At 40.4% G+C, this 242,746-nt stretch overlaps 3 protein-coding genes across 3 annotated transcripts; 1 reads left to right on the forward strand and 2 right to left on the reverse strand.

The window, feature by feature from the left end:
* Nucleotides 1-3,933: 3,933 nt before the first annotated feature.
* On the reverse strand, nucleotides 3,934-12,980 carry vps26bl (vacuolar protein sorting 26 homolog B, like). Its single transcript, XM_062405580.1, has 6 exons — nucleotides 12,579-12,980; nucleotides 10,164-10,320; nucleotides 8,903-9,067; nucleotides 8,623-8,798; nucleotides 8,368-8,510; nucleotides 3,934-6,869 (listed from the first exon to the last, which is right to left on the reverse strand). The coding sequence occupies exons 1-6, from the start codon at nucleotides 12,799-12,801 to the stop codon at nucleotides 6,732-6,734; spliced, it is 1,002 nt and encodes a 333-aa protein (XP_062261564.1). The 5' UTR covers nucleotides 12,802-12,980; the 3' UTR covers nucleotides 3,934-6,731.
* A 5,841-nt stretch (nucleotides 12,981-18,821) lies between these two features.
* LOC133969240 (junctional adhesion molecule 3B-like) lies at nucleotides 18,822-51,404 on the reverse strand. Its single transcript, XM_062405581.1, has 9 exons — nucleotides 51,310-51,404; nucleotides 26,561-26,629; nucleotides 26,344-26,457; nucleotides 26,091-26,243; nucleotides 25,325-25,527; nucleotides 23,447-23,546; nucleotides 23,186-23,315; nucleotides 23,041-23,095; nucleotides 18,822-21,769 (listed from the first exon to the last, which is right to left on the reverse strand). Exons 1-9 carry the CDS (start codon nucleotides 51,356-51,358, stop codon nucleotides 21,734-21,736), a joined length of 909 nt encoding a protein of 302 aa, XP_062261565.1. The 5' UTR covers nucleotides 51,359-51,404; the 3' UTR covers nucleotides 18,822-21,733.
* Nucleotides 51,405-95,169: 43,765 nt separating this feature from the next.
* Nucleotides 95,170-221,337, forward strand: LOC133969877 (protein turtle homolog B-like). Its single transcript, XM_062406584.1, has 18 exons — nucleotides 95,170-95,410; nucleotides 149,484-149,675; nucleotides 157,681-157,827; nucleotides 175,871-176,022; nucleotides 184,256-184,373; nucleotides 194,355-194,496; nucleotides 198,094-198,239; nucleotides 201,654-201,796; nucleotides 202,006-202,146; nucleotides 202,271-202,387; nucleotides 203,197-203,347; nucleotides 205,275-205,386; nucleotides 207,610-207,785; nucleotides 210,060-210,286; nucleotides 213,927-214,011; nucleotides 215,959-216,123; nucleotides 216,906-216,951; nucleotides 221,056-221,337. The coding sequence occupies exons 1-18, from the start codon at nucleotides 95,170-95,172 to the stop codon at nucleotides 221,144-221,146; spliced, it is 2,592 nt and encodes an 863-aa protein (XP_062262568.1). The 3' UTR covers nucleotides 221,147-221,337.
* Nucleotides 221,338-242,746: the final 21,409 nt, after the last annotated feature.

Raw genomic sequence — 242,746 nt, forward strand, 5'->3', positions numbered from 1 at the left:
TCATCTTAATCTATTCAGTTAACCGACTTCTAACTGATCTTATTGATGATATTATTTGTGTTTTGTGGTTTGCTTTGCATGTTTTTGGTTTAATTTGTTTTCTTAGTTATTTTGGTTTGGCTTAATTGCTTTACCTATTTATTTGGATTTATCAGTTTGGATAAATCTCCATACTTTTGATTTAATTTCTCTGTTAGTTTTTTTTGTTTGCATTTATTGAGTTTGTTTAAGTTGAACATATTTTATGGCGAAGTCATGTTTAAAGATTATATATATTAATTAAAAGGAATTGAAATTGTATGCTGGACCCAGTGTCAAGCTTTCATTAGTAATGAACTTGTGTGCTTTAACTTTAAGGTTAATCTAACTCTCCAGGTGAAATTCCTGGGGTGGCGTTACTGGCAACTTGTCACTAGTTCAACTAAAACTTCATCTTATTGGTCCCTCGAACGTTGAATGCCACATTTTCATGGGGCCCAAAATCCCTAGCAGCGCCCCTGCTCGCCACAGTTGAGTTTATACAGACACATTTGTATGGACAAACCTCCGAGTTCATAGCGTTAGTTTATAACCAGTGTTGGGAGTAACGCGATACAAAGTAACGCGTTACAGTAATTCCACTTCTTTTAGCAGTAACGAGCATGAAACGAAATATTTTTTTTAAATCAAGTAACGCAGTTACAATTACTGAAATATAAATGAGTTCGTTACTCGCGTTACTCTCTTTTGCAGGGGTGCCCAATACGTCGATCACGATCTACCGGTCGATCTCGAAGGTAGTGTGGGTCAATTGCACAAACTGACAAGAGGCAGTCATGAGGACGCTCCGGTGTACGTACCAGCTCTATTTCTTCAAAAACCTGTACGCGCACATCCTGCGGCGCACAACCTGCAGGTGGCGCACATCCCAGATATAAGTTTTTAAAAAATGAATTAAATCAAATTAATAAAAATACTGGGCACGCATATCCTGTGGAGCATATCCTGCAGTGCACATCTTAAGATCTGCGCACATTCTAAGGGTGGCTCACATCATAAATAAAAAATTAATTAAATCAAATTAATAAAAAAACTGGGCGTGCACATCCTGTGGCGCACGTCCTGGGTGTACATCCTGCGGCTCACATTCTGTGGCGCACATCCTGCGGCGTACATAATTAAAAAATATATTTAAAAATAAAGCTTTTTTTTTTTTTTTTATAAATCAAATTAATAAAAAAACTGGCCGCGCACATCTGGCGGCGCACATCCTGTGGCGCACATCCTGTGGCGCACATCCTAAATAAATAAAAAATATACTTAAAAAAAATATATATATTTTTTTTATTAAATCAAATTAATAAAAAAACTGCGTGCGCACATCCTGCGCGCACATCCTGCAGCGCACATCCTGCAGCGCACATAAATACAAAATATATGCTCTGAGCCCCCGGCTCTGCTCTGCGCCCCGGCTCTGCGTTGGCTCTGCGACCAGGTTCTGTGCCTAGGCTCTGCGCCAGGCCGAATTTCTACTATAAATGCACCCCGGCTCTGTGCCCCGGAGAGCAGAGCAGAGCCCAGGCTCTGCGCCCGGCTCTGAGCCCCGGCTCTGCTCTGCGCCCCAGATCTGCGCCCAGGCTCTGCTATGCGCCTATCAATGCTGCTAAAACCTTGATCTTGCTGATGTTCTCCTTTACACATGACATCTATTGCACTTCTGTCCGTCCTTGGAGAGGGATCCCTCAAATGTGGCTCTCTCTGAGGTTTCTACGTTCTTTTTATTCTGGGTTTTCAGGGTTTTTAGTAGTTTTTCCTTACTCTTGTTGAGGGTTAAGGGCAGAGGATGTCACACCTTGTTAAAGCCCTATGAGACAAATTATGAGTCGTGAAAATGGGCTATACAAATAAAATTTGATTGATTTGATTTATTGAGGGATCCTGACATTCTTATTTACGTCTTTTGAAGGAGAAGCAAGGTGGACTTTTCTGCTCAGCCAGTCTCATCTCAAATACTGCAGCACAGGTTTTCTGCAACTGTAATGAGCATGACGTCAGTCACCAGCACACAATTCACATTCACTGTCATTTTTCATTCAGCTGCATTACAAACATGTTCTTTCTCATAATACCACAACACAGCACATTGTTGCACTTACAGAATGCATGTTAAAGTATTTATGCACATATAAAGTTTCAGTCAGTCACATGTTTTGATGGCAGGAGTCATAAGCTACTAGACAATAATGGTTTAGACAGAGCTAAGATTCAGCAGCCTGTTTTAATATCTTCCATAACTTACAGTCTTTAGAGAACAAGTTTATCTCTTAAATGTCCAATTCCTTGTTGAGCTGCAGTGGGAGGGAAGGAAGATCCATCCGTCCATTATCCTTTTGATGGTCGCAGGGAAACCCAGCTGATATTGGGCAAGAGGTGGGATACACCCTGGACAGGTTGCCAGTCCATTACAAAAACCATAAACGCTCAACTTCACACCTACAGGCAATTTAAGATCTCTATTTAACCAAACCTGCTTGTTTTTGGTTTGTGAGAGGACACTGAAGGACAGTGACAAAAGGAACACACGTTTTGCTGAAATAACTGGACTCTGGAGGATATCCACTCAGTTTGACTCCTCTGGACTCCTGGGTCCTCATGTAGGTTTTGTTCCCCTGTCACCATCCACTGAAAGCATATTATAGATATTTGAATGGCCAGTGTGAGCAGGAGGAAAGTTGTTGTTTTGAGAATCTCTGATGTTATTGTTCCATTAAATGTGTTCATTCAGACACACAAAGATGCCACAGCTGCTGTCATCATGCTGAGAGAGCAGATTTGGACACATGTGACACACTGATGAGATGTGTAATTCCTGCACTGAGCCACCTGAGGATGAACAGTTTGGGGGGAAAGATTCTTCTTCAGCTGATAGAGTGAAACTGTTAAAATCCGGGGTTGGTATTAGGTGCATCTTTCCCATGAACATGCTTGAACATGTTGTTATGGTCCATCTGTACTTGCACCACACTCCAGATGAAGCCTATTGAGCACGTTTAGACCTCTCTGGATTTATTCAGGAGTGGTTGAAGTGTTTCCTTGGCATGGCAGACATTCTTCCTGGATATTAACAAAGCACAGTCACCACATAACACGCCACAATATCGTCCCTACTTAATGTATTTAGCTGCTGGAGCTTCACTCCCTGTTTAACATGATGAATGATTCATTCGGAGCAGTTGTATCTGTCTGCTCTCCACATAAAGACAAGGGATTTGTCTCAGGAGTGACACTTTTCTTTCTTTTTTCTGAGGCAAAAAACCTTCACTCGGAAGCTTTGCAGGGCTGATCTACACTGGGATTTTCTTTAAGACCTAAATTACAGATGTGGAGTGTGACAGCAGCAGTAACTGCAGGTTATCATTTGGAGCTAATGTCTAGACAACCGCTCTTAACTCATGATCCATAATGCTTATAGTCATGTCATTTAACAATGGCTCTAAGTTATACCAATTAGTTTGTGATTTGCAATTAAGAAATCTGGTTCACACAGAAATCTGATCCAAACCTGCCCCCTAGTGACATGATGTGCTACACAAAGTGACTATTAGACAGGATCTGCTCTGGTCATCTATGATGCATTTACTGGAGACCACCTTGATCTAGGATGCAAAACAGAACTCTCAGTAATGTTTCAAAACACTTTACATCACTTCAGAAGGACTACACAAGCAGTCACAGTTGTCTCTTTAGATTCATGGTGAAAAATGCACACAAAAAAAAAAGAAGCCATAAGTACAATAGCATCCATGTAAGAAAGAGAGGAGTGATACATCAGTTTGTGTTGCTGTGAACGTCCTGAAGGAGGGACTGAAACAACATATGTTCATCAGCTGGTCTAGGAAGAGGACATGCATGCTGGAACTTCAGATGGCACAAATGATTCACACAGAGAAGAAGTGTTGTTCGGATACTCCCTTTTAATTCAGGTAAAACAGGAATGTATGATTCAAATCAACAATTATCGGCAGGAAGATAAAATATGACAAGAAAATTAAAAAGGAGGTTTAATTTATATTGTGCATTTATAGTACACTGTACATTTCATTACTCTTCTCCATTTTAACCTCAGTTTAGTTTCTATTACAATCTGGGTTAGTTTAGCTACGGCATGTTTGTACCAGTACAGGCAGAAAATTTAAATAACAAGACACATAAAGATCTGCTTTGGGTTTCTTGAAAGTAACTTGCTTTTCTTTAACAGATTTCAGTGTTGGATCAGTGGCAGCAAGCAGCAAAATAAAGTACACTGAATTAGGCAGAGAAATAATGGAGAATACAATCTACACAATTTAGAGACTGTATGAAAGGGTTTGAAGGAGGGGTCAAAGAGCGGGGGGGGGGGCTAGTCTGGAATTTTGTATATAGCTGGTTTAGAGTCTCGGTAATTTTGTTACCGCTCTGATTTTGTTACCGCTCTGATTTTATAGATTAAAAAGACTGATATTAGTAGTTTGTCATGTCGCTCTATTCAAGTTTGAACTTTCTATAATTTAGTAGGTATTTAGTAAGTACTCTCTGTTCTAAAGATTACTTTTGCCTATTAGCCTTTGCTTCTTAATACAAGTTGGAAGTTTAGCAGTAGTTTAGTAGAACAAATATGTCTTTCTTGAGAAACAGCCGATTCAATTCAAATGTATTTGTATAGTGCCAAATCACAACATACATTACCTCAAGGATGTGGATATTAATAAATCGTATTTCTGTCTAAAGGTTGAGCATGTCACGTAAATTTTTAGTTCAGGTATAATATAATGCATGCTCTTCACCACCCAGCCTGTTCTTCCAGTTGTAGGACAGGTTGGGTTGCCCAAAACTGGTCCTTGCCTCCTGTTCCCTGATTCAGTGACACTGGTATTAACACAGCTGTCAGCACCTTAAGTTCTCTGTGTTGTTGATACTTTGTAAAGATTGAAGCTTTGTAATCCTGCAAAAGCTAGCAGGAGCAGGCTACACATAAAAAATATGCCGCCTGGTGACAGTGGACATGTTTTAGCACAGCAGCACACTAGAAATCTGACCTTTTGCAAAAGAAAAAGTATGGATATATAATATGAGACACAGTGATAGATTTTGCAAAGGTGCACAGCAGAAGGTTGTCGGGCAAAAGGCTGCAGGTTATAGGGCAATGTAAGGACAACAAGCTGAGAGTTGGGCATGGTTTCAGTTCTTCAGACTTTATATTCACTCGTGCCCTCTTAATGTTTTTCGGAAAAATCTATTTTTATAAAGGAAACAAAATAAAAGGAAGTTATGGCGCAGGAAGTCCATTATCTTCTCTGCCTGACAAATCGCAGGAAAAAAACAGAATTATTACTGTTTAAAAAATAGTTTGGGATTCTTCCGTTTCTGAAATGCAGTTTAATTCTCAATATGACTGAGCAGCCTTACCCATACATTCACTTTTCCAAATGAAATGATTGGAAACCATCTTTGCAATAAACTCAGTTTTAACTTTGCAGCTTGTCAATCTCTGGTATTGCACAGAAACGTTTTGGCAATAAACCCTTAGGCACAAAGCTAACTCGCCTACAGGCAGTCATGACTCACCAACATCTGTGTCGTCTTTGTCCCTGTGCACAGCTCTAATACTGTCTACATCAGATTTGAGGTGTAACTCTGGGAAAGTGAAGTCTGTCTTTTACTGTTATTTTGAACCCTGTCACAAGTCCAGTCAGTTCATAAGCAGCACGGAGAGCAAAGAAAAAAAACAAAACATTATGAGACTATAGTGCAAATCAGAAAAGCGATCAGGAATCACATTTTTATTTAAGAAGCAGCAATGGCTCCACCTGAAAACTGACCCACAACTAACTGATGCATCATTTATTAAAATGGGCTATTAATAAAAAATAAATACTCTTTCGACATGCCTGTTTCTGATGAGTCCTGGAATGTATGAAAATAATTGAAGCATTTTCCTATACAAATACAAAAGAAGGTATTAGTTTTTTTTCTTATGAGGAAGCAAATTCTATGAACTTTTTAATTAAAACCAAATGAGAGGAGCTGTTACTCAGCAAAGCACACGGCACGAAAAAAAAATCTTAAATGAATTAGTTTCACATTATAGTGAGCGGATATACAGAAATGTATTATTAGATCAACTTTTTACCAATTTCTTTTTTATAAATCTACAGTTTGACTACAGGTTCTGCACAGCGCAATCGTCCAGCCAAGTAAGCAGTGGGAAGGAAAGCTTGCGTTAGAAAACCCCCCGAGGTGGCTCTCTGCCACAGTTTCGTCATTCGTACACATGAGAATTAAAGGTATCAAACAGTATCTGCAAATTATATTTACGTGTCTCTAATAGGTGAAGTTTATCCTGATCAATAACTGTATAATAAACAGCCAAAGAATGAAGTAAGCACTTTAAGTTAATTTAAACTGTCTAGTGTTTAATGACAATAGTCTTTATGTGGTAAACTCCACCAAGCTGGTACTCCAAGATGGTTAAAACATGCACTTGAAATTATTTGCAACTACAGCTTTAGCCGGATCTCACCGTTTGTTTCCTTGACAAACACACAGTCATATTTCAAAACCTCTCATTCTCTCACACACACACGTTCTGAAAAACACTGCAGTGCATTCTATCTTGATGCAAACATGATATTCACAATCAGACTCCGCTGACGGCTTCTGCACTGTGTTTACTCAGACACTCACTAGGCGGCGGGTGAATTGCATGCTGGGCTTTAGCTTTCGTCCTCTTCGTAGCTTTGGGCCTGAGACTTCTCTGGATTGGAGGAGCCCTCGAAGCGCTGCGAGGCGATGGCCGCTTGGTGAGACATACTCTTCCTCACGATGTCACCTTTCCTCCACAGAGTGATCTCCTGCAACGTTACAACACCAATGACATACAAAAAGCAGATATCAGATTTTTGAATAACTGATACAGTCTAAATTAAACTCGGGCTGTTGATTATTACTATGCCAGGGTTTTTGACTTAGAGATCTTTAATGGTATAATGAAAGTGTTCAGATCATGATGAAACTGAGGCAGGAAAAATGAAAAAAGCGGGCCGCCACACACTTGTTTAGCATTGAGTTAACAATGTGTTGCTGTTAATCAGAAAAGAGACAAGGGCCAATAACACAGCAAATTCAGTGCACTCAAAATGATTGACTCTTTAAATATCACAGTATTCAACAATGTAACTGCTTTATGTTATAGCTATCTGTATGTATATCTTCTATGTCACTTTTATCTTTGTATATCTGTATAATTTTTTTCTCTTTTCCTTTCACACTATTTAACCATAGAGAGGAAAAACAAGGAAACAGATTTCACGGTCTATTGTAGAGATCGACAGACTGAAAGTAGCAGGAGCAGTCGACCAACCAGACATGTTTAGCAATATCACTCCTCAGGGGAGGTTTTTTTCTCCTCAGGACGTAATATGGATCCTCGTCGCTGAAGTGGAAACGCATGCCCCTACAAATGTTCCTAAACCCTGGGGAAAGTTCCTCCAGTGGAAATGCTAGACAAAGTCTACTGACTCCCACTATAAATAAATTGTTAAGAAATGCAACAGATTTAGTCATTTTAAGGAATGAGGCACCTTATAACGTGTTGTCAGAGAGCTGCTAGCAACCTTCTTAATAACCCTTTTAAATGATTATTTTAATGATCTATTATTCCGCTGATTAAATTAGATTGATTAGTCTATAGAAGGTCAAAATAATTGTCAGCAATTCAGAGCCCAATGGAAGCTCTCCTGATCCAGCCCAAGTTTAACATATTGGGGAAAACACTTCTTTACTTTCTTGCCAAGAGTTAGAGCAGGGTATCAATGGCAGGTCTGTATTTCTATCAAGATTTCATTATCTTAATGACGACTCAAAGTGCTTTACACAGCAGTTTGGCCATCACCCATTCACACACACATTTATTCAGTGCATCAATGTGCAGCATTCTCTCTATCCTACATTAGGGGCAAGTAGGGGGTTAGGTATCTTGCCCAAGGTCACTTCACCACAGCCACCAGCACCATCCTTTTGTCCGTATATTATCAACTGTGAAGCTTGAGCCAGCAGCGACTAACTTGGCAGCCCACTCAAAATAGGAGGAATAGAACGTCTTAATTAGTGTCACTGTGCAAACACAAATGCATCTGAACAGGGGCTCAGATGCTGGTTATTTTAAATTAGTAATTTCATATTTTTTTCACAAAAACGTCTCCATTCAATAACAATTACATGAAGCAGAAAGCATACAGGAAAAGGTTTGGCACTCGTGATAAATTGGTTAGCCAAAATGGCCGCCAATTTATTTTCTGTTGATCGATAAATCAACTAAAAGAACTGATGCAGCGTGTTGTGTGTGTGTACCTGCTGTTTGAAATAGCGTCTCTCCTCCTCATCAATGAGCACCAGGTTGAGGTAGTACCGCACTGAGTACTTCTTGTTAACGTCCCTCATGGTGGGCGTCATCTCGTAGCCCGCCAGGAACAGTCTGATGGGGATGGACTCTCCTGCAGCACAGGAGGTCGGGAGCAGGATTAATGATCAACTAACAGGTAACAACATCACAACAGGAACCCACAGTAGCAGCTCATTACCCACCACGGACAGTAAAGTCCTTACCTCTGACTGGGGCACCATCCATGATTTCATACTTTGCTATGGTGTCGTTCTCGTGGTAGACATTGGGTCCTGTGCCAGTTGTCTCCCGCTTGATGATATCAATCTCCATGTGCCTGATCTTAATCCTCACCAGGAGAAAGTAAATCTTGCCTACGATCACATCTTTTAGGTGATACCTGCAAACAAACGTCACAATCTGTCAAACCAACCTCTTGTCTCACTCTCTTAGAGTTAGGAAAATTGAGTTAGTTTTGTGGTTTATTGTATAATGAAATCATACTTTGATTTATTGTATTCAAACTCTATGTGGAGACAGTCCTCGATGCCCACTTCCATCTTGATGGAGGAGTTGAGCTCAGGGTAGGTGCTGAGTGTGTGAACCACAATGTCCAGCTCTTTGCTGATGTCATTAAGTCTGCGGCTGACTGTCGCCCTCAGGAAGTAGCTGGAAGTAAAAGCAAAGTTAGCTCATGAGTCATTATGTCAGTGAACCCATCTGTAACACCGAAGTCAGGGAGCAACATGTGAGGTGATACTCCTCAATACACACCAGAATATAGTTTATTTATGAACAGCAAAAGTATGAGAATATGAGATATACGTATTATTCCTCACATCTAAGTCTAAGCAAGAAGGCAAAACATTTCTAAGTGTGCATTCATGTGGTGTTGGAAAAATTGGAAAAATGTGTTCCCAACTGGAATAATTCATATGAACGCCATCTCAGAGCAACAACTTGGAAAATATGCAGTTGTGGCACACAAGTTGATGAATTGCTGATGTCATCAATTGTAAACCAATTACTATAATTAGCTCTAAATATAAGTTTTTAATGTAAACTTATCAAAGCTTACACTTTTGTCACTTGTAAAATGTATGTCCATCTCTCCAAAAAAAGCACCACTTCTTGGCCAATTATAGAGACTGGTATTATAAATGTACCTTAAATATTCTATAATCCCTTCACACCAGATCCTTGCTCTTCATTATCATGCATATTTTGAACAGATATATCATGGTGTTGTTTAAATGCTCTAAACACATAAATATAACTAAATAAGAATATTATTTAACATCCATGATGTTTCTACATTCCAACTTAAAACACGTGAACACATCAAGGTCAGAGAAAAGATCTCACAACTGGGGAAAATGGGACCAGTTGAGGAGCTTGTGAATGCACAGTTATTCCCAAAACGTCAAGCAATTTTTCTAACATGTTAATGCTAAGCATTTTAACATGTTGCATGCTAACTTTACCACTGGTATAATAATAAGCTAATGATAGTATTAGCATTTTAACATGCATAAAGGTAAAATGATGAGGAGTATTTAGTCATGTCATTGTTTAAAATATGGTGTCATGATCTGAAAAATGAAACTATGCAGCAAGGACACATCTGCTGCTGTTTCTTCATCTGGTGACACTATATCAGTTACATGAAAAAGAATAAAGAAGAATAAAGAACTATTATGTAGAGAGCATATTTTAAGATCCTACTAACTCGACATTGTAATTAATTTACGCACACTGTGCTCACCGTAGTTTGACGTTTTGACCGGTGTAAGACTCGTAGGGCTTCTCCACATGTGTGAACTCGAAGTCAAATGTCTGCGACTGCGTTAGCTCCCCTGGCCGAGCCAAGTCTTTCACAAGGGACACAAACTCATGGTGGTTTCCTCTGTCATAGTACAGCTCTGGAAAAGACAGTAATATCATCACACAGCTGCAGTTTTACAGGTTTTACAGACGTTTGTGCAGAATTTTCCTTAAAAGCTGACAGCTGATCAGATTTGATGACTGTAATAGCTTAATCTTGACTACTGTTGATGTCCAATGCCTCCGGCTGCTTTATTCTGAAACATCATTGACATAATGACTGTTATTCAGTGACCAGGCCTACATCCACTTCTCTACTTCACTATTACATACTATTATATGCTGTACTTGCTCTCAATTGGAGAGAGATGCTGGTGAGAAGAAAAAGGGGAACAGGAAGGGCAGCAACACTCAGGATGCATTTGTGGGCAAAGTGTCTGGCAAGGACAGAATAAGAGCTAAACTATTTAGACTGCATTTTCATATAGAATAAAGGAATTCAAACTAGTGCAGCATTCAAATGATGCAAAGAAACTGTCGCCTCACTGAATCTTTTCTTAATCAAGCAGGAAGATGATTTTACACAGAATTTTTTTTATAAAACTTAGTTGCAGACTTCTTACATATGACATCTGACTGATGACATGCAGCTCATAAGAAGTTCTCTTATTCTATAAGGATATAAAACATCAGTCGCTGAGGTCCAAACATAGTTCTTTTCCAGATGATCCACTTATTTTGTCTCTGCAGCTTATAAAACAGAGTGGACCTCCTGCTGTGAGGCAAGTTGGCCAGTGTCACTTCTTCATCTTTCAATCTATACGCCCGAACATGGCATTCATCTAAATATAGTTTTTATGAGATTTTAGATGGATTTTCTCCTGACTATTTTTTGAACATTTAAACAGGTAAGATAAAAAATTATGGAGGAATCAGATAAAAGTAAAAGGTGAAACAATAGCTGTTACTCAACTAAAAGATCTTCTTACATTGTCTAATCAACCTTCTGCTTCACTGATATATGTTTAACAACCTTTATCTTTCATGGTGTCATTGTATCGGTTGTATTGCTAATATCGATTGTAACATATTGACATGTACACAGCAGCTATTGTAGATGCAGCATATTTTAATCATTTTGTTTGATGTGGCTCAGTTTACTCTTCTACAATGAGTTTTATATTTTATAAGATCATAATATAACTTAAAGGTCCAGTGTCTGAGATTTAATTGGCAGAAATTTTATATAAAATAATTCTAGTGAGGTTTTCTAGTGTGTTTCATCAAAATTATATTTAAATACTTTATATATACATCAGGAGTGGGTCCTCTCTACGGAGGTTCCCATGTTTCTTACAGTAGTGCAAACTGGAGAAACCAGACACCTTTTGAGTTTTTGAATGACAACTGAAGGTTTCCACAGGTTATTTTTCATATCTGGAAGAGGAGGGTGAGGCGAGGGGTATTCAGCTGCAACATGCAGCTTCACCACTGGGTCACTAAATTCTACACACTGATCCTTTAAGTCAGCTTGTGAAATAAAGGCTGCACTGCATAACCATCACAGTGCCGCTGCCCAATGTTCTTGTCTTTTGCAAAAGAGAATTTTACTTCCATATAGACGTCAGTGTTTTCAACTCTGCCCCTTTGTTTGTTGGTTGGTTTATTTGCGAGATTGCATTAAAAAAACTAAGGAAACTCTGGATCTATTGAATATAAACATGGTTTCATAAGGCGACACTAGAGCCTTGGCTGAGTTATGTGCTCTCCGAGTGACATTCTAGTTCTGATATAGTACATTAGCTTTACAGAATAAGATTCTTATTTGTTTTACTAAGAAAATGACAGGTTACTGTAGCTACCAGATTAATGTAGTGGGTTTATTAGTTGTATTTGAAACCTCAGTTCCTCACCGGCGGATTTCTTGTGAGAACCCTGCAACTCCTTTGACTTGTATTCTTCAGATTCGGTGTGTTAGCACTAGCACAGACGCTACTTGCCTGGTCCACCTGTAGCTAACAGTGGAACATCTGTGTTGATGTATTTGTTAGAGAGAGAAGTGACAGCTGTCATGTGACACAACGCATCAACTCGTTAAACCACTGAGGTCAAAGGTCAATGGGGCAGCTGGCCAATGGCTGCGCCGTCAGCTGACGTTAGCTCGCACCTACGCGTGTCACGAGACCCCGGTTCAAACGGACACTGGTTCAAACAGGGTGTGTTGTTGTCCCGTGTGAGGTGACACATTAACACTAATGAAGTAAAGTACACACAGCGAGTCTGTAGCCTGTAGCTAGCTGCCCGGAACCCCCTGTCACTCCTCGGCTACTTGTAGCAGCTCAGGGCCGCCGCTCACCTATCTGCCCCACGAACTCGATCTTGATGCCGTTGTGCTCCAGCCTCTTTCCGGGGTACTTGAGCGTCACGTTGACTTTGCCCGATACCGTCTCTCCGTCGAAGAAGAGGAAATACTTGTCCTTCCTGCCGTCCTCGCTCTTGTGCTCCGCTTTCTTTCTCGTCTCGGCGTCATTCAGAACTATGTCGATGTCCGCACTCTGACCGAAGCCGAAGAAGCTCATGACCGCAGCCCAGTGGAGCTCAGTCCGTGTGTCTGCGGGTCTGTCTGTGGCTCAGTCTGTCTGTGGCGCTGTCTGTGGAGCTGCAGGGGCAACAGTGAGACTCTGTGGCTCAGATGAGCAGAAAGAAAAAACACCAGATTATTGACGAGTTCCACTTACAACCCCCGGACTGCGCATGCGCCAGCAGTCATGTGAAGACCTGTTCCTATCAGACGAGTTTTTCAGTTTCTTCATTAACGTCTCATGTCAACTTTCTGTCACCGCTGGACTAACACGACACACTGGGTTGGATTTACTCTGACTCCCTCTAAGGACACATCTTCACTTAAACTGTGGGCTGCTCCACTTCACACATGTATTTATATTATTACTCAAAAGAATAGTCCATTTTCCACTCACATATATTTATACTTTATTCTCATAAATACACACGTGAGTGACAATCCAGGGATGTGAATAACGGGAATGTATGGGAAAATGTGTTTATATGATATGGAATTTTGGGGGCAGATGCCGATATTAGAGGGTAAAACAATATACTGAAATAGCCACCATTATTTATTGTTTTTTTTTTTTAACAACAGCAATGAACTCAATTATAAATAAAAAGAAAATGCTAATACATCCAAGAATGTACACTGTATAGCTTGAAGTTAATGTAGAAAATATATATTTTTTTTACAAAACAGTGTAAACATACATGCACCTTTCTGCATTGTTTATTCTGTATATTAAAAATATAAGTTTTCATATTGGTGCATATCAAATGGTTTGTATTTGTTTAAGGCATTTCTAGTCTTGATGATCACTCAAAGTGCTTATCAGAAAATATATCAGAAAACATAATCACTGATATGATATATATATAACCAATACATTTTCTGGATTAATAGTTACGTATATATTATGCAAGATTGAGTTTAATTTGTTTCACACAATCATTATGTGTGGTCAAATCATTTTTTTATATTTTAAGATGTGTTAGTTAGGAGCTTTGAGATCAATTCTAAGTAGTGATAAATCAGAGGACGATGTGACATCCAACAATTTCCACAACAAGCTCATGATAAATAATATACTGTGTACTTCATATAAGTAAGGCATATATATTGTTAGAACTTTAATCAAAACAAAGTCACACTCTTTGGTAAATAGGTAAGTAAATTCTGCTCACTTGTCGTTTGCTCCTGGAATGAAAAACCTGCACTGTCATTACATGTCAACTTTATACCAGACTGCTCTACAGTGTAAAATATCATGGTAATTTATCAACACGTCTTTTATATTTAACTCAGTAAAGTAAGCAGATCAGTTTGTCCTTTGGTTCTGACTTTGTGAATTTATAATCATGACCTCTGTTGTATGGGGTGACGAGATGCCGACTGATTCTTCAATGAACTGAACAAATTCAATTGTTTTGAAGATCCCTAAAATATCAAATCAAAAAGTTTTTAACTTGTGAAATTGAGATGAATACAACATTTTACAGACTTTCGTTGTTTTTAAATGTTGAGTTTTTAAACTTTTTTATTTGTGTTATAAATGCTATGTATTAATGTACCAGAATGTCGGGAATAAACCACACTCATAATAATTGAATCATTAAAGTCAATAAACAGTCAATTAAAACAATTGAGTCAATGATGGTCAATAATATACAACAGTGTCAAAACACCTATGAACATTATCACATTTCCGAGATCTTTCTCTCTTGGCCTTCTGCTTTTCATGTCAACACACTGACTTAGAACCACAAACAGCCTGTTGTACTAGTGTGAACCAGCAGAGGTCAGTGTTTCATACATCATAACAGCCACGTTCAACTCACTGTTTTGTCTAATATTGTCTCAATATAATTATTTCTGTAACATTTATTGTCAGTTTATTATTTTCCTCTCTTGGGATTTAATTCATCTCAATCTTCACTCTCTGTCACAAATACACTGTTGTGTGATGACAAGGCTGCTCCACTAGAGGGCAGAGCTGAATTACAACAGGAGACAGACCTGTCACTTCTCAAGCTTTTTTTCTATTTAAACTCTTGACGTTTTGAGTCATTATTCAGTATTTTACAATTCTAATTCAATTCTACATTCTAAAAATTCTCATCTACATTATTAAGCATCTGTATTTATCTTCTGGCCCAAGATTCGAATTCTTTATTGGATGGAAATCTTCCCAGTTGCTATTTTATAAAAACTAGAAAGGCACTCAGTAAAAAAACACTCCCCTTAAATTAGCTGAAACAGCACTGAATTTTACACACATCACATATCTGTTCTCTTATTTTGCCTGATGGGTTAAAAACACGATCTCACAAAGTAAAAGAATGTGAAAACAAAAATCCTGGAACCAACCCCTGATCTGGATCCACACCAAAATGTAATCGGTTTCCAGATCCAGAGCACATCCTGTCATTATGTTTCGAGGTAATCTGTTCAGTGATTTTTCTGTTATCTAGCTAACAAACAAACCTACTAACAACCTTATAGAAAGGGGGGGCATAACCTCCTTAGTAACTATGTATTTTTAATAAGGAGCTAATATTAGCAAAATATGACAGTAAACTTATTTGTCAGTTCAAGATAACTACATTCACTTTCACACATCTATATGTGACACAAATTGTGTGTGTGTGTGTGTGTGTGTGTGTCTTCAGCTCATTACGAGGTTCCTCTGGGAATAGATTCTCATAACTGTGTAATTAGTTCTTGTGACTTATGAAAGCAGATCCTCCCTTTGTGAGAAGCTTTATGATCAAACTTGACAGCAGTTAAATGAATACCCTCAGGCTTTTATCTCGCATCAACCAATATGCAACTACGTTCCCTCACTGACTCACTTTTCATACAGAACAACAACAGCAACAAAAAGATGGTGCCACAAACAGCATGCTGGGACATCTGAGTGTCACATGGGTGAAACTTTACAACTCTGTCTCTCGTGTGTGTGGACGGATGACTTTTAACAAGCAGAGCCCCTCTAGCTGTCCTGATATGGCTGAAACCAATTATTTATTGTGGGGATGTGAGCAGCAGGGGCAGCTGCAGCTCTTCACTGATACACACAAATATCTTGTCAACGTGTCACTTCATCACATCACAATGTGAGATTTTCTAAACAGGCTACATCCCTCTGTCAAGAAACATTTTCTGCCATCACTGTGGTCTGCCCTCACTTCTCTGGCTAACTCTCAGCTCTGTGTTTGACCAATGAAGCTAGAAACTGGAGTGTGTGTCTACTGATAGTTGGATCACACTGATAGACCAGCCGTTGCTACAGTTTCCATCATGAGGCCACTGCACTGGATCAAAGAAGAGATCAGCCTTAGTCACAATGAAAGGGTTCACTCATTTGATGGGATCTAACTGGGGTTTCACACAACACAAGGGATGAGCGTAATAATAATAATAATAATAATAATTTAAAACTTAATTTATGTAGCACCTTCTAACAAAGGTACAAAGTGCTTAAGGGAAAGAAAAAAAAACAGAACTTAAAAAAGATAAATAATTCATGAAGTTAATTCACATACAAATAATACAGCACTAATCAAACACTGCTTTTCTAATTGAAGAAACAAGTTCTGATTAATATAAATGTTTCCTGCCTGATCCCAATCTGTCGACTGTTCCACAGTTTCCTGAGTGTAATTGCAGAGTCCCAGTCAACCTCAGTCACCTGCTGTTATGTGATAATAACCAGCAGAGCTCCACATGTTGGGGGTTAATGAGTTAAGTTACTGTGGTAACTGCCATTTAAAATCAATGTAGAGTAAAGCAAACCTAATCAGTCGGGTTGGACAGACCCTGATATGTGATCCGAGTGCTTCACATTCAATCTAAGAGGGAGCAGCTTCTCTGTGCCCCTCCTTGAATCTCCGTTCAACACGTGTCCAAGCAGGATTTATGACATCACTGCTCGCCGTGGTCCAGTGATGAGATTACACAGGTGTGATGTGATGTGATTATCTTATAAAGATGAATGTATCGCTAGATCGTCCAATACCTGCGACTGCCTCCATTGAAGCAGTTTTATGTTAAATCGACTGAGCAGCCCCTCTAGGGTTAATAAAAAAAACAATTCCTACAATTAAGATGAAGCACACTAGTGAAACTATCACTAGGATTATTTATTATTTAATTTCTGCCAATAGATTCCTTTTACCTACATTTTACACACTTGACCTCTGTAAACAAAAAAAGCTAAAATAAGATGTGGTTGAATTCTAAATTCGAACCTGAATATCCAGGCAGCTGAGAAAAATGAGTGAAGCCTAAAAGGTGCCAACCAACCGTCTGTCCTGTCTGTCAGTCACATGATCTTAACCTGTAATAATCTGAAGCAGGAGGAATAGCTTACATATTTCATTTCATAATTTGATGTCTGAATTTCTCGACTACTGTTTTGAAGAACTACAGATCGTTTTCCAAACCAGACATTTTTAGACCCAGTAAATTAATACAACTTGAATATTTTTCAGACTGGACACAAAATGTAATAACCTTTAAAATAAACTTTAACTTAAGTTCATGAATCAAAAGTGATTTACTCTAATATTATGAAAAATTTTAATAATGGCAAAAACAACCTGATTGTTAAATCTAACTGCCCCTGGATGCTGATGATAAACTGCCAATATGGTGGCTGTGAGATGACTTAAAAAGAAAAAAAACGTGAACATTCAGGATTCCCAAAATATCAGTCAACCTGAATGGTATCGATCAGACTTATTCCCTGTCTCAGTCAAATGATCTTAACTTGTAATAATCTGACACAAAGGGAACAAGTTAGTGTTTTATTTTGTAATTTGGTGTCTGAATTTCCCAACTCAAATTTAAGTAAGAAGATTTCCAAGCAACCTGACATTTTTGAACCAAGTGAATTTATACAGGCTAATTTGTACAGGTAGATTGTTTTCCCCCACTAGACACAAAATGTATAAACCTTTAAAAACAAGCTAAAACGGCACCACTGATAATAACCTGGACATTTTCACATAAATTTCTGATTAAAACTTAAAAATGTACAGTGATATAAATTGAGTGGTGCTAATGATCAATATGTGTCATTTTGCTGTTATTTGATAACCAGAGCCCCTCTAGCTGTCATTTTCTTACATTTCACACATGTACAATGTGGATTGTGTGTCCTGAGTATTCGGCTCATTCTACCTCAGTGAAATATATTCTCTCCTGATTCACTCTAGCTGTCTCTGACACAACCCCTCCCACGTGTTCAGCCTGATACAGAACACATGATCTGTATGAATCCATCAGGACTGACTTCATCAGACTGACACAATTCAGTAACACACTGATCATGTTAAACTGACAGGGAAGTGATGCAGAGGTCATAGTAAATAACTGGAAACTAACCCCAGATCTGCCTGTTCTGTCTCATTAGCTCCTGTGACAGTGTCACACTGTATTTTCCTCCACTTTCTGAGGATGACTGTGCAGTTTGAAAGAGCCAGCCTCCTTTTTTTTTAAAGGACTAAATCAATCAATCAATCAATTAAATGTTTGATGCTGCTCTTCAGGTGATTCTAATCTGAGATTATTGATCAGACTCAACATCCTAAATCTTTTAACTGCTTTTCCCCCCATGTTGAGCCACATACTTGAATTTACTTCCTGACTTGAACAACAGTGTCCACTGGCTCTGCAGAAAACTACAATATATCATCCCTGCTGAGCTCATTGATTATAAAACTCTTTATCCAGGAACCTGCTGCCAGTTGGCCGTCACCAGAAAGGAACAAGAAAGTTGTTTTCAGAGCAGGAAATGGAAATGGCTTAACTCCCACTAATAGATTTCGGCTTTAGATCAACAAAGATGCTCTCAGTGGGACACTGGATGGACCTCCATACTGAATAGGATTTCTGAGAACAGCGGGAGACAGTGAAGTGGAGGATTGGAGGAAGAAGAGAAACATTGAAATGATGCGACTGGCAGTGCAGACGAACAATCCTCATGTCACACAAAAACATCTGAAGAAAAACGCAAACACAGACATGACCAGTAACACAGGAAGTGAGTTTATTAATCACAAATTGAGTGGTTCTAAAAGAATAAAGAACAAAAAGCAGGCCCTCAAGGGTCATTCCACTGTGTGTGAGTTAAATTCAGAAAATCCTGTTTTCTTACATGTACCAGTAACAGTGCTGGTTCAGTGGAGCGCTGCCTTCATTGAGCAAAAAGACGAAGGTGAATCATCTTGCTTTAACGTGGCCCCAAACACAGAACAACTTTGGAAACCCTCTCACCATGTGTGATGCAAATATAATCTCATTCACCTCTGCCTGACAACGTCTTAGCACGCACACGTTCAGGACTATGTGAGGGGGAGATGGGGGCTGACATGTAGCTGCTTCACATGGGTCCCTGTTTGCTGTGTGTAGTTGACTCGTTGCATGAACTCTGGTTTATAGAACTTGAATAATACAGTTGTGAGACACTGCAACTCTGAAAGTAGTGGCACAGCGGCGGCTTTCAAAATAAAACTCCCCACACTACTGGTGCTATAAATGGAAAAAATACTGCTATATTTTTATAACCCAGAGATCATATAAACACTGCCACTTGGGGAATTCTTTTTTTCTTTAGCCTTAGTACCGTGTGTCTCTACCAAAAAAATGATTCCGACTATATTTAGGCACTAATATATTTCTACTTCAATGTGTCTGCACCTTCAAATCTATGAAAACAAAAACTATTTACAAAAATTGCAGATATGTAAAGACGGTAGGTGTTAATTTAGCGGTGGCATCATTCCTCTCAAACGCCGAACGTGCTGTGGTTAAATGAAGCCAAACATCGAGCCTGACAGCGTTGTAGAAATGTACAAAAGGGAGAGAGCACAGAGAAACTGTGATGATGTTAAAGGCTGAAGGCACTTAAGAGGAATGACATTTGTAGAAATGAAGAAGAGGACTTGATGCATCTTGGTGCTGCATGATTTGTACCTCACCATAAACTGTAATGGACCTGTAACAGGAGTCATTGATGAAGTTTATGTATCATGATACATTGTTTCTTTCTCTTGGTTTATAGTGCAACATATTAACTTGAAAAAAAAAAAAAGACTGAGCAGTGTTGACAATTTCCTATGTGCAATGTTGGGCTGATCTTCTCAACCATGACTGGTACTCAGGTAACATTTTATCAAACTTTGCTATGAAACCTTAATAACGGCAGAAAATTATGTTGAAAATTATAGATAAAAATAATAGAAGCCAAAAAATAATATAACTTTGAAGACGTGAGCAGTTTGTTCTGAATACCTCATTAAACTGATACAGTTGTGGAATCGTGAATCTGCCGCGCTGCTCATCTTCATGTGGTATGAATATATGATAGGATGTTACCTTTTCTCAGCCTTACCAATGGAAAGAGTTTCATATCGCCTCAAATAGGAAGTGTTTATTTTTCACCACTTTACATAATCTTGATAAAGAGAGAGGAAATCTATATACAATCAGTACAAGTGTTAACCCTCCAGACCACGGCTGTATATCACTGTACCACTCAAGTGTAGGGTCACTTCTGAGAGCCTTCAGCTTCAGAGAGAGATGACAAATACGAGCCTCATCATTTAATGTCTTACATCTAACTGACTCAAGGTCAGACATGTTACACAAGCTCTACTCTAATGAAGCATTAGTAAAAACTAATTGGACATCAGAAGGATATGCCGCAGGATTCAGGTGGCAGAAGATGGTGTGCCTGACTATGTGTCTACTGAAGAGGTGGAACCTTTTCACTGATGTTGGTGGCACCTCTTCTAATTCCAGCTTACAAATAATAAATCAACCTGGTCCTGAACGCTCGGAGTTGTGATCATCCAATCTGTTTTCATTTAGAATTCTCATAGAGGCTGTTACACTGTGAAGTTCACAAGTACCATGTGTTGTTGCTCAAAGAACAATTTGTTTTTGTGGGATCTGGAGGGTTAACTTGCAAACCCTGTATTATCATTATTTGTATTATTATGAATATTATAATTATTGTTATTATAGTGTAATACTGAACATATGTATGACAGCAAAACTCTAACCTGGTTATTAGTTCAATATATACAAGATGAACAGCAAGCATAGAAGGACACTTAAACAGAAGAAAACGCAGCACTGATTGTGGACAGTGTTTCACAGCATTTGACTGGCACTCTTCAAAGCCTCTTCCTAAGACTATCTACAAACATCAACATGGAAGTCTCTCACTACAGAAACCGGACCTTCCCAGCACAGAAATTAAATATGTAAGACTGCTGATCAAGAAGCACATCTGGATATGCTAATACAAGTCAGTTTGTCTCTCTTTTGCTCTGATTGCAAAGGTGTAAATGCTTGATGCAAAGTGGTTAAAGTATAACACATTTTCTTTACATCCACAACCAAATAATAATAATAATAAAAAAAACACATGTTAGTATTTTACAAATATTTATAAAAGTAAACCTTTATCTATAGGCATTTTAAAATATATTCCATCAAAAATAGTCTGACAAATTTCAACAGTAGAAAATAACGTTTTACAAATGACAAAAGGTTTGAAGCTAGAAGTTTACAGTAGAAACGCGTCACGATAGACTGACTGTGGAGGAGAGAGAGAGACGCCTCTTTTTCGACCTCACAGAACAAAGAGCCGAACCCTTTTCTCCACCTCGATTAGTGTTGAAAACCATGCAGTAACTGTAAAGTAAGAGCTCCATAATTTAGCAGAAGAGAAGTTGACAATTCACCCCGCCTGTTTTACATGTTGTTCTGTGAAATCTTGTCACCTTTGGCAAACTTGAGTGGTTGGATTTCTGTCATGCTGAGAGCAGAGAGCATGAACTGTGGCAGCTCCGTGGTCAGACAGCGTGGAGCGCGGTCCCACACGTCACGTCTCTCACTCAGCACAATGCCCCTCACCGTCCTCTCCCTCCTTAGATCACAAATGACGACTTGTGTCGGAAATCCCCCTGTAGAGAGCACGGAGCCGGACAGGAGCAACATTTAGGAATTCATCATAAATTCAACATTAATGCAGATACAGATTTTTGCTCCTAGACTAAAGAAGAGCGTGGTATGTTGACTTTGTGGTTTGGCAGAGATTTTGATCTCTCCTGCTAGGCTACAAAAAGTGAATTTTGGAACAGAGAAATGTAAGCAGTTAAGTAGGGGATGAGTTATACTTGTTTTCTGGTAGCTGCAGAACAGAGCTGTGTTTCCAAAAAAAGCATTTTAAGGCAAAGATGCGCTTAATCCCATTGTAAATCAACGAGGCTCAACTTGGTTTGATTTTGTCATAAACAACATACCGTTTTTTCACTTTTCTGACAACTAAAACAGGTTTAAATGTGGTCTACTTGGTCCTGATGGCAATCGTTATATTATATAATATAATAGATTTTAATATAATATGATATATGATCATATTTAATAGACTTTAATATAATATGATATAATGTAATTTTATATAATACAATACAATACATTATAATATAATATAATATAATATAATATAATATAATATAATATAAAATAATTTAATTTAATTTAATTATATAATATTATATAACATAATGTCTTGAACCTGCTGGTCCCTAGTGTCCTCTCACACCTGTAAATAGTCTGACACCTGATACCTCTGATACCATGTAGGAATGTAAACACATGACCTGCTGCTAAATACTGAATCCTGTTAAAAATACAATGCGTTCCTTTACTTGCGTAATAAATATACTGCATCCTCTTACTTAGTTCAGTCTGTTATCAGCCCCATGTAGACAGCAAAGGCATACATTGTGTCAATCACAAACATTTCTTACACCACATCATACCCAGTTTTGATCCATAAATTCTTTGGACCTTTATCATGACTCATTGCAGTTAAACATGGACAAATCTGGTTTGAGCCAGTTCTCTTTTTGAGGAAACAGTCAAACCCAAATTTAGTTCAGATCTTTTTCCTCTTGCCAAATACTCAATCGTCTTTTAACATCAAAGACAGATTTTCAATTCAGTAAAGCAGTTGACTCATCGGTATATGGGACCTGGGTGTGGCTCATTAAAGGAGCTCACAGGCATGTTTTAGCCAATTAACCATAATTTATGTTATTTGTTGTACTGCTGACGGACGGATTTTCCAGCAGATAGAGACTTGAAGCACTTATTAGACTTCTTTAATATCTTTATCACAGTATCCTTTATAACTTCTACAGGCACTCATTGTAAACTGTTATCTACAAACCTCATCTTCCGTCCTGACGTAGTCAACTCCATCTCCTTTGGCTGGAACTTTGTAACTGAAGGACACAGAGAACGCAGTGGTTCTGAGGATGATAGTTTTAGGAATACATGCATTTGATGTTTATTTGAATGGGACGATGTCTTACTTGTTTCCTGCCTGTTTTTGGCTGGAGAAGTAGCCTCGCTTGTATGCACAGCAGATCCCCACTGTTATACACAGCAGCACTATGACCACCACCAGCACTCCCAGTAGAATCCCCAACAAATCAACATCATCTGTGGAGTCCCAGTAACAATCGAGAAATTAAACACTAACATCTGCTAAACCTGATGTTAAAAAGACATGTTGGAGTATAGTTCACCATCACACAGGATATTCATCTTAACACTGCATGTCTAGCACTTACAAACTTCCATCATCTGGGGTAGACACTCAGAGTATCCAGCGTCGTTCTTCGCTCGACAGAAATACTCCCCTGCATCTTCTTTTCTGACTGCGATGAATTTCTGCAGGGGAGGAATCACAAAGCAACTGATTAGATATGATTAATGCAATAATCCCCTCATATAAAACCCAAACCTTGTTTATATAAGTTTAAGAGACCATATTGGATAACGACAGAGCCTGTCACAAGTCATTTGAACTGAATTTATTTATTTTTAATTAAAAAATTATCAGCATAATCAGACTGATTTAATAACTTAATAATGGTGCATGCTGCATTTAGGGAAAGAGGAATCCTAAGAGTATGTGTGAGTAGAGAAGGAGTGACATTCACACCACATTTATATTCATTTGGACAAGAGAGAAAATTACTTAAAATATGAAAATTGAACCGAATTAGACTGTGGCTGACTGCTTCTGATAAAACAGTGAACAAATGAGCTCATGCAGTGGTCACAAACGAGATATGGGATTCAGTGCAGGAGGAGACTTACACACACGTGTATAGATTAACTGTTCATGGTAAATTAACACTGTTAAAGGGGACTGTCAATCTTTAAGGGAACATACCGGACAGGCCTTTGGTGCTGATTACATGCAGGCGTGTGGTGTCTTTTAAACACAACACAGACTCGAGGTTCCTGTGGTTCTTGATTTGGAATAGACACCGTTTCTTGCACAATCTTTTCAATTTCCCGATAGTTATAGTAATGTGATGCTGATGAACCACAAGAGTATTTTGTTATTTGTGAAACTTATGCTGAGGAAAAACTTAACATGATGCACCTCAATTTGACACACAGAGGTAACAGACTGATCTTCTAACATGACACGTAGCTTAAAATTACGACTGTATTCTCGAAAGGGTGGTTGGCGGGGGGTAGAGTAGTCGTCCTCTAATCAGAAGGTCAGTGGTTCAATCTGCCTTTCCCATTCTGCATGCCAAAGTGTCCTTGGGCAAGATACTGAAACCCAAAATCTCATACAGAGAGCTGAAAGTAGATGCACTGTATGAATGTGTGTGTGTGTGTGTGTGAATGGCAAATACTGTACTGTAAAGCGTTTTCAGTCATCAAGCCTAGAAAAGCTCTATATAAATACAGACTATTTACCAAAATGTATAACTTATTGTTGTAATATTACAACTTTTTTTCTTATTTTCCTTATTGTGACACTATAAATTATTGTATATACACATACAATATGATTGGTCGGGGAAAAACTTTTTAAATTATATTTTTCAACGTCAAGAATAATAAAACATAGAATAATGGGGTTTGGGTTAGGGTTAGGATAACCCTTATAAAGTTGAATAAGATTTCAATTCAAATCAGAATTATCTTTCCCATGCAAACCAATCTAAAACATAATAATAATAATATTAATTAATTAATAATTAATTCCACCCTCTACATCAGTGAAAGGGATTTTGAGAGTGATAACTGAGTTATCTGTGATCAGTTTAAAAATATCAGGCAAGACAAGATGAGCACAGTGACACAAACCTCATCAGTTTACAGTTATGACTCGAGCTACAGTTTCACATAAGGAGCGCGTTCACTGTAGTTTGCTGTAACGTGTCACAGCTCAGAGGCCAGCATGAAGGTTGACAGGAGAGAGCACTGAGCAGATCGAGCAGCGCTGGAGAGCGAGCGAGAGAGAATTGAGGAATGTGCAAACGAGGGCAGCAGATTCCCCTCGTGGCTCGAGCCCTCTTGCACCATCAACTGTCTCCCCAAAATATCTGCCCCCACCCCTGGGCGTCAGGCCACCATCCCTGCTGCCCCGCCCTTACTGCTTATGTGTGCCCTTGTGAAAAGACATGCGCATGCATACTAACCATAGTTCCTGTTTCTGCGTTGAGAATGTATGAGGAGTTGAAGAACTTGAGGCTTGTCTTCGGGTCGTCTGGAATCTCCTCCCTGTTCTTGAACCACTGGTACTGAGACTTCGGGAAACCATCCTCCTCCAAACAGCTCAGCTCAGTTGGCTTCCCGAAAGGCACCGATTTGGGGACACTGCATTTTGGCACCACTGGCTTCACTGCGGTGACACAAAACATATGACCATTGTCACTGTACTGGGTACTCACAGTTTTTACATTTGCTGAGCATCACATTTCGGAAACAACTGACACCATCCTTCCAAGATGCTGCTTAGCCTAAGATTGACTTTGATCTTTCAAAACCCATGTCACTCTGACCCCTCATGGTTAACTGGCCTGACTGCACTGAGAGGGCCGGACGGGCGCATGGTTTTTGGCCTGTGCCAGAAAATGGCACCAAAACACGCGCTTGCTTTCTTTAGAACTGCAATTCAGAGGAGATGCAGTTTCAGAGGTTTCCTCTTATAGCCCAGAACACGCCTTTGCAGCTGGGCAGGTCTAGTCATAACGCATCCTCATATGTATGCCAAAGGGCTGGTGCGACCTACAGCACGGTTTCATCTTACAGCATCCAAAGTGTGAATCGCTAAGCAGGGCACAATAATAGCTTGTTTTCTGCATTCACAAGAATCTTTATGACACACACACACACACACACACACACACACACACACACACACACACACACACACAGATTGATGTTGAAGGTAAGTCCAAGTACCTCTTACAACAAGGTCAATCACAATCTCGTCAAATGACTTCTGATCATCAGCGGCAGTGACCTCACAGCGATATTTAGCTGTGTCCGATCGTGTGGCGTTGGTAATCACTAATGTGGCAGGTTCTCTGATCACTGCTCTGTTCTCCAGGTCACCTGTCAGGAGAAAAAAAACATGTCCACCAATGTCAGAAATACATGTAAAACATTAAAAAATATATATATAAATACAAGTGACTGATTTGTTAAGCATTACCTGAGATCTTCTTGTCAAAGTACACATAACTCGGTCCCCCGTTTGTGATCTTCTTCCATTCAATTCTGGGATTGCTTGTAGAAATGGACTCAATCAAACACGATAACTCAATTTCTGCAGGATGGACAAAGAGTGAGTTATTACATCAATAATTTAATTCAACACTGACGTGAAAAGGACATTTTTTGTGTGTGGGTGTTTGGTCATTGGCTCTTACTGTCGAACTCGTCGGTCCATGGCGATTCGTTATTCGTCCTCAGTACCACTGACAGCACACTGAAGTAGCCTGCAAAACAAGAGGGGAGAGACAAGACCATATGAGACTCCCTGGAGCAAGTATTTTCATGATACAGTGATGATCTCATGCGATATGCACAATACCAGCTGACGACCTCACATGTGCCGGGCTTGTTGTGATACCCTCCTTAGGGATATTTGTTAATACGCCTACATCTTTAATTTCACAAACACAATGTAAGGAAACATTATTGTCAATCCCACATCAGTGTGAGGATCCTAACATCCCAGCCTCGTTCGTTCAGTGTCCATTTTTAGTCGTGTTGGTCAAACCATTGTGTGTCTGAGTGTGTGATTAGGGTGGGGGTGCTGTTTCTATGCACAGTGGATAATTGCGCAGGGAGGCATGTGCCCTTTACAGGGCAAGCTCACCATGCCAGTAGTTCAACTGCCTGCCGAGCCCCTCTCTCGCTCTCTCTCTCTCTCTCTCTCTCTCCTTCTCTCTCTGTCTCACTCTCATTTTCTCTCTACCCTTCTCAATCTCTCTCTCGTTCTCTCTCTGTCGCTCTCTCTCTCTTTCGGCCGGATGCTGTTACCCATGTGGGGCTAATGGTGCAAAAGCACCCTGGAAAGATCTATGTTGGTATGTGGTGGAGGGATAGGGCCTTTGGAGGGGTCACTGCTGAATCATCGTGACAGCCTATGGTCCACAAACAAATGCTCTCAAAGTCACTTCTACACATGTTAAGTAAGGAAAAAACTCAGAAACACTTCCAGAGACAAAATATCCCATAAAAGAATCAGATAAATCAATAAATATGTGCCCCAGTGTCCCATTCGCATGTTTCAACCTGCCCCTGATTGGTGCATACAGCATGTGCAGTAACTGTGCTCTGCTACTAATTAGTATTAGACATGGTTCTGGGCCCCTCATTGAAAGAAACAGGGATAACTTGACCTCCACCATGTGTCATCTGGATCCACAGCAGTGTCTAGCGTCACCTACTAAGGCAGACAGGGTAAGCTGATTAGCCTGCAGTCTTTCTCGAGATCATGACAAGACGACAGCTTGTTTTTCGCCGCTGTTGTCAGTAATAACACTGCACGGACTAGGTCACAATTACATTTGACAATAAGAGACCTGCCCTCAGGAAGCTCGTTGGAAAGTTAAGTGTTCACAGTGACTTTGGGCGCTTGATTTGTCCTGTACACGGGTATGCTTGCATTAACATTCGGGTGAAAATAGTAAGTCAGTGTGCAGAACCAGACTGTGCTTTGATTCTCATCACATTAAATGTTACATGTAAGATGCTTTTTGTTTTAGACGTCAAATAACACTGAAGATGACCGTCCTTCAATTAGAAAGCAAGGGTTAGGGTTAGGGTTAGCAATGATAAAAATACTATCGTAGTGTCTTATTCAAAGCTACACACAGAGCAGTGAAGCTCACCAGTACAACAGCTAGTGACAACAATTTAGTGTTGATTTGAATAAATATTTGATTTAGCTTTGCCTCTCCCAATATGATTTATTCTGCAATGAGCAACAGTAGCAGAGATGACAAAGTTAGACCCAAGAGGATTGAGTTTAGTTTAACAGCACTCAATGAAAAAGTGGTGGTGGTGGGGGGGGGGGGGGGGGGGGGGGGGTTCTGACTGAGACGTTTAACAAAGAATTGCAAAAGAAGTGAGGAGCAGAATGTGCACTCCTTTTCAGAAATATGAAACATAACAGTCGAAAATTCACATCTCTTCACAGCCTGTCATATAGTTACATTCAGCTCCACAGTGCAACAAGCACAAAAGCAAACACAGTTCTGGCAGAATTAAAGCTGTGTGCGGAGGAGAAGCCTTTTCAACTTCCAGTGTTTGAGCTCCTTGTGTATCGCTGCTACTCTTTTGGGCAAATGTAAGCCACGTCCTGATGATACTGAGGGGTACAAAGTCAGTTAACTGAATTCATACATGTGCACATGTGCTATTTTTTATGTTTCTGACTTTACTGATCAAAGCTTGTGTATGTGAGGCTTGTTAGTGCTTATTTGTGGGTTTAGGTTTTGAATGTACTGCATGTACTGTGTAACTTAAAACTAAATCTCACTAGGGTAAGTATGCCAAGAGTCCAAAATATCAGAATATGTTGTGCTAAAATAGAATCCAGAGTTGATAATAAATTATTCCAGGTGATAAATTAAGTACTATGACTTTTCATTAGATGCAGTACTCAATTTCATTTGTTACCGACACAACTAATGGAATTTAGACCCCCATCCCTGTACTCCTACTTAATTCTGAGAGTATTAGTGCAGATTAGGTACCTAAGTGAGCTTGACGTGGAGATATAAAGCTTGAGAGTTCTGCATTGGAAACGGCTGTCCAGGGAAAGACATGAAACCCCCACTCAACAAAACTGTCCGAGGTTCATGTAAATTCTACATAAGCAAAACATGAATGATTCCTGTATTCTGATGGTTATGATTCTGCACTTTGTTACAGTAGAAGAAAAAAGTTTCCCCTCTAACCCTAACCTGCAGTCTACTTACAGAGGGAGACATTGTTCAGGGTTAAAGTGCCATGTATGAACAGAATATTATGAAACCATTCATTGTTGATTTACACAAAATTTGAACTGCATTGATTCCTCTGTGATGTAATATTACAGCAGAAACAATAGTTCATGACTAAATCAAGTGGTTTTGTAAAAAGTTAATGATTGTTTCACTTTGAGTTTTATAGTGTGACATTGCAATATAAATAGTCACGACCAAATCAACAAAATAGATACAATGGTGGGTGTCCATGAGAAAACCAACCAGTGGTTTCTTAAATACGTAAGAAATCCATTTAACCACTGCTTCCTTCTGGTTATATTTTCAGCGAAAGATTCATCTTTTACCAACTATGAAACAAGAAGAAACAGCTGGACTGTCCGGTAAAGTGAGCTTGATTAAAGCTCTGGAAGCGCTAAGTGCGCGTTATGAGATTAGTGTTTGCCATCTCTCTCCCAGTCCGACACATCCTTCCCTGATCATGTCCCACTCATCCTGTCTGGGTTCTTGTCTCGTCGAATAGCTTTAAAGGTCTTGGCCTCACCCTCCGTTCCAATGGAGCTGATGATAACAACATGTTATTTCTTTTACTAGATTGTGGCCATTTTTAAAACATCCTAACATGTCCTTCAGGGTGGTCCCTTCTGGCTGAATGCTTGTCGGGTCACTATTAGGGGGAAGGAAACACATGTAGCTGTTACTTTTTATTGCTGACAAGTATCGTGTCAACAGTCTAGAAAAGGAAAGTAGATGTGTTTACCAAGAGAAATGAACAAATAATTATTTTCTTGTTGAAATAAAAGACAAAGCAGTGTGGCTAGTTTGCAAGGAAACCGTGATGAAAACGTTCAAGCTCAGCATCATGAACAATGGACAAATTCCTCTGGATAAATTAAACGGTGTTCGACGGAGTCTTGTTTCAAACAAGCAGCTTGCAGAGGCAAATTTTGTGGCAAGTGAGTTGCTATCTAAGAAGCTAAAACCTCATTCAGAAAGGGAATTTGTGAACGAGTCTTGTTACTGCTCCAGAGCTTCAAGAACCAAAGTCAAATCGTTCTAATATGAGCTTGTGTTGAAGAACTGTCACAGGGCAGGTTAATAATATGGCACTAAAGACTGAAGGAACACTGAAGACACCCCAAGAAACTTCAAGCTTGTCTCTGGTCCGTAATGAAATCACAGTCAATCCCAGTCGGCTTGTCATATTTGAGTCATCTCAGCTTGTTTCATTATGAGCATCATCATCATCATACCATCTGACATGGAAGCATTTCCAGCCATCGTATTAGAGGTTAGTGTGATTTATGCCTTCAATCATTTAGAATGACCCTTGAAAGATATTCTAAAAATGTAAATTGCACTTGTTAGGACAATGCTTCCCTGTTTTAAACCTTGCAGGTGCTCACTGACCTACATATTTTCTTTTCAGTTTTTTTTCTTACTTGGACACAGCTGTGTGAGATCTGGCAATATGCATCAAAGTTTTTTAATCGTCCTTTCTGCCCATATGATGGGTGCAGGGTTTTCTCTGTAGTCTTAGTGTAATGCCCTCATAAACCCCCGGCCCCGGTTTTACATCACTGAATAATACAATAGGCAGATAGGAGCTTGGTATTTCTTGATGCCTTCACTGTGTAATGAATCCCTCCTTTCGTCTATTGTTCCCCGTGGGAGTGCGCACTTTTTTCCTGTACTGCTGCTCAGCGAATCCAGAGAGGTGAGGCTGGTATCATAAATAGAAAGGTTCAATTAAGCAACCAGTGATATTCCCTGTGGAACATCTTTGCCTCGTGCCTGTGGAGAATATTCCCACGCCCCTTAAGAGGCTCCGACATCAAAGTACACACTTACTATCAACCAGTTGCTGTTTGGAAACTCTTCTCTATCGGAGCGCTGCTTAAGTTGCACGAAGCCTGTAAGCTGAGTCTGGATTTCTGCAAGTAAACAAGCTGTAGACGATTCATTATTATGCTGCTTCTGAACTGTTGGATACATGAAGTGCAGAGGAGCCAATTTGTGTTCTTCTCCAGTCCTGGTCGTCTCAATAAAACTCTCAAAAACTGACACCTCCAAGGCCACTTCTTCGCCTTTTCCAAAAAATTGATTTTTCAATGGCCCATAAATATATAGCATGTGTTGCATGCGCTACAAGCAGTACCTTTAATGCCTTTCCACAAGCAAAGCAGAATGTGCATCGAAACACACGTGTAGTGCAAGGCCAGGAATATGAGAACATACAGTACATGGTACATATTCACTGCATGCAGCTAATGTTACATGATAACATGTCTTATACCCCCTGATATGTATTCAGCTACATGCTTCCAAATTAAACATGTAAACCAAGGCAGCGAGCAAGGCTGGGCTGGTGAGGAGTGAAAACATGTTCCATCACTGTGATGGAGAAATTAAGAATATAAATGCAGAGGGAGTCTCAACTGGGCACTCGGGTTCATCATTCTCTAATTATCCCATAGGTACAGAAATACATCTGTCTGAGCAGCCTGTTTTCTCAACCACCACTGAATAAAGGTAAAACTTTAAAGACAACTAAAATGAGAAACATGTTCATCATCACATCAAAAGCTAAGGAACATCAACAAGAAACCACCAAGTAAGCAAACAAACTAACAGGCTATTAGCAATGTAAATCTGTGTTCAGGTAAGTTATGATACTTATAATGAGCTAAAAATGAGGATTCATAGTTCATAACAAAGTCCAGATCAGTGTCAAAGAGTCGATCTGTGAATATCAAAAAATTCAGCTTTTTTTTTATGTGACATCATCTGTTTTGTTTTTATTCACTGACAATTAACACTATTCTGTAAATGTGCTTTTAGAAGCTTAACTGACGATTTCACCAGTAGTGCGTACACTGCTGTAAGACAGAACACTGGTTACAATAGTTACACTAAACATAGTTTCCAATGTATGAGTGAAAAAGCAGTTTCATTTCCAAAAACCTGTTGAGCTACAACAGGACTGAATGAGCTGTTTCTTTACACATGTCTAGAGTGGATGATCCTCAGCTTAATGTAGGGGCTGCAACTAACAACTAACAACTATTCTAACTTTTTCACACCTAATCAGGTTTCATCAATTAATCAATTTAGTTGAGTTGTTTCTTATATCTGACCAGATATGGTCAGACAAAAGAAACTGTGAGTCCTTACATTTGACAAGGTTAGTTAGATAGGATAGATTGATTAAGCTTGAAATATAAACCTGGACAAACCATACATAAAGAACCAAAATTAACTTATTTTTCTTCTTTTAACAGTAAGGAAGGAGCATAAACCTTGCAACTGAATAAATACACCCGACAACACACAAAGAAAAAACTGCTCTGTAACTACTGCTCTGGAGGTAGATGACCCTGCAAATCCTGCGAGAACGGCAACTGTCGCGTGTTCTTGAACAAACAGAACAATCATGGACGGCCACCAGCAGCTTGCACAGTTAGTATACGATTTGTGCTGAAAAGGGCAAAAAAAGTGGTAAAAAAAGGCTCATAGATTTAGATCCTGACTGTAGAGATTTGTAGGATTGCAGAGGTAGAGCATGTAACATGATGTGAAAAATGTGACTGGATCTGAGAAGACTTGAGATTACAATATTTATATATCACATATTATGTGATTTTATCTCCAGATTGGAACAGACAAATCAAACTAAATAATATTCATAATTCTGTCTCTGCTTTCAATAAACCAATTGTTTCTGCTCTTTTCTAATACTTTTAATACATTTTGTATTATTGAGGGTTGAAATTAACAAGAGCAAGTTTCTCAGTTATAAAAGGAAGTTTTGAATGAGGAAGAGACTGACTCACTTACTCCTGCGATTTAAGCCCTGCGAGGGACTGTATGACTCTGCTCAGATAGCTGGATAAAGACCTGTCTTTCACAATTCCTTCTGAGTGAAGAGGTTGCCAGGTCTCCTGCAGGATTTCACTTGTGCATCCCTTTAAGGAGTCTCTTATGGAATGTGTTCTACTGAAAGCAAACAGAGCTGCTTTTAAAAGGGCGTAAATGTTTATGTTCTCATACAAACTAGGTTACTGTCTTTGGCTGTGCACACGACTGCTACTTTTTTTAAAGTGCACACAAGTTCAATGTAAGCCCTGAGCAGACACAATGTGGTCCAACTAGGATACATGGCCATTTCCAATGTGTTTGAAGGGAAAAGTACTGAAATGAACATAAATGTGCTAAATGTCACACAATGATGTCTTCATTTTGAGGATAACGTATACTAATTGAGGCAATACAATGGCTAGTGAGGGTAAAACAAACTTATTGCAATCACATGTCATGCCAAACGTCCCTCTCACTATGGATCTCAAGACCATGCACGGCAACACAGGGTGCTGACTTGAGGCAAGTGAAAAGTTGAACAGTGAAGTGCTTGAGCACTCTCATGTCTTGCAAGCTTTACCCTGAGGAGATGCTAATTTATATTTGATAAAAGTCTATGATGTCAGCTGAGACACAAAGCCTGACAAATGAATTCATAAGAGCATCACATATTATCATATGGTTCTTTCTGAGATACGATTATAGCTAGATCTGAGACAAAGCATGCTCTGCTTCTCCAGTTCCCATAGCAATATTGATGATATTTCCATAGTAACTGGATTCTCTTTCTGTCTTATTTGCGGCCACTGCCAGACCCCCAACCCCCGCTGGTCACTGAAGCTACACAGGATCCCACCTGTTTTGGTAGCTGTGGGAGAAAGTGACTAAACAGACCTCAGAAGTCCGCCTACATGGAAATAGTAACGTCTTGACACAATGACTACGAGTGAGAGGTTTTAGGGCTGAGCTAGCAGGGAGATCAACCCTCAGGTTGTATTGTCACAGCTGTGGTCATCCAACAGTGTCGGACTCTCCCAAACCCCATGTGCGTGTTCAACTGTCTTCTCTCCACTCGCACCTACTTTTGCCTCTCTGCTGTTAGTCTGTTATGATGATTTTTCTCAGTAACACATCGGAACTGTTCATGAGAAAATGCAAAAATATTTTTAGATTTGTGGATGAATAATCTTTTTGTTTGATCAACTGGGGAAATCCCTATCTATTGGAGAGTAAAATTGGGGAAAACACGATTTAGGTTTTCGCTCTAAGCTTAAGCTATACTACAGAATTATAAGACACAAGCATAAGGCATTTTCTTACTTCTGCTGCTGTTTTCATGCTAATCGCCTACATTCACTTTATCTGTTACGTGACTAAAGGAGCCTCGCGGGAGAAGAGTCAGTCTGTGTGGCAAACATGGTGAAAGCAGTGCGTTAAAAGGATAACAGTTAGGAGAATGCACAGATGAAAAAAACAACACAGAAGCTCCTCGCTTGCAAAGCCAATGTTACCATGTTTGAGCTCCTAAATGGCCGGACCCCAAGCAGAAGCAGCAAACTTCACATGTATGTAAAACATGCAGCTATATTAAACCTACATATAAATGTATCACATTCTGATAAGGGCTGGAGTGATCTGCTAAGTTCATGGTTTGCTACGTACAGCACTTTGGTATTTCAGGCTCAGCTTCTCTTTCTTCCTATTTCTGTGATTGGTAAAAATGAATCCGTTTCGAAAAGGTTATTTAAACATTTATCTTAAAGGAATATTTCAACGTTTTGGAAAATAGAGTCATTCACTTTTTGGTGGAGAGTTAGATTTAAGATTTATACCACTCATATCTGTATGCTAAATATACGGTTACAGGGAGCAGCTGTTATCTTAGCATAGAAGAAACAGAAGGGAAAGTGTTTCCCTGGCTCTGTCCAATGATAACTATATCTGCCTAACCAGCATCTTTAAACCTTGCTATATCTTACTTATTTAATCTGCTGCCCCATTTCTGGTCTAGCAAGAAAGCAAATATATACGAATTTCCCAAAAATGTTGATCTTTTCCTTGAACTTGAAGTTTAGCCTCCAGTGTACCGATTTATTAACCCAGTGATAGTTCCTCTTCCTGATGCCAGGTTGCATTCAACCTGCAGACTCTTAATTTTCAGAGATGAAAGTGGTCCTGCTAAGACTGTGTTCGGAATGCTAAGTGGTATGTAAGGAATCAGCCTTATCAAGCACAGGGAAAACTTAAATAGATGAATATAAACAGTAGGAAGAGGAGGTAAAGGAAAAGTCTATGGTGCTTCTGCATAATGTATGTACATAAGAGTCCATCCCTAGAGTATGGATGGAAAAGCTATCTGAATACAAACAGCTAATTGTATTGATCTCAAAGTCTTGATATGAACCACATTAAGTTACGAGGAACATTCGTTTGAACAAATGTAAAGTTGAAGTCGGGGTGATGTCCCAGACTGGCTTTCTTTCCCGACCACCACTCTGCTCCTGTTGGAAAAACATCTGAGTAGGATAGAATCCATTCGAGTTGATTCAAATGCATCCGATCTTTTGCAGGTGTACTCAACCACGGTACAGCTTTGCCCACAAGGGCTCTTTGTGTATTCATTTATTCTGCATTTACATATGCGGCTGCTGCAGGCCCTCATCTGCGAGCCCAGTACGGCCTGGGCAGCCCATGTGCCTTACTGCTGGTGAGCCCTCTGATCTAGGCAGGGTCAAAGACTCAGGCCTGAGCCAATGAGAGGATGGAGGGGAGCGGAGTAGCCGATGGTGTCACTGAATGCCTGGGAACCTGTCACTTTGCGTCAGCGTTAGCGTCTACGTCTGACCTGCTCTCACTCTGACCTCGAGCTAAGTAAGTCTAGCTCACAGGGCTGGATCACAGAGTAGTAAAAAGCAACTTTTACTTTACCACCTTACACACAAAGGGCCACTTGCCCCCATGTCACAGTGTTGAGACATTGCTTCACATCAGGGTGACTCCACACTCAATAAATGGCTGTTGAGGAAAGATGAACGTCTCAAATGCTCAGACTCAGCTATAACTCCTTCTCCTGAATAAGTGAATTATGTTGATTTATCTTTTGTTTAGATTTGATTAAACTACAACAGGAAATTGCAGTGGGCACAGACAATATCTTACTCTGTCAAAAATGGTTGACATCTTAAATCAGATGGACCTGAGATGGAAAGCTGTACAACAGACTCAAAATGATTAGACAGTATCTTCCTCAACATGATGGGTAACAGTGCATTAAATCCTATTTTTTGATGCTGTTACACACTGTAATACACCATTAATTGGTATAGCATATGATGATTGACAAACACAGCACATTTACTGCTGATAAAAATAAATAAAGTTGATATTTTACCAAAAGTGTCAACCTGGTCTAAACACAAGGCTCTTCATCAAAATTATTATCCACAATGAGGCATTTAGAAAGAATGGATGTCCATTGAATGATCAATGATAATATTATTCATTCATTAAGTCATGTGAAGTATCTCGACCCTCAGATAATCAGATCCTAGCTGTCGTATAAAAATATTGCTTTTGTTTGGTATCACACTGCCTCTTCACATGGTCCCAGCAGCCATGCATGCCAATGGAGACCTTTGTTTTGTGACACAGTTCCGGGCTGTAGGAGTGAATGAATGCTTAATTAAGCAGAACAATAGTCTGTGGCTATTGTGACTGAGGGAACAATAACCATCAAACACATACAATGTGGAAATGTAGACTCTGAATCTATTGACCGAAAGTCTGAGTATGAGATCCTCATTGAAAACGTGATACACCATCAAGTTATATTTGAGATGCAGTGTAATTCCAGTATTGCACTCTCTGCTGAAACACTGAGCTCCCCCCCCCCCCCCCCCCCGCTGTCTGAACTAAGTCGACTGTGCAGTGCATATTGGAAATGTAATAAATCAACATCATTAGAAAAAGCTAGTGATGCACATCAGACATCTTTTGAAGATACAACCACTGCATTTTATTGTGCTTCAAATATTAAAAAGTAGAAATAACACATGTCAATGCAAAATCTAAAACAAGTGCTGGAAGTGAGATAATAAACCTACAAGTGATGGTAAAAGACATATTTCTGTTTTAGTCTTAAAGCTAATGTCAGTGCAGCTTAGCAATGGTGTGGCCAATCACAGCTAATATGCTGTGGTCATGAGCTGTTCCTTCACTAGAGTGAGAAGAGGTTAGCGTTCAAATGTCCAAGCACTATTTATAATGGCTGTCAGCACCAGCCAGAGCCCCCACAATCTGCTAATTGGGATCCCTCCCAGGTAAGAAGTGTAAGCAGTGGCAGCTCTCCCTGCCTCTCGCCAAGGCACCCTGGGAAACCTTCAGCATTACTTCATGATGAAATAATTGGCTGCTCATTTTTTCTAACCCAGGTCAGCATCTTGAAGGAGACACTGAGAACGCCTTGTCAAACAGATCGAAGCATAAGGCCAAGAGGGTGAGCTTGCCTCCCTTGGCGCAGCATCCCTGTTATGTGAACAATCTGACATGCCACACATGTTGGATGTCCAAATGAATTGGGGAGCGTTATGGCGTCAGCTTAAAGGAGATCTAACAGTTAGAGATGGGGGGTAATTCAGCTCACTGCAACAGTTTTGTGGGCCGAAGTGAGAGTCAAATCCCGAGCTTGAATCGGAGCCTCCACTGCAGAAATCTGTGTTAAATCGCACCACACTTAGGGCCAGAATTAGCTCCTCACCACACTCTGCACAGATGGCATCAGAGGCATTCGTTGCAAATGCTTCACATTCTAGTCCAGCCTGCCTGACCCCTTCCTTAATCCTAATTAGGAATGCATTTTCTACGCAGGCCTTTTTGAAACGTGATGAAAATAAACGTTTGTACAGCTCCAGCATTGGCTTATGGGCAGTATTAGTTCATGATTGTGACGACATTTTAAACCGATCACTAGAGCATGGTTTTATAAAGGACTATTGCTACTGTGTACTAATCTATATCCTCCCTGTGAGTCAACAATGAACTGGTCAGATAATAATACATAGTGGTAAATCCCTGGATAACATTCTGCTGCTTGTCCCCTGCACCAGACACACCCAAACCTCCCCCATCGTATGTCCTACACACAAACCCACACACACACCATAATCGTAATATTCTCCTTTTTCCAAAACATTCCGATAGAACACCACAAAGGATTAACCAATAATTCATCCACAACATGTAAAAATATGTTAATAGTGACATTTGAATATATCAGGCTTATCTTGCTGCTTTGATATAAACACGTTGTGTCCTGTGCTTTTTGACCAGCCAGCAGTTCCTTTGCCTAATAATGCCCCATTGGGCCGGCACACTGACAGAGAGACATGGGGGCAGCTGAGCCACTCTGCCACAGCCTGCAGAGATAAGCGCTCATTGTTAAGTACGTGGACGGTGAGCGTATCTGACCACGATGAGCTAAGGCTCAACTGACAACAGGACAATAACACAACACCGCACAGCAGAGACATGTTGACTTAGCAGGTCCAAAAGGTTTAATCTGCCTCACTTCCTACATGCTCCAAGGATGGACGCTGTGGGCTGAAAAGGGCAGAGCTGAAAGGGTGTTTTTTTCAATGCAGCCTTTACAGACACGTCATCTTTATATACAGTACAACTCTGCTGACTTTTATTTTTAACTGATTGCATGAGGTGTGTGCCTAACCCAGCACACATCAATGCTGTTTTAATGTCCCTGCTTCTCGAAAGGACACTAACCACCTAAGCAGGAACGCCAAAAGACACATGTAATAGGCATAAAACACATCCAGCAAGAGTGTAGCCAAATGTACTCATGTCTTGAACTGTGTGACTGCACATTTGTGGTGCTCAGGAACATAATGTGTGAGAGGCAGCAGGAAGCTTATAAAGTCTCCATAACAGGGCATCCCAGCAGTGTTCAGCTCAGTCATCAAGATGCTATCAGCTCTCGAACAGCAGGCCCAGTACAAATCCCAGTATCTCTAGTCTTACAACAGTGGCTTCCCACAGTCGAACTGACTAATTGGTCTGTTTTCGCTCTGGAACAAAAAGCATCTTGTGTAGGGAAGGCCCTAAATACTGGAAAAGTTGGTTAGATTAACCCGATATGAGCCTGATGAGTGAAAACAACATTTTATAATATTAAAATGTGAGGGCTCTTAATTTCATAATTTCTTTTCACACAATTTTCAGGGTTTTTTTACATGATGATTCACAACCAACTTGTTTATGCTCCTAAGAGTCATCCACATGCCATTCGAGTTAACTGTTTTCCACAGTCACTGTGTCCAACCCTAAAAGCTGACACACTGTGTAATTAAAGCCCTCTGAAACAGGCTATCAATGCCAATCTCCAGGCGCTATTACAGGAAATACAGTTTAAGGAGGGGGTGAGTAAGAGAAGTATATCTGATTGTTGATTACATGAAATATCTTTAATACCAGAAAGATGGATGTGCCTGCTGACTTTGTGAGGAAAGAAAAGCTGAAGCCAATCAGCACGGTCAAGCAAAGAGTCAAGGGTCAAACACAATACTGCTGCAAAGATTTCCTTGTTGACAAAGATTTCCTTTAACCGATCCCATCACAAGCTATGGCAACTGGCCTGCATGTTGTATAATGCTGTGGGAAGCAAATCTGACTGTTTCATTGTTCCTTAGTAAGCACTAATGTGAAGTACATGAAGAGGAGTGCAGAATGTGAGGTCGCCAAAAGTGTGTGACTGTGTGGGGATGAATGGTCACAGGTGAAAGGAGCTTTGACAGGCAGCTGGGATCACCACGCCAATGCCTCTCTGATTTTAACCCCAGACTTTTAATGGAGAAAGTCCTTTTCAAAAAGAGACAACTTTCTTCTCTAGGAGCTCAGCTGGAGGTCTCTTTGTGGCTGATGTAAAACATAGAATGTGAAAAGATAGCAAGCAACTTTTTATTTTATTGAGAACACATGGAGGTTTGAATTTGAGAAGACTGTAATGAAATATCTTACATTTACAGAAAAACCAACATGGTTTTACACAAAATACAACCAACTAAGATGTCATAAAGTTCTTGTTTTGATATGTGTTTATTCCATCTCTGACATTGAGTAACTCCTAATTAAAAGGTAGGGGACGCTTGCTCTAATTATCCACAAACTGAAAACCGACATCCAAATTCCATTTTATTACACACATAACTGGGAATATTTTATGACCGTAAATCATGAGCCTGACATAAAAAAAACAATCTTAGTGTACAATTTCCAAAGAAGAATTTGCCAACACGCAGCCCCCTTAGACAACAAATGTGCATAAAGGCATACTCTATACTCAAATAGTTTGCACAGGCTGGCTGAGCTGTGGGACAGGGAATGTTACTTGAACAGCTGGGGAGCAAAACCATCTGAGGCTTCTGCTGCTGACCACCCCCACCCCCCCGCTGCTGAAGCCACACTTCCATCACCTGCTCAGGGAGGAATCCTTGATGGGTTTCCGTGGGAAATACCAGACAGAAGCATCAGACAGTCAAATGACCGACCATCTCATGCCACCCATTCTGTTCCAAGCTGCTACGTGACCCATGCCACAATGTGTACTTTCGCACAGGAAGTAAAGGTGTGCTGTGGACAGTCAGTGCAACCTACTGGTCCGGGAAACAATGGCTGAGTTCCAAAGTGCGTTCATGGTAAGAATAGCAGACAGCTGGCGACCTCAATCACCTGCTGTGTCTGCTTGCGTCAGACATAACTGCTCTGTGTGCTATGGCACCCATGTTCTCCCCCGTTCAATAATATGTTCATTACATAGAAAACATTGGCTTTTGTGACAATCAAAACAACGTTGAATGCCACACACTTAAATAATGTGAAAAAATATTTTTTAATTAATCCGTTTTACGGCATAGCTCAGAATCTTTTTTTTAAAAGATTATTACAAAGCACTTTCAGGTGTTTACATGCAAATAGAAAACAACAAGTTGGACACATCTGGGGCTTGAACCAGCAGGGGAATTCAATTGCAATGGAGTTTATCTCTGCCTTAACTTGTCTGCCCAATACTGATATTACCACTTTACAGGCACCATATATGTTCACCAAGAACTTGGTAAAAGCGAACAGAGTGACAACAATATCCCATCAAATAGACACTAGAATCACCAGTCAGCTTGTTGCCCATTATATGGAAAACCCCGAACTAAAATAACTAAGCTGAACAGTGGCGTAAAACTCATCTCCATCATACTCTTTACTGAGATATGCCCAGAATGCCAAGAGCTGACAAACCATCACTGATTGGTAAAGCTCAGGTTCAGTCTGGTTAAATGCATCAATCTCAACACTGTAAGGACAAAGATAACAAGATCATTAAAGACCTGCACATGACTTCGGAGAGTTTCCTGACATTCTCCTCTATGAACACATCTGACCAGAGAATCTACTACTGCTATGTTCATCTGTAAAAAACAAAGTCCGGAGAAAGTCCTGAACAATTCAAAATGGTTGTATAGAGTAGGCAGAAGTGGTCGCGATATCCTGAAAGTGTGGCGGAAAGCTCATGAAACCATAAGATCATTGTTCTAGCTAAAACCAGATTGGGCCAGAATTATATGGCTGTGACGGAGCCGCAGGTTCAACTTTGGGGTGGAGTGCGTTGGGTGTAGAGGTTGGTTGTCTGTTTTGTGTTTTTCCGTCTCTCACAAAAAACATATGCACTTTCTGAGGCTGTGTGTGTGTACCGTCAACTTTACCCCTGCTGACTAAAAGACTTTTGTTCTCTTGTTTCCTGCTGTTGTGTCTTATTTTCCCAATAAATTATTTGTTGACTCTTTGCTTTTGTATGTTGAATATTTTAGGAAGTGCACATCTGTGCTCTCTCCCTCCCTTGGATCAAGAGAATAACTTTGAGACATGGCTTTGTTTTTAGAACTGAGTGAGACCAGAAAGCCAAATTTAAACTAGTGAAGAAATTAGTCAAACACCTGAAATACAAGTTTTGTAGAAGCACAGTTTTGTCTTAGAAATGTCCTTTAATTTCACAAGGTTAAATGCTCTTTCCTTAAAGTCAAGCTTTCCTGAAGTGGAACTCCACTGTGATGTCACTGAGGGGTCTTCGGTCAAGTTACAATGTGTGTAATTAAGCCACCAGGTAATTAAAATGAACAAAGCACCCATACAAAAAAAACTTAATTATGACCGTATTTTTCAATGGACAAAAATGTTATTGTACTTTACTTTTAGCTTTGCATTGTGGCATGTGAGAACAAGTTAATAAATGTCTAATTAATCTTGTTTTGATTTTATATAATTCTCTAATCCTTTGTATGTTATTTTCACTGTGAAAATTCAAAAGGGACAAAAAGAGAGTTGACCGTACAATAAAGTTGTGAACTTGCGGGTTATTTTTAAGGTCACCTTTTAAGCTCTGATAGTGACCATTGTCCAAATATGTTAATCTTCAGAAGTAGAGCAGTCTCATGAAAGGAAATGGGAGAGTAGATAACACGGCCATTTGGGGAGTGACGCTGCTCTCTTGGAGGATATGAGGCTAAATGTTGAGAAACTGACAATTACTTTAATTACAATCTTAATGGCTAAAGAAATCAGGAAATCCCTTAACGCAGATGGGCTGTGGAATATTAACTGGCTCATCCTGTTTGACCTTAATTTCTTCCTCTTTTCCATCATTTAGTCCAGGTCAATACACAGAACAGTGTTTGAACATATTTTAAATCATATGTGCCTCTTCCTTTAGTGGACAGTCTTGATAATGTCAGTTCATTTGGTTAAGCTCAAACTAGGTTCAGTCTCAATTCAATACTTTACTGTAAGGCTGTGATCAGCTTTAAGGCAGCAGCCTGAACATTTTGAGTGACCTGTTCCATCGATGGCAGCCTGACAAACCCCTCACGCTGAAATTCAGTCAAATTGCTTTCTTGTGCCTCTGTTGCTTTCTATGACACAGAAACCATGCAGACCGTCATGCAAAGCCCCCTCGATTGGAGCTCAGACAGGGGCCAGCCACAATGTTACAAACGCGTCATCTATGTGTGGCATCCTGACAAATATCTGAGGCACTCGCTCAACTAAGTATGCCCTCACACACATTTGGCCACAGAGCTGTGCACTGTATGTTGAGCTTCCACTCTAGCCTGATTCACACAAAGTCTCAAACGCATGGACAATCTGGGTACTCCTGAACTTTACTGACAGGATCAGGAAATTAATGCCATTAATGCTCCTCAATATCAACCATTTCCTTTCTCTTTAAGTATTTATTCCTGTTCCATCCAACACAACTTGGAAGGAGGGTAGTCCACTTTGAGCAGAGAAGAGCATTCAGCTGAAGATCTTGTTGCCTGGACTTCATTCTTATCTTTCATTTGGCCTAAAAGCCACTGGTGTACGAGATCGATACCATTCAGATCAATGCCATTCAGATTACTTTCTGCCAAAAGTGCTATCAATTCCAGTTCAATCTCAACATATTTACCACTAACTAGGCCATAAGGGATAGCCCTCACACCATATGGCCAGACAGTCTGGTAACAATCAGCAAACTCTATCTATCCAGTCTGCTGAACACAGACTGTCCTGTTACTGGTGGGCTTTCTATAGCAGCAGAGTGACTGATCAGAAACAATTAAATAGATACAATACAGCATTTACAATTGAACTGAGAAACAAAACATTACTTATCTGTCATTTACTAGTTAAATTATGGTTCATTTTGGGGCGGAGGGGTCTTATTAGTTGTGTGTGGAATCAGATGAGAAGTTTGACAAACTTATGTCAGTAAATTAATATTGAAACTATGGCAAACGTCTTAGTTTAGCATAAAGAAAGCCTCCTTATCAACACATAGTATCTGGTCTGTTAAAATATTTATTGGCTTTGAGCAGATTCCAGGTATCCAGAGATTCCGGAAAGTTCATGCTCGCAGTCATGAAATGAAAACAAATAGCCCTCTTTTAAATTAAAGGAGGGTCATTGATTTACAATTTTTTTTGAATGAATTAAAGAAAGAAGCTATAACATGTTAATTGTTGAATGTTTAGAGGAGTTTTTTTGGTGGATTTAGTTGCCGTGTTCTTTGTTCGTCTTAAAGCAAAATGTCCCCTCACTGCTAACTTGATGTCAGGGTTATCCATCTCGGGCTAATTAGACTTATTCTAATTTGACTTGATCATGATTGGACAAAAACAGTCACGTGATATGCGGTTGAAAGATAATAATGTTGATCTCTCTTGAACTAAATTTTATTCTGCATTATTATTCTAGGTCTTACATCAACTGTCCTTGTTTTGTTTTTTTGTTGTTTGTTACACAATGAACAGTTCTGCAGCTTCTGTAGCACTTTAGTCCAAGACAAATTTCCCAATGGGCACAAAAAAGTATAATTGATTTAAAAAAAAGGTTTCATTTAGAATATTTACCAAATTTGATTTGAATAGAATGTTATTTTTTTATTTACATGTGTTAATTGTGAAAGGAAAAATTACTTTTGCTACTTTGTGAGGTAACGAGAGCTCAACAGGCAGCCCTGGCAGTGGGTTGGGGGTGAGGATTGTGGACGTGTGTATAACGGTTTCAGTCTTGGTTTCAGAATGGTCACACCACTATGAGGATGATATATTTTTTGGGTATGAAAAAGAAAAGCCTCCTGTGCTGTTAAGTGTCATGTCTGCTGATAAAAAGTCAAAGTGACATCTGAATTCCATTAGGCTCGGATTCCAAAGCAGGCTTAAGCAGTTGCAGCAAATGTCCCAAAGCAAATTTGAACCAAGATCTAATTTGTGATTTATTCTCAGAGTCAGCAGTCTCCCATATTATTTTAAGATGAACTTGAGATGGCGTGAAGAATGAGTGCCGATAATCTGACGCTGGATTTCACCTCAATACTAAATGTAACACTGAACTGATAAATCAAAAAAAGACTAAATGTGACCCGCAAGAAACACTTAGTGATAAATCGACTGCCTCACTACTATTTTTCTATTACACACACTTACACAAACATACACAAACACAAGTTAATAATCACTAATAACTAATTTGGATGAGCACCAAGATTTCTGTGTCATGTCTTACCCCGAGCACTCTGAAATCCCCTCTCTGCAGGCTGTCCTGCCAAGTTTGGAGCTACTGAATCCCTCTTTTAAGACATGATGACTACGATCATGTAGTCTTAACGAGTAGATTCATAACCTCTGAGAAATAATTTTTTGGCTTTTCAATTAGGAGGGTGTTATAAATATATTTCAGAACTTGGTTCTCATTCCTAAACTACATTCAGGGCTTCTTGAGTCTAAAAATGTCAGGCTTGCCAGCACGTAATAAATAATTTCCTCATTTTATTCATTTTTAAGTTGAGAACATCAAGTAGGTCTTGCTCACTGACCAAGGTCCATCCATCATTTCTTCGCTGCCTCCCAGAGGATGCCACTAACCCGCATTAAGTCCCCCATCTGACATTAAGTGTCTTCTCAGTAAAAGGATGCATTTACCCGCAACCATTGGCATGACCTCCTGTCTAACAGGTGCATCCACACCCCCTAATACCTCCACTGTAGCTTGATGCTCACATAAAATAAGCCTGGTGGGGGTAGATGTAGGTGCGGAGACCTATACAACCTACATTTTAACACAGGACCATATGAAACTGCTCAAAAGAGGGAGATCTCATGGTAATAGTATAACAAGCAGTATCAATCACAGATACAGCTCAGCTGAGATTTTCGTACACTCCTGCTTGTCACTTATTTTCAGCCAAATACCATGAAAAGAAAATTACTTTTTATCAATTCTTATCGTCTTTCCTAAGGGTGATGTTCCAAGGTGACAATCAACATCAGGAAAAACAAATATGTAGTCACAACAGACAAAAGTAATTTTTCTCCAGCTTGCGCAAGCTGAGATTCTAGGCACTATATTTGACTTCTCTGGGATCTCGTCTCCAAGGAAACAAACACATGCACAGTTTTGTTTATGAGCTACCCCTGATATATTGTTGGTATTGTGCCTACATGTCATCAGATGAGTTTAATCATCATCAGTCACTGGTTCTATAATATAATCCAGAGAATGAGATTCATAAAAGACAGCTTTCTGATTTTATTTCAGGTCAGTAAGACTGTACAGTCATATTTCATTCTGCCAAGAATCATCTTAAACATTGTTTATCACCGACTGATAACCCATGGTCTTTTTAATGAAAACTGAAACTGTGAACTCCTCCAGCAAACTAAAAATATCTGGTTCAAAATGAGGCAGAAAAGCTTTTAGCCATCACACAGGCTACCTTTCAAGTTAATTTTAATATTTTAGTATGATAGAAGGGCTTACCTGGCTCTTGTTCCTGCCATTAATAGTCCCTGGAATCCCTATGTGACCTAACATGATCAAACATCATCTTAGCTGTAATGTTATTTTAGTTCTATTGCTGTTTTTTCATCATAATTCACGTTCAAATAAAAAACGATCCCGGAACCAGAGAGAAGAAGCTGATATGTTGAGCTGTTTTAAGTATATAAGTTTTGTATACGGTCATTATCACAACGGATGTTTTTAATGGCAGAGCCGATGGTTTGGAAAGAACTGTGATCAAACACCTGAGGTTGTCACTTGGCCTTGTTGCTATTTTTAGATGGTAATTGCCCTTTTGTTAAAGCCCGGTAAACAAAAGATGAATCCACAGCGATTATCTGGTTATGACTCTCAGTGGGAGCGCAGCCTCCAGCTCTTTCCTCTCTGACCGACAGCAGCTCAGCCACATGCAGTTCATTGCCTCTGCCATGTCATTAATGAAACCCCTAATTATTTCACTAAGCTGACAGCATCCCAATGTTTGATCGATGCTGGTCTCTTTTGACCTATTGATGTACTCCGTCAGTATCCAGTGAACACACAAGCAGAAAATCCTCTGTGGAAAATCGTCCCCCCAGGGACCATGTGACCACAGATATCATCAAACAGGAAGCCACTCTTGTGCTGCCCTTAGCTCAGACCGCCAGTATGGAGGCATCTTACAGATTATCTGCTGTATCTAAACATTGAATAATAATGTTATGTCTAAACAAACAATCACGTTAGCAAGATATGGGTGAAAAGACACAATTTCCAAAAGCTCATTACTCTAAACAGGATGACAATTACCTCCCTTTCTCCTGAATACCTCTCTTGGTCGTAGCCCTGGTAGTAGTTTAGAAACCTTTAGAAACCTAAACTACTACAAAACCTTAGAATAGAACATTCTTTCTCCAAACTAAGATAATTTTGGAGAGTTTTTGAACTGTATGCAGTGCCTGGAGGCTGGTTCCAGTTTATGTTCTTTCACATGGTAGTCTTATTGACATTTGAAGCATGCACATGCCACTGCCATTCCTGGAACGTGAGCATATTAACATTTGCCTTTCAACCTCGGCATCTGCTGTGGGTTCCTGCAAGCGAGGTTGATAAAAGCGGGGTGCTGTATTCCTTCTCTGTGTCAAGTTAAAGTGGATTTCTGTCTCAGGAGATGAAGCGTCACACCCTGCTTGTTTTCTGAATGCCTCAACTAGCAACAGTGCTGAGCTTTATTCACCACTCCCCCTTTCGGCTCTGACCTCAGCCAGCTCATCAACAGGCCTCCCTTTTATCTCAGAGGAAAACAGGTGGTTATGATTGTTAGGCAGTGCGCATATGATGAGAAAGACTCTCCCTTCATGTGTTTTCTATTTGGAATGCGGCATTTGCTAACGTGCACACTCAGGTTTGGGAGGGACGCAGAAGATATTTCTGGTCACGCCTGCATTGCTGCTCCAAACACCACTGCCCACTCCTGCTCAGCTGTTTCTACTCATTCCACAGGAAGGAGCATGTGCCACTTTGACTTTATTCCGTGCACACATACACATGACTGACTGCAGTGATATGAAAATGATTTCAAACTGTGTTATTTATTCAAACATTATTACACAACTCGCAGTTAGGCAATAAGGACAAACCAGCCCATGGTAACAGCAAAATTCTCTCCTGTTGAGCGCAGAAGGACAGCTATGATAAATGTGTTATGCCCCTGACACATCTCACTCAGGGGTGTCTGCTGAGATGAACTCCTGACTTTTGGCAAACAAATGCATTGCATCAAGGGACCTTTTTTAGTTTTTCTGTCCCTGTTTTACTCTAACATTTACTTCTCTGCAGTAAAATGTCAGACTGTATGTGACTTGCCCACAGGGGCCATACATTCAGAGAGTGCTTCAAACATTTGCTCACAAGCTTTGGGTGATTAGGGAAACATCTGACAACGTGCACCTCCGAGGGGAGCCGCTATCAGCAGTTATCTCGGGGCACACTGACTCCTGACACTCCAAACGGCTGTGCCACACATGCCAAACAATGAGAAAAGAGCCAAGACTAGGCTCAACTGCATACAAATGTTTGAAGTGTGCTCGAAAGAGTCATCCAATGAGAACCCCAGTCAAAGCTCTGTGAGTGATGCAATGACTTATCAGCAACGAACACAGGGAAGGCTCAACAACAACCAGAGGACAGATTTCTCCCTTATCTTATCCATTCAGATAAAGTGAGGCTCCAATTGGATTAGGCTGACATCCATGAGTGAAAACAAAGATAATGTGAAGTCATAAAAATGGCAATTATCTAAGGAGGAAAATTCAAATTCAACACTTGAGCATGTGTGAAGGTCATTAACTGAGCCTGATACATTATGTGCCGATTCTGAGTGTACTTTTCAGGTAGTTTCTGATCAGGTTTTTACAATTGTATTTTTGCTACTGTTGTTACAGCTAAATAAAAAATTACAGCAATGAGGTCTGACATGTTCTGATGTCTGCACGTGGTTCATGCGAGTGTTAAAGCAGTGATCTCAACGTTTATATTAGCTCAGTACTAATCCACTCCACATATCTTGGCTATACTCTTGGCAGGAGGGGTTCTGGCCGACGTCCCCGGAAAAGTCCGAACCACTTTCTTTGGAATATTTTCAGTGAAATGGCTCAGATGAAGCCAACAATGGAAAATATCAATGCATTCCATTAGATCAGATTGGAAAGTCTGCTGTAAGCATGTCTGTTTAAAATAACAATGGCTCTCGTCTTTCGCTCTGCTGACAGATGTCTGTGCTGATATATGCAGCTATGTTCAGTCGTGCTGGCTCTGGCCTTCACTTGGTACTGCTGGAGTTGCGAGGCCATTAAGTTGGTCGTTTCCCAAAGAATGTCATGAATCGAAAATAACAAGCAGAGTGTGACCCACAGAGCAAGCCCAACTCACTTTATGGAACGTCACAAACTGAATTTGGAGCAGAGCTATTCCACAATACAACAAACATTCTAATTACAGTCAGTCCCTATTAGTAATAAGTGCCTATCAGCACCAATTAGTAATTCATAACACGGCTTGTGGCCAGCTTCTGTCAAGCCAGATTTGTCCTGTTTCTAAAGACAGAGGCAAAGCTGGCTGGGGGCGAGTTGGCCACATGGCTAAGCCCTGCCCAGGCAAGACAAAAGAAATTCTTAAATCATCGCCAGTTCACTGCCCCCCCTGAAAATGTCAATTTAACTGCCACAAATTCACACAGGGGAATGTCATTAAGAGAAGTGACTTTGAAATGTATCGCTCAGGAAAAAAATTGTGCACACAGCTTCGAGGTATGTCAGGAGAGAACAGTGTCGAGCACAGCAACAGATTTCAAACAAGCTCCACAGCGATTCCTAATTAAAGCAAAGAGAATGAGCCAATTCATACACGTGAGAGATCACAGGAGGGTCTTATGTCAGCACTTTCCTTTGAACTGTATCACCATGCCCTCACACCTTGCTTCATCTTCATCCAACATGAAACCAGAGAAAAACCAGCAGCACATTTTATAATGAACCGTGATGGTAACATTATCACCACAGTACACTTATTAATGCATGGACAGAGAAAAGGTACTTCATCAAACACTTAAAACAAAAGGAACGCTCATGAACCTCTGAGCCAAGTTTTTTTTTTGCACGATCAAAGAAGGCCATAATAAGATTAGTCCGTATCAGGGATTCAATCAAGGGTACATTACTTCAACCCATGAATTATTTATTTTTCTTTTTTCAGCCTCAATTTTCATGACTTAAATTATAGATTTAGATAGCCCTGGTTAAAGTGTTTTACTTACTGAGAGAAATATAAAAAGCAAACATACATCACAAGGATTATGAATTTATCGCTACATTGCACAGCAACAAGTGGCATTCGCTATTTTATCTCAAATCGGTCTTGTTAAATTGATAGTAATTTTCAGACATATATTTACGAGAGGTTCTCGGCTCTTACAGGTTGAGCTACGTGTATCTTGTCCAACTGCTGGAATGATAAACTGGGGGCAATCAGTCTTTCTTTAGGCCGAGGTGGGGGGGGGGGGGGGGGGGGGGCAGTGGAACGAATTGATTTAGTGGCTGGTTGTGTTTTCAGCCGCTCCAGCTCAGGAGCGCTTTGAAAGGGTCCAGCGGCCGCGGGAGGAGGAGGAGGTGGAGGAGGGGGGCCCAGGACACTCGGTGGCCCGGGCTCCTGCTCTGGCTCCTCCCGCGGACAGCCCCGCTTTTTATTCCGCCGCAGAGAGGAGGAGGAAAATAACCGTTATCTCGCATCACTTGTTCCAACATCTCTGCCTCCGCCGCAGCTCCAAACCCGCGTTAATAGTTAACGGAGCAGCGAAACCGCTCTGAAACCACATTCACCTCACACACGGAGTCAACTCGCGAGTCTGAAACTTTCTGCTCATCCCAAAGTGAGGAGGAAAGGAACGAAGACACAAAACGTGGCGGCTGGAGCGGGCTGTGAAATGCGCCGCTACCTGACCTGCTGTGAGACCCGCCATGCTAACATGTGGCTACACACGGAGAGTTTGTTTCACCCGACAGCAACAGACGCTTTTCCACCATTAAAAATAATAACAGACATTCAACAGCGGAGGCAGAGTTAGCGATGCGGTTTGAGGGCGAAACAATAGCAGCTTAAAAAACAGCGCTTCTCCGCGATCATCTGCAAGTGGCGTTAACAGCAAATTGTTTCTAAAATGGCGACTATATTTGCCTTTTTTAAGAGAATTAAAAACTATATTAGCTCCGTGCGGGGAGGACCGTGCTCGCTGTCAGTCAGCCCCGAGTTTAACTGCAGACGGGGTCACTTTCTGAGGCGAACTCCGCTATTTCAGATGAAAAAACCTCGACCAAACACACGCAGAAGTGAGGAGTAATGGATGGCTTCTCTCTCCAGGAGTTAGTACAGCAACGGCAGCCGGTGAGAAAGCATATAAAAGTACTTACAGTGAGTTGAGAGGAGAGTCAGGAGACAAGCCAGACGTGCTTTCGCCATCTTGGAATCGATGCAATGCTCGGTTTGACTGGAGCGTACATGCGCAAAGTGGCGACGCAACCGATGGAGCGAGGGAGAGAGAGGTAGGCAGGGAGTGGGAGAGCGAGAGAGAGAGGGAGGGAGGGAGGGACAGAAGGAGGGAGGGGGTATCTATTATATTGCGGTCTCCATAGCGACCAGGAGCATCACTCACTCAGACAGGACTTTATAGTTGACACGAGGTGGGAGGCTTCTCACTGCGTTTGATTTATACCGTACAGATCCAGGCAGCAGCTGGGGGGTCAGATAGGAAACACACCGGCCTCCCCTCTCCTCTTGTGTCTGTGGGATTATTCCATTCAATTCTGTTTAATTTGCCTTGTGCCACATCGCCACAATCATTTCTTTGAGGCACTTTACAACAGGTCCCACAACCAGAAAACACTTCAATCGCCCGCAGAGAGAACAAATAGTCACTAAGGGATAGTTCACCCAAAAATATATATTCACTCATTATCAATACTCACCACTATGCCGCTTGTGGGGCGGTTGAACTGTTTGAGTTCACTAAACACTTTTTAAGTTTCAGGGGTAAACAGCGGTGCAGCCAAATCAAATACAATTGAAGTAAATGGTGACCCTTTTTTTTAAATTTGAAAAAAAAAACAGAAAAAAAACACTAAATGTTCCATACTGCTCCTGTGGTGGCATCCAAGTGTCCACGAGCCCCGACATTCAAATGTGACCCAAATTGTGTCATTTACATAAAGTTTTTATCCTTAATGTCATCTGATATCCTCCTCTGGATCCGCCTTTACGTCCGCCTCCGGACACTTGGATGACACCACAGGAGCAGTATGAAGGCATTTTATGTTTTCTTTTCTGTTGATTTTTTCATTTGAAGAATTGGTCACCAGTTACTTCAATTGTATTGGAGTTAGCTATTTATCTCTGAAACTCCAAAAGGGTTTTGTGGTCTCAAACACTTCCCCCAACCCTCCATCGGCATAGTGGTGTGTTGACAATTATTGAATTTACATTTTTGGGTTAACTATCCCTCTTACAAGTAGAAACCTCAGACTCAGTGTGGGCTGCCATCTCCTTCGACCTGTTGGGTGAGAGGAGAAATACTGTAGAGACAGGAAAAGGTGGGTGGAAAAAGAGTGGAGAGAGGAGAGAGAGAGGAGGGGGCTGTTGTGTAACCATATAGGTGATGAAAATCAATAAGAGTGACATATGATAATGTTGTTAATGATTGCAGCATCGGTTATGATGATGATGATGATTGTTGTTATTACCTAGTGTCAGATCGGGATCCTGCAGTTCTAAAGTGGTACCTAGAGAGAGAGAGAGAGAGAGAGAGAGAGAGAGAGAGAGAGAGAGAGAGAGAGAGAAAGAGAGAGAGAGAGAGAGTATATAGTAGAGAAAAAACAACACAAAATAAGTGGCATGCAGAGGGAGAGAGAGAAGTGCTAGCCAGGTGAATAACAAAGTAGTGTATAGTCTCTTAAACAGACCACATTCACAGTTTACCTCAATCAAGAGGAAGAATTGGAAACTGTCAAGAGGCAATATCACATTTATTGACCTCTATGACTAAAACCTTAGGCGAAAAAAACTATTAGGCAATTTCCATTTCACTATAAATCCAATTTCAAGCTGTAGAGGTTTTTTGGACAGCAAATACAAAATTCGGTCTGTAATTATTTCTCTTCTTGTGCATGAGAGGCCATTTCAATGTCCCTAGAAATGTGTAATAGTTGTTGAGCTTGGTACCTTGTCAGCACTGTGACCAACATCATAGGCTACGACAGGCTTTCAATAAAATATTCACTGGCCGTTCTTCATCGGCTGTAAATCATAGCCCTGTGCGGGACTGCAGGCCTGTGCATATGTCAGATCCTGGTGACAGGCACTGCAGCCATGTCAGTCCAGAGCTTTCTTACCTTTATGCACATGATGGAACAACCGCAGCCTCGCACCGTCCCCGTCTCTGTCCACAGGCCTCCAGTTCCAGTCACATTCATTGCCTGCATCGAGCAGTTTACTCCCTCTGAGCCCTGTTATAACTCTACATTGACAGCTGATGCAGCAAGGAATATAAATGCCCCTCAGACCATGCCTGTGACACACTAGTCAGCCACATCAAGCAGCTCCACAACAGGCAAAACAAGGTTACCTGCATCTGTGTGGTGCAGAAACTCCAGAAACCCACAACCATTTGACATGATCACACAGTGTGTATCCATACTGCATCATCATAGACTCATAAAAGTCTAATGTGACATGATTGCAGTCCTCACTACATACTTCATTACCTACAGGATGTCTAAATATAGAAGTATGTCTAATTATGCCGGGACGCGTATGAATTGTGTTACATAACACATGTAAATCTGTAATTCATTTACAGACTGCAATGTGAATCAGGTGTGGGTTTAACCAAACTGTTGCCTAAAGGGGAAAATGTAAAGATAACAGTTATTAATACCCCTTTTTATATATGGATTTGTTCAGAAACAATTCCAATACCACGATCACAAATAAACAGTGAAAATGATGATGTCTAAATTTAAACTGTAGAATGATCGTCTTCGTGCAATAGCGATACACACAAGATGTGTATAAGCAGAATTTGCACACGGTTTTGGAAACTGTCATTAGAACCATCTCACAGTGTGAAATTGGAATTTTTTAAATAAATGTTCAAGAAAAAGAAGTTTGACTCACAGAGCAGCACCCTCAATCAGAAACGATTCTTTCATCTTAGCAGTCTGTGTGTGGAAAAAGCTGAGTTTTGCCTGGGCTGTTCCATTTCCAACGTGTGCAGCTGATTTTGTACTATTTATTTATTTATTTAATTTATTCAAAAGCTTAATCCTCTCACTTGTTACAGCATTTAAAATGAACAAAAAAGGTACCATAAAAATATTAATAGCTGTTGTATCTACACATTGTTTTTGATATTGTACAGTATTTCAACACCCTATTAAAAACATGGTCATTTCCATCACTGTTTTATTCAGATTTGAAATGTTAATAGTAGCATATCTGCAATCCAACCACAGTATGGAAATCAAGTGTTAAGGTAGGTTATGATGAATATAGTCGTATAAATACATCTTCTTATGAGGTGTCATTAAGATCCTAAAGCACGATAATCCTTTCACGTAATATAGCACACATGTTTGTATTGTGATGGCAGAGATTTGAAAAAGCACACTCTCATAGGTAGACAAAATATAATTTGATTAATGTCAACACTTTTCCTGCTTCAAACATTACAAACACAGAGGGGGATTCAGATTTTCAGCAATATATATATATATATATACATATATATGTATTTGATTCCTTGTTTTGGATTAGAGATAACCTTTATGTCTGGTCTTCATTAAAACATTGTATACATGCACACAAACACACACACACACACACACACACAAACACACACACACACACACACACACACACACACACACACACACACACACACACACACACACACACACACACACACACACATTTAAATAATTCTATCTTAGTTAGAATAGGTTACCCTAACCTTAACCATAATAACTCTAACCCTAACCCTGACCTAATTAATTCTTACCCTCAAACAGTGAGGACCTCACTCTGTAGTGTCTATGCTTAAAATGGTCCTCACAAAGAAGTAGAGGAACACACATAGACACACACACAGACACACACACATCCAAAGTCTCATTATGCACCGAAGTTTAATTACTCACTCTGAACACATCCACCATCATTGTTCCTAATAAACTTTCAGAAGTGGTCACCTGAGCATTTCTGTGCAACTCTCTACTGCTTATGTGTGTCTGGAAAACCTGGTTTAACAGTGCAAAATAAATTAGAGTGATCATTAAATCGTGTGTTTTTCTCCCAGTTATTGTGTTATGGCAAACAGAACTTGACCACGGGGCTTTCATGTACCGGGCTCCTGCAGCCTGTGGGGAGATGATGTCAAACCGAATGAGCTGCTCTGTGTGTGTGTGAGTTTAAAATGATGATGAAGGATGCAGAGGCAGATTCAATGAGAGACTGATTATTCTTTGCAGCTTAAATCTATTTCAGCTCATTTCCTGTTCCTGCTGATGTGTTGTTGCACTACTGCCCTTTGACTGCTCCTATTACGACTTTTGAGTGTGTGTGACTTTAATTGTGTTTTTCGTCATTAATATTTATGTCACTGTGTGCACAGCTGCGGCAACTGTCATGATTCCTATTTCTTGGCCAAGGATTTCTCGGCAGAGCGGAGTTTTTAATCCCGATAAAAACAAGTCCGTTACATAAAACACGGGGAGCACATTTGTATTCCACTGACACGTTGTAACAAAAACTGACATCAAAAATCGAAATATATCAAACTTTCTGCTTGCTGTGGTCATATTTTTGTGTTTGTTTTTTGTCAGGCCATTTTTTTTTCCTATACTTTCCATTCAGCTGTGATAAGGTCCTTTGCTGGTCAGAGTCCCTGCATGGCGGGTGTATCTCCACACACAGACAGGCCTCCATGGATGCCAGATGGTAATATCTGATGGCATCCCAAAGGACCTGAAATTCCGCCCTAGTCTTTTATTGCTGTCATGCAAAGTCAATCCCGCACCATGAACATGGCACGGCAGAACACTCGGTATGAGGCCAAAATACAGTTCAGATTTACTGTAAATTTCCCCCCTGAATTTATTGTTAAAAAATCAATCTTCTCACAGCTTGAAGCGCAAACATTACCACTTTATTATTGTTCAGATGAATCATGGGAGATTTGTGCACCTACTCAGAGAGGCTGCTGTCACCACTGCCAAATGCAAACATCCCTGCCATCAGCTCACAGTTACAAGGCTGAGTCTGCGCTCGAAGAATGTTTTCCTCTCAATGAGTAATGACAAAAACTCTCTGAGTAGGGACTTAGTTTTTTAAACATGCATGCCATGATAATAAATGCAGCAAAAACAAGCTCCTGATACAGAGCTGACAGCAAGGGGACAATAGCGTGTGCTCAACGGGCTACATTGCCTTGTGCCCAACATTTTTACATTGCAGTGAAATGAAACGTAATTTTTCACACTAGTGTACATTACTATTTAATATGTTTTCTTCTCAAGACTGCTCGGTTTCTCACGCCCTTTTCGAGACATCATGCTTGCACTGTAGCGTGTTAAATTCTGCAGCTGTGTGGCAAATTTCATGTCACATGTACCTGCCATACAATCCAACCTGCAAAGGAACATGCTTCTTTATCGAGGTAGATTCTCTGCATTCCTACACTGGCTTCACCTGTTTGAGAAACCGAGAGAGAACATTGACATTTTACATCCTATAAAAGAAGGAATGGAGTAAACCTTCCTGACAAATATATGATTTAGCGACTTATTACGTATTAATTAGTTAATTAAAGCAGTTGATACATTTCTTTAAGTAACAGAGAAACTCGAAAGACACTCAAGTTACGGCTCACCAAAGGTTTTACAGTTCATCCTGGGAGGAACTCAAGGTCCCTGAATGTATCCAATGTCAATTAACAGCTGGTGATCACCAAAAATCACACATAACTTTTTTAATACTGTACAGTAAAGGTCAGGGACTAAAAGTAATTGGGATTCGCTATCTATAAACAATGAAGGTTTTGTATAAAACACGGTGTAACTCTATCAGTTAGATTTGTATAATTTGATTAATAGTTGAAAACTTGCTTGTGACAGAAAGGGAAGTCGGTAGTGAGCAGTCAGTTACTAATGTGGCTAAAAAAACTAAAATTAAAACTTTGTTGGATTTGCCTCGGGTCAAGACAATACTCATTCAATAAAGTATTCCTATCATCTAGATAAAAAATCTGCAAAAAAAAAAATCCAAACGAAGATATTTTGAGTTTGGTGAGGACTGTGTTATAAGAAAGGAAGGAAGGGAAATATAACAGAACATGTTCCCCTTACAGTTCAGTTATTTCAATACAACAATGATGTTGTGTCCCACAGAGTGTACTCAGATACAACACAACTAAATTATGTACCAAACGCATCAGGTTTCCCATCATGATGTGGATGGAGGGAAGTAGAACTCCCACCCCACTCTCACACTCTCACACACACACACACACACACACACACACACACACACACACACACACACACACACACACACGCACAAACACTTTCAACCCGCACGTACTGTACATAGACACTGCATTTCCTCTTTTGTTTTCTTTGTGTTCCTGGTGTCTTTTGAATAATAGAAGTGGCTAGAGACCTATTGAATTCTCAGATTTACTTTCAGCACATAGAACAACACTCGCCCTTTCTCCATTCAGTCAAAACTCATGCTGCTGGCACTAAGCCTACATACAATTCACAAACCTCCCTCTCCTTCTTCTTACGTACTGAGCTTTCTCTGACATTGCACTCGCAGATTGGGATGGACAACATGAGTAAGAGATGTTGAGCAACGCATTAACCTGGGAGTGAATAAAACAACAGTAGGGGTATTTACTTATTTCTTTTCTTGAAATATTTAGTATTCCCTTCACAAGAGCTAATTTGCTCAAGGCGTTACCATGTGTTAGTCTCATAGTCAAATTCACAAAACTGTACCCTGCTCTTCTAAATTCATATCTTCAGCTTTATTCTTGGAGAAAATTTGTTTAGTGTTGATAATTGCACCATAGAGAATGATATTGCCTGTCAGTTTTGAGAAATGTAATTTTTGAATAATTTTTATAAACCATTAGCCACTAAACACCAAGAACCACTCTTTTAAAATGTTACTCAACTCCTTCAGTGCAACCACACGACTAAATCCTGATAATACTGTCATTTCCAGACTTTTTAGTGGCGCCATGTTTGGCCTGAAATTTGTCACATACATGTAAGTTCTCAGTAGGATGGATCATTTCTCCCACTTTCCTGAATTGAAACCAAATATCCCGGATTCGAGTATTGCCATTCTGTCTAAAGGTGTCATTTGGAACCAGAGACTGCACATTAGCATCAGGGGACTTGATCAGTCTCAGCTGCCAATCATGAAGTCCCAACCCTTTTTCACAGCAACAACTTACCAGAAAAAAAGGAAGCTTGAATAGCAATGTGAAGAAGAACTACCTAAACTAAAAATGTGTGTTTGGACTGTACAGGAGAATTGTGCCAGTCTAAATTCCACAGATACTCCCTTCTCTCTCTAAGCAGTACCAAGGTTAGGTTAAAGATAAAGGTTAATTGTGTCTACGTTGAGGGACTTTCATATCTAACTCAGATGCCCCAGACAGAGAGCCACCAACATCCACTCTCACCAACTTTAACTCTTTTGCGTCTATTTGTGAAAAGTGACAGCAGTTTTTAATATGTCTTTTTATGACTGACGACTCAATAGTTCCCCTTTGCGCAGAAGGTTGCAATATTACCACAATAATGTTCAACAAAGCTGACGCTATGTAAAGAGGTTTTATTTACTACCTAGTTAATGGGGTTATTCAGTCAATGATGGAAAAGAGACCAGGCTTAGTAGCCAAGCATCTTTAAAATGCTCAAAATGTCTGATGTAGAGCAAAACAAACTAGCTATTGTGGAAATCAACTGTTAGATGAATGATAAGTACTTACACCTATAGGCACAAAGAAAAATAACCATAAGAAGTTGATTTATCGACTAAATCACAGATGTTTTGTGAAAGATGTCAGTGTCGACTACACAGACTTATGATTGGCACCTTGTTTGTTCGTTTCAGATCTGAGAGTATTACAGTATGTGCTGTGCGTCGTCATCCATTTGGGTACATAGCAGAGCAACCGAGTGGAGGGAGACCGTTTTTCAAACTTTCACTGTGGCCCATTGGATAAAAAAATGGTGATAAACCATGGTCACATTAACAACCAAATCAATTATTGACTGATTTTCCAGTCATCCATCATCCAAACCCATTTGTCAACCTGTAATTGAAAGCAACACAAAACAAATGACTACCCCAATTACTGGGAGCTTGCATACAGTACATCAGGAGGCCAAATTAATTGGCATCAGAAAATTTGATTATGCTGCACATGCTGCTTATATAACTGATGACTTTAAATGGAAAGTAAAACTTCACTAATATAAATGTCAGTTTATAAAGGCTAAAATATTTATTTCGGGAGGAACTTCCAGTTGTCTGCTTTAGCTCTTAATGACCTTGAGGTGCACCAGCCTCTGTAAACACTTCAAACTGTGACTCTGTGTCCTCATTACAGGCAAACACAGACACGTGTACCACCAGACTGCTCACAAGCAAAGCCTTCTGCTGCTCTCCCACCTCAGGCAAAGCATTTGTTTTCCCCCACTCACACTAGCCTACATCTCACCTCTCCACTCTGAAATCCCCCCAGTAACCAAGCACATTGCATTATTGGGCCCGCAGTTTAGTTGTGCAGCTTTTCAAATACCAGATGGACGAGTGGGTGCGCACTAAGAAGAGGAGAAATCCTCTCTGCTTGCTTGGCTTTAATAAGAGTCAACATTCACCAGCCTTGTTGGTATCTGCAGCAAACATCCACAGTATGTTTCCACGAGAGCAGGGACTTTACAATTCCAAATTAGAAACGTCCTTTTACAGACTAAAATTGTCAAAATGAAGCCTTTAAATTCATATTAATTTAACAATGAGTGCAATATTTTGATTATTGGTTTGAACTCCAGAATGATTATTAGTTGACCATGAGCAGCAACTGATAAATACTCGAGGTAACATCACAGTGTCATACTACTTGAACCATCATCTTATCAAATGGTACATAGGGAAAAATACACTGCATACATAAAAAAAAAAACTCTTCCACAGGTGTTGGACTCAACATCATGGCAAAAAGAAGAATCCACACATCATTCCTCTTTCTGTGCAATATTTCAATGAGAACTCTGATTCAGGCATTTAGGCTATATGTTCACTCAAATGTTTTTCTGGCTCAAGTACTTTTTCTTAGACCTAATGTTTCTATTAAGTCACTGCAGTTGATCCTGCAGAGTCATGACCAAATGCTAATTCTCAGTAGCTGGAAACCATGACTATCAGTAAAAAGTGTTGTGCTAGTCCCTCTGGTAGCTGTGAAGATGTTTCACTTCATCAAATGGATGTGGAGTCATGTTAGTCGGCCTGATGAAGCACATCCACTGCTCCTCCAAGCAACATAAAGACTTGTCATCGAAGCTGCCAGAATGTGCTCAGCAGGAGATCAGCAGAACAGCAGAGCCAACCCTGGAACAATTTTAGTTCACTAAAACCTCTGCACCTCACCATGACACTGAGCTGGTCCCAGTGGAGGCAGATACAGTATGCTCATACCTCTTTTTCTATTTGCCAACATGGCAGGACTGTTGTGCAGCATCTGGGCCAGCATGTGCAAAGAAGGTGAGGTTCAGCAGATGCCGGTAAATCTTTGTTCACTCTCATCTGAAACACATCTGGCACTCAAAATAAACCTTTGTCTACACGCTCCCAATAATTCATGGTTCCACCACAAGAAATTCAGAAGGACTAAAGAGCTGTTTTCACCTTAGAACTGAGGGTTTTTACATGAATATTATCTACACACAAAAAAATTCCTTGACGCGTTATTATATGGGTGTATATTTCAGACCTCTGTCATGATGCCAATCACGTTAACTGATTGCTTTTTCACTTCAATTAACTCCATTGCTACCCATTTCTCTGGAGTGTGCAGCCTTTTAAAAAGAACTGTAAAATAACTGACTGCGTAGCTCTTTAGAGGAAATATAGATTAAATCAATATACAACATTTAATTCAACAGATATGAGCAATATATACGAGAATAGCTGAGAAGCAGGCAGACAGCGTAATACACGCCTCTTAAGTACAAGCTCAGTAAAGTTATCGACCGGTCGGGGCCGTGAAGCCCATCGCAGCCCTACTAAGGGAGCAGACAGCAGCGCGGCCGTCCAAGCCCTGTGGACTTTGCTGCTGCAGGTTCTTCACACGACCAGAGAGAGCCCTGATTGATTAGGCATTCAGCTGCTGAGGGACTCGGTCTCACGTTAACTCAGGCTGACATGCTTTTTCACATCATGCATTCCCAGTCAATGGTTCCTTCCCTCAGAGGTAGAGCATATGACGCCCACACTCCACAGTCCTAGTAGTGCCAGTCAAGATGGCCTGATTCATTTACTAAATGTTTGGCTTACTGCTCTGACTCTCATAACACACGGTCGTTTCTGTAACACACATTAATACTTCAGGACGTTTTGCACTCAGCGAGTATCTTTTTGTGAAAAGTGAAACCTTTCCTCTCGCTTTGTGCCTGAGGGAGGGAAGTTGACAGTTATCCAGACGGGCGCCTGCCAGATCTCCATTTCATTTAATTTATTGCTCCTCTCGTGGTTTGCTGGAGGTTGTGTTGCAATGTGGTTTTATATTTTGACTTTAAAGAACCTGGTCTGGTTTATTATAAAACATTTTCAGAGAGACTTCAGACAAAATCAATCAATCAATGAATCAAATTGTATTTCTATAGCCCATATTCACAAATCATGTTCCCCGCTGCATCTCTATTTGTAATATTTTTCTCATTTGTTTTTCTGGGTCTCTCCTGAACTCTGTCAACTGTCTGTGCATCCTCTATTTTTATGCCTTTGCACCAGTGACAGCTGTGTGTCTACTGGTTGTTAATCCGACACATGCTCGTGAACGTGATCCCTCAGGAAGGTCCCCAGGGAATGTCTTCATATTCTGACAAAAAGTTCACTTGGACATAAAGATGAAGTCATCCGATTTTGGAGGTCAAAGGTCGAGGCCACTCTGATCTTACAGAACAAAAAGACAAATGTCAATCAGGATAAAATTATGACGTGATGATATTTTCTAAGTAAAAGCTCAAACGTCAGCTTCCCCATGACCTAATAATGTTCCTTTATTCAACTCCATAACTCAAGAACAGAAGGGAAAATTAGGAACATGTGTCCTGCATCTTGACTGTCTGGTGCAGGCAAAAGAAGGCAATGTAGTCATTGTCACGTGGAGTAAAAACACTTCTCTAGATAATGTGTATCTACCACTGTGTGCTGACTTTCCCATATTACATCCCACCTATATTTATATTACAGCACAGAGATGATTTTAAATTCAGCTCCTTTAGCCTTAAAATATAACACAGTAAACAACCAGTACAAAGAAAGAGAGCAACTCCATTTAAATAGTAGCTTGTTGTTTTTACAGTGAAATGTATTAGCATATTGTGGTCTCCATGAGTTCAATTTGTAGCTGCAGTCAGTCAGGTGATAGTGTTATTAAGGGGAATCAAAATAGCAGTTAAAATATACTCTTTCAATATTTTCCCAACAATTTTGAGCAACGTTTCATTTAAACACAGATATACAATATAACAAATTGAGTAATTACAACGATAATGCAGTTCTCTTTGTAATCCTTGGTTTTACTCTGGAAATCAAGCAATGAAATTGAATCCAAACTTTTTATGATATACCCCCGCTCTTTTGATAAAAGAGGTATTTTTGTGTGCTGTCTTCTCCCCTCTGGTCACAGGTGTTTGATCTGGGTCACTGCATCAATGTGTGCAGCTCAGCTTGTCTGTCTACACAACCAAGACATTTGTTTGACCAGCAACTGAACAACAACAAGGTCACATCTCTGCTGAGCTCAATGCACGTCCCTACACAGACATGAAGGCAGATTAATGAAATAAAAGCAGTGGCTCTATTGGCGGCTTTGCTCATTGCGTGGAAAGGGTCGGCCAAATTGACACAGGCTTTTACTATTTTGAGGTGGTTATCAGAGTCATGAGGGCGAAGTTCTCCCGGCACTCAGACGGACCTCCAGCCTCCATGAGGGGGCCATGGGAGGTGGGTAGTGTGCAATCAGAGGGACCATGTGAAGGAGGATTGGCGAAGGCTGGAGACAAGGGTATCTAGGCAGTGTATTTATATCCCTCATGTCTCACATCTTACGGATTGATAGACAGACAAACTGAAAGCTTCTGTCACAGAAAATTCTCCATGGCAGCATTTTGCCCCGTGCCCCGCTCTCCCCCCCAAGGTCAGAAACAGAAAAATAATCTGAGGCATGGAGAGGGGACTTCTCGGATTTCTTTGGGTTAATAATATTTTTTACTCCAGTCTTAGTAATTCCCACTTGGACCCCAAATGCACTGCAGGCTCGGGGGGAATCCAAAGCTCGGGCCGAGAGAGTAAATATAAAGTATGGAATAAATTCAGATCAAAGAAATGGGACAGTTTTTCTCAGGGGGACACAGTATGTCTAAAGTAATCATTTCTAATGCTCAGCAAATCTGATACGGAAACATCGAGAATGACGCTGGCATGTTGCTGTCATAGAGAAGCTCAACCACTGTATTTAGCACTATTTGTACTATTGTCACCCCGTGGAAAAACCTTGATCCTCAAGGGGTAAAAAGCAAGTCTTGCTAAAATTAGACCTGAAAAGCGAGTGTGAAGCGGTAGCCCTTAACACAGCAACCTCCATGCCTATACTGTTAAACTCATTAAAGGTTATTTTCATGCTGGATTTAAACAACACCCAGCAAATGAAGGCATACCAGGGCTTGTTAATCTGTAAAAAATATCTATTGCAACAAAGACATAGTTGGGTATTTTTCTAATTTAGCATTCAAGAGTAATCCTGGATAATCATCAGTGAATATTTATATCCCTCTAAAATATTCAAAAGCAAACACATGTGTATGTGTGTGTGTGTGTGATTTGTTTACGTAGCAAACAAATAGAAACACTGCTTCCATTGAGTTGGAGGCTTTCCCACATTTATTTACTTATTTACTGCTGCCTGGACTGCCTGAGCATCCAGGTTGCACTGCGAGATAAAAGGCGAGATCACTTACTCAGGGAATAGCAGTGTTTACATGTATAACACTGGAGCACCGCGACTCGGTTCAGTGCACACACAGGCACACAGTCAGGCGTTCACACACACTCGCTCAAACAAATAAAAGCAAGCAGACAGAGAGTAGGCCTCTGTCATGTGAAATAAGGGTGCCAGATGGCTCGGTGGGAGGTGGTCAGTGAGGATGAGGCGGGTGAAGCCCCCTCGGTGAGCTTACGTGAGATCATCCATGCGCACACACATTTACCCTCTCGCACAAGGCAAGTCATTACCACAGAGGAGGAACAAGGAGCGTGCCAAAGTGAAGCCCAGCTGCCTTTTCAGGAAACGCCGGTCTTTAATCGGGTTAGGTTTTCTAAGACCCTCATACAAGATGGCATCATGTTCACATGAAACTGCAAATAAGTACAATTGTTAAAAACTGACTGACAAACTAGATAACACATAGTTCAAACTCCTCATCACTCTGCATCTATCTACTCAACTCAACACCACAGCAATCCATTGCCTTGGTAACCTGTGCAGGAAATTGAATTTGAAATGTAACAGAGTGGCTTATGGACCAACTAAAAGTGATGAATTCCTTACTTTTCATTGGAGAGAAAGGATCATGAACTCACCGACAGTCCAATCAGATGTGTGTTTTTACCAAACAGGGAAAGTCAGGGCTCAGTTAATCGTAACGGAATCAGGCGTTAGGTAATGATGTGCTGCTTCCACAGATTCTAACCAATGAGGAGATGGAAACTTAGGCCTGCAGTCTCGATAAATGGATTCCTCTGACACAAACCAGAGGTGGAGAGAGTCTGAAAATAACCTGCACAAGTTGGAGTGGAATATTTGAGGAAAGTAAATATGTTGATCCTGTTCGCAGGTTTACTTTATTATATGATTTTAGATTCTGATACAAACCATCTTAGATAAGGTTTTATATAAGTGACTATAATAATTAATTTCATTTTTGTAGTGCTTTTAAAGGAAACTCAAAACACACAAAGGATTAAAAGAGAATAAATGACTAAAAGACACACTAAAGGTAAAAACTAAACATTCACACACAGTGAAAGCAGATCTGAAGAGGAGGGTTATACAATAGTTAAATGGGATCACTCGTAGTAATGGGCACTCACTCATTTGTGGTCGCAGCAGGCCAAAGGAACACACGTAAACTATTTTAAAACAAGTTGACATTCATGTGCATAACCCACATATATATATTTTACATAATTTATGAAAACAAATGTAAGAGACGGCAACAAATATGTCAAGAGGGGTTTAGTGCTGTAAACAAAACCTCTGATCCCCTTAGCAGAATTAATACATTAAATCCTGCCTCCTGCCTCCTGCCACCTGAACACTCCAGAGATTTCTGTGTTGTTGTAATTACATTTGAGGGGAGAATCTCCTGCTGCGTTGTTCATGTGTGAAAGGCAACTTCCGGAGAAAGTCCAGATCAATTCTCCAGACATCCCCCAAAGGTCAAAACTGCTGTTTGTGTTGAATTTGTTTCAATTAACTTTGTAGATTTGTTCAATTCTTGTCCAGTATGGGGTGACACCAATATTTGTAGCTGTTGCTGCTCCCAGTTGTGTGTCTGCTGTGTTTGTGTAGTTATCAAGGCTGAAGAGATACAAGACAACTTGTTCTTCTCTATCGAACTTGTTTAATGAAAATTGAACATGGAAATTGGGAAAGGAAACACACCTTCAAAGTAAAGATCTCAGGTTGTGAATATATGTATATAACATATTTAATGCATGGACCAGCCAGGGTTGAATGAGGTTTTAACTGTTTAGCTTTGATGTTAACTCAGCCACTATAGTGCTACCATTGGATACCAGTGAGAATTAACAAAAATATCATTATAATGTTATGCAGCTTCAACACGATAAAGTATCCTGTTCATTATATGGATTGGTGATATGCGATGTAATAATTCTCCACCAGACTTTTTCTCCTCTCTACATCGTCATTACTAAATTACTACATGAAATGATTTCATCATTACTAAACCAGCTCCTCCTCATCAAGCAAGAGGAACAACAGCAACCAAACATTTCATTTGTGCAACAGACTAATTCCAATTTATTAAAACTATAGTTTAATCTGTCCTGCTGAGGTGCTGCTAATAGATGTCAGAACAGCTTTAATGTGCATTATCTCAGATTATTTCAAAAATAATACAACTGCTGCTTTGAACAGAGAAACTCTGAGCTCCTCTGAGGGCCAGATTCACTCCATGCAGCTTCTTGTGTCGGATATATTACATCAGTCTTTTGTTTTCGTTTTAGAACATAGGACAAGAAGGAGAATATCCCTTGAGGAAGAGCACATTTGTTCTCAGCGAAAATGGATGTCAGATAACTGCTGTCTCTGTCTGCTCTTTCAGCATATCACTCTCAGAGCTGAAGACCCTTCAGTAGTCAAGGCGGGGCTGTAAATCTCGCTGAAGCTGGCCGTATAAAGCTTTCTCATTGTGAAAGTATTTTAGGCTCCTTTTGTGATCGGACAAATGTCTAAAACCACAAACTCTGGGATTTGGAAAACCTCACCATTTGCTTTAACATGGCCGTTACTTCGTCTCGTGTCAAGATAGACAGAAAAGACATGCCCATGCAAACAATTGTAATGATGAGGAAGAGCAGGGACAATGTCTCTAACCTATTATCACATCCCCTGCAACATCTCTGAAGAAACGGAGACTTTAAACCAGCCATGTCCTTCCAGCTATTAATGAATCTCTTTAACATTTAACATCATTTGAATTTGAGTGAACACATGCAGGATGATAGCAGCAGCATTCTGAATATGAGGGACAAGTTGACGAGGGGAGCTAAGTGATCTCTTATAATTAACACTTCCTTTTCTACTGAATCTCTCATTGTGCAAAAGCTGTCCTCAGACACTTTAGAATTTGGGTCATTTGCCAGTAGTTTCTCTGCTCAGTTAATGGATATTAATGAGCCATAATCCATTTGATGTGACAGGCTTCTTCTCTTTCCTCCCATGGAAGAGGGAATAACTCAGCCTGGGCTATGGCGAGGTGAAAATTACTGTCAATAATGTGATTCAAGCTTTTTCTCATGCCTGGTGATATAGCACTTCCAGTTTCATGACGCTCAGTGCCGCCTGGATGCGAGCGTGGTCGCAAGAATGTCGTCATGGATCTCTGAGCTGGACATGCGAGGTCACGATCCTGACAGATGAAGAGTTAGAAGCACAGAAGCTGCTCTAATCATTTTTTTTTAACCAACATTAAAGTTGAAGCCACTGTAGCATGACAGATCTCATGAATTAAACATTGCTCTTATTAACTTCACTGAACCAAAGGAGTTGGCTTCCTGCAGTCGGCTCTGATCTGCTCGGTGCCATCGCTCCTTTTTTCTGTACATGTACATGACTGTTTGACCACACATCGGGGGAAAGAAGACCCTCTCCCATTGGGATGAGCACTAGCATGAAAAAGAGTCCTAACGTGGCCTTTAGAGGAGGGTGTTGGGGGAGGAGGTATCTCAACTTGGAGTGCAGTGCCGACAAAAACGCAGGCCAGATGCATCTCAATTCCAATTAGGTAATGGGAGCTGACAGCCGGCATGAACGAGCCACATGTGGACTCGTGCCATAGGGGAAGGCTGGGTGGATCTTTATAGCTGCATTTCATAGGGTCCTTGACCCATAGTCTCTGGGAGATGGAAGGAGGTGGTTACACTACAATCAAAAATTGAGAGCGGTGAATGGAGTCAGGAGGAATGAGAAATATGTGAGTAGGAGAAGAGGGAAAGGGTGTAAAGTAGGGAGAGGCATCTAGAGTCAGAAGAAAACGATACTGGTATAAAACAGAGAAGATGCTGCAGTGAAGGTGCAAGAAAATTGATTATCCGAGGATGCTGTGGCAGTGAAGGTTATTTATTAGCCATTTTTATACTGCAAAGTTTAAGCGAAGTAGGCCACATGCCAACGGAGCTCCTCCCTGGTCGAGTTGAGGGTGGATGTGGAATATAGTCCAGTAGCTTAAATTTATAAAGGTGTCAAAACAACAGCATCTGCACACACACTCTTACATGGTCAACAACACTTTCTGTCATGGGTGGATTGTCAGTCAGCCTGAACATCCCCACCCCCATCTCACACACACCCACACACACGCACACACACACATCCCTGAACTGCCAGATTGAATGTACCCTGTTAATCTGCTCATAATTTAAGTCATTCAGTCTCAGTCAAAATTTGCACATCTGTCATCTTTGCAGCTTGTTCAGTCTGTTAGTTTGATGCTGGTAACGTAGCTTTCTAACCATCTTCTCTCTCTCTCTCTCTCTCTCTCTCTCCCTCTCTCTCTCGCTCTCCTACCGTCCTTCTAATCTAGTCGTAGATTTTATTGACCCAACATGTGAAACCCTCCATGTACTGTACATCATCCTGCCTCCACAGTATCCTGTCAATCCTGTCAGTGTCAGCAATGTCATCTCACCAAGGCCACAGCCCGGCCATTCTAAAACACCCTCTGGTGCTAAATTTAGGTGATTCGTTTTTAAGGAAGTCATTATAAATACTGTAAATGCTGTTATAGGCATTTTGCACGGCCTAACCTTTATTTTTATCTCGCTCCAAAAAACTAAATAAAGAAAAGCTATAACAGACCAGTGGTTTGATATGTGCTATAAATGCACTGGCTGAGAGACAAAACGATTCAGCTTTTCGATTCAGCAGATGTCTGTACACTTGTAGTGATGTAATTTCCAATTTTCACCGCGCAAACTGAGAAACACAGCTGACTGCAATGAATGGAGAGGGTGAAGCAGCAAAATAAATCGAATGGAAATAAACCTTGCTTGTCTTGATCTTCAAAGTTGATTGAAAACATCTTTACATTTAAATTGGTTTATTTTAATACTGTAGCCTAAAACTGATTGTTGACCCAATAACAAAAATTCACTCATTATCCACCGACCATTATGCTGTTGGAGTGTGAAGTGTTTGGGTCCACACAACACTTCTGGAGTCTCAGGGCTGAACAGTGTTACAGACAAATCCAATACCATTGAAGAAAATGACACCACTTCTTAATCCTCCTCAGATCCGCGTTCATGTTCACTTGCACACACATACACTGCAAACAAGCTCTCGCCCAAGGGCATGCGTGGGGTTAGCATCGCTATTTCCGTTAACATCACAACTACCGATTGCAGACTTTTACGCTTAAAATGATTTTGAATGTCAGGGCTTCGGGGCACTTGGATGACTCCACACACGGAGAATGCAGATATGTTAGTATTTTTACAATATCAATATAAGTTAAGTTCTTTTTTTCTGTCAGAATTGTTGGAAGTACATCTCATTATATCATCTTACAAACATTGAGTTACTTTCTCTTATATATGTGGCCGTTATAACTATAGTTTGCAGCTCTTGGTTATTACAATCATCTATTAAAACAGGGAACTGTGTAATGTCATGTGTCCTGATTTGTCAGCGTGTTAACTCTTTTCAGGCATCAACATGCAGCCCTGATAGGGGTCATGTACTGGCTCTCTACATTATGATAATAATATGAGGCTTTGGCTCACTCACCCCCTCACGTATGCAAGACTCAATCGGATGAGCTCTGCTCCACCTGTCCCGCCTTTCCAGTTGCCAAGACCGACCCAATGTCTCTACTCTCTGCCCACAGCTGTCACAAATCTCAGCACGCTTGGCATGCATGGTACACAGGATGCTGAGGCCCAAAAAAACGCTGGTTGTTTGGGTCGGAGGGAGCACGTCGCAGCGACTTAGTGCTCCCTTGGCACCTCCAATGTGGCATGAAGCTAGATTCGGGCCTTTTCTTCTGCCACTTGACCTCACTTATTTGTCCCTAATGTGCCAACATCTGTACAGAAACACGAGTAAGCTTCAAACATGACTGAAAAAAAGAGAAAGAACGACTGGCCCTGTGCCACCCGTCCAGATGCTTTGCCTCAGCAGGCGAGGCTCAGTGTCACCTCACTGTGCTCCACGGATCCAGCTCTGCCCCCTCGGTTTACTCCTGATGAGGCGAGACGCTCACTGAGCTAAGGCTAATTATCATGGACTGGGACTCAATTGCATCTGGCCTGTGCTGCTGTTCTAGATTTCTTCAAACACGCTCACCTTCTCCACTCTTGACAGAGCAGACCAAGGGACTCCTTAATTTCTCCAGCGATTCCATCATGTGGTTTAAATGATAAATCAGATATGATGTGGTGATACATGCATCTGCAAAATGTTTCTGAGGCCAATGTACTCAATGTCAGTCTTTGACATGAGGAGGGTCTGACAGTAGGATGCTGCCATGACAGTTTTGAGTTTCCCTAACTCAACGATGCAGAAAAATGTGTGCAGTGTGAAGTGTTACGAGGCTTTTTAGTTCATTCTATTTATGAATCCTTTGAAATGCAGGGTACCTTCAGACAGCAATCCTTTCAGTTTAAAATAATCAGATACCATATAACCAGTGCTGCAAAATAACTAAGTGCATGTACTCAAGTACTGTACTACATTTTTAGCCACTTTTTTTATGCTGCTAATTTTTTTCTCTGATTGAAGGAGCAAGATAATGTGATCATGCAACACAATGCATATTAAAACTGTAGTGGAATAGAGAGTATAGATATATGTAGCGGCATAAAAGTGAAAAGTTTGTAAATGCACTTTGTTACATCTTACCAGTGAATATTTATATTTCTGGTACAATGGGCGGTACGGACAGCGGTGCAATGGTGAGCTCTATTGTCCTTGTGGAGTTTGCATATTCTCCCTGTGTCTACATGGGTTTTCTCCTGGTACTCTGGTTGCCTCTCATAGTCCAAAGACATGTAGATTGGGGTAAGTTTGATTGGTGACTCTAAATTAACTGTAGGTGTGAATGTGTGTGTGACAAAACGATGTCAGATGGAAACGTGTACTAATCACAATTTTAATAAAAAGGGAAATGCTAAATGTGTATAAGAAATTAATAAAACTAAATCAAACAACATAAGAAATCTACTCCATAATGAAATGCCATAGATGTTTAACATGCATCCCTCTCTCCCTGTTTGTCTCCCTGCATGTATTTAGATTCACATGTGAACTCTTATGTGTCTCATTGAGAGGAAGACAAGATGACTAAACCTTTTCAGTAGCATCTTACTTTACATTTTACATGCTGAATAAAAACAATAGCTCTAGGCGGCTGTGGCTCAGGTGGTAGAACGGTTCGTCCACTGACAAGAAGGTCGGTAGTTTGCAGTATCTTGCCCAAGTTTCATTGGGCGAGATTTTAAACCCAAAATTACCCCGGATGGTGACAGCCTTGTATGAGTGATATGTGCTAGTTGCGCATAGAATCACTGTATGAATGTGTGTGTGAATGGATGAATAAGAAAACTGTATATAGCAATTTGAGTGGTCATCAAGACTAGAGAAGCTCCATGCAGATACAGTCCATTTTCACTAAAAGTGCTTTCTCAATGAGAAGCTAATGTTGTGTTACATTGAGTTACTGCAGTGAGTAGATTACATAGAGAACATCAAGGATGTGTGAATAACTTTGAAATAATTTCCGTTTAGACCCAATTTTCATATATTCTCCTCCTCAGCTATTAAATATTTAACAACTTTGAAATGGTGTCTTATGAACCAGACATAAGTGTGAAATTACACATTTGGATTACATTAATTTATTTTTTTCATAAATGTAAGTAATTTTTATGAAACAAATTCTTACTGTCAGTGTATAATAGCACATTTATGTGTTAATTTTGTCTCCTGAATAACATAGGTCTCTCTGCAGAAACAGATTGTTGTGCTCACAGGTCTGAATTTGTACTGAATTTGCTATAGATCACAAAATAAGTTCCAAGACTATCAATACACTCTCACAACTGAAACAGGAATCTCCTCGGCTCGGGATTTGTGTGCATGGATCTGATGGATGGAAAACCACTCTCACTGATTTCTAATTAAAGCTGCTGGTGAATTTATTTATTCTGCTCCCCAGAATCTCACAGGTGCTCATTAGTCATTGCTCAGTCTGCCCTGGAAATGATGTGATTTCTGTCCAAGCATAAGTAAATCCCTGTGATATAAGATGAAATAACACAACAAGCCAGCCAGACCACATTAGAGCTCTGTCTGGGACCAAGCAGGAACAGAACAAGTGAGCACAGGATTATTTATTAAGAAAAACATGTTTATACTCGAACCATTAACAAAATATAAATAAATAAAGTTAAAAACTTGGCTCTTATAAAAAAGAGTCAACAAACGAGACATGTGGACTGGCTGATCAAACCAATTGAAAACAGAAAGGGGAAAAACACAGGCACTAACTAAAACCAAGTAACATCATTGGGGGGAAATGCTTTTGGAGCTTTATTGTAGCTGGACCTCTGTATTTATTCAGGCATCACATGATTTACCTGTTTTGGCCAAACCAGGAAGTAAACTAGAAAGTAGGACTGATGCTGCAGGTAAATCAAAAATCTGTTACATTGACCATGCTACGGAAGTCTATTAATGTAACAACATGAAAATACTATTGATATTATCTTATAACGTGCACATTTTTCACGGTATAACAAAATACAGGTTGTTTTAAATGTATTGTATTGTATAACTTGGTGTGACAAACCTACAAAATAATTTTTGAGCGTTACACTGAGGATCTCTTCACGGTTTTGAGGACGGACTGATTTTTTTTACTGTTGCAGGTCAGATGTTGTTTGTTACAGATTACTAAGGGTTCTAGTTTACACAGCTGCCTCAGTCACATATGTTTATGAATACCGAGGTGGACACTTCCTGGCTTCTTTCTGTAAGAATAACTAAGGACACAACTTGGTTATTGTTGCTGCAACAATGGAGCAGTCTTTACTTCATTTAATGGCTCTTGGCACAGTGTAACTTCAGATTTTTCCCTGTGCACTGTCATAGCTGGAAGCAGGGTATTTTCTGAGTGGGTGCATGTGTTAGGGATTTTAACCAAACCTGTGTATTACTGTTTTAATATCACTGAGCATCATTGTTTCTCCCGATGATACATTTTTGATGGCGATGAGTCAAGTTTAAAAAAACAAAATATATGGTTCTGGTATCTTCAAGCTATCGCCATAAATATTTGGGCTAGAGGGACGATCTAAAGGTTATATTGATGGGGGGGGGGGGGGGGGGGGGGTCGATAGTGGTTGTCTTCTAACCAGCGGTTTGATCTGAGTAATGGTGAAGTGTCCTTGGTCAAGATACTGAACACCCAAAATTGCCCCTTCTCTTAGAGGAAGTGCTCCACATAGATATCGACATAGACATGGATGCACTGTAGAAATGTGTGCGTGAATGAAGACTAGAAATGCATCTCTGTTGTATCTCATTTTTCCTTGCAGCCTTTACTGCTCCTGTTTTACCACAATTCTATCGTCATTATGTGTATTTGTTGTCAGTGCTGGGGCTTCTCATTAGTTGTGCTGAAGTTGGATCTTGGGAGAAAGCTACCAATCTGCCAGAAAGTTGATTTGTTCTACTTCAGTCAGAGAGTTTTGTGGTGAATAGTCTTTTCATAGCAGATATTTTGACATGTCACCGCAGAGAAACACAACAAGGAAAAATTAAATGAACAATGGCTGGTATTGTTCATTCTGGTCCATAGTCATGTCTTACTGAGAAACCTGAACTGAACTCAGTTGACTACAGCATCAAATTTCTGCTGTTGCAGAAATCTATTGTGAGAAACTGTTCCAGGTTTCAAAGATCTTACTCAGAATCAGAAACGTTAATCTCAGTCTTTTAGAAATCTTTGAAATCTTAAAAAGAAGTGTGTGTGTTGAGTTTTAACCTTTGTGACACAGGTTTAAATAACATTGCATAGATGACACATATGTTTTATCTCTCGCTCATCAAGCAGTGTTTGCTAGTTTGCTATAGCGTCTTTTATCTGCTCATGCTTTCAGATTCAGAGTTTGATGTGTTGGTAACAGATGATTACTGATGCACTAAAACTCATTGATATGTAAACATTGCATACTGAATCATCCACTGTAGAAACCTGATGCTTAAACACACACTCCTCACTTCCCACCATCAGTAAAAAAATTGTTCCGCAGAATGAACAGTCACTATGAAGGCACTTGTAGGCAAAGATTTATGCAGATAAAGAGGAATCCACAAACTGAGTGTAACACGGATTTCCAGTAAGTAGCTCCACAGAACATCCCATGATGCTAGACTGTGAGTTGGACCAAGTGAAAACAACAATGTGAAGTCTGTTTAAAAGACTATTTCAGTTCTCTGAATTGTTACAGTTGCTTTTATTGATCTACTCTTTGTGAAAGTTTAGACATCCCTGAGGGCTTTTTCCTTTAAACACCAACCTCCCCTCTCTTTTCTATTTCTGTCCACACATATCTGCCCTTTCCACAATCAAACTGTTCCGACATATGAAGTCTTTGAAAGAGCAGTAACCTGGAGCGGAAAACAGTAACCAGTCTGTGTTTTATTTGACTGGGTGTCAGTGGAGAGGAGGATGCTGAAGTTAGATGTGTGATGGGATAAGAAAGGGAGAGCAAATGTCAACAAATGTTGAGGGTGTGTGCAGGGTTGAGATTATGGAGGAATGCCGGCAGTCCGGGCCAGTCTCCATTGTGGATCTTGAGAGGATTTTCTGCTAAATTTTTAGCTCCAAACAATTTGAACAGAGGCTCCATGATAAACATGCAACCATTGTACACTGTCTTGTATTATGTTTGGAGCTGTGTCCTACAGCTACATTTAACTGTGTATGTTTTAAATGACTAGCAATTAAATTTAATTGAATTAATAGCATCTGTCATGAATTTTGATCGTCTCTGATTTTAAGAGAGCGTGGAATTTTGATAACATTGTTTTTATGTATATATGGTCAAAGTGACAGCGATGCAGTAATCAAACAATATTAAAAACATATTCACACCATATAAAGAAATACTTTTATAGTATATACAATTTCTGGATAATGAGGTTACTGCAAAATGTCTTAAGAGTTAGATAAGTCATGATAAGAATGTTGTTGATAAACATTTGTTACTGAGTAACTTTTAGAGCAAATAAATGAGAAATTTAATTTCAAAAGATGACAAACACCATTATAACCACTTGACAAATGGTCACAAATACACTCACAATAAAAAAAGATTAACTACTGATTTTCTGTCCTTGAAAATCACATGATGAAAATGTTCCTGTATATCTTTATCATTTATTATAATGATTGATGGAATGATATAGAAATATTACTGAAACATGTTATGTTGTATCTGGTCATGGTGGAAGTAATTCTATCTATTTTACATAGTGATGGATAATCTATCCTGAGAAATGTGATGTTTTTTAGGAGACGATGATACTGTTTGCATTAAAAAAATGAAATAAATAAAAAAATGTCTCCCTTTGAAAGGTATAAAGTGGCATGAGGTAGAACGAGCAAGTCAAATTTTTACTTAAGTGTTGAAATGGTCAGGTTCCACATCTGCTTGTCTTCACCCTATAGTATTGTAATGTAACTATTGAACGCATCCAAGATGGTTGTATGTCGGGCACATCCAAAAATACTTTTCTCTTTTGTTGCCAATTAAGGTAGTCTTCCTGATGTCAGCATGAGTCAGTCATCAAATCAACATACAGAAAGGCATATAGATTAAAACACAAGGGCAATTCGGACAGCTCTCAAATGAGCACAATATATCCATAGAATCCATGGATTATCTGCTGTCACGTGGTACAATGCTCCAGCTTTACATCTCACAACAGTATTAAATATAGACTATAGCTCAAGAGGAGCAAGGAGGGCAAAGCTCCTTTGGATCCGGTGGACTGAAGCCCTGAGCTCAGTTTATTCTCCCCTTTGTTCACAGAGTCGACTTTACTTACCTCTCTCTGCCTGACATAAAACTCCTAAAATGGATTTATGAAACTCAAGATTTTCTTGTTCTGAATTGGTTGATTTGTTTATCTTCACATGCACACTGATACTCATTGTTTATCATGTTGAAAAATTATATTTTATGTTATTTTTATGTTGAGTGCCCTTATTTTGCTGTGGTCATTTAGATTTAGTGACTGTAATCTTGAGTCTCTATTTCTCAACCAGAACTTTCATTTTAACCTGACAAGGATCCAGACAGATTATAAGGTCTGACCAGAAGAATCATCACATTTTAACAGTGCCCTCCACCACGGTTAATAATACACCCGTGATGTCAAACATTATTTATATATTTTAAAGAAAAACACTGCTGTGGGACATGGCTATATTTTCATAAAAATCCCGTCAGCAAGGCCATGACCCTTCCCTTAATCCACAGATTCAGCCACTCGCAGCCTCAGTGCCAGAGAGCAAACCATGCCTCTCCCCCTCTGTCCTCTCCCCTCTCAGCACAATATGCACTCTCCTTTTGCTAAATGCTCAGATGACAGTCTCAGCCCGCGGCTGCACACAGTGAACACTGTGAAAGTGATTTAATTGCTCTGTCAGGTCAAAGGAAGCTCACAGGCTACCTGTTGGTGTGATACACCTGCCCACAGCCAAGTCACTGCCAGTCTGTCCTGGGTGGAATGGGGGAAAAAGGTTGTATGCATGGGGGGAGACTGGGATCATTGTAAATTGGCCCTGACAGCAGGAAGAATCATTGAAGAAAAGAGCCAGGCTGCAGTTTACTGGCAGCCAGTTTCTGACACTGTGTAATACCCTGGATTTACAGCTTCATTCTCTCTTCTTCTGTTAGTGCTCCTGCTTCTATAAAGCAGCTTTGAAGCTGCAAGTGAACTATACGTGTCAACCATAGGACACACACACACACACACACAGACACACACACACACCAAACACACACACCATACACACACACACACACAAACACACAAACACACACACACACACACACTTGTGAGGATATGTGTTCCCATGTGGGAGAAGATTGCAATCATTTGCATAATTTACCTCAGACACAGGCTTCCATGAAAACAACACAGTGCTGGATGTAATATCTCAACAGGTTGTTATCATTACACAATATATTATATACCAAAATATAGTTTGTCCTAAAGTATTTCATTGTGTTTGTTTACGGCAAAGATTTACTCTTCTGAAGTGTTCATTGTATGTTTCTGTCATACAGCATGTTTACAACTGTCAACAGGAAACAGAAATGTTTGTCCAGGTTGTAGGGAAATGCTGCTCTCTAGTGTCCAGTCAAAGTCAGCCTCTGATCAATTTTCCCAAATGAAATGCAATAATCTCATTCTCATTCATTTTCTTATCGCTGTTGCATTGTGCATCTGTTTTTTAATTATATCCATTCAAAATAAGATTAATATGCATTATTCCCCCTGATTTGCTTTTTTTATTTAGCTCATGTCTCTAAGATTCCACATCTAAACCAGAATAAGAATATTATTCCAATTACTGTGTAATGCACATCATGTAAACATGGATACAAACACATGCACAGACTTATGTACACAATAACATATATTAAGTATATAAGAATGTTTTGTCAAAGGGATAATGATAAACTACAGTAAAAATATATAATAATAATTATGAATGACATTCTTTTCTCCTTATTTTGTGTGTTGTGCTTTGATTTAATATAACTTTCACTAATTTCCACCATAAACCTATATGCACTTGAGCAAACTGAGGAACTATTATATGAGTATGATGATATATTGTGTCATATAGATAATAATTCTCTGACAGGAAACTAAGAGAAGAATGCAGTGTATACCTGCTACAAGGATGAAACAACAATGTACTGTCAGTGAGATGTATGTCCGTGTTAGGTGAAACAGACGCTCAGCACTTAAGGGCGAAACATGGACAGAGGATGTTTTGACCAAATACAACTTGGAGTAATTGACCTACTATGGAAAACCCAAAGACATGAAAATGGTCTTCAGCCAATGCTAAAGGTCAATGGCCACTAACATTGATTTATTATTTATACTATTTTATTTTAATTCATTGCATTCGACTTAAAAAAAAAGACTGCAGGCTGGTCTTTCTGGGAAGCAACAACGCCCCCCAGTGACAATGAGACTGAATGATAATGGTTGTTTTCTGACAGCACAGATGGGACGGACTTTAATAAGGTCAGTGCATGACCGACATTACTTACATGTACTGTGGTAGGTTTGTAGAGATGCAAATAAATTATGTAGTGAGGTGCTTTGCTACTGATTTCACCTTCATTTCTCCTTGCCATGTGCAGGTTTATGATAATGACTATTTGTTGGGTTGTGAGAACATTTTATAAAGGCATAAAATTCTAAAACCAGTAAATCTGCAGGTGTTGTCTGAAGAATTCATTAGGATAACAAAAGAATAAACAGAAGAATAAAAGTTCCGCACACACAGCAGGTGTTTTTGTCTGAAATGAAAAACCTCTTTTACTTCTCGTCTGATATGGATTGTTTAAATAAATTATCTGCAGCACTGTGTTAATCATGAGACTGCCAATAGAAACTAAATGAAAAAAACACTTCCAAAGCAGACTATTTAAAACATTAATCAGAACGAGCCAGACAGTTTAGTTTATTCATGTTGTAGGTCACCACAAAAATCCCTCAGCAAAGAGGAAGAACAGTGATGAAAGGAAATACTTTCTGAGGAGCAGATGTTTTACGTCAAAAGTGCAAACCTACGACAGATTCACCCGCTCCGCCTGGAAGCTCCGAGAGCCCAGTTGTTAATTTAACAACTGTGTGCCACAGCTAATTACTCACACTGAACCCTGCTCCACTGTAAACCAATATGAGACTTTATGGACTCATTGCTGGAATTACTGTTTGAATGTCTGATAAAAACTGATGGAGGGTGCAGCCCTCTCATTACCCCCAGTGTAAACACAAAGCTGGTGCCGCTGCTTTCAGTTTCAATAACTGCCTCGGTGGAATGAGAACAGGTCGCCTAAACACATCAGTTTCTTTAGAGGCACGTGAACAAAAACGATGAACCCATTAATGCACTCCTCCAGGATTTGGCTAATCGTCATCATTTTCAGCATTCTTAATAGTTCTCCATTTCCCTCAAATACCTGAATCAAGACTGATGGTTCCTGTAGTACTCAAAAATAATTCCAAATGATAATGTTTTGATTAAATTATTACAGCAGTAATTAATTAGATTTAAAAATTTTAAATGACAGCTTTAATATAAAAGAGGTAGCCTGTAGTGACAAACCCACAGAGAACAAGAGAGGCACACAGAGAGCACATGCCAACACTGATTGAACACTTTATTGTATTTTCATATATTGATATCAGATAGCCTAGAGAAAGTGTCTGCAAACTATTTTACATTAAACCCAGGTAAAATATTAATTCTCCATTGTAGTTCAAATTAATATTTCACAGTAACTGAGTAAAATGAACCCCCAAAACATGCTTTTTCTCTCTCTCGCCACCCCCCTCTCCCGTGGTCACCTGGAGGTTCTATCTGAGCCTCCTCCACAGGCACATGTTAAAGAAAGTGAAAAAAGCCTAGATCTGAAAATCTGTACTAATTTACAACAGACTGCAGCACCTCACAGCTCTAAAGGACACTCAACTCATTGTTACGATTTTTTTCCCCACAACTTATTCTGGTTCAGTGCTCTTGTCAACATTTTTTTCAGGCTACAGAGTTTTACAGTGTAAAAGGTCTAAAAGGGATAGTTTACTGAAAAATTTAAATTCACTCATCATCATAACCACTATGCCAGTGGAGGGGTGATATCAACAACAATAAGACACAAAACATCCCAATCCTTGTGCCCTAATCAGCCAGGTCCTAAACAAACTAAAAGTATAGTTTCTCATTCATTTGCGGGGGACACCTGACATTTATTCAAGCCTCTTTGGTTTACCATCACTATCTTTTAAAATAAAAGTATTCTATTTTTCCTACCATCGATACCATTTCAAAATAAGATTCAACTAGTGCATCTGTTTGGATAAAAAAAAAACACAGAGTTTAAAACATATCTTTAAGATGCATTATAATGAAAAACAAAATTTTTCAATTCATATTTTGGTTAAGTGTTCATTCTCCACCTTCTAATTCCTAATTCTTCCTTGCTGGTTACTCTCTCCACTGGCTCACTGCTCCATATCCTTGTAAGAAGCCCTGAATCAGAGATGGGAGAACTTAAACACGAGAATTGTCACAGGATTTCCCCTTTTTCCTTTATAAGAGTTTCCTGAAAAGGATAGTGGATGATAAAGTAGGGATAGAAATAGGTCATTAATTAATGAAAAGGAACAAGCCTTGAATTTTCCTTTAATAACCCCAATACGTCAATGCATCCCTGGCAACCATGAAACCAAAGGGACCCCCCACACACACACACACCTCACAAACATCGGTCACTGTATTGCAGTTAACAGCAGAGCAGTTTTATCTTCACGGTGACTCCGGTAATGTAAAGGTCTCACACTGGAATGACGTCAGACCAGTCACCTCTGAGAACTGTTATTCTCACAGTGTGACTGAGAGAGTGTTCGCCACATCATTTCTCACCTAACACGATCTAAGAATACGTAGGAGTGATGCTGTGAACTCACACTGGAGCACCCTTTTGCCTCGGTGTCAACACAATGACCGATGCCACCTGGCAGCTGTACTGACACTAAACCAGAATACGGTGCAGTCTCCTCATATTCCTGATCATGTGGAGTGTTGGAGCTGTCTTTGCCTGTGGGGCACGTAGGAGACTGCAGTCAGACTCGTCAACAACAACTAATGAATTAACATGAGGGTCAATCCAAGCTCAGCTGGCTTGGTTCTAAACAGTAATACACCACTGGATGATGCTCCACTAGCCAATTATGAAGCAGTAAATAGCTTGAGACAATGAATTTTAAATTCATACATTTAGAATTGATAATGGATAGAGGTCAAAGTTAAAAACTAAACCCATTAATTTGTTGTTTTACTTTGTGTGCGTGTGTGCGTGTGCGTGTGTGTGTGTGTGTGTGTGTGTGTGTGACCAGCACTCCTCCCCTCCGTTGATAGTTGGCTACAGTAACAGCATACATTGTCATACACGGTACGTCTCTTTAAAGCATGACGATGCAACATCACATCACTGAAAATTAGAGCTGCACGTACACCTGCAGGTTTTGTAGAATATGAACACTTTTCGATTGCAATACATTTGTATTCCTGACTCATCAGCTTACACAGTGTGTTGCACTACACTCTTACAGCACCACCTGTTGTCACTGCACTTTTACCATGAGCCAACAGTGCATGTTGACTTAAGCTGATGTATTGTAGGCTCCAACATTGCTATGGGCATATAACAGACTGGAAAACACACAGAGGCAGAGGAAAGGAACTTGAGGTGTCCTTAAAGGGTATTTTCATACCCTTTTTGTCGACTGTCGTAGTTGCCCCAAAAGATTACATTACTGGTGGAAATGACCTACCGTTTTTTTAATGCAAAAATCCATTATTATGTGCAATTAGAATGGATGGATTCAATTTGAGATTCAAAGGTTTTCTCATAGATGATTGATGCTTGCATCCAGAGTTGTAACGCTGAATATTACAGCGAATAAAAGCCTCCACTGAATGAGCTCTGATTTATGGCCAAATGCTGACTGACTGTGTCGCTGCCCGCTCGAGAGACCCAGTGGGAATCTTAACCCGGAGTTTCAGTAGTGACTCACCCTGAGTAGAACCCAGCTACCCTTCAACCCTGTCAGTGGAATGTGGAAGAGCCACACAAAGGAGCAGATGAGGGGGACAGAAAGGTGCATGACTCATTCATGTTCCCACTCTGAAGGCCACACACAAACACACAGAGCTGACACAGTGCATGAGACATGGGAGCTACTGATGAGAGGCAATATCTTGATGACGATGCCCAAAGGACAGTTGTGACAGGCCGCTCGCTTGCATCAGGTGTTGGTGGGTGGCCGCTGAAGATGATGTCAGAGGGAATAATTCCATAAGGTACGTGGTGTTGGCCGGACTAGAAAGGTCATTTACGTTAGTCATGATTATTCACAGTTAGAGCCCACACATGGAAATATCAGCTGCTGAGTCATGTTAAGTTCCTCACTGGTTACAAGTCAGCATGGAGGCTGGATGTATGCTTGTGTCCTGGAGATTTTGTTAAATTATTGTGTATAGGCTTAGTAAAGGTGGTGGTGTCATGGTATATTATTTGATTGACAAAGACTCCCTCTATGTTCGCTTTCCTGTCGTCATCTTTTCCTTTGAAATGATCAAGATGCATTGAATGTTATAATGTTTTCGTTAAAGCACCTACAAGAAACTTTTCATTCCCGTTGATTTTGGCGTCTGTGGACAACAGAGGTAGAGTTTCCATGTTGCTTGTTGTGAAAGCCTCAGTCTAGACAGCATGGGCATTTGTTTTGGAAAGAGCGAAAAGCAAACGCATAGTCTATCGTGAATAGTGAGTTCAGGACAAACACCAAGAAACACCACAGCTTTCTTTCTTTACTGTAATGATATAACATGAAACATGGACTGCATCCGTTTACATTCTCTCATCGGGTTCAAAGATCTAAATACTCAACATATTCATATATAAATAAAGATACATAAAGTATTAACCCTTTTGACAGTAAAAAATAATCTTCTAACTATATCATTATGGATTTTACACAACCATTTAGTGTTAAATACATCTATCAGGGTTCCTACGGTCATGAAAAACCTGAAAAAGTCATGAGATTGTTAAATGTTTATTTCCAGGCCTCGAAAAGTGTTTGAACAAAATTAAATCCTGAAAGTTTTGGAGAAGTCATGAAAATTTGTTATATTCATATTTTCATGTCGTTCATTTACGCTGTGTTTTAAATAATTCATATGCTCTTAAAAAAAGTGGTCTTGTGTCTCACTTTACCCTGGCTACGTGGTAAAGTGGTCCACTTACTTTTTCCACTTTAAAACTACCATAACAACACATGTTGTAATAGTTAAGATCCTGACAGCTAGATTGACAACCAAACATTCCAAAACTAATATCGAACTAGTAACAGAATCATAGGGTATTGGTCAATTAAGCACATTTATGATTATTATGATTCATGTGATCTCTTGCACACCCTAGCTTACCTGCACGTTGTTTCTCTGTCCAATTGGCAGGGCCTGGGATATTGTTTTTCTCTGCGTATTCAAATGCCAGTTCACGGCACTTTACTGGAGCAAGGCCATGGAACTGCTCAGCTAGTTGTTTCAAGTGTTTGGCAAGCTCCTCCTGAATCTCATCTGTGATTATTCTCTTTACGTCAGCTACTGCACCCCAGGTTACTGATTTTACTTTCCCTTTCTCTTTTTTCTTTATGAATCTTTTGAGGGTTGTCTTATCAATATTTCTATCCCTTCCAGCTTTTCTCAAGGACTTCTTTCCTTGCATGACCTCAGCGGCTGCACTCTCCATCTCTGCGAGGGGTATTTGGCCCCAGGCTGTCTTCCTGGTGTATAGTTTCTTGGCTTTTCTTATTTTTATGACATAATAAAACATATATAATGTAATATAACACGAAAATATGTTTAAGACTAAACTTAAGTTGAGTGCTTCATGTCTCACTTTACCCCACAGCATTTGTCCCACTTTACCCCACAGCCACCGTTTTAAATAAAACAACATCTCTTAAGCAATTCAGGCTAATCTTCAGCTAGCATCCATCACATGGTTTTATATGTTGGAAGTTCACATGATATAAGTCTTTCTACCTGAATCAATTTGTTTTGACACAACAGTTGATTAAGTTCAAAGCAAGAAAATGTACTTTTACATTCAAAAAACAAATTTTTGTGTCCACAGCACAAGCACCAACTTCTCCTTCATGGCAAGAGGGGAATGGGAGGAGCTTGAAAACATTATGGTCAAAAGACCACAAATGTGTTCTGTTGCCTAGATACAGGGGGTGTTTCACATTACCCGATGTCCGACATTACCCCGCTCTCCCCTAAGCAGGCCTGCGCTCTCATACTAGTTGAAAAGTTCGTAGGGGAAGCAGGCGAATATTGCACTATGCCAGGGAAGTGTAGATTTAACCATGTTTGGCTACAAAAGGGAAAGTAAATGCTATGGGTTACAACAGACAAATACCTCAATCAATCTATTGTCTCATTCATTGGTATCATTTGAAATTCTCATTTTTAGCTTAAATTTAGCTTTCATGTAAAGTGCTTACAAGTGTCCTACGTTGTGTACTTCCCTAACACCATGAGCTGGACATTTCTAGGCATTCTGCCTCAATGATAAGTGCCTAGAAGTGTCCGGCTCATTCTGATTGGACGGGACATTTCTAGGCATTTTTGCTTAAATGTAAAGTGTCTACAAGTGGCCCACTTATTGTACTTCCCCAGCACCAAGAGTGGGACATTTCTAGACATTTTTCCTCAATGATAAATGCCTAGAGGTGCCCGGATCATTCTGATTGGTCTGGACAATTCTAGATATTTCTGCTATAATGTTAAGTGCCTACATGTGTCCCACATATTGTACATCCCTAACTAATTTGGGTAAATTTGTTATATTCATATTTTCAAGTCTTTCATTTACGCTGAGTTTTAATTAATTAATATGCTTTTAAAAGAAATACGCTCAAAATAGAGGCAAGCATGCTCTCCTACTATTTATTGAAAAGTTCAGTGGTGAAGCAGGCGGGATCATGCACTATGCCAGGGAAGTGTAGATTTAACCAGGCCTGGCTACAAATGGAACAAGTACATGCCATGGCTTTCAACAGAAAAAGACCTCGATCAAACTATTGTCTCATTCATTTGTGTAAGTTAAGGTATATTGTATGCTTTGAAATTCTCCCTGTTAGCTTATATACTACATTTTTCACTTTTTCATGTATACACCGAGATTTGGAAAATGTTTGTTCATGGAAATCAAAATGTGTATTAACCCTGATCTACACAGGTACAAGAAATCTTCCCCCCCTCTTATTGTGGACATATTGAACATCCCACCTGAGACAATACCAAGTCACTCAATGTATAGTAGCTGTAAATTGGCTGGAATATCAAACCACATGACACAGCTTTTTGCAGGATGGTAGCAATGATGTGATGTATCGGAATTCTCATTCTGATCACATCTATTTTGTTTTTAAAGAGACATGGAGTTGGTGAGGAACAGACTCATGAGCGCTGGTCTCTATGGGTTAGCCTTTTACCTTTAGCATAAATCGTAGCCAGGCTCACTTCCCCCACTTCTGTTTCCTCTCCCTCCGCCTGAACAAAGGCTTTTCCAGCTTGACTGGCATAAATCATGGTTCTGACCACGTTGGTAATCCGTCCATGCAACAGAAATCTAGAATAGCTTATAAAAAAAAGCAAAATTTCAGCCTGATTGTTTAATTTGCTGTTGTAAGTCATAAAGTGGCCGCAATATTAAAAATAAACCATTAAATTACCCTTTTCTTAAAACTCTGTTTATTTTACTATCTCACATAAGCATTCGATTTCAGTTCAGTTTGATAGGAAAATCAACGAGCAGGTTGATTTTAGGATGAAGTTTGTTATTAGTGAACAGCAGGTTTTTTACCGCAGTTTTTTTTTTGATGGAGCTCCTTGTTGGTACATTTAGTGCGAGCTAAAGGTGTCATGTCACAGACTCAGCAATAACATGTTACCACCTCCAGTTCATATGGTGAACATGTCGGCAAGCAGTTGCTTGTCCCACATCTAGCAGACATGATGCTCCATCACTCATTTGGTGGTGTTTGTGTGCCACTGCAATAATACTTCTCTTTTAGCTCCGCCATTGGTCTCTGTCAACTTATGGGAAACTCCTCCAGCTCCTTTAGCTGTTAAATGCTCCACTTATTGACCAGGTAGTTTCCAAGTCTGTCTGCTGTTTAGAGCAGGTGTAGGACAAGAGGCCAGAAAAACAAAACAAGTAGCTAAAAGAGGCTAAAATGCTCCATATATCTGTGAAAGAACTATGATGTACTGGGTGCTTAAGGTTAATTTCCTCTGGGAACTGGTACGGCTAGGTGACCAACATTTATTTATTAATAGACAAGTCTAGAACACAGATATATACAGGCTTATGCTATGCTCCATGGGAACAGATTTCTTGATGCATGTACTCTTAAGGTTAATATTTTTAGTACACTTGCAGACTGCTGAGTCTAAACTGATAAGCCTTAGTCGTATAAAAAAACGTTGATTGTTTACGACTCAGCATCAGGATGAAGTCTAGAGTGTATTGACTCTGTCAGATGGCAGAAGCATCTTCATTTAACTAATGATAATAATCCAAACAAATTGTAATACTTTGTGGACGGTTCTAAAGTAAAAGTATTTTTCTGTGAGTCTCCTAGTCTGAGTCGAGGTAACTGATCAATACCTTGTCTACTACAGATATATTTTTTCTCTGATCTTTTCCCCTCCATTTTTCAAAGAAATCTCCATTCACATGAACAAAATATTCAGACGAGAACACAAAAATAACTTCAAACGCTTAAACAAGCATGCCGGCGAATGAGTGGCGTCAAAGTCTACATCAATGATCCGTCTAATACCAGCGAAGAATGCTGTGGCCCAAGTAATGTTGGGTGTGGCAGCTGCCTATGAATGCACGTCATGTGAGGCGGTAATGCTAAATTTACCTACAAACTTGTAATTAGACCTTGCAGTGCTAACCAAACATAGAGAAAGCGGTATATAGCCGCCTTTGTTGTTTTTACTTCTTCCGCAATTTGACTCCTCAAAGCATCATGTTGGCATTCATGAAATAAGCTGTAAAGTGATAGTTTCCCAATGCTCCATATGTAATTTTACATATTCCGTATTTCTGAATTTGAAAACACACTTCAGAAGGTGGTGAGGGTTTATACTCTAACAACTAAAAGTTAAGAACACTCAATTTATCAGGAATCTACTGCTCACAAAGACATCAGGAGGATAATAAATGAACAGTTCTCTGATATAAGAGCAGGCCAGAATGGACGGGAGCAGTACAGTCACCGTAGTGAGTCACAGTGCTGGGTGGTAGTGGGTCGGGTCCCACCCAGCTCGCTGCTCATCAGTGCCTTTCAAGATCCAGGCCAACTGGAATCATTTGTATGCAGGGAAGCTGAGGTATTCAATAAATTGATGTTCCTTATCTGAGATTCTTCTCATGACTGTTAGGGGGGGACAGGTGTCAGAGGGGAGGGGTGCTCCTAGCTGGAGTTAGTGTCAAATAGCATCTGCTTTACAAATCTGAAAGGTACATGTCCTTCAAATCAGTCTCATGAACAGATTTACATTTTGAGGTACATATATGGTGAAGGTACAAAGATGAGACTTTGCGATGTTTGAACCTGTTTGCATGATTCAACAGATTGAATCATGCAAAGCGATAAATCTGACTTGTGATTTTAAGAGAAATGTCTTGGCAGCTGGATTGTTTTGAAATTCGGTTCAGGCGTCTTCTGTCCCCAACTTTGGTGACACTGACTCTTTTAGCTCAATCACCAAGTTCAATTTAAAATGTCTCCAATATTTTGGTTTCTGACTTGACACCTTTGAAAAAAAGGAAACTCATTTGCACCTTGTGTTTTGCACTTTTCTGATACAGATGGTCAATATGACATAATAAATTCTTCACATTAGCATTATCAAATAATCACTGTGATTGTGAGTATGTTTTCACACTGACATTAGCCTCTGTACAGCTTCACAGAGCAGCGCTGGTCACTCATCAGAAATGACAATCACACCACGTGACCATTAGTATCACCCACCAATATAACTGCTGGTAGCTTGACTCTTCATCCTCTGACGCCATTTTAAAGTGACAAGCTTTTCTAGTTTTCTTTTTTTTAAATACACTTTATTTAGCTTTTTACAAGGGGAAAATGTACATATATAAAAAAGATCAGCACAAAGCAATTCATAAAGTTAGCTAGTGCCAGGGTAATACGACTGTAGTGATCAGTGTCCAATAGGTTATATTGGTTTGTACGGGGGCGGAAGTGTCTGCACTACATGGTGGCCTAAGTGTGGATGCATTACGGACCCAAAATAGCAAGCAGGAGTGTGGACGAGCGCAGAGTAAGGCACAGGATTGCACTAGTTTTGTATTACAACATTATCATGTTCTTATTATTGATATGTTACTGTGAATGTAAGCAGGTTATAGTGGTGCTAATTTCAACTATTTTATAAGATGTGTTAGTTTGAAACTCCTGCACTGCCATGATCCATCCCTGCAGGTATTTGAACTAAAACTGCAGGATTAGAACTTTTCTGAGGACTATGTACACACTGGGCTTTATTCGACATCTCTCTAAATAAATATACCAAAGTGCATAAGTGTAAAAATAAAACTGTACCTAAATGCACTACTTGAGTAAGTGTACTTGACTGCTTATACATCTCTGCATTGTAAAGGATAGCAGCAACAAGGGTGATGATATTGCCTAAAACAGCACAGGACTAATAGATTCTCACATCAATAATCTGCTTTAAAACAGTGGAGGCCCCACTGAGAAATTTCCCTTGCAGATGAGATTTAAAGTCTGATCTCCCAGCATGGACTGTGGAAATGCTGGCTTACACCTAAAACATACAATCCAGTGTTTAGGAAGATTATTTAGCAATTAACCAGCGGTTGCCATCTGGCTCCAGCGTTCGCTGCACCCTGGTTCAAGCTGCAGTTTTGCGAGAGCATATTCAGCTGTCCAGTTTTGTGCTTGACAAAACATCATTTACCTAATGAGTTTTATTGTGAAATGAATCATTAACTTCATTATTGAATTACAGAGTTAATGGCCCATACACTAATCACAATAATTTCTCTGTAATTACAAATCCTATACAAAAAATAAAATAGATCTAATGGTAGTATATTATGCATTTTGAGTTGTTGTCTCAGTTGTTGTAGTGTTTTTACAAAACAACCTTAACTAAAAAAACTGATAATCTTCAACATAACACAGGTTGCTTGCTACCATTGAGTTAAATTTTTCAAATAACTACAGCTCCTCACACAATGGAAACAGGAAAAGTCTCAGGGCCAAACTGAGTCCTGAATTAAAATCAAAGAGCTGTAGCCTTAAACCTGCAGCGTCACTGCCAGAAGATTGATACTTTATAAAATAAATAATGTAAAGTTGCTCCTTCTCTTCCTTCCTGCTGTTGATGTGTCTCATTAACTGTATTTTTGACATATTGTATTAACCACATTCCACCACAATACACAATAAAGTTTGATTTAGATTTTAATGTATACAACAAGACATTCTTTCACATCTGTGCAGCTGGACCGGCCTTCTGACAGGAAATGCAAAGGAGGGGGTAAAGAGCCTATAGCTGCAGCTAGTTTCAACGACACAGAAGAAAGGGCAGGAGAAAGAGCTGGAAGAGGTGAAAGAGGAGAGCACAAGTTAGAAGCGAGAGAGTCGGGGGATGATAGACAGAGGAAGAGGAGATCTGGAAATGAGGCACTGAAGAAGAACTGAACTAAAGAACTGAACTTGGGGCCAGTTCAGTTCCCAGGTTAATAGGGCAATTAAGAGGTAGAGCATACATGTACAGGGCAGTGATGATTTTATTATTTATTATCATTTAGGTTTAAGTAAATGTTCAAGTGCAAAAAGCTGAAGTTTTTGCGATCACACACAAGCAGCTTGATCGTGAGAGAAGGGCTCAAGCTATACCCCCCCCCCCCCCACACCTCTATGAAACACCCCTACATGTCATCTGTGCATCATCCAGCTCCCGCTTCTCCTCATGTTCTGTGACATCTGATCTCTGTTTTGTTTTTTTGTCAATGCTTCTCTAAGGACTTGTTGCCATCTCAGTTTCTCTCACTGAAAGTACCAATCTATGAATTTACATAGTAAATCTCTATAAATAGATTCTACACGTCGTCACCTATAATGAAGTAAATGATAAAGCATGTTACATGGATTCCAATATACCAGCATCACTTTGAATTTGGTCCTCTAGGATTATGGTCTTCAAACTAATGTCTCATCTAGCCAGTCTCCACATCGCTGAACCACTCTATCTCTATAAGTACATAGTGGTTGTTACATAGAGATGTTTTAGGAAATTAAATTAATTAATTTAAAAAAGGCTAAATATTGGCATAAATGTATTGAACAATGTAATTCAGGGTTATCCAGAATAATTCATTCTGGTAACGTGAATGACACACGTTTTGGTTTCTCAAACACCTTCAGGTTTGTGTATCTGGTGGAAAAAAATTTGTATTCGCCCCATCTGCTCTTTCTGAGGCGTGCAGCTGGTGTGTGGCTGCTGCTGCTTCTGGGAGGAGAGATGGGTCAACAAATTGTAGAGGACAGCAAAGTTTGCATGCCAGCAGCAACAGTATTTAAAAAGCATGCAACATACATGTGGGAGCTTCTTGATTCTCATGACAGCAGAGATGCAGGAGCATGGCGAGCTCTCGGATTGCACTGGCAGATGGGAACGAGTGCTACCTTCCAAGACCATTAAGTAGTCACGCATCAAGGACCACTGCAGTCTCTATTCAGAGAGCAGAGCTGGTTGAAACAGTATAGTACACATGCCTGTTTCACGGCATGAAACAGGCAATGACGGGATAAATCCTAAGCCATCTGAGCTTAGGTCAAGATACAAGATACATTTGTTTGTCCCACACACATGCACAGACAAACGACATGCAAATGGGGGGGGGGGATTTGTCCTCTGCTTTTGACCCATCTGGTGAACACAGGAGGTCACACAGAGCAGTGGGCAGCCATGCACGGCGCCCGGGGAGCATGTGTTGGGGGAGTAGGGTGCCTTGCTCAGGGCCACTTAGACAGTGGGGTAGGGAGAGTCCTCTTGTTAAGACCCTGGTGGTTTAAGATATTTTCCCTTGTGCCTCCTGCCTGTGTTTTGTTATGTCATGTCTTTCCCCCTGTTTATTTATGTTGCCATGTGTGTTTTGTTATTGTCCTGAGACTCCGCCCTCTACTGCTTCCCGCTCTTTTTCTCCCTCACCTGTTCCCCATCGTCAACCTGAGTGTTTTCCTGATTAGTTCACCTGTGTCTTGTCTTTGTTCCCCCTTCTATTTAAGCCCAGTCTTTCTGTTGTCCCCTGTCGGATTGTATCATCATTTTTTGACTGTGAAGAAGCCATACTGGGATACTGCTATTTTTGAACTCTTATCTGGTATGATTTTGGTCTCTCTGATTTTTGACTCTCTATTTTTGAGCCTCTTTGGTTTTCCCTTTTTTGGAACTCTGTTTTGCCAAGTTATTGAATTGGATTTTCTGTTTTTTGGCTCTTGTCATTTTTTTGCCTTTTTGGATTCCTTGGTTTTCCTTTTTTGTGAAATAAAGAAGTTTTCTTTGGCATCTTGGTTATGCGATTGGGTCCTTGCTCTGTGAAACCCTAACAGTACAATCCGACCAGAATGGACAACAACAGACTCACGAGCTTCAGAGACCTGACGGCCCAGATACAGGCCTTACAGCTCAGCCGATCCTCCGCGGCTGCTCCTCCCTCGCCCCAGCCTCCAGCACCAGCCCATGAACCTAAGCTGCCTCCTCCTCAGAAATATGCTGGTGAGCCCGGCACATGCCGCTCTTTTCTCTCCCAGTGCTCTGTCGTTTTTGAACTGCAACCTACCTCCTTCCCTTCTGAGTGCTCAAAGGTGGTGTACGTCATTGTCCAGCTGTCCGGACGGGCAAGAGAGTGGGAAACCGCACTCTGTGAGGCCTAGTCGCCCTCCTTCAACAATTTCAAGGACTTTTCTGATGAGATGAGAAGGGTTTTTGATCGGTCCAAACACGGGCATGAGGCTGCTCGTGAACTGTAACATATGCGCCAGGGGCAAGGGTCCGTTTCGGATTATGCCATCGACTTCCAGACCCTTGCAGCATCCTCTGGCTGGAACGCCGAGTCCCTCTTCGATACTTTCTTGAATGGGCTGTCGGAGGAGATCAAGGACGAGCTGACCGCCCATGATCTACCCCAGACCTGCGATGCCCTGGTCAACCTTGCCATCAGAATCGACACAAGGATACAACAGCGCCGACGCATGAGGGCTTCTGGGGGGCCCCGCAGATTCTCTATGGTCAACCCTGCCACCCAACCAGCACTCTTTTTGACCTCTGAGGATCCTGGACCAGAACCCATGCAGGTGGATCGCACCCGTCTGACCCTGGCTGAGCGGCAGAGAAGATTTGCCTCCCGTTCCTGCCTGTACTGTGGCTTTCTGCCATCCTGAAGTGGGGGGTCCAACAACAGGAGGTGATGGCGTTGATTGACTCCGGAGCGGAGGAGAACTTCCTTGACTCCTGCTTCGTGGCTCAGTGGGGATTACCAACCATACAGCTCAAGATTCCAATGGTGGCCAACGCGCTTAATGGCCAAAGGCTGGCCAACATCACACACATCAGCGCTCCTGTGGGGCTCCTTCTCTCCAGTAACCATCACGAGGAGATGAGCTTTTATGTTATAGACTCCCCTAATGCCCCTCTGGTTCTTGGCCACCCCTGGCTCGCCAAACATAATCCCCATATCGACTGGAGAGGCATGAGAATTGTGGGCTGGAGCCCATCCTGCTTTGCAAACTGTCTCATTCAAGCCCAGACCCGGTTGCCCCCAGCCTCTGAATCGCCAGAGGAGTTTCCAGACCTGTCAGCTGTTCCCCATGAGTACATGGATCTTAAGACTGTTTTTGGTAAATCCAGAGCCTCTTCGTTACCCCCCCATCGCCCCTATGATTGTAGCATTGACCTCTTACCTGGCACTTCCCCCCCCAGAGGTCGCCTCTTTTCACTGTCACGACCGGAGACAGAGGCTATGAATGTTTATATCAGAGACTCTTTAGCAGCGGGCATAATACGCCCATCCTCCTCCCCCGCAGGAGCTGGTTTCTTCTTTGTGGGAAAGAAGGACGGCTCTTTGCGCCCGTGCATCGACTATCGGGGCCTCAATGACATTACAATAAAAAATCGCTACCCTCTACCTCTTATGTCGTCGGCTTTTGAGCTACTTCAGAACGCTTCTGTGTTCACTAAGCTTGATCTCCGGAACGCCTACCATCTTGTTCGTATCCGTGAGGGAGATGAGTGGAAGACAGCCTTCAATACCACCTCTGGCCACTACGAGTACCTAGTCCTTCCATTCGGTCTTACGAACGCCCCAGCGGTGTTTCAGAGTTTAGTGAACGATGTCCTGAGAGACATGCTAAATAGATTTGTCTTTGTGTATTTAGATGACATTTAAATTTTTTCCAATTCTCTGTCCGAGCATGTCTCCCATGTACATTCTGTCCTTCAACGCCTGCTGGAGAACCGGCTCTTTGTGAAGGCTGAGAAGTGCGAGTTTCATCAAAAGACCGTCACCTTCCTAGGATACGTCATCTCCCCCGGCACCATCCAGATGGATCGGCAAAAGGTCGAAGCAGTGCTGGAGTGGCCCCCTCCTTCCACCTGCAAGGAGCTTCAAAGCTTCCTCGGATTTGCAAACTTCCATCGACGCTTCATCCGGGATTACGGTTCACTGGCGGCTCCCCTCACAGCCCTGACTTCCACGGCTGTTAAGTTCCTCTGGTCCTACGCTGCGGAGGGAGCATTTCAAGCCCTTAAACAACACTTCACCTCAGCCCCCATCCTTATCCAACCTGACCCCAGTAGACAGTTCATCGTGGAGGTTGATGCCTCCGACATTGGCGTTGGAGCTGTGCTCTCCGAATGCTCAGCCGGGGATAGCAAGGTCCACCCCTGTGCCTTCTACTCACACCGTCTCACGCCTACGGAGCAGAACTATGACGTTGGCAATAGGGAATTGCTGGCGGTGAAGCTAGCCCTGGAGGAGTGGAGACATTGGCTGGAGGGCGCCTCTGTGCCGTTCCTGGTCTGGACTGACCACAAGAACTTGCAATACATCCGCACTGCCAAGAGACTCAACCCCCGTCAAGCCCGATGGGCCATGTTCTTCTCCCGATTTAATTTTACCCAGTCCTACCGTCCTGGTCACAAAAATGCAATGGCCGACGCACTGTCCCGGCAATTCAGCCCCCGTGAGAGACCCCAGGAACCGGATACCATCCTCCCCCCTCATTGGGTTCTAGGAGCAGCTCAATTTGATATAGAGAGTATTGTTACTGCTGCTCAACCTAATGAGGTAAAACCCAGTCAGTGTCCTACTAACCGTCTTTTTGTTCCCAGTTCTGTCCGTCCACAAGTCTTACGGTGGGGTCATTCAACTCAGCTGTCCGGTCACCCTGGAACTAGACGAACGCAAGCTTTCATTGGCCGACGATTCTGGTGGACGTCCATGAGGGAGGAGGTTCACAAGTTCGTCCAGACTTGTCCAGTCTGCGCTCAGAATAAAACATCCACCCGACCACCAGCCGGCCTGCTGCATCCACTACAGGTTCCAAAGAGACCATGGTCACACGTATCGCTTGATTTTGTAACTGGTCTACCCCTATCCGATGGCAACACCATGATCCTCACAGTGGTTGATCGGTTGATCGGTCTGTCCATTTCATTCCCCTCCCCAAGCTTCCCTCTGCCAAAGATACTGCTAAGCTGATGATTCATCATTTTTTTAAATTACATGGTTTACCTGTAGAGGTTGTTTCTGACAGGGGCCCTCAGTTTACATCCAGTTTCTGGAAGGCTTTTTGTGGTCTTATTGGTGCATCTGTCTGTTTATCATCTGGTTTTCACCCGCAGTCCAACGGCCAAACTGAAAGGGCGAACCAGCAGTTGGAGACAGTGCTGCGATGTGTGGCATCCCAGAACCCCACCTCCTGGAGCCAACAACTACCCTGGGCGGAATACGCCATAAACTCCCATATAACATCCTCCACAGTCCGGTCCCCCTTCGAGTGCTCGCTGGGTTATCAGCCACCTCTATTCCCGGACCAGGAGAGGGAGGTGGGTGTTCCTTCTGCTGAGGCATACATCCGTCGCTGCCGCCGGACTTAGAGACGCACACGCTTGGCACTCCTCCTCTCCTCTGCCAGGATGAAGGTCCAAGCTGACAAACACCGCTCCCAACCCCCCCCTTATCGCCAGGGGCAACAGGTGTGGCTCTCCACCCAAGACCTCCCCCTCAAGACTGAGTCCCGTAAGCTCTCTCCCCGCTTCATCGGACCCTTTCCCATCGCCGGAGTCATCAGTCCCACCGCTGTTCGTCTCAACCTCCCTGGTCCCCTTCGCCGCATCCACCCCACCTTCCACGTTTCCCGAATCAAGCCATTTATTTGTAGCCACTTGCACCCTGCCCCCAAACCCCCCCCCCCCACCCCCACGTCTCATCGATGGTTCAGAAGCACACACGGTGCGTAGATTGCTGGATGTTCGCCGCCGTGGCCGGGGACTCCAGTACCTTGTGGACTGGGAGGGCTATGGCATCGAGGAGAGATCCTGGGTCCCCTCTCAGCTTCATCTTATGCCCAAACCTACGCAAGGACTTTCACCGCCAGCACCCCATTCCGCCCAAGAAAACGCATGGAGGCGTCCGTTAGGGGGGAGGTAATTTTTGGCTCTTGTCATTTTTTGCTTTTTTGGATTCCTTGGTTTTCCTTTTTTGTGAAATAAAGAAGTTTTCTTTGGCATCTTGGTCTGCGATTGGGTCCTTGCTCTGTGAAACCCTAACACCTCTTGGACTTTTAAACAGATACAGGTGTTGTCCATTCAGGTACGTTCTTGTTGTCACACCATCAAGTCGAACCAGGACCATCCAGTCAGATTTTCTGCCAATAGTCCAATTTTTCTGCCACTAGTCCTCCGCCTCTCCACAGGTCGTTGTGTGACCATTGAATAAGGTGAATTATGAAAATTATTTTTTTCTACTTCCATTAGGATCAAGGTATGGGTTTTGCTAAACAATGCAAGCGAGTGTGTCTCAGATTATCTTGGGTAATATTCAGGTGTGACAGGTGTGTTTTGCTGCATTGTGATTTATGAATCCATATTAATTATTGTGGATTGTGTTATGGAAAGTAGTGGAGTGGTTAGTTTGACCAAACACTGCATCAGTTCTGAAATGACAGAGGTCCACCTGAGCTCATCAGTGAGGAGGGAGTTGCTCGGGAGTTGGCCTTGTTGATATGGATGTTTAGAAACCATTACGTATAGTATTGGGGGGAAAAATCCGGTATAAGTCACACTTCCGCACAGCTACACTTGCCAATACACTAACACATAAAATGTATACTGGGCTGACTTGAGAGGTGCATATCCAAACAGAGGTCATCAAATCGCTCCAAAGCCATGAATGTTCTTGAAGGTTCAGGTAATGAGGAATTAGAATTAATCAGATAATCAAATGTTACACTACAGGAATCTCATTGTACCTTCGATCCTGCCTAGTGTGTCATATTGATGGTGCTCCACAGTAAGGGCCAGTGACGAGCATTACTTCCTGTCCATGGGCTTAAAGTCACCTAGTGCCCTGGTTAAGTTGACAGTTCAACATTATGCAGCTCAGGTCAATGAGAGAATCTAAGCTGCCTATGGTTATGGTTCACATCAAACAATGAAGATAACCAAATGACCTGATGGTGAATAGAGAGACTAATTCGTAACTTGTGCCTTTTATGTTGGATGTTCATCCCCTGTCTCCTTTATCAACAAAACAATCACATTTCCTGGTAACACGGTTTGTGTATGTGTCTGGCATGATCTCAAGCCTTTGTGACATGCTACCAGGTGGTTGCGTGTTCTGCCATCTCCAAGGACAAGCTGGGCTGCTACCAGTCCCCTTAGGATTATAAAGGCTTTTTTTTGTAAAGCTTATTCTGCAAAGATGGATGATTACTTCTATGTATTATGGTCCAATTGCCACAGTGTAAAGTGATATAAGTGAAGGATATCACCCAGTTTGAGTGCACTTAATAGCTTTTAAGATGTTTCAGATATGGCCCCAAGTGGGCTCAGATACATTAAACCCCTTTTCCTTTGTCCGTTGGCCATGTGGAGTGTGATATATTTCAGCAATATAAGGAGAAATGTCTATAAATGAGCAAGTGTTGAAGAAAAAGAAACACGTCTTTTCTACTTACTAATTGCCTGCTGTTTTAAAGAAGTGGGCTAAACCTAGATTGAGTATTGTGATCAAAGTGAAAGATGACAGATACACCTAAAAACACCAACTTTATGTATTTCAGTAAATATTCAATTTCTTTTGTAAAGTACGTTGCCAACGGGGTCTCAGCGCAGCAGCCAGGGACAAACAATAAGCTTTTCAGCATTTTATTTAGAGATCAGGTGTAAACATAAATTTAAAGCATAAAGCTTTACAGTTTAGCATGGCTCTGTCTCTCAAGAGTCTCTGAGTGTCTCTTGTGTGTCCGTGTTCCTCTGTGTGTCTCCTTGAGGCCGCTCTGCTGCTGTCTTTTGTACCAGAGGATCAATCAGCTGACAGCTCTCACCTCCACTGACTGATCCTCTGGTCCAGGTGGAGCTGCTCTCGCAGCCACCTCCACACATATTCCAGCCATAATGATGCTTAATACTTTGTTGCCTTTGGACGATGCTAGGCAAGATTACTCCATGTGTTTACACTGTTAGTAGCTAAAACAAGCAATACAAGACTAGTAACCATCAGGAATCACCTTTATATTCTAATGTTGTTGACCCTGACCTGCTAAACAGCTCATTTATTTAGGGAGAAATGTATTGTACAAGAATCATGTTTTTTTATCTATATAATGAGGGAATGTATTACTTTTTTCATGTTTTTTCAGAAATATGCTGTGATCAGAACTGACATACATTATCCTTCAACTTGTTAGAGAACAAGTGATTATATCCATATCCAGCACGGAGAGAGCAACAGTATCATTGACTTAGTGTGGTGGTTGTATCCACCTGATCAATATAAGTCCAATCGCCTCCCTTTTTTAACTCAGTCTTTGATCTTCAGTACTTCCAAAGGGAAATATCTCTTTAGCGGCTGAATACTCCACTATGTTCACCATCTGCTCTCTAACTGTGTCTGTCTGCTCTTTGCTGGGGAGTCGTGTTTCGAGAGGGTTTCTATTACCAGCTGCCTAATACAAACAAACACAACAAAGTATGAGATGGCTGAGAACAGTAAAGGCACCTAAACAATCAGTGAAGTTGAGGAAGACAGCGGATAACTCTTTGCATTATCATCACCACCAAAGTCAACTTCCCCACTTCACATTATCATTTAATACATTGTTATCATTATAAAAAAATATTATAGCCGATTAAATCTTTCCACTAAAACCGGATCTTTCCCTAACATCGAACATGTTTTTGTGTTGTTGTTTGCCTGAACTGAACAGGCTTGGTATAATAGCCCTAGTTAGCACTGTCCAAGATACAGTCTACAAAATGGCCAGCTGAGTGGTACAGCATGTGCCAGAACAATGAGTGAAAATCTGGCTCTCTATATGTGTCCACAGTTATGGAAAAAAAGGGTCCAGCCTGATATCAGTATTTTATTGTGTCTAAAAGTCCTGCTGTACAACATACTTGTCTCTAAAGCCTCCCTGTGTCCTAAAAACAAATCAGCTACTCCTGGTCCCACCATGGATATGATCCCTGAGTTCTGATTGGGGCCCTTATGAACACATTTTCTTGCGGCAGGTACAGACATCCTACTAAACCCGTGATCAGGTATTCTACCTCTGGTGCTTGTGATGCTACATGTATGCATATTTCCCATTTAGAGCGTTGGTTTCCTTCTCCTATTTTCAGAATGAGATGGAGGACATTAACCATGTTAACCATGTAATCATGTTTCTGGTTCAGTTAAGCCTTTTAGTCCTTCACAAGCTATAGATTTCACATCGTCAACAGCCCTTATGGGGATACAAGACGCTATGAAATCAGGCCATACTGTAGAATGCAAGCAAATGAATAGTTGCTGTAGGTTTAATATGATGTTCCTCCTCTAAGTGCTAAGAGAGATAATATTCACCGTGGGTAGCCTGGGGTGCCCCTGGAGGACAGGAGTGGCTTTTACACCACGGTGACACTTCTTGATTGAATTGCTCTCCCGTGTCAGTCCATTAATTTCAAATGAGACAATCTGCAATCCCTGTAGAATCCCATTGCATAAGCATAGCGCATAAGCATAGCGTATAAGCATAGCGCTGTGTTAAAAGTGCGGGCTGGTGGGAAAAAACACCTCAGCATGTAAAAGAGAGGCTATGTTGACTAGATTGAAACACAAAACTAAGCTGTGTCTGTCTAATCGTCGGTTTCACAGAAATCTTTGTCTGTCTGTCTGTATGTGACTCGCATATCTCCAGAGCCGTTAATCTTATCGGTTTGACACTTGGCAAGTGTACTGTTAAGGGCCCAAGGAAGTGCAGTGTTGCGTCATTCGGACACATGATAAGTTCAATCTTGATTCAATTTTAATAAACAGGCAATCAGTGCTACGACAAGATCAACCACAACAGACTCTTAAGGGTTCTACATACTGAGTCAAGCTTCACTGAACCGGAATTAAACAGGTGAACAGCTCATTTGTAGTTTAAGAGAGAAAGCTCTAACCAGGATTATCACAAGGCAAGTAAACATCTCAATCCAAACAGGCAGGTTGCTGCCGTGAGTTTAAAATAGAAGACAAAATAACAACATTTGACTTCACTTGTATGGAGCAACACTAAACATGCTACCCCCCCTTGTATTTCACTTATAGTTTGATTTATGTTTATTTGGGTAACATTTCTTAATTGCTTAAAGTGTTTCGGCAGAGAGGTGTACAAGTATGACATGATTATTTCACATTAAAAGGAGCTACTATCAACTTTACAGAGTTTATAACCACGCCATTATCTCTTGAAAAGATTTCTGTTTTCTGTTTGGACATTGTCAGTTGAAAAGTAGAGGATAACTGGTTATCTCTTGAAAAGATTTCTGTTTTCTGTTTGGACATTGTCAGTCTCCACCTCATGAGATGGTAACTCTCTCAAAGCTCTGCAATCTTAGCATCGCCTCACTCAAACCATTCCTCCCCTGATATCGCCTGCAGACTATCTGCAGTATCCTAATCAACACTTTTATCTGTCTGATATTGAGTGAACACCAGAAATAAAGTTGTGCCTGTGGCACGTACATATATGCTGCCACACAAGTGCCAGATCCATGATTATAATCAGCCGTAGGACCTTATTTTAATGCAATTCCCGTCTTTACAAATAATCAGCGAAACTGAAAATAGAAATTGAAACTAAAAAGAAAAAAAAAGTGAATATAGTAGGTAGAAAGAGGAAATGATAAAGGAATAATTGTCAAGGACACTGATAAGGCATAATGACAGGAAAGTGTTGTCACACCAGTGGCGGTTTTGGGCACGGGCGAACTGGGCCTCCGCCCGGGGCAGCACCTTATCATGTCACTTGGGGGGCGGCACGAGCACTTAAAAAGAAGAAAAAAAAGTAATCTGGCCCTCGAAGCGGTTTTCTATTATCTATCATATCACTGTGTGTGGAATTGGCAAATTGGCGCCCCCTGCAACTGCAGCGTCCCTGCTTGATGCTGTGTGAGAAAGGGGAAGGGGAGGGGGCGCGGGGGACGGTTCACCTCTGGGTCCCCCCAATGGAACGGAGAAGGGGGATTCACTGTATAGAGCAGTGATTATCAAACTGTGTGGCGCGCCCAATATTTTAACGTCCGCATCTCTTTAACGGCGGAGCAGTAAACACATCGCTCTTTCGCCGTAGACAGGCACACACACAGGCGCCGGGGCTCCGCCCCCCGCTCCGCTCACTCTCTCAGAGACACACACTGCCATTTTAGCGACTTTGTCACTAAATCTGGCGACTTTCCAAACCCTCATGGCGAAAAGCTACTAGCGACAAATCTAGCAACCTTTTCTGGTGATATTGGAGACTTTCTGGTGTTTTGGAGACTGACATGAAAGCACGTATCGTTCTGCAGTGACTCTCCTCAACGAGCAGCGGGATTATTTTAAACGATATTTTATATGATATAAATGATCAAATATGCATCCCATACTTTGTTTTCACCTTCTGTTGTCCATCCACTACAGCCACACAAGCAGTGATGAAGATAAGAAGAGAGAGAGAGGGTTAGGCTTCGGCGTCGCTTCCGCGTTCTGTGTGAACCCGGCGTTACGCAGCAGCCCCAGCTGCAGTCAAAGACCCACACTCCGCGTCCTCCAGACTGCAAATTAATCGCCCATGCGCAAAGCCACATTTGATCCTGCCCTGGCTTATAGAGCGGGATGTAAGTGTCCATGAATCTTCACTATCACCTGCGGCGCACTTCATCCTGCGACGCACATCGTCCTGCGGCTCACATCATCTTGCAGCGCACATACTTTTGCAACGCAAAAACATCTTGCTGCGCACATCATCATGTGCATCATCCTGTGGTGCACATCATCACCGCACATCATTGTGCATCGCACATCATCTTGCTGCAGACATCATCCTGCTGCGCACATCATCACTGCACATCATCGTGCGGCGCACATCATCCTGGAGGCATATCATCATCACCGCACATCATCCTGCGGTGCACATCATCCTGCAGCGCACATCATCCTGCGCACATCATCCTGCGCCGCACATCATCATTGCACATCATCGTGGAGCGCACATCATCCTGCGGCCCACATCATCAACACACATCATCGTACTGCGCACATCATCCTGCAGTGCACATCATCCTGGGGCACACATTGGCGCACATGGTCCTGGCGCACATCATCGTGCGGGGCACATCGTCCTGCAGCGCACATCGTCCTGTGGGGCACATCATCTTGCGGAGCACATCATTTTGCCACGCACATCATCATGCTGCGCACATCATCCTGCTGCGCACTTCATCCTGCAGTGCATATCATCATCACTGCACATCCTGCGGCGCACATCATCTGGCGCACATCATCATGTGGTGCACATCATCGCCGCACATCATCCTTCTGTGCACTCCCTGTGGCAGACATCATCCTGCTGCGCACGTCATCACTGCACATCATCGTGCAGCGGAAATCATCCTGCGGCATCATCCTGCAGCGCACTTCATCCTGCGGCACACATCATCCTGCTGCGCACATCATCCTGCCACGCACATCATCGTGGGGCGCATATCATCCTGCAGCGCACATCATCCTGCATCGCACATCATCCTGGGGCACACATCATCAACGCACATCATCATGCAGCGCACATCATCCTGCGCCCCACATCATCAACGCACATCATCGTGCTGCGCACATCATCCTGCAGCACACATCATCCTGGGGCTCACATCGGCGCACCTGGTCCTGGCACACATGATAGTGCGGGGCACATCGTCCTGCAGCGCAAATCGTCCTCCTGGGCACATCATCTTGCGGAGCACATCGGCGCCCAACATCCTGCAGCCCACATCATCCTGGGGCGCACATTGGCGCACATCGTCTTGCAGCGCACAACGGAGCACATCGTCCGGCGGCGCACATCGGCGCACATCGTCCTGCAGCGCACATCGTCCTGGGGCGCACATCGGCGCCCATCATCTTGCAGCGCACATCATCCTGGAGCGCACATTGGCGCACATCATCTTGCAGCGCACATCATCCTGGAGCGCACATCGGCGCACATAGCCCTGCTGCGCACATCATCGTGCGCCGCACTTCGTCCTGCGGGGCACACCTCCTACCCTTACTAAAGTTGGCCTGTGAGACTTATTAATTATTTTCTTCAGATCATTTATGAATGCTGGAGGTTGTCAAAGTTCCATCTAGTGTTGTTTCCCACAGTGGTCGGGCCAACGTTGTTTTTCACCACGATTGAAATGTACTTTGGCTGCCAATAAATAATACAGTTGTTTAAATACAACTCTTATAATGGTTTGAAGGATATGAAAAATGGTTGTTCTCCATTGCTGAGGCTTTCAAACGAGTCATGTAAAGAGGCTGAGTGTATAATGCCATCCTAATAAATACATGAGCTTTATAAAAAATTAAAGGACTTTCATAAAGGCATGAAACTGTAAATAGCTATATGATGAAACATGCAAATATAGAACCCTGCTCTACATAGGACCGGGGTGTTACTTTGGCTTATAAGATGGCTAAGGTGTGAGATATTTTGAATTTTATATTTCATGCTTCACATCTTTACAACTTGTCTAGTGAATCACAGGTCAAAGCTTTGTTTAAAAAATGTTAGATGAGCCAACATTCGTGGGGCAGTTTTTTAAATGCATTTACTTACTTTGTATTGTTTCATCATTGTCTTCTTTATAGATTTGCTGAACAGTTGGACTTATATTGCAAAACACAGACACAGACTGAAGTTTAAAGGGATAGTTCACAGAAAAATGTAAATTCACCCATCTACTCAGCACTATGCTGATGGTCGGGTGGGTGAGGTGTATGAGTCCGCAACACACTTTTGGAGTTTTAGGGGTAAGAGTTAAAAAGTAGGTTTCATTAACATCGCTCAAGTCCAATTTGAATGTGTGGGTTTACGGACACTTGGGTAACACCACACAAGCAGTATGGAGATTTTTTTTCTTTTTCTGTTTTATTACGTCTGAAGAAGGAGTCACCAGTTACTTCAATATTGGAATTGGCTGTAACACTTTTTAACCCTGAAACTCCAAAAGTGTTCTGAGGACTCAAACACTTTACCCAACCTCCATAGTGGTGAGTGGATAAGAGTGAATTATAATTTTTCTGTGAACTATCCCTTTAATATGAGGGTCAATGACAAAGAAGCCAAACAGTGCCGTCCAAAATGGCTGAAAGATAAACTGAGATTAGCTTTCTGCCCCTCTTTGCCAGGTCTGGACCACAAGAAGGCAAAACAGCATGTCAACCTAAGGTGCCATATGGTGGCCCAATTAGTTTTTTGCTATTTGGGCCATAGTCACCATTTACCTCTTTGCCTCTCCAGAATACACCTTTCTCCTTTAGCGCAACTTGTTAGCCAAAAGTTACCAAACTTAGTTTTGGGATATTGGGCCACATTTACTATTCAACGAGTAAACAACATTAGGCTCATATCCATTTAGTCTGGGTTACAAAAATATCAGAAGCACCACTGAAGATGCTCACATTCCAATGCTAGCAAACAGATGATCCTAGTGCAGATGTAAGAAATAAATGATTAGAGTTCAGGAAGTTACAAGTCTTTCATACAGTTACAAGATCAAGCAAGGTTTGGCTGAAGCACGAGTACAACAAGTTTATATGACGCTCTGAGTTCTGCTGTCACGTCAGTCAGTCTGACTTCTACATAAATTACTGTGGCAATAGAATATAGTCACCGGGGTCTCCCACATACAGCCAGAAACAAAGGTGTTGCTTTCCAGCATCTTTATTCTTTTAACACCACACACAAGAGCAAACATGAACAGTCAGAAGTTAAACAAAAATGGTCCCAGACAACTGTTTCAGGTTCCTCGAATCAGCCGCTTCGAGGCTCGCTCGCTCTTTCTCTCTCTCTCGTCTCCGTGTGAACTGTTGAGTATTTAGCAATTGTGTGAGGATGTTATAAAAGGAAGTAGGTCAGAGATTTGCTGCTCTATTTAACTCTTTGTAAAAAAACATTTTTAAATAATTATGTGCCCTTTTTTCTCACTTGAGCCCCTAGCCCCCAAATGTCTGTGCACGTGAGTCAGGTGTGTTGGTGGGTTGAATCACAGAAGGAATCGTGGGTCACACTTGGCCAGCGGCACACACTATCTGGAATAGACTACAGAGTGGGGACATGGCAGAACACACAGAGACAAGCCCTTGTCCAGCTAAATGTCTCCAACCTTAACAGTCACCTGGCTGAAGTTAAGTGATTATAGCCAATGACAAACAGTTGTACTCTGTCTGGTTGCAGCAGCTCTACAGGAGTAACAAGGTTCCCTAACTAATTCTCTGAGTGAGGTTCTATCGATTGTCACTGGACACATGACACAGGGAGCTTCTCTTTCCTCTTGTCCCTCTTCATCACGTTAATGTCTCATCAATACGTGTTACTGACAGAGTCCTTGTACTTTCTCATTGCAGATCCAGGATACCGCCTGCAGCCACATCATATCATTGCTTAGATAAGGTGAATTTCTGTAATCTGGGGAAACCCTTCTGCAATTTTGACTTTTACAATTTATTCCCGATATCTGTTTTACTCATTAGATCAACATATTATAACTTTCTGTAATCCTTAAGATTGCCTTTAACCACACCAGAAGCAGACATGGGATAGCTATTAATATTCTTAATGCCAAAAAAGACAATTCTGCCTTATTTGTATAATATAGAACAGGTAAGTTGGTACTCTGGGACACTTGTATAAGGCTCTTATAAAAGTCTTAATCACTTTGCATTTTACATGCTAAGCTCAACATTCCAATTTTTTTAAAGTTATTTAAAAAATGATTTATTTTTTCATAAAGAATCGTATAGCCTATATAAGGTAACTCTAAAATTCATTTAAAGGTGTATCACATTTAAAAAATATCTACAGCAAGAATCCATCAACAGCAAGTTACACAACAATAACAGATGATTCATTGAGTAATTCATCACTCTGTGGGGGCTACTCAGGGAACAAACAGTCCTTGTAGGGGAGAGACCATCATCATGGTCCACCCTATTATCCTCTCTTTGTGAAACCAATAGCTGCAGACCACAGGACAGACTCTTCTCTGCGTTTCTGTTTAACAGACAGGGACATACTGTATTTATCATTAACTCCTGTCTGACTTCAGATCATATACTACATCTCTTTACTTAATTGACTGTTCCACATTAGCCAAAGCCTGCTGTCCCACTATGTCAGACTTTTTCTTTTGAATAAATACTTTAAACATTGGTACTCCTTTAAATTTTAGTTTTCTGTCAATGTTTTCTCATAAATGTACAACCACATCCCTGAAAACTGGACACACTGGTCAGTTTTATAATTTGTCAATATCATCAACTTTTCTTTTCTTGACAGATGCAATAATGCAGCCTGTAATGCAAAGCAATGATGTCACCCTGACCTAAAGCGCACAGCACAGGTTTGAACGTGGGTCTCACTAACTTTTTTTTCAATCATTTTACAAATCAGTGTAAAGGTCAATCCACTCAAACCTACTATGTGATCTGGTCTACTATATCCAAGGCGTGTAGATGTGGCAGACTGCTAAGATAAGTAAGTATTAACATTAATTCTAAATGGTGAGATTAACATTAACATAATAGTGAAAAGATGATTGGGAGGCTAAGAGTATACTGGTCTGTGTTGGGTTGAGGATCTCTTGCTGGAATTATGTATCCACAGACAAAATGGACAAAAGAGGTTTTGTTTACAAAGAAGTTTATCACGGGTAATAATCAATTATCTTCAGCCAAGTCTTTTGTAATGACCAAGGCCTCTCTGTTTTGACAAATAAAGTCCTGGTTGCTGGCCGGTGGATAAACTAGGTCACAGAACTATTACTATGTTGCCATGAATACAGTGTTGATTTCTGTCACTGGAGATAATTAAGCCTGAAAAGAGAACTCAGCTCTTGATTTGTGATTGGACATTTTGAATTTTCTTTCTTTCCTATAAACAGTATTCAACTGAGTAGAAGTAAATGAACATGCACATTTTCCTTAATTATTTATTTCTATGTAATGTGTTTTTACTGCTTTTACATTCCATATACGACTAAATATGATTGTAAATTATATAGTAATAATGAAAATTACTGCATTCAGATTAGCATATCTCCAATATGCTCACTTTCAAACTGTAAATCCAAGAGGCTAATCAAATCCTAGTCATTTATTTTAAGTTAAAGACCATTTCCTTATGTCCTGGTTGACTAATTATAAAATTGACTGCTTGGGACTTTGGCTATGCGAAATTTGCAATGTCCCACTTTCCCTTCAGAGTCAGGTGTATTTACATGTACTGTGAACTCTATTGTCAGTCATTTAAAAGGCAGTGACCAATTAAACATAAAAAAATACTTTACTCCAATGATGACAAAATTAATTTGTCATGACAAGCGATACAAATATTACAACTAAAAATAATAAAGGGGTCCTGAGTTTTAAATAAACAATCAGTGGTTATTATTAAAGATGGCTCTGAATAGTCATTAAATCTATTTCATATCTTGAAATATGTGATCTAGGGTCAAACACTTCTGTAAGCATTTGAAATCCTGTCATGTGAATTTGTTTGTATTCGGGCCTGATCAATTATCCAGCAAGTCAAATATGGTGAACAGGTTGGAGCTTCTCCACCTCTGCTGTAACTATGGTGTTGTTAAACTGAAAACATAAATGTTGAGCCGAGACATCATTCTGAGAAGTGTGAGTCAGAGTCAGTGTGTGAAGGCAGAACATCCACCTTAAGTTAAATTGAGCTTTGTTCCGGAAACTCATATGTAAGTATTTGAAAGGATTTGCAGTTTTCCTATAAATGGGAAAGACTTTCACTTCACATTTACTCAAAACCAACATGGACCAAAAATAAGGTCTTTACTTGGCGGCAGAAAACCAAAGTGACATGAATGCAGACTGCGTGACTCAGGTCTTATTTTGTTAAACAGATGTGAATGTGTCTGTGCATTTCAAGATTTTTTATGTGCATGTGTTTTCAAAACAATAAAAAATTATAACGTAAAAGCTATTAGTAAATTGCTTTCTTAAGCCCTGTCTTCAGTTTGAAAAAGAGAGGAATGTGGATTATCTTGTTTTGTTCAACCATTTACTCACACTTTTGGCCTTTAGTCGCTATATTACACCTCAGTAGTCATCCATTCTGGTTCCAATGGCAAAACATTTTCATTAAGCTGATTAGAATGTAGCATGTTGCTTTATAACTATGTGACGTCTACATTGGTTTATTTTTAACAAAATTCACCTGTTAAATCACTATGTTCTTTACTGTTTTATGTTACTTTGAAACCACATCATCCTTTAATATTGTAAAATAATTGAGGAAATATTGACTTTGTCTCAAAATAGCTCAAATGTTTATTTTGAAAGACATGTAGGCTGTTTATGTGTATGATATGTATGTCTCACCCAGCATCAGCTGCTCACAAACATTTTGTATTCCCACAGGAAATCTCAGCACCTGCTTCTTACCTAACCTAACTCAACCTTACCTAACCTTACCTTACCTAACCTATCCTATCCTATCCTATCCTATCCTATCCTATCCTATTTTACCTAACCTAACCTGATATTTAACATAATCACAGCCTGATTTTACACACAAGACTTGCAGACAAACCATCTCCTCCTGAACCAGAGGATTAATCGGCTGTTAGCTGATTGATCCTGTGGTTCAAAAGGCAGCAGCAGAGCTGCCGAAGAGAGACACACAGAGACAAAGAGACACATGGACGAGACAGAGCTGAAAAGACAATATGCAGAAAGTGTGGGCACCTGTGTGGAGAAAATAAAAGATGATGAAAAGCAATTTGTTCTCTCTGGCCGTGTGTCGGAGACCCTGCTGGCATCCTCGACTGCCACTCAAGGTTTTGAGCCTGTGAATTTTGGCTGCTATATTTATATTATTAGATTCATGTGCAAGTTTTACATAGTGTTACATGCAGGTTATTAGCGCAGAATCAAACAAAAGATGATCATAACACTTTCTTTGTCTAATTGCTCCAATTTGGGATTTAAATTAACATTTGTGTGAATGCATTCCTGTGCTTTGTGTTGTGTTGACCTGGATATCATTGTGTTTTTGGTTTTTGGTTCACTCTCCATGGAGGTGGTCTTGGAGGGAGGCATGGCCTGGGCTGCATGCCAGCTGGACCCTCAGCTCTCCTGGATTTCACAGAAAGGTTTGGTGAGAGAACTGTGTGTGAGTGTTTGTGTGTGTGTGTGTCTGTGTGTGAAAAAGAGAGCATGAGGCGAGAGGCCGCCAGACAACCCTAATTGATCCCCTCCACCCCAAATCCTGGTCTATCCCAGTCATGTGCACTGCAGACCCAGAGGACACAAACTGAGGAATGCAATGTATTAACTAACAGTGACCGAAGGCAGCCTGTGTCATGCCTGAAACCCAATGAACCTCCTGTAGCTGAACCTGCAATAACCAATAAGACATCAAGTCAAAGTCATTATTGGACATAATGACCTGCCACAGGGAGGCAACTTGAACTAAGATTAAGATGATTAAGATTAAGATGCATTTATTAGTCCCAAACACATGCACAGACATGCACAGGCACACTCATGCAGGTAGGGAAATGTATCCTCTGCTTTTGACCCATCTGGTGCAGGACACACAGTGCAGTGAGCGACCATGTACGGCGCCCGGGGAGCAGATGTTGGGGGAGTAAGGTGCCTTGCTCAGGAGCACTAAACAGTGCGGGGCGAATCCTCTTGGATTTTTGGACAGATCAATCCAGGTTCGTCTTTTTGTTGTTTCTCAGTGGAGTCAAACCAGAGACGAACCAGAGACCTTTTCTGCCCATAGTCCAATTTTCTGCTGCCTCTCCACTCAGTGTGTGACGCTCAGTCATTTATGGTATGGTTTTCTGTCTTGTGTTTTCTATTTCCTGTTTTATTTTGTAGCCTCGCTATCACTGTGTCTTGTTTCAGCTTCTTGGTGTCTCACTTCCTGTCTTTGATTGTCATCTCCAATTCTCATGTGTTTCACCAGTGTGTAATTGCCTCTGCCTTCCTTCTGTGTATTTAAGCCTCTGTTTCCCTTTTTCTGGTGTTGGGTCGTTAGTTGTTTCTCCTACTCGTGTCCACACGTCGTGAGATATGGTTTGTCTGTTCCTGCTGGCTCGACCAGCTTCTCCTGCTTCCTCGTCCCTTGTTCTCCGTGCGCTTTGTCGCCAGTGTTACTTGTGTTAGTGTTCCTGTTGTATATTAAATCCCCTTTTTGTTAATATCTCTGCATCCTGGGTCCATCTCCTCCCCCAAACCGTAACACAGTGTATGGTGCAAGTTATGGCTGGAGATCGGTGATGTCATTAAGATATGCAAGAACAAATTTTCCTGAGGCGGCCTCTTCAGCAAAGGTATGACTCAACAACCCCCGAGAGATTCAGAGGTTTTATTTGTCACATATTCATGCAATAAAACCTTTGAATAAAGGCACAACGTTCAATAAAGGAAGGATACATTTTAAATGCCACCTGTCACTTGTGTTAGCCTAAACACAGCTTCTCTCTCTGTAGCTCCTTCTCAGTCTCAGTGGAGGTTCCCTCTGCTGTAATCCAGTAGACTCATGTATGCCCCCACTGGATATTGACATATTAATTCAATGTGACAATGAGCTATTTTTTTACAGGTCCATGTTTTCATGCTCTCCTGAAAAAGAATGAACCGGAAAACTCTGAAAACTGAACACAACTTTGTGACCTTGAGAATCAACCGTGACAAAAGAAAGATCCTGCACTTCTGACAACAAGTGTAAATTACAACTTTTATATGTATATTAAGCATTTTATTTCATAATTAATTTTTTGAATTGCATGAACATGTCCACTTTACATTATTTGGACAGAAAACTAATGTAGAGTTGTTGTTTTACTGATTATGAAGCTTATAACATTTTTGCCATGTACTTGAGCTAGAACCTGCAGCTTGAACATCCTACAGTTTGCAGGCTCCTGCGTGAAATCCAATCACTCATTCTTGTCTCATTGTTGATACATTTATTTTTTGTCCCAGGGATCTTGAGTCCTTCCAAAAAAAGTATGTGGTTAAATGATTATCTATTTTAGCTGTCCTCTTTATAAATTAGGGGTAGATTGAAGTCATTAGTAAGAACGCTAGAGCCCTTCATCACAGGTACTTGATCAGAAAGTGGGGGTGTCACGAAAATGGTTGAGTTTATTTTTTACATGGAAAGGCAATGTTCAGCAGATCTGTTTCATCATCACTGCATATAAACAGACACAAATCCATTCACCGCGTCAGTCTCTAACACTGTACTACCTGCTGTTAGGCTCCCACTCTACACTCTCCTGGCCTGACCTTGGAAAGTTCTGTCACTGAAGTGGTCATCATCGGTAAAGAGTCTGCAAATGTTGGAAGTATAGATGGAAAACAGAAAGTAGCAGCACTGTGCTCTGGGACATTTAGATTTGGGCCCTTTCTTTTTACTCTAGGGCAGGGGTGCCCACACTTTATAGGCTTGTGAGCTACTCTTGAAATGACCAGCTCCACAAGATCTACTGACCAAATAATGCTGGTATCGCCCACTGACGCATAGTGATTAGATGCCCAGAACGAATGCTGTTATATTCCAACCAAGTTAGGGTCCAAAATGAGCATTTGATCTGATGATTTCTGAACATTTAAACATGGACACAGGACACTTCAATCTCTAGGGACTGTAAATGTATCGTATATGGCTGCAACACCGTTTACCCCTGAAACTCCAAAAGTGTTTAATGGAATCAAACACTTGATTCCATTATCAAGTAGATGAGGAGTGAATATTAATTTGGATGAACTCTGTCTGTAATCAATAAGTCCATCAATAAAGGTAGAGATATTTCTGTCAGGAAGAAAATGGTGGAACGACAAATCAACAGAACAACATGACCGTACATAGAGCCGCACCATGGTCATCACTTTGATGCTTGAACATTTCATCATTGTTCAACATAATACAACTTGTACCAGAGTCCAGAGTCCACACTGGACTGTTACCATTTGGAGCCATATTGACAAACTTCTGCAAGGGGGGCATTGATCATCTTTCGGTTCCACACTGAGAGCTCAGAGGCATATAAACCTGTTCCAACATCAGCCAGCTCCCATAGCAACGACCCACAAACTGTGAACAGCACGCTAACAACACAACAAGTGACTGAAGCAGAGTGTGACTGGGGTTTTTGACCCACTGCTTCAGAATTACAGGTCTTTAGACCATAACACACTCTCTGACTGACTCGAACACACGCATACCCACATACCCACCCAGACACAAGGATGATGGCGGAATTAAATTTCTCTGATAATTTTAGGATCCTGTCACGACTTTAATAGAACAGAGTTGTCATTAACGTTATTAGAACATCTGTGATTTTAAACCATAATATACTGTGTTATATATTTAGTGTTCAGACACTTTTTTCTCCTGAGTTCTGTGATCCTACGAGGTCTCCTCTGCCCTTACTTTAAGATTTTGTGAGAAATGTCTTAACTATCAGACGAATTTGCCATGAAATTTCATACAGACATTCATGATGGCCCCAGGATGAACTGTAATAACTATGATGGTCCTCTCACTTTTCAACTAGCGCCAACATCATATCCAATTTGACCCATACTTTGTCGGTGACCATATATCTGCAAGGTTAATGACGGCCCATCAGCTTCAGCTGCACTTTCTGTGTAAGAGCAAATAGCAAATGGTAAAATGTTAAAGGACCCATCGTATGCCCATTTTACCACAGTTGACATGGTTCCTTGGGGTCTTAATGAAATGTCTGTAATATATTTTGGTCAAAACACCACAATTGAAGCTGAATGTGAAACCGTTGCTCCCAGAGCCTGATAAAGCTGAATTTGAATTGTCTGTTTGCACTTCACGCAGTGTGACAGACAGGTAACTATGAGACACGACTATGCTCCCATCAACAAGAGAAGCTGCAATAGCTGTTGAGCATCTGGTAAAAAGGCCATCAGCAGCAGCTACAGTGATGTCTCTGTCAGAGATGCTGACGGGCATGTTGGGGCCTGACACACCACAGAGTCCTGGCTGCTGCTTGTAGACGGGCCGAGAGAGAGAGAGAGAAGAGAGATTGAGATCAAGGTAGCCCTAGAGAAGAGAGGCCGACATTGTGACAAAGAGTGGGAGTAGATATTTTGCACCTGAATGTCTGCCTCAAAATGCTGTCAGCAACTCTGTCACTGATTATGGGAAAGAAAAGAGGATACATGAGATTAGCTGTTGAACCTTATAACAGTAAGGTCCAGTTAAAAACTTTTTTTCCCAGCGAAGGATTTATGGATTTTGATGGAAAAAAATTCGGCAGATTTGCGCGACTGATATCTAAGGCTACAACAACAGTATTTTGAAAATCCATCAACTCTGGTATGGTTACGCCTGGCGGTCACACTACTCCGAAGTTTTGGAGCCGCTGAAAAAGGAGAAGTTTGGAAACGCTGCAGGCTCTGTTTTAGTTAGAAACTCAGGAGCTGCGTTCTAGTCTGGACCGGCAGATACTGAGATGGTTTAAAGATACACAATCAAAACCGCTTGTTGAGTAGGTCTCTTCAGTCATGACTTAACTTTAACTGATTGGCCAGGCACATATCACATGACCCCCCCCCGTCCAGCAGAAAACAACCAGCATGGGCCTCGGCTGTAGAACGCAACATGGACAGTAAATTACAAGCTTTGCTGACCCTGTTGTCTTTGCAAACAGCTGTTGTGTCATTAAAATCTGCATTTTGCAATTAAATAACTGTTTCCATGCCTAGGAGACAAGCTAATATTTGAACAATTCAGAAGCAGATGTTGTTAGTTACATTTTTGGTTATGTGTGGGACACATTCATATTTTGACCTGATTATACAACTACAGGTAAAATGTCCAGCTTATCAAAGGTATTATTCAACCTTAAGGGAAAGTGAATGCGTGTTGCAAAATTTGTGTAGAAAATTCGTGGCAATCTATCTGGTAATTCTGGAGACACGATGGCACAAATCACCTTGATGAAATGTCATAGTAATTCATCCAAATGTTGCTGACGAATATTTCAGTTTGATCCAAAGTGGTAAACTTACCGAGAGACTGACACTAAATCCCAGAGCCGAGCTGAAGTCTGTCAGAAACAGCATTTATTTTATCACCACGTGAAATGATGCATCTCGCCAAGCGTCCTGAAAACCATTCCATCACATCTCTCCTGCTGTCTTTTGATCTAATTATTGATTTGGACTTGAGTCTGAGGACAACACTCGGAGGCTCACAAATCATCACAGAGTGAACCACCACTGATCACACCTCTACAAGGGTGTCACATTAACATGAAGCAATGATGACAATACACTCAAATAAATCCATCCGACACAAAGCTCATCCATCCCACAGCAGCTGCTTTCTGTCTGCCAGGTAAATTCATCACAGCATCATAAAAAAAAATTCAAATTCACACCTATGTTCAATTTAGAGTCTCCAATTAACCAAACCCCCTAACAAATACAGAAAGAAAATGCAAACTCAACCGAAAAAGATCTGGGAACCATCTTCGTATGAGGCAACAATGTTTAGTGAACTCCTGCCAAATGATAAAACGCAGTGTGACTGCGAAGCTAAATATTATAGTTAGAACTGAACTAACTTGCTGATTCAATGATTAGCTGGTTGACAGAAAATCTGTCAGATATTACTCTGATCAATTGATCAATCAGATCTATTGCTACTATTCCTACATGTACTTACTGTGCTTTCACAAGCTTGTTCATCGTACTATTCCCAATTCAACAGTCTTCCTATACTCTTCACCTATATTAATGTATATAACGGATGTATATATGTTTACATACTATTAAAACTTCAAAAAATGTACATTGATGTTCATACTGTACATACAACCAATTGTATCTGTATACATGGTTAAATTATTCCCCTGTATATTTGTATATGGCAGTTCTTCACTACCATGGTAAATATGATAAGTTATAGTATCACTTGCTGTAGTATGTCATTTCCTGCTCTTATCTGTAAATAATACTGTGTTTGCACTTCTGTTTAGATATGAATTGCATTTCATCTGTGTTTTACAAACAACAATAGAGTTAAATCTAATGTTGTCTTATCTTTAGAGAAGCGGCCAAAAATCCTCCCATTAAAAGGAAGTCCTGCCCTTTATGTTCGTGACCTGAATATCTTAGAGTCTCTGGACTGTAGGTTGGACAAAACAAGTCACTTAAAATATCCCTCACCTCTGGTAATTGTGTAGATCCCTTAACAACAGTTTCATTAGGTTTTTAAGAGCTAATGTCTAATTAAAAACACTCTTTATTGCATCCTAACCACAACAGCAGTAGTGCAGTCTCTAAAAGCTTGGGTTTTAAGTTTGAATGATGTAAAAGCTGTTAAGTCTTTTTGTATTTCCGTGCGATAGCACAGATTTCTAGAACATCACAGTTGACAGGGCTGGGGAGAAGGGAGTTTCTTTTTTTTTGTTTTTAAAGCCATCTCAGTTTCTGCTGTCGAGAGGATGAAAAACATTTGACTGGTTGAAAGACAAGATGTTGCATCTTTACTATTTGTCATCATTTGGCTTGGATTCAATTATTTATTTACCCTGATAATTTGTTTGCACTGGGGAAGACTTACAAGCAGGACAATGCTTCTGAAAAGAGTTCATATATAAATCATCTGGTTGCATCAGTAACTTCTCTGATATGAAGTAACATTTGATTGATTTCTTTGGGGAAATCGTGTGGATGAAGCAGCCACAGAGACTATTCAACTCGAGAAAAATGAGGGGAACACAAGCTTGTCTTAAATAGAACAACCACAAATAAGTTGAAATGAATATGTCATGTTGTGAGAGGCTATTACTGGAGCCTCCTCCCAGAGGAGCAGCAGGGCTCCGCATGCAGAGCTGGAGGTGGAGGATGTTTGTGGGATTTTAAAGTCTCTCTCACTGAATCACTGCATCATTAAAGATGAATCATGCTGAATCCAGAAATGTTCAAATTATTTTAGTCAAGTGCCCCCTAATGACATTGGTCTTTTTTTAAATCTTCATCCACTCACTGAGAAATATGTCACAATCCCAGTCCCACACATTCTAAACAGGAGTGGAGTGAGTGGATGGCAGTGACACGGTGATGCTCGGCTGGAGGATCCCTCTCCTCCTCTTATTGCGCAGGATGATACTGCAGCTCCGCTACGGTTTCACACTCCAACCCACCTTGAAAAGCCCCCCCCACCCCATGGTGCGTTCCAGTCCTGCAAGGAAAAATATCAGAGGGGACTCAAGAATCTTTCGAGTCAGAAGTTTGAGTAGTTTTGTGGATAGAGCCTGAATTATCTGAATCATTCAACATTCAACACCTATAGTTGAGCGTCATTACGATCTTTTCTATCCTATTAACCAGGGTCACCACCTGTTGGATTTTGGTCTGAAGTTTGGTATTGCTGTGATCAACTTTGAGCACTAACAATTCATCCTTTAAAAAAAACTCTTGTTTTAGTAATATTAGTTTAGTGTTACCCGATCCTTGAGATACTTAAAGCTGGGGTTGGTAATCTTCCCCGTACGGACAGCGTGCACACAGGCACGCAGGTTGGTGAGGGAGAGGTACACCAGCCAATCATTTCATTCAAAAGTACAAAAAGGTGCTGCAACGGCTACAAACATTGGTTTTTCTTCCTGACTATTTTTAATAATAGACATCAGACATGAAAAGGATTTCAATAAATAAGATAAAGACTGTTTCAGAATCAACTTACCAGACCTAACTTCGATATTAACTTTAATAAGTGATATAGAGAACAATATTTAAATATACCTTCTGTACAGATTTCTTATTAAACATGGCAGAATTTCACAGTGGTGAACAAATATTGTATTTGATTAGCCTCAGTTGTCTTGAATTGAATATATGAGTTCATCACAATATGGATCTGTTAACAGAAGATTCTTGGTCTAACCTACATGCTGGCAGTTAAACCAAAAAGCCCAAGTTCAATAGAAGGATTTAATACAAGTCATGTTTAGTTGTCCATTATCTGAATGAAATACAGACTATGGATGTTCACTCGATCACATCACAAGAAACAGGATGGCAACTACTAATTTAAAACATTAAACTTAAAAAACTAAAAGTAAAAAAAACATTAAAGGTATTGAATTGAAGATGAGAAAGGCCATGACAAAACTATGAATTTACAAACATAAATGAAAAGGAATGACAAAGAAAAATGGACCTAATGAAAACACTAGGATCAGTAGTATGACTTCTTAAAATTAACACCGGCCCCATGGTAAACTGCAGGAAGACTACGAACATAAAGTTTGTAGTTAAACCTGAGTTAACTGGCTGATATAAAGATAATCAATCAATCAAGTTTTACTTGTGTAGCCCATAATTCACAAATCATACTTTACATCATAGGGCTAAACAAGATGCGACATCCACTACAATAAAATATATCACAATGATACAACAATATTTTCTATTGTATTATTGCTCTAACATTTAATAAAATAATAATAACTGTAAATCTATGTTGGTTAATAATTCAAAGCCGGTATTCTTTCTATCTGCAGCGAATCACCGCACTGAAATCCTGTCTCTGAACTAAAGATGTGGAAAAACCTCCGAGTGTTTCCACTTGTCCTGAACACACCACACCCCGCTGGGAGAGCGGCAGCGCAGGTAGCCAATCCGCGGCCGTGACTCTCCCACACTCGCGAATGGCAGGAGCGCGGGGGCGGGAGCCGCGCGTGTCAGTTGGGTCCAAGGCGTCGCGTTCCATCGTCCCATTGGCGCAGGTGAACCGACTCAGGATGCGAGCGGAGCGCGGAGGAGAGCGGGAGAGACAGGGGGACAGCGCCGATGGAAAAGTGTCCAGGGCTCGGGTAACAGCACCACGGCAGACCGGGCCGCTTCCGCTCGTCCTGGGCCACTGCAGGATGACAGCTTAACCGAAAGGGGCACTTTGAGATATGATGAGGTTTATTTCTGGCCGGCAATAGTACTATGATTTGGTATGTGGCCACTTTGATAGCAAGTGTATTCAGCACCCGAGGAACGGCCGCTCAAGGTGAGTCGAAGTGCAGCGTGTTGTGTCTCCCTCTCAACTTTCACTTCGTCCCTCTCTCCTCTCCTCATCTCTATTCCTCTGCGTTCTTACTTTGGATGTTTGCGTCAGGAAATGTCACTTTACGTGGTGAAGTTCTCCATCACCGCACCGGTGACGTCATGCACGCACCGGCTGACCGCTCCATTCATTATAACAGAGCTTTCTAATAAATAAGTGTGGTTTTATTTCCTCTGTGTTATGACGGTCACGGTTGGTTTTGTCAACCTGCGTCCGAAAATTCACTGAGAGATGTCGCAGCCCGTCTGTGGCTCGCATCTCTCGGCCAGGATGCGAGAGTCTGCTGCCTCTGGAGCTCCAGGACATGTTGCCGGTGCAGAGGTGGAGGTGGTGTGTGTGTGTGCGTGTGTGTGCGTGTGTGTGTGTATGTGTGTCAGCGAGCTGCTCTCAGGCTGCCAGTCTTCACTGAAACGTGGAGGCAGATGTGATTAGTATGTTGCGTTGGTGTGGATGTCATTAAAATGCAATGAGTGGATTAACCTCTTCCTGGGGAGCTGTCCTTGCTGGAGCCGAGTCACGACCGGCTGTGTCCGCTAGGGGGGGTGGGGTGGAGGGAGGAGGAGGGGGGGGGGTATTAATGGTGCAGTTGATGCTCGCTGGTGGATGCAGTGGTGCCTGGAGAAGTGGGCATACTCTTAATTTATGCCACATACAATTTTGCAAAGGATAAACTTTGCGTCTGAAAGTGACGCGTAAAACAACTGTCACAGTTTGTTCACCCCAAAAATGTCCAATTTTGATGTGGATGCAGATTCTGCTCAGTAGTGTCCTACAGACCAGAGGGTGATACAAATCCATGATTATAAATACATAGTCGTCTATGGGCCAGTAGTTTCTGTCACTTGGAACAGCTGATTTGCACCAGACACTGTTCCACCATTATGAGATTAACAGCATTTGTCAAGGGGCTGTTTGCATATATCACTGAATAAATGTATCAGTTTTCAAATATTACTAGTCTAAATAACTCCACTACATTTGCTTGATATGATTAACAAGGTTGTGCTGTTGAGAAGAGCTCATGGTGCCTGGCGTGTTCACTTGAAGTTGTTAGAAGATGAAGCATCTCTGTCACCGTCAGAATCCTCCTCTCTGACGGGGGTGGGGCACGTGGGAGACAGAGCACGCACCTCTGAGGGCGCTGAACTACCATTTCTACCTGTGCTGCTTACGGCACAAGGGCATTTCTTTTGTTTGAGTCGCATGCTTCATGTTTGAATTAAAAAAATTTGGCAGCACACAACTGAATGATCCACATCAGAGGAGATTTCGAAGTGGGTGTACATATGCTATGCTGATTGAAAAATAAGTGATACACTGTATATCCTGCATGGCACCACAGCTCATGTCATGTGTGATGTAACTTTTTTCAATTGCACTCAAACTATGTTGTCAGGCCACATTGACTTGCTGGTGAAAGTATGGTCATCACATAGCAAATATGTGTCCACAGCATCACTCATCAAATCTGGGTGAAAATCAGCAAGCACCTAAACACAGCAGAAAAATGTTTGACTTTCCAGAAATATTAACTCTTCGTCTGGCCTTAAAAATCTCGAAAAATCATCAAAAAAACTAACTCAGGAATTTCCCAATCTCAAGTTGCCTGTTTCCATGTTGCATCTATTGCACGTCTGTCGTGCTGAGAGAGGGATCCCTCACTCTGAGCTTTCAATGTTATTTCACCTAGCTTTTTTTGGTAGTTTCTCCTCACTCTAGTAAAGGCTCAAAGCAAAGGCAGCAGATTTGACACCTTGTTAAGCTCCATGAGGCAAATTGTGATCTGTGAATATTGGCTACACAAAGTCAGTTGATTGAATACTTGATTGACGGTTTCCATGTTTGCACATCTGTCAAAGCCCAGTGGTTCAGATCGATATCACAGAAATGAGAAAAAAACTGAAAACTCAAACACGACAGTGTAATATTCTGATGCTTGATGCTCAAATAATATTAGAGCTATACACCTCTTAATGACATCATCTTTTAGATGGTGAACAGTGGCTCACATTCAGTTTGTACTCATAGATGATGATGTCATCTATTGAGATGTGGGATGCAGTGAGCGTTTGCCGAGACATGAGCAAGTAAAGCTGCAGCAGCATCACGCTGTACTATTAATTAAAAAGAGAATTGAATCCCTCTCTATTTTTTCCTCTTTCTTCGTCTCTTCCTACCACTCATCTTCAAGAGAGAGGTGAGGCGGAGGAAATCGGGACAGCGTCTGCGCCTCGGTATCACTGATGAGGTGATGAAGAAATGAGCTGTTGGTGATATAAACCTGTCATAGCGCGTTTAAACTTTCGACACAGGATCTCACTGGTTTATTTTTATAAATTTGTTTTGATGTCCCTCTGGCATGTGATTGGGCTCGGCAAGCAGTTATGCAACGCCTTGACTAAAGAGGATACACTGGAGCATCGTCTGAAAGGAAGGAGACTTGGAGAGATGTTTTTAAGCGGCTTTACCGTCTCCACGGCTGGGACGGCAGGCAGCCTGGCAGAAGCGGGCAGTCACGTCTGGATGGCAGAAGAGGAGCGACTGCAGCTAGACTTATTTGTAGAGCTGTCCTTTTGGTCAGTCCAACTGGTTATGCATATGATCCCTGTCCTGTGCTTTAACACATTGGCGCTGCAGAGCTCTCAATGCTCTGCAGCACTCAGGCGTGTGCACACAGACATGCAAACACAGACGAACACATCAGCCAGCAGAAGCCGCGCAGGGCGGCATCCTTCTGGCTCAGTGCTGCCGTCTCAAACTGGCAGCTGGCAAATGGCTCGATATTTGCCAGTGATAACCCTGGACCAGAGCCAGACTGCCTCTCTTTCTGCCTGTCCGCCCCTCCTCTCTGCTCTCCTCTCTTCCTTACCTTGTGTCATCCCTCCCTTCCTTCTCTCTCTTGTCCCATGTGACTCTGGTCCCTGTCACCCCCCTATCCTTCTCCTCACGTCCCTCCTCTCCTGCTCCGTCTTGTCGTCTTCCTCATCCGCACAGTCGGATGAACTTGCTTCCCTCCAGGTGTCAAATAGCCTCTCTCAGCATGGCTGGGTAGCCGAGGGATGGGAACATGGTGGGTTGTGCTAATGTAGGCTCAGGGCGCGCTCCACAGCAACCTTCTGTTGCCATACGCACACACACTTGTTACCCATACACATGCAAACAAACACACACACACACACACACACACACACACACACAGAGACACACACACACACACACGTGCAGCCAACCCCTCAGGGAGCAGTGTGCCTTTAACCAGGATATGAACATATGCCCACTAACAGGCTGTCTGCCCCAGTCTAAGTTGGACTAATTATGACTAAGCTGTGAGATAACTGCCACTTGGTTGCTCGATAAATACATATGCCACAACATGCCAAGAGGAGTGCGGACTGAGGGGGTGGAGGAGCAGTGGTTGTACATGTCATTGGCATGTTGTTTGGAAGGCAGACAGTGGACAAAAAGTAATGACAAATGTTTTAATATTTAAAGTTTCAAGACTGAAACTGTTGAACTCTCTTTTCACTATTGGTGGGGTGTGGGGGGGGGGGGGCTTCATCTTTTACAGAACTTACATGCTTAGTTGACCTCTTTAGTGTTTATCTTGTAAGTTTTGTTTATTAAGGTTGGTGCAGATGCTGTCACGACTGATCTGTGGTGTGGAGTAGTGCTGCCTTAAATACTGGCAGCCTTAAAAGAACACATAACAAACTGGCTAAAGTCGTTGTTACGTAGTGTATTTGTGACAGTTCAGTGCCAAGTGAAGCCAGTGAAGATTGTATTAGTGCTAATGCAGTAGTGGTAACTAAGCAGTTGCAAAGCAAAGGGTGTTGGCCGGCCTGCCGCCACTGCTAAACAAATTGTAGAGTATCCTACAGCAGATTAATTTGCATAACTTTTCATACTAGTACATTTTACTGATAATAGTTAGTAAGTTTTTGAATGCAGGGATTTACTCACAGTGAAATATTTTTGAAGTGTGAAATAGTAAAGGATCAGAATACTTCTCTCCCACCACTGAGTTGATGTTAGATTTCACCCTGATGTAACCCTGATGCAGCATTGCAACCATTCTGCTTATAGTTTGTTAACATGCTTGTTTGTTCTTTCCAACTCCAATTAGATTTGAGGCTGATGTGAAGGACTTTTGCACTAGGCTGCTCATAGTTTGTGGTTCAAAGAGAACTTATCATTTACTCTTGTGTTAAATCCATCTGGTGATTGCTCGATTGTACAATGAAAATGTATCTGATGTGTCTTGAGGTCTGTCCGATTCTGATTTAATTTATAGTTCCTTGACTATATGTCTAGCATGACGATAGAAAGGGTAAGGGTTAGGGCTAGGTTCAATCACTAAGCCACTACCTATATAAGACATATAATGTAGATTTGTAGTTTTGATTAAAGAAATCATGAAGTTAAAGAAAATGAACTATTGAGAAGGTAAAAGTTTGTGTTTTCATCCCCAGTGCAAACTGTTCATCTAAAACAGGGGTCTCAAACTCAAATTACCGGGGGCCACTGGAGGCAGTATCTGGGTGAGGCTGGGCTGCATCACGTATTCCACAAAAAAAAATTCTAAAAAAATCCAAACTTCTCAAATGTCCTTATTAACAGTTATTTTACTTCAATGGGTTCTTCTGAACATGAATAGAATATTGAAGAACATGAACGGTTCCTCTGAACATGCTTTATCTTGCCTATTCTTGCTGCCAGATCCGGTACCTCTCATATCGATATTTTTATTTTTAAATATTAATATGAATTTTAAAAAAAGTTTTTAAAGAAATAATTAAAATAAAATATAACAATATAATGTAATCACTAGAAAATTACGGAGCCCCTGTTGACATCGGTGGATAAATTACTAATTTGTCGCCACACAATAACAAGATAATCTAATAAGTTATATAAAGCTTTCTTAACAACAGCGTCACAATTTTATAAAATAATAACAAATGCAGACTTCTAAGATGAACCAAAATAATTATACACATCGTCATGTACAGTCTGTGGCTCGGTGCGTAAATGTCACCACCAGAAGATGAGGGAATTTAAATTATTAAAATTCATCCACACATATCAGGTGTTAATAATAATGTAAAACAGCCCAGACTGTAAAATGTAGATATTAGCTCAATGACGTGTTATAAACTGCTGAGGTTTAGAATAATCCATCTGCGTAAAGAAGCTGCAAAAACCTCACAGCGCAGCGTGTGCGTAAAGAAGCCGTAGTGTCCCTTGAATTTGCCTTCAATTAAACAAATTGTGTGTGTGTGTGTGTGTGTGTGTGTGTGTGTGTGTGTGTGTTCCGTTCGTTTTCTCCGCTGGACACAGAAGTCGCCTTTGCTCAAGATGCCACTTTATTAATCACTGACACAAAGACTGATACCGTCACTGCAGTATAGCCTAAATAAGTCCCACTGCATTGTAAGTGGCATGTGTGTGCTGTCTTGAGCGCCGTTTTATGTGCGTTCCGGGACCTGTGCTCGTCGTACCTGCGCTGTCATGTGTACTTAGCGTTCCGGCACCTTGTGATTTACAAATGAAGCACTGGATACCACGACCTGCGCGAAAGAGGGCGGAAAACTATGAATTTCACCCTCCTGCTCTCCGAACATCCAAAGCCACTCTTCTCTCTTCCGGCTCTCTCTCGCACTCACTCTCACACACACGCACACACACGACCCCGCCCCCATGTCACTCACATGCATGCTGCATTCACTGGCCAGGCGCACAGTAGGAAACCAGAACATCATAACATTGTCCCACACAGAAGCTAACAGCGGGTTGCTACAATATAAAACTTGCGGGCCGCACTAACATTAAACTTTCATATTAAGGTGGGGGCCACAAAATATCGTCTCAAAGGCCGCAATTGGCCCGCGGGCCGCGAGTTTGAGACCCCTGATCTAAAACATTGGATTTTAGAATTTGACCTGACAGTTCATACGATGCATTTTACGAGACGTCTCATTACATTGTTGTTTCAGTGATGGGTATTTAAGGTCTTTGCACACCAAGTCCATATTGTGTGTCCAAAATTGTTGCAAATTGAAAAAAAACACTGGACCTCACATTGCGTCAATCACGGACACACTGACTTTCCTCCGTCATTCAATCTTTCATAACAGGTTCACTTTGCTAGATTTTTCACATCTGTCAAAGGCCATCCAGAGAGTTGTATGAGAGAGAATTTTGTGGCTAGGGGTCAACGATCTCAATACATGTCCTTGTGAATGTGTCACATGCTCAATTGGACTCAAGGATTAGATTTTGGTGAAGTCAAGGTCACAGTGACTCTGTATGAATATGGAAAAAACTTTCTGTAGACAGAAACTGCACTAGTTGGTGGAAGCATACAACCGCAGTGCAGCCTTTATTATGTGCTGTTTCACACACGCTACCCGAGGATCAAACTCGTCCACTGGCATCCTGAAATCGAATTGGAAGGGATCATGATAATCAGAAGATGAAATTCTCCTTGTCCCTAACGTCTTCTCAGGATTGAAAAAACCCAAATAGTTTTGTTTTTCTTTTTTGTCAAGTTTGTGACAGGGCCACAATATCCTCCACACAGCCTGAGTAATAAAACACATTGTTGGAGGTGTGTAGGGTTTCTGTGTGTGATCAAACTTCACAGACAGGTCACGCAAAGATCTTTAGGGTTAGGTGACATGGTTATCACAATAATTTTTTTAGTATTAATATTTACAATTATACAAGATCTGTAGTCGGGTTTTCCCTAAATGTACCTCAATCTCCGGATCTCCATACATTTTTTTAGAACCTATAACACCTGTTCGCCTCCATAGAATGTTCCCTGACACCTCTAACCTTTGTAATAAATGTAAAATACATAAAGGTACATTTATTCACTTGTTTTGGTCATGTGACCGTATCCAGACATTCTGGAAGGGGGTACACTCTGTAATTCAGGAGGTCATGGGTAAAATATTTTGCTGACTTCTTCTCTCTGTCTCCTTAGTCATACCCTATCACAATATTTGGGGGAAAAAAATCGCAATTAGATTATTTCCCCAAATCGTTCAGCCCTACTCATGACCTTAACCACAAATCAGTCAAGTTTTGGAGGATCTGGGAACCGGTGTACTCCTCTTACAGAAACCATAACTCATAATCTTTTTCTGGAAGGGGAGGCCTGACTGCCTTTCTATTTTAATTTGTTTCATTCTATTTATTTTAAACGCGCTATTCACTTGCCTGTCTCCTGTCATCCTGCTGATTGTGTATGTATGTATGTTTGTGTATACATGGATGTATATATATATATATATATATATATATATGTATATATGTATATATATATATATATATATATATATACATATATATGTGTAAAGACATATATTGCAGTGCTCACTGTTAGTTTCGGCTGGGATTTTTTTTTTTGTTTGTTTTGTTGTCTGTTTTGTTTTTCTAATGTTTGTACTCATAAAACTGTAAAAACAACAATAAAAAGAGTATTAAAAAAATGTATTTACAATTCTGACAATAAATGTCGATTTCATATTTACTTCAAGTTTAAAGTCTGATATTTGCAATGCATAGAAACAGGTGAGGAAAATGGAAGGCAGGACAACAGTAGGGCATCATGACTCGTATCTGTGGCTGCTGTTATACTCTCAGCTCAGGTGTCTGGTTGACAGCGCTGTCATCATCCCGGCACGAGAGACACTTCATGGTGTGGATTTCATATAAATGGGCTTTGACCAAGCTGCCAACTTTTCCTTTGGTTGTGTGGGAATCTCATGATGACCAAAGACATTAAAGAGATAATGCACATTTAAATGTGTTTCTTGAGCTATAAACTTAATTATATGACTGTTCTTTGATGGAATTCATATTGCTGGTTTTAATATCAAATTTATTAACATATTTATTTAAACAAATCTACATTTATGTATTAAACACAGATTACAATGCTACCCAGTGTTTCAAAATGTCTTGGACCCTGCAGGGCCCTGCTTGAGTCAGCCATTTGGGACGTCTCTACATCATTACATTTATTTGAAAAAGTGAACACCCTCTAATAAAAGGAGGGCAGCCCCCTGTCCAGGCGACCACTAGTCTGTAGGAATCTGGAAAGCTGCGTTTATTTAAAAATCCATGCCAAAACTGAACCCCTAAACCAACACGCCATTTATCATTCAGAGACATCTCCCATACTCTCCTGCGCCTCTATGTCCTTACACACAACTGTTTCAACCCTAGCTCACACACGCACACTGTTTAGACTGCCTAACAGTACGACCCACCGCTGGAAGATTATTGCCACCACTGCTTCGGGATCGGAGCAGTCACACATAACATCTGTATCCTTGTACTGTGCTGTATAACTCTGCTGCATGTCCTCCCTACTCACTCCCCTGTTGATCTGTCCTACACATTGAAAAAAGTCCAACACACACATTTCGAGACATAACATGATGCTCACAGCAAGGACATCAGGGTCAAAGTGACCGGAGTGACCCAAATTCATGATCCGACATCATCTAATAACTAAATACATGTAATTGTGTAAGTGTGAAACGTGACAGAGAAGAGGACACACATACACACACACACACATGCAGACAGGAGATAAATTCCTCATGCGGATCATAACGCAACGCAGTCTTTTAGCTGCATTGTTGCAGAAGAAGCGACAGCCCATTTATCCAGGAACATAAATATGTTTTCTTTAAAGATCAGTTCTATGCGTGAGTGATTAGAAAGGAGCAGAGGAGCAAAATCAAGCTGGATAATGCGCCTCATGTGGCACTGAGTGGGCAACAATGGCAGTTTTATTCATTTAAAATGAAATCTACAACACCATAAAGTAACAAGTGAAAGAGTGTGAAGATTTTCTAAGGCGACTATAAGAAAGGACATGAACCAGCAAGAAACAGACTCCTGACTGTGCTTGTCCACTGGCAAACAATGTGAATAACTTCAGGGGTCAGATATATAATGTATTGTTCGTGTGATTGCCATGAATTATGGTGGTAAGCTGAAAAAGTTCTACCTTCAGCAACCGACAAGCACTAACTGTCCTCTGTCTTCTTGCAGCTGCATTGTAGTAGTTTGGCTTTTTTGAAGCTGATGCACTATATTCTTGCTGTTTTGGGTGTGTTTCCTCATGGTTGAGTGTACTTATTGGAAGTCGCTTTGGATAAAGCGTCAGCTAAATGATATGTAATGCATTTTTCTGTTCAACCAATGCCAAATTAACATTATAAGATGGATTTAAGGTGGATTTCGCCTGAAAGCACCTGTCTGCATTGTCAAGAAAATGGCTTTAGTTAGAACAGAATGTAAGTTATACCTTAACAACAAACAGTAATTACATCCTTCAAAATGAAAATTCATTAGGTTTATCGATGTGATCATGTTTTTGTTTGTGTTGATCCTCTAAACTGAGTGATTAGATCCTGAGTGCTTCTTGGCTACATTAAAATGTGCATATGTTTTTGCTCAGACTACAGTCGGATTCTTGTCTGTTTGACTGGAAATGAGATTCATCTGGAGCTCTGAAGCTCCAGAAAACTTTTAAACTTGTGTTTGTGATTCAGCGATGCCATCTCCCATGTCAACCCATGTATATTTTTGGGTGAACTGTGTGTGTAAACGGAGCTGCCAAGGAACGCTGTTGCCTAATTATAATTATAATTTATTTCATTCCCAGAAACATCTCTCATATCTCTTTTTTGATGATCCCTACAGTAGGATCACTTAATGAGTAAGTGGGTGGCTGCCTGGCAAAAACAAAGCTGCTGACCAAGAAAAGGGAGACTCACGTCTCATTAAGAGCATAGATTTAAATCCTGTCGGTGGTGTTCGACATTTTCTCACTGAATAACCTGAGTGATCCCTGTCCTTTTCATTTAGAATCTGGACTTTTTGTTGATCTGATATCAATCGCTGCAATTCATTACCAAATTATCCATTATACTTAAACATAATCTGACGTTCCTTAACTCATGAGCACCACAGCTCGAACAACCATCAATATATAGCAAACAAATTCAAATTGTCCAGCATCTCTAAAAGAAGGTTAGCTAATGCTAGAACTGTGTGGAGTGTGTTGATCAGCCACGGAGAAAGTATTAAGAGCCAGCGAGTTACTTACTTTTTTACATTTATATTCTCCATTACGAGTAAAAGTCATTCATTGAAAACCCAAAAGTGTTTCTCATACAGAGCTATATTAACGGGCAAACATCAAAGCATAAAAACATTTTAGTCATTAACACTATAAATCCATTTACCATTATACACAATATTACAACCCTCAAATTCATATTTATGTACTAATGTAAATGTATATACTCTATTAAGTTAAAGTAACAAGCATTCTTGGGCATTTTATTGTTGTATAGTTTCTTCACTAGTTTATGTTTTTCTTTTACTTATTTTTGTTGTAATTGATTAATATCCTCCCTTTTCTCTAGCTTGGTTGCTACATTTAGCAAGATTTGCTCTTTAAATAGCCTTTGAGACCTTCTCATCCACTTTGTTGCCCAAATAGGCTATAAGTACCTAAAGTACACACACTGTACCGGCATCTTTTATCCACAGCAAATCTTTACAGTAAATGTTTTGAGCTATCCTGTTCTGTGCCGGCACTAAAACATTTCCTCAGAGAGACCACTCTTTTCCCCCATCAGTCTGACTTTAGATTAACAATTGCCTACTCAGCCCACTGGGCTGGTGGGACAAATAATGTTCAATATCCATTTTTCTGAAAATCCGACGAAAGCAGTCTTTCTATTATTTCTCACAGTATTTGCTGTCTGATGTATATACTGTCATAAAATAGTATAACATGTCCATCTCTATGACATCTTTTGTTTAGAAAAGAGAGAAAAGTAGAAAATACAAATTAGAGAAGCTCAAGCCAGGAAATAATGGGTAAGTTAAATGGAATGGAAACTACTAAACTATACCTGGTGTAGAAGGGAGTATACCATATGATATGTAATGATAGTATTGTGTTAGGATTTGGTTATTAGTCTTTGATTAGAAATGTAACCTACTGATATTATTAAAAAGGTTCATTTTCATGCAGGGTTTATATTGTTATTATTGCCTGGCCCTACTAGCCCCTCATATAAAGTTCCTGTTATGGTGTTAATCACTGAGTGCTAATAAACACAGTTATGCAGTAATGCAGCATCCAGTGCACACTTGGTCTAGAACTCTGTAGATTGAATGATTGGCTTGAATACATTTTTGAACAGGAATCCCCATACAACTCTTTCTATTCACATTTTGCAGTTCAATCCGTTGTTGACAGTTCCTGCTGCATGTACAGAGGAAACCTTCTCTTCCACTGAGCGTAATCAAATGAAGCACCCTGTACTCCAGGGCAAATGGCACACTTCATTAAAGTCATCAACCTTTAGATGTCAATCAACCTGGTAATAGGGCCACGGAACAAAATTCTTGAGCGTGCTATCTTTAATCATCTTTCCTCCTATCTTAACCAAAATAATCTTCTTGACCCTCACCAGTCTGGTTTCAAGGCAGGTCACTCAACTGAAACTGCCCTCCTTGCTGTCTCTCAGCAGCTTCACACTTTTAGAGCAGCCTCTCTCTCCTCTGTCCTCATCCTTCTAGACCTCTCTGCTGCATTCGACACAGTGAACCACCAGATCCTTATTTCCTCCCTTCAGGACCTCGGTGTCTCAGGCTCTGCTCTCTCCCTGCTCTCTTCCTACCTCAATGAACGCACTTATAGGGTAACTTGGAGAGGGTCTGTGTCTGAACCTTGTCCCCTCACTACTGGGGTCCCTCAAGGTTCTGTCCTAGGTCCTCTCCTCTTCTCTTTGTACACCAACTCCCTCGGCTTGTCATTCACTCACACGGCTTTTCCTACCATAGCTATGCCGATGACACCCAACTAATCCTGTCTTTTTCCCGATCAGAAACACAGGTAGCAGCACGAATCACTGCCTGTCTGACCGACATCTCTCAGTGGATGTCTCAACACCACCTGAAGATTAACCTTGAAAAAACGGAACTTCTTTTCCTTCCTTCTCACTCAGAAGGCGGTGCAGGCTCTGGTCCAGGCTCTGGTCATCTCACGTCTAGATTACTGTAACTCCCTCCTGGCAGGTCTACCTGCTACTGCCATCCGACCTTTGCAGCTCATCCAGAATGCAGCAGCTCGACTGTTTTTTAACCAACCTAAATTCACTCACACTACTCCTCTCCTCCGGTCCCTTCCCTGGTTACCAGTGGCTGCTCGCATCCGGTTCAAAACACTAGTACTTGCGTACCATGCTGTGAACGGATCCGGTCCAGTCTACATCCAGGACATGGTCAAAGGTTACACCCCACCCCGTTCACTCCGCTCTGCTTCGGCCAATCAGCTCGTTGCTCCCTCACTGCGAGCTAAACACTCATCAAAAACACGACTGTTTTCCGTCCTGGCTCCTAAATGGTGGAATGAGCTCCCCATTGACATCCGGACATCAGAAAGTCTACACATCTTCCGCCGAAAACTAAAAACATACCTCTTCCGACTTTACCTTGAATAAAAAAAAAAAAAAAAAAAACTAACAACTTTTTGAAACTAACACTTTAGTAGCACTTACATGGCACTTACTTATAGCACTTTGTAGTTTTGCTTTATTTGAAGAAATTGTACTTTCTTGATTCTTGTCGTCCTTGGTATGTACCCTCGGGTTTGAATGCACTTATTGTAAGTCGCTTTGGATAAAAGTGTCAGCTAAATGAAATGTAATGTAATGTAATGTAACAGTGACTGGCAGCTGCAGTCAGACCCCCAAGCTGCCAGCAGCCTCCATTTTGGTTCAGTCAATCAGTCCATTGGGGGTGCGTGGCTAGATGATCGAATGGAAATGATATGAACACGAGGTGCTTCATGTGATTTTGAGTGTTGTAGATCGCTGTCAAAAATATATGGGCTGTCCACAGAGCTTCGATGCATATTTCTCTTCCACTCCAGTACACCCAGATACACAACTGTTTCCATTTAAAACATGCATTTGTATGCTTGCCTGAGGTAGACAAACTGTTGAGAGCACTAGCTGTCACTGCTGTCTACTAGTTGTTTCCATGTACCTGTTCCAGGGATGTTTCTATTTTATATGCCTTTAAAAGTGTTGGGATCATAAATAAGACTTGATTCTTTGACTCAATAATTGTAGTTACTGCTGATGATTTTCAAATTCACTTGTAAATGTAACAGCTTATTTTCTTCCAGGCTTTTAGTTATAAGCAGCAAGTGTTGTACATTTGGATTTGTCTTTACCATCATCGGGTTGTAACTTAATTCTTGGCAGGTGAAGACAGGGGTTGCATATGTATTATTGCTTTCCTTGTAACTTCCATTACATAACTACTCTTGAAAAGAACAGGGAGATATAGAGAAGGATGTTTGGGTCTATAGGTGTATCTCAGCATGGATAAAGACACTATCTCTCCAGTTGTCTCTCGGCTCACCTAAATGCAACTGCTCCGTTCTATCCCAAACTTCCTTCTTTAAAACTCCCTCACTGCTCCTCCTTCAGATCTGAGAGGGACTAAAATAGATTGTGGTAGTTACACCGATAAGCATGTTTATGGTACACTGATCTTGATGAAGTGTTTGACGTGAAGCAGCCCTTGCAGTACAAAACTACAGGATGGCATTGCTCTCTGGTATTTGTATTGCGCATACTGTGCCAGTGTAGCTGAGTCATCTTAAAACTGTCCAACTAGTAATTGCTCTCTGCTAAAGTCATGGTACACACAATTGGCACATCATTGTAACCGTCATTGCATTGCAGTCTTCTAATACTACTGTGATGTTTGTGTAGAGAAGAAGATTTTATTTTAGTTAACCTTCAGCGGTATTAGTGCTGGAGCATGAGTCACAACTAAATTAAATATTTTTCTGTTACGGTTTAGGTGGTAATTTTGTCTCTCTATTAGAGGGGATGGTTGGTATCAGGGTCTATCTGGACAGATTTTGATGAATTGTGTTAGCTGATATAGAGCTGTCTTACTTTACTGTAGACTGAAGTTTTTAATCAGGTGCATATATGCAGCTGGTTGTGGCACGCAGTTGGCCATATGGATAGACAGATGAAGACAGTAACTCAGTCCCTGATGGGGAGTCAAGGTTTTATTCTACTCAGTGATCAGGGAGGAACTGTGAAAGACAGTTCAGAACCATGGGGACTATTAATAAAGTTTCATGCTTAGTTGATTCCATTTATCATTGAAGGGGTGTTTAACACAATGAAGTAGAGATGCCTGTTGCTGCCACATCTCCGTCATCCAATAAATAGCTGTGGATCATGTAGAGTTTGGGTGAAGAGTTGAGTCTGCTCTGACATAACTGTATCTGTCAACTCTCCTGTTCTCCCCTTTCAGCCTCCAATAATCCTGAGATCCTGCAGCCATCAAGCCCTTGCGTGTCAGGTCTGGGCACTCTCATGAGGCTCATCATACCCTTCAGCTATTTAACTTTACTATTATGACATTAGCAATAAACCCTTGAAGTAAGTATGACATTGTTTATAGACGATGTTAATGCATTCTGCCCCGAGTGTGTGTCTGCAGTCACATCCATCCAAAGGGCTTACAGGAAAGGCTATCCTTGAGTTGACACTGTGTTCTTGAGCTCCTGCGTAGAGATCCAAGTGTCCACATCAGTTTGCTTCTTCACTGCTATGCTCATCCACTGCCAGTGTTACAGACATGGACACATGGACACTGGCGCTGTCAGATGGAGGATCAGTTGGATGAGTGGCCAAAGTGTATTAATTTGACTAGACAGAGCAGTGTGGCTCACTTGCAGTTGGCAGAGAGAAGAAGTTGAAGTGGATGCTGTGTGTGGCATGTTTTTCCAAAAATTACCCTGATGTCAGACTGTGACTGTATGTTTTCAAAAGAGTGCTTCTGAAATATTTAATTAATACCAGTCCTGTGGCTATCGATTATTTTAGTTCTCGGGTATTCTTCCGTTTATTTAAGAACATATTTAGCCCGAGTTGTATTTGTAACTTATATATCATAATAGAATACTAAATATGAAGCAGCATAGTCATTTTTTTTTTATTGTTGTGAAGATGTAACGGTAACAAGTGGGTAATGCTCGGCAGTGAGTGACTCCTTGACATCATTACATACCCAGCCGAGGCCTAACCCATTTGGTTTGCTATAGCAGGATACCTTTTGATATGTGGTCTGTTGGCTTTGTTCCTCCCTATTTTCTCAGATTTGATCCATCATACCATCTCAGGTCTTATTTTGTCACACACGCATGTGAAAGTGTGCATGCATAGCGTAAGCGAACTGTGCCACAGAAATATATTCATTGGGAAACATAGTGACCACTGAGCTGTAGTCAGTTATATGGAATAAACAAAGCTTTGTTTTTCAAGTAATTTTTGCTGCCCTAACATACACATAAACTATTCGTATATGGAGAGAGTTTAAATGCAGGGCAAGTTTTTTTTCCCATGAAGGTTTACTGCTTACATACATTTTAGTTGCTCTGTCCTGATCCGTATACTTTCTCTGAATACTGTACTCCATTACCCTCCAGCCACCCTCACCCCTGACCAACCTTCCTGAGCTGGCTGGCTTCCTCCTCTGTCTCATTTTACAGCCTGGCCGACCGATGCAGCACAGTCAGCTTCCTGCAAACTGACTTCGCCAGACCCATTAAACATTCATTGAATAAGGCCATAAGATACCTCACCATGGCCTCTGCTGTGCTAGTTTAAATTTACCTCAAGAGCTTTACATCCTAACCCTGATACTGCAAACCCAGAGACAAATCCTATAGGCAGGGCTGCATGTACAGTAAGAGAAGCAGTAGGAAATACAAACAGTAGACATACTGATTGATCATGTTGGTTTATACTCAGTGTATGACATATGATCCCCTCCCTACTCTGTAGCAGCAGTGTTAGAGTAAATGGACTGATGCAACTTGCAGTGGATGCCACAGATAAATGCAAGATTTGGTTAGCAGTAATTAGACCTAAAATAATAGATAGATGGATTCACTTGGATGTTTTCTTTTCATGTGTCTGTACTTGCAGATGGGGTGTAAGAGAAAATGTCAAAACAAATGAAACCACTAAACCGACTATGTCACCATATTTTAGGTCACATATCAGATTTAAAACTAATGTGAACTCAGCAGAAACACTACAAATTAAATATTTCTAGTTCACTGAGACAAAACCATAATACTGGATGTGAAAAATAATTGCTTTTGACATCTTTAGATAAATGTTGCTAAACCCTGATTGCCATTAGCTATTTTTTTCAATCCTGCATGCAAATATGTTTCAGTCAATGTGCCTATGCCAGTGTCCATGAGTGTCAGCCCTCAAGTTTATGCTCTAAAGTGTCAAGTTACAACTTACTTAGTTGTGTCTTATGTGTCAAGTTACGTCACATTTACGATAAATGTAACGCAAACTGTCACATTTGTTCCCCAAATAGAAAAGACCCAGACCCATGATGCATTAATTCCTAATGCTTGTGTTATTCCTTAAAATATATACAATATCATATAGAAGCTTGAAGAGACAGGGTCCGTTTAATTTAGGAGTTTAGTTAGTTTAGTTTTAGGAGAGGCTGTCTGTGAAGAGAGATGGGAAACAGAAGACTTTTTGTTGAAGGAAACTACCTGTGTTTAGAGCAGCATAGTGGACATAATGTGTGCATGTGAATTTTTTATTCATCTGCATTCATTTGCAGATTGCTGTTAATTGAGATCAGCCAAAATGCTGGACCTGAAATGGCGATGAAGAGTTTTGCTGTAGATGTTGTCAATCAACTCCATTCTTGTGTGTCCCATTTCTAGTTGTACAGTAGACAGTGCATGGTGAAAGGCAGATGAAATCTTGGCTCGGATATACACTATCTACAGAGGAAGCTAAAAAAATTGTCTGTTGCCCCCAGAGGCTAATACGTTGTAGCTGATGGGCTCCAACATTGATATTAGACTTCATCTATATCTTTTGGCTCCGTATCTTTGAACTACACTGGGCATGCATGTGTTGGTGTAAACAGGAAGACGTATGGGCAGCTGGACACCTGAATTTTGCCAGATTGCTGGAAAAATAGCTTGACCAAAAATACCCAATCAGCAAGCAGTTGTGAGTGCCTATGTCACTGTTAGTAAACTTCTCTGTTTCTGCCTGTCCAGACTAAAAGCTGCTTTTAAACTAAGGCAGAGTAAAGCAGCATTTACAAACTTCACTACTTTCTGAGTAGTGGGGATTTACTGCATTTTCAAACTAACATAGTAGTGTGAAGGAAACCTTAGACTGATCTCCAGTAGTTTTACAAGTGTATGTAGGCAATTGCAACGATTTAGTAGTTTTGCTTGAAGATGTTTCCCCTCTCATCCAAGTGGCTACGTTAAGGTGGAATGTTTAATTGTGTTTCACTGCATGAGTTGACATTGTGAATCAATCACTACATCTCATAATGTTGATATTAACCCTTTTATCTTAATTTATTTTATTGTTGACTCTTTTCAATGATAAACGCTTAAGGGATAATTTGATGTTAAGCACTTTAAAATATTGTCCATTCATTTCAACTGGATAATTTCAACTGAATATACTTTTTTTTATTGCCTGGAGAAGAAGAGATGGCAGAGTGTTGTTCCAGTGTGTTTCAGCAGCACTGAACCTAAGACTGTCAGGTCTCAATAGAGACATATTGGCGGAGCTGGATTGTATATCCCCCACCACCCTGTTGCTTTCTGATAAGATTAGACTAGTATTTTGAAAATATTAAGGATCTGTGTTCTGTATCTACCATGAACCAAAGACGCATTAGTCTGTGTCTCCTATAGTTGTGAAATTTGCACTCCCTGCCTTTCTTCTTTTCCCCCTTATGAGCCCTCTGTCATAATTTTATCAGTAACAGTTTAAGTTTGTTTATACTAGGACTTTCATGATTTCATGTCATGTGGTGTTGCCTGATGTCCTTCTCACAACAATGACAGCCACACATTATCATCCAATAAGCAGCTGTAAAAAGTGACTTTGGTTCCACTTACTGAACTGTCCCTCAACTATTCAGAGACGTGAAGAGGGATCCTCAGCCTTTTTCTTTGTCAGATCTCAATTGGACATTTGTTTATTGATTGTGGTTGGAAAACACAAGTCAGGTCCGAGGAGACAGATGGTGTCTAGGCAGAGTGCTGGCTCATATAACTAGAGAGGGAGAGAGAGAGAAAGAGAGAGAGGGAGAGAGAGATTTATTTCAAAGCGAGTGTCCCACTGCTTTCTGCCAGGTGTCAACTACACACCACAAAGGTTCAATGTCCTGGATTGTTGAAATGTCTGTTTTGAAAGCCACCACTGAAAAATTGGCAGAGGTGCTGACGTTATGCAGGTGTACATGAGGATGTCTGTTGGGATATATATTGTGTTTCAAAATGTATAGATTAGACATCATTCATCTGGTCTGAATAATATTTGAATACAAATTTGAATCTGTGACATCTCAAAGGCATCAATCATGTTCTGAGATCATTGTTAATAACTGCGGCCATTACGATAATATCATATTTAAACTTGAATCTGTTGACACTGACATTTCTTCTGCTTGGAGTTCACACTACTTTGTCTACTTTGTGTTTTTCCTGTGGGTCAGTGGAACTGTTTGGACCACATTGGATGGGAATATTAAGCCTCTGACAGGAAGGAAGCAATCACCTCACCTCATCTCATTTAATACATAATTTATCCAGCATTATGAATTAGCTGCTCAGAGATACATAGGCCTGCTTTTGCAGGCCTATGTATGGAACGGAGCAATATCAGTAAATGCAGTGCAGAAGTGTTGGTGTTATAACTTGAACATTACTAAATATTCGGGTTTTACAAGAGAAAATACTAGGAGCCCTTATCAAAAATCAATTCAGCTTAGTCTTGCTCTCCATGGGTTACATGGCTTCACTGAGCCTAAAAGGGTTGATCCTGGATTAATGAAGCTGGTTATCAACTCATTTCCAATACAACTATGAGCATAATCATTTGAGAGAGGCGGGGTTCTCACTTATAAGCAACATTGTCAAAATTATGAGAGTTTAGTAAATCAGTCCCTCCTGGATTTGTAGGCTTATTATGGGATTGTTGTGCTTTAAATGAATGATTTCACAGCTTTTGAAAAAGTACATGATACATGTTGCAATGCTTGGAGGCAATGAAGTTAAAATTGCAAAAGTAGTGTGTGTGTGTATACATGGAGCAAAAGTTTAGCTGGAAATGAATTACTCAATCCTAACAGAGAAGTCTGGAAGCATTGGTTATGATAATGTGTTTTTTGCTATTTGCAGCAAAGAGGAAACAGAAGGCTTGCACAGTAAACCTCATATGAGGCACAGCATCGGATAAACTGTATATGAATATGAACCGGTAACTAATGGGGTATCAGAGGACACAGCGGAGGTAATAGTATATATGGATGTATTGCAGAACAGCAGAAAAGCAGGGCAGATCCCTGGCCCCTGCTCTGTAATAGCAAACCAGGTTTGAAGGAAATATAGCTGGATTATTTATTAGTACTTTTTAATAGTTATCTATCAAAATCACAGTTTATAAATTGATTATAGTGTACCAATGTGACATTGTAAAACATAGGCAACCTGTGCAGTTTGTAGACATTGTGTTGTAAGAGGAAGTTGTACGGGCTCATCATAGTGAGATCGTTTAAATAGGTTATAACATTACATGTCATTTAGCTGACGCTTTTGTCCAAAGCGACTTACATTTTTAGTACACTCAACATTTATGAGGGGTTTAGGGGTTCAGTATCTTGCCAAGGACACTTAGGCATGCAGATGGGAAAGAGTGGGATTTGAACTGGCAACCTTCTTGTTGCAGGACACCCGCTCTATCCCCTAGGCCACGCTCTCCGTTATATGTTATATCTTGTTTAATGTAATTTAATGGGTAGCCATGGTACAAACCAATGAAAGGGTTCACTTTTTAAGCCTCTGCGCCAGCGAGGGTAAGTGATTACATTTCAGGGCTCAAAGGTAAGAGTCCCAGTGACCTTATATGATTATGCCAAAAAAATATTATGTAGAAATATGTACACAGAAACTGCATGGGTTGACAGATGGGTAACTAATGGGTCAGCTCATCACCTGCTTGGACTCAAAACATGAAAGACAGGCTTTATAAGTCTTTCCCATGAAAATGCTGTTCAGCTCAGTGCTCATGCATGCTTAAATATGTGAAATAATGGAACAGAGATAAATAAAGGGTTCACTATAGCCTAAATGATGTCATTGTCATGGCATGGTGAAATATGTAAATGATTCAGGATGTAGAGAAGGTCATCCATTCACTGCAAGGTTAGTTGTTGCATTCCTCCAGTGTTGTGTTCAGTGTATGGTTGTCCAACATTTGTATTAATTAATGGGAGGTAAATTGTTCAGCATTTTATATTTTGGAGCTTTATAAATGCAAAACAATCTTCAAATTAGCTTTTTTAACATTTTTAATATACACAAAGGTCCAGTGGTAGCTCAGAGGTTGTTCCCCCTACAAAGATCTACTGGCTAATTAAAGTAATCTAACTTTTATCACAGGGGAGATTATTAATCATAATTTGACCAAAATAGTTAAGTGATGTCTGCAGTTGTGTTGGAAGTGTTGGAAGTGGTCATCAAGATTAGAAAAGCGCTATATAAATACAAAAAACATTTACCATTTATTTTAATAGTGTTAATTGTGTAATGCACAGGGTTGTTGTTTTTTGTAATAATTGCAAATCAAGTAAACTCATGGTTCATACACCAGATGTCAGAGCCACTTCCCTTTGCTTTTGACTGTGTTTGCAGGAGGATACACTTATACTATATGCGTCATGAAGGTCAAGAATCAATATCTATATCTCAAGTTTTGAATTTGGCCTCCAGACATTCTTGGACATGATAGAGTTTGTGCTGTCAAGATGAGTGAAACACTGTATCTACACATATATATAGTGTTGTAACCGTGTTACGTTGTGTGAGCTGGTGTTAACTGGACTGGTTTGAAGTGACCTGTTCAAATAATCATTGTAAAGAACTATATTTGTGACCAGACTTTTGTGTTTATACAGTATGTGGCCTCAATATATAAAGCTGGGCAGTGTTGTTAGACTCCCTGGCTAAGAGCATCTGGTAAATGCTACAAGTATACATTTCACTGTGTAGATATTCTTGTGTTATCAAATAATATTTTTGACTGCTATGACACACACAATTTTAATATAGATACTGGAAGTGGTGTTATCATGAACAAGCAAGGAAAGCTGAAGCTTGTAATTCATGCTGGGAGCCCAACAGATGCAAAAATATTTGTGGTCATGATTTCTGACAACAATTCATTAGCACATAGTCAGCCCATAATGTGTAGCATTTATTCCTATTCAATTTTCCCTCACTTACCAAACCAGGCTTCACTCTGAGGGGCTCCAAGTGTCAGTCTCTGTGGCAGCCTAGAGTTCGAGGGTGTTTCCACCATCACAAATGAATTGAATAGATGTGCCACAGTGTGATTCAGCTGCTGTGTTGAGAGAACATAGAGCCTTCATCTAAACAACGAGTGAAGAGTTAACACAGTAACAACTGTATTTTTGACCACCTACTGATTAAAACACAGCAGACTTGAACTTTAGTAATATTAATAAAAGATGGGTCTCCTGTAGTTATACAACACAACATAACTTATTTTACAGACAGAGAAATTATTGGTTAGCTTTACATGTTACTGACAGGCACAACGATGAACACTCGAACACTCCCAGTATTGAGAGTATATATTTGCTATAGCTCATTGTCACCAAGTTACGCTTGCTTGTATGTTAGCATTCTTGAACTTGATCGTCCGTTGATCCACCCTCAGTCATCTGACCTTAATTCCAGCCAGTCAGCAGGAGGTAAGACGCTCAAAATCATGTCTTTGTCCTCAGACATGACAAAATCCAAGACTCTTACTGTAGAGGTTCAAAAGTCTTTCATAAAAAAAAAAAAAATTCCTTATTACTCTTGGCTATGGAACAGTAGTCCCCCGTGTTCATTTGCTAAAAGAAGTCTTACCTTATAAGTCAAGTAACTGGTGTAAGAAAATAGCAAATAAAATAAAATAGAAATGCATTTTTAAATATGTAAATGCTTCATAAATGGATCAATGTTTCAATGTCATTAAAGACATTTCGTTTCAAGATGCCTTTGTTTGCTTTTACTTTACCCTCATATATACATTGTATGGTAACAGTCATGACAATTTATATAATGTCTGATTGTAACACAGCTCTGGCTGTTGGATTGACTCTGTTTTTTGAACCATCCACAGTTATACCATGTATTAATCTGTGACTACATCCAGTACATAAGATGATTAAGGTTCCCTGTGGAGACGATAGTATCCATCTGCGCCCTGAGAGGCTACAAGACACTCCCCGTATTGAAATACCATTGGTCGTTTTTAATGCTGATGTCAAACATGGGTAATGTCAAACCCAATATCTATTTAGTAGGCGTTGCTGCACCTGTCACATTGAACAGGGCTAGACCTTCTTGCAAACAAATATAAGAAATAGGGGAGTTTTGGTTTCCTCCATAAACAGTCAATCAATTTAAAGGTTATTTAATCCTACCTGGACTACAAACAAGTTTTGTCTACAATTAATTTGTATCTTGATCGTGGGGGTGTAATGGCTAGATGCTGTGGAGAGGAGTCTGTATCAAAGTCCATCTACTCTAAAATCCTGGATGAAATCCAAATTGTGTCTCCTCAAGTACAAATTACATGTTACAAAATATAAATTAAGTAGTGATACTGCCAGTTAGTCTGGTTTTTGTATTTTTATAGCATTGAAAGGAGACAGAGACACTTCATGTCAGATAATTACAGAAAAAGACAACTATAAGTATAATATATAATAGCTATTTAAAAAAACAAGAAAATATGAACCCACATTTTAAATCACTAGCACTTATTAAAACAAACTAAATTGTATACATATTAAATCTGCTTTAATTTGTCAATAGATTACTATAGATTACTAATTCTAATTTGGGCAAAGCTATTTCACCCAATTAAGTAAATTGTTTGGGAATGTTTGATGTTCATCTGACTGTTTGAAGTCCTGGCTTCCACCCCTGAGTTGTGACACAAACAAATCTGAATTTACCCCCGGGAATTTGCTAGAACACTGTCGATAAGAATCAGTGCAAGTAAAAGTGGGTCATCGAGAAGGACAGGATTATTGGACAAAATACTTGCTGGACGTTCTGTTGACAGCAGCACTAAAATTTGTTGACCTGGAGTCTTTTTGTCTAACTGAGACAAGACAGATTCTCCTTGACCTGTGGCTTTGGTTGTTTGCATGAGCTTACAAATGGAAATTGCATCCAGGAATAAATGCATTAGAATATCAACTTTATTGTCCAGATTACAAACTGCATTTCGTGGTGCAGCATTGTAAAGAGGACCAACATAATAACTTGTAACCTTTCTTTGCCTCAGTCCAAATGATACAGAATGGATCAGATGCTGCACCCTGCAAAGACCTCTTTTGAATCCCAAACGATGAGAGATGCTCGCTTGTAGGCAAGCAGAATTAGGTCAAGTCTCCCACCCTTTGGTGTAGTATTAGTGTTTTAAGCCAGGCTGGTGTATTTGAGGATTGCAGCTCAAGCTGACAAACACAAATGAGCAATGCATTTTCCCTAAGCACACTGTTTAAGCAAACATCTTTTTACTTTTTGGATGTAGCGTTCTGTTTTTCTTCTCATTTAAACTGAGTCTGTGCTTCAAACACGCCACCGTTCAGAATAAATTCATACTTGCTGCTGTTACCCAAATGGATTCCTTCTCCCTGCAAGGAGCATTTGCACAGTGAATATTCTGTAGTTTGCATGGTTTGCACATTTAGCTTTTTTGATCTAGAACTGTAATGTAGTTGTCTTTGATCCCACACAGGGGAATATACTCTCTTTACAGCCTCTTCAACTGCTTTTTGGTTTGGAAACTATTTTGATGTATTTAGAAATGCAGCTGTCTTTTGTTATGCTCAGTCCTCTTGCTAGTATTCTGTTTCAGTATGGGTGTGTATGTAGTGTCAAATTAATCAGCATAGTCATTTGGTATTGAGAGTTTTTCTTTCCCTCTGATGAGAATAAAAATAAAATGTGCTGGTGCACACATATAAACGTGAGCATTTCTAATAAATCAAATACACCTTAGATTCACTGTTTTCCATTTGACATGTTGCAACTGTATGCTCTTTGTAGCCACTGCTTAACTGAGTCCCAAGATTTAAGCCTGGAGATTTTGGCAGCAGATGGTGGAGTTTAGAGGCCTAGCGACAGACAGAAATAGGAAACGTTAGTTTGGTTCATGTCAGTCAGGTTTACATGCAAATTTAGCATAGCAAGGCTTGAGGGATCCGATTGTTTGACAGTCTGCTAGCTCATGAGACCTAAAGGGATAGTTTGCTGAAAATTCTCTTATTATCTACTCACCACTATGCTGATTGAGGTGTTTGAGTCCTCAAAACATAATTTTTTAGGTTTCAGGGGTAAGCTTTGTTACAGCTGAATCCAATACAATTGAAGACAATGGTGACGCCTTCTTCAGACGTAATAAAACCACAGAAAAAACCCAACATGCCTCCATACTGCTCTTGTGGTGTCATCCAAGTAGGGGTGCTCGATTATGGGAAAAATCATAATCACGATTATTTTGAACAATATCAAAATCACGATTATTTAAATGATTATTAATATGTGCCCTTATTCTGAAGTCTATGCTTTATTTTTTTTATAATTTACGGTTCCGGTAAACACCAATGACGGCTGTGTGTCTTATTCCTCCATGAAACCAGGATATCGGTGCCCGGTTATTCAAAGCCTTAATGATGGCAACCCTAACACTCTATGACCGGTCTGAACAGCCAGGCGGGAGCTTGAGAATAGCGGTGCACGGTGCGGCGGGACATGGTCTGCTACTGCCCTCCATGCTTTTCCACTCGTGCTGTTTTTTCCACCGCCGGTCACCACACACACAACTCGCCTCCTTCACTTTACTGCTGCTTGAGAGTGAGAGCCAGTCAGCTGGGCCGCTGAATGCTTTGGGGGAAGGACTGAATTGCGCATGCGCGTCTCTTTTGAAAAAAATGGCAAATAATCGTTTCAACTCGATTATAGTAATTTGGAGATCGTTTGACCCCATAATCGTAATTACGATTAAATTTCGATTAATCGAGCAGCCCTACATCCAAGTCTCCGTAGGCCCCAACCTTTATATTTGACTTGAAACAATGTTATTTACATTGTGTTTTATGCCTAAATATCCGCTGATATCTTCCTACGAGGTGGATTCACAGACCATCGGACACACCATTGTGTGGCTATGGCTATGGCCACCAGCTTAGCCATTTCCTGTGACCTTGTTTCTTATTTGTAAGAATTTTTTTTACTTTAGTGGAAATGAGGGTTCTGACATTTATGGCTAATCGCTGACCGGGGTTAGGAGACTAGTTAGAAGTGGCAGTGCCTTGAATAGATTTGGCACGGGATGGGTGCCGCCCTGCTGGTGAGGAGGGCTGATCCGCTGACCTCTCTGTGATGTGCTGGGAGGTGACATGTAAAATATATTTACACTTAGCAGTAAAGTTCAAAGACGTGTAGCTCAAAATGTTGTGGCCATTTGATGTTTATTATATGCCTCTAATGCTCTGTGCACCCTCATGGCTTCGTGGGCTGGCTGTCAGCATTATTAATGCCTCCATTCATTTCACAGTGCTGACGTTTTATTACCACCACAATTTGAGTTAAACTTTGGAATAAGATACACAAAGACTAAGTGCAGGTGCAAGAATGATAGGCTGTATGATAATGCACCGGCCTTGCTATAGTCATCAATAATTTATGTTGCATTGTGTAAAAATCTCATTTCTTTTTCATTTTTGGTTGGCACTTAGCAGAGTGGGCCAGTTGTCACTGCTAGACAGTGCCAGGAACGAGCTATGGGACCAGCTGAGACAAGGACAGGGGAAGCTTGTATATATGCTCGGTTTTAACTGCCAACACACGGAGTGTCAGATTGAAGAGTATGCTGGAGTGTGTTGTGCCGTACTTGGATTGTTTATTTATTGCACTGACTGAATCTTCATGCACGGTATCATTTGTCACCTTGTTTAAATATAGAAAAGCAGTTTTCTGTGAGCGTTGAATGTAAAAATGAGTCATTCTGCACTGTCACATACAATCTCATGTGTGGTCTATTAAATTCTCATATATTTTCTAATATGCTGTTGTCAAAGAGAACCAACGCTTATCTATGGTACCTCACGGCCTGGAAGCAAATATCACTTGTAAATCACTCTGGATTTTTAATTGCATTGTACTGGAACATCGTGAAATTCGGTACATCATGAACACTCAAATATCACACTCCCCAACTTGTAAATTAAAGCTTACGGTGTAAAGTCAGACAGAAAACCAGTTATTATCATGACTTATACCGCACAGTCTCTTTTCCCGATCCAGAATAAGGGGGAGTTTTTTGTCAACCAGTCAATAATATAGCTGAGTTATTTAAATGACCTTCAATGTCTCTTCGCTGTCATTGCAGCACATGCCTTTCTGCTCACACTGTCCCAATGATAACATGATCAGGGTCTGTCTCTGCAGTTGAAATATACATTTCAGTGACTGATAAACACAGAACACTATAGATTAGTTCAATTAGAAAATAAAAAGGGGGAAGAATCTTATGAAATTTCACAAGTGGATTCATCTCCATCTGGATGTCACACATTATAAATTTGAACATGAATATTTGAACCCCCCCGTCATTTGACAAAACATTCAAATCTCAAGTAAAGTCAGCCCTACAACTATTGATGTAGAATGAATGAGATGCATTAAACATCTATATTTTCCTGCCTTGATTTAGTTGGTAGTGCAGTACGGTATACTGATCTGATAGGGAGTTCAACTATGACACAAAAGAACCTTCCCTTTCTGTTCCTTCTTGCTAAGACTCTTGGTTGTGTTGTGTGTATCTGTGTGTGAGAGTGCACCTCAGTGATTAAACCTTGTGATGGTGCCCTCCCCATGGACTTTGATTGTCAATGAGCTAAACCCTTACGGGGAGGTGTGGGTGGTGGTGGTGGTGGAGGGGGAGAGAATCAGCTCTGCTTCTCCTCTCAGTCTTCTGCTCTCTCGCTCCCTCTCCATCTCATCAGATATAAACAGTGAAGTCATACCTTCCAAGGGGCCTGTTTTTGTGCTAGCTGTGATGATGTCACCAGCAACCAATCAACACGTAGCTCAGCCAGAGGTAGCATGTGTGCGTATGTGTGTGTGTGTAAAGGGGGTGGAGGTTTGGATGAGGGGGGGCACCACTGGGAAAAGCACACTTGCTCGGTTATTATCTGGTTCTGCCAGCAAGCATGAGCGCACAGATGCAAATCAAATGATGAATCCACAGGCTGCCTCTGATACACACAGCCTCTTAGTGATGTAATACTGCATATATACGGCTGATATTCTATTCCTGGTACGAGATGGAGCTGTAACAGATGTCAAGTTGGAATTAGCGATCCGTATTGTTAATCATGTGATCACAGATAGTCCATCATTGTGCATGATATTTCACAAGGTGACTGCAGTGTTCTCATGAAATTTTTAATGTGTGCTATGCCTTCAAACTCAGCTCAGCTGGCACATTTCTATGTACATCTGCAAGAGTTTTCATTATATTGGACACACATTCACAGTCAAGTCTAACCTTTAACAATTTGTTGCTTTTTTATATTGACCTCAGTTCAAGGTTACTACAGGCTTTCCCCTCTTTTCAGTGGATCAAAATATGCATTTAAAAGATCAGGCTGTCATGTCAAGACACTGTTGAAAATGTACTGGTGGCCTTGAATAGTTTTTCAATTATGACAGCAATGTGATTTGTTTGTCTGCTCTGCAGCGAGCATACTCTGGTAATTGCAAAATGGAGAAACACCAAGTGTTGCTTTTGAAGCTAACAGAATGTCATTGTGTTTTTAAACCTTGTTCTTGCTGTTAAATGCAGCACTGCTCTGCTGGAGGATGTAGGTGGAGGAAATGTTTCGCTGCTAATAGCCCCTGCTCATCTCGTTCTCACTGTTTCTAATATAATAAGACTGCTCTTATAAGAGTCAGTGAAGTGTTGTGATGAATAATTTGGATATCACCCCCCCTTTAAAATCCAGCTACAAAAACTTCAATATACCTTTCAGGCTAAATATTATTAACATTATGGTAAGTGTTTATTTGTCTGGAGGTCAATTTCCCATGTTGCATGAAAAGAATACAGACTTAAACAGTTATTTGATTCAGTTTTGTGGTTCCTGAATCAATTTAGAATAATTTCTGCTCATATAATCCATACAACAGTCATAGTTTTTAGATGAATAAAGTGTGATAAATCTGCTCTTTTATATTTTTTTACCTCTGCCAGGTAGGTTATGTTTTTGTTTTGTTAACAAGATTATGCAAAAAATTACCAGACATAGTAACATGAAACTTGGTGAAAGGATGGGGTATGGGTCAGGGCAGAGGTTGGTGCAGATAAGAGTAAAGGGCGCAACCAGAAATTTTGTTTGACTTTTTCTGCAGCATTTCCCACTGAAGTTTTTACATCTAGGGCATTTCAACTTTATTGTTTATTAGTTAACATGTCGAGGAAAAGTTCTAGACTCCTGCAGCAATGCAAATAAATCAGGCAGCTCGGGACCAATCCAGCAAACAGTCTGCTGCATGCAGTTTTGCAGTGACGATGTGTGTCAGTAGGGAAGAGAAGGAGAAGATAACAGATCTCTTTTTGAGTTTTTTTTACAGGTTTGGTTAACAGTTGTGGCAGAAAACAACCCAGGTTGACCAATCTTGTGGTCCTCATGTGGTGTCCCTGAAGTTGCCATAGGGACAGAAAAGGCTGAAACTAAATCTACAGAACAAATATGAAACAATGAACAAATGATTGACCTGCTTGGATGAAGCTACCTGTCAAGACAAACCTGTGCATGTGTACTGAGGTGAACCGGAGCTGTTTTTAGGCAGAGGGGGTCACTACAAATCTTAATCATGTTTAAAACAAAACTTCAGTTTTGTTCTGATGCCCAAACCTTTGCAAATAGTGTTGTGCACATTCGCACCTCTCCTGAACAAGTTCAAAGTTCAGTTCATACAAGTAAACATGAATAATTCATGTTCATAGTTCACCACTTAAAATCTGAACTAGTTCATAGTTCAATTAATTTCATAGTTTTAAGGTGGAAAGTGAGGCACCCGGCTGTTCACACCGGACGCGCATTTCTCAGCGCTGGTCAGCCCGCGATTCTGCTTTCTCTGTTTGTTGTTTAATGTAATTCGTTCAATGTACTGGTTTGGGGGTATATGATGATGGTCTACATACAATCAAACAATCCAAATATTTATTAAGTATCAATATACTACAGCTCAAGCTTTGCACTCGCAACCACTGTATGTATGGCATTTGTATAAATAAAGCTTCATATTGCCGCTGAAATATTTTCTTCTGCCTTGCCAGAGTAGTTTGATAGCACCACAACTATGGAAGAGTTGTAGTGAATTTTTTCGTTCATTTTCCTGACATCTGGTCTAATAAATGATTTTAGTCCTTTGGTTGGTCTCGTCTTGTTAATAGTTTCCAGACTCCCATTTTTGCTCTGCTACAGAGTATAACCCCAAAACTTGTGATTTGTCCCTTGTCTTGTTCTTGAAATGGATGAAGTCTCATTTGTTACTGGTGCACACAACTTGTTACATCATGGTACACTGTTTGCTTTCACCAATGAGAGACCCGGCAGGCAGAAGGCTGTCATCTGTGTGCAGAATAACCTATCTGCCTGCCTGGCTTCCTTACAGGTCAAAGAGGGATGAGCAGTGAGTACATCTGATTAGCCGTATCGACTGGTAAAACGCTACCACACCAGGTTTCCACTCATAAAACCAAGCTACATAGTAATTAGCCTGGGATCAATGTGGCTGTCCAGCATCTAGCCTGCAGATGCACAGTTTCAGTGGGATTGCTCCATCAATGTGCCAAGGAGTGAATTATTTTAAGGGAAAGGTTAAACATCACATTACCTCTCATGTTTTTGTCTGCCCACATTCTGTCAGACCAACACGATGAAATGTGTCTGTCAAGATAGATCCAATGGAGGTGTCTGAAAGTGCACCAGTAGTCTTTGCTGTCATGATTGATGGAATTTGTGGCTTAGCACATTTCTTTTATCGCAGACAGTCACGTTCTTGGTAACTTTTCTCTTGATTTCCAAGGAAGGCTCATTGGTATGGAGATGAATAGATATAATATAATATTGTAATCAATAACCAAAACAATATAGTTGAAAAAACTAATATAATACAAACATATGAAATCATCCTTTTAAACAAGAAACCCGATTACCCCAATGATGCTTTCTGTATTTACTAGATCTGTTCCAGCGGTAAGTCTTTTTCTTAGCAACGATAACTTTAGGTCAGACTAAAGTACTGTTCAGACATGAGCTAAGAATATATGCTACTAATAATGTAGCCCTACTGCCAACAGTATTAAGAGCCATAATGTATGTATGTATTTGCTATGTGAATGTATAGTATGCATAATCCAAGACATCTTAGCATTGTTAAGTAAATAAAAGCCCATTATGTACAAAATAAATACTAAAAAGAAAACTAAAAGCAGTGAGTACAGGAGTGTTACTGACTGGCATGGTCGTCACAGTGGGTAGCTGGTGTTTGTACTTGTTTGGTAACTGCTCAGAGCCAAAAAATAGTCTAGCACATACCGCCCACGTCAAACAGCCAACTATCTTTTATTCCCTTCGCAGTCCTTATACCAAGCTAATACAGTGGAAACTGCTTACAGTGATCACGTTTGTCCCGGGCCAAGTTGATAAATTGATCACTATAAGTAAGGTTGATAACTATAACAAATTACATAGCTTCAGTATGATAATCCCCAAGCTTGAGGGAAAGGTTACAGCTTTGTTCATCCATAGAAATGGTTGATCACTATATCCAAGATCACTATATCCGGCTTCCTCTGTATAGCTCAATGCTGGCAGTAGATTCATATTAACACACATGAACGTGGCATCAGTTTGAAGATTTAACTGACCACCACAAAATCAACAAGTATATTTCAAATTTATTACTTCAAGCAAAGCTCTTCTTTTTAACTATAAGGACTGTTCAATATTAAAAAAGAAGCATAGGTCTTGTGATCACCACATAAAAATAAGATTAGTAATTATCAAACCCTAGAACAATAACACAAAAATATATATTTTTACTTTGTTTTCACAAATTTGATCTGAGTATGTAAAATCATCTTGCTTATACACAACTGTTCTTTCTACTGTTTGTATTGTGGTTACAGGAATATTATACATAGGAATATTGTACTGGCTTTGATGTGAATTTTATGAGTTTATATATATATATATATATATACACATGTAGCTCAAGGCTTCAAGTGGACTGTGAGTGTTGACTGGGCTGACCTGTGCATACTGTTTTACCAGGTGCCCACGGAGTGCGAGAGGAGCCCCAATTTGTGACGGCACGTGCAGGAGAGAACGTCATCCTGGGATGCGACGTGTCCCACCCCCTGAACGGCCAGCCCTATGTGGTGGAGTGGTTCAAGTATGGAATGCCCATCCCCTTCTTCATCAATTTTCGCTTCTACCCTCCTCACGTGGACCCAGAATATGCTGGTAAGATACTAACAACTGTCACATTTTGAAAGAAACTTAATGTTTGGCTGAAAAGCAGCTCTCTCTTGTTAGAGTTGTTGCATGTCTAACCACACCCAGCAGTGATGCTGTGGTTAAGTGAAACAAAACACATTTCAATTTATATTTAGTTGCTCTTCAAGATCTTACTTTAATGAAGAAATGTGCTCTACTTACTGCCACTTCACTTTGGTGTTTGAACTTCAGAATGATGTGCAAAAACGGCACCAAATTTTAAAGGGTCATTTGTTTGACTAAAATCTGAGATAGCATTTTTTACCCACAAGCATTATTTCAGGATTCAGAATAAAATGTATAAAATGTGATGTGGAACCTGAAGGGTTAATGCATTGCACACTGACAATGGACTTATGTTCAGTAAAGCAGTGGAAAAATTCTGTCCTTTTGAAATCACAAATATTTTAATCTTGGTGGATCCATTAATTCTCAATGAGAAAAGAGGAGATATGTAATTTTCTGCCGCTAGGGGTCTCTCATCAACATAATTACAAAACGCATCTTGAGGTTATTTGATCGTAATATATATGTTTGCAAACCAGTGTAGACAGCTCTAATGAGATGACATTTCCCTTGGAGATCAGATTATTTTTGTGTTGTGTTCAATGTGGACCTTTTGCTGAGGAGGTGAGAGGGCTTTTCTCCTCGCCTGCTTCTGATTTCCTTTCCTTCGATCACTGAACCTCAGGACTAAACCTTCCTTCTGCAATGCTTTTGATTCAAATTCGTGCATTCATTCATTCATATCATAAACAATTTAATGAGAGTTGGGAGAGTCAGTTCAAGACATTTTGCATAATCAATCCAATATATAAATTAGTTAAACTGCATTGCTCGACAGAGTGCAACAAGATAACAAAAAATTGATCATGATAGATTATTTTGCTTTGTTTTTACCCAAATCCATAGAATCTATATAGCCCACACAAATACAGCTTCAGACTCACTGTTAAAGTCCCAAAACGCAACAGCAGAAACACGAGGGAAAAATAACCCACTAAGAGGTGGCAGCATGAGTAGAGAAGGATATCACTTTTGGAGCAAGTGTCGCACACACACACACAGGCACACACACTGAAAACAATGTAATCCGATAATTTGTTAACTTTTCCAGCAACATTAAGGAAGGTTTCCTAAAGCTATTTAATCTATTCAAGGTTTTTGTCACTAAACATAATCTATATAATAGGTTCCACTATATACTGAATCATTTTTAACAATGAGTCACAAGTAAAAAATATTAAAATATGGTGTAAAAGTTTTACCCTAATTAGAATTTTTCTTTGTAACTAAATAGCATGTACTAATCTCCATATCCGCCTGAAAGCCATGGGATTGATCTGTCACTGTCTGCATCGGATACAATGAATTTTTTTTTTTAACTGTTGTTTATACTTCTTATCCCACCTGCCTCCTGCAGCAGGAATAAAAATTATCTGACTGACTGGAAAACAGAATATTTGTTTAATCTTTCTGTATCCCCACACACTTTGTCTCCATTGATTAGAGCACTGATCCCTGACAGGACTGGCTGTTACATTTTAGAAGCTATGGTCCTGATCACAAAAAAAAGACCAGTAGGATATGAATGAAATCCAAAGTCCCTGTCATAGGCAATTTTATGATTTGTCACTACCATGACAAAGATCCAAGAATGTTCTTGTCAGTGTGATATTGTGTAATAATATCAAATTAGAAAATGTATCTAGGGGATCAGATATTATTTGCTGTTAGCATTACATGTTAACATTCACTGACTAATACATGAAGTCACACACACAAAATTAGACACTTTAGTCACCAGTCAAATTCATCCTGAGGGAAACATAAATACACCAGTGCACCAAATGTCATGGGAGTGCATCTAGTAGTCATAGGGTCATACATATCATTTAAGTTCTAGATTTTATGGATTACACATTTCCCATTCGAAGCTCTTCCTGTGAGGCAGGGATGACAAACCTCCCGCAGACTATTTGATTTGGCCTGCAATATAATTCTTAAAAATGTACCTCATGACAGCAATCATTTTTCTCTGCAATAAAATAAAATAAAAAACAATCAGGGGGAAGACATGCCTCTTCGTTTTGTGTCATTGCTGAAGCAACCAGGGGAAAAAATTAATTCATTGTTGAAGTCAAGCCACTGTCTTATATAATAAAAGAGTCAAGTCTCATCAGCATCATTACAGCTGTAAAAAGTCACATGTGAGGACCTTGTTAAATGTAATGCTAATCAGTGGAGTTGGGTGTTCAACAGACAGCCACCACAAGATCACATTCTAACAGAAATTGTTATGCAGGCTACTAATTGCTGTCTTTGCAAGTCATGCTTTTCACTAGGAAAGGCATGACTTTAACAACATGCTTTTGGTTAAAGTCACCTGTGACTAGCATCATCATCATCATCATCATCATCATCACTACCAGTTGACATCAGATGCCATTCCAGCCATTTTATTAGAAAGGTTTGTGTCAGAACATGGTAGTGTAAGACCATTGTCAGGCCATACTGACAAAATGTAGAAATTAATCTTTTTTTAATACCATTTCGATAAAAGCATCCAGATTCTTGATTGAATTGAATTGAATCTATGAGGCAAACTAAACTGATTGAAGATAGATCAGAAACGTTCACACCTATAAGTTGCCATAATTTAAACTGTAGTGTCAGTACAAAATAAGGCCATGAGATCCAAGGAACTCTCTTTTTAGTCCTCCCTTATACAAATTGTAGTAAGGCATAGATCAGGGTAAGGATCTAAACCATTTCTAAAGCTTTAGTGTTCCCAGGATCACAGTGGCCTCTATAATTGTGTAATGGAAAAAGTTTGGAATCACCAGACTCTTCAGAGGTTTGGCTGTCCAGCAAAACAAGCAGGATCTTTGTCAGGGAGGCGACGTAGATCGTCACAGTCATTATCAGAGCTTCAGGATCAGGAGAATCACATCATTGTGCTAGAGTTCGAAGTGAAGAGAGTCTGAATAAAATATATACTCTGGCCTGATGTAACGGAAATTCTAATCTATAGGCAAATATCTTAACGTTGTGTCTAGTAAACACAACGTACAGCATTTCACCTCGCAAATACAATATTCACTTAGTTACTTTTGTTATAGAATATAGATCAGTGGGCAAATATGGCAATTTTATCAATTTACAATCTACAATGCAATAAGTCACTGTAAATAGTAAATCATGTTTCATGCCAAATATGGATTGCTGGTTAGTTCTTTAAGTTTGGAAAGAATAACACACAATACCGCAGTTTCTACAAGTCAACTACAAACTTTTGACTCTCTTTTTTTTTTTCATTATGAACCACCGCATCATTTGTGTTGATCTTCTTTATGTTTTTTCCCCCGTTAAAAGTATTTTTTTGGTAGTTTTTCATCGCAAATTCAAGGCAGAAGATGTTGCATCATGTTATGCCTTTGAGATAAATTGTGATTTGTGAATATGGGCTATACAGATACAATTTCATATATTGATTTACTCTTATTGCTTTCTTGAATCTCTTCATGTTTCATATTCCAGTGCTAAAAACACATCACTGTTATATCCTTTGGTGAGTCTGTGATTTATCTGTTAGTTTGAAATTGCATTAGCCAGCTACTGAAATATCCGTAACCACATGCAGACTGACATCAACCTCCCACTGTTGCCACTGCATTAAATCATGGAATAAAGTCACAGGTCATGGTCAGAGCTGCAAAGATATATAGAGACTTGCATTGTGCCCTTTTCAGATGTGAAGGGTTATTGAGTCAAGCCAACTACGGAAGCACTGTTTCCAAGATACCCATCTGCCCTGGTTTACAACTTAGTATTGTCTTATCTTTACAAAGAGGAGGAAGGAGAAACCCACAGTGAGAAGAAACGACTATATATAAATATTTTTCTGAAAAAGTGTAGAGAGGAAGAGGTAGAAATTCAGTGATAGCCATTCAGGAAGAAAGCTAGAGCAAAACTGGAACTTTACATTTTTGATGTTCTCAACCATTGTTGAAGATCTTGTAGGTGGTCCAGAAGAATGGTGAAATTGAAAAAAAAAAAATGACCTAACACAGCAGACATTTTCTGATGGTCATGAATCTGCTTTAAAGCTAATATTTTTGCCTTGAGTTTAAAATAACAGTCCTATGAGACATCTCATGAAACCAGTACAGTCTAACATGCATTGTTCTGTGCTTGTACTAAGAAAGGAATTATTGCTACAACACATTTGTTTGAACGTCTGTGCAGTTCACAGTATAAAAGTCACACTACCTTTGATGAGCACCTCAGCAGTGGTGGCATGTCAACCCACAGCAATTGCAATGCCCTCTTCAGTTATCACAGTTAATGTCAGTCATGAGTAGTAGAGCTCTGTGACAGGCTGCTATGTGTCAACTGCAAAAAGCTGATAAAATTTGGACAAAGGTCAAGGTCACTGATCCCTAACATAACGTCTCAGGAACAGCTTGCAGGCATTTTTTTTTTTATTTGTTGTACCATTGTTTGGAGAGAGAGATTCACTGATCAGTATTTTGTTGGTAGAATTGTTAAAGGTCAAGTTCATGTTGACCTCTTTTTCTTTTGAACGCTATATATCTAGATCATCCATAGGGAATTTCATAAGACCTGGCACAAACATTCACTTGGACTTAAGGATGACCTGATTAGAATTTGAGGTCAAAAGACAAAGAGATCAAGGTCACTGTGAAATTTTTGAATTTCTTTCCAACATTAACTTTAAGGGGGCATTAAAGTAAAAAACTAGTTCCTTATAAACCCAGCTCCCTGTGGCATTCAAGCTGCCGCTTGCAAATAATTAAGATGTCAAAGCAATAGTAAGGGTAATTTTTTTTTTTAAATAAAAAATAGGAAAATACATATATTTAATAATGATAAGACAATCCAAAAACATGTTTATTTTGACAAAGGCATAGTTTAGTGGGGTTGAACAAAAATAAATAAATAATCTGTTTAATGTGGTTAAAAACTGTGGTTTATGTCCAAATACAAACAAAAAATAGCATTCCCATCAGCCTCAGCTGCATTTTGTCCTTTGTGCTTATGTTAGCTTGCTAACATGCTAATGAAAGATAGTGAATATAACAAGTTTAGGTGAAACTACTATTACATTTATGCATTTGTAGAATCATCATGAAATATAAAGTTTGTATAAAGTGCTGAGATGACAATACAAGCTTAAACAACATACATTTTAAATGATAATAGTAACACGATCTGAGTTTGAATTGCTTTCTATTGCTACAAAGAGTAATAATGACATTTCATTGTTTTACATGTCAATCTCCCTGAGACAGTACCAACTTAAAGCTGGGGGGATAAGTTGTTTTGTACAATGAGAGATTACACCGGCTCCTTCCAAGAGACTTATATGGGGCAGTGAAATAACCCCAATGAAGAATATTAACCTTTAACAGGGAAATTCCTCTGCCTGGTTTAATAGTATCAAAGTGACACGTTGTCACTGGTTTGAAAAATTGACTTAATTTACACATTTTATCTGGAAATAGTCATAAAATGTCTGTACATCATCTAGTTTTCCTGATAGAAATAAGATTAAATAAAATGGTCTGCCAGAGCTGGGTTACATAGTGATGGCATCATCCCTGCTTCAGGTCTAAAAGACCGGCTTTCAAGATATGCTTTTCAGCCGCACTGAAGCCAACTGTATCTGTACAGTTATTTATGTCATGACATTTTTGCTCATGTCTTCATTGTCAGAAGTGTTCATATTTTTACTGCTGTGCTAATAGGCAGGTTAGCACAGCATTGGTAAAAGTTAAATCAAAATGAGATGATACATGTTCCGGAATTTAATTTGGGATCACAAAACAGTAGATGAAGAAGAAAAGGATATGCAAGAGGATGAAGCCCGGTGGGAAATTTAAGTGGAGTTCCACTATATGTTTTAAAACAAAGGAACTGCTTGTGTATTAATATGAAGCTAAGGATGAGGCTGATTGAACTTATTTTTTTTGTATTGTCAATGATTTCACACATCACACCTGCTGTTGAAAAGGTTTAAATTATTGAATACAGAATACAATTTGGGAGACCCTGTGTAGGCTATCTACTTAACATTTAATGATGTGTCATATTGCATGTACCATTAACATCCTAGCTTCAACCAACTTACCTCAAATCTTCTTCATGTGGCTTTAAAGTAAGTGATAGTAGGATAACAATTTGTACTTTTCAAATACAAATTAGTTCAACACTTCACTCAAGCTCCTGAAAATAGATTCAGCATTGGTAAACATTGCAGAAAAGTGTGCATCATAGCATTGCTGGTGTTTAAACACAACACCAGAGATTTTCTGCTATAATTGAGTAGGATGTGACCTTTGAAGTCACACAGCATTGAGGTCATGTCATCAGCTGCCAGTGAATATATGTACATCATTATCAATGCTGTGGTATATGATGGTGTTTGACATCGCAGTTACCCGCAGTATGTGTTTCTGTTTCCTTGATGTAGATAAAAGAGTAGACAGAATTCAAAATGGTATCCTGCCTATTTGCCTCATTTATATTTTAAGTGTGCATGAAAACAACCTTAGTTTAGGGATTCCAGAAATACTGTGGCAGGTTGTTATTGTCGAAGGTACATCTGAAACACACTGCTTATCTGGCGTTTAATTTAGTCCCAATCTGTCAAACATCAGTTTTTTTTATAATTGGTCAAAGTGACAAGTTGTCAACCGTTCATCTGGCTGCATGAATCTATTATGTACAGAAATGCAGGTGGTGCAACCCAACTTCAGGATATATGAAAAGACAAAATGATTTCTATCATGAGCTTTTATTGATGATTGTGCACGGGACAATGTGCAGAACAGTGTACACAAGATACAAATAATGTGTGTGATGTTTAGCCTCTCCTGCACTTATCATGGTTCACAACATAATTACGTCAAACTAGGAAGGTAAACATATTAAATCCCAAAATCTCTGAAGTTTTGACAGTAGAGAACTGATAAATTAGTCATTAAGGACCATTGTCATCCTGTTTCTCTACTCATTTTTCAGTTTTTTCCTTTAATTTGTCTCTGATCTGTATAAATAACAACTGAAGCAGACAAATATACAGTTATCTTCCAACTTACATTGGCAAATTACACCACTTTGAATGGCACTGAGGCAGCTGGCCCGGCACTGCTGCTTCTACCTGTTTTGTCATGCTAAAGAGGAGATTTATGAAGGTGAACAAAAATTAAACAGGAATACCCTCAAAATGGAGATGAGAGAAGAGAGTGAGGGGATTAATGAGGGACAGCCAGGCTTTGATAATGCTGATGTTTAGAGCCAGCATGTGCTCCCTGAAAGCACTTTGTTTAGCCCTTATTGCCAGTTGCCATCTGTTATGATCTAGTTGCCAGATTGCCCACAGCAACATCATCAATCTCCCTCTTTGAGCTTTTGATCTGTAAAAGTAAAAGCAGCTATTCCTGACTCTGCTCACCAATGCCTTATCTGTTTTGATGGACTGTGACTCCAGTGTAACCTAGAGCGTTCTCTGTTGTCATGTTGTCATGTTGGCTACTTTCCACTCCTCAAAGGAAGTAATGACCTGTCCTTGCCTCAATGCATCTCCAAAATAGAGCGCCATGCACAGAGATTTCCTTCAGCATTTACAGCCGCATTTTGTACCCTACTTTGATATTGTGCATCAACAGTGCTGCGGTGCCTTTGTCTAGAAACAGGTCTTATGGGTTGTCATGTTACCCTGAGGCTTAACCCACCACAGTGCTTTGTGATCCGTGCATATTTATATCTGATCTGTTCAAAGGTTGGTTCTCTCTTTAACATACATCTGGTGTTTCTCTTCTCTCTTCTCTTTGTTCGTTCGCCTCTCACCTGTGTCTTCCTTCCCCTCATTAAATTCAATCCATCCGTCCTTCTCACCTCTGTGTTCCTTTGCTGCTGACACCACATCTGCTTCTTGTTTGGCCAGGCCGTGCCATACTGCATGGCAAGTCCTCCCTGCGGATAGAGAATGTGCGTTCAGACGACCAGGGCTGGTACGAGTGTAAGGTGCTGATGCTGGAGCAGCAGTACGACACCTTCCACAACGGCAGCTGGGTGCATCTAACCGTCAATGGTAAGGACCATTAACCAATATTATCCAAACTGTTTGATATAACATCAGACTTATAAAAGGAAAAGACACTGGTGGAGAACCAGATGTGTGTGTTCTACATATGTGTGATTGATATGTGGTGATACAGGTATCCATCCTTTTTTTTTTTTTTTTTTTAAATGTGTTTATTATTTTCCAGAATGAAAAAGGAACACAGGACAATCAAAAATGAAAAGGATAAGAAAAAAAAAAAAAAAAAAAAAAAAAAACACCCCAAACTAACAGGATCAGCACATCCTAGTAAAGAATTAACAGAAGCCACAGTCATGACAATAAATTAAACATACAAATTTACAAACGACTACGCAAAGTGAAGAGTAAACTAGCAGATACACACAGCAGGCGTTTCACAATGATCCATACTTTAGTCCTTTCCTTGAAACAGTTGCAGTACAGGGTCCCACATCCTATCAAATATGTCTCCCCTGTCTTCATTATGAAGTCTCAGTCGCTCCAGGTGAAGCATATTTGCCATTTCTCTCAACCACTGATCGTACGTGGGTGCAATGTCAGACTTCCACCCACGAAGAATTATCTTCTTCGCGATCACAGTTCCAAATAGGATAGCTTTTTTCTCATATTTATTGGCAGAAGACAAAGGGGTGGTTGCCCCGAGAATGGCTACAAATGGATCCGGCTCCCAACATTTCCCATAAGCCGTAGAGAAGCAGTGAAAAATACTTTTCCAGTATGTGTACAGTTTGCTGCATAACCAAAAAGAATGCGTTAAGTTACCAGTCATAGACTTGCATCTGTTACAAATGGGTGAAACATCAGGAAAGAAACTGTGCAGTTTTTCTCTGGAATAATAGAGCCTATGCACCGTCTTAAACTGAATAAGGCAATGTCTGACATTCACAGAGCAATCATGTACACTTTTTAAACATTCATCCCATACTTCATCTTCCAGTTCTGCATTCAGCTCATCTGTCCATGCCTGCCTAAGACTCGCTGTGTTCAACTGTGTATTGTTGTGCAAGATCCGGTAAAAGAACGAAACCGCCCCTTTAGCAGTAGGTTCAAATTTGTTTATTGCCTCAAGGGCCTCATGCTCTACCAGTATTTCAAAGCCAGGTAAATGCATCCTGACATAATTCCGAATTTGAAAGAATCGAAAAAGGTCAGATTTAGGAATGTCATATTTAGCTACAAGTTGTGGGTATGAGGCAAAAATACCGTTAATGTACAAATCACCTATGTTGCAATTGCCTTTCCGCTTCCAGAGAAGGAAAACACTCTCAGACAGACCTGGTAAGAAGGAATGGTTTTCACATATTGGGGTATCCAAATAGGTTTTTGGAGCCTCAATGTAATGTTTTATCTGCTTCCAGATTCTTATGGTGTTGCCAATTACAAAGCTGTTATTAAAGCATGCCTTTTTAACAGCAGTGGGACTGTTAAGAAGAGCGGACAGTGAGGTTTTTTTACAAAGCATTTGCTCCATACTCAACCATGCAGGGCAGGAGTCTGCCTCAGAAGCGGGAGGCACCCTTCTTCCACCATGCAAGGACGGACAAGTGCGCAGCCCAATAATAAAACTTAAAATCCGGCAAAGCTAAACCTCCCACATCCTTTGGTTTTGATAGGTGTTTTTTAGAGATTCTAACTGTTTTATAACTCCAGATGAAAGGTATTATAATTGAGTCTAATTGCTTGAAATATGACTGCGCAATAAAACATGGGATGGATTGGAAAAGATGGAGAAAGCGGGGTAGTACTATCATCTTGATTGCATTTATCTTTCCGATCATGGATATTGGGAGGGTTTTCCAAAACTCGATATTGGTTTTAGCTTGGTCAATTTTGCTTTGCCAGTTCACTCGGAGGAGATCATTTGGGTTTTTGGTGATAGTCACTCCTAAATATTTAAAAGCTTCATAGGATTTTTTAAATGGAATGGATTGCAAATATGCGTTGTTAAATGCTGCGGCGACTGGCATAAGTTCGCTTTTCTCCCAGTTAATAGAGAATCCTGAGAGACTGCCAAACTTATCGATGAGAGTCAGGAGAGGAGGTATTGATACTTGTGGCTGGGAAATGTACAAGAGAATATCGTCCGCATATAGCGAAAGATGATGTTTATAACCAAACATGTCGATGGAAGAGATTAAAGGGCTTTGCCTGATACTAGCAGCAAGCGGTTCGATGATAATGGCAAACAAAAAGGGGGAGAGGGGGCAACCTTGACGGGTCCCACGGTGAACTGCAAATGGAGGGGAGATATTCTGATTAGTAATAACTGATGCGGTCGGATGTGAATAAATTATTTCAATCCATTTCATGAAGGAGGGTCCGAATCCGAATTTTTTGAGCACAGACATCATGTAGGGCCACTCTACTTGATCAAACGCGCGTTGCGCATCCAGTGAAATAACAACTGCCTCTTCTGAATGCTTGGCATATAAGATGTTGAAGAGGCGGCGTAGATTGAAATGCATATGTCTACCAGGCATAAAACCGGTTTGATCTGGATGTATAATGGAACATATGCATTCTCTAAGCCTATAGGCCAGAATTTTTCCCAGGATTTTGGTTTCGATGGATAATAATGAAATCGGGCGATATGATGACACCACCTGAGGATCGCGGTCTGGCTTTGGGATTAGCGAAATATTTGCTCTATATAAGGTAGGCGGCAAACCTGAAGTTAGCATCGTATGGTTGAACATGCGTAAGAGCAGAGGTGACAACTTAGGGCCAAATTTTTTGAAAAATTCTACGTTAAAACCATCTGGACCCGGCGCCTTGTTATTAGGGAAGGAAGAAATAACCTGCATAATCTCATCCAGATTGATGTCTTTATCTAGCACATCAGCCGAGTCAATGATAATTTAGGTAAATCCAGATTCTCAAAAAACGCATCAAAAGCTTGAAAATCTAGGTCGCCCTGTGACTGATAGACATTAGCATAGAAATCTGCAAAACATTCATTGATCTTCATCGGGTCCGTATGTAAGGTACCTCCCTCAGACATGATGCAATGTATGGCTCTGGAAGCCTGTATTTGCCTCAGCTGGCGAGCTAACAGCCTGTGTGGCTTGTCGCCAAGCTCAAAATATCTCTGTCTAACTTGTCCTAGTAATTTTGATACATTTTTTTACATTATAGAATTATATTCATACCGTAGAACAGTTATTTTATTAAGTACTTCTGTTTTCTGTTTGGTTTTGTATGAAACTTCTAACTTGGTCAGTTGATCATCAATTTCAGCCAATCTTTCCTTAGATTTTTTTTTCTCTGCTGCCTCATATGATATTATATGGCCTCTAAGGACAGCCTTCATGGCCTCCCACAGAGTGGAATCATCTACATCGCCCGCATCATTGGTGCTTAAATATAGCTCTACTTTACCAGAAAGATAGGTACAAAATTCTTCATCTTTTAACAGTGTATTATTCAAACGCCAATTATATTCACCTCTCTTGTATTTCAAGTCAAGACTTAAAGAGACAGGAGCATGATCTGATATTAGTATATTGTGGTAAGTGCAGTCAACTACTGACTGTAGCAACTTAGAATCCATCAAAAAGAAGTCAATCCTGGAGTAAGACTTATGTACTGTGGGAAAATAAGAAAAATCCTTCATGGTGGGGTGGAGAAGCCTCCAGATATCTACCAAATTATAAGACTGCATAAGAGTGTTCAGTGTGCCACTGTTTCTAAATGTACTAGTTTGGGAGTGCTGTCGATCAAGGACGGGATCTAAAACATAGTTAAAATCACCGCCCATGATTACATTTTAATCCGTCAAATTTGGCAAAGCATTATAAAGGTACTGAAAAAAAAACGGGTCATCAAAGTTGGGCCCGTATACATTTACTAATATTAACGGTATGGAGTTCAGAGTCCCACTAACTATCACATACCTGCCCCTCTCATCTGAAATCGTTTGAGAGTGAATAAATGGTATATTTTTTCTTATTATAATTGCAACACCCCTTGATTTTGTACTGAAGTTTGACTGGTAGACCTGAGAAGCCCACGAGGGACGAAGTATTTTTACTGCTGTTTTTTTAATGTGGGTCTCCTGGAGAAAATATATGTCAGATTTAAGTGCCCGTAAATGTGCATACACTTTCCCTCTTTTCAGTGGGTTATTCATGCCTCTTACATTCCAGCTAGTTATCTTAACTTCACCGTTGCTGTGTCTACGCAAATCAGCTAACATAGAAAGTATCTATTGTACATGTATAAAGAAAACATGACTGTGTGGCAAGGAATACTCATTACATTTAAACTGACAGATGTGCTGAAAAAACACCCCATAACAAACACAAAAACCCTCCCCATGAACACAGGAGTAGTGCTTCCATACCCCTAACTTTAAGTTAAAACTAGGTTTAGGGACCAACAAGTGGCCCGGACTAGCGGTATAACTATCCATCTCTCTCCAAACAGGGGAGACACCCCGCTTCGCAAACAAACATCGAGAATAAAAAAAAACTTATTAGCCCTCGCACAGACTAAACATGAGCATACCTTGTGAACTGGCAGTCTTTGTTAAACGATGATAGCTTACATCATCCGTCAATGTGGCAGCATTTATCACTTAATGTGTCCGGGATGTTAGTCCGCTGCCCGGTTTGCAGCAGCGCCGGCGGTTACATCCCATCCCTCAGCCTCGCGGCTCAGGAACTTCTCGGCTTCGGCCGGGGTGGCAAACGTGCCGGTGTTGTTGTTGACCGTGACCATGAACTGCGCTGGGTGTAGGAATCCACACCGGATCGCCCTGGCCCTGCATTTCTCCCTGATGGCTCGAAAAGCTTGACGTTTCTTCATCGTGGCCGAAGTGAGATCCGGGAAGATGTACACCGGGCGCCCGTCATATTGTAGAGGAGCTTTCTCTCTTGCGAGCCGCAGCACAAGCTCTTTCACCTGGTAGTAGTGTATCCTCGCGATGATGGCTCTCGCTTTGCCGTCTGTAGCCGGAGCCAAGCTCCGGTGGGCCCGGTCCACTTCTACTGGGCGGCTGAAATGCTCCTCTCCAAACAGTTTAGGAAGCAGCTCAGACACAAACTCTGCCATTTTCCGTTTTCTCCTTAATCCCGACAATCCGAATATTCTGTCTGCGCGAGCGGGCCTCCAGGTCGTCTAGCTTAGCTTGTTGCTGCTTGTACTGGGAAGCCAGCGCGTCGTATCGCCTCTCCAGCCCGTCTAGTCGCACCTCGTGCGACTCGGTGGCGACTTCAGTAGATGACACCCGCTCTCTGACTTCGGCCAGGGCAGCTTTAAAGTCCGAGATAACTCCATTGAGCTCGGTGAACCTCATTTATTAGCATGGTATAGTGGTCGCCAAAGTCGTCCTCCCCGGGACATTTGTCCTGCTTCTTTCCTTTGCCAGCTTTCTTCATCTTGAATAAGATGCTGTAGTTCACTTCTGGTACACAAAACGATGATTAAATGTCTTATGTGCGAGGGAAATTGTAAAGTCGGGATGGAGCTCCCCTTACACACGTCTACTCCATATCGAAACCAAACCGGAACTGGTATCCATCCTTTTGATGGTAACATTTTTTAACTGACACTTCAGGCAAGAGGAGGACTTTAGTGATATTGATTCTTAGCCCTTTTATTTGTGGCTGACAAAGATTATTTTAAGGGCCCGTCTGAGAAGTACACGCATGCGCGCGCACACACACACATACACACACACACACACAGTTTGACAAACAAATGGGATTTTGAAGGATAAGCTTTAATAATACAATTTCTAATGCACATAATCATAAAATTTGACATAAATACTGAATACATCATTTAATTAAAAATCGATTATTAGCTGTCCAGAAATTTGACACATAAGACTCAACAACTAATGCAAAATGTGATGGCGGAAAAAAAATATAGTGAAGAAAATTTGGTTGGAAAAGCAGTGAAAAATAACAAAAATAACAAAGTAAAAATTACATCAAATACTATTCAGATACAGATTCAACGTGTTATATAAAACATAATAGTAGCTGTGTCTCAATATAGGGGCCACATCCTTCATTGGCTCAATTTGAAGAATCCTCCAAATGCGACCGACAAATGTGTCCCTCCACCCCCGAGCTAAGCTAAGATGTTGTGGAATTAAATAAAGCAAAGCATGAAATTAAAAGCACAAATGTGCTGGTGCTGGCAGGGAAGAGAAATTCATACTATAATCTGGTGTGTTTATTTGCTATTGAGATCTCAGTCTGACTGAAGAGCCTGATTGCAGTAGCCAAACAGAAAAAAGGGCAGACTGATAGAAAGTGTTCCCTGTTAAACAGATGGGACCAATTTAGGACCTTAAATACTGAATCTAGAAAGAGGGTACCCTCACACACATCCTTCAATGGCTGCACTGGCTGAATTTTTCCTCCATCAATAGAGATATAGGCTTTAACCAACAAATCCATTCATTATAAATGAATCTGATTTATTTTCCAATAACCCCGAAAATGTATGTTTGCTTTAAGGGGTGCTCCTGTAGCTTAGAGTTGAAGTAGCTGACTATCAATCAAAACTACTTGTTTGCATCTCTTTGTTTGATTTAAAAGCAGCACATCATCGCCCCTGCAAAGCTGGAATGGGCAGCAGAACTTATGCTGTACAGAAATTAGACAACTGCCAAAAATCATCAGTCATCATAGCAGAGTATAAAGCTAAATTCTCAGGATCAAACCTTTATACACAGTTACTGGACTAAGGATCAGTTTATGAAGTAAGAGGTCCAGAGTACTTTTGGTCAAAGAACAACTCTAAACTCAAAATGTTTTGTGACTGACCCTGTCTTTGGACAAAGTCCCACAAAAAAAGTAAACACTCTCAGAACTCTCACAGAAAAATGTATTCTTAGCTTCACTTGGTACAGTAGCTCAAACATTCATTGAGTCACTTAATCAGGCGGCATAAAATGATGCCAGTTGCGGTGGTAATACACACCCCCCAGACCCCACCTCCTTGCCGTGGTCACGGCACATTAGCTCAGTTCCATCAGCGTTGCTCTTGTTCTGTTTGACTCTGCCTCATCTCTCCTCTCTCTCCCAAAGGCCCTCAGGCTGCCTATTTTTTCTACTTCTGTCTTCATGTCCGTCTCTCTGCCGTTTCTCCTCCTCTGTTGCCTTGTTGCCACATTAGCCGCAGCACTTTTATCAGCTCTGTATTAGTCACACTGTGACTAATGTGACAGAGTCGCTACTTTTACAAAAATGTTGAGATCAACTGTGGTCCGTGGTGTATCAAAATAGTGTCAATTAATGTGTATAGAGAAATAGCAACAACAAAAAACAATTATAAAATGTTGAAGTCGAGAAACCTCTGTGTGACTATACATAACATAGACCTATTTAACCAGTGTGAACAGTACATCTGCACCTAATCCAGTTTTGAAAAATTATCCCAAAAGGAAACTTCACAAACTTGATGTTCTCTACATCTTAATCACCCTGCCCTCCCTGCTGCTGCTGCCACTGCTGTTGGACAAGGAATATGTTTAATTGAGGAGATAGTTGCGAAATTAAATACATTCTCATGTATTCGTGAGTTTCTAGTGATTTTTCACTTAGATAAAGTCAAAGCAAGATGTCATTAAAGCTGAAACAAACAGCCAGTGTTGCTGGAGGACAGTGTAAACTTAATTTCCCTTCAGGATGAATAAAGTAATCTATCTATCTAATCCAACAAATGTCTCTCTTTATGTATGTGGAATGCGCCTATCGTGAAACTTTCTTTACATAGGCTTTACACTTAGCAAGTGTACTGTTAACAGCTGGAGGTAGTGCATTGTAGTTTTTTGCGATTTGGAAACGCGATACTGACAAAAAGTATAAAATTGGAATTACCAGATGACCTGCGCTCTGTAGCGGTCCTTGGGGGCAGCGCAGTCTGTGACCAAGTTGAACGTGTCTTCTTCTACATCCTCGGATAAACTACAGCAGCGGCTAGAACTGGGTCACAATCATGGCCAGATCAGATCAATTTGTTATATTATTCACCATATCAATCCAACACAGGCATGAATGGGTGTCACAGGTGCTGATCTTCAGCATGGCAGCAACATTCATGCAATCAGTTCCTTTTTAGCAATTCACCTTCAAAGTTAAAACTCCATGTTCGGTTTGTTGATGCAACGCTTAATATTGATTTGAATTACAAAGCTTTTATTTTGAAAAGCTGGTAAAAAATGAAAAAGATAACACTGGTTGAGTCAATCATTCAAACCTACATATAAGCCACATACGTTACACTATAAAGCAAATTCTGTTTCATCTAATTAAAAAATAATATCTAAATTTCAGATAAACTAGGTTAGATTAATATATTGCAATCTGCGTCATAGACTGTTTATAAAAGGTTCTGGACACAAAGGTCTGCACGCAAGCAATGAAAAGTATATTGTAGAATTGAGGAGGATTCACGAATGACAATCAATAATTCTGGAGTAGTGTCCGGAGCATAAACAAAGGCCTAGAAAACAGTCTATTCCAAACAGGCAGGATTACAATGAGTACTGCACTAATATGTGAAAAATTACTCACCGTAAAAAGTGGGAGCTAGCTTGGATCACAAACAGTATCCTGATGGTATATGTTCTGGAAGACTCACCTTCGCTGAGAGATTTGCACGTATGAAAGCAGCTGGTGGGAGCTGGTCGGTGATTCAACCGTCCGGCTTTTTGAGGTTCACATGGAGGACAGAAGGTGGCATGGGAGCACTCTTTCCTGACAGCTCCTGCATTGAGTGATCACCTGACTCACTGACAGGGAAGGTGAGGATGCTGAAACCAATGAGGCTTGCAGGTTGAAATAAAGGTGAAAGGAGTCTTCCTCACCCTTGGATGGAGAGGCATACAGCAGTGAAGAGGTGCGAGGTTCCGGTGACGAGGGCTCCAGGGAGTCCCTGCTGTGCTTTACTCATTGCTGATGTCATCCACAATCAGTTCGACAGGAAAGAGAAATACTTCCAACTGGCAGGAAGAAGCAGTCCAGGAAGGATGCCTGTTTTTTGATGGCAGCAGTGGTGTGTTCTACACTATAGCAGATCTACTGTTATGACCTGGATATTTGTCATAGCAGTCATTCTGGAACTTCAAATGCATGTACTCACAGCAAAACAGGATCCATCAGTGTCTGTAAAAATCATTCAGGATTTACTCTTATCCAAATGAAGAAACATAATTATACAGTTCCTGACCAAACCAGTTCAAACAGTTCTACATTTTGCTGCATAGCAGGGTTTTAAATTTGTCACTGGCAACATTTCTTGTAGTGATGGTGCGTCTACCAACAATGATTCGTTTACCAGAGCTGAAGAGGGGATCATCAGAATGAGCAAGATGAAGTGGGCTATAGCAACAAGTATGGTGAACTTAACCAGAAAGTGTCAAAAAAGAGTTTCTTATTTTTTAGATGAAAAATAGGCTTTGCATCCAAATGAATGGATTACTATGATCGACAGCTACAAATGTTATAAGCAGTGTTTGTGTAATAAATGTCACTGACAGGAGGGGGAGACAAAAGTGCTACACTATAAACTAAAAGAGTAAATATTTTTCAAAAAATAGTTTTTACTTTTAGCTTTTTGATAAATACAGGCTCAGCTCCTCGGTTTGACTGAGCAGATTATGCAGATTGTTCAAGAGTGTTCAAGCCTACGAGTAAAATAGAGCTGAAAGAAATAGCGGGAGAAACACATTTCTCCCTTTATGGGATTTAATGGGATCTCATCTTCAGTTGATGAATCCACCCAATCCTCAGATCCACACAGCCAAGTTTCAATAAAAGAAGATATTATGTAATCATGAGGACCATATAGCATTGCTGTACTTTGTTTATTGGTGTAAACTCAAAAGCTGTGAGTGCTTTCAATGCTTAACCATGTGTTGCAGCACCATGTTTTAAAGTGTGGCTGTCACAGGAAGTTAAAGGTCCACCAGTGAAGTCCTCTATTTATTGTTCGCTCTTGTAATAACAATTTGAGATAGTCAAAGATTAACCAGCGATTATTCTTGGCATTATAGCCGTCCGCCTGGTATGCACTGAAGGTGATGCATATAGGTCACGAGTAGACACATATAGACTCAACAAATTTACACCGCTATCTCATTCCTGTGTACTTAAAAACTCCTTCTAGAATGTTTGTGGAGAACCCGTTGAGCAGGAAGACAGGATGTGTTTGTTACAGTAATCTAATTATCGTTCAAGCCATTTAATCAATGTACAATTTCTAATGAAACAGATACAAGGTCAGAATCTAGTAAGGTTTGTAACTAAATTAATACCTCTTATTCTTTTTTACCCCCCAAGTTATTGCAGCTGGTAATAGGGTGGACCAACAATTTCAATTACAAATTCAATAATGGCAACGATCCAACGATCATGAAAACCAAGTAAACAATATAAAACAATTATTATCCCACATTTCTTTTTACAATGAGACCCTTGTTTTGTCTTGCGTGATGATGCCCAGCCCACACTGCCTCTGTGTGAGGCGCAGCCAGTTCTTCTGAGTGTCATAGTCTGTTGTGTGTCTTCAGCAGGGTTGCAATGTGTGGATTTCCTATACTAAAAGCCACGCTATATACTTAATGAAATCCCAGTACACTACAGCGATGCAATATTATTGCCACCACTGCCTCAGGATTGGAAGACATACATGGCCGCATGAACTCCCTCCTTGCTCAGTCGCTGACATGCACCTACTTTACATGTTAACAGTAAACACCAACTCTAATCACACATTATTAGGACATGTACAGTTTTTCTTCAAAGAAGATTAAGACTCTCACTGTTACGCTGTCCCTCAGAGCGCAGCCCCCAATCCCGCCTGAGGTGATGCTAAATAAGCAAGATTCATTTCTCCCAGGGCTGGTCTTCACACTCCCCCTAAAATAGCTTCAACACACCCTCTTGCCTGCCACCCCTGTATTCTGCAGCAGAACTCTGCAGTGCCTGAATGCTGCACAACAGCCCCACTCCCTCTTTCTCTCTTTCTCTCTCTCCCACTCTTTCAACCCCTTTACCTCTGCTTACCACGCATGCACACAAACACATGTTTGTATATCTTTCTTAGTGAGGACACTCATTGGCATAATGCATTCCCTCACACTAATAGACTCTCACACTAACCATCCAAACTAAATGCCTAACCAATAACCTAATTCTATCCCTATCCCTAAAACCAAGTCTCATACCCCAAACAGTCCGTTAAAGGGGGGTCACAAGGTGAGCACCGGCCAAAACGTCCTCACTTTCCCAAAATGTCTTCACTACGTAGGTTGTAGAGTCAAACTGGCCCTCACAGAGATGGCTGGACAAGAGCACACACACACACACACACACACACACACACACACACACACACAAACAAACAAACAAAGGTGTACAGGGGCACAGTAATATTGTCACTGTGCCCCGTCCCTGTTATGGTTTAAAAACAGATTTACACACACTTATCTCACACAGGATTAACAAACAACCCTAGTGTCTACACCACCGTGCTTAAAATTGGTAATCTAAATAGCTTATTGAGTTGTAGTTACATTGTATTTCATTATTGTACCAATCTATGAACCACTCTGGTTCTTTTACATGTGCTTTATGATTTAAAGAAACTTGACCATACTTACACACCGTATTTCTCAACCATAACAATAATTTAGCAACAGCATTATTCAGGACTTCGGTGTATGGTGAATTGTAGATGCGTTTACACCTACACACATTTAGTATTTTGGTGATCTGACATGTTGCTGACTGTAGTGACAGAGAGAGGTACAGTGTGTTACTGTGTCAGCATAGTGAAACAGATGCTCCAGGAACTAGCCTCCAGCCATTACCCCTTAATACTAATGTGTGACTTTGAAAGAAGAATCTTTTATCATCAACATGTCAATTTTCATGGATTTTTCTCTCGTAGTATTTCAAGCTTTTCAGGCTTTTCACGTTCAGATATTGCATCAATGTGCTGCACTTTTTTTCTATGAGAACGATACAGCCATCAGCTGCAACTTGGGGCTCAGTATCTTGCCCAAGGACACTTTGGCATGCAGAAGGGAAAGACTGGGATCAAACCCCCCCAAGTTGGCTTTTAATAGTTGTCAGTGTGCATCATATGGGTGTAGATTATGGGAGGGGTAGGGATGGGAGGGGTAGGGATGTATAGGTTTAATCTGTCCATAGTGTAGCTTGCTGTTTTCCAGGATTACCAACCGTAGTTTTAATTAAATTAATTAATTACAGATTATGAACTCTTTCTAAAAGGTCTATTTTCATTTTGTGTTTTGGGAAATTTATTCATAGGTGGGCTACATTCTACAAAGACTAACTTGCTATCGTTAAAGAATACTGACATGTACCTGCACTTTTCTTCTGACACGGTATATGTGTCTTATTTTCAACCCCCCTCCACAACCCTGCACCTCCAACGCTGTAGTTTACTCAGTGCTGATCTAAATACATGTCTGAGCTGAAGGCTAAAGTAAAAGCTCTGTTCTTCCCCAGCACTTTCCAACATAAGACTTATCATACTGTTTAGTGATCTCAAATACAGTGTTCTCGCTATTTTGAGGCTTTATCTGTGTGAATTGAATGCAGACAGATCTACACAATAGACTGTGGACATTTTTAGATCTGTTGTGTCAGTGGATTGGTTTGCAATATTGAAGGAAGGAATAGTAAATTCAAAGACAGCCACGGTTAGCTTTTAGAAGGAAAACTTCAACTCTGTTATAGTTTGGTTTATGTCCAACATACACTGCTGTGGAAAAAACTGGCACAGCGTCCGCCCAAACCTGGATGTTCCCGGTTGCTCATGGCACAGTTACTTTTAAATAACAACCAATGGGAATACTGACTGTTCTTTTATTGTGTGTCAGTATAGTTGTGGGTCACCAGACAATAACAGTAAAAAGCTTGTAAGCTCACACAGTCGATGTCGGCGTGGGGCTGGCTCAAGGAGCACATTCTCTACCAGGGGTGTAATCAGCAGCAGATAGCTGTTAGCTGATTACTCCCCAGGTTTAAAAGGAAGCCGAGAAAGTGGTTGGTGCCTGGCTGTTGTTGGGAGACCCCATTGGCAACGTCCCTTGCCACAGTGGTGCCCAACATGGGGTCCAACACAGCCATTGAAGCACAGCTCCGGTCAGCGATGACTCTTACTCAGATGGTGGAAACTTGTTAGCGTTCATGGAAAGGGAGCAGGCATTGCCAGCAGGCAGCAGTGGGAGGCCCTTCGGGCACAGGCAGGGAGGTGGACCCAGCTGCTCTTGGCTCGGAGAGGATCTCTTTCAGTCTGCCTCCTCCATCATCCTCCCTTTGCATATCCCACCACGAGTCGACTGCCCCAGGTAAATCTGAGGCTTTCCTGCTCCTACTCCTGGTTCCCGGTTGGCGGTTATGCCGACACCTCCTTCTCCTGGTCCCCGGTCGAGCAGCAGTTATCCTGGTGGATCTCTTAACTTAAAATATCTGAATTTTGTACCAGTGGTTTTGCCTTTAAAAGTCAGACTTTCAAATTTATGCAGTAGAAGATAATCCACTTGGCTCCTGATGAAAAATGTCAGACGAATATGTGAGCAAGTGACAATTACTTAACTCAGCAAATATCCAGTCTAATTGTAGTGGTGCCACAGGCAGCCTGACCCACCTGGTATCAAACATTCATTATCAAAGATTCTGGCCATGTCTACTGTTGTTTTTCAATTTAGCTCAGCTGTGGCTCAGGGGGTCGTTGACTATCCTCTTACAGTTTGGGCACGTGGATATGCGGGATCTGAGGGAGAGGGAAGACTTATGGTTTTCCGTTTCTAGATTAACCAATTAAGTTTGAGCAAGTTGTGTTTGCCTGCAAGTAAACAATCTTTGTAGGAATCAAAAGAGGCGGAATGCAACAACTCTCAGCTTTTAAATGTATCTGTGTTCATATGGAGATAACTGTTTGTAAAGATTAGCCAAATGTCAACCTCAAACCTGTTAAGAGTTTGTGGTGTATGATAGACAGAGTCTTGGCCGAGGTTTGGGCTGTCTACACCAGAAGCCTCTAAATACTAGCTGTTGCTCTCAGAGGCTCATTCATCATCAGAGGATAGCCGATGGACTCCGAGATTGGATGTCCACTTACCAGAAGCTCGCTGGTTTGAGCCCCTGCTCTTCCATTCTGCTTGCTGAATTTACAACTATGTCAGTGATGTGACAGAGAAAGTAATGCACAAAAATACCCTATGAATATGTGAGTGAATGGGTTAAACTGTACTGTAAATCACAATTAAGAACTACTAATAAAATAAAAAGATATTGTGATGTGTCTGCTACTTGAACTCTGCGAAGCATTTATGTTGCCTCTAATCTGGGGTGCTGTTAATTTGTAGTTTCTGAGGCTGGTAACTTAATGAACTTATCCACTGCAGCAGAGGTAACTCTTGGTCTTCCTGTCCTAGGGCGGTCCTCATGAGAGACAGTTTCATCATAGCGTTTCATGAATTTTCTCGACTGAACTTGAGGATACATTCAAAGTTCTTAAAATTTTCCGGAGTTACTGATCTTCTTGTATTAAAATATTGATGGACTGTCGTTTCTCTTTACTTAGTTGAGTGGTTCTTGCCATAATTTGGATTAGGACTGTAGTCGAAAAGGCCTATTCACTGTATAGAGCTGTGCACTAACCCTGCCTCTGTAAACCACAACTGATGGTCTCAAACACATTAAGAAGGCAAGAAATTCCCCAAATTAACTATTGACAAGGCAAACCTCTTAATTGAAAACCATTTCAACAGGTGACTACCTCATGAAGCTGAATGAAAGAAGGCAGAGAGCAGCAAAGCTGTCCTCATAGCAAAAGGTGGCTACTTTGAAGGATCTAAAATATAAAACATATTCTGGTTTGTGTAACACTTTTTTGTTTACCACACAATTCCATATGTGTTCCTTCATAGTTTTGATGTCTTCAATATTAATCTGCAATTTAGAAAGAAAGAAAAACTAGTGCGTTTTGCATACTGCGACAAGGATAAATATTTCACTTCCTGCGTCTGTCATGCACCGCTAGACTACGCTAACTAATGACGCATTACGGTCTGCCGCAACAAGTTAGACCCCATAGTGAAAACTTTATCTAAATCGGATTTAGTTTTAAAACAAAGTTTACCTTCTTTTTGTCAAGAGGTGGTGCTATCGCTATCACTTTACTAGACTAATAGATCTGCTCAGGTCAAAACACTCTTTTATCTTTTCAGATTGTATACATCTTTCATCTTTGCATCCAATACATTAAAGGATTCTAACATCAGTGACACTGTGAGATTAAAGCCAACTGTCAACAAAAAATGATTTGCTTAATGAATCTTTGGAATTGTTCTTTTATAAATACAGCTTATTTGAGCTGTATATTGTAAAGCAGCCAAGAGCAGTTCATCAAGGTTTAATACATGTAACTTCCTGTAGCCAGCAGGTGGCGCTGTAATGACGAGTCAATGTTAATCTGGATCTGATCAGGGCGGGACTATGAATGTGTGAATGAGGTTTGGGGCTAAAAGGAAAATTCACAGAGGAGTTATAATAAATCCCTCTTTTTTGGCGAATCATCAAAATGTCACGTAACCCCACTGTAACACCGTGTGATGAAATCATATATACCAAGGTAGTTTATATCTCAATCTTGTCGAGAAAACGTTCACAGAAGTGGAAGTTGATCTAATGAAAGCCCAAGGACAAGTTTATCAGACTTATGTGTTTGTCATGAAAAGACAAATGTCCCTATTGATTTTTGTATGTCGGCCAATCTTAGTGCCGGGGCTTCTCTTTAGGGGGCGCTGGTCACTTATTTTGTCACGCCCATTCCTTTAAACCATGTAAATATCTTCAGCCTAAGGTGCTCGGGACCTAAAAATCCTTTTAATTTCAATAGGGCCTCCCACTGCTTGGTGCTCAGGCACTAATAAAGAAAAACCATTGAATGAGATTCTGTGTCCAAACTTTTGACTGGTACTGTATGTCTCTACACTGTGTATTTAATTGATGAATACAACAACATTTTAAAACAAATATCGATATTTGAGCAGGAAATTCCAAAAACATTTGCCGTTTCCTTTCTTTCGCTTCCCATTTTAAACCAATTGAGCTATATAATAAATATCTGTGAACAGCTTCATGGACTGAGTCCTTCCTAGCTACAGTCTCTGGCGTGGAAAAGCATTTACTGTAGAATTAGCGCTATGGCCTGGCTTATGGCTGCAGATGGAATGACATGTTAGCAATGGAGAGGCTATAGGATTACACATGTAAGAAGATGAGCCTCTGTCCTAAAGTGATTAGGTTGAGAATATCCAAGAAGGAATTACCAAACAAAATCTGTATTGAATCACTGACCATATCAGTGTGTTCATATGTTTGTGTGCGGTGTCTGGGTTAAATGGGGGTGGGGAAGTCATAAAAAACTGCTTACGGATGTTTTGTTAAGGAGATGTGCCAATTGTCTTGTATGATCATCCCTCCCCATAATCTATACAGCCTCTGAGCTAAAGAGGATTTTGAGAAATGGCTTTAGAAAATGCAGCATGCCTTGCACACCACCACTCCCTATCGTCACATTCTGGTCACGAGTAAAGATCTAAAAGGTGTAAGGTGTAAACTTCTTTTAGAGGTTTATTTTATTCAGAAGGATTACTGATGAAATAGAAGACTCGAATTTATCCAACTTTGTCATTTATACGTTTATTTACTTTTCATTGTAACTTCAACGTCAAACTCATCTCTAAATTTGTTTGATGGGGACAGATGTGCCTGTACGTAATGTTTGAGTTTGCAAAAAGACATTCAAGACCTGCCTGTAAGTGTCTGTTATGCATATTAATGCATGTTTTCTGTTAGTATACATGCACCTAAAGCTTCCGCAGTAAAATCCATTCATTTTTGTTCAGCAGCTGCTCTTCTTGTATGAGTAGCATATTTATATTTGTTAAAAGAGGGAATGGGAAGATTGTTTTCCCTACCGAGTAAGAACACATCTTCAAGTCTTAAATTTCTTATCTGAGAAATGTTTCATGAACGTTTAAGTCAGTGTTTGACATGTTTCATCGGTTTTATTTATTTATCTGTATATTCTGGCTTGCTGGCTACATTTCAGGCAACAGCACGGCAAAATCTCAATCCGTTTCTCTATTTGGAAAAGATGACTTAATGAATACTGAAATATCACAATCTATGAAAATACAATCAACCAGGCCTTAAATTGTTACCGTAAACAATTTGAAGCCACATGTTTTTTATGAACCCTTGCTGCAAACAAACATTATCAGTGATGCTACGACTGCTAGAAATGTGTTCAGGAGACAACACATGAAAATGTAACGTAAATAATAAAATTTGAATTTAAGGAGCACGCCTTTCCCCCCACACACTACCATGCATGTTTATCAAGTGCTTAAAGCGTGACAGTTGATCACTCAACTCTCTCACAGTCTCCAGGCAACCACAACACACTGATATAATATAAATAGATACTTGTTGGGCATGTTAATGTAGCAGCGTTTAGCTACCAGTGCTGTTTTTTGTGCATTTGTAGATTTCTGCCCAAGGCTTTGAAATCACTGGGTTATGCTCACTCACTCGGAAGATACTGAATCCCAAATTGCCCCTAACAGTGTATGAATGATGTAATAGAAAAAGTGCTGTGTTTAGAAGTGCTGTATAAATGTATGTGTGAATGGGTGAATGTGACTTGTAGTGTAAAAAGTTCTGAGTGATTGATAAGACTGGAAAAGCACTATATATAAAAACAGTCCATTTACCTATACACATACTCCACATAGCTGATTGTCAAAAAATGTATAGTTCAAAGAAACGAGTGTATTCACAACTGCACCGTGTCATTGGCAGATGACTTGTGTCTTTTAACAGTTGCAATGTGTCAAAATACAACATCTACAGAGAACTCCTTATTACTTAGTGTTTCTTGCTCTCCCTGTGTGAATCCCTTTGAAGCATTACTCACATGTCCTTGTTCTCTTTCTTTCCAAATGTCTTCCTGTCCTCTGACTCCTCAGCGCCCCCCACATTCACAGATACGCCACCTCAGTACGTAGAAGCCAAGGAGGGCGGGAGCATCACTTTGACCTGCACGGCCTTTGGCAACCCCAAGCCCTCAGTCAGCTGGCTGCGGGAGGGCACTCTCATGGTCAGCAGTGCCAAGTATAAGGTAGGCCCAACATTAATAAGATCATGAGTATAGTTCATTATTGTCTAGACAGAGGATAAATGATTGTCATTATAATAACGTGCTTGCCTCATTCTAATTCAAACCCTTGCATTTTTTGGAGTATGATAAGCTCTCAAACTAGTTAGTCATTCGCTCCAAGACACGTCTAAAGTTTCCTTGGGAGCAAGGCCAGATGTGAATTGTATTATTGGGGTTTGACAGAGAGGTGAATGGAACAAATTACTGAAACTTACTGTAAAGTGGTTGATAGGACAGTAAAAGCACCATGTAAATACAGTCTCCATACATTTACACACAAAAAAAGGGGTTTCTTTCAGTATTAAGCAATTCTGTTGGTCTAACATAATGTTCTTAGGTTGGGTTAGTGCCAATTTACAAAAGTAGAGTGATTTAGTGACCATTAAAGTGCTGTTAAGAAATGGGGCACTGTCTAGTAGCCATCACATATTACAAGATTTCATTAGAATTATCGTGGCTGAGCGAATGGACAGAGATGGAAAGTTTTGGAGAGGTCTGATTCAACACATTTTTTAAATTGTTTTAAAATGATCGGGGAACCCCCGACCCTATATGAGCAGATCAAGGCTTACGATTTATCTGTACCACACTCAATCAAGACTGAAAATGTCACTGACGAGAACCTTGCAGTGTGAAGCCAGCATTAAACTCACATTCCCCTTGAAACATTTCACTTTCCACTTCAACATCAGTACAACATATTTAGAATGTTAACAGTGAACAATTACATCAGAAACTGAGGATTCTAGAGCCTGTTCAGTGTAATCAGAACAATGCTTCAATTATTCTTAAAGTGCCATGATAATGTTACTTTACCTTGGTAGGAAAAAAAAGTTAGTAAGGGAAAGCAATGTTTTGAGAGCTTGCACTTTTTTGCGGAAGTGTTATTTCCATCTAGTTTCATAATGATCTTCTGCAGAGCTTCAAAGGTTTATTTAAGCTCTCTGGGGTAGCGACGGTTTAGAGCATACACAAGCGCAAGCAACCCTGCCACTGCAAAAGGCACATACCTCAACTCATGCAACACCTTTACACCCTCCAGAAGAATTCCGACATCCTCTGGGTCCTTACTGGGCCCTGCACCGTGGTGTCGAATGACAAAGAGACTCCAAAGACGGTCTCTGCCATTGCCGCCAGACTGCTTTCATCATCGCACTGTAATTAAGAAAAGTTAAATAATGTTTCATTTATCTGCATTATATTCCATATCTTATAGCACGTGTCATTTTTAAACAATAATTTAATGTAAAACAGCTATCACCAACTATCTTCGAAAATAATCAAAGTAAATACACTCCAAATGTTTTTGGAGCAGATATTTTGAAAATTGTAAAGGCAATATGAATTCAAAGGAAAATTAACCGTGATCATCCCCAGTGAAGATTAAGTTAAATCAATATACCAGGTATTCCTGAGCTTCTCTGGATCTTCATTCAAGTAGACGCAAAGACTTCTCAGTATGCATTCTCTTTTGAAATCAATGCTGTCAGTCTAAGTATTCAGATTAGAGAAAATATGAGAAAAAAGAAAAAACACATTAGGAAAATCATCTTGACCAACCAGCAGAGTTGTTTTCACACACCTAATGCAAGATTCACAGGTCATCACAACACGAAAAGGCATTGGAAGATGTGTATGCATTAATTATTATAAATATGAGTATATAACATGATTCACTTTTCCATTATCATACCTCAGTCATGGGTACCATGATGCTTCTGATCCGTTTCCCTTGAACACCGCCTTTCTTGGCAAACACCTTGATTAGGTCTGCAGAGTGAGCATCTAGCTCAAAGAAGAACTTTGACTCTAAACGGATTGTTGTGATTCTCTTGAATTCCAGACACACCTACAAATTGAGAAAAAGACCAAAAAAAAAATAATTAAGTTTGGCTATTTTTATTTCAGTGGTGCATGTTTGATTTAGCATGTCAGACTGAGTATACATGTGTTTATCAATATTAGTTTTCTCCATTCAAATTCCACTGTCAGAGCCAGATTGGGGGTTCCCCGATCATTTTAAAACAATTTTTAGAAATCCTTAGCAGTTTATGAATTACATCAGAGTCTGCAAATAAGTGTCTATATATAGCTCACACTGTAAAAAGTAAAAGGGGTTGTTCCTTCACACAGTCATTTACTTACCTCATGCACATGGAAGAGAGCCAGCCACCTCGTTTTAAAATCAGCTATCATTGGTGCCTCCCGAACTACTTTTTGCCTCCTATAAGCAAAGGTCTCGTCCATCATTTTCACCACATTCTCCTAATTGTTTCTTTTCTTCACTTCTGAGAGGAGGGCCACTCTTAGTCCTTATTGTGTCTCGGCTGTTTCACCAGACAGATAGGCAGGGCAGTAATTCACTTCTGCTGGATTGGTTGTTACTACACCTGGCTGGAAGTTTTTCATGGTATGTGGGTTGTGCTTTCTGTCTTTGTGAGAGAGAAAGGTTCCGTATACAGTTGTTTTAAAACCGCAACCCATAAACATACAATTAACAGTTTCATTACTCTTCAAATGAGTGCCAATATGTTTGAAATAATCCTTTTCAGTAGACAGACCTCTGCAAGTGCATAACGTACATCTGAATGTTGACAGTTCCAGCATCTTCTGGGAATTTTGTTTAGGATGGACTCTACTTAAATGAATATGCATAGCATTCCATGTCTTAAAAGTACATGGGAAGTTTGTGTTTTGGCACAGGTAGCGCTGCCTTTGACGGTGCTGTAGTCTCAGATGTTTCAGTAGGTCATATCTAGAAGATATAGATTTGCTACACAGCTTACAATTCCACATTTGCCCCAACCCCCCACAAAAATATCGTCACATTTTTGACGATGGACCTGCAGTCTAAATGACCTACAAATGGACAAAGGTTTCTGCTGCTCTAGCTAACAAAAAAAAGGGAATTTGTTAGATATTCTTATAAAAAGAAACTTTATGATGGCCCCCTTTACCTGCATTAACAGACACAGGTGCAGGTGGATAGGACGCTCTTGTGGTCAGACAGCAGTCACAGCACACTTTGGCATTCACAAATTCCTGTAATAAATTGAGAGAGATTGATCAGTTAACATGAAGTCAGAAAACACATCCACATGCGCACATAAACACACAAAGGCAAGAGCTAGATGCAGAGGTAGAAAAGGTTGAGTATAAGGAGGAGATAGGCAGAAATTGAAACAGACGAAGGGAGGAAGAGAGAGAGACAGAAAGGCTAATGCAAAGCAGACGAAAATAGAAGTACATACCACGTAGACATTTTATTTACCAGGCAAGTAACTGTTCCTGTATAGTTATTATAATTATATCGGCAGGTTGAGTAACACAGCAGGAGCTGGCAACAATGATACATCTGATTCACCATTAAAACAGAGGAGAACAAGAGAAGAGCTGATGTTTAGTTTTGCTGACAAAATTTCACAATGTCATATTCTCTGGTTAAATGTTTTTAGATGCATTAGCATATTTTTTTTGCTAATGGATCATAGAGGTTGGAAAGACAAACAAGGGAAAACGTGACATTATACAGATGTAGTCTGCTCACCTTGTACCGGTGCACAGACCCGCCGCGTCTTCTTTGATGTAGCCGCTGATTTTAGACATCTTTTGTTCCCTTCTCACACAATGTAACGTTATTCTTCAGTTCAATGCTTATATAAAAGTAGTTGACTAACTATTTTTAAAGCTCTAGAAGCACAACTAGCAACACAAAACACTGTGTTAACTCGCCATGTGTGACGTTATCATGGGAATTGAAACATCAACATGTTCGGGAGAAGCTTACTGGTTTGATATTTGATTCATCCATTGGCAATGTAAGGCAGAATATAGAGTTGTGGAATTCGGACCAGCAGTGTGTGGAGGAAGCTTCATGAAAGCTGCAGCCAGAAGAGAGAGAGAGGCCCTAGCTCGCTCTGCAGCATCTGGTGATGCCTGTTGCGTTGTCTGTCCTGAAGATGCACACCGATGGAGACAAAATTGAATTCTCCATACTACAATAAACTTCACCAAGCTTCCTTTTTTATTTGATTATCTATGGGATGAATTCTGTGATTGCAAAGCAGGACAATATATTTGAAACTGACCCCCTAAAAGCCAAGAGGACTGAATTGAAACATAAACAAATTTTCATTTCAACAACATATCTGTATGTGCAATGCATTCTTTGTTATCCTCCATTGTAACATCAAAATGTACTACAAAAATCCATTAATGACATATGATTGATTGATTATTTATTATTTACATACACTTTCCTCTGTATGTTAGAAGCACTCTCTGGTATCTGGCGCATATAGATAATATTGTGTGTTCATTCTCCTCAGACAATCTGTCGTACGTGGTGTTTCACTGTTCACCATGGTGTTCTTGCAATATTTAATTTTGCAGCAACAGTGCAGCTCTCAGCAAATTTAAAATGATCTGCATGACTCTCTGAACTCAATGCTCCATTTGTTTTTACACACTGGTATGATTTATCCTGACTTCATGATGAGGGGAACTTCTTAGCAAACAGTTGCTTCTTTAAACATCCAGCAAGCATTATGACAACATGATTACAAATGATTCATCTGCACTCATGTCCCTGTCCTCCTGAATGCCATGATGGATGATCAATACTCAATCTCTTTAAGCTCTGGCTTTGGTCTCCACCAACTCCTGAGAAAAGTGGCAGCTAAATGCTCCTCTGGGCCCACCAGCTGCTCTCTAATGTACGGTGTGTTGTTGCAGCATTTTTTTTTCTGTTTGCTGCAGCGGGACAATAATTACTGTCTTTGTCAGTATGACAATAACCTTTCACGTAAAGTGATGTGATCAGCTTTAGATATACATATACCTGTGGCATCCTGTTGTGGTATGCCAGATGTTCTGTGGCTGACAAGAATGCTCTTGAGAGAGTCATTAAATCAGCACAGAAAATCACAAAAACACAGCCAACTTCACTCCAGGACATTTAAAGAACCCCCTGTTTACCGTGGGGCCACAAACATCATAAAGCACCCATCCAACTCAGGCCACCACCTCTTCACTCCACTGCCCTCTGGAAGGAACAATAGATCCATCAAGGCCTGCACTTCCATGGTCCTGAATACTTTCTATCCAAGTGCCACCAAAGAACTGACCTCTGTCAAATAACTGTTCACTGCATTCAAGTTCAGGGTCCTCATTTCCATGTCACTACTCTCTGGGCAACTGCAAAAATACTGTTCATAGAGCTACACAACTTCCTCATATATTTATGTTCCATATATTTTTTATATCCATACCTGATTTGATACCACCTAATCCTGCGTATGAGCATGCAAATGTATCCCCCATGTTAGATCAATTATTTGAACGACTGAGCTTTGTTCATAGTTGAGTTTTATGCTGTAGCTAAATTTGTCTCAGGTTGCAGTTTTTCCTTATGACCTAGACTTCACTGGTGAACAAATGTAAACCCTTTAGAACTGCAACATCCTTTTATGTCAATACATATAAAGATAGATTTAAATTGTCGCTGTGAAAACACATAGAACCCAGTTTTTGTTTTCTTAAAAAGAAAAATTGTTCAGTCACATTTGAAGCTACAGCTGCTGCATCATGCTGTGCTCTCGTTGTCAGATGTCGCGGTGTAATTGGACGAAGGACTGAAAAATGTATTTACATTTTGAGCTGAGAGTATAAATCTTGTGAAGGGAAGTCAAAGCCTTTGTGGGAGATTGGACATGTCTACCATAGATGTGCCTTTGTTTTTAAAAGCTTCTGCAAACTCTTCTTTCTGAGTTGGTTGACACAGCTATAAGAAACATTCAGAGGAAGTGTTTGACATGACCGCATTCCCAGGATTACTTCACAGTTGTCATGTCTGAATGCAAGTTTCCCTATTCACATGAGACAAGTGTTACTTGTATTAATTCCTCTTAATCATAGTGGACATGAAGTGATCCCTTATTGATGAATTTCCATTTGAGTAGTGTGTAAACAAAATCCATAGTTCTGGTTTTGAGCTAAAATGCATCCTATAGTTCATTACAGTTGAGGCTTCAGTTTGAGAGGATATCTTTGACAGTAAAATTCATTATCTGTGTTCATTTGTTGGTTGGTTTGTTTGTTTGTTAATAAGATAACACAGAAACATCTGAACAGATTTCCTCACAAATGGCCAGAAAGATGCAGTATGGGTCAAGAAAGACCCCTTTACACTTTAACGCTGATCGAGGATTTTTTTTTCTTTACTTGTGCAGTATTGGGTGTGTTTTAGGGAATAATTAATGGAACTTGATGTTAAATAAAAAGTGTACATCCTTAAAATAACTGATATCCATGAGTTTATGGTTTTTGGTGCTGCTTGAAGGATCTTTGGGCTTTGGCAGAGATATGTGCTCTGAGTCATATTTTAGTTTTAATCCTTCTTTGGGCTTTGTGTAATAAAGACTGGATTTTGACAGCCATGTTTTCCACTGTAAGCATGTTAAGATGGAGAAAACATTTCACTATAAAAACAGTATTATTATGAGACATGAAATAGTAGTACCTGTGAAAAAAATTTGTAAACTTTTTGCCTATTAATCTACACTCAATAATCTATAATTTGATGTGAAAACATGTTTTCGATATATTTTTGTAAATTTATTAGAATTAAGAAACTTACATTTATTATTTACAAAAGTATTCAGACCCCATTATTCAGTACTTTGTAGAAACCCCTTTGGCAGTAGTTAAAGCTCCAGGGCTTCTTGGTTAACGTACCTAGTATCTTTTCACACCTAGATCGGAGCAGTTTATCAAATTTTTACTGGCAGATCCTCTCAGGCTCTATCAGACTGGATTTAAAGCGTATGTGAGCTGCCATCTTTAGATCTCCACATATGTTCTATGGGGTTTAACTCTGGGCATTGTGTAGACCACACTGGGCCAGTCACAGTATTGTCCTGAAGGCACTCAGCTTTATTCTTTCGGTCCATCTCAGATGCCCATCTTATTCATCAGGTCCATGATTGTAAAAATGCACGGAATGCTTTTAAGATTAAGTCTAAAAATATTCTAATATTGGTTATCTGTAGAACTGCCATCATGCTTGTCAGATCAGGTTGTAGTTTGGAGTCGTGGGACGATGCTTTTTATCTCCGTACTATTCTCTTTCCATCGTTGTGATATTGTTCGATTTTAGTTTGATCAGTCCAGACCGATATGTTTCTATCTTGTGCTGAATCCTCTGAGGTCTTCCCTTTCGCTGAAAAGGAAACATGTCCGTCTACATCCAGTAGAGCTTTTCCCACTTTCTATGTCGTCATGTAGGAGTTTTTCTTCACTTTGACTTCTCATTCTCAAGACTTTTGCTCCTCAGTTTGTTTATTTTTATTTATTCAGGTTTTCCTGTGCCTCTTATTTTGTTTGTTGTTATATACAACTTATGGTTTCGGCTTTGTTTGTTTTCTCTCGGAAACTTTTCTTTTGGAGTTTCTTTATTTAACTTTTTACTAACATCACCTCTTCACTCCTCAAACTTTGAACAATATCCTCTATTGTGCAGGAACACTAAAACACAGCAGGGCTGCTCGAGAAACAATTATTAGCGAAGTGTCTGTCCAATTACTTTTAATCCCTTACAATTTGGATTGTGTGACAAGACAGTTGGTGTTAGAAGAGCCACAGCTCACACACAGTTCATTCTATACTGGTTTGAACCTTCTCAAATTAAAGCTGAACCTTGGTACTTAAACCATTATTTTATTTCAGTCTAGATGTGGTGAAGCTCAGAGCCTGAAGAACAAAGGACGTTTTTCTGTCCAAATAGTTTCATTCTGGACTTTTAATGATAAAGGTCATGTATTGCATTGTGAAATTGGTGTTTCGCATTTAGTATGACAGTAATATTGGAAAGCATATCACTTAATAACCTTGAGCCAAATCCTAATCCTGTGGAAGACTATAAGCCCAGCAAGTTTCTGAGATCTTCATAAAGCAATTAGCTGGTAGTCCGAACTAAAAAAATAGCTTTTAGTTACTGTGAACCAGTCAGAAAAAACAGCTTCCTGCTGACCTTTAGTACAACCAAACATTCAAATTGTTCCCTGCAGGAGCATGTCTTCCATCTTTCATATAAAATTATGTTTAAATAAATGAAAATATTTACATGTTTCTGTACACGCTGCATGTATCATTCATGAGGCAGCAGAGGGACTGAAATGTTTGTGTTTCTATTCAGGTGTCTGATGGGAGTTTGACGGTGCTATCCATCACTCGGGAGGATCGAGGAGCCTACACATGTCGAGCGTTCAGTCCCCAGGGAGAGGCCATTCACACCACACGGCTACTTGTCCAAGGTAGGAGCATGCTAATGTGTAGCTGTGTCTTGATGTAAGAAGAAGGAGGTCATTTTTACAAGTTATTATGTCAACATTTTTTTCACAAAGCTATGATTTGATCTTGAGCTAAATAGTTTTTTGGAAAAAACAAAACTCTTTGAATAGACACATAACATCATATTAAAAATAACCCAAAGGTGACACATCCCAACTCATTTCTAAATCACACAATGTTGTTACTCATTCAACATCAATAATATTAAACAATATTATCAGGCATTACAAAATGATAACAACATCAATTTAGTTTAAAAAGAAAAAGTAGAAAGCTTTGTCATTGAGCACACTTAATTCAGCTTTGATGATACATTTTACCAACAAAAAACAAGGTGTGGGCTCTATCTCTGCACATAGCTATGCTCTGTTGCTCTGTTTGGTCTGGTATGACGCTGTAATGAAGGGTGAAAGGTTGAGTCATGGGTATTCACAATAAGACTAAATAATGACGGCTTGATTGACATTACTCAAATGGCTTTGATGAATCGTGCCTTGTATTTCTTATTTTAAATGTTTTTTATTCTCATGTTTGTTGATTCAATGGAAATATAATTTCTACTAATACACATAATTTGTTGTAGGTTACTCATCAACCCGACACAGGACTCTACTCTGTCTCTACTCTCCAATATCCATAACACTATACTTTTTTCTCTTCAAACATAGCAAATTCAGATTATTTGGTATGAGCACATTCTCACTTAACTTGAGAATTATCTACTAAAAAGCCAGTTTTTCACACTGGTGTTCATGTCCAACTAAGTAACATTATGTGGAAAAAGCAGTTGATATGAAATATCCAAAGCAAGAGAGATTTTTCTGACATACAATATTTAAGTACCTATACTCTTCTAAATCATTGTCTAAAGTCAATTGTCAAATCTAAAATATTTAATATTCTCCCTTTTTGTGGAGAGAAATGTAAGAGATCAAGGCTCCAAAAAGCATTCAGAGTTAAAGGTGTGTCAAGGGTTCAGACTGCAGCACTAAATATCACTGCTCTGATGGGGCTGCTGCACAATTAATCACCCTATGGCATGCACTAATAATGTAATGCATGGCCTTTGAGAGATGAAGCAGGATGAATACAGTGTTGTGGTTATGTTGAAGAAAAGCAGGATTTTGGTGTAAGACGATTTTGGTGTCAGACGAATTTCTGTATTTGGTGTTTACCTCTGATGTTGTTTAAAGAGATCAATAAAATAGAGGTCTAAATACCAGACCAATTCACATGCAAAGACATGATTTTTATAAAGATCTACAGGACAAACATTAAGTAAATAGACAAATTCACTCCACTTCCTTAAATATCCTGGACTCAAGCACTACCATCTAGTGCATTTGATGCCATTTGGTCCCGCCCATACACATGCTCGATATATCTCGAGTCTATCTCAGATGTCAATCATGACTTTTCAGTATGTTTGTATTGCATCAAATAACTCAACATAAAAGTCAAACTGAGAACCTTAACAAACATTAGTGTGTTCACACAACATTCTATAAAAAGATGGATAATATTGAGGTTAAGAAATTCTCAATGATAATTTACAAAGTTAAGAATTTATCTATTAAAATAAGGACGGTAAGCCTTTTTATATAAATAGTTGCTGAAATGCAGATTAGCTTGCAACAATATCTAGGGACATCTAGTGCATCAGATGCTTTGGGCTGAATGCTAACATCAGCAAGGTCACGTTGTCACAATATATAGCAGGCATCTATGTAAGGGTGTTAAAAAGTTTCGGATTAAAATATAGAACAGTTGACATTGATGTTAGGGACCTTGTCAAGGCCTATGAGACAAACTGTAATTTGTAAATATGGGCTATACAATTAATATTTAATTGTTTGATGTGATTACATATGATCAAATGCAAAAATAACAGTTCGGGGATCTTACAAGTTATTACAGCACATGTGGAGGAAGTCATGACTGCACCCTAGTCATTGACATCTTGCTCCGTAACACAGATGTGAACATCCCAGTGTTACTAGAGAAAGTCATGCGATACATAGGGTTCATCGTCTCTGGAACATGGAAGTCTTTACCTAACTAAATACTAATATATCCAGTAGAATAGATAATAGATATTTTAGTATGGAGCTAAGTGAACCAGCTGACACCAACATTGCCAACCCTAAGCCATGCTCCTATTATGGTCTCAATCGTTTTTAAGTGAAGGAGTGATTGATTTTGCTTATTGAAACCATGTTAAAGCCAAATAGATCCAGAAGGTGATTAGTGTATGATGCAGCAGCAGCCTTGAGAGTGCCACTAACCATGCTGAGATTAGTTAAGGGACCACTAAAAACTGCCTTTTACACAGGAACATTTCAGACTATCTGGAGCTTAACAATTGTGCTCGTAGAATTTGGCAGTTTATTAGTGATTGAGAACCAAAGAGAAAAAAAAGAATCCAAGGATTGTGGAGCTTTTTGCCTTCAGCTCCTAATGAAATGTCAGCTTCTTTAACTTAAGCAATCTGTCTGTATCAGTACGAACTCAGCTACAAAATCAAGACACATTTACAGAATAAATCGTCTATTGTTTACAATGTGCCAAACCATGCACACATCAGTGCTCAAAGTCACTTGTCTCTTTTTTTCCCCACGAAATAAACCCAGTATCAGATGTGATTCTGACCAACAACCTCAGATTTGATACACATCACCAAAGAGGATAAATGATAAAGCAGCAAACATGGCATTCCAGGTCCTGTCATTTAAAGATTATAGCCCCAGATGAACACAGCTCAGTGGTCATGACCTCATCTAAACTGAGTGAGCTGAGCCTCAATCTCAAATGAAATGTTTTCAGAGCTTTCACCTGACTGATTCCTATCGTTCTAGTGGAAAGTCCACAAAGTAGCAAAGGTCTATTATAGAAAGCTTAAGTCCTGACGTCACTGCTGGTCTACCCTCATCTACAATAACTCATCACAATCTCTCATTCAGATCTTTTGGTTCTGATCCTGATTCTGTTTTTTGGTGTTATTATTATTGAAACAAATGTCAGCGGAAACAAACTTGGCTGTTTATGAATGCGATTTGTGTATAGATAATAACTTGGATCCAGAAAAAGGATAAATCAAGAATCAATTATATGACCTGATGTAGGGCTGGGCGATATGACTTAAAACGATTTTTGGGGGATATTTTGAAATCACTGTACTAATTTTAAATTCATAAAAGTCCACAGGAAGTGGCTAGGCTAGAGGACATTAGCATTTCCGACGGTCCCTGAATGCACCTCGTCGGAAGAGATGATCGGACATTAGGCATAAAACCCGGTGTACATGACTTTGTTTAGAATTTAAATGTCAGGGCCTTCTGATCATTGAGCAGCTGTGGAAACTCTGTGTTTTTATAGGGAAATATTCCTAAGCATAATAGAATATTGGTCCGCCTGCTTTCACTAAATCGGTGGTAGTTAAAAGATAGATCATACCCTTTCAGTTGCTTTCATTCATCAGAGCACAGACAGTGAACATGCACGCAGAGATTGCATATTTCCTTCTGCGACTGGGTACAAAGCCAGCACTGAGCAAGAGTGGTTGTTTGACCCGTCTTGTATAATTTATGGGTGAGACAGATTAATAGAGGCCCTCCTGGAAAGCCACTGAGCAGCAGATCAGCTAAGAGACTACAGTGCCAACAAATCTCCATCACTCAGCCGTTCCCAAATAGGGAGGGTTGGCACACACACACAGACACACAAACACACACACGCCCACTCAAACACCAACAACAGTCATCCAGCACAGGCCTGGTCCTGGTTGTCCTGCTAAGGGGCTGGCAGATGGAAATGTTGTGCCTGTTAAAGGATCAGACTGTGGGCTACAGATCAGGACTAACATATGGGACTAACAGTTTGTATTTGCAACACTGGCTCAGCTCAGCCATACTTGTGTATCTGGGTGTTTGTTTGCATGTATGAGTGTGTGTTTTAGGCAAATCTGGCTGTGGATTATAAGAGTTATGAACAAATTGGAAGAAATGTGAGAATAAGTGTATGTGCATTTATGTGTGAATGTGTGTGTGTGTGTGTGTGTGTGTGTGTGTGTGTGTGTGTGTGTGTGTGTGTGTGTTTGCGTGCATACATCACCAGGAGAAAGTTTGCACTTAAGAGGTTATTAAGTACGAGTCCCTTGGATCTGCTATGTCAAAGATGGATATCGATGCAGGGTGTGTGTATTTCTATTTGACAGTCTGTGTAGTATTCAGAGTTTGGTGTTTAGGATGACAGAAATGTCATAGAGAAGCACTAAGTTACTGACATTGTATTGTTCTGTCTTGTTTCCTGCAAGGCACAGCTTGCAAGAACAAACATTTTTACTAGAAATACGAAACGATACAAAAGGTGGCTGAATGAGGTTGATGAGATTTGAAACCATGGATTAATATAAAATATGGTCATATTTTACAAGAAACAATACTGCCCCACTAACAATTCAATTTGTGTGCAGCATTTTCCTTTATGTTTAAAAAAATAGCATCATATTTACTAGTGCAGTGCCCGTCTGTTTGAAATGGCTTGTTTGCCTGGCCTGTGTCAGGAGTTACTTCAGAATTTTTTCATCGTCATTAGTCCTCAGACAGCTCTACAATATGCTGTCGGTTTATTGTTTGTGTGCTGAATGTTATGTGCAGAGCTTTTTATAAACAGTCTATGGCGATGATTGAAGTTAGACTATTTGTACATCTTACCTGGTTTATATGCAATGAAGATTTTATTGATAATGTTTATTTTTATTTTTAATTTTCTCTATTACTGTTTATGTGTCTGGCGTATATGTAAGTTTGCATGTTGAATTTTTTTTAGTTCCGTTAAGCAACAGACACAATATTCAGAACCTATATAACAACTTTTCAAAATAGAAGCTCTGTAATTTGATGTAAAGCATGGCAGCCTCTCCCCCCCCCCAAAAAAAAAAAAAAAAAAGGGGCTTTTGGTTTGTCAAACTGCTAAAGAGGAAGTAATTCTATGAATGTTGCTGCCATGATGCAGATCAGCACCTGCAACTCCTGTGAATTTGTGTGTCTCTGTCAGGCAGTTTGACCCAGTTGCCGACCACTGCGATTTATCCAAGGCATGTTCAGCTCGATCTACAGACTTCCCTACCCCTGTTTACTGCTACCAAACGCCGTTCGTCAGTTTACTCAATTCATATCATGTGCGTCAAGTGCAACAAATCTGACACTGTATTTCCCTGGGCCATTAGGTACACACTTGCCAAGTGTGAAGCTGATAAGCTGAATGGTTCATGAGATTTGTTACAAATAAAGACAGATTGATATTTGTAGAATTATTAGATGTTGTGTTACTCGTCAGTTGCCAAAGTGAAACCTTGTCATTGCTTTTTTTTGTCCCATCTACAGTCAAAGCGAATTACTTAAGCTATTATTCATATTTCAGAAGCTGGAAACATGACATGTTTTGTCTGTCTTGTCAAAATCATTTTCAAAGCTCATTTTTCTTTGCAAAAATCTGAAATTGTGAAGTGGCAAATGGAGTAAAGTATAACAAGTAAGGTTCCGGTGCGTTGATACATACTCCCTCTCACTGATATCTGATTGTTGCCATTTTCTCGATTTGACATTTTTTATTATGCCACTATTCCTGGTCTGTAGAAATGAGAAAGGAGAAAGCCGTTATCTCAGACATGTTCAAGATTAGAGGATTAGACGTGTTCAGACAAGCCTACACACCTGCCCAGCTGTTATCACTGGTGAAGGTGCTACTTATTTATAGTGTGTTTTATTTTGGTTGGTATTTCTGCATACTCTTCTTGACACTTGCGTGTCCCCGTGAACCTGAGGGCTGTGTTGTCTGGAGCCTTGTGCTCCTGGTAGGGTCTCCCATGGCAGAGTGGTCTCAGGTGAGGGGCCAGACTAAGAATGGTTCAAAACCCTCAATGAATATCGACGAAAGAGGAGATGGGACCCAGCCCGGAGGAAGCCCGGGGCCCCCGTCTGGAGCTAGGCCCAGACGGAGGGCTCGATGGCGAGCGTCTGGTGGCCGGGTTTGCCACGGAGCCCGGTCGGGCATAGCCCGAACAAACTACGTGGCACCCCCCCTCTTTTCATCTCATGGGCCCACCACCTGTGGGAAGACCCGTTGGGGTCGGGTGCGCAGCCACATGGGTGGCAGCGAAGGTAGGGGGTCTCGACGGACCAGACCCGGGTGGCAGAAGCTGGCTCTGGGGACGTGGAACGTCACCTCGCTGTGGGGAAAGGAACCGGAGCTTGTGAGGGAGGTGGAGCGCTATCAGTTAGATCTGGTGGGGCTTACCTCCACGCACAGTCTCAGCTCTGGTACCATACTCCTGGATAAGGGTTGGACTTTATTCTTCTCCGGAGTTGCCAAGGGCGTGAGGCGTCGGGCGGGTGTGGGGATACTCATAAATCCCCGGCTGAGCGCCGCGGTGTTGGAGTTTACCCCGGTAGACGAGAGGGTCGCCTCCCTGCGCCTAAGGGTTGTAGGGGGGAAAACTCTGACTGTTGTTTGTGCGTATGCACCAAACAGCAGTTCAGAGTACTCGGCCTTCTTGGAGACCCTGAATGGAGTCCTGTATGGGGCTCCAGTAGGGGACTCCGTAGTTCTGCTGGGTGACTTCAACGCCCACGTGGGCAACGATGGAGACACCTGGAGAGGCGTGGTGGGGAGGAACGGCCTCCCTGATCTGAACCCGAGTGGTCGTTTGTTATTGGACTTCTGTGCTAGCCATGGATTGTCCATAACAAACACCATGTTCGAACATAAGGGTGCTCATAAGTGTACCTGGTACCAGAGTACCCTAGGCCGAAGATCAATGATCGATTTTGTGATCGTGTCATCTGATCTGAGGCCGCATGTTTTGGACACTCGGGTAAAGAGAGGGGCGGAACTGTCAACCGACCACCATCTGGTTGTGAGTTGGATCAGGGAGTGGGGGAAATTTCCGGATAGACCTGGTAAGCCCAAACGAGTAGTGCGGGTGAACTGGGAACGTCTGGAGGAGGCCCCCGTCCTAGGTATCTTCAACTCACACCTCCGGCGGAGTTTTTCTGGCATTCCTGTGGAGGTTGGGGGCATTGAGCCGGAGTGGGCGGTGTTCAAAGCCTCCATTGCTGAAGCTGCGGCGGCTAGCTGTGGCCTCAGGGTCTTAGGCTCCTCAAGGGGCGGTAACCCTCGGACACCGTGGTGGACACCGGTGGTCAGGGAAGCCGTCCGATTGAAGAAGGAGGCCTTCCGGGATATGATATCCTGGAGGACTCCTGACTCGGTTGCAGGGTACCGACAGGCCCGAAGGGCTGCAGCTGCTGCCGTGTCGGAGGCTAAGCAGCGGGTGTGGGAGAAGTTCGGAGAGGTCATGGAGAAGGACTTTCGGTCGGCACCAAAGTGTTTCTGGAAGACTATCCGGCACCTCAGGAGGGGGAAACGGGGAACCATCCAAGCTGTGTACAGTAAGGATGGGACTCTGTTGACCTCAACTGAGGAGGTTGTCGGACGTTGGAAGGAACACTTTGAGGAACTCCTGAATCCGAATAACACGCCCTCTATGTTGGAGGCAGAGCTCGAGGTTGATGGTGTTTCATCGTCAATTTCCCTGGTGGAGGTCACTGAGGTGGTCAAACATCTCCGCAGTGGCAAGGCCCCAGGGATTGATGAGATCCGGCCAGAAATGCTAAAGGCTCTGGGTGTTGAGGGGCTGTCATGGTTGACACGCCTATTCAACATCGCGTGGGAGTCGGGTACAGTGCCAAAGGAGTGGCAAACTGGGGTGGTGGTTCCCCTGTTCAAAAAGGGGGACCAGAGAGTGTGTGCCAATTACCGGGGCATCACACTTCTCAGCCTCCCTGGTAAGGTCTACTCCAAGGTGCTGGAAAGGAGGGTTCGGCCGATCGTCGAACCTCAGATTGAAGAGGAACAATGCGGTTTTCGCCCCGGACGTGGAACTACAGACCAGCTCTTCACTCTCGCAAGGATCCTGGAGGGGGCCTGGGAGTATGCCCATCCGGTCTACATGTGTTTTGTGGATCTGGAGAAGGCGTATGACCGGGTCCCCCGGGAGAAACTGTGGGAGGTGTTGCGGGAGTATGGGGTAAGGGGGTCTATCCTCAGGGCCATCCAATCCCTGTACTCCCAAAGCGAGAGCTGTGTTCGCGTCCTCGGCAGCCAGTCAGTTTCGTTCTCAGTGGATGCTGGTCTCCGCCAGGGCTGCGCCTTGTCACCAATCCTGTTTGTGATATACATGGACAGGATATCGAGGCGTAGTCGGGGTGGGGAGGGGTTGCAGTTCGGTGGTCTGAGGATCTCGTCACTGCTTTTTGCAGATGACGTGGTCCTCATTGGATCATCGGCCTGTGACCTTCAGCACTCACTGGATCGGCTGGTGGCCGAGTGTGAAGCGGCTGGGATGAGGATCAGCACCTCTAAATCTGAGGCCATGACTCTTAGCAGGAAACCGATGGATTGCTTACTCCGGGTAGGAAATGAGTCCTTAGCCCAAGTGAAGGAGTTCAAGTACCTTGGGGTCTTGTTCGCGAGTGAGGGTACTATGGAGCGTGAGATTGGCCGGAGAATCGGAGCAGCGGGGGCGGTATTGCGTTCGCTTTACCGCACCGTTGTAACGAAAAGAGAGCTGAGCCGCAAGGCAAAGCTCTCGATCTACCGGTCGATCTTCGTTCCTATCCTCACCTATGGTCATGAGGGCTGGGTGATGACCGAAAGGACGAGATCACGGGTACAAGCGGCCGAGATGAGTTTTCTCAGAAGGGTGGCTGGCGTCTCCCTTAGGGATAGGGTGAGAAGCTCAGCCATCCGTGAGGAACTCGGATTAGAGCCGCTGCTCCTTCACTTAGAAAGGAGTCAGCTGAGGTGGTTCGGGCATCTGGTAAGGATGCCCACTGGGCGCCTTCCTTGGGAGGTGTTTCAGGCACGTCCAGTGGGGAGGAGACCTCGGGGAAGACCCAGGACTAGGTGGAGAGATTATATCTCAACACTGGCCTGGGAACGCCTCGGGATCCCCCCGTCAGAGTTGGTCAATGTGGCCCGGGAAAGGGAAGTCTGGGGCCCCCTGCTTGAGCTGCTCCCCCCGCGACCCGACCCCGGATAAGCGGATGAAAATGAGATGAGATGAGACAAGCCTACACACCTGCCCAGCTGTTATCACTGGTGAAGGTGCTACTTATTTATAGTGTGTTTTATTTTGGTTGGTATTTCTGCATACTCTTCTTGACACTTAAGTGCTGAGTGGGGCTCACAGATAGATTCAGCAACTATCGTGTTGTAAGTAGCAGAAAGCAGATTAAGGTAGAAAAATGTGTTTTTATCCTCAAGACTAGCATTGTTAAAGATATGGTTAAGGTCAGATGTAGGAAATGACTACCAATCAAGGATCATGGTAAAAATGTATCCAAGCGTGCAAGGAGGATTATCCATCTGGCACAGCAAGGATCACTCAATAAATTCCCATAATCCTTTGTTAAGTGCAAAATAAGTATGTGGTATGACTTAGAGGCGTGTGACGACAAACTCAGAGGGAGTGTACTGGTGTTAATCCAGTATGTTTACATGGCCCTAAATAGTACACATGACCCTTGTTCAGTATGGTAACTATGTCCTGTGTTGTGTTTGTGAAGTGTGTGATTCTACCACTGTGAGAGGAGATATCTGTGGGATGTCACACTGACCCATTTTCCTCCCCTTGTGGACAGTAATGGTAATTTAGATTTCAGGATACTATAACTTTAAAGATCTGTCACATTCTACAGACAGTGACGTTTTTTCTATTTATTTTTGTGTTATCATAAAGGGCTGTTTTAAGAACAAACTATACTCATGTGGACATACATTATTTTATACAAAGAGCACAATACAATACCTCTGTAATAAATAACACTTTTGGCACCATTTCGAAATGCCCTAATGAGTATGATTATGCTTTTCTTCATCAGGCCCTCCATTCATTGTGTCACCGCCAGAGAACATCACAGTGAACATCTCGCAGGATGCCTTCTTCACCTGCCAGGCAGAAGCCTACCCCCGCAACCTGACCTACACGTGGTTCTGGGAGAAGGACAACGTCTTCTTCAAGAAGTAAAGTTATGATAGGGTTTATAATCATCTGCCATATCATGTCAACCCATCTGTTCCTTCTGTTTGCAAGCCACTGTCAAGAGTTAGTGTTGGCTGTTGTTGTTTTCGTTGTGGGTATGCACTAAACACACTTTGTATAACATTTATATTAAATATCATACATCATGCATCATGAATAGAATCAATAATTAACTATGACTATTACTTTGCTAGAAGAACCACACTGCGAGTGTATGTCTCCACCAAACCAATGCAGCTTCAGCCTAACCTTTGACCTCATTGAGTCCATGTGACAACTGATCAAAGTTGAAGGAAAATCCTGAAAGGCAGACTTTAGCTATCAGGATCAAGAAGCTGTGTCAAGACACTGACCTCGACTTTTGACAATCAATTTGTAATGAGATGATCCATGCGTGAAACCGAAATTTTGTACCAAATTTGAAGAAATCCTTTAAAGGCATTCTTGCGATATCATGTTCACAAGAATGGGACGGACAGACGGACAACACAAAAACATAATGACTCTAGCAACTGTCTGTCGTTTAGAGTAAAGAGTACGTACTCTTCACCTTCAACAATCTTAAGTTTGTTGACTTGTTTGTGTATGCTGGTCTGTCAGGTAATTGGTTAAATTGGCTAGAGCCAACTCCCTGTCTGTAGAAACATATATAGAGACAAACAAGCATTTATTCCAATGGACAATTTAACCTGCTCGTGTTTGGATAGGCAAACTCCACACAGAAAGACCCTGGCCCAACCAGAGTTTGACATTTTTCCTGTTAGGTGAGGTTACTGTGCTTAACACTGCACCACCATGCTACACTAAGATCCACGTTACTTACTGTAAATAATGGAAAGCGTGTTGCTCACTATGTGACATTAGATCTCCCGAAATTTTAGGCTACATAGATACCACAAACAAATTTCATTTGAAAATGTATCATCTCTGCTACAGATATGTCTGGCATCTACACTACTCCAGAGTTTCAGAGTAGCTAAAACAGAGATGTTTGAAAACACAGCTGTCCCCGTTTTAATTTGAAAACTCCAGGGCTGCATTAATGTCTTGATGGTCCGAAATTGAGATGTTTGTTTTCATACAAAGAATATAGTGGATGTAGCCATAGTCAGGCTTGGCACTTTTTCCCACTGTTGCCAAACTGATTACATTTCCACTGTTGATGCTTGGATGCTTCAGACAGAGAAAATGCACTTGTCTATTTTGTTTCACTATAAAGTCCCCCGCAGCCAGAAAAACTTGAAGTTAACTTATGTTTATAATGCACATTCACAATGCATCAAGCGACATCAACATCCGCTTCACTAAACTCTTCTTCTGCTGAAGAACGTTTGATCGACAGGGATGGACCCAGCTATACAGCATATTTGGAACAAAGGGAAGCTTTTATTAAAATATATTTCTATTATGTATTTAGTATAACAGCTTGTATTCATTTTATTTTAGCTGTACAAAAAGGTAACCTATGAATTAGGCTAAGCAGGAAAACAAGTGTCTCCCCATGTCTTGAATGTTATTTTAGAACATTTTTATGGTCTTATATACTTAGCAAGATCACTTCAAATTAAGTATTGGAATTTTTACATTTTATTTTAAAATCAACAATCAGATCAGGTTAGATATGGATGCTGCTTCGTGACCTATTATCATCAACTGTCGGGATGGGGTTCAGTTTTATACAATCTAAATCCAGTTTTAAATCTGCTTATTCAATCTGAATCCTTTAAAATCCCTTATGGAATCATTTAGACAGTTAATTAGGTGGGAAAGGAAGCGACTCTTTTATTATTTTTACTATTCTAATGTGCTAAAATGCTAAAGGGACTTTACATATTTAATCTCTCTGTGGTGACATTCATTAACCCTGTCCTATATTATTTTGCCTTTGCACCTCACTGAGGGGCAATAAGTATGAATATGCCTTTATCTGTCAGAAACTCAACTAGTGTAAATATATGATAGATTTTACTGCACATGTGATGAAGCCAGCTGAAGGTGAACTCATTGAACTGCCACAGATCAAAGAATCTGATAGGTCACAGAATAACCAGTCCAGTAGCTGAACGAAGCATTTGCTCATCTTACTTTAACTGGATAGATGATACACACTGTTCCAGAATACATTTGGCTTGTACCATGTCGATCACAGGACAGTTATAAAAGCTAAAAAAGCAATTCGAAGATGTGATGAAATAAGGAGAGAAAAGATCACAGCCACCTGAGTTAAAGCGATTTAAATTAAACGTTTTCCACAGAAACTGTTGAGCTCATATTCTCTGGAAGGGAGACCCACCGGGCGCATATTCATAGAGCTAAGTAATTGATTCTTAATGCTTATCAGCTTGTATATTAGTCACACTATTTGACTGGAGACTGGTGTTTTTGAGAGAATGGGGTATAAAAATTAGACTTTCCACACTAAAGCACTTTGTCTCAGTGCCTCCAGATAGGGAGGCTGATAATTATCTACTTTCCTCTTAAAAAAGACCTTACAGTTATTTTAAACAGTATTTATATTTAATGGACTATTTTGTCTTGCCTGCTGTGGACAGTAATGTTAGTTATAAATATTTTGTGTCAGACTTCGGGACCGGAGACGTCTCACCTCGGTATTATCTTAAACATTGCTTCCCAAACTAGGGTACGTGTACCCCCAGGGGTCCGCAAAGTGGTTCAGGGGGTATGCGGGGACAAAATTTGATATGCGTTTTGCATAGTTCTCCATCACTGGGTCCTATCGCACGCGCCTGCGTGGAGCGCGTCTGTAGCCATTGACGGGCTATAACACAATTTAAGTTGATGTTTGAAAAGTGCACTTGACGTTATTGTCCCAGTTACATGACATTGATTAGTTTATTTTTTGCAGCAGCCTACACAGCCACAAAAGTGTGCATGGTTTAATGCACCTTTTGGATGAAACAGTTTAATTTTAATTTGATAAAATTTGTTGTTGAAAAACATGCAGGCACTGTGCATGACTCTACAAAAAACATGAACCAGGATCTGTGTGATCCCCCTCCACTTTACCAAACGAGAGCTGGATGAGTTACAGAGTCTGAAATATCTGCACCTGGCAGAGATAGCATTTGCATTAATATCAGTTAATCTGCCAGAGGCGCACTGGCATCGTCTAATGATTTTCAGCTATACGGCAGTAACTAATAAGCAGGGGAATATGTGATCCTGTAATTTCCAGCTGCCTGTCAAGCCTGTATACCACGCAACCAAACAATCTGATTCATGAATCAAACTGTGAGCCGAACATCATTTATACCAAAGTCAGAGCGACACATCCACTGGGATGTGTGCAAAAAAGAGCAAGAAATCGTTGCTTTGGCCAAATATCTGTCATCATCTTCAAAGAAGTGTTGTATCGTGCTGCAGTGGCAGTATACATGTACATCTATCATAGATATTCTGCAGCAGATGACAAAAATGTGCTGAATTATTCTCAGAAAACGTTTCACAATGTCTGTATCGTATTTTGAAATACAGCTACATGTTTCGCTCATTTCTGACCAGTGACTGGATGTGTACTACTCCTCATACTGATGTTTCCCTTGTCTTTACTTTCACAGTGACTTAAAACGCAGAGTCAGTATTCTCATCGACGGCTCCCTCATCATTGCCCAAGTCAAGCCAGAGGATAATGGGAAATACACATGTGCACCGAGCAACAGCCTGGGCCGACCACCGACTGCCTCTGCTTACTTAACAGTCCAATGTGAGTGTGCTGTCTTTCTTCTTTCTTCTTTTTTTAAGGTTTGACTATATATGGGACAGGGAAGAACCCATCCAATAAAGGTGCAGATCCGGATCAGCGGGCAGGGCGTGAGATATTGTGTTTCAAAAATGTATTTGAGAAGGAGACTGAAAAGGTGACTGATATTTATGATTTGTTGCAATGTGGTGCAGCTCCAAATATAAATCTTGATCAAGTGAATTTAAATGTGGTTTCATAAGGAGAATGCTTTGGCAGAGGTATGCACTCTGCTGAGAGCCAATCTAGTTGCATGTGTTCCCTTCGGGGTCTATTATTTAGTCAAAGCTGAGGTCTTCTCTTTGGTATAAAAAAAAGCAGTAGGAGCATCAGGATGGTCAAGAAATGACATTTCAGTTGTACTACATGTACATGTTGAGTAATTCAATTAACTTTTACAGCCTTGTTTTTCGAATTTCTCATTCAGCTTACCAGTGTGTTGATGATTTGGTTTTACAAACACACATTCTCACTTATTACAGTGGCAAATGCTCATTTGATAAACAAGTATGTATCAGAATTTATAAACATTTGAATTAAAATATGATGGTTCAAATCTCAACACATTGTCATTTTCTAATCTTGATGACCGTTTAAAGCTCTTTACTGTATAGTTTTTCCATTCACCTCACACACACACATCCATACAGCACATCTATGTGTAGCACCTTCTCATCAGACATCAGTCACACACAAAAAATCAGTGACGTTAAGATCACTATACACTGCCCTGTATGGATATCAGAAACATTCAGTGTAATCTGGCTGCCATTCGTGGTCCCACAAACATAAAGTTGTTAGTCTTCAAACTAACTTGGACAGGTCCAATAATATCTCTCTTTCAACATCAAAAGGCTTCTTTTCAGGAAAGTAGGACATCCTGGAGCACTCAAGTTTTTTTGGGGATGTATTAGTGCATTAACTCTGTAACAGATATCAGACATGTCTATCTTGACAAATTGCTTAAATTTTAATGGAACAGCCATTCAACAGCATAATGTGTGGGATCACCGATCTTTATCTCTATTGAGAAGGGCCCCCAGATCTAAGCAAAGTTTCTGTGCATTCGGTCTGTAGCAGCATTATTTCCTGTTAAATCTTCACCGATCTGGAGTTGCATGTCGTTGGGGTGAAACTGTGTTAAATACATCCTCTATTTTGTGGAATTATCCGGACTCCCATCCAGTCTCATTCATATCGCAGACACACCCCTAAAACCACCCAATCACGCCTTTGCTTTCTCAAGTACACTTCTGTTTTCTTCTTCCCTTTCTTCCCTACCTCTCTTCATTTCTAATCATGTATATTCATGTAGTAGTCTCTCCCTCTGTCTTTATCACAGGATGCTCCTTCTTCTCTCCTCTCATAGAGCTATTGCTCTCTCCATCAGTCACTCCCAGCTGTAGAATTTATCACAGGGAGGCAAAAGCTTGACCGGCTTTCAGATTCCAGCCTTGTCGACCGGTGACCGGCCTCAGTAGTCAAGGCAACAGACATTTTGCATTCCGTCACGCTCCTGACTCCTCCGATGGCTGCACGTTAGATTAGGTGGCGTGCTTGTGTGTGTGTGTGTGTGTGTGAGAGTGTGACGAACAGAGGCAGGCAATACCAGTTGTGAGGAGGAGGGAGAAGTGAAAAGGGGGGATTACATCATTGCTGTTAGAGAAGGGACTATTCCCTGTCAGACTGCAGAGGGCTCTCTCCCGCCCTCTTTCTCTCTCTCTCTCTCTCTCTCTCTCTCTCTCTCTCTCTGTCTGTCTTTTGCCCTATTCTTTCCTCTCAGCCTAATTTTCTCCTTTTGTTCCCTCTTCTTCTGTTCATCCCTTTCTCCCTGTCCCTCGACATCAGCTCTTCTATCCTTCTTTCGTGCCCTTTTTCTCCCTTTTGCCTCATCCTGCTTAAATCTCTCTCCCACACGTTCTGTCCTCCCAGTGTCTTTTTCCCTGAAGCATTTTGCAGGGGGAACCAGCGGGTTGTGAGCGATAGCATTGTCTGAGGACTATTTTTAGAAACTTGGCTGATACTCTTGTCTGAGGTGCTCGTGGAGGGGCTCCCCTGGGCTCTTGTGGCAGAGCACTGGCCGGTCAGTGGCTAGGACTGCAGACAACAGCGGTTGTAGTTTAAACTTGTTCTGGCAACAGCGAGGTCAATCGATATATCTCTCTCTGTCACTCTCTCACTCTCTCTCAATCCCTCCATCTAGGAATGTCACGCAATCATTCACTCACTCACTCTCTCATCTTTCCTTTGTAGTGCCAAGCGAATGCCGTATGCCTTTTTGTCACTTCATTTCCAGCCACACCACATCAATTATCCTCTCTCTTCCACCAGCTTCTCTAAGCCTTACGTCATCCAGTCACATCGCTCTCGTTCTCTCTCTCTCTCTCTCACCTGTCCTCTTTCCCACGCTCATGCTCAGCCTTGCTCGTCCTTCCTCTATCGCCCCGCTGAAAGCGCACTCTCCTCCTCCTCCTCCTCTCACTCACCCACTCACACCCTTTTCTCCTCCTTATCACTCAGTGCCTGCTTTGAGGCTCTCCTCCTTGACCTCATTTAGGCACCACACAGTTCTCTCCCCTCCTTACAATTCAGTGATTTAGGAGAGGTTTTAGCCTCTCCTCATTTTTACTTCTCTTAGCCCATTTCCTCCAGCTGGGGATGGATGGACTTTTTCTTGTGTGCCTGTGTTTTCCCAAAGGGTGTAGCTTGACCATATCAGATCTCAATTATTTAAGTCTTGAGTTACACGGGGGAACAGGATATGTGAAGCAAATACAATCCATACAAATCAGAGTTTATCTGACTACAGTGATTGAGGTGAGGAAGTTTAGTTAGGAAATGGGGGCATAAAATAATCATTAATTAATTGTAATCGAGGGAAAAGTTTGAAATAATCATGATAATGATTTGAAGTCATATCGTCTAGCCCGTATAGTAATACTATAGAGTTTTGATATTTTGTTACTGTTTCTCTCTAACTATATCACTTTCTTTTGAAATGTGATGTTACTGTTTTTTCCAGGCAGTGAACATGTTTTGTTTGTCATAGAAGACAGTGAATCATGAATGAGACAGTTGTAAGGAGACTTGATCCTTGGTTTAAATCTTTTTGGGTTTACTATGTGTGTTCTCTGGCACACTCTGCGGCACACTTCATTTTAACGGACAAATAAACCTGATGTGCTAGGATACACACACAAATGCTGCTCTGAGACCAGCTGTGCTGCCCATACAGTCATTTATCATGTTATGATGAGCCAACTTCCCATAAACTGTGTGATTTCCCAGTCTCTCCTGAGCAGCTATTATAATCACCAGACTTCCCAAGCTGCAAAGACGTGATTAACCACTAGCTTCTCTGTCTGTGTTTTTGACTAGATCCTGCCCGCGTGGTAAACATGCCATCCGTCATCTACGTGGCCATTGGTTTGCCAGGCTTCATCCGCTGTCCTATAGATGCTAACCCCCCTGTAACTCTAGTTAAGTGGAAGAAAGATGGCCTCCCTCTCCGGATAGATAAGGTGAGCGGGTAAAGTGCTGCACTTTGGTTCCGCTCATTTTTCCCTGCCTCAGTCTGGAAACAACTTAGCAATTTCTGTATTCCATTTGTTTATTGAGGGAAAATGGAAGTTCCTCTGAGTTATAGCCTGTATCTGATTTTTATACTTATAATTTGAGATGTCTTATACTTATATACCCTACATATTGTCCATAACATCCCCATCCACAGTACCCTGGTTGGAGCCAAATGGAGGATGGTAGCATCCGCGTGGCAGAGGTGACAGAGGACTCTCTCGGCACCTATACCTGCATGCCTTACAATGCACTGGGATCCATGGGATGGTCCCCTCCTGCTCCCCTGGTGCTAAAGGTATGTGGATGGTCACTCTGCACTTATTGACGATAAATATACTTATCTATCCCAAATTAGCTCTATTGCATCCAGGAGAAAGTGCTCACCCTAGACCCCCGTTTGGATGTTTCACACTGGACAGGACCCTCCCAAATTCTCAGTGGTTCCTGGAGGGGAGTACAGGCAGGAGGCTGGGAGAGAGCTGGTTATTCCCTGTGAGGCAGAGGGAGACCCCTTTCCCAACATCACATGGCGGAAGGTAAGACATCCTCCTCACTCCTGCTCTGCTGTATATAATTTTGACACCTCATTTATACATAAATAGGTTTTTCAGTAATTCATGTTGTTTAATATTAGGCTTAGTATTTTCCATTTAGAAGCCTTTATTTTTTTTTATATCAGGGCCTGTACTGGGTGCTCAGATTTTAATTTCTCAAATTTCTAATTTGTCATTTAGATCACATTTTAATGATGTCTATAAAATAAGCCATCAATGGGAACATGTACGCGTCTCTCAATTGTTTGCTTGATTATGAGGCATGTTTTATTTTGCTCTTTGATGAGGTTTTGTTTGTCGCCCTCTTATGTAATGACATTTTATAAATCATTAGTCTGTCTATTTCATACAATGAAGCAATATTATTGTAGTAGATTTGAGACTTAGAACTGTTAATATTGGTGGCTGTGGAGGTAAAACAAATGGTTGGAAGTTCAACCTATGGCTTCTGCAGTCCACATGCCGAAGTATCTTTGGGCACTGAATGCCCAAATTACCCCTGACAGCTGTGCCAGCAGTTTGTGAGGGGCGTGTGATAGAAAAAATGCTGTGTAAAGAAGCGTGTGAATGACTTTAAGTGTAAGGTTAAGTGGCTTAAAGTGGAAAAGTGCTGTAAAAATATGCTCCATTTACCATTTAATACAATTTTTAGTGACTGGTGAATAGAGTGTTGACTGTGCCTTTCTTCACAATTTAAAAAATGTTCATTTCATGTAACAACATTTTTTGCATCTCCTGCCGTCTCTCTTTCATGACTGATTCTTGTCTTTCTATGCCGTGGCGGAATGCAGGTAGGGAAGCCCAGCAAAAGCAAGCACAATGTTCTGCCCCGTGGCAGCTTACAGTTCAAGTCACTCACAAAGGAGGACCACGGGGAGTGGGAGTGTGTCGCCACCAACGTTGCCACGAGCATCACTGCCAGCACGCACGTCCAAGTGATAGGTACCCAACATGTGCATGAATGCACACACATACTGAAGCTTACAGAAAAATACAATGTACAATATGTAAGACTCTCTTTATATAGAAAGTACAATAATTAGCCAATGACTAAGCTCCATCCCACTTGGTTAATGCTGCTCCGCCTGATTCTCACTGGCAATAGTCAATTTGCCTGCTGAAATTACAGCTATTACTGGCAGATTTCATTAGCTCTGCCTAACTAGCTATTTAAACTTATTAAGCATTAGCTTCAAGAATCTTAACGCACTTAATCAGCAACAGCAACATACAGTACGCGATGTTTGGCAAAAGATGTTCAGGGGTAAAGGGGTGGGGTTAATAATTTACAGTTAATTAACCTAATTTATTTAATAAGGAACATAAACATTCAAAAAAAGCACCGAACAAATAGGAGCCACTAAGTTAGACTCGCAAAGATTAACGCAGACATTCTGGGAGCTGAGTCATTACTAAGAGTGGTGTGTGGTGCATGCATGTATGAATGATACACAGTGCACAGTGATTATATAACATATGGAAGAACCAGTAGAGGTGGTTCTCAGGGAGCTCATAAATGTAGGTCATGGTTGAAACACAAGATGCACTTTGTCATTAGGACACAGGATGATGAGGAAGGTGAAATGCTGGAGTGGAATCAGGGCCAGCAGGGAACCAAATCTACAGCTGAGATGTGATCAGCCCAGCTTAACCCAGAGACCAGCACGTCTAAAGCTTAATGCAGTGCTGCATGCTATTTGCTTCTCACTTCCAATGTCCAAGACATACAGCATCGCACTCCTCAAAAGACATTTTGGAGGCGAGCTGCAGAAACAAATTCTGTAATAATCATACAGATATTGATTAGATGGTGTATAGCAGTAATAGTAGTATTATGCAACTGCTTGGTGATAATTTTGGACCAGAAGTGTTGTTTGTCAAAGAAAGCCCCTTTCTAGCAGATGTAGGACAGTGAAAGCAGTGTGGGGAGACAACACTATACACTCATTGTATTGCTTTTGCCCCCTAAAACAAGATATCCTGGAAGAAAATCAGAAAGCATGAATTAGTAATGAAATGTTGAATGTCTAAAACATTGGAATGCATCTGGCCTTGTTTGCCCTGTTGTCAGTCTTTGTCCTTGCTGACCGCTGTACTTCCTCTCTGGATGTGAGCCACTTAAATCAGAGCAATGCAGTGGCTGTATTGAACTGGCTCCTTGTTGTTTCCTGTTGCCTTGGCTCAGGCACAGTATCTGAATAATGGAAGTGGCGAGAGGGTTATCTTTTGCTTTATATCAATACTTTATCTGGGTTAAAATATTCAAGATTTATTTTTCTTACATTATTTTCACGATCTCTACCCAGTACACTACTCTGGTTGAGGTTTAAGGGCAGAGGATGCCGCACCTTGTTAAGCCCTATCAGATATATTTTGAATATGGGCGATACAAATACAATTTGATTGATTTATTAAACCAGGAAAGATGAACACAACATTTTCTAACTTCACTCAAAACCATAGATTGTTTATAAAAAGCCCTGCACACAACATCCAGCACACAAACAATACAAAAAAGCAACAGTATATTGTAGGGCTGTTTGAGGAGAACTCACTGGCAAGGGAAATTCTGATGTATAGCTGCGGAGCATAGCAACAGGTCAAGTAAACAGCCTATTCCAAACAGCTGGGTTTGCAATGAGCACTGCACCAGTTATGCAAATATACCATAAACTCCTTATTTTTGTCTTTGCAGTTGAAGGTTTACTGGCTGCTGAAAACATTACCAAATTACATTATACATGACATTATACATACATGTGTCCAGCTCACAATACATTTCTTTGATAAGTAAAATGAATGTAGTGTGTCACAGCAGGAGCCCTCAGTGACTAATGTGCCCTTTGAACAACACCTTTTCTCTCTGCAGGCACAAGCCCCCACGCCCCCACCAGAGTCCACGTGGTGGCATCCTCCACCTGGGCCAACGTGTCCTGGGTGGCGGGCTATGATGGAGGTTTCCCACAGACATTCTCAGTCTGGTATGGCCATGTGTGAGTCATCCCAGCATGCTTTGCTTCCTGCTTTTTTTCCTCCTCCAATACTTCCTCTGTTGTTTGGTAAAAAATGTCTTTTCCAGGGTTGTGTTCAGAACAGTTGTGAAAACGTAGAGATGGAAATACATGGCGATCCAGTGTGAGTGAGTTTTCATCTCTTACCTTGACATTTCTGGAGGAACGGGTAGAAACAGCTGCAACTCAACTGAACATGACCCAAAGTTCTGTCCTACTGCTGTTGTTGCTGCTGCTGCTGCTGCTGCTGCTGCTGCTGCTGCTTTGCTCCTGCTTGACCGGATCTGGAATGTTTGACGACTCAAGATTGTAACCATGGCAGGCACAGGATAACTTGAATTGAACTGAACTGAAGGGATGTATTACCCACACACTAAACGGTGTGTGTAGAGCAAATAAAACATTAATCTCAAGCATAATTTAAAATGAAGTTTATAGGATGCTGTTATGCAATTCAACTAAGTGCTTATTAAAGTATCATGGCCTTGTACATCGCTGACTTTTTAATGGAGGTAGGTTCCCTAAATCTTACTCGCACAAACGTCCTATTTGATGCAGATGCAACAACTGATCTTATAATCAGGCGTAAATTTATGCAGTTCTGATCGTAGTATCTGATGGCAATACATTAGTGTAAATTCTGAAATATACTCAATCAAAGAGAGAAAGACAGAAAGGATTGACCTAACATCAACATTCTGTGGTGCTCATAAATTTAGAGTGCGTATTATATGAAACACGCTGTAGGTTAGACACACCATCATATACCAAAACAAAGTTTAAGCTGTGAGTAGAATCATCACAAACATATGAGACTATCCTGCAGGGCTCTTTAATTACATTTCAAGTTGTGTGTCTCTCGCGACTTTAACATAAACAGAGCTGATTGTATCATTCTACCTGCAACTGAGGAAATATTGGAAATGTGATTTTATCTCTATAAACTGAGAATGCTGAAGGTGTGAGGTAAATACTAAAACATTTTATCGTAACACCTTATGAAGGGATGTCCTGAACTAACCCACAGGATCAGGGTAAAGCATAATAAGAATGACACTTCTTATAGCAACTCATCGCCCTTTGTCAAGCCAGTGAAGGAAGTGTGGGGCGGAAGAAATATTAAACATAAGCAGACAGAAGCTTTTTTTAACGATAATCCTACAGACAGCAACCAATAGTGAGTGAAGCAGCTTGGGGTTGCATCTATCTTAGTGTCATGCCTCAGGTGGGCCAAGCCCCCACATTCTATTAAAGGTGCATTTCAGCATCAGTATTGTTTTGCGGGGGTTGAAAAGCCAGTTTCCAAATGTTGTGTGAACCATTTTACCACAGATCAACAGCAAAGGATTGACTTTGTTGCATATTATTTATTAAAACAGTACGGAGTTTTATGGAAATAATTTTTTATTGGACATTTTAAGTAAAATTGTGACAAATTATGATTTTTCTTTATACTGAGCTATTCATCTGGCAAACTTAAACTAAACTGCATTAGTGTAACAAATTTAAGTTGAGGCATTATGTAGGGTAAAAACATAATACATTTAAACAGTGGATTAGACTGAAGCAACAGTTACCAATCAATGGGATGAAACTTAAAAACCGTAGGTTAATCACCTCTTAGATTATTTGGCATGGTGCTGATATTTTTATATTATTAATACATTACTTTAAAAGTTATCTTGGTAGGTAATGTGCTGCATGACAAGGACCCTTCAAAAAAAATACTTTTAAGCAATAAAAAACTCATTACTGTATAACTCTGTGCTTTTACTGTAGATTTGTTGCAGCCATTGCATGTGTTACGGTTGTCTGCTGTTTTTGGTGATCGGTTGCAGGTGACGCTGAATGTATGGCAACAGCAAACTGCAAAGCTGAGCAAAGCATGGGCTTACTTCCATCAAGTAAATGAAGTGAACTGTGAAAATTCATGGAAGAAATAAATTATTTCCCCATTATGTAATGCCACATCAGTGATATGACTAGAACTGCTGCAAACAATTGTGTAATATTATGGTAAATTGTAGTGTGTTAAAGTGTGTAATGATATTTATTCAACTAGAACATCAACATCAATGCAGCTTTTACCTGAATCTAAAATAGAACAACAACCAACAAACTCCTGCTATCCTAATTTATTTATCTATTTCATTGCTGTCTGTCCTCTCACTTCTTGTCCTGACTCCTGTGCAGGATGAAGAGGGAGCATTTAGGTCCACATGACTGGCTTTCCATACCCGTGCCTGGAGGCCACGACTGGATGTTGGTGCCTGGTTTGGAGCCAGAGACAACATACCAGTTCAGCGTCCTGGCCCAAAACAAGCTCGGTACAGGACCCTTCAGCGAGGTTGTCACTGTGAACACACTAGGTTAGTATACGCACCGCTGCTGCACCTAGACCAATCCATCCAATAATACAGTAGCTTTGGCAGCCATGCAGCTAGGATGGACCAAAGAGTAGCTGTGTCTCAGTTCAGGGCTGAATCCCTCAGAGGCTGCATTTGAAGGCTCCTTCACCCATAAATGAAAGTTCCAATGGGTGGATCCTTCCATGCTCAACATATCTCAGGAGTCATTGTGCTTTGGTGACAAACTCTTTTCCAAAGAGGATCTGGCACAGCTAATGACAACACGTGTAACGAATGAGTATCAAGGTTCAATTCAACTAATCAACTGACAGTGTTATTACCTAACTTCAATAAAAGAAGATAGCCTGGTGATGGCAATCAGGGTTAGTCTCTGTAGACCAGATTGTCTCATTTCGAATTGGCCTTTGCGCTGTAGTCTGCGGGTAGACTGGGACCTCTGAAGGATGCAGCCCCTTGAGACACAGCAAGGGTGTGACTTGGAACCAAAGATAAACATATGTTTGAAGTGCTAAACTCAACATTTATTCAACACCATGTTCTGAATTTGAAATATAGTAAACTGTGTTTACCTCTCATAGTTCTAATTTCTTTATGATATTTTTCATATCAGTATTTGAATAATAGACCAGTTCATGAAAAGAATTCCACTTCGTTTCATGAACATAATGTTCCAGATAAGATTAGCGCTGCAGTGGTTGAGAATTCATTATAGAAACTCCTGTGCTGTGAATGAAGTCTGATGTTAGATGTGCTCAGTCCAAGTAGAACTAGACTAAAGAATTCAGACCCTAACCCTCATTTTACCTTCATGTCTATAAATGTTCATTCAGAAAATTTGAGAGGGCACAAACAAACAAACAATTTTAAACAGACAGTTGTTAGTTTCAATAAACTACTCAAACTTCTTTTTAGAACTGACTAAATGCAATGTGTCAAAAATCCCTCCCGCCTCTATTCAGCACCTGAGTTCAGCTTTGTCCCCTGTAGAGCGTCCTCGGGTCTCTTGAAAGGCAGAGAGGAGGCAGTGAATGATTCTGCATCAGTGATTGTTCTCTGACATGAACCCAGTTAATCCTCCTATACGACTATTATACAGAGCCAGTGGGTTATGAGTGAATTAATAAGGGAACATTTTCTGCCCTTACTAAACTTGCTTCATCTAAAAAAAAAAATAAAAAAAAAAATCATGGCTGAAGTGGTTTTAAGAAATCTGGGATTGTTATATTTCAGATTTCTGGATGTTTTTCTACTTCAAGCAAATACAATGTAACATAGATGTTAAAAGGTTTGATTGGGCTTTGATTGAACCATTATGCATTGTTAAAGGGACATTTATTAAGTGTAAATTAAGCTGTCACAGATTATTACTTAAAGATAAGTGAAGTGCTTAAAATTGTGATTACTATTCACACTCTGTCTTTTGTGTCACAAGCAAAGATGACAAAGTATTCAGCTCCTTCTCTCCCTCATGGGTGATACAGAATGTTGAATATTGGAGCCATGCTGAAGAAAAAGTCTGAGATTTTCATAAGATTATCAGAAAAGTCATAATTTTAGGCTACGTATCATTTAAATGGTAAATATCAGATGGTGATGCATCCAAATATTTGTGTGTATTAAAAAGAAGAATACAGGGTCTCTTGTTAAGTTATACTTAAGTATAGGTCTCACTAATAACAAAGTACTTTAAAATACTTCATCTTCTGTCACATCAGACTACTTTACCAAGACTTTGAAAAGATTATGTAAGAAACTGAGTCTATTTCGAAGAACTAACCACAGGAACTTTTTTCCTCCAAAGGGACTGAAACTTTCTTTTCCTCATAATATTACAACTTTATTCAAGAAATCTCAGAAAATATGGCTCCAATACTCAGACATAGAGTTTAAGGTTTACTTTATTTTAACTTTCTGTGCTGTGGAAAAACCACAGCACAGAAAGCTTTCGCTGTGAACTGCATCAAAACAAAACAGAAGTGAGAAGAAACTGTATCATGCATATCCCTCCAGGGTGATGAGCGGATACAAAGCAGTTTGTGGGTCAGAATTGAGCAGTGATGACGATTGGAGTTGACATACGAGCTGGGATGATAAAATATTCATGAAATGGTCCTAAACGTTGCAAGGATGCAGAGATGAAGTGTGACTTTTACTTGTGTTAGAAATGCATGCATTATAGAAGCTTCATCACATCTTGTATATGTCAGTGTCAAAGTGTAAAAGAAACTCACTTACTAACTCACAACTCTTCTCAACCCTAACATGCTCTTCCAGTATTTCCTATAAGTACCCCTGAACCATTGGTGCTGCTTACCCCACCACGGTGCCTCACAGCCAATCGCACGCAGCAGGGAGTCCTGCTCACCTGGATCCCGCCTGCCAACCACACAGCACCTATCCAGCATTATGTCATGGACTTTCGCCTGGGGGAGAGGTGGGAGGTCTTGGACGACAGCATTACTGCTGGGGAGACGGAGTTGCTTGCCCGAGACCTCATCCAGGTAAAAGACAGGAAAGAGACTGTACACTGTAAGAATCACACAATACTGAACCCCAAATGGCCCCTGGAGGCTGTCCTGGCATGTGATGTATGAGAAAAAAAACATGTATAGAAAAACTGGTCATTAAAGGTCCAGTGTGTAAGATTTAGGTGAAAGGGATCTATTGGCAGAATTTGAAAATAAAATTATCCTAGTGGTGTTTGCACTAGTCTGTACTCACCTAAATTGCCCAAATTGTTGTTTTCTTAACCCTAGAATGGACCTTTTATCTACATCAGGAGCAGGTCCTCTGTCTACAGAGGCTGCCATGTTTTTTACAGTAGACCCGACTGGACAAACTAAACACCTTTTTTATGACTTCTGAAGGCTACCGTTAGGTTTTCCTTTATGCTTGGTTTGGGAGGGCTGGGGGGTTTTCAGCTGTAATATGCAACTTCACCAGTAGATGTCACAAAATCCTACACACTGAGCCTTTAAGACTAGAACAGCTCTATAAAAAATACAGACCAGTTACCCTTTACAGAGGCACTTCAAGTTGAAAGATGTGTTTAACCCACAGAGTTAAACACATCTTTCAACTTGCAGAAAATAAATCATACAAATATCAAGACACATAGACGGAAGTCTTTATGATATGATCAGTGTACAACAATATGTAATTAGCTGTCTTTATGCGTTATTTATTGAAAATAATGAATCTCTGTTACTTATATGGTTCTCCATTATAATATGACTGTTGGGAGACTCTATAGAGTTTCACAAGAATAAATCAGATTTTTTGTTTGTCTGTTACAGTACATAATTTTACAGAAAACTAGTCACCATCACACCCTTTTTTTTCAGGCCAAGTCATACTCTCGAATCAATATAGCTTTGCACTTTTAATTGCCCATGTAGAGATCAGGGAAACACAGCTCCAACATTACAACATACATGGAGCACAAAGCACAAGCATCCATAGGATTTTTAAGTCATTTTAAACTGTTTACAGAGATAAACTCTCCACACGATGGGGTTTGAGCTTTGTCCAGATCTTGTTTTTCACTTGAGCATAAATTCTGCTGCAGTGGTCACGTTTTTGTTTCCAGCACATAATCACTGTGTCACCAAAAAGATCTTGAATCTCATTGCAAGTTTACTTTTTTATTTAAAAAAAACAAGTCAGTCAGTTTGAACTGTACTGGAGGTTCCGTGGGTTTTGACCACATAATGACTGAGTTATGTTATTACTTCACAGGTCTGACCTCTCTTTTAGTTATTTGGTCACCTAGGAGCGTCAGATGTCACAGGGTGAGAGGTGGGATGCATCCCACATGGTCACCTGTCAGTCAAAGGGCTGTCACAAACACTCACATTCAGAGTCAGCAGCTAACCTCACCTTCACTGGAATGAGGAGGAACGATGTGGAGGAAACCCACGCTCATTTTGGAAACACCACACACTAATCTCTGCCTCGCTGTTCCAACACAGAGCAAAGTTATGAATACAATGTGCAACTTAAAGAACAATACATTTCCTAGAGCCATTTTCAGTACAGGAAAGGAAAAAAAAAACTCATTATCCTCAGTGAGTTATGAGCTCTGACACAGTGCCTCTTTCTCAGCTTTTTACATCTTGCTCATGTTGGCCAATTCTCCTGCCATGACACGTTTGAGCTTCTTTCTTTAATCTAACCATCACTTTCAGCTCCATGCAGATGCTTTTATCTCTCCTTCCACTGCACAGCAAACACCCACACACACTCCTCCCCATCGCTCTCACCACACACACGCTAGCTTGTATAACTTTTCTGCCGCAAATCTCTCACTGCATAAGTGGAGGTCGTTTCTCTAGGAGGGATCTTCTGTTTCATTGTCTCTGTGTGTGAATGTGTGCGAAAGAGGGCATGTAGTGTGATGTGTGCTATGACACACTCCTCCACTTTCAACTCCTCAATCTTTTCTGGCACTGTTAAGCTCCGTCCACAGCATATGTATCAGGAGTTTTACGGGTGTTACAGCAGTAGCACAGCTTTGTGTTGCACCCTGCTGAAGTTGAGGTTTTCTTCCTGCTTGGTTTTTCCCATCCTGCCCTTGAGCAAGACCCGGAATCTCTACCATCTCTACAGCTGCTATTCTGTGGCTGCACGTCCAGCAGTACATCAATGAACAACAGGCTCTAAAAGCCTCAGTGTGTGTGTCCTTAATGATTTAATCAAAGGTGATTTATCCACATGAATCTTTCACTATCACGTTCACGTAATCAGTTCATTCATTCTCTATGGATTCTCATCAGTCTGTTCTCAACATAGACACTTGATACCCATTGATTATAACAGTAAACAAAAGCACATTCAGCTCATTTGCTTCCATTTATTATTATGTATAATATAATTCTGAGGCTTGAATTACAAGACAACATTTTATTTTAGATTAGAACATATTCTATCTCTTACTTTTTCGTCCAAAACAATACTTTACCTCTTTTATCATTGTTCTTCTGTAAAAACTGCATCGATCCTAATCGATGCAGCAAAACAAGAGGATCTTTTTTTATATTCAGCACTTTCTTCTTCCTTGTGCAGCGATCATTGCACTCACGATGGCTGACAGTTCAGACATTCTTGTTTGTTATGCCAGAATCAGCTAAAAATATCCTGGAGCCTCACGCAGAGATTAGGAGCAGGCCACAGAGGTCTGTAAGATCACTCTTTCATATTTGTCAGACTTGTAGTTTTCAGAATATTCAATTGACATTCACTGACAGACACCCTCTCGTGAGACATGAAAGGCGTTGTACTTTTTACGATGATCTGATGAAACTGAAGAAGCAGAGGTTATGATGATTCAAATTTTTGTCCCTAGTATGGGGCGAGAATTGTATCTGCGTCTGCTCTAAACCCTCTTGGTAAATGGCCAGGTGTTTTAAATTCTTCAATACAGGATTTCTGTTACAAATGTCAAATCCCAAATCCAATCCCAGATAATCCCGATGACATCCCTGTGACATAATCAGGGTTATTTTCTCAGATATTTTAATTCTCCTGCTGCTGCTATAATGTGTAAATTCACCTAAAACTTGGTAGTGAGCCCTTAAAAAAAACTATATTTGCAAATTAATTTTACAGTAACTGATTCCATTGTGTCTTTTGTGTAGAAATGATCACTTTTTAATTGAATCTTTTCTTGAGCTGTTTAAAATCCAATAAGTTGTGGAACTAAAACTAAAGGGTAACTGTCAGACTGAGCTGCACTATTAATTTACTGAGCCTTGGAGACTTGGGTGTCGTCCACTAGCCAGAGGGTTTGTGGTTCATTCCCCAGCACCTCCAGTCTCCATTCTGAAGTGTGGTTAGGTAAGAGACTGAACACCTAATTTCCCTGATGATTTTGCTAACAGAAAATTCATAATATGTGATGGAGAAGTATGCAGTATGAATGTGCACGTGAATGGGTGACTGCTACTCTTAGTGCAAAGTTCTTTGAGTGGTCGATAAGACTGGAAAATTGCTTTATAAAGTGCTTCACAAATACAGTGCATTTACCATTTAACTGGGGGATCTTTGGAGAATCCTACAGCCTGATCAAAGACTTTCTTCTTGACACCACACACCTGAAGGTTTACCTTGTGGTGGTTTAATTCCCTCTTCTTCCACTTCCAGGAGGCGTGGTATGAGTTTCGTGTTATGGCCGTCATGGATAACATGATCAGCGAGCCCAGTAATGTAGTGGGCGTGTCCAGCACAGGTGAGCATATGCATGCTATAATTTTACATGTGGTTAATAAATATACTAATATCTAATTTATGAACCTATATTTCTTATTATAAATGGATGAAAAATTACTAAACAACCTACACAAGATCATCTTCCTGTTGAAACTCTGCTCCTTGCCTTGACTTCAGAGGAGCTTGTCATGTTTGATTCACAGGGTTGGAAATCAACCCAACAACCTCTGGCTCTAACCTGCATCTATAACCCCAGGCCATCTCATTTCAATCCTGAGGAGGGGCTGCAGATTATTGCACACTCAGCAACTCAAACTTTACATTTTGCCCACCCAGCACAATGTAATGTGAGCGTGCTATACATGCACAGTCATTTGTAGCATCCTGAAAAGTATGACATCATCCTTCTGGCTGTCTCCCACAGATTGCTTCGTTCTGCTCTGTGCTAATAAAAAAACAGAAAGATTCATTAAAGCCGTTTTTGTTGCAACACCAAAAGCCTGAATCTGAAATTAAAACCCTTAAAATAGGATGTTGCTCCCACTGCAGAGGTCACCGAGTACACATCAGCTGAGCATTTCTGGAGAAGATTTGATCAGAAGACTGCAGACCTCTAGAAGTACTCTGCTGCCCCCCACTGGTAAAGTTGACCAGCTGTGCAATGCGGGCTCAAAGGCTCCTGCTCGAACCGCTGTTTATGTCAGTGAATATCGTGCTAACATGATGTGGACACTGTCTTTTTCTCTTTCCTCTTTATAATTGGCGGAGCTACAATAGTTCCGATTTGCTGTGTCATGCTCCCCAGCCGGAAGAAGATGCAACACTTTAAACCTTTCTTTCACCTTTGGGCAACAAGCCTGTTCATCTGTAACTACCTTTGTGGCACTATCACATCGTAGTGTTTTACACACCATGACCAGGTTGAATTAGTTTAGATGTTTCTCTTAATAATTAGTTATAGTAAATAATATTATGGCTCAGATGGTGTTTAAACTTTTATTTTACATATTGATGCCAACTGCCTTTGTTTGTAGTTGTGTCAGTAAGAAGGGATAGGTTGAAGTTATAGCTGAGTCTACTTCATCGTGATGTCTTCCATTAAAGTCAAACATGTACTGACTGTGATGTTTAAACCTCACTCTGTGTGATGTATGAGTGAATCTGTTTTCACATTTTAATGATGAGGGACTGATGTTTCTCTGCGCTCAGCTCAATTCTCAGTTCAACGCATATAGTCCAAGCTGATTTTGTGACATCAGTTAGTTTGCTAATCCTAGACAATATGCAATTTGCACAAATTTGTAAATTTATTTTGAGCAAGTACAATTCACCTGAAGCTACATTTCCATCATCCCAGTTTATTTTGGCAGTAAAACATGATCTGCCTCTGACTTTCTTTCTACACAGTAATATACAGATACTTTTGGGGAAATGCCTGGCTTCAGCTGTACCCTGCAGACATCTCAAAGATGCTGTCCTAAAGGTCAGCTGCAAGATATTTGAATCTCATTGTAAACAGCAGGACTTTCGTTTTAATTTGCTCAGAGGTCCATGTGCAGAACCTTATCAATGATTGGATGAGGCTTCTGTTTCTGGTTAGAGAGTGAAGCTAAAGGCATTGAGGTTAGTGAGGAAATGGCAAAGGGAGACATACATCCATAACATCAGAACATCCTGATTCCTGATGATGTGAATTAAAAGCTCCAGGGTAGCCTCGTAGTAAATATCGCCCAAGTGTCAGAGCAAGAAAATGATTGTTGACATTAGCGTTAATGTTGAGGAGCGCTATATCTGATGTCTAGTGAGAAAACTAGACTTTTACATCTGTATCTTTACTGTTTATATTCATAAAATGCTCCTGAATTCTTTCTGCATAAATCCTTATTTCCCTCGCCTTTGTCTGCCTACACGTATCCAACTGCAAACTGAAGTTTTTGTCTCTGACTGTTTCCTCATCACATCACAGACTTCTTCCCTCCTCCAGAGATGGTGGAGGAGCGTGGACTGGCACGGCCTGTGGTGGCGGGCATTGTGGCCACCATCTGTTTCCTAGCAGCAGCTGTCCTGTTCAGTACAATGGCCGCCTGCTTCGTCAACAAACAGCGCCGGCGGAAGCTCAAGAGGAAAAGAGGTGAGGGGGGATATAATGTCTCCATAGTCTCTTGTTCATCAAAACTTTTTTGAAGTGTGACACAATTAACTTGTGCTTAAAGGGCCCATATTGTACATGACATTTCCATGCTTAAAGGGCCCATATTGTACATGACATTTCCATGTCATGTACAATATGGGCCCTTTAAGCACAAGTTAATTGTGTCACACTTCAAAAAAGTTTTGATGAACAAGAGATGTCATGTACAATATGGGCCCTTTAAGCACAAGTTAATTGTGTCACACTTCAAAACATGACATTTAACATGACATTTCCATGTCATGTACAATATGAAAATACACATAGTAGCAGTTCTTTTTAACGATGATATATCCTCTTAGGAGTACCAATACCTAAAATTAAGTCCCAGAAAGGTGTAAAATATGGGAAAGATTCAGTAATTTTGACATAGAATGGAAGTTAAAGTTCCGCATTGTCGTAATATCTTATGTTTCTTGGTTGCTGACTTCTTCATTTTGTTGCTGTTCTGTCCCGGGCCTTTGCAGCAACTTTGCAGCAGCATCACTTGTGTTTGGTAAAATCTAGTTTGTTTGAACTTGTAATGTAAATGCCTTGGACATGTGTTATTTACATTTTATTTAAATAAATGTTGTTTACTGTTAATAATGAGGTTCAGAGACGTAAAGGGCTGGTGTGCATTTACACTGCCTCTGCCAGGACAGAGGATGTAGCATGTATCATGAACAACTTTGTTTATTATGTATTTATGCATGAGTGACCTTTTTTCTTTTATCTTTCAGACCCTCCTCTATCCATAACCCATTGCAGAAAAAGTCTGGAAATTCCGTGAGTAAACCATGCAAACAACAAACAAAATATTTGACAGTATATTTCATTCCCTAGAGCAACACTGCACATTACTGAACAACCAAACCCTAATCAAGGGCATAACAGGTAGGATTAATTTTGCTCCCTGGTCAAGCATCACACCATCATAAATATGTACAATCATTCGAACAGTATTACATTCAGCAAAGCAAACAATATACACACGGTACTTTTGAACCATGGCATCTGTTGTAGCAGAATCCTCGTACAAAATGGGAGACTCCCTTCCAAAAAAGGAAAATAGATACATGTATCTATTGTCTCATCCTCTCATACACAGGACAGAGATTTGGAGATAAATGAGGATATATTGAGGGTCCCTGTTTCCACCGACCGAATCAATGAGGATAAAATAACTAGAGCTGTCAAACGATTAATCACCATTACTAAACGTTTCTGTTGTGGGTACGGAAAGATATTTTTAGCATATATAGGATGGTTGAATAAAACTTTTTAATTTTCTTTTTAAATCAAACAAACAACCAAACCGTTACACAATTAATGTGAATGTGAAATCTGAATCTGAGCCCATCTGTAGAAGCAGTGTTGAGCCAGTTTACACTTAAAAAGAACGAGTTCCAAGTTCAGTTCATACAGATGAAAATTAACTGAGCAAGTGTCTCATTTATGACCATGGTGTACGCACAAAACGGGGCCTGAAACGTGCTTACCCCACTTCTCACGCAAACGTTGGCATTTATAAAAACAAAGTTGACGGGAAAATTTGCGTATTTCCACGCAAACTCTGACCCATGCGTACAAACGTTTTGGAGACGGGAAAGTGGCGACGCAGACGTTAGGTGGTGAACTAAAGCAGATTATTGATCCAATTCATAGTTTACATTCAAACCAACAGCTACGTTTTTCTCATACGACATATCTGCTAAATACGAGCCTTTCAATTTAAAAATATATAAAACAACTTACAGTAAATTACATTTAGATTCCATTTAACAGCGGAGTGACGGAGCCGAGTCATTAATAGGTTTTAATAATGTCTTCTAACACTGTGTGTGTATCATCAAATCACTGCAGTGAACGTGACTGTGCCATCAGGCGCACAGAGCGCACAGGAGATCACAGGAGAAATGAAAATATTTCCAAATAATATCCCAGGGTGGAGCTGAGGATCCACTGATATGAGGGAATCGGTCCGATTCATAAATAAATAAAAACTGCTGTGACAGTGGGGCTGGGATCTATTTGAAGTGTGCATGCGAATGGAAGGACGAGGAGGAAACGAGGGTTCAGCGATGTCTGATCAGCTGATATAGATTATGTTGATCTGTGATCTGTAATTTTTTTTTTACCTCAGGCTCCGTTTTTTCTCTCGTCTTCACTCTCACACATTGTGTTCCACAGCAACAGCACAGTATCAGTGTATTTTCTTTATTAGTTACATCACTGCTGTCACATAAAATACCTCGCGAACAAACACCGTGATATAAGTGTCAGAACGTTTTGCTTTACGCTTAAACCGGAGTAATGTGATCTCTTTTCATATTTTTCGGTAAAACACTGGCCTCTGAATATTGTATAAACTGGAGTCGATCAATTGATTTTTTCAGTATTACTGAATAAAGTGAATTACAGTGGTCCAGACAAAAAATTATAAAATCATGAGTCAACTTTTTGGCATCTTACACTTGCAATGCTCCTTAAATGATAAGAGGCACGCTTTTGTGACATTGTTTATGTGTGGATTAAAATCTATTTCATGAGTCAAGTGTAACCCCCAGGCTCTTTACTTTTGATTTGTTTTGATGCGCCAGACTTCCAAGTTTGCATTTAATTTTTTTTCTATGATCCTCACTACCGATTACAATAATTTCAGTTTTATCTTCATTTAATTTGACAAAATTGTTGCTCATCCATTGTTCCACACTAGAGAGGCAATTTATAACTTGATCTGAAACATCAGAGTCATCTGGCGCTACAGATAGAGTTAATCTGCATAACAATGACAGTTCACGCCCTGATCACTAATATTTTTACCAATGGTAACATATATAAGCAAAAATTATGAAGGACCAAGAATAGAACCCTGTGCCAAGAAGGTTGTCATGCTTTCGTGAAACATGGTCATCGAAGCTAACAAAATATGTTCTGCTACAAAGGTATATTCTGAACCAGTTTAGAGCAGTGCCTTCGATACCAATCCGACTTCCAGTCTGTGTAATAGGATCTTCTGATATACTGTTTCTGTGCAGCAGATAAGTCGAGGAGAATCAGGACAGATGTATTTTTGTTATCTGCGCTCACTCAAAGTTTATTTACTATTCCCATCTATGGTCACATCAATAAACCTACAATAGTGATCTGACAGGTTAGTATGATGAGGATCTGCTGTTGGTTCCTTGGTCTTTTGTGGTTGAATTGTCTCGGCTTTCCTAAACTAGATTTGCTGAATAATCTTAAAGGTAATTTCATGGGTTGGATGACAAAACCGTGCGTGCGTGCGTGTGCTTGTGTGTTTGCCTTTGACAGAGTTAGACACAAAGTCAGTTCTGATCAACTATATATTTGCAGATTTTTCTTTGTGGATTAAAATCTATGTTCTTTGGGCATTTATCTGTCGGTCCTCTTCCTGGGATGCAGAGCAGTCTGCCCCCCAAAAGGTTGTATAGTGAATTTGTGTCCCTTGTTCAATTTTTTATCATGTGAAGACATCATCCTCTCACAGTTAAAGAAGGTGTTTCTGTGTCTGTTTAATGATGATTCTGACATTTATATTTTTAACCCACTGTTCGTCTCCCTGTGATATTCAACAGATTTCTGAATTGTTTATATGTTAAGCCAGCTGCAGTATTTACACTGTCAAATGTTTCTGGACAACAGAGGTTAGTGACAGTTAGTAGTCTTTTGATAAAAGCTATTATTACCGTTGCTCTGTTCTTATGTGACCAAGATATCAATCCAGTCCACCATCATAAAGGTCTCTTCAGTTCCCTTAGTGGACATTTTTCACACCGGACATTTTTACATGTAATAGCAGAAAGACTACAGATGGCACTCATAACATGAATCAGGCCAGTGATCAAAAGCTCCCCTTTTTGCATATTTTAATGTAAAAGTATTCAGGCGCTTTGTTGTGTCTCCTTCCAGGTATAGGGCTTCTACAAATTACTGATCGAAGGTCTGAATATGTCTTATTAAAGAGTTCACTCTTTGATTTAGTGTATTTGCAAAACATTTCTAAAACATGCTTTCACATTGTTATCCATGGTTATTGAGTGAAGATTAATATATTCATCGTAGTATAAAAGGATAAATTTAGTGTCATTATAGATTTTCCTCAAACAAATCCCATGTCAATGTCCCCTGTGTGGGTCAAAGCCGTTAAAGGATGATATATCTTATTCCTCTGCCATAGAGCTCTTCTTTCAGTTAAAACACATTATTGAGCCACACTGATGCCCTGGGTGACATCCTTCTTATTTTGAGTTGATCTCAAATTTTCTGTGAACATCTCTAGACGGAAACATATGGCTTGATACTCAGAGTTAAAGACCAAGCAGTTGATTTTGAAATTTGTTTTTTGGTCTCTCTAGTTTTGGTTTTTGAAGACTTTTGTTGAAAACCAGGAAATAAAGGCTACTGTCAGACTTAGCTCTGATTACGCTTCCCTCGCTGCTCTTCCACGTCCATGTCTTAAATAGGAGTAACTAAAGAAAACAAAAGACACTTTAAAACACAAGACAAACTGGAACTGCATCCCATGATCTACACATCTGTGTGTGTTGGGGATTTTGGCTGTATGACTTGAGACTCAATAAATGGATAGTTATGTATCTCAACATGCAATGGTCACATCTTTACTGATATTTCATGCATTAACCTCATGTTGCTCCATGATAGACTCTCTTCTCTCTCCTCTCAGATTCCCTCTGAGTCAAAACAGCTTCATCGCTTTTCTGTCTTTTTCAGCCCATATTTACAATTATATCAAGCCTTTCTCATTTTCTGTTACTTTGTTTTTATAAACATACCTCTCATTGACAGGCATCCTGTTTATGCCCATATTCTCCCTACTTCTCACTGTCTGATCTCCCACTTCTGCAGGAGTCCAATTAGCTTCATTCCCAGCATTGAGCCCTACTGGGAGGGGCTGGACGCAAGCAGGTACAGGCCCCAACCTTCCAGTCCTCAGTGAGTGTGCCAACCATTGTGCCCCTGTTCTTGCACACTGTATACACCCCATTGCACTCGGGTTCAGCCCCAGCCCCTCAGACTCCTGATACCTGTCTGCATGCTTGTGGCTCAATGTTCCCACCAGGCAACAACAATACTAGTCACAGTCTTTCAGGAAAGGTCAAGGACCTTTCATGTCATAGCTTGACATTATCGGAAATGTAGACAATATAGGACTCTAAATGGAATTAGCTAAGCTTAACATTAAGTCCGGAAGCAAAAGAAAACAAATTACCAGTTGTTTATGCACTTTATATTGTTGTTAGAATTAAACAAATATGATATAACAAATTATTTAGTATAATTATATATTATATATAGCTTTTTGTGCGAGTCCGGCCAAATGTCCCATTGCTTCATCTAAGTCCTGGCAAATAAAGATTGAAAAAAATGAACAATATGCCTGTAAATGAAAGAGATATTGCACACTGAGATCATATTAGTGAACCACACTGTATGTTAATAGTTAATGACATACAATACAGGTAAACCATTCTTGTTATTCCATGGTGTAGACTGTATATTGCTTATTTTGTCAACAATTCTTTAAATCTTCAGACATATGTTTCCAGAACAGTTTAATAATTCTTTAGATATACGTTCAATGGCAGTATTATTTATGTATAAAAACAGGTTGCCAAATCCACTTGCTTTGTGACAGTGTTGAATAAGAAGATGGAAGCTACAGCTAGCAGTCTGTTAGCCCAGCTTAGAAAAAAATTGAAAATAGGGCGAAACACCCTCTAAACATCACCCTAGTAGCACATAGAAAATGCTGATGTGCCGACATTACACGGCAGCTTTTGTATAAAATTAACAATATATAAATTGTTAATCAATACAAATGTGGTGCATTTCAGCTGTCTCCCCCTGTTTCCAGTCTTAAGCAAGCTGTCCGCTGGCTGTAGCCCTACAGTTTTAAGAGAATCTAACTGTCAGCAATAAAGTGAATAACTGAAGTGTACCTTTGCCCTTCTCCTTGTTTTCTTGCACATCTTATGCCTTGTGACTATTTTTGTGCTTTGAACTGCTTGTGACTGTTTCCCCAGTGACTCCTTTTATTCACTATTCCACCTCAACGTGACCTGAACGATTTGTTTCTCACACCCTTCAGTTGATAGACTTCACCATCATTCCTTTCCTAGACACTGTCACTGTCACAGTCACACATGTTCTTCACTTTGATCATCTGATAGAATATAAGATTCTTCTAATTGTTATTCCGCAGTTTCAGCTTCTAACAATAGCAACATCAGTGCATACTGCCCCTTTGTCATGCTCTGTATGCTTATGGAAAAAATTCAGCATTTTAATCTAACTGTATAATGAGTCACTTGGAAAGACCTATATAACAGCATCAGTTACTGAATCTTCATTCATTGAACATGTACTGAGGCAGTAGTTACTGTGCTGCCTTTATTTGTGTTTTGTAATGTTACATGAAGAGCATCAGTATTTCATACTGTGTGTGTCTATAGTACATGATGGGCCGATTTTGCTTTGCCTGTATTTTGGCCACCATCTCAAATGGTTTGATAGATTTCATTTCTTAATGTAACCAATAGGAATGATGGTCAAATCTAAAATTAATAATATGAAAAAAAAAAGATTATATGAATTAAGTTATGTTGTATAAGCAGTCTTTGTAATTTCTAAAAGCAGATGTCAAGGCACTGGACCCTGGAAACAGTCCTTTAATATCTGTCATATGTAACAGTGGTTTTCATTGTCAGCCTCCTACTAAATAATCCGTCATTATAGGGATTCTACTGAGGGGTGGCTATGTTTTTCATTTGACCACTAAATAAAATGATTGTGGCTTCAAAGCAAATCAATGTTTCTTTTCCTCTTTCCTATTTAAAGACATTTTATAGTTATTTATTACACGAACATCATACACAAATTGGAACTCAGCTTCATATTGTGTGATTGAAAGTGTGTTATGTGTTTATCAAATCCTCAAATACAAGTTACACATCTCCTGAACTTGAAAGCCTCTGATAGCGACGAGTCTGGTCAAGATGCTTGATATTATAAACAGGGATAGACATCACCCTAGTTTCTCAACCCTAAATCTGCATAAAGGAAAAATGCAGTTGTCCAAACCAAATCATTTCATTTAGCTTTAATGATTATATTTCCTAAAATTTTACTTTTATCTAACATGTACAATAACTTTTCAGTTTGGTCAATGTCTGATCCACCAACATTGAGGAGGAAGGGTTTATTACCTGTTCTGTAGCCTGCCAGAAAGGTGTGATCAAGATGTGTGTTGGCCTCTCTTTTGGGGAGCTATCATATCTTTCCTTTTTTTAATACAATCTATGGTTTTGACACATTCTGGTGGAACAGCTGCCATCACTTGAAGTAATGGTTAGTTATACTACTTTTCTGAAGATGTCTACTTTAATTTAAACACCAGACTGTTACATTGCTGTCAGTGTCATCTGACTCAGCCGGGTTGTTGTGGTGTTTCTCAAATCCCAAGGTTGACTCGCAAATCAATTTAAAGTATTTACATTGCCATCGTAACCAGCCAACACATTCAGCAAGAGCATTGAGTGTTGCCCACTAAGCTAATGGAGCCTTCTTTCCCAGGCAACTGATTCTGAGTCTATCTTTTCTAACACAATGGAGACGGTGGCATTTTCGACATTTACTAAGATTTGTGCCACACACAGAGAGACACTTCTTCGGTAGTATTTCTTGAAAAAAACACAGTTAATTTTTTTTAACCTAGAGGTTTTTCTGTGCTACTCTTACTGTATTGGGCAGAGCAAAGCTAGAAACATGACATTGTAACTAATCAGGATTTTGCAACTGAATCACAGTCAGTCAGTGTACCATAGAGAATTTTATATTCCATCCATGTGTGCACATCCCTGACTGAAGCATAGGTTAAGTTGTCCAGTTTGTAAGAAAAAATGAGATTTACTCTTTGTAATGTCTTATTCATAATTCAATGTTTAATTACAAAACAATGAAAATTTAAAAAGTTAGTTTGCATTGAACAGACTGGAAATTAACAGGCAACATATTTTGCAGGACATCTTTGTTAATGAATAATGATCAAGAGGTTGTTTCGAAGTACAACTCACCTACGCCTGGGCTTTTAAACCTTAAATGCTTGGATGTGTTGTCATTTTTTATTTAAATGTAGCTTGACTTGTATTCAGCTAATTCAGTGACATTGTAGAGCACTCATATAAAATAAATAATCTCTTCTTTATTGTTTTTCGTAGGTCATCTTCAGGAAAGATGAGCCCTGAGAGCCTTCACTCCAAGGCATCCCTGTCAGAATCATCAGAGGATAGTCATGACCAGCGTGGGAAGAAACCACCCCCAAGTCCCGGGAAGAAGGAGGAATTGTCTTTATACATGAAGACCAAAAGAGCAATAACAAGCAAGAAGTACAGTATGAAGCATGAAGCTGAAGCAACAACACCCATTGAACTCATCAGTAGAGGCCCAGATGGACGATTCGTCGTTGATCCCAGTGATGCGGAAATGTCTGTTAAGCCCCGGCGAATTGAGGGCTTCCCTTTTGTGGAGGAATCAGACCTTTATCCTGAATTCCGACAGTCAGATGAAGAGAATGACGATCCCAGGCCTCTGCCACCAGTTATGGCCCCCCTTCGTCCACATCAGATTTCCCCCATCTCCAGTCAGGAATCCTATCTGCAACCTCCAGCCTACAGCCCTCGTTTCCACAGGCCCTTCGAAGGTATGACCATCATGGAGAGCAGGCGACTCCAGGCCACTGGGCAGATCCGAGGCTCTCTCCACCACAGGGCTTTCTATGGCTATCTCGGCCCTCCTGGGGATCATGAGCCCCCACCACCTTTTTACATGCCTGATACCAGCCCTCTCAGCTCTGTCATGTCCTCCCCTCCATATCTTGCTGAAGGTCCCTTTGGTCACCCAATGATTCCTGAAGAAATTGGGGAGGGTGATTTCTCACAATATGCTGTGTCTGGTTTCCCACTTCCTCTGACACTCACCTCTTCCTCTCGTTCACCGGAAATTTGGCAGGGGCTGGATTTCACCTTTGCAAGTCTGGAGGGACCCCAATTCATTTTTCCCCCTCATCACCCTTTGCAACTCCGCCACGATTCCCCGTACCCTCCTCCACCTCACGTTCTTCCCCTTAGTGCTTTTCAGCCCTCCTCCCTCCCAATGCCCACTTACCCAGGTGTCCTCCCACTGATGGCCCCAAGGAGCCACTCAAGACAGTCTCCCAGTAGAGCAAAGCCTCGTGGCTCCCCAGCCAAGCATTTAGCTATGCAAGAGGCACATTTAGGGCAGCTAAGACACACAAGCCACGGTATGGGTGTGCCAGTTTTGCCTTACACCGATCCAATGGCCCATATTATCCCGAGCACATTCAGTAGCCTGGACACTAGATGGTTTGAAACCACCCCTCGTTTTAGTCCCAGACAGGCTCGTAGGATGGATTCTGGCATGCATCAGGTGGTTCTCCAGCCCTCTCGACTCTCACCACTTACACAAAGCCCATTTAGCTCTCATGAGGGCTCCCCAGAGATTGTAGTTCGTCCCAGGCCACGTCCCAACATTGTCCAACCTCCCATACCCCCAGTGATGTCTGAGATTACCCTCCTCCCTCCTTCCACAGCCAGCTTCTCAAGGAGATCTTCCCCTTCCTCTTCACCTGCCCATGGCCAGGGTAGTAGGAGGGCAAGCCCCAGCTACCGTTCTCACATGGCCTTTGCCACCTCTGCAACCAGCTACCCACCCTCCCAGTCCCCGTCACCCCCTATGGAAAGCAGCAACATGTTTGGGCAGATGCCATCTCATAGGAGGACTGAGGAGGAGATCCTTCCATCTGAGCCCTCTCCATCCCAGTTGTCAGCTTCAGGGTAGGTGCATTAGGCATGCGGAGAGGGATTCAATTTGATTCATCTGCTCCAATCCATAATGCTTTGATTTGTGAATTTTTCTGTGGCATTTTGGTTACTGGAGTGCTGTTTAATATCCATCCCTTTTTTTAAGAATCATCTCTGTGGCAAATTATTATGATAGTTACATTTTTTTCCTTTGTTAACACTTTTATATGAAAAATGAAAACTCTATGGTTGAAGGAAAACCATTTTGCTGTGATGATTCATTTAATAAGCTCTTGAAGATTTCAATTCAGTTTCAATTTGGTCAATGCTGCTTTTCATGTCAGTTCTTAAATGAGATATTCATCCACTGCATCTGTGAAGCATTGTTCCGAAATTACCGCTTTGCAAGAATACATAGCATTTTCCAGTGAACACAACAAATATAGATTATGCAACAAATTGGCTTTACATAAAATGCATTTGCTTCACAGATAACATTTCAGACCTTTTGGGGCTACAGTCAATCCACATGAAAAATACTACTGTGATTGTAGTGTGTAATTTGTTTGGCACAAGCCCCTTAAAGCCTGGGAATCTGCAGATATCACCAGAGGGTCCCTGTTTTTCCATCTGTATCATGCATTACTTCGCTTTCACCTAACAGGAGGAATCCCATAATATTCATCCTACTGATTCCCCATAAAAAACAATCATTTTTATGTCTAGCTCCAAGCCTTTGAAGATGCCTTTATCATGCAGAGGGATGCTTTAAGAAGAGTCCATCTTGGCAGGCCCTGCGGCCCATCCTCGGCCTTAGTAACCTGACTGCATGACCAATTCTCCCTTGCCTTCAGATATTTTCCTACCCTCCTTACCCTTCCCTTTCTGTAACCTTCCTCGCCCCAACCTCTTCAATTGCCCCCAGGACTCCCCCAGGTCTGACTACGAAGGAAAGGTTGTCGGGAAAAGTGTGTCACAGGGCCTGTCCGCTTCTCATATACTGCAATGTTTCCATCATTATAAATTAGGGGCAGTATGGTGGTTCTTGATGGCTCCTGGAGTCTTACCTGCTTTGTTTTTGATTGATCTCAGCTATCTGGGCAGCGTTGTTGTGACCAGGTCCTCTACACCGCAATAGGTAAGGGTTGGATCCATGTCTGAAAGGGGGGGGTTAGCAGGTGGGACTTTTTTGATCACCTCGTCCTTTAAAGGGGAATACAAGACTTTGAGTCTTCGTTTCATTTGTTCCTTCCTTCAGACAACACGTGTAGTTCATTTTATTCCTTTTTCCTTTTCTCAAAGTGGCTATATGCATTTTAAGTTCTGCAGTCTTCAATACATTATGCATTCTGACTGATGCATATATCATCTATTAGTTAATCAATTAGGTCAGAGATGTATCACCAACATGATTTCATGCTTGAGTGGTTTGCTAACTGACCATAGTCACATGCAACCTTTTATTTTGTTAACGATAATACATCAATACAGATTAATCTACCTCTAGTTGAAATATATGTCCGAAACAGCAATATCATCAGAGTCAAACCAGTTTAAAATGTCTAGTTATTTAAGTATTTATTTGTTTATTAGTTCACTGTTCTTAAAATCATCAACAAAGGTAGGTTACTGGTAGGTAAAGCATTTTTCAGATATTACTGGTGCATCAGCCTTTTGTGCACTGCCAAAATATCCTATTGTTCAGCTGAATGCCTATTAAACTGCTTAGAGATATAAAGAAAAACATTTAAAACACTTTTCAATTTTCTCACAGGTTTGACACAAGTTCAGGCCTCTACGGACTTCTCTATTGATTTAAACTAATGAAGCCGTTCCTTGTCACCCTGAGACTGGTAAAATAACCTGACGCCCAGTTAGCTAGTTGGAATTTATGTCTCTGTTTTCCTCATTCAATCCTGAATTAGTGTATCGTGTTTTCAAGCATATATCAACATGTTTTACTCTAACGAATACACAACAAGTGCAAAGAAAAAAAATTGTGATCATGGACAAGACCTGTTCCATCTTCTCTCCTGTGGTGGCTTAAGATCCCCACTCCACTTGCTTCTGCTTTAGTTCACTATGTCTGCCTCCTTCCACCACACCAGTCCTGTGCAATTGGATTTGTTGCAGACTCTCTTACTTTCTTTGACATATTACTCCCCACTCAACGCTCCAAACAGCCTCTGTGGAATAGTGATCCCTCTTCCACCTCTTCTGTTGAATCACTAGTGGTTCACTTTCCCACCAGCTTCACATCCAAAGCTAAGGTCACAGTGGTAGACTAAGGACTTGTTTGTACATGTCAAGAATACAAGTCGAGTGAGTAAACCAACAGTCCTATTTCATTTCATATATCCTAATGCTGCTTAGGGTGCAGCTTCTACTCATTATTTGGACCCAACATCCCTCAAGATGTTAAACATACATCTAGCTCATCCAAAACTCCTGACTCCCTCTTCCCTGAAGATGTACTAATTATAGAAAATAGTCATGCAAAAGATTACATTTATTGTTACACTAATTATTTCCTTTATGAATAAAAACACAATAGTGAAGTCCATCGGATGGCCACACATGTAGCCAAAGATTTTAGTTAACATCCAGGCAATGTTGATTTTCATTATGAAAAAGCAGATATGCTTCTCTATGGCATGACCATAACTTACATATTGTGTCACTTTTGTACCACTAAGGTTAGTGTTAGTGTATTTATGAAACAACTTTGTGAAAGCACCTTTAGCACTCTGCTCAAGCGTGACACATTCTACCATTTATGTATTACAGATGCTTACTTTACTGTAATATGACACCAACTGAAAATATTTTGGACTCCTATCTCCAAGAAATATTTTGTAAGATTGGCGTAATGATGTTACCTTAAGCTGTGTGTCCACTGGAAGCCATCATTTACAGCTCTTTGTTTGCATTATCCGTTCAGCTGAAATGCTGTTGCATGTTCCTGGCAGTAATAACAGCTTAGCATGGACAAAGATGTCAGCACATCTGTTTCAAGAAGTTACAAAAATATTCCAGCTTTCAAGAGAAATGCACCATGGTTTCTAATAGCTACGAAGTAAGAGCAGAGTCTGTGACCAGCGCTTTCCACAAGCATCTGTTTAGCCCAAATCATTTTAAGAGTTCTAGTGGACAGATGGCCTTAATATCCTGTATAAAGCATCTGTAGCATGAATCAAAGCATCTACTCGAAGTACATCTACTAGAATTTCACTTGCAAGTTTGGACTGCAGAACAGTTCTTACTAACATATGAAGCAAGTGTCCTCCCAAAATGGCCCATGCACTTCTTTATATCCTAAGGAAAAAATATTTTGCCGAGGGCTTGCAGGCGGGGGCACATAGGGGAGGGATTGGGGCTGAAAACCCCCTTATGTTTCAGTAAACTGCCCGATGAAGTGCTTTTGAATGTATTCCCCTTTAAAGTCGTGTTCCATGTGCAAACTGCCATGCATGCCATCGCTAAATATTGCTCTTCCGTTTCAAAAAAAGAAACAATTATAATGATTAATTCTTGTTACGTTTGTTGTCCTAGTGCTTCGCTTTTCTTTGGCTTATTTTTCATTATGTGACTGTTCCCGAGTAGTCATTTTCCCCTCCCGCCATCTCTCCCCCTGTCAGCATGGTGAAGCCCATTGTAGACAGTATCCATGTCTATGAATACACATTGATGATGCTTTGTTGCTCAGCTGTGATTCTTCCCCTCTACTAATGAAATTCGGTTTCTCTCTGCAGCCACGGAGGGAAGATTGCCTCTCTGTAATGCTAATTGTTTTCTGTGCCTTGAGAGAACCGAGTGTCTGTTTGTGGCAGAAATCTGTGGGCTGCCAACTCATAAGCACCTCCATGAATGGGAGGGAGGACGTAGGATGCAGTCATGAGCAGCTGAGAAATATACACTTCACACCAAGGAAACATTTGCATCTGTTGTTTTCAGAGCTGGACAGATTCGTTTTCAAAAGACTATGGCAAATATGTCATCAACTGAAGTTACTTCCTTACATTTTGTTCAAAATACTGGTAAATTTTGGCGCATTTCCCTCTGAAACCAACAGTGCAAGTTTTTGTAAATGTTGTACTTTTTCCAAAATTTTACTCACTGTCCTGATCTACACTACGACACAAATCAGTGGTTTCAGGAATCATGTAATACGTCTTTTTCTTTCAAAATGGTTTGGATCAAATTCAGCAAAAATGCCATAGATATCCCTGAAGGGACAATGAATTTGAAGGTAAATGATTAAATGTTACATCTGGATTTATGAACTTTATTATTGAATCATTACACATTAATAGTTTACCTAAACATACATTTTGGTAAATCCAGATGAGGTACAAAGTTGTGGCTATAGTAGAACTTATCACAATTGTTCCTGAAATCTAGAAAAAACGTTCTGCTTGATTTGAGAGTACAGCTCTTTAACACTGTGTTCAACACTGATCCTGTGCAATGTGCTGCATCTGTGGCTAAGCGCGAGTGGTGTAGGGGTTGTTGTGTTTAGCACTCCGTAGTGCAGAAACACAGTCCACTGACTAATTCTGGCCTGGAGTTACCTGTTTTCCCCTCTCTCTCTTCTTTATCCAGAAAACGTCGAGGTGCACTGAGAGGCCTTTCGGGGTCTGAGAGGGTTGATGCACTGAGATACCAACGTATTAGAAAGACTAAAAAGATGACAATGAACAACAATAACTCCAAGAGCAGAAAAAAAGAAGGTTTGAACCCTCTTCTCTATGACATTTCTTTAAACTAGCTTCATTACAATGGCTACAAAAAATTGCTTTACTCGGATGAATCTGGTTTTGTTCAATTTAAACACTTGTACTCACTGATGTTGTTCAGTTTCTCTAAACTAAGCCGGCTTATCACCATTTAAATGCTTTTCAGACACACAAAATGAGTGAATTAAAATGGCATTGTTTGTTCAGTGTTTCATTTAGTTTAGTATAGATGTAAGTCTCTAGACCTTATGTGTTAAAGTTTTGTAATTTTAGCTTCTACATTTAAAGGAGGTGGGAATGTGCCACACTGTGTGACTTGACATCAGCTGCTTCTGATCAGGCTGCGCTGACCTTTAGCTTTTATAATTGAATGTAGCATTAATTAGAGATGCTAATTAATGCTTATTCTGTTAGTTCTTTCGCACAGGCCCAGGACCGTCAGATTTTGTTTCTGTTATAGCAGTCATGTGACTGATCAATTTGTGTTGATATTTGTGTTTTTCCTAATTGGATCCATAAGCAAACTCACTTTTCAACATCACGCAACATTGTACAGATAAGTTAAGCATCTATGCTTTAGTGGTCTTTCACTATTAACTTATCAAGCTATTCTGCTCTGCGACACACAGTTAGCTAGCTGAGCTAGATAGCTAGGTAATTTGTTGAACGCCTTTTTTATTTGACATCTGTGGTGTCATTTAAAGTCAGCTCTGTGACCCATTCAGGAGACTGACTTTGGACTGATCTTAAGGGCATTTTGACACATTCATGTCCCACCATTTACATTCTTTACATTTTAATCGGTTAGTTTTGGTTTCACATTGCAATGTAGGCAGTAAGGTTTGTAAGACTATACATACTTACGTCATGTTGTCATCACATACATCTTTGTGGGCCGCGTGTGTGACCTGCCATTCATCTCCCCTCTTCCAGGTGTCTCCACCTCTCAGACCCAGCAGGCCTACACCTCTCAGGTACTCCAGCCCGAAGAAGCTCTCTACCTCCGCAAGAAGAGGAAACGGCCCATCTTCCATGACCCATACACCCGCTTTTCTGCTCTGTTGTACCGCCGCCCAACACGGGAGGACCAGAAGGCTATTTTGGCTAGCATGGACAACATAGACCTAGACCATGCCACTCTCCTCTGAAAGTCTTTAAGGACAAGGTCAATACCATGCAATACGCCCCCATTACAAATTAACACTGGCTAATGATCAGTTGAAACTAAAATCTAAAAGTCTTTGCAATTTATTATATATAAAGGGGAATAGCACTAAATTGCATTATTCAGTATATTCTGACTCAGCCCTTGGTCAGTTCAGTCTGCATGTGTAAGCATTTTAACTAATCTGAAATGACTTCAAATCATAAATCAGATCAAGAAATCCTTTCAATGACCAAACTTTTATTAATTTTGATCAATGATTTGCCAACAAAACTGCAGCAGTGGCCAATTAAACTAGCATCACAGATTAAAGTGCTTGTTCAAAGTCTGGGTGTTTTTGACGTACTGGGATGCAGAGGCACAAGAATGTTCTGTGTGAGCTAAATCAAGTGGTATTCCCTTTTAAAATGTGTTAAGACTAGCAATTCTTATCAAAATGATAGCTGCCAGTTTCCAAAGTTTTACTCCAGTGCAAAGGATTAATTCAGAAAGAGACAATATAATAATATAATATTCTATTTTAATTTAAACTTCCAGTGTTACAATGTTTTAATTTGAAATACTTCTCCAGGCTCGGGTCATGTTTCTTGTGCTGAGCCAATCCCCTCAAGGTCTCTGTTTACAGCACCTCCCAACGGATCTTCTCCGCCAGCAACGTATCTTATCTGCCGAGAAATTCGCCTCAAACAATCTGGGTTTTCTCACTTACCAAGTATACCTCAAAGCACAGGACACGAGACCACACAACCACCAGGATCAGCCAGCAGAACAAACTAGCTTTTTGCATCTACATAGTCCTTATGGTTCTCTACTTGTGTTTCTTTGAGAAATGTTTTCTACTTTCAACTCATGTGCATCTTCTAGTTTGTTAGACATACACACATGGCGTTTATTTACTTTATTTATCTTGCAGAAGAAAATAACATTAACTCATCTTATAAATGATCAAGAAGTGAAACAGAAATACAACACTGAGCTGCTTTACCTTCCTACAGGAGGAATTCTACTGATTCTCACTAGATTATCTCAGCAGTTTGCACTGGAGCAAAATCTTGTCAGATTCAATAGTCAAGTCTGTTATTTCACATCTCCTTCTTTAGATTTTCTACTTTGGGTCATTTAGGGGGCTCCAAAGCCTTTTCAGAAATATATAATTCATGCCAAAAACATTCTAAAGAAAATAACTAATCATACTTATTGGAGGATAGGATTTTGTGCCATAGTATATGATATATAGTATTTTTAAACATATTAGATGGCATAAATACAATTGTTTGGCCTTAATCAAGCTTTTGGTTGGTTGATTGCTTCACTTGTGTCTAAGTTTTATTGCTATTACATTTTTTTTATTCGTGTGTTTGTACACATTTGCCTTTTGGGACATTTTTTACTCATAGCTTTTATATTTTGTTTCTTGTGTGTACTTGACATTTAACATGGAAATATTGAGATTGCATGTGGCACTGGAGGCAACCAAATGTTTTTGTTGATTTGCTGATTTGTTGACTTAATGCTTTATTTTGAAAGATTTCAGTGATTGCCTGTACAACACACATAAACATGTGGACACTAACGGTCTAAAAACAAATTATATAGGATAAGTAGAGGAATAGCCAGGAACTCTCCACATTACTCATGCCGCAGCTCAGACAATTTAAGAACCTAGTTTTCCAACTGATCAGATATGAGACAAAATTGTAACAAGTTCAGCTTGTGTTGCTGTCTTTTTCCCAAAGGGACTCAGTTTGTTCAGAGGGTTGCGTTGACATGCGTGAGCCACTTATATGATCAGAAAGCTGCTGTGGTGATGTGTGCATTTGATGTAAATATTGGTTAATTTCTGCAACTATTTTGATTCTGAGCATATCCTGACCCCTCCAACATTATATCCACAGTGAAAGCTTGCAGAAGGTGCAGGATTAAGGTCTCCAACATTCTGCCCTAATAGGCTACCGCTCCTCTCATAGTTTAAATTTTAAGGTGCAGGACAAGTGAAGGGGGGGATTTAGTTTTTTTAATAACATTTCATTTAATAAAACAGGCCTTATCTGTCAACACTGAAACTAAAGTCCCCTGAGAGTCATTTATAAATGTTTGGAGAAAAGTGACCCAACTGCAGCATCACTAGTGTTGCTGTCGTAGTTAAAATAAACAACCACTTTATTAAAGAAGCTAGTGCCTTTATTAAGAATGGAAGAATTAGTAAGGCTAATAGGTTTGGAGCATATGCTGGCTATAATGGGGAAGTATTGCATCTGTGTCATTATATTGTGGTAATAACTCTTGAATACAGTTACTGTAACTAAAGTGAAGCCAGCGTCTCTGCTTCCAAAGATAACAGAGTCAGCATGAATGATTTCAGTGAGAATAAAGGGGCACAGATCACAGGTGCAAACCCACCACCCAACCAACTGCAACCTGTTTTTATTCACAGCTTCTGCCCACCTCTGTCGATGCCATGGTGTTTGAAGGGCTGTGAACAGTTGAGTTTGCCTGAAAAGGAGGAAAAGGAATAACAGTTTAAAACCATACATACTGAAACATATCAGTGAAGCAGCCATCTCATCACAGTCGTGTCAGAGGCTCTTCGTGTGGCTTAAGCTGCAAAGCAAACAAGGAATTGATGAGGGATTCTTCCATAAATTATAAATGCCACATAGGTTCTAAAAAAATATGTCATCGCTGTATATCTGTTTTTTAAATATACATAAAACAAAAAGAAGAGGCTGCACTTCTGTCTCTATAAAACTATAAGTTAAGAAGTCACTTGTTGGAGATCAGGTTGGATTTAAAATCACACTGAAAGAGAAACAGGAAGCCTGTAAAGGCCTTTCTCACGGTATACCAATAGCAAAGTAAAAAAACTGCAGGCACTTATGCATTGATGCATAATGTTCTTAAATTAAATTTGCCTTTAATATCAGTATGTTGCTAGGGGCATTTTTAACTAAGATGAAAGAAGAAGAGTGCTATAGTTTCCTTTCAGAAGTTATTTAGATTTGTTTTCCTGCAGACCTGATGTTAGTGTAGCTGTGAGACCTACTAGTGGACTTCTGGGGAAATGAACAGAATGATTTTTTTTTTTTTAAGACAGGCTTTGTAATTTCTAGACCTGCATGAAAGAAGGAAAATAAGTCATTTCATACCATTTGACTGAGTGACTTTGGTCCACATGGGATGCTTCTCGAATCTAGAAAAGCATTTGTGTCTCATTCTTTTAATTTATGACTATTTTCTGGCAGAGATGTAATGTTAGGGAATGGAATCAATATTAGATTAGTAGCCTTTCAGTGCTGAAACTTAAAGATTTGTAATCAACAATTTGATATTAAATCATAGCTTTTATACCCATACTGTACCAAAATATTTCACCAATACCTACTCTCATGTTTTTGTAAATTTTCCGATATATCACATTCATTCTACTATTGATGCACTTTGCCAGTTTATGACAAAATAAATATATATATGTAATTTCTTTCAAGGTCAGATTTGAGGGAGAAAATTCTTTTTTTCACAGCACAATGCTTTAGTGGAAACAAACAGGATGAGCGCTGGCATAACCTCCCAAATGCTTTGGGAAAACCAACTGAGCTAAATCATTGAAATGTACATTTGTTTCGTCAAGTTTCCGCTGAATGTTGAGATAGTCCCATGAAATCATCTGGACACCCAGTTTTAAATTTTTTATTTCAAAATCAGCTTCAAATCAGCTGTGTTGGGGAAACTGTGGCTTTGTGCGGCTGCGCACTTGTTTCCTCATTGTGAACTTTAATGAACTTGTGTGAGTTGAGGACAGTGTGAGCTGGATGGGTGAGGCGAGGTCAGATCGGCCTCAGCAAAGACGTACTGTAGACCTCTTAATGTGCCACAGACAGATGTCTCTGTACATACTGTACCTATCGTGTATATTGGAAGATATTATTTGCATGGTATGAACATTTGAATGCCACTGTCAAACAGTGATGTAATTACACCTAGATTTTAAAGCAAAGCCAGTTAAAAGCTTGTCTCATTAATCAGAACCATCCACTGTACTCGTACTGTTGCTGATAACGCTGCTACACACAAGCACATTGTGCCATTACATCCGGTTAAGAGTGTGGATGGAAACACCCAGGGTTGTCTCTATGATAAGGTAACTAGGTGCTAGTAGAGGTGCTAGTAGATTCACTCTTTACTTCCGTGATGTCTATAAATTGATACTTTTATTGTACCTGTCAGGTTAACACTTGCTCACTAACAATTGTCTGGAGTAAAAAGAAACATTTTCAATTTTGATGATCTAATTGTCAAATTGTAGTCTCACTCGTGCTAGGTGCAGTACATCAATGTAACTTTAGAAGAGGATGGATTCTTGAATAATGAATTATCCCGTCTCAGAATTATGATGGATTATAAACAGTTACTCAATGAGAATAACTCTTAATATTTACTGTAATAACTTTGTCCCCTACACATTCTAAAAGTGATTTATAGTCTATTGTACTGTACAAGTCAAATAGCTCATATTTATGGTGTCTAAAGAAAAAAAACATTATTTTTGTGTTTCACTCATTAAAAGAGAATTCATTTAAATATAAAACTCAGTACTGTATCACAGTTGCCACTTGAGCGGAGAAGAACTGGCTTTGGTGTCTTTAGATATTTTAAGACCTGTTGACACTGAGACTTTTCATGACATTGTTGACACTTTTAACACGTTGAACAGGCTTTTTTATCATCACATACCGGGGAGAATGTCTGGTGCTAACACGTTCTGCAAAATCAAAAGGTTTTAGTTCCTTACTTAATGGCAATGCACCTCTGTCCTGTAATCTCAAAGTATACATAAACCTGCCATTTAATTCTGTTTACTTAAAAAAATAAAGCAATGTATATCGAGCAAAGATTAGCCCAAATTTCTGGTCGTGTTGAGTTGAGTGATATTTTTGAGATAAGTGAGATGTGTAAAGATATAGAAGTTTTGGTATTTTAATTCATGGTTAGAGAATCCACAATTAAATGCTGACATTGAGGATACAAACTGCAAGTTGACACAATTGCATAGTGCAATGAAAATGTGAAAAAGCAGGAGACTATTGATAAATTACACAATCATATTTTTAACCTGTCAAAGTTTACTCCTTCAGTGCAGCATCATTGCCAAGATCCTTTAAAAGAACAGAGGAAGGTGCATCGTCTTTGAACTACAGGCTTTACTACCTGAGACACAAAAACCACAGCTCAGTTTAGAAACGTCATCTTTTACTGAGAACCACTGCAGAAAAACACATTCAGGAAGGGACTTGATTCTAAACCTGAGAGCAAGATGGAGGAAAGTTGAGATCGCAAAATGACCAACTTTGTCCGAAGAGTGTAGAAAACGGCATTACATATTTGAGATTTAAAAAAAGTTTAGTAACACAGTCTAAATGATTTCTCAAATAGGCATACCTTGTCATATATATTTTTTGTAGAAAAAAATATGATGCACATCATCTATATTGAAGATTGATTGGGAACTGAGTAGTGTAGGGTCTGCTTCGGTGACACATTATAACATGGTGTAACAGACCAATGTGTATACTGTATGTGTGAGTAACAGAAATCTATAAATGCTAGAAATTAGTTTAATAAATAAATTAATATAAAGAAAGTATATATATATATAAATATATATATATATATTAAAACTACTTGTTTTCGAGAATGTATACGTCTATATTCTATAATTTTGTATCCATCTGTTGCTTTATACTGTAGCAAAATGCAGAATCTAATACAAACAGTAGAGGACTATTACATCTATCTAAGGTTTTCAGCTGTGTATAAAGAAAAAGAGAAAGGCTGTCACTGTACTGTATATCTCACTGTCTATTTCTCACAGACACTGAGAGAAGGAGACAGAAAACTAGTTTTTATAGCAACCTCCATTTTGTGTGAATAGCAAATGTAAGCTTTTCTAAATATATGTGGGCCACCACCTGATCACACTGAACATTTGTTCTTTCGGAGACCTATTTGATTTGTTTCCATCTATCACCAGGCTGTCTTCTCCTGTCACACATTCATCTTTTTCAACATGTTGGGGCATGAAAGGATTGTGAGAACCTGTTTTCCCCTACTATGGTGCTCCCTTGCCATGTGTATCGCAGAGATATAAATATATATTCATCTAATTTGTAGACTGTGCAGATAGAGAAGTTTGCAGTAAATATGTAACAGACAAGGCGCTTCATGATGCTGCTTTGAACTGACACAAGGGGATTCAACTGTTTGCTTTTGTTGGTTTTTTCGGTTATTAACAGAAGCATGTGCAAGTTAATGCGATGAGAGTTCTCCGGCCTTTGCACTTGTGTGTGGAGGTTGAGGATTGCAGCAGCTGCTTAAAATTACACCGATTCAGTGCTGTACATTGCCAAAAATACCTACATTCTGACAACTGGTGCTATTTGATAACATGTTGTGCTTTATTTATTCATTTCTTCATTTTCGGTTGATTGTTTCCTTGCTTCAGACAAAATGTAGCTACACAATCCTGTACTGTAGGCTGCTGTTTGCAGTGAGTCACCTGGCTCGGTCGTGTGCAACAGACAGTTTGCTTTTGACTGCTATTGTTTCAGGGAATACACAGATCAGATAGGACTTACATTTTGAGTGGCAAATGTTAAAGCAAGGAAAATTTCTCGGATGTTAATTTGAATTAACATGTTTTAATGATTTTCTTGGGATTGAGTTTACAGTTTTGATTTTGGTTGAACTTCACAGTGCTTCAAAGTCTAATGTATGTATATTGTGTTTGGTGCTGAGTGATCTGATAAACTCACCATGACCTTTGATGCGGTATTCATCAAAGAAATTTAAATCCTGTAGTCTTTCTATCAGGTCAAGTAAACATAGTAACGCCCCTGCAGGTTTGCGCGTGCTGTCGGGAGGGTATATCCACTTCCAAGTTGATGATGCCTTGTGCGGCACCTGCAGTGTTACTATGTTTGCAGACCAGAGAAGGCATCTAGACATTGTCTCATGAAGATGCTTGTTAAACATATTTGCTGCAGCCTCTATACATGGAAATGTTGTACAAGCTACATGGAGCTGATTATGTTATTTATGCTTTTTTTAAATCATAAAATGCAATACAAGTGGAAGAAGAACAAAGTGAACTCATTGTCTCCTCTTAATTGTTCAGTCTTCCTGAGATGTGTAGAACTTTTGACTTTGAGTTACAGATGTCATTTTAAGGGTTTTTTGACGTTTTGACCTCTTGGTAAACAGCAAACACGTGTGTTCACTGTTAGTCACAGGTGTAGACAACTCAGTACCTCAATATGTCTTCATGGACATCTTTAGCCCAGATGTGTAACTATTACGTTTTTTAATGTTGACCATCTCTTAGAAGTCCGTACTCATGATGCTTTCTATATTTGTTGGCACAATCTCACACAAGAATGTATGGCTACTGTAATTCCTGCTCACCCCCACTCTTCCTAAAAATTGAGGCTTTTAAAGCAAGTAAATTGAACTGTCAGTTTTTTGTATTTCAGATGTCTTGGTATGCTTGTTGTAGTTGTATATTCATAATGGTGTATATTACATCAGTTTTTATTTATTAAAATGTTAAAATTTTCCTAACATGACTTTTCATGTTATTGAGCAAAATGGTCCTCATCATTTAATGCATAGATGCAGAGCTGATTTATTGATCCCTTCATTCCATTTCTGTTCACATTGAATAGATCAGCAGATGGTGTTTCCTCATACAAATAATGCTACAATGACAAAATGTCAACTGATTGATTATTACACAGAACTGATTGGAAACCAATGGATAGAAGGAGAAATAAAATGCAGAGAAATAAAATACATATATTGATTTAAAAACATCATGAGCTGCAAAGTGTGTTAAATGTAATAAAGCGTACAGAAACAATGGTCAACGGTCCTAATGCCCATCAATATTAGGTAAGTAAAAATAAGGTGTTAAAGAAAAGTTCTGATGAAGAGTGATGACGTGGATTCATGACGTTCCTCATAAGAGAAAAAAAATCTATGTGTATCAAACAACCTGAAACAACCTACACTTGCAGACCAGCAAAAACCTTGTCATGTTAGCATTGTCACGTTAAGACGGACTCGGGTGTCTCCTACATAGTCCTACTTTATGAGATAATTTAACACACAGAGAGTTCGGTTGTTGCAACCTACCTAAGAATGAGAGGTAATGTGATGAAATAATATCCACACAACACAATTTATGCATTAACTTGAATAAGGAATACTGATTATTGTATTATAGTATTATATTTTTTTCTTGGTATTAGGTAAGGAGCTCAGCCCTGACATAGCTGGACCTGTTTGATTAGCCTTACACATCTTCAACAATATGTTTGTATATATAGTAAGAATGAGAAAGATGTATATATATTTATCTTTCTCATTCTTATTAAATCAAAAAAATATTAACAGTTTTCTTTGTCACTGAATATAGTAAATAAATGCGGTGGTTTGGTGTTTTCCTAACTCCTTGTTGAAGTTAAGCCGGTTACTTTATTACCACATTTCCTTAAATATGACCATGTATCAGGGCCTGGATTCATCTCAACTGTAGAAGGCTACATGCCCTTATATGAGAATTAATTTCCTCTGTATAATCAGTGTGACAGGATTTTTTTTTTTTATCCATTCGAAGAAACACACACAAACACACCACAGTGAACAAGGTGAAGTAGATTAACAATTACACTTTTTATCGCAAGTTCAATAAATAGTAAAAGTCAAACTACATGTTCAACAAACATATATGAACTGTCTCGTTTTTCTCACCCACTTTAAAACAGGCTATTAAAGGTACTGCATGGTTAGAGGTCTGAGGCAACATAGATACAAGTAAAAAAGTTGTGCGGGGGGCAGTGTTGCCAACTCCTCTGTAAGGCAGGTAGCTATTGGCTGTCCTAAAAGTCGCAAGATGTCGCTAAATGACGTCATAGCCTAATTTGCATTGTGTAATGGTCGCTATAGGACGTGCAGAAAGTGAGAAAAAAACACCCTAAATGTGTTTAGAACTTAAAATAACCTTTCTTCTACAGAAACGCATTACATTCACTTCACAAAACAATTATTCAGTTTTTCTGGGATAATTATCTTGGAAATTCCGAGATAAATGCCCCAAAAAATAGTGAATGCAATACTCTTCCGTATTCTTCTGTTGATTCTTGCCATTGAAATAGGCCATCACTTCTCAAAATAACATCATGACTTTAATGCTTTATCTAGACCCACATACATAAATCGATTTTATCCTGTATTGTTAAATGTCAAAAGGCTGTTATGTGGGGTGGAACTTCTAGCTCGAGGTCCAAACCTCCTGCTTTGATGTGCGCCGCAGGATGATGGGGCACTATGATGTGTGCCACAGGATGATGTGCGCCGATGTGCCCCAGGATGATATGCGCTGCAGGATGATGTGCGCCTCGAGATGCTGTGTGGTGATGATGTGCGCCGCAGGATGATGTGCGCCACACTATGTGCACCGCAGAATGATGTGCCCGCAGGACGATGTGCGCTGCAGGATGATGTGCTCTGCAGATGATGTGCACCGCACGATAAACTGCGCCTCAGGATGATGTGCGCGGCAGGATGATCTGCGCTGCACGATGATGTGCGCTGCAGGATGATGTGCGCCGATGTGCGCCACACGATAATGTGTGCCACAGGATGATGTGCACTGCACGATGATGTGCGGTGATGATGTGCCTGCCCACCAGCCTGGCCTGCCTGACGATGTGCGCCGATGTGCGCAGTAGGATGATGTGAGCTGCAGGATGATGTGGCACGATGATGTGCTCCTTAGGGTGATGTGCACCGCAGGACGATGTGCGCCAATATGCGCTGCAAGATGATGTGCGCTGCAGGATGATGTGCGCCACAGGATAATGCGCTTCAGGATGATGTGCACTGCAGGATGATGTGAGCTTCAAGACGATGTGCACCGATGTGCGCCACACGATAATGTCTGCCGCAGGATGATGTGGGCTGCACGATGATGTGGCACGATGATGTGCTCCTTAGGATGATGTCCACCGCAGGACGATGTGCGCCAATTTGCTCCGCAGGACGATGTGCGCTGAAGGATGATGTGTGTCGATGTGCGCCCCATGAGGATATGCGCTGCAGGATGATGTGAGCCGCACGATGCTGTGCAGTGATGATGTGTGACGCAGGATGATATGCAGCAGGATGATGTGCGCTGCAGCATGATGTGCGCCCCAGGATGATATGCGCTGCAGGATGATGTGAGCCGCAGGATGCTGTGCGCTTATGATGTGTGACGCAGGATGATATGCAGCAGGATGATGTGCGCTGCAGCATGATGTGTGCCGCAGAATGATGTGCGGTGCAGGATGATATGCGCCACAGGATGTGCACCGCAGGATGATGTGCCCGCAGGACCGTTTGCAACGATGTGCACTGCAGGATGATGTGTGCTGCAGGATGATGTGCGCAGCAGATGATGTGCAACGCACCATGAACTGCGCCCCAGGATGATGTGCGGGGCAGGATGATGTGCGGGGCAGAATGATGTGCGGTGATGATGATAAGCACCAGGATGATGTGCGCAGCAGGATGATGTGCGCTTCAAGACGATGTGCGCCGATGTGCGCCACACGATAATGTGTGCCGCAGGATGATGTGCGCTGCAAGATGATGTGAGGTGATGATGTGCCTGCCCTACGATGTGCGCCGATGTGCGCAGCACGATGATGTGCGCTGCAGGATGATGTGGCACGATGATGTGCTCCTTAGGATGATGTCCACCGCAGGACGATGTGCGCCAA

The sequence above is a fragment of the Platichthys flesus genome, chromosome 15 (assembly GCF_949316205.1).
Source record: "Platichthys flesus chromosome 15, fPlaFle2.1, whole genome shotgun sequence".
NCBI classification, from domain to species: Eukaryota; Metazoa; Chordata; class Actinopteri; order Pleuronectiformes; family Pleuronectidae; genus Platichthys; species Platichthys flesus.

Excerpts from the sequence above, each read along its gene's own strand:
- vps26bl (XM_062405580.1), bottom strand. The coding sequence starts at position 12,801 with ATGAGCTTCTTCGGCTTCGGTCAGAGTGCGGACATCGACATAGTTCTG. Across the intron at positions 8,511-8,622 it reads GGATGGTGCCCCAGTCAGAG|GAGAGTCCATCCCCATCAGA; the intron begins GTAAGGACTTTA and ends CCTGTGCTGCAG. Across the intron at positions 6,870-8,367 it reads GACGCTATTTCAAACAGCAG|GAGATCACTCTGTGGAGGAA; the intron begins GTACACACACAC and ends GTAACGTTGCAG.
- LOC133969240 (XM_062405581.1), bottom strand. The coding sequence starts at position 51,358 with ATGGCGAAAGCACGTCTGGCTTGTCTCCTGACTCTCCTCTCAACTCAC. Across the intron at positions 26,244-26,343 it reads CTTTGACAAGAAGATCTCAG|GTGACCTGGAGAACAGAGCA; the intron begins GTAATGCTTAAC and ends TTCTCCTGACAG. Across the intron at positions 25,528-26,090 it reads GATTGACCTTGTTGTAAGAG|TGAAGCCAGTGGTGCCAAAA; the intron begins GTACTTGGACTT and ends GTGTCACCGCAG.
- LOC133969877 (XM_062406584.1), top strand. The coding sequence starts at position 95,170 with ATGAAGGTCCAAGCTGACAAACACCGCTCCCAACCCCCCCCTTATCGC. Across the intron at positions 207,786-210,059 it reads TGTCACTGTGAACACACTAG|TATTTCCTATAAGTACCCCT; the intron begins GTTAGTATACGC and ends ATGCTCTTCCAG. Across the intron at positions 216,124-216,905 it reads GAAGCTCAAGAGGAAAAGAG|ACCCTCCTCTATCCATAACC; the intron begins GTGAGGGGGGAT and ends TTTATCTTTCAG.